Source organism: Myotis yumanensis, unplaced genomic scaffold (genome assembly GCF_028538775.1).
Source record: "Myotis yumanensis isolate MYYU_CA2020_CCGP unplaced genomic scaffold, mMyoYum1.0.hap1 SCAF_2, whole genome shotgun sequence".
NCBI classification, from domain to species: domain Eukaryota; kingdom Metazoa; phylum Chordata; class Mammalia; order Chiroptera; family Vespertilionidae; genus Myotis; species Myotis yumanensis.
Genome location: NW_027223753.1, coordinates 16,204,931 through 16,441,709, shown reverse-complemented (window position 1 = coordinate 16,441,709; position 236,779 = coordinate 16,204,931). Strand labels below are relative to the sequence as shown.

General features: G+C 49.0%; 13 protein-coding genes, 1 long non-coding RNA gene and 1 pseudogene across 27 annotated transcripts; 5 read left to right on the top strand and 10 right to left on the bottom strand.

Annotated features, from left to right (window-relative positions):
* The first annotated feature begins 18,596 nt into the window (after positions 1–18,596).
* On the top strand, positions 18,597–36,922 carry ZNF683 (zinc finger protein 683). Its single transcript, XM_070403068.1, is given in 11 exon segments — positions 18,597–18,682; positions 29,485–29,612; positions 30,489–30,600; positions 30,603–30,629; positions 30,632–30,694; positions 32,288–32,964; positions 33,820–33,948; positions 34,978–35,272; positions 35,275–35,309; positions 36,499–36,653; positions 36,736–36,922. Coding segments are annotated over 10 exon segments (1,794 nt in total). The 5' UTR covers positions 18,597–18,682; positions 29,485–29,498.
* Positions 36,923–40,889: 3,967 nt separating this feature from the next.
* On the top strand, positions 40,890–66,215 carry CRYBG2 (crystallin beta-gamma domain containing 2). Of its 2 annotated transcripts, XM_070404433.1 has the most exons (20): positions 40,894–41,488; positions 46,946–49,478; positions 49,887–49,934; positions 50,025–50,137; positions 50,284–50,413; positions 52,107–52,246; positions 53,063–53,189; positions 53,397–53,432; positions 53,774–53,910; positions 54,067–54,193; positions 54,488–54,627; positions 54,721–54,847; positions 55,462–55,494; positions 55,621–55,733; positions 59,747–59,876; positions 61,368–61,507; positions 61,878–62,001; positions 63,682–63,840; positions 65,772–65,931; positions 66,028–66,215. In XM_070404433.1, the coding sequence occupies exons 1-20, from the start codon at positions 40,902–40,904 to the stop codon at positions 66,114–66,116; spliced, it is 5,193 nt and encodes a 1,730-aa protein (XP_070260534.1). In that variant the 5' UTR covers positions 40,894–40,901; the 3' UTR covers positions 66,117–66,215. The 2 variants fall into 2 exon arrangements, with proteins under 2 accessions (XP_070260535.1, XP_070260534.1); XM_070404434.1 differs by lacking the exons at positions 59,747–59,876; positions 65,772–65,931; positions 66,028–66,215 and having other exon boundaries at positions 40,890–41,488; positions 63,682–63,768.
* Positions 66,216–67,135: 920 nt separating this feature from the next.
* Positions 67,136–75,815, bottom strand: LOC139003039 (CAMPATH-1 antigen-like). Of its 2 annotated transcripts, none has more exons than XM_070404431.1 (3): positions 75,768–75,815; positions 68,731–68,853; positions 67,136–67,586 (listed from the first exon to the last, which is right to left on the bottom strand). In XM_070404431.1, exons 1-3 carry the CDS (start codon positions 75,774–75,776, stop codon positions 67,341–67,343), a joined length of 378 nt encoding a protein of 125 aa, XP_070260532.1. In that variant the 5' UTR covers positions 75,777–75,815; the 3' UTR covers positions 67,136–67,340. The 2 variants fall into 2 exon arrangements, with proteins under 2 accessions (XP_070260532.1, XP_070260531.1); XM_070404430.1 differs by lacking the exon at positions 75,768–75,815 and adding an exon at positions 69,951–70,013.
* Positions 75,816–76,251: 436 nt separating this feature from the next.
* On the top strand, positions 76,252–97,235 carry UBXN11 (UBX domain protein 11). 3 transcript variants are annotated; one of them, XM_070404428.1, is made up of 15 exons: positions 76,252–76,312; positions 79,715–79,817; positions 81,118–81,143; positions 81,757–81,855; positions 83,142–83,242; positions 83,719–83,773; positions 84,148–84,224; positions 86,605–86,728; positions 93,222–93,439; positions 93,862–93,939; positions 95,003–95,120; positions 95,245–95,348; positions 96,676–96,749; positions 96,820–96,960; positions 97,048–97,235. In XM_070404428.1, the coding sequence occupies exons 2-15, from the start codon at positions 79,747–79,749 to the stop codon at positions 97,220–97,222; spliced, it is 1,461 nt and encodes a 486-aa protein (XP_070260529.1). In that variant the 5' UTR covers positions 76,252–76,312; positions 79,715–79,746; the 3' UTR covers positions 97,223–97,235. The 3 variants fall into 3 exon arrangements, with proteins under 3 accessions (XP_070260529.1, XP_070260530.1, XP_070260528.1); XM_070404429.1 differs by having other exon boundaries at positions 81,115–81,143; positions 93,225–93,439; XM_070404427.1 differs by having other exon boundaries at positions 81,115–81,143.
* Positions 97,236–97,952: 717 nt separating this feature from the next.
* SH3BGRL3 (SH3 domain binding glutamate rich protein like 3) lies at positions 97,953–99,397 on the bottom strand. Its single transcript, XM_070404432.1, has 3 exons — positions 99,266–99,397; positions 98,506–98,673; positions 97,953–98,402 (listed from the first exon to the last, which is right to left on the bottom strand). The coding sequence occupies exons 1-3, from the start codon at positions 99,311–99,313 to the stop codon at positions 98,337–98,339; spliced, it is 282 nt and encodes a 93-aa protein (XP_070260533.1). The 5' UTR covers positions 99,314–99,397; the 3' UTR covers positions 97,953–98,336.
* A 1,304-nt stretch (positions 99,398–100,701) lies between these two features.
* On the bottom strand, positions 100,702–135,185 carry CEP85 (centrosomal protein 85). Of its 4 annotated transcripts, none has more exons than XM_070404425.1 (14): positions 135,113–135,185; positions 125,730–125,807; positions 121,890–122,042; positions 117,844–118,538; positions 116,696–116,829; positions 116,157–116,274; positions 114,376–114,561; positions 109,674–109,826; positions 109,318–109,466; positions 108,121–108,232; positions 107,176–107,226; positions 104,113–104,220; positions 102,743–102,968; positions 100,702–102,384 (listed from the first exon to the last, which is right to left on the bottom strand). In XM_070404425.1, the coding sequence occupies exons 2-14, from the start codon at positions 125,782–125,784 to the stop codon at positions 102,224–102,226; spliced, it is 2,301 nt and encodes a 766-aa protein (XP_070260526.1). In that variant the 5' UTR covers positions 125,785–125,807; positions 135,113–135,185; the 3' UTR covers positions 100,702–102,223. The 4 variants fall into 4 exon arrangements, 3 of the variants coding, with proteins under 3 accessions (XP_070260526.1, XP_070260524.1, XP_070260527.1); XM_070404423.1 differs by having other exon boundaries at positions 135,085–135,175; XM_070404426.1 differs by lacking the exon at positions 125,730–125,807 and having other exon boundaries at positions 135,085–135,175.
* A 5,594-nt stretch (positions 135,186–140,779) lies between these two features.
* CATSPER4 (cation channel sperm associated 4) lies at positions 140,780–153,666 on the bottom strand (the record flags this gene model as incomplete). The annotated part of the gene is made up of 10 exons (XM_070403067.1): positions 140,780–140,830; positions 141,418–141,580; positions 141,878–142,086; positions 142,766–142,940; positions 144,236–144,369; positions 144,563–144,683; positions 144,853–144,950; positions 149,114–149,215; positions 152,975–153,118; positions 153,568–153,666. Coding segments are annotated over 10 exons (1,296 nt in total), but the record flags the coding sequence as incomplete, so codon positions are not given.
* An 871-nt stretch (positions 153,667–154,537) lies between these two features.
* On the bottom strand, positions 154,538–164,736 carry CNKSR1 (connector enhancer of kinase suppressor of Ras 1). The gene is made up of 21 exons (XM_070404418.1): positions 164,620–164,736; positions 162,090–162,247; positions 161,806–161,987; positions 161,138–161,222; positions 160,688–160,729; positions 160,494–160,598; positions 159,644–159,703; positions 159,460–159,528; positions 159,019–159,120; positions 158,869–158,939; positions 158,717–158,790; positions 158,471–158,571; positions 158,365–158,395; positions 157,783–157,955; positions 156,860–156,933; positions 156,622–156,693; positions 156,063–156,136; positions 155,846–155,907; positions 155,664–155,763; positions 155,388–155,569; positions 154,538–155,149 (listed from the first exon to the last, which is right to left on the bottom strand). Exons 1-21 carry the CDS (start codon positions 164,669–164,671, stop codon positions 154,895–154,897), a joined length of 2,124 nt encoding a protein of 707 aa, XP_070260519.1. The 5' UTR covers positions 164,672–164,736; the 3' UTR covers positions 154,538–154,894.
* A 3,511-nt stretch (positions 164,737–168,247) lies between these two features.
* ZNF593OS (ZNF593 opposite strand) lies at positions 168,248–168,743 on the top strand. The gene is made up of 2 exons (XM_070403066.1): positions 168,248–168,292; positions 168,567–168,743. Exons 1-2 carry the CDS (start codon positions 168,248–168,250, stop codon positions 168,741–168,743), a joined length of 222 nt encoding a protein of 73 aa, XP_070259167.1.
* Positions 168,744–169,009: 266 nt separating this feature from the next.
* On the bottom strand, positions 169,010–170,108 carry ZNF593 (zinc finger protein 593). Its single transcript, XM_070404422.1, has 3 exons — positions 169,646–170,108; positions 169,382–169,444; positions 169,010–169,288 (listed from the first exon to the last, which is right to left on the bottom strand). Exons 1-3 carry the CDS (start codon positions 169,843–169,845, stop codon positions 169,147–169,149), a joined length of 405 nt encoding a protein of 134 aa, XP_070260523.1. The 5' UTR covers positions 169,846–170,108; the 3' UTR covers positions 169,010–169,146.
* Positions 170,109–170,262: 154 nt separating this feature from the next.
* LOC139003036 (uncharacterized) lies at positions 170,263–174,718 on the bottom strand. Its single transcript, XR_011470207.1, has 3 exons — positions 174,593–174,718; positions 170,699–171,893; positions 170,263–170,300 (listed from the first exon to the last, which is right to left on the bottom strand). It is a non-coding gene; the product is annotated as an uncharacterized lncRNA (long non-coding RNA).
* Positions 170,619–175,014, top strand: CUNH1orf232 (chromosome unknown C1orf232 homolog). 3 transcript variants are annotated; one of them, XM_070404419.1, is made up of 5 exons: positions 170,619–171,443; positions 171,679–171,818; positions 172,967–173,050; positions 173,162–173,259; positions 174,669–175,014. In XM_070404419.1, exons 1-5 carry the CDS (start codon positions 171,092–171,094, stop codon positions 174,973–174,975), a joined length of 981 nt encoding a protein of 326 aa, XP_070260520.1. In that variant the 5' UTR covers positions 170,619–171,091; the 3' UTR covers positions 174,976–175,014. The 3 variants fall into 3 exon arrangements, with proteins under 3 accessions (XP_070260520.1, XP_070260522.1, XP_070260521.1); XM_070404421.1 differs by lacking the exon at positions 171,679–171,818 and having other exon boundaries at positions 171,289–171,443; XM_070404420.1 differs by lacking the exon at positions 170,619–171,443 and having other exon boundaries at positions 171,558–171,818.
* Positions 175,015–176,104: 1,090 nt separating this feature from the next.
* FAM110D (family with sequence similarity 110 member D) lies at positions 176,105–179,211 on the bottom strand. 3 transcript variants are annotated; one of them, XM_070403184.1, is made up of 2 exons: positions 179,119–179,211; positions 176,105–177,325 (listed from the first exon to the last, which is right to left on the bottom strand). In XM_070403184.1, exon 2 carries the CDS (start codon positions 177,241–177,243, stop codon positions 176,428–176,430), a length of 816 nt encoding a protein of 271 aa, XP_070259285.1. In that variant the 5' UTR covers positions 177,244–177,325; positions 179,119–179,211; the 3' UTR covers positions 176,105–176,427. The 3 variants fall into 3 exon arrangements, with proteins under 3 accessions (XP_070259285.1, XP_070259287.1, XP_070259286.1); XM_070403186.1 differs by lacking the exon at positions 179,119–179,211 and adding an exon at positions 178,750–178,825; XM_070403185.1 differs by lacking the exon at positions 179,119–179,211 and adding an exon at positions 177,467–177,553.
* Positions 179,212–199,806: 20,595 nt separating this feature from the next.
* PDIK1L (PDLIM1 interacting kinase 1 like) lies at positions 199,807–212,477 on the bottom strand. 3 transcript variants are annotated; one of them, XM_070404417.1, is made up of 3 exons: positions 212,328–212,477; positions 209,241–209,542; positions 199,807–203,497 (listed from the first exon to the last, which is right to left on the bottom strand). In XM_070404417.1, exons 2-3 carry the CDS (start codon positions 209,523–209,525, stop codon positions 202,757–202,759), a joined length of 1,026 nt encoding a protein of 341 aa, XP_070260518.1. In that variant the 5' UTR covers positions 209,526–209,542; positions 212,328–212,477; the 3' UTR covers positions 199,807–202,756. The 3 variants fall into 3 exon arrangements, with proteins under 3 accessions (XP_070260518.1, XP_070260516.1, XP_070260517.1); XM_070404415.1 differs by lacking the exon at positions 212,328–212,477 and adding an exon at positions 211,831–212,030; XM_070404416.1 differs by lacking the exon at positions 212,328–212,477 and adding an exon at positions 211,341–211,358.
* Positions 212,478–226,240: 13,763 nt separating this feature from the next.
* Positions 226,241–226,961, bottom strand: LOC139001558 (cleavage and polyadenylation specificity factor subunit 5 pseudogene; annotated as a pseudogene).
* Between the last annotated feature and the right edge of the window lie 9,818 nt (positions 226,962–236,779).

Sequence of the window (236,779 nt, the reverse complement as noted above, 5' to 3'; positions counted from 1 at the left end):
CAGGACCTCATAAATTGCATACGTAGAGGCAGAGGATTCTTTAGGAAGGAAGGCATGGTTCCCAACACAATTGATTCTTTATTCCCAATGGATTGTTTCCATGTGGGAGATGAGAACTCCTGACCAAGCCTTCTGCCTCTCTTGGGTCCCTGTCTCAGTGAAAACTTGTTAGGAACCCACTGTTATCCAGCCAGTGTGTGATCTCACAAGTTTGGTGGAGGAATCAGATAAATAATATGTGTTAAGTAGCATAATGTCAAAAATTTACCCCCAAATAAGTAAAGAAGAAACATTCTCTGCCTTCCAAGAAACTACAGTTTATTTAAGAAGACAAGACCTGATATAGTTAAGCATTGCAAGTTCTTGTGTATTTTTTTCTAGGTAAAGGGGGGGGGAGGGGACACTCTTTAGACAAGAAAAGGTGTCTAATCTCAACACAAAGAATATCTCCTCTTAAAGTACTTGGCCAAGTTCCTCTTGTGTAGGTTTATATCTTCATAAAAGAAAGATGAAAGAGGTCTTAGTAATAATAATTACTCACTCAACTCATTGAGCACTTCCTCTGTGGCAGATAATGTTCTAAATGTTGGAAATACATCAAAAAACAATACAGCCCGAGGACAGTGGCGGGGGGCGGCGGGGGTAAGGGCAGAGGGTGGGGTGGGAACCGGGTGGAGGGGAGCTATGGGGGAAAAAAAGAGGAACAACTGTAATAATCTGAAAAATAAAGATTTAATTTAAAAAAACACACAATACAGCCCAGCTGGTGTGGCTCAGTGGTTGAGCGTCGACCCATGAATCAACAGATCACTGGTTTGATTCCCAGTCAGGGCACATGTCGGGGCTGCGGGCTTGATCCCCAATAGGGAGTGAGTGGAAGACAGCCAATTGATGATGTTTTTCTCTCATGGATGTTTCTACCTCTCTACCCCTTTTCCTTCCTCTCTCTTTCTCTAAAAAGAAAATCAATTAAAAAACATTTTAAAAAATACAAACAAAAATTCCACCTTTGTGAAGTTTATGTTCTGATAAGTAATAATAATAGCAACTATTTATCAAGAATACAGGCACTTTCCTGATCACATTCAAGGCTGTCAATAACTCTGAGTTGATAGGTATTAATATTCTCACCTTACAGGAGAGGAATCGGAAGCTTAATGAATCAATGTAGTTTTCCTAGTATAGTTCAGCTAATACATGGCAGAGGCAGATTTGAACACACATGTGCTGACACTGTTTCCACAGTTCAACTATGTTGTTATCATTACTGGCGCTGTCCCTGTTTTACCAATGAGGAACAAGATGTGTGCAAGCAAAAAGACTATAGAGGGAGACCATGTATTCAATATGGTTAGTAAAGCTTTTGATTCCTCTTCCCTGGGCCAAAGATTTAGTCTGCCATTTCTATTGATCACCTTCTCAAAAACTCTTTGGCTTTTTAAATCAAAGAGCTGGCTCTAGCTGGTTTTCTCAGTGGTTAGAGCGCTGGCCTGCGGACTGAAGGGTCTCGGGTTCAATTCTGATCAAGGTCATATACCTTGGTTGAAGGCTCGATCCCTGGCTGTGTGGGAGGCAACCAGTGGATGTGTCTGTCTTTCTTGCATCGATGTTTCTCTCTCTCTGGCTCTCACCCTTCCTTCCATTCTCTCTCTCTCTCAAAACAAACAAACAAAAAAACACAATGGAAAAATATTCGAATGTGAGGATTAAATAAATAATTAAATTCATACATGCATATATTAATTACTTAATTAATCAATCAATTAATTAATTAAAGAACTGGTCAGAGCCATAGCAGGTGCTCCTGGGAGCAATCATCCACACCCAGCTCACATTTATGAAGTGTTTTGAGAACTCTGTGGTGGGGTCCAGAGTGGTTATTTGGAGTTAAAACCCTAACCATCTGCTCACATAAATGATGGTGTGTGTTTAAGAAAACTATTGCCCACAATGTGTCCCTCAGAATACTAGTTCCATGGGATGATTAATACATCTCACCATTTTTTAAATAGTTTCTATAGAGAAATAATTTGGGAAATGGTGAGTTAACTAAGTTTTCTCTGCAGGACTTTTGAAAGTCTTTAGTATGGTAATATGCTCTGATTCATCAGGAAGGGAATCCAATGTATGTAGTGTTTCCATTCATTCATTTGTTCATTCATTCAGTCACCTAACAAATATTCATTGAGCATCTTATGTGTTCAGGTGGCACTGTTTGAAGCACTAGGGATACATCAGTGAATAAAACATATGAAATCCCTGCCCTCAGCGAGCTTACATTCTGGAGAAGAGAAACAGACAATAAACAAATAAGTAAAATGTATAGTATATATAGTTTTAGTCTGTTAATTTGTGCTATGATCTCAAGAAAGGCACCCGGTTTTACCCTTTAAGGGCAAAATGACAGAATTGGATTAGTTGTTAGGCAGATGTTTCTTCCACTTCTGACATTCTAAAACCATAATGTGTGTGTGTGTGTGTGTGTGTGTGTGTGTGTGTGTGTGAAAGGGGAGGGGGAGAGAGACCCCTTTACTAATTACACTGAGAAACAATCAGGTTTTGCCCCATGCTGTCATCTTCATCCCGTTCTAAGAACTAGGGCTTCCTACATCAAGCAGAATGTGTACCTCTCCCTTCTTAGGCCTGTTAAATTGTCAGAAGGAGGATGAGCCAAGGGAGTCCCCTTCCTTCTTTCAGTCATGCTCCCCATGCGGGCCTTGCTTCACAGAGCAAGATGCTGGGCACTTGCTTTCACCAATAATGGCTTCATTACATTGAAAGGAGAAGAGAGTGACCTCAGTGAAATAGACTTCCTGACCCCAGCTAACCTCTGACCCTCACCCTGACAGCCTCTAAATCTTTTCCTTCTGACACATCCCCCACAAGGTACAGGCAAGAGGAGGAAATGATGAGCCTGCGATCGCACACTGTCCAGTGACTGTGACTCTCCAGGTGTCCTCTTGCAGGGGAACTCGTCATGCCCAACCATGATTTCCCTCATGGCTGCTGATCTTTTCAGTGATCCTCACTGTGACTCTACTCGGGCCCGTGGGTCACAACTCATCCAGCTGTCACTCACCTGGTGTCCATCTGTGTGTGTCCAGTGATTGTCATGTACCATGGAGGCAGGAGGCAGGGTGTCTAACCCAATGCTGTCATTTCCCAAATGCTGTTTTAGGCTAGCTCTTTAACCTCCTCTTCCCGGGGCGCTTACTGTTTATTACAAGCCAGGCATGCGCTAAGTGCTTTGTGTGTGTTGTCCTCAACTGTCCTGAGAGGAAACTGAGAGTCGTGGAGTTAACTGATTTGTCTTGACTCACAAATCACAAAGGGTGCGTGGCAGTCTAGCTCACTCCAATAGTCTTCTTCATTTTTTTTTTTTTACAGTTAAAGTAATTAATGCATGTGGTTTAAAAAAATCAATCCCTATTGAAAGAATTATAATGAAAAACAACAGTCTCCTGCCACACCACCCCCTTCACTCCCATGAGGCAAATACTGTTTGAGTCATTTCTTCTGGAATATATTTCCATATCACACAAAAAAAGGCATGTACCTATGTTCCTTGATTTATCCATTTTAGATATCTATTGATTTCCTGTTATGGTAGATGAGGGCTTATCTCTCTTACAGGGCCACCTCCCCTCACCCCTTCCTCCCAGTACAGTTAAATCACCATTTTCAGCTAAGCTGGTAACCAATGTTTACACTGTCATGATTTGGAAATGTTCACTGCATTGCCAAGTAGTATTCTAGGAAAAAATTTCTCTTCTTACACTGTTTTCTTTTCCTGCCTTTCTCCCTTTCCTGAAATTTTTGTCATTGAAATACCCTGTTATTTTCAAGGGCTTTATCATATTATGGGTTCCACTAAGCCCTCTTTTCCCCTAGAGCTTCTCTCCTGAGGCCCTCCCTCCTGGTTACCCTCTGGGATGGCTACCCAGCTATCACTCTGGGGCTTACTCTCTCTACAGTGGTTAGAGTCAGTTTCCTGGATCCCATTCAACCTCTTTTTTAAAAAAACATATTTTATTTATTTATTTTTTTTACAGAGAGGAAGGGAGAGGGATAGAGAGTTAGAAACATTGATCAGTTGCCTCCTGCACACCCCCGACTGGGGATGTGCCCACAACCGAGGTACATGTCCTTGACCAGAATTGAACCCGGGACCCTACAGTCTGCAGGCCGACACTCTATCCACTGAGCCAAACCGGTCAGCCCATTCAACCTCTTTTGTGGTTCACCTTTGAGGAGCACATCCTAAGAAAAGGTGCATGGGAGGGAAACTTTCTGGATCTTATAAATCTGAACATGTTTTCTTGTTTATTTTCACCCTTACTCTTTTGATGGTTTCTGAAAAATCAGACAGAGGCCGAAAACCAGGACTACAGGCTTTATTAGAGGAGAAGCACCCGCCGGGCTGTCTCGCAAGGGGAGGACAGCAGCACGTGCAGGGGTGGGCACGCCTTTTGAGGGGCGGAATGGGAAGGGGTGGGGGGCTTAGTGTACTCGGTGCACACTGATTGGTGGCTTACTGCATTGTCCATATAGGACAAGGGCTTAGGGCAGGGGTCCTCAAACTACGGCCCGCGGGCCACATGCAAATACAAATATTGTATTTGTTCCCGTTTTGTTTTTTTACTTCAAAATAAGATATGTGCAGTGTGCATAGGAATTTGTTCATAGTTTTTTTTAAAACTATAGTCCGGCCCTCCAACAGTCTGAGGGACAGTGAACTGGCTCCGTTTAAAAAGTTTGAGGACCCCTGGCTTAGGGTATTTGGCAGGTGTGGATTGGTGGTCCAATGTATAGTCCATATAAGGTACATGATTAGTCACTCAGGTATTTCCGGGCTGCAGGTTACGTCATACTCCGCCCACCAGTTGGGGGAAGGGAGGATCTATCATTCCAGGCTTTTGGTAATAGTAAAAAAATTAAGAGTCTGGGCAAGGTTAGAGGGCGAGGATCCGTCTTCCGTAGCTACTTCCTGCTGAGAGGGGGTGTCGTCAGGGGCATCTACCCGGGGTCTCAAAGATTCCAGTGACATAGGTATCTCTAGGTTCTGAATTCAAGGCCAGATAGATTTTTTTCACCTTCTGGTTGTCGAACACCTGCATTCTGTTCTGCAAAAAGCTAGTAAAACAGCGCATGAGACAGGGGCCAAAGAGCAAAATTAAAAGAATAAATACCAGTGGGCCTAATAGTAGGAGAAGCCATGGAGTAAGTGAGCCAAAGATGGCATACCCCCCTTCTAGCTGGTTATGTCATCTTTGGTCAATCCTGTCCCGGAGGGATTTAATGTGATCTTTGACAATTCCTGATTCATTTACAAAGTAACAGTATTCTTCTCCAAGAAAGACACAGGTACCTCCTTTTTTTGCTGTCAAGAGATCTAAAGCACACGGGTTCTGTAGGGCTACTGCTGCTAAGGAGACTACCTGCCTTTGAAGGGATTCAAGGGAATTGCTAATGATGGAGAGATCTTCTGAAAACTCAGCAGACAATTTGTGGTAGAAATGAACAGAGGAGGAAATGCCTCCTACGCCTGTCCCTACTGCAGTGAGAACTCCTGTGCCCACTAAGAGGGGAACAAGGGCTGCCCTTTTGTGGCGAGACCTGAGAAGACCAAGAGAGGATTCGAGTTCTCCCTCTGTTCTGATAGAAAGATTGGGGGTTAGGAAGACATACAGGCAGAGCGAACGTGACAGGTCCTGGGGAACACAGGTGTAGGCTGTAGTCCCACAGAGGAGGAAAACACAGAGATGTTGTATAGGGTGCGTTGAGGCCTGGTATAGGTAAGAGTTAAGTTAGTGGTTCAATAGGTTGGGATTGGAGTGGCTATGATGAGGGTTCAAGCCAGTGACAGACAAATCCAGCAGGATGTAGAGAAGGAGGGATTGATGTTAGAGAGTAGATGGAAAGTTGTGTTGATGAGGGTAGGCAAAAGAGTAAGTCCAGGGTCCATAGGGTGAGAGAGAATACCCTTTAGTGGGGAGGGATAGGTCGGGGATTAATACAGATTTTGATAAAGACAATTATAGTAGAATTGATGACTCCCTCATCATCCCAAGTCCGTTTCACCTGAAAAGACCAAAAACCTTCATTGGTGCACTCATTGCTAGCTGCCTGTAGGAGGATTATGGTGAGGAGATGAGACATATAAAAAGGAATTCGAAAAACCGAGCTTCTTCCGGAGTAAAAATTGGAGGGTCCCTTGCCAGGTAAGAGCCTGTGAGGAGTGATGGGTCATCAGGTCCTGGATGGTGCCCTGGATCTTCTTCGGGGATGGTGGGAGGCATTCGGTGAGCCTGAGAGAGGTAGGTATTGCAGTGAAAGTGGGAGGGAATGTTAGAATGCGCTGTTATCCAAGGGAAAAGAGAAAGGGAAGGAAAGGAGCAGTGGAAGATGAGGCTGGAGAAAAGGCAGGGGGAGGAGAGAATAGGCCCGCAGCCTGTTCCCAGGCTTTTAGTCGTTTGGATTTTTAAAACTGCCGCATTTTTCCCAGAGATAATGATCTCAGTTTCTGATAGTAGCCGGACTGTTGACTAAACCTGCCCAGTCAAGGAAGTTGTTCTTTGGGAAGGGTGGAGTGGGGGAGGGGGACGGGGCGAGAAGGCGCCGAGGTCAGAGTAGTTTTCAGAGCATTAAAAGGGTGAAAATGTTGGCCTTGGGATCTAAAGGCTCAGTGAGGGGGTCTCTTCGCCATGACATGTCATAGAGGAGCTTTGCAAGAAGACTACAGTTGTGAACCCGGAGGCGAGAGTACCCAGTGAGCCTGAGAAAGGAGAAAATTTCTTGTTCAGAGGAGGGGACAGTCATGGAGGAGATAAGGAGATAAGGCGTTTACAGTCCCAGGAATGGCTCGGCCTTGTGGGGTGAGACAGTGAAACTGAGGTAGGTGACTGTGGTTTGGGACAACTGGGCTTTATGAGGGATACATGGTAGCCCTGGCTGGGCACCAAGGTAGAATGAGAAAAGAGTGAATGGGGGAATTTAGTAAGATGCAGTGTAGAGGTGAGGTGGCTAATGGCTGTGAGACTAATCCATCAACCCCCATAATAGAGACTGAGGAGGGGACAAGGGCCCCAGTGAATTCGGAGAGGGCAGAATAAGTGGCCCCAGTGTCAATTAAAAAGGAGACCCAGCTTACCTGCCACCACAGTCGTTACCTGAGGCTCTGACCTGGTGATGTAAGTCTGAGGGGCCCTGTCAGGGCCTGGGCAGCTTCTTCAGTGGCCAGTCCCAGGAGGTCTGGGAGCTCCAAACCGGATCCAGAGGGTGGCCATGCTGGACTGGCTGAGGCCTGGACCAGAGGGCCAGACTAGTCTGATTTCCAGTGGCCTTCCCTTCCACACCTTGGGCAGGGCCCAGGCGGGGGTCTCAGGTTTGAACAGGACTTGGCTCAGTGTCCTTCCTTGCTGCATTTGAAGCATGGGCTTGGAGGAGGCTTAGCCCCTGACTTACCCACAGTTGGAGGACCAGCATTTTGTTTGGGGTTTGAAAACGGTGGCTAGGAGCTGGAAGGCCTCCTAATGGGCCTCAGCCTTGGCCTGATCTCACCTTTGATTTTGGATTTGGGTTTCCTCGTCTCTATTATTAAAGACCTTAAAGGTCAGGTCAGCCCTAACCGGTTTGGCTCGGTGGATGGAGCGTCGGCCTGCGGACTGAAAGGCCCCAGGTTTGATTCCGGTCAAGGGCATGTACCTTGGTTGCGGGCACATCCCCAGTGGGAGTTGTGCGGGAGGCAGCTGATCGATGTTTCTCTCTCATCGATGTTTCTAACTCTCTATCCCTCTCCCTTCCTCTCTGTAAAAAATCAATAAAATTTTTTAAAAAATGTCAGGTTAACGAGGTCTTCTTGAGGGGTTTGTGGAAGTTTGCTGCACATGTCGGGGGAGTAAAGGTGGTCAGGTCAGTGGAAAAAGAGACCTGAGATGCCTCTCAATCTGTGAGGCTGGACGTAGAGAATGGGGCATGGACTCAGACTATGCCCTCAGTACCTGCTGCCTCCCTCGGGTAGAATGGATGTGGGAATTGAAGAGGCTGTTGAGGATGGCAGTCTTTGGGCCACCTGAGAATGAGTGTTAGGTGGGAAAGGCTGTTTTGGAGCTCACGTTCTCAGGATTTGGGCTCTCAGGTACTGGGGAGAAGGCGGCTGCTGGTTAAGAGGGGCTGAAAAGAAAAAGCTGAGGCGTTTTTCGATTTGAGAAAGATCAGAAAGTGAGAGGGGAATGGCTATTGGGATAATACCCTCCCCCGCTGCAACCTCGCGCAAAGGGAACTGGCCAGCCACCTGTGAATTCGGTTGCTGGTGGTCCTGGGGCCTGCCGGAGATTTGGCAGAGAGCACACAGGGGAATGCGCGCGGTTATAGGTCTCAGGGGGTAGAGCGTGGGGTGCGGATTCTATGGCAGGGGGGAGGGAGAGGTGGAGATGAATGATCGGCTGGATCGAAAGAGTCAGAAGACAGAGAAAGGAGCTGAGAATCAGTTTGAGAGGGCAAAGAGGACTTTGCAAGGAGGATCTGATGAATGGAACATGAGAAGTAAGCGAGGGGCGGGAGCAGAGGGGAAATAAAGCCTGTTCGTAGGGATCACGAAAGCTTTCCCGGTCCAGTGGCAAAAATTATCTAGATCTCGGAGGATATTGGAATCAAAACTGCCGTTTTCGGGGCACTGAGAGCCATTGTCGCGTTTACATTGTGGCCAGGTAGAGCTTCTTTGGTTTGGTGTAGCCAGAAAGATCAAGGGTCAAGAGATTGGCAAGGAGACACCCTAAGGGTGTGTTTCGAAGGGGTTTGGACCAAGAGATCCCCATGGCTGGAGGGAAGGGCGAGCAGAAGTTGAGGAAGGAACAAGGAGCGTCCTCCTTTTCCCTCAGCCAACCTGTAGTGAGAGAGAGACGAGAAAAGGTTCCAAGGTCGTCACCAGGAGACCTTTCCCTCGGAGTAGAAGAGCATTCCGGGCCAGGTACCTGGGCTTTCTTAGAACACACGAAACGTGCAGCCGAGTAGACGGGAAACTCTGTAGGCCCTAATGCCCCTCCAGGTCACAGGGAGCGAGGAAAAAAAAAAGTAGGGGGGTTGGGAAAGTCCCTGAAGCCTACCGGTGGAAGGGAAGCGACGAGATCCCCACGTGTCCTGGTGCGGCAGGGTTCGAGAGGTGTCCAGAGCAATCAACTCAGAACCGTACCACCGAGCAGAGCCAGAGTAGGAGTCAGAAGCTCGGGCCTAGGTTCGAGGATCGTCCATGCTCCCGTTCACCTCTCCTGGGTTTCGGCACCAAAATGAAAAATCAGACAGAGGCCGAAAACCAGGACTACAGGCTTTATTAGAGGAGAAGCCCCTGCCGGGCTGTCTCGCAAGGGGAGGACAGCAGCACGTGCAGGGGTGGGCACGCCTTTTGAGGGGCGGAATGGGAAGGGGTGGGGGGCTTAGTGTACTCGGGGCACACTGATTGGTGGCTTACTGCATTGTCCATATAGGACAAGGGCTTAGGGTATTTGGCAGGTGTGGATTGGTGGTCCAATGTATAGTCCATATAAGGTACCTGGTTAGTCACTCAGGTATTTCTGGGCTGCAGGTTACGTCATACTCCGCCCACCAGTTGGGGGAAGGGAGGATCTATCAGTTTCAAAGCCAAACTCTTTACCATTCTGCTATGTTGACTCGTACGTAGCAAGAAAGACACTTGACTTGCTTTGAGAAGATTGAAGTGAAGACGCTTTTTTTTTTTTTTTTCAAATTCTCAGGTGTAAACACAGAGTTATCAGAAGAATAAAAATTGCAATAGTTATCCCGGTCAGCGTGGCTGAGTGGTTGAGCATCCACCTATGAAGGGTCCTGGGTTCGATTCCGGTTAAGGGCTCATGTCTGGGTGGCAGGCTTGATCCCCAGTGGGGGCATGCAGGAGGCAGCCAATCAATGATTCTCCGTCATCATTGATGTTTCTATCGCTCTCTCCCTCTCCCTTCCTCTCTGAATCAATAAAAATATATTTTTAAAAAATTACAATAGTTAATGCTTTTTTTTTTTTTTTTTTAAATAGAGGCAAAGTTTATTGAGAGAAGCCAGTACTGAAAACGGTGCAGCTGAGGTTCCAGGCCAGGCCAGTGTCCAGAGCTCCCTTCCCACGTTACAGTCTGGTGTTAACGTCTGTTAGTCCATGTGTAGAGTCCCGCATGGCCACGAGCCATTTGGGTGCAGCGGAGCATGTCTCCTTTTAATGCTTTTTGAAGGTTCATCATGTTCCAGGCACGTGCTTAATGGTTTAGACAGATAAATTATCTCACTTAATCCTCACACCAAACTTATGAGATAGGCATGGTTATTGTTCCCATCTTACAGATGAAGCTGAGCACAGAGGGGTTAAGTAACTTGGTGAAGGTCACAGAATAAGTAATAAAGTCAGGATTCAAACCCTGATAGAATCAGCATTCAGATTCAATAATCTACATTCTTCCATTAAAAGAGGCTTGGTCAGAAGCCTCTTCACACTTTAACTTCCACCCCACCCCACTTTGTAAATATGGAAATAAAACCTAAAATCCAGGTGACTTGTCCAAGTTCCATAGCTGGTTAATAACAAGAACTAGAAACCCAGGTCTCCCAGGATCCTCCTTTCAATCAGGGAATAGGGGTTCCAATTCAGAATTGGCTTCTGAACCTTGGTTTCCTGTCTGTTTAGTGGAAAGGACAGATATAGAAAAGATATGTTGCATCAGACTGGGACATTAACAGAGGCATGTATAATGCACTATGAAACAAGGAAAGCTGACTCATCTATATATATATAAAAGCCTAAGTAACCGGTATGACCAGAGGACTGGATGACCGGATGACCGGCCAGTAGCTATGATGCACACTGACCACCAGGGGGCAGACTCTCAACTCAGGAGCTGCCCCCTGGTGGTCAGTGCACGCCCACAGCCAACCTCCCTCAGCTGGCCAACCTCTGGTGGTCCCTCTGGCCGGCCAGTCCTGATCAGCCCCGATCACTGGCTAGGCCGATGGACCCCACCCGTGCATGAATTCTTGCACCGGGCCTCTAGTATTATATGTTATAGAGACTTCAAAGGGGAGGTGGCATTGCATTGGGCCTTACATAGAATTTTGAAAAACAGGAAGGGCAAGGCATTCCAGAAGAAAAGAAACAGCAGAAATGAAAGCAAGGAGGCTTGAAAGTGAGCAGCTTGTTTGAGAAGAAGCCCAAAATTTGGTTCCCACAATTGCAAGTCCTTCATGTCCCTGGGGAGACATACAGAGAGATCTGTATTCCTTTCTTTTTTTTTTTTTTTAAATATATTTTATTGATTTTCCACAGAGAGGAAGGGAGAGGGAAAGAGAGTTAGAAACATCGATGAGAGAGAAACATTGATCAGCTGCCTCCTGCACACCTCCCACTCGGGATGTGCCCACAACCAAGGCACACGCCCTTGACCGGAACCGAACCTGGGACCTTCCAGTCTGCAGGCCAACGCTCCATCCACTGAGCCAAACCAGTCAGGGCGATCTGTATTCCTTTCATTCAATCTCCAACCACACGTTCATTCAACATTTTATCAATAATTGAGATAGTATGGTATGAAAGTTCTGGGTTTTAGTCCTAGCTCTGTCACTAACTTGCTGTGTGACCTTGAGCAAATCTATTCTCTGGGCTTCAATTTTCCCATCTATCAACCGGGAGAGTAGATTTATGACCTCTAAGATCTCCTCCTGCTTGCTGCAGTGATGCCCTCTGAGAGAGAATAAAACACAGGGTGCCGAATAAGCCTTGACTCCTTTCTGTTAGAGTATGGCGGAAAATAACACCTGGTAATTTCTGCTATGTGCTGGACATAGCCCTCTTCAGCCATCCTATGAAGGAGGTGCTGTCTCCCCACTTAACAGAAGAGCTCTGATGATTGGAATAACTTCCTTGAATTCTCCCAGCAAGTAACAACAACAAAAGCAAAACCACATATGAATGTTTACTATATGCCAGAAACTCTGTCAAGACCCCAAATTGGGCCCTAACCGGTTTGGCTCAGTGGATAGAGCGTCAGCCTGCGGACTGAGGGGTCCCGGGTTCGATTCCTGTCAAGGGCATGTACCTTGGTTGCGGGCACATCCCCAGTGGGAGGTGTGCAGGAGGCAGCTGATCGATGTTTCTCTCTCATCGATGTTTCTGACTCTCTATCCCTTTCCCTTCCTCTCTGTAAAAAATCAATAAAATATATATTTTTTAAAAAGACCCCAAATTGGGTCACATAATGCCCCACCAACTTCACTATGTGGGAATGCTTGTCTCCATTTTCAAGATGAGGACACAGGAAGTGTCTGATGCTGTAGTCTGTGCTCCTAATTACTGAACTACACTGCAACTCAGTGATGCCATCCGAGACAGCACCAAACTCAGATTAGCCGTTCTGGAAACTAGGCCTTCAGATGACAGGGGCCTGCCCTTTCCTCTCCTCATCACTGGGCCCCTGTGGTTTGGCCATGGTGAGAAAGGATGACAGGACAGATTCTTGGAAGCTGTCCCTTCTCCCCTCCAGCCTCTTCCAAATGCAAGCAGCACTGAGCTTCTGAGAAGAGATACCTCCACGGCTAGTCTATTAGAGGGGATATAGAGCGAAGAGGAGGGAGACCCAGGATCCTGATTCCAAGACTCTTAGAGTCAAAAGGGACCTTGCGGATCAGCTGCTTCCTTCCTAGATCCCAAGCTTGGTATCAACCACTTTCTAGACTCAGTTTACAAATCTCCAGCAACAGGGAGTTTATTGCTTCTGAAGCCTTGTCCAACCCCTGATAATTGCGATTGTTAGAAAAGTTGTTTTTTTTTTTCATTGAATTAAAGCTGACCTCTATATCCTTTATCCACTGGGTTATTTTTAAATATATTTATTGATTTCAGAGAGGAAGGGAGAGGGAGAGAGAGAAACATCAATGATGAGAGAGCAATCGATGTGTTTCTGTCACGTTAATATTTCTTTGTCTTTCCCTCTCTCTTCTACTCTCTCTAAACATCAATGGAAAAATATCCTTGGGTGAGTATTAAAAAAAAAAAAAAAACGATGAGAGAGAATCACTGATGGGCTGCCCCCTACATGAGCCCTGACAAGTCATCGAACCACGACTTCCTGGTTCATAGGTCCCTCAACCACTGAGCAATGCCTGCCGGGCCCCACTGGCTCTTTAGAACAAGTTCCCTCCCTCTTCTGCAAAGACTCTAGAGTCCAGCTTTTTGTTTAAACCCTAGTCCAGGGGTCCTCAAACTGCGGCCCGCGGGCCACATGCAAATACAAATATTGTATTTGTTCCCGTTTTGTTTTTTACTTCAAAATAAGATATGTGCAGTGTGCATAGGAATTTGTTCATAGTTTTTTTTTAAACTATAGTCCGGCCCTCCAACGGTCTGAGGGACAGTGAACTGGCCCCCTGTTTAAAAAGTTTGAGGACCCCTGCCCTAGTCCCACGTTCTTTAGTTGTGTGACCTTGGACAACTTGGTTAGAGGCTCAATGGCTTCACCTCTAATTAATTTCCCACTGTTCCTGTGAAGATGACCGCAGGCCAGACCTACCCGCTTGATCCTCAGTGTCCACAATCTCTTTCCGTGGTCTGGGCGTTGCTTTTCCAACCACAGTGTTCCCATGCATTTCTCACCAGACCCTGGGAAGTGGGGCTGCTGGAAAAGGAAGGAGGCGAGAGGACATGTGGTTATCTCAGTTTTGCAAGTGATGCAGGCCTCAGCTTCAAAACCAGACTTACTTCCCAGTGTAACACTCCTTACTCATGTCCCCACTAGCATTCCAGGGACTCCATATGCCTTGCTCTTTCTTTATTCCTGGTGCCTTCCCCTGCTTACCCCTCTGCCCCAAAGCAGTTCTCTTACTTTTTTTGTTTTTTGTGCCCCTGACTATTTCATTTAATCTTTTTTTTTAAAAAATTTGTTATTGTTGACACTATTACAGATGTCCCCATCCTCCCCCTTGCCCCCCTCTGCCCTGCTACTATTCATTCTTTTAAAAATATATATATTTTTTTATTGATTTCAGAGAGGAAGGGAGAGAGAGAGAGATAGAAACATCAATGATGAGAGAGAATCACGATAGGCTGCCTCCTGCACGCCCCCCACTGGGAGTCGAGCCCACAACCCAGACATATGCCCTGACCAGAAATGGAACCTGGGACCCTTTAGTTCACAGGCCAACCATCTATCCACCGAACCAAACCAACTAGGGCTACTATTCATTCTTTAGGCTCCAACATAGATGTCACTTTGTTCAGGGATCTCTTTGCCTCCACCCATTCACTTACCCAACACCTTCTCACATGTTCTTATATACCCTGCACTTCTACGGGGGAGTATTTGCCCCACTTTATTATATTTGCTTATTTGTCATTCTCTCCCACTGGCTACTAGAATGTAACCTCCATGAGGCCAGGGACTATGTCTGTCTTGTTTATTGTTTGCCCAGCACATATCACAAAGCTTGGAATAGAGTATTTGCTTATTAAATTTTTGTTGAATGAACAAATTGCTTATTAAATTTTTGTTGAATGAACAAATGAATTGCCACCAGTCCGTGGTTAATGGTGGCTAAAATTAGAAGCCAGGTTTTCTTTCTCAGTCCAAGAATTCGTTTTACAATCTTCTGAGCCTAAGCTAATGCCCACCCATAACTGTACTGTCAGCACATGTCCCCACTTAATTCCCTAGAATCTTAGCTTGTTTATCTGGAAGGAATGTTAGAGCTCATCTGACTTAACCCTTTCATTTTATAGATAAGAAAACTAAGACCCACAGCAGTTAAGTGGTTTGCCCAAGGCCATACAGCAAGTTGTGGCAGTCCTTTCTGACTTCTAGATTGATGCTTTCCCACTGAGTTCACCTCAGAGCTCAGGCACTCCCCGGGCTTTGTCTTGGGGGTGGAATAAGAGTCAACAATTTTACCCAAGTCCCTGCTTTCAGGCTCTCTAGCACTCAAAAGTCCAGACACCAAGAAACTACTCTGAGCCATCTCCCAGGTAAAGTTTCAGGCAGAGTTGGATGGAGGCGTGTGTGTGCTTGGTGGGGGAGGATGCAGACACGAAAACCATGCTGTGCAGCTTGGCCCCTCTGTTGTGGGGTCCCTCGAGGCTCCCACTGTGACAACACCACTCCCTCTGCCCCTGAAGCTGACCTTTGGGGCCAGAGATCAATAACCTGGGCTTTGGCTTCAGTCCCCTTTAGCCCTCCGGTGGCTATAGGCTGCTCAGAAGAGCTAGCAGGACTCAGGGTCATTAAGTAACTGTCACTCTTCCTCAGCCCCACTTGGGGCACTGGTGGGGGAGGGGCCAGGGGTGGAAACCACTCTAGAGGCACACAGGTGTGGTTGATTTTGCCCCTTCCCACCAGAGGGGGATCGACCTCTATGTCTCCTTGAGCCCGCTTCCTCTTCTTGCTCAGGATTTCCTCTTGACCTTTCTGTCCCCTCCTACATCCTTAGCACTGAGCCCCAACTCCCCTCACTGAACACCCAACCTCCTCTCCGAGCCTCCATCCTCTTTGCTGTACCCCCTCCCTCCCTCACTGAAATTCTATATTTCTCTTAGCCCAATCTTCTTCTATGAGCCTCCCCCCGCTCCGCCCCCCCCCCCCCCCCCCCCCCCCCCCCCAGCCACCACCACCACCTTGTGCTGTATAATCTGGAGATATTTTACACTTTTTCAATCAGGGCAGTAGACAGGAATTCCTCATTCACCATTTTCTATATAATTTCCAAGTAACTTCTCATCCCCATGTCCCGCCCCTCCTCCCCAAGCCCCCTAAGAACAAATCCACTGGCCATAATGTTAGCAAAATCCTGTTTCAGAAACACACTCACCCCCATCCCCACCCCACACCTTCTCAGCAATTTTCCAGGCTCTCTGCCCACCGTTTCTTCCCCACATCCACACATCCACCCCATGCCCCAGCCAATCAATTCTGATTGATTGATTAGGGAGGAGGAGGAAAGAGAATCAGTGAAAGAATCCAGGCCTATTCTTAGTCAAGCTAAAGGTCCAGGAGGGAGGGCTATTAATTTCGGGGAAGATCAGGGGATGACCACTATGGAGCTGAGGGTGAGGTGGTCAGTGTGGGGGAGGATGGATACAGTGGCTCTGAAGGTTGGAAGGAGAGTTGTAGTGGGGCTGGTAGAAGTGAGAAGGCATGAATCAGCAGGAGTTTAGCATTAGGTTTGGGTCTCCAAGACTACCCACAGGTAGGAAATTTACCACCCCATTATTCCACCCAGCTCAGAGGAGTCCTGGGTCCTGGGTCCTCCCGTGTCCAGCAGGGGGCGCTCTGTCCCCGCATTCCCTTCTCCTCACCCATCAGGCCCAAGTTTCTTTGTTCATTCATTCGAAAATACTGCTTGAGTACCACTGTGTACTAGGCACTGTGCACCAGACACTGTGGCACGGACTGCAGAAATGCAAGCGTGGATGAGACAGACAGACAGACAGACAAGGTCCCAGACTTTGTGGTGCTTTCCAGGTAGTGCATAGTAAATAATTATAGTGGTTTAATTCAAGGGAAAGGGGATCAGACAAAACCCTCCTGAGAAACGTAAAGTGAGACTTAACAGATGCCTAAATCTTGACCAGGTGACGATGTGGAAAAGAGGTGTGTAGGGGCTGTGTTTCAGGCAGAGGGAACAAAATGCAAAAACAGGCAGGAAGGATAAGGGTCCTTCAGAAGGAAGGCAAAGAGCCTGCCTGTATCTGATTCAGCTCTGGCCAGAGGTTTAACCCTTTCTATTGTGGAGCACACACGGCTGGAGCCTTCACATTTTTCTCCCAAGGTTTGACTTTCTTGATAATTGCTTTTTTTTTTCTTTTTTTTTTTTTGAGAAGGGAAGGAGAACCAGCAGGTCTTTGGGACTTTTCTAGAGTAAACCAAACAACTTGGGAGAGAGAATTCCTGTTCACCCCCTTCCTACACTCAACATTTTTTGTCCAGAAGGAGTGGAACAGAAGATTTAGTTTAAGCTCTCATGCCTCTCCCAAGAATATGGGGGGAACCAAGTCCTATGCTCACACGTTTTGATAAATGTGCCAAAATGAGATATTTTAATCACAGTTTAAAATTCAAAATTCCAGCAGCTGGTCTGTTAAAAAGTAGTATAGAGGTGTGGCAGGCAATTAATGAATACAAATATGTTTTATGGTGTTTGTGGTATTTTTTCAGCTTTTAAAATTTGTAATTAATCATGATGTCTTTTCTCATTCTTAATAAACATTCACTTGGGGTACACATTTTATATTTATAACCATGTATTCCTTTTCTTTCTTTTTTTTTTTTTAAATACATTCTATTGATTTTTCACAGAGAGGAAAGGAGAGAGATAGAGAGTTAGAAACATCGATGAGAGAGAAACATCGATCAGCTGCCTCCTGCACATCCCCCACTGGGGATGTGCCCGCAACCCAGGTACATGCCCTTGACCGGAATCGAACCCGGGACCCTTCAGTCCGCAGGCCGACGCTCTATCCACTGAGCCAAACCGGTTTCGGCTGTATTCCTTTTCTTAAATTTTATGTATTGATTGATTTGAGAGAGAGAGAAACATCAATTTGCTGTTCCACTTATTTATTGGCTGATTCTTGTATGTGCCTTGACAGGGGATCAAACCCACACCTTGGTGCAGCTGGCATGATGCTCCAATCAGCTGAGCTACCCAGCCAGGGTTTATGTTCCTTTTTTTTTTTAAAGAGGACCTCCTCAATTCTAAAAGCTCCAGGCCCAATAAGACCTGGGTCTGCCCAAGTGGGATTCCAGAGCCCTGTCCACTGGCTTCAGGCCTTAACCTGCTGGTGGTCCCTTCCTCTCTCTGTGGTCAGTCTCTCCTACCCTGGTGGGTGGTGATGGGCAATGGAGATGCAAGGGGATAAGGAGCCCTGTAGTTCCCGTGGAGAAGCACGTTGAGCACTACAGAAAGTTGGAGCTGTGCCTCCTCAGCTCCTCCTGCGTTTGTCCCCAGAAGAAGAGCCACCTGGGACTATCCAGGGTATTTGGGCTGAAATAAGAGTCTGTGTGGGTGCTGCGGCCATCAGCTCATTCCTTCAATGCTGACCCATCCCGCAGCTCCAAAGGGCCTTGGCGGCTCTGATGTCTACTTCACAAGTGTGTTACTCCCGAGTCAGAAGCATCTCCAGGGAGCGCTGCAAACAAGGGGAGGAGGTGCACTTGACTGGCCTAAGTGTTCTGAGGTGTGGGGAGGAGGTGTGTGAGGAGGATTTGAATGATGTAATTTCTTAGCATAGATCAACTGACCGAGGGTGCATCCCTGTCAGGCGCTGGGTAATGCTGAGCCCTCAGACCCACATGGAAAAGCTCTGGATCCGAAGCTGGGAGGCCTTGTGATCTTGCACTGGGCTACATTTTATAAAAGAACCCGCCCCCCCACTCCTTCACTCAGCCTCTGGGGGTTTCCTGGAAACAGGGTGGTGGTGAGAGTGGCCACAGACTCCCCTCAGGGGTTATTTTGGAAGGTAACACCTTCCCTCTGCTTACCACAGCCTCCTCCCGAGAGCCTCCCCACCTCCTAGCACCCAGCTGCTGACAGCTGGCAGAGGGAAACTACAAGGCCAGAAGCTGAGCTGGTCTGATCAGGAGAAGCCAGCGGTGGAGAGAGGTGGGGAACGAGGCCCCTGCGTGGACACCCACGTGGGCACCAGGTAGGGGCTCCAGGCCAGGAGGCTCGGACGCCACAAAAGCAGCCACATGGCCCTAGAACCCTCGCCCAGGAGCCTGTTTCTAAGGGGGGACTGAATGAGGGGTGTCCGAGATGTGTAGGAGCTCCTCTTCCTTGCACCCATTTTAAGTCATAGAAACCAAGGAAGTGACTTGAAAGAAGCTCCCAGAACAAGTTAGTGACAGAATTGGGCTAAAACCCAGATCTCCCAGCTCTACCCTATCTTCCCACAATCCCAACTTTCCCTTGTCCAGAAATCCCTGGTATCCAGAACTTTCCCAAGTGTTTCCTGAGACTTCATGGAATATTCTAGAAACACAATTTCTTTTGTTGTTATTGTTGTGTGTGTGTGTGTGTGTGTATTTAATATTTTTATTGATTTCAGAGAGGAAAGGAGAGGGAGAGAGAGATGAGAGAATCATCTATACTCTGCCGCCTGCACACCCCCAACTGAGGATTGAGCCCTCAACCCAGACATGTGCCCTGACCAGAATCTAACTGTGACCTCTTGGTTCATAGATTGAGGCTCAGCTGAGCCATGCTGGCAGGGGTAGAAACATAATTTCTAATAACATTTATTGGAAATGTACATGTATAACAAAAACTAAATACATTTCTATGATTGGTCTTGTTATGACATAATTATTGATTTAATAAATGGTATGCTGTCCCAAGTGTTGTGTACGCCCCAACTGTAATGGCTGAAATCCACCACCACCTTCTCTTTGAGGCCACACTTCCCATGAGTTACTCCCAGGCAGTGACTGAGCAGGCAAGGACAGGAATGCAGGGTCCTCCCAGGAGGTGAGGGAGTCCTCTGGTGGGCAGTTTTGGATAGAGAATTCCCGTTGGCTCTGCTGGAACTTTCTTAGAATTGCAGTCTAAGACTTTTCCTGCCCAACCTCCATTCCTTCCTCTGTTCTCCGTGAGGGGTCACCTACACCATGACCTGACGGCATTCCTAGCTTCCTCTGGCTCCTTGTCCACTTTCCGCTCCCAGGTATTTTCCCCATAAACCCCTCCCACATCTAATCCCCTGGTAACATTTGCTTCTCAGAGGACCTGAACGAACACATCTAGAATTCCTACAAGAGTCAGTGTGGTTCATTCAGTGTTTGAGCGTCAACCTATGAACCAAGAGGTCACAGTTTGATTCCCAGTCTTGGGCATATGCCTGGGTTTCAGGCTCGATCACCAGTGTGGGGACTGTGGGAGGCAGCAGATGAATAATTCTCTCTCATCGTTGCTGTTTCTATCTCTCCCTCCCTCTTCCTTCCTCTCTGAAATCAATAAAAATATATTTTAAAAAAAGAATTCCTACAAGAGATTAACCAATGAGCTTATATGCATAGCCCATGGACAGATAATAGTATGGGGAAGGCCAGGGAGAGGATGGAGGTGGGGTAGAGGGGGACAATGGAGGGAGGGGGGAAAAGGGACATCTGTAATAATTTCAACAATAAAAATAAATTTTTAAAAAAGAATTCCTACAAGGTTCATGAACTATTCTTCAATGCATAAATGCATTGTTTTATTTCAATAGACATTCTTCAATTTCATATTAATGAATTCATCAACCACATATTGAGTTGGCTTAAGATATTTGATAATCTATGTTTACAACTTGTCTTATTATTTCAGCGTGTGATACTCAATGCTTACTGTCTATTCAAAATAAGAATCAATTTTTGATCACTTCTTATAGCAGTTAACTTGTGACACCTCTGTTATTTTGTGAGAGGCTGGCTATCTCCTTTAATCTAGAGGGGATGACCTTCTGGTAGGATTTTGCTAATATATTCTTACTTTATAAGTGTTCCATAGGAAATGTGTTTGAAAGGGGTGGGCCTGGCCGGCCTGGCTCAATGGTTGAGCATCAATCTATGAACCAGGAGGTCAAGGTTCGATTCCCAGTCAGGGCACATGCCTGTGTTGGGGGCTCGATCCCCAGTAGGGGGTGTGCAGGAGGCAGCTGATCAATGATTCTCTCTCATCGTTGATGTCTCTATCTTTCTTTCCCTCTTCCTTCCTCTCTGAAATCAATTAAATGAAAAAAGAAAAGAAAAGAAAAAAGGCTGGCCTGAACCCATCTTAAACATGTGTACCTTCTCAGCTCCTGCATCTGCTCACGGCAATGGGCTTTAGGCAGCGCCTCTGGCTGAGGGCAAGCAGAGTTTGGTATTGTCAGAATCCCCAGGGAACAAGTCTTCCAGAATTCGTGCTTGCCCACCCTGACCAGAGAGGAGACCCTCAGTTTTGTAAGCCATTCCGTGTTGACCCCTTTGGTCTCCTTTGATGTGATGATATTGTTGGATGTCTGGGGGTTTTGATCAAGATGAGAATATTTTCAAGTTAAAAGACTTTTGCTATGAACGGTGTCTCAAATTTCTCTTGTATACTTTTCAAGGTGTTTTCACAAATGGCTCAATTAGCTCTGAAAATGTCCCTGTGAGTCTTAGAGCACAAGCTCTGGAGTTAGGCCTGGGTTTAAATTCTAGCTCATTATGTGACCCTGGGCAAGCCATTTAACATCTCTGAGCCTTATTTCCTTTCCTGTGAAATAGAGATGCTACTTCCTCTGGAAGGATGCGGGGAGATCCTGTGCATTTTAATGGTGAGCTGAGCAGACGAGGCCTCAGAGGCTAAATCAGGGGGTCTGAGGAGCCACTGAAGCATTTTGAGTGGTTGGCGACATGGTGAAATTACCTTCCCTGCCATGGTCCAGACAGAAGAAACCTCCTGTTTTGTGTTCTGTGCTCCCTCAACACTTTGTCTCTCTTTAAAAAAATGTTTTTATTGATTTTTAGAGAGAGAGAGGAAGGAAGAGGGAGAGAGAAAGAAATATCGATGATCAAGAACCATCAATCAGCTGCCTCCTGCACACCCTCTACTGGGAAGTGAGCCCACAACCCAGGCACGTGCCCTGACCAGGAATTGAACCAGTGACCTCTCAGTGCATGGGATGATGCTCAACCAACTGACCCAGGGCAACACTTTGTCTCTTAAAGGTCTTCACCATTATCCCTTATTGGGTCTTTTCTACTTAGTCTGGGAGATTTCAGGGGGCCAGAGCAGATGTAGAGTCTACTGAGGTTCAGATACTATGGGTTAATATTATAACTAATGCTGCTATGCACATTCATGTACAAGTTTTTGTATGAACATGTTTTCAATTTTATATATATATATGTGTGTGTGTGTGTGTGTGTGTGTGTGTGTATATGTGTGTGTGTGTGTGTGTGTAGAATTGTGGGGTCATATGGTAACTCTCTATTTAACTTTTTGAAACTGTCAAACTTTTCCAAAGTGGCTGCATCATTTTGCATTCCCAACAGCAGTGTGTAAGGGTTCCAATTTCTGCACACTGGCACCAACACTTGTATTTTATTATACTTTAAAATATTATAACCATCCTAGTGGGTGTGAAATGGTAATTCATTGTGGTTTTGATTTGCATTTCCCTAATGACTTACTTATGTGGAATATTTTTTTATGTGCCATTTGTATATTTTCTTTGGAGAAATGTCTGTTCATATACTTTGCTTGTTGTTGTTTTTTTCTTTAAAAAAAATAACTTCAATAGACCTTTTAGGAATTGGTAGATGGAATAATTTTTAAGTGTTAAACATTTATTATAAATAGAATGTATGTATATAATTACAGAGTATAGAACACTAAAATAAAAAGTAAAATGAAAAAGTAGAAATAGTTTTCCCTTTTTTAATCTCCAGCCTTACTCCTACAAGTAACCACTATTAATAGCTTCTTATATATCCTTCTAGGATTTCTCTCTTTTAAAAAAAATTTTTTTAATTGATTTCAGAGAGGAAGGGAGAGAGAGAGAGAGAGAGAAAGAGAGAGAGAGAAACATCAATGAGGAGAATCACTGATTGGCTGCCTCCTGCACACCTCCTACTGGGGATCAAGCCTGCAACCTGGGCATATGCCCTGAGTGGGAATCGAAGCCCGACCTCCTGGTTCATGGTCAACGCTCAGCCACTGAGCCATGTCGGCTGGGCTAGGATTTCTCTTTTTTATTAAAGTATAGGCGACAAAAAATATTAGTTTCAAGTATACAACATAGTGATTCTACTACTTTGCTTGTTTTTATTTGTCCTTTATTATTGAGTTGTAAGAGTTGTTTATATATTCTGGATACAAGTTATTTGTGAGATATATGATTTGGCAATATTTTCTCCCATTCTGTAGATCATCTTTTCACTAAAAAAAAAAAAATCATTGAGGTGAAATTCACATAACATAAAGCCAGCCATTTAAAGAGAACAATTCTTTGGTGTGGTAAACACAGAATACAATATACAGATGATGGATTGTAGAATTGTATACCTGAAATCTGTATAATTTTATTACCCAATGTCACCCAATAAATTCAATAAGTAAAATAAAGTGAACAATTCACTGGCATTTAATACATTCATAATGTTGTGCAACTGCTACCTATATCTAATTCCAAACATTTCCATATCTTTTCAAATCTGGATGCCTTTTAAAAATATATTTTTCTTACCTAACTGCCCTGGCTAGAATCTCCAGGCAATGTTGAATAGAAGTGGTGGGAGTGGATGTCCTAGTCTTATTCCTGATCTGAGAGTGAAAGCCACAAAGCTTTCACCATTAAGTACAACGTTGGTGGTGGTGGTGTGCTTTTTGTAGTTAGGAGTATTCTAGCTCCAGTGGATTTGAATCCCAGTTATGTGACCTCTTGCCAGGATGAGGAAACTTCCTGTTCCTAGTTGGGTAAGTGTTTTTATTAGGAAAGGGTGTCAAGTGCACTTTCTGCATCTATTGAGATGATCATGTGGTTTTGGCCCTTTATCCTATTCATGTAGTGTATTACATTAATTGATTTTTGGATGTTAAGCCACTTCTGGTATGAATCTCGTTTAGTCATGGTATATAATCCTTCTTTTGTTGTGGATTTTTCCATCTATATTCCTAAGGACTATTAGTCTTTTCTTGTGATGTTTTTGGTTTTGGTATCAGGGCAATACTGGCCTCAGAGAATGAGCTGGGAAGTGTTCCCTTCTCTTCCGTTTTTTGGGAAGAATTTGTAAAGAATGATGATTAATTCTTTGAATGTTAGGTAGACTCCATTTGAGTCGTACCTTTTGGAGACAGGTGAAAACATGGAAAGTCCCAGGCCTCTGGGACCTTAGGCAGAGGCAGTGGAATCTGGGACACAGATCTGTCCTGATTGGTGGGCACATTATTTTAAAACATTTGGACCAACTTTGGAAAATATATAGAGTTTCACATAAAAATCCTGATTTAGCCAGAACCGGTGTGGCTCAGTGGATAGAGCGTCAGCCTGCGGACTCAAGGGTCCCTGGTTCGATTCCTGTCAAGGGCATGTACCTTGGTTGTGGGCACATCCCCAGTGGGGGGCGTGCAGGAGGCAGCTGATCAATGTTTCTCTCTCATTGATGTTTCTAACTCTCTATCCCTCTCCCTTCCTCTCTGTAAAAAATCAATAAAATATATTTTTTAAAAATCCTGATTTAAAAATTCTCTAGAAAAGTCAGAATCTGGCAACACTGGCTTCTAATTATGCTGAGTCATGGTGAATGGCCCCTGGTCCCTCATTTGCCTCCATCCCCTTCCTCCCTTGTGAATCCTGACACCAAGGCTGAGTGTCCTGTACCATCTGTACCATATTCATTCCTGGACCAATTGATGTTAACGGCATGGCCACTGTACGTGCTTGAGTTGATGCTACCTGGTTACCTTTACCGAGTATTTGTTTGCTCGTCTATAAAATGGGGACTTCGCCCAAGCTGGTTTGGCTTCTTGGATAGAGCATCGGCCTGCGGACTGAAGGGTCCGGGATATGATTCCGGTCAAGGCCACATGCCTGGGTTGTAGGCTCCATCCCCAGTAGGGGGCGTGCAGGAGGCAGCCAATCAGTGAGTCTCTCTCATCATTGATGTTTCTATCTCTCTCTCCCTCTCCCTTTTTCTCTGAAATCAATAAAAATATATTTTACACACACACACACACACACACACACACACACACAAAACAACAACAAAAACGGGGACATGAATAATTCTTACCGTGGAAGATTTTGAGAAAGATTAGATAATTGTAAAGACATTTGGCATATAGGAGGCACTCAATAAATCTTCCCTTTGTTTTTTTCATGGCTGTATAGTATTCTACTTCATGGCCATACATAATGTGTAGCATTCCTCTAATGGTGGACATATATGTGGACTTCAAATGTTCCCTCTTTCACACAAGGCTGGAAAGAGCATCCATGTACATGGTATGCAGTGTTGCATGGTAGTTAAGAGTATATTAGCTCCAGTGGATTTGAATTCCAGCTACTGCAACCCCTTTTTACCTCCTATCTTCTTAGAATGGTAGAGATGAGAGGATGGATGAGATGACCTCAGAATTCATTTGAAGACATATCTGCAAATTTTTCCACAGGACTGGAAAGTCAAGATGGGTACAGGGGAAGTTGCAAGAGTCTTGAGGTCCCTTCTGCAAATGTGAGAGCTGGCGCACCCTATCTCAGGATCTCTCCACCCTAGGGTGTGAAGCCAAAGCCAACTCATTGCATCTGATAGACTGGCAGCTGGGGACATGAGCTAAGTGGGTGTCAGGCAGAGGGAGGGAGGTGTCAACCACAGAGCAAGGTGAGGTGAGAGCACTGTGGACTGGGCTGAGCTCCCCACCCTCAGCCCTGCCCTTAGAGTCCACACACAGACCCTTAACCTTCTGGACCAATGATGGACCCAGACCCCCTCCTAGACTCCTTCTCTGGTGCCCTTCAGAAATATCCATGCAACAGAGCTCCGTGACCCACACACTAAGCTGGCAGGTAGCACAGCTGGCTGGCCTCAAGACTGGCATGGCAGTGGCTACAGATTGGAGAGTTTTTGAGGTTTTCAAAAAGGAAGTAGGGCTTCTGCCTGTAGCCTTATTCCTTCTCTTAATTACTGACCAAGCCAGCCTGACACCTTGCCTGTATCTCGCTTCCTGAACCCCCACACAAAAATAATACGCCCTGATGCTTGTACATCACTTTCTATTTCAGCAACACCCAGCAAGCCTTCTGATAACTGGATGTAAGTTCCAAGGTCTGGGTCATGTTCCTATGGGCAATATTCCCAACAACTAGTCCAATGCCAGATACATAGTTGGCAATCAGGAAATGTGTGAATGGCCCCAGCCACTTTCGCTCAGTGGTTAGAGCATCAGCCCTTAGACTGAAGGATCGTGGGTTCAATTCTAGTCAAGGGCACGTACCTCAGTTGCAGGCTCGATCCCTGGCCCTGTTCAGGGCAGGTGGGAGGCAACCAATTGATGTGTCCCTCTCACATCGTTGTTTCTCTCTCTCTGTCTCTCCCCTTCCCTTCCACTCTCTCTAAAAATCAACAGGAAAAAATATCCTTGGGTGAGGGTAACCAAAAATATATACAAATAAATTAAAGAAAGAAATATGTGAATGAACAAGTGAGTGAATGAAGGACAGGCTCTTGAAGTGCTTGCAGGGTGCCAGATGCTAATTCCACTTGTTCGTTTCCCCAGTCCTTAACTTGGGTCTCCATCCATCTTGATTTCCCTGGGGGTCCTTTGGCTCCCGAAGGGAATCCAGGCTCGACTATACCACAGTTGTGGCCCTTTTTACTTCTTCATCGGACCCCCTCCAGCAACTCTTCCCTGAGCTCTCCTTCCCCTCCGGGGATGTCATAGCCCCAACTTAGGTTATGTGACTTTGAGTCGAGCGCTTTCCTTCTCAGAGTGTCAGTTTCTTGCCTGTGAAGCGGGGACAATTGCATCCATTTTGCAGGGTCATTGTGCTGACTGAGGTAAACAAAGCATGTCGAAGTGTTTGGCAGGCTTCCTGGCACGTGGCGAGGGTGGAGTGCTTAGAGCAGTGATTATTGTGGTGTGTCGACTGGGGAAGACTGCCTTGGATGAGAGCAGTGGTCTCCAAACAGGCGTTAATGAACAAAGCAATACAACGGAATATAGTTCGTCTGTAAAAGTGTGTGCTGCCCAGATTCTGGTCTCCCAAAGTGAGCCAGAAAGAGCCATCACAATTTAAACACTTTTAGAAAGTTGACTTGCAGACACTTGCCTACCTAGGCAAAGATTGATGTCCAATATTAACAATATAACCCACATTGGTCAAGTGCTTGCTAAGGACCAGAGCTTGATGTGAATGATCTTGAGGAATCTTCAGAAAGACCCTGTGAGGCAAAAACTATTATTATCCCCATTTGACAGATGAGAAAAGAAGGACAGAGAAGTTAAATGACTTGCCATAAGGTCACAGAGCTAGGGTTAAATCCAGCAGAGCTAATATTCTTAACCACGCTGCATATTATCTCTGAATGGAGGTCCTTTCCAGTCCTGTGTGGAGCAGAGAAAAATTGGAGTCCACCAATAGAGGAATGCTATCGATTATGTCCATTCCTGCAACAGAGTACTACATAGTCAAGAAAAATCTGGAGGCAGCCCTAGCTGGTTTGGCTAAGCAGATAGAGCATCGGCCTGCAGACTGAAGGGTTCTGGGCTCAATTCTGGTCAAGGGCACATGCCCGGTTGCAGGCTTGATCCACAGTAGGGGGTGGTCAGGAGTCAGCCTATCAATAATTTTTCTTTCATTATTGATGTTTCTATCTCTCTCTCCCTCTCCCTTCCTCTCTGAAATCAATAATATATATATTATATATATAAACCAGGAGGCAGATGTCTGTGTTCTGGCATGAAATTATGGCCATGGTAGATTGTTGGATAGGAAAAGCTGAAGAACAATATGCATCGCATAATTCATTTTTATCTAAAGCAAAATTTGAAAGTCCATCTGCCTGTTCATAGGTTCATAGACAAATGTCTGGAAGAATAAACACAAAACAATTCCTTTGACCACTGGGAAATTGTGGAGGGGAGCTTCCATTTTTTAAAATCTCTATTTGTTTTATATATTCATGACTCACAAGCATGCATTTCTCTGTGTTCTTGAATAATCTCTTGCAGCCTCCACACTCTATCCGGATTAGAGAAAGGATTTCCAGGAGGGGGAGATTAGAGATGGGACAGGAGGAGGAAGACGTGTGTTGCCTCCTGCCCTCTCCTCGGTGAGATCAGATTCCCGCTGTCTTCTCTGTCTCACCCAGGATCCTTCTGTTGCCTGCTCTCGTCTCTGCCTGTTCCTGTCCCTGCTGTCACCTGTCTTCCCTGTCATCATCACTGTCCATCTCTGTTTCAGTTGGGCCCCGTCCCCAGAAGGACCCCAGCTCCAGCCTCTGAGCCCTCTCTGTCCCTCTCTTGCTCGGGGTTCTCTGAGAACCAGATAGCAACCCCCTCCTCCTCCTCACCCCCAGATACTGACATTTCAGTGGCCCAGTTCACTGCATGTGTTTGTCCAAATGCATGTGTTTGTCACTCACTTTCAATGAGTGACAAACACATGCATTTGGACGGAGTACATCTCTATGCCCGTCATTTTATTATAAAGTCTGCGGAGAGCGTTTGCTGCACATAAAGCACCTCTGACCCCTTGTAAGAACTTGGTGTCCCTGAGGGGGCACTCAGCCACCAGCTGAGAACCACTGAAAACAGGAAGGGATGCTCAATACATCCCTAACGTGTTTCCAAAACAAAAACAAAACAAACAACCATCATGGTGTCCTGTAGAGTTTTCACATGTAGATAAAGGCTGGTGGGCGCCCCCCCTCACCCCTGTTGTCAGATCTCACAGGGCCCTAGACTGCCTGCCTGCCCCCTTCTTCCTATTTGTGGCAAATAAATAGGAAGTCAAATGTAGCACCTTCACATCAGCTCTTGCAGCCACTGGGGCTTCAGCCACAGGCAGCGGCTGCCCCGGCCGCCAGCCCTCCTCCCCCCTTCCCCAGCCAGAGGTGACCACAGAGCCAGGTGAAGAGCCTCAAGCAGGAGGCCCCTCCGTTGGGGTGTTTGCTCTGAGGCCTGGGCAGGGCTGGAAGGAGTTGGGGAAGAGGGAAGGAGTTTGTGTTGTGGTGGGTGCTGGGGTGCCCAGGAGCACATGGGGTCAAGAGGGAAGGGTAGTTACTGAGGGGAAGGGGAAGGGCCTTGGGACATGTGTTGAGCTGAGGTGGTCCCGTGCTTTGCGACCTTCAGTGAAAGATGGCAGAGAAGCGAGGAGATGACTGAGCAGACAGCTGAGCTCAGGGCATCTTCCTGGCAGGCCACTCTCTTAGACAGACCCTGGGGAGAGAGCTGGGGGGGCAGTCTGGGTGGCAGGGCTCTGGGACCTCCTTAGCTGCCCAGAAAAGCTGTGTGGATGAGCGGATGCAGGGGCTCTGCTTGGTGGACAGTTTCCCTTGGCGGGGAGCCTGTGGTGGGAGCCTGTGGTGGGTAGTCATGGAGCCATGAGTCCCTCCCAGCATGGAGGAGAGTGGCTTCCCAGTTCCCTGTGGCCCCAAGGAGTCTGGAATATTCCCTCAGATCTCTGAGCTCACTTGTGTATAACCTTCATGAAGACCCTCCTCTCTTCTCTCTTCCTCGCTCCTCATCTCTGATTGGCTAGTCTCCACTCGAGCCTCTTCCTGCACCTACCAGGAGCACATCATTGGCTTCTAAATGTCAGCATTGAGAGAGTCCTTACACATCAAATGGTCCAATCTGCCCATTTTGCAGATAGGGAAACGGAGGCCGGGAGGGCAGTGACTGGCTCAAGGTCACACGATGGTTTAATGGGAGAGCCAGCCCTGGAAGCCATGCCATTTGGAGGACCTTTACTGCTCACCTGTGACTGACTTGTCTTTCCAGCAGGTAGTGGCGGCATGAAGGGGGGACCTGCTCCAGAATTGGGTTGTTGCTACAAGACCAAGCCCTTGAGGAGCACAGGGAACTCCCTGTCCCCCAGCCTGGACTTCCAGTCCTGCCAAGATGACCAGGTAAGGTGGGATAGCAGCCCTGCTTATGGAGGGAGGGGACGTTAGGAGGAAGTGGGGGAAATCTGGAGGGACCTGAGTTCCCATTGTCCCCTGGTCCTGAGCACCCCTGCCCCAGCCCCAGCGCATCATGGGGATGGGCCCTTGAGGTGCCAGACACCCTCTCCCGTGCCCTGGGGGCCAGACTCTCCTGTGAGCCATGAGAAAGGGGCAGGGCCACTCAGAGGCTTGGTTGTATGATTGTCGCCTTGGCCTTAGGGCCCATCTTGTGGGGTTTGCAATCTTTGTTGTTAATCCTCACCGAGGCTATTTTTCCATTGAATTTTAGAGAGAGTGGGAGGGAGGGGGAGAGACAGAGAGAGAGAGAGAAACATCGATGTGAGAGAGACACATTGATTGGTTGTTTCCCACACTCATCCCAACTGGGGCTGGGGATCGAGCCTGCAACCGAGGTACACGCCCTTTATTGGAATCGAACCTGAGACCCTTCAGTCTGCGGGCCGACGCTCTAACCTCTGAGCCAAACAGGCCAGGGTGGGTTTACAGTCTTGATGAGGATTTTCTTCAAGTTGTCCTTGGCTCCATTCAAAACAGAGTAGATGGTCTGAGACATGGTGGGACCAGGGTGGGTAGGAAGGGAGGTGGGAAGAATGCTAGGTAAGGGGCTCTAGGGGCAGCGGGAAGGTGATCCTGGGTAGGCATGAGAGTCCCCGGGGAAAGGAATCTCTGAGTGAGGGAAAGGGAAGCCATTGGACTGACAGTTATGGTGAGGGTGAGGGCTCTTAGCTTCTCCTCCTGCTTTGGAAGCCAAACTAGGGGTGGGATCATCCCAGGGACCCAGGAGTCACAGCCCCCGGCCCCTTGCCCCCTGCCCTCCAGGTGTTCCCAGCCTGCAGGCCGCTTCCAGACACAGTGGACATCCACGGCCCATCCTGTGCCAGTTGGCTGTGCCCCCTGCCACTGACACCAGCCAGGTCTGCCCTGTTGGCCTGCCCCAGAGCCTGGATCTCTGCCTATGTCCCTGCAGCTGGCACCCCCGGGCACAGCCCCACAGGGCCTCAGAGAGGACTCCCAGGCACGAGTAAGTCCAGGCCCCAGGGCTGCACTTGGTGGAGGCTGAGGTGGGGGTGCTGTTAGGCTTCAGGGTGGAAGGGGGAGGGGACCCAGTGTCACTGGTAAGGACAGAGCCTCAGGCACACTTGACTAGCACACTTTGGCCTGGAGTTCTGACCTAGGGGTGCAGGGGGCTCTCAAGGCGGTGACACCTGAGTCAGAGGAGGTGGGCAGTGGGATCTGGTGTAACCTGTGAGGACGGCACTTGCCCACCTCTTTGAGCTAGAGGAGTCTTTGTCATGAGTGAGGGGCACCGACTGGGAGTTGGGGTGGAGTCCGGTGCTGCTCTTTTAGCGCAAAGACCTTGGGAACATCAATGAGGCCAGTTTCTTCTTCCATAAAAGTCAGCTCTCACTATCCCTATGTTCTAGGCTTGTTGCATTTTAATACACCATTCCCTTAGGCCACTGTGACCTCCTGGAGGGCAGGGACTGGATGGTTGTGTCCTTTAGCCCTTACCCCCACCCCCTGTAAGAGCACGGAGCAAAACAGCTCAGTATAAAGTTGGTTGAGTGAATGAATGAGAATTCAAGCAGACTATATATATATTAGAGGCCCAGTGCACGAAATTCATGCATGGTGTGTGTGTGTGTGTGTGTGTGTGTGTGTGTGTGTGTTCCTCAGCCGGCCTGCACCCTCTCGCAATCCTGGACCGCTGGCTCCTAACCACTCTGCCTGCCTGCCTGCCTGATTGCCCCTAACCGCTTGCCTGCCTGCCTGATCGCCCCTAACCACCTCTGCCTCGGCCCCCGCCGTGGCGGCTTTGTCCAGAAGGATGTCCGGAATGACGTCTGGAAGGTCGTTCGGCTGTCTGGTCTAATTAGCATATTACGCTTTTATTATATATATATATATATAGTTTTTACTTCTTATCACGCCTGGTTAGCTCCTACCTCACTGTCTGTTGTATCTCAGTCCCCTTGCAAAGCTCTTCTCTACTTACCTCCTAAATATTCACCTGTTCCGGAACTCGGTCCAGAGCCCTCTTCCCTTCCCTTCTCTCCCTCTTCCTCCCCTCCTCTCCTCTCTCCTCCTCTTTCCCTCTGCTCTCCTGTTCTCTTTAGAGTGGCACTGTGTGCTAGGACCTCCTGCGATGATGGAAATGTTCTATGCCTGTGCTGTCTAATATCATACCTCATACCTACTGAGCTTTTTTAATGTGGCTAGTGCCACCAAGGAGCTGAAATTTTTATTGTATTTATTTTAATTAATTTCAGTGTGGATACATCTCAGGTGTCCATTTTGGACACAGCAGACCTAGTGTCATCCTCAAGTGATATCATCTGGGCCCCAGGCACTCAGCTCGGGCCTTGCCTTGACACTCCAACCGCCCACTTGGCTGCTCCATATGGTGTCTAGCAGGCTTCTTCAATGGCTTCCTCTCCCTACAGTTGTTCCGCACTGCCCCAATACTGGCCGCTTTTCTTGGCAAGAGTGATTGCAGACAGGAAAGTCCAGCGAGGGGAAAGGTCTTGTCCAGTCGCCAACCCCGGGGGGCAGGCTAGATGGGAGCAGCACTTTGGCCCAGCCTGTGGGGCCCTGACTGGCTTCCCTTTCCTTCTCAGAGCACCAGTCACCAGGGCCACATGCCAGCTCCACTGATGACGACAAACTCACAGCCATGTCCCCTCTGAGCAGGGATAAGATGGGAAGCCAGCAGGAACGAGCTGACGAGGAGGCCCCCTGCCCGTCCTCTCCTCACAACAGCTCCTCCCCAAACCCCTGGCAGAATGGAAAGTGCTCCAGCTCCTTGGCTTTCTGCTCCTGCCCCCCACCCATACCCATCTCCAAAGAACTCCCATTCCGCCTTCACCCCCTCTGCCCTGCATATCCACTTCTCCTGCCCCCGCCTTATCTGTTCACCTATGGGGCCCCTTCTGTCCAATGCCACCCTTTCTTCATGTTGCCCCAAGATACCTCCTACCCCACCAGGGCTGTGCCCAGTGTGCTGAGTGTCAGTGAGCCTGGGCACCACAGCTCCTGGGCGGAGACCCTGCGTCCCTACCCAGGGGCCTCTCAAGCCCCTGGTCAAATTCCACTGTCTCAGGCCCCGATTCCAGGCCCTGGAGCTGCCAGGACCTACTCCCCAGCGCCGGAGCATGCTGGCAGGGCGGCTCCAGCAAAGCGGGCCCCACTGGGCTCCCGCGCAGCCCTGCCTTACCCGCTGAAGAAAGAGAATGGCAAAATCCTGTACGAATGCAACGTGTGCAGCAAGAGCTTCGGGCAGCTCTCCAACCTCAAGGTATCGTCCTCCTGGGCTCCAATGCCCTCCCCCAATCCCCAGCACCCCCGCATCTTTTAATTTAATGGTGAATTTAGGCCTTGATCTCGGTCTCTCAGCATCTAGTGCAAAGCCCTTTCCTGAACAGCCATTCTTTCTAGATTCCCAGTTATATCTCCTCGTGTTTGTTTGTTTGTTTGTTTGAAGTTCAGTGGGCGAACGGGTAGATCTTAGTGAGACCCATACAACTGAGGACCAGCCTTTGTCAAGTGGGATCCCACAAACCAGCGCCCAGTGCCGTTGGCGTCCACCAGGGGGCGACCATGGGCACACCTCCATGTCAGCAAAGATGAGCGCTATGCATAAGTTGGCATTGCTGAAGCTGAGGAAAGGTTATGATTATTGAGGGAGATGCCTTCTTGATCCTCAGGCATGAGTTCCCAAACTTTAATGAGCCTCAAACTACCAAAAGAGCTAGTAAACATGCAGATTCCTAGGCCCCAGCCCAGGGATTCTAATTCAGATGGTCAGCGTGGGGCCTGAGAATCTACATTTTTAATGTTTTAATGTACTTCCGGGTGATGCTGATGCTGCTGGTCTGTGGACCACACTTTGAGAAGCACTGCTCAGGAGATACATTACCCCTTCCCTGGCCTTCTGACCACCGCCACCTCCCTCCCCCAGGGCAACAGAGAGAGGGGGTACCTGGGGGGTGGAAGAGAGGCCCTGAGCGGGGAGTGACAGAGAGGCGAGGGGTTTGAGAGGCCTTGATGCCAGAATGAGGTCCTGTGGAGATGTGGGTAGAGGTTCAGAGAGGACCCCAGGCCCTGCTGGGGCTCTGGGCAGTTGGCAGCATTTCTTCCATACCTGGCTCAGGTCCATCTGCGTGTACACAGCGGGGAGCGGCCGTTTCAGTGTGCCCTGTGCCAGAAAAGCTTCACCCAGCTCGCCCACCTGCAGAAGCACCGCCTGGTGCATACTGGGGAGCGGCCCCACAAGTGCCTGGTGAGACCCTTCTCCCCTCCTGCACTCCTGCAGGCAAGTGAGGAAGGAGTTCCAGACCCCTGGGGGAGGCCCCTGTGGCCTCCATTCCCAATCCTCCTGAGACGAGGGTGGGGCAGGGAGGGAGAGGAGGAGCATGAAAATGACCCCTCTGAGCCCCGAAGGGCCAGGAAGTGATATTGGAGGTGACTCCTGGGGTCTGGGGTGGGGAATAGAGGTGTCAGTCTGTGTGGGGAGGATAGTAAAGTTGGGGGTGGATACCTATTACCTTCTTTCCTGCTGGAGAAGTTAATGACAGAATGTGTACAAAGTACACAAACACTGCATATAAATAACATCAGCCCCAGGTTGGCTCTCTCCCTCTTTGAGCCTCCACAGTCCCCACTTGGGAGGTCAGAGGGCAGGGACTCTTACCCTGTTTTACACAAACAGAAAGGAAAGCAGCTGTGAGTCTGAGCTACGTGGGTTCAAATCCTTGCTCTGCCTCCAACTTGCTGTGGGGCCTTGGGCCGGTGGTTCAATCCCCTGAGCCTCTGCGTTCTCACTGTCCTATAGGGGTTGCACTAGTACTTAGTCATGCTTCCTCAGGGTCCTGGGGAAGACTACGCGAGACCAATTCCTAGCCTGTGGCTGCTCCCAAGAAATGTTAATTATACCCATGGAAGCGGCAGCCCCACTCATAAAGGTTGCATGTGATGACCTCATTCAGTCTATCATACCGATGAAGTTAAGTATTAACAGTCACATGTTACCAATAAGGTGGACAAGGCTCAGAGAGGGGAAGTCACCTACACAAGGCCGTGCAGGGAATAAAAGAACCAGGATACCAACCAGGTCTGCCTGGCTCCAATGTGCCAGACACTGTGGGTCCCAGGGTGGAATCCTGGGGTGGTGTGTGTGTGTGTGTGTTGGGGGGAGGGGGGCAGCTTCAGAGTCTGTACTACAGGGAAGTGGGGAGGGAGTGGGGAAGGGGAGCAGAGATCCTGAGCCAGCTGGGCGGGCACAACTGATGCCAGTGCTCATTCCCATCAGACGTGCCACAAGCGCTTCAGCAGCTCCAGCAACCTCAAGACGCACCTGCGCCTGCACTCGGGGGCCCGGCCCTTCCAGTGCAGTGTCTGCCCGAGTCGCTTCCCCCAGAACGTTCACCTGCAGCTGCACCATCGGCTGCACGCTCCACTGCCCTGCAGCCTGGCTCATACCCACCTACCTCTGGCATCTCTCACCTGCCTTGCCGGGTGGCACCAAGGGGCACTAGATCTTGTGATGGTGCCATCCGAGAGGCAGGTGGGCCAGGAAGCTGACAAGATTAAGGTGTCCTCAGCATCTCGGGGAAAGCAAGGGCAACCAGCCTGAGCAGTGGTGTCAGGACTGCTCTGGGGAGGGGCAGGGGCAGAGCGATTAAAGGATTTTCTCTCTAATCAGTTGAGGCCTCCTGAGCTTCAACAGTGGAGGGGGAAGCCGCCGTGTGTTTGCCAGACTTCACAACTCACCTTGGAGCAGGTCAAGACAGGCAGGAAGAGCCTGTGCTGCCCACACATGGAGTGGGTGCCTGCTTGGGTTTGGGTTCTGCCCCCTCTTGGGACCAGGTCCTTCATCTCGGTCACCGATGGACAGTCCAGCCTTCCGGGCCTCTGCAAGGTGCAGACTGTGCTGCCAAGAAGGGGCACGTCGCTCTCTCATCTGTCCAGATGTCTGTCTGCTGCTTCCCACCACCTCTTGTCTTAGTTCTTAGGAGGCCACGGTGCCCCTCAGCTGGTTACTCCCTGCCACGCATGGCCTGTACATGCCAGGATCGAACCCCCTGTGTGGGGAGATGGGCAGGAACTAAGGATGTCAGTGTCCACCATGACCCAGTAGCATGATGTCCCATGTGCCAGGACAGGCACCACAGAGGGCAAAGTGCTGGGCTCAGGGAAGGGGTAGAGGCCCTGCAAGGACTATAGGCAGAGAAGAACCGGCAAAGAGAGCCTGGGGAACTGGGACCCCCCTGGTGGCCTTTCTCTCCACAGTCCTAGAGGATCCCCTCAGAGGGGCAAGGTGTCCCCCACCCCCACTCGAGAGTTACAGAGGCAGCAGCAGGTGGGAAGGCAGCAGCTGGGAGGCAGCAGGTCCAGGCTATCTCTCAGCAAACAGTAGCTGTAATTAAACAACAATAGCTGGACATCTTCCAGCAGGGCGTCATTCCCAACCATGTGGGTTTCAGAGCGGCTTCCCCAGGGGTCCTGGTGGAGATGCTGGCTGTGTCCATCTCCAGGACAGAGAACCGGAGAGCCCACCACGGCTGACAATGGCAGGGTCGGCTTCAGCCCCCACCCCCCACCGGTAATCAAGGTCCCGGTTCCAAGCCCACCCAGTCACCGCTTTGGCCCCCCGCCAGGTGACAACCACGGGTAAGGCCCCGCCCAGTCGACGAGACCACGCCCATTCCAGCAACGGCCCCGCCCCTGTGTTCTAGCCCCTCCTTCGTGGGGGCGGGAAAGACCCTGCGCTCAGCCCCGCCCCCTGGCCCCAGCTCACCCCGATGCCTATTTCCCCGCCCTCCTCGTGCAGACCTCGCTTGCGGGGTGGCGGTATCTGCGGGCCCTGGCGCCCCCAGGAGACCCCGAGGCGCGCGGGCAGAGCCTGGGGGAGAAGGGGCTCTGTCGCCGGGTCCGGGCGGCCCCTACAAAGCGCACTCGCTGCCCCCGGGTCCGGGCAGCATCTGGGTGGGTCCCCGCGGCACGCGGGCGGGCGGGACCGCTGTTTGCTCTGGGGGACGGGCCCGGAGTAGGCGGTTCTCCGCTAAAGAGCGGATCCGGGTGGGCCCGGCGGCCCGAAGCGGTCAGGTTCCCCGACGTCCCGAGCCCGGGGCCTTGCCCTCGCCATGGCCGAGCGGCGCGAGGGCCTGGGGCTCCGCCTGGTCCGTCGCCTGGCCGGGTTAGGGGTGCGCAGGGGGAAGCGGACCCCGGAGGAGGCCAGAGCCCGGGATAGGTGAGGGATGGAGGAGGGCCGCGCGCGCGCGCGCGCGCGCGCGCGCGCGTGTGTGTGTGTGTGTGTGTGTAGCTGTCTGTTCGTCGGAGAGTGTAGTAGATATTAAAATAAGCGTATGTGAGATGTGAGTGTCTCGGAGCATAAAAATGTGTCGATTTTGTATTTTATTAATTTTTTACAGAGAGGAAGGGAGAGGGAGAGGGATAGAGAGTTAGAAACATCGATGAGATGAGAGAGAATCATCGATTCAGCTGCCTCCTGCACACTCCCTACTGGGGATGTGCCCGCAACCCAGGTACATGCCCTTGACCGGAATCGAACCCGGGACCCTTCAATCCGCAGACCGACGCTCTATCCACTGAGCCAAACCGGTCAGGGCAATGTGTCGATTTTGGATGTGTAAATGCGAAGACGGTCTTTATAAAGTCCCTGTGCTCTTTTGAAACTTTAAAACAACTTTTGCGATTTCCTTAAGTCAGGCTGCTTTAGCTTGACCGCCCTCCCATCTAGCCGCCTGCAGACAATTTCTTTACGGAGGAGATTAAAGGCGATGCAGTAACTCCCTCCGCCTGTGTGGACTTTGATTCCCACTAACAGGCCAGTTCCCTCTGCTCTTCCTGACCCTTTGTTACGAGTGTGACCGGCTCCTGAGTTGTCTTAGGCGGCACTGCACTTGCCCTTGTTGCCACGGCGAGGTTTTCCCTGTCATTCCAGGTCGCAATAGCAATCAGCCTCTCTTTGCCGCTTGCTGAGTGCCTCACTTGAATGATCTCATTTAATCCTTACAGCAGCTCTCTGGGACAGGTGTTCAGTGTGATTCAGACGTGGAAAAGGAGGTTCAGAGAGGCAAAGTGCCCTGTCCACCACACGACTGGGCAGTGGTGGGGCTGGAGGACAAGCTTGGGCAGTCTGACTCCAGAGCTCACATCCTGAAGCCTCGGCTGCTCTGTTGCCTTGAGAGACTGAAGGCCTGCAAGCCAGGGGGCCAGAGTCTGTCCTAGCCTCGCTGCCACTGGCCCTGTGACTCGGAACAAATAACTTCTTCTCTCCGAGCCCATTCACCGGCAGCTGATGCTTGAATGGGAGGAAAAAGGGGCTGTGTATGGCTAGGAGCTGGAATCGAGGACCCCAGTGGCTCCTGGGCCTATATCCCAGAAGAGGGTGGGGTGTTTGTGTGTCTGTACAGTTCAGTTACCCAGCAATTTGTTCTGATCTTATCATGACACAACTGTTTTCAGCTCACCTTGGGAGGAATGGGGGCGTGGTGGAGGCAGAGTGAGGGGAAGGGTTTGTACTGCTCTCTCACCCCAAAGAGAGAGGGGAGGGGCAGGGAGGGCCTAGCCACCCTATGCTGGGAAGCCTGGGTGAGCTGGGGGGGGGGGGGGGGTGTGCCCACACCCTGCTAGTGCCATGCCCTACCCCGCTGGAAGACACGCCCTCCCCCTTTACCCTTCCTGGCAGAAACCTGCCCTATAGGCCCAGGTGGCTCTGCCCCTCCCTTTCCCCACTTGAGAGGAGGTGGGGTTGGGGCGTAGGTGATTCAGCGATGTGGAGGGCAGGGGAGGGACTGCTAGGCTCCTGCAGTAGCATGATGACACATCCCGTGTATGCACTTGGGTTCAGTTCTCACAGCTGTGAGAATGGGACTGAGGCACGAGCCTCCGATTCCTGCTGGTTTCCCGGGTGGGGGTGAGAGTGCATGGAGGAGGCAGCCAAGGCACATCCTCATCTTGCCCCCCATTCGTGTGGTGATGTCCAACCAGCCTACAGAGTGGGATGGTCCCAGTGTCTTACTCCCAAGGCTCACTAGCCGTGTGATTCTAGGCTTCACCTCTCCGGCCTCTGTTTCCTTACCTGAAAAATGGGGCACTAATATCCACCTTTTAGGGTTATTTTGAGGCTTAAGAGAGATCGTGTAGGCACAACACCCAGTGCTAAGCCTGGCATAGGGAGTGCTTCAGCAAATGGCGAGCTTTTGAATTATCGGGGCACTGTCGCTTTTCTGTATTCTGGCCCTGATAGAGGCCTAGTCCCCACTTTTCTCCAAACCCAGCCCTCTTTCTCTGTCTCTGGGGGTGGAGCGGACAGGTGGGGGAGGGAGCAGAGAGGAGGCCGCTGTACAAGCTTCCCCTTCCCCCAGATTTCAGGAGCTCATCCAGGCTGTGGGCTCTGAGAGAAGTGAGAGAGGCTGCTGGGTCAGGTCTTGGGATCGGAGAGGAGAAGACCACCTCACTCCCTTCCTCCTGTGCTTCCTTTTCAGGCCCTGGGGTGGCCAGAGTTGCCCTGACCTGGCCCAAGGCCAGGGCAGCACTAACCATGTCAGCCTCAAGGTAGGAGAGAAGGCAAAGGGGAGGCCAGGAAGGGGCTGGTGGGGGAGGGGCAGGCCCTGAGAACCTTGACCCCTAAGTCAGGCAACTGGAGTTCTCTAATTCTCTCTTTGTCACTTATTCACTGGGTGAACCAGGGCAGATCACTCCTCGCCTCTGAACCTCAGTTTCTCCATCTGCAAAATGGGGACAATAATGCCTCTCAGGGCTGCTGTGAGACATGAGGTGATGGATGGAGAACATCCAGCATGGGGTCTAGATGCTCAGGAAACATGAGCTTCCTAACGCCGGGCCCCAGGGAGGCATGCAGGGTCTCCGCCTGTTCCCAGGACCCCCTTTTCCACACTTCCTGCTTTAGCTTGACCTCCCTCCCATCTTTTGTCCTTTTAACCCACTTCCTGGCATGGACCCCCCAGGGGTGATGCTGGGCCAGTGACTTAACCTTCTGGCCACCGTTTTCCCGTCTGAGCCATGGATTGGGCAGCACGGAGTGTCCTTCCCTTGGAGTTGGCTCAAGCAGCCGTGTGTCTCTCTGTGGTCCTGACTACCATTAGTAATTACTCACATGTAATTGAGTACTCGTTATGTGCCGGTGCTCTGCATAGATTATCTCATGAAATCTCCACAGCACTCCCAGGAAGCGGGTGCTGTTATCATCACGCCAGTTTTACACACAGGGAAACTGAGATGCAAGAGGCATGGCAGCTAGGAAGTAGCAGAGCTAGGATTCAAGCCCGGGTCGCCTTGCTCCAGGCCCCCACAGGAATCATTGTCCTCTTCTGTCTCTTGAGGTGTTCAGCCCCTGGTGAATGAAAGGCTGCACCTATTTCACAGATGAGTAAATGGAGACATTTGGGATCAAGAGTCCCTGCTAGAAGGAATTTTGACCCAGACTTGGCTCCTCTGTTGTCAGAGCATAAATACCTCCTTGAAAACTGGTTTTTTTGGGGGGTGGGGGCACAAAGGGGGCAGTGTCCTTATGGGTCTGGGATCCTGGGCCCTTTCCCCTCACCCCCACAGCCAGACTTGGCCCCAGGGGAAACAGCAGACACAGGTCAGGTGTGTCCCATTTTCAGGGGAACCCTCTTCCCTGACTCCCTCATGTCCCAGGTACATCTCTCTACCCAGGTGAGTCTGGGGATCTCAGGTGGGAGGGTCCTGGGGAGGTGGCTGCAGGCAGAGGCCATGGGTGCTTGAGGCAGGCATGCGCACGAGCCCCTAATCCCCAGGGCAGCTGGGGAAGCAGCAGCTGACCTGAGAGTTGGGCCCTCGTGTGTGACTTTACTCATGTCGGTGTCTTCTCTGGATCTCTTTCCTCACTGTAGAACGGGAGGCGTGAGTTGAGTGGGGAAGGGCCTTCCCGGAGCTCTGCCCCTTTGCCCAGCTCTCATGGCCCTGGCCGCCTCCCTTAGGACAGCTCTGCTTCTCCTGTGCAAGGAGGGTAGTCAGGGTGATGAGGTACCTGGAGGGCAGGGAAGATGCTGTCACTAGGCCCCTGCCTCTGCTTTCCCTCAGACCCAAGCCCAGAGCCGCTCAGAATGGGACCTTCAGGAAGGGAGCCGAGGTTCCTGGCTTTGGAAGCGAAGACACAGCTCAGGAGGGCTCGCTCAGCCCCTGGGGCGCCTCCAGAGGCCAGCTGTGGGCAGTGCCTCTGACATGGCCAACTATCCCTCCATGGAGCTGGAGAGCCCAGCACTGGCAGCAGACCCCGCTGGTGCCAGGCACCCCTCATGCCCAGTGCCGGTGCCTGGGCATTTGGAACAGGAAACCCCAGACTGCACTTGCCTGCAACCCCCATGCATGGCCCCAGAGGTCCCTCTGAATCCTGAGCAACCCAGCACCGTGGGAGACATGCTGCCCCGCCCAGCGTCCTTTCCCAAGGCAGAGCGGGCAAAGGGCAAGCCTGCCACCCCAGGGCCAGCACTGCCAGAGCCAGCCCAGATCCTACCGGAGCGAACCTCTGCCAGGAAGACCCGCTACCACATCACTGTCATCCTGCAGGGGCGTGGGCTGACACCTGGGGAGGAGGGTGGGGAGCCCAAACCGGCCCAACCAGCTCTTCACCCCTTCTGCCCTGAGGAATTCAGGGCCTGGCTGGGTCCTCCCCAGGGGCCCCGCCCCATCACGGGGTGCCCAACTGACCCGCCCCAGGAGCCCCGGCTAAGAGCCCCACGGCATCAGAAGAGCACGGCCCAGCAGCAGGAGATCCAGGCCCACTGGACACCTGGGTCCCAACACACACGGTGAGTACAGGTCCGTCCCCACGTGGGGCGGCCGTGGGAGGAAGAACTAGCCTGGCTGCCCTTTCTGGGGTCTCTGCCGCACCTCCAGACTTCTTCAACTCCAGGCCCATTCATTCAGCTCCCTGAGCATGAACTGGCTCTGCCATCCCCTCCCCACTCACCTTGCGTTCCTCTCCCTTCCCTCACCCACAGCCTACCTCCGGAACCCACTGCTGCTCTCCTCCCCCCTCCATCTGAGGAGGGGGAGAGCCTTCATGAAGAGGCTGGGAGAGGGGTCACCTTCTCCTCAGCAACACCCACCACCCCCTGCTCTGTTCAGGCGACCACAGAACCCACCTGGGAATAGGCACTAGTCAAGGTGCTGGGTGTCCTGGGGCAAATTGCTTAACCTCTCTGGTCCCTGAGTTGTCCAGTAGATTTGGTAGCTGGAGATGAGGTAGTTACAGGATCATGCTTTGAACTCCAGAGAGATGGGCTGCCAAAATAGCAGTGATGCTTATTAATAACACCTCAGTCGCAGCAATAATTACCTACCAGGCTCTGTGTCAGCGGCCACAGGAACGGGCACTGAGATTCCCAAGCCTCGATTTTTATGTGTTTTGAAATGATTCTCCCAAATCTGCTTGGTGGGCTCAGAGGTGAAAGAGTAGGTTCCCTAAAACTCACCTGAAAAGAGGTGAATATGGCCCTGGGGCACTGGGCCTCACACAGGGCTCTGAAAAGTTCCTAATGTGGTGGTGGCTGTCATTTATGGTTTGTTTTCTAAACATAATCCTATTTCATCCTCACAACAGCCCATGGAGTAGGACTATTCCTGCTCCACACCCCCATACCCTGATTACAATAGGGAACTGAGGCTCAGAGAGGTTCTATCACTTGCTCAAAGTCCACCAGAAAGCGAGGGGCCTGAATTTGAATGCGGTGCCGGTGCTCTAATCATTTCTCTATTCTGCCTCTCACAGAGGCCTCGTTGGCCCTGTGCAGACAGGGGAGGGTTGAGTGTGGTTGCTGTGCGGACTCCAGGGTTTTCTCTACCCTGTGGAGGTGGATTTGGCGGCATTGTGCCAGGGATGTCCGGGCCTCTGGATGGGAGGCAGGGTAACTGGTCCTGCGGCAAGGAGGAGGGAGAAGTGGGAGCTTGGCTGGTTCAGATCTGCTCGGTGACCTAGCCGGGGAGAGGGCTGCCGAGTGAGGGAAGGGCTGGAGGAGAAAGGCCTTGGAGAGAGGACAGAAGCAATAGGTTTAGCTGGGGGGCTGGGGCTGTACCTGCTACTCCCCGGCTATTTCAGGTCCAGGTGGATAATGACAGACTCTGGCGGGAGGCTAGGGTTCCCTTAGAGAGGAGGAAGCGGACCTCCAGGGACATCCTCCTCCTATGTTCCCAGGGTTTCTGGGGCAGGATTGGCAAATATAGGGGGTGGGGAGGCGGGACACAGTTGGGCCTGCAAGTGGGAATGCCTATGCATTCAAGGTTGTGTGTCTGTGTTTGACTGTAGGCTGTGAATTGACCGTGTGCGTACATTATGAATGTGTGCTTGTGCCATCGTGGCTGTGACTGGTGTGTTGCTGTGTCTCTTGAGTGTTTGTAGCTCTGACTGTGTGTTTGACTGTGTAAGTCAACATACTAGTAAGTGTCTGTGTTTTTGTGCCTGTGCTACTCCCTGGGTCTGTGCCGGTGGCTGGCTGCGTGTCGGTGTGTGCCGGTGTGACGCAGCATGTGTTTGTGGGATGTTGGCCTGTAGACTGGTTTGGCCTAGTTTGGGGGTGACTCACAGGTAAGCGGGGAGAATCCAGGACTTGTTGGGTTAGACAAGGCTCTTTCCCACACTCCCCTCCGCCCCTTCCTCAGCCTCTCCCTTCCCAGCCCCACACCTTGTGTGGAGGTCACAGGTTACCCTGCCAACCAATTCACTTCTGAGATGGGGCCCTGGAGAAGAGAGGGAACGGGCACTTCTGCTGGCCTGGGTCATTGGGGTGTGTCTTCAAAGCAAAGACAAAAAGGGGAGCTATATGCAGGCAGATTCCAGCATAGTGTGAGGAACATTCTAGCAGTCATGACTATCCAGGGATTGGTCAGGTCAACTGTCAGATGGTGACCTCCCTGTCCCTAGAGGTGTGCAAGCAGAAGCGAGTGACCGCATGCTTGTGGAATGAGTGTCTGTCAGGGGTGTTGTCCAGGGGCTGGGTTGGGGTGAGAGAGGCATTGCATTCTGATTATTGGGAGGTCACTGACAATATCTAATTTGACTACCAATGGCTTCCCATGAAGCGGATTTCCTGTTGCTTTGCCAAAGCCTACGGGGGCCTTCCAAATGTGGTTCCTGTTTTTATGGTAATTTGTTGACCCCTGGACTCCCTGGACTCTTCATGGGAAAGTTGGCTTTGGATGAACCTAATCAGGGACTAGCGCAGTGATGGCGAACCTGTTGAGCTCGGCGTGTCAGCATTTTGAAAAACCCTAACTTAACTCTGGTGCCGTGTCACATATAGAAATTTTTTGATATTTGCTACCACAGTAAAACAAAGATTTATATTTTTGATATTTATTTTATATATTTAAATGTCATTTAATAAAGAAAAATCAACCAAAAAAATGAGTTCGCGCGTGTCATAGGTTCGCCATCACTGGACTAGGGCATCACCTAGCACAATTAGCATTGAATGAATGAATAAGTGAATGAGTGAATGAACGAATAAATGACTTAGAACCCTGGCTTTGCCCCTTACTATTAATGCCACTAGGGACAGGGAATCTCAGCAAATAGTAGTTGCTATTATTGTTTTTCAGAAATGAAGAGGAGTCTCAGGGGGAGTGAGGGGGTGAAGCTCCATGTGGGGGAAATCCCAGCAAGGACAGGGGTTCTGTTAGAAGAAAGGGGGCTCCTTAGTGAGAACGAGGGAGAGGGTCAGGGCCTCAGTGAAGGGCTAGGAATCCAGGGCCTAAGGTGTCTGAGTGTGTCCTGCTCTCAGGAATTCTGCCTGGGGAAAGGATGGGGACTCCATCTCAGCCCACCACCTTTCCCATACACAAGGCTTTTCTGGGGCCACTCAGACCCTGTCTCGGGCCAGGCCACATGCTGTCATAGCTACCAGCGGTCCCTGAGTCAGGCCAGGCTTCCCTAGGCCTCAGCCCCTTTCATCTTTGCCCCTCATAAAACCTGAGTCACTGCTAGGGCCACAGGGCAGGGTCAAAGTTCTGGGTTCCACCAGCTTAGTAGAGAGGAAGATAGAGATGGGGGAGGGGAGCTGGGGGCATGGGTCCATTTCTGGTCTTCACTTCCTTTATAGTGGTCTAAGGGATGCCTAGTGAAGGGGAGGAGCAGACCTGAAGACAGGTTGGGCCTGAGGCTGGGGATGAACAGGTTGACTTCACTTGGGGCCTAAAAATAGATTGCCCTGGTCAGCTGCCCTGGTCAGTGTGACTTGGAAGTCAGAGTGGGGGCTGGATGGCCCCTCCAGGCCTGCTGTAACCCCCTTTATTTATTTTTTTAATATATATTTAATTGATTTTTTACAGAGAGGAAGGGAGAGGGATAGAGAGTTAGAAACATCGATCAGCTGCCTCCTGCACACTCCCCACTGGGTATGTGCCCGCAACCAAGGTACATGCCCTTGACCGGAATCAAGCCTGGGACCCTTGAGTCTGCAGGCCGGCGCTCTATCCACTGAGCCAAACCAGTCAGGGCTGTAACCCCCTTTAAAAGCACATTTCCAAACCATTGCATCTCAGTCGGCCAGGTAAACACATTAGGGAGTTGTATATGGTGATTAAGCACCCAGGGCTGGCATTCAAGACTTGCCTCTGCTACTGTGTAACTCTGGGCAAGTTTCTTAACCCTCGTGAACGTTCCCCCCGCCCTCATCTGCTAAACGGGAATGTTTGTTCATAGTTTATTAATTCCGTTCTCTTTAGGAGTTATCAAGTGCATGGAGTTCTTTTGAGGATTCCATAGGGCAATGGACGTAAAGGAGTTAGCAAGGCGTTTGGCACGGAGTAAGCCCTCAACAGACGGCTGTTGTTGCTGCTGTCACTATTAAAACAGGTTCACCAGAGAGTTCCTAGGGAGCTTAGAAGTCCCCTCAGACAGTTGCTATTATCCCCCCTATTTAATAAAGGAGGTACTGGAGACCCAGAGATCAAGGAGGATCAGAGAAGAAATAAGACCTTAAAAGAGGGAAGGTAAGATGCGCTCTGCGGGAGAGGACCGTAGGCACAGCTGGATGTGCTCAGAGCCTTGGCCTCGGGGCCAGGAGGGAAGATGCCTAGTCATGGACTTAGCTAAACCTCAGCTTGCAATTTTGCAGGTGCATCACCCTGGACCAGTCACTCCTCTTCTCTGGCCCTTGGTTTCTTCATCTGTACGATGGGGGAAACACTCATAGAGGAGAACATTGAGGGAAAGTGCATGCGAGTCCAAAGTGCTGGGTCCCGGGGAGTTTCACTAAGACCCACAGATGTACCAGAAGGTCACGCCACGTGCTGGTGCTAGTACACACACGCACACCTGCTGGTGTTTGCTCACAGTTCTCCCAGGGGACACCGCGAAGTTTGTGAGCCAGCATTTTAGTTTATAAGATGAGTTTTTGTTCTTTCTCTCTTATTTTATCCTGACAATAACCCTATGAAGCACATACTCTTATTATAACACTAGAGGCCTGATGCATGAAATTCGTGCAAGAGTAGGCCTTCCTTCCCCTGGCTGCCGGTACCGGCTTCCCTCTGGCACCTGGGACCAGGGCTTCCCTCTCAACCTCAGCTTCGTCTGGAAGGACATCTGGTCTGATTAGCATATTACACTTTTATTATTATAGATTTTGTTGCTTGGAGCCCTGACACCTGAAGGGGAAGAGTGGCCACTCGAGGTGATCTAGCTAGTGAGTGGCAGAGCCAGGGGAAACCCAGCTCTGCTCAAGGCCAAAGTCCATCTTCCCTTGCCTTGCCTTGCCTTGCCTTCCCTTGCCTTGCCTTCCCTTGCCTTCCCTTGCCTTGCCTTCCCTTGCCTTCCCTTGCCTTGCCTTGCCTTGCCTTGCCTTGCCTTGCCTTGCCTTGCCTTGCCTTGCCTTGCCTTGCCTTGCCTTGCCTTCCAATGGCAGGAACAGGGTCAGAACAATTGCCTAGTTTTTAGCTTTCTCGTTTTCCAGTTTGGAGCTCCTGGAGGACTAGAGTCCCAGCCCCATCCATAGACCAGTGGGTCAGACCATATGCCTTTCTCTCCATCCAGGCTCAGGCCATAGCTTCACCCATGGAAGGACGGTGGCATAGGGGATCACCTGAAAGTGGGGAGAGGGCTGAGAGCATTATGCCCATTTTACGGATGAAGAAACAAAGGTCCAAAAGGTCATGTGACTTGCCTGAGGGTACCCAGCCTGACCTTGGCAGAGGTAGTTATTCTGTACTACAGGGAGCCACCCGCACACCCTTGACCCTGCCTCTCTTTTTCCTGGCACCATCTGCAGGGAGCTGGGCCACAGGGAGCCAAGGACACTTCAGGACAGGTTGCTGGGGCCCAGCATGGAGGAGGCAGGTGGGTCCCCAGCTCGGGCCGAGGCCCGGGTGGTGAGTGCCAGGCTGACGTGGCGACAGCGGCCCCCTGCCAAGGAAGAGGTGAGGCATCACTTTCACAAGGTGTCCCTGGTGTCGGACGCCCGGATGGAAGCCCCCCAGGAGGAGATGTTTGCGTACAGCCCCCGTGGAGAGAAAGTCAATGGCTTCGCTGCAAGGAGAGAAGAGACTGTGAATCATCAAGCCCCCCCGGTTGGGGCTGGTTCCAAGAGCTGCCAGAGCCACGGGCCCATCTTTTCCAAGAAGTACACACTACCCCCCAAGGAGAAAAGGCTGGTGAGGAGGCTGAAAGAGGCTATGGACCAGGGTGATGGCAGCTCCCAAGACCCTAGGACGGAGCCATCACGCCTGGGAGCCATGGCCAGGACGGAGCTCTTGGTGCCCCTGCCGGGGCCCCGTGAGCCAAGCCCCCACCCATGTGTGAACCGTGAGGAGCGGCAGGTGACGCGCACCGTGCGGACCACTGTGGTGGTAGGCGGGCATGTGGACCGAAAGGTGACCAGCTCTGTGACCTTGGAGCCAGTGCTCCCGGGCGAGGCCCTGCCAAGGGGCCGCCATGCTGTCCGGGCAGTGGTGGTGGGCCACAGGCCTGAGGGCTCGCCCAGCCGCAGTCAGGCCCTGGAACTGCTCAGTAGCCGGCTTCCCAGGCCCATGGCTTCTGTGCCAAGGAGTCCAGGTCTGGGCAGTACAGAGGGCACAGCCCTGGGGCAGCTGCCTGAGACGGGGACAACAGAGCCAAAAGGCAGATCTGCCCTGGCCCCTGCAGGCATCCCTGAGGGTGCTCACCCACCTCAGAACCAAGAGGCCCCTGTAGTCCATCCAGACCAAGACCAGGGCCAAGCTCTGGGTGCCAAGGCCCATAAGGTCCCAAGGGTGCAGGAAGCCTCCAACCCCACCCAGCTCCCTCTCCACACCTCTCAGGGCGGCTCATTAGTACCCTCTTCTCCCAGAATCCAGATCCATAACCCCTCCCTGGGCCTAGACCACCTTCCTGAGCAGCCTGTGGTGCCCACTCACCCCAGGGCCCAGCCTGCTCTGGATCCCAGGGGACCCCAGGCCCTGCCCTCTGTGAAAAGGGAAGAGCTCACAGATACCCCTGCTGCCACCATCATGCCCAGGGTAAGGAGTGAGGTTGTTACAGTCCCTGGAGAACCCCCATCCCCTACAAGAAGAAAGGCTGTCTCTAGCCCAGACAATCTTTCTGCTCCATCTTCCCCAAGGAATAAGGTTGTTCAGGACCCTGAAAATGTCCCTATCTTCTCCCTCACCCAGAAAGACATAGTGCAGGGCCCTGATGCTCCTGCGGACCCCTCCCCCACCCAGAAAGAGGTTGTGCAGGCTCCTAGTGCTCCTGCTGCCCCATCCCCCAAACCAACCAAGGTTGTCCAGGGCCCGGAAGACAGGCCTAGCACCCAAAAGGAGGTTGTCCAGGGTAGTGAAGGCAGCTTTGGCGCTTCCCTCACCAAGGAAGAGGCTGCGCAGGGCCTGATTGCTCCTGCTATCCCATCCCCCCAGGAGGATAAGGCTGTCCAGGGCTCTGAAGGGAGCCCCGTCTCATCTCCCACCCCAAAAAACGTTGTCCAGGGTCCTGCTGTTCTCCCTGCTCCCTCCTCCCCAGTGGGCAAAGTGCTCCCCAGCCCAGAAGGCCCCTCTGCCCCAGAGCCAATGGAAGCAGAGGCCAGCCAAGAGCCCCGGCTTATCCCTGGCCCCACTGAAGACAAGATGCTCCCGGAGCCATCGAGGGAGGAGGAGGAGCTGGTCCTGGCAGCTGACCTGGAGATGTTCCTGGACACTCTGCGGAGCATGGAGCCCCCTGAGATCCTCCGCACCCACCGGCTGCCGCGAGCCCCCCGCTCCTCCTACCTGGCCATGTACGCCACGCTGCCTCCTATCGAGGAGGACCAGCCCAGGCCTTGGGTGCTGGGACCCAGCCCCCAGGAGGTGCCAGCACTGGAAGAAAAGGAGGAAGAGGAGGAGGAAGAGGAGGAGGAGGAGGAGGAAGAGGAGGAGGAGCAGCCAGAGAACCCCTACCTGAGTGATGATGAGAAGCTCCAGCGCAGGCAGGAGAAAGCTGGGCCCGGGCCCTCCTGGGACTTCCTCCCTCCCAGGCCCCCCCAGGCCTCTTACTCGCCTCTGGAGATGATGAAGAAGCATGTCACAGATGCCAAGGGCTCCCAGCCGGAGCCAGGGCCAGAGCGGCAGGCGGGCACGAGGCCCACCTCCCGTCTTGAAGGCAGTCTTTTCTTTGGGGGTATGGTGTCTGCCACCAAGGAGGCCCCCACCTCGGAATCACTAGGCACAAAACTGTCCGCTCTGCCTCCCCATGGGGCACCAGGGCTCAGAAAGGTGCCGGGACAGCTGCCCCTGCTCTGCAGTGACAGGTCGCCGCCAGAGAAGCCCCCGTGCGCCAGGCCCCCTGAGGGCTGGGTGAGTGAGGCCGTGGGTGGCCAGGGAGGGTGCCAGGCCTCACCAGGGTTTGGAAGGCATGAGGACCATGGTACTAGGAGGCAGAGTCTTCAGCTACAGAAGTTTGGGCCTGAGGCATGGCTTGGTGTGATCCTGTGCAAGCCACGTCTCTCTGGGCCTCGGTTTCCCTGTCCAAACAGAGGAGGTTTGCACGGTTGATTCCAAAGGCTGTAATGGCTCCAATCTCTTGGAAGCTGGAGAAGGGGAGTAATAGGGGGCCAGCTCCTGGACAGGGTGGGTTGGGACAAGTGTGGTGCCCTCTGTGGGGGTGGAGGCTAACAGGGAGGAGGTGGGATGCCTGGGATGGCAGGTGGTGGGAGATAGTAAGCAGGCAACCTATTAAACTTCTTATCACTGCCTCCCTTCCAGAGCCCGGCATTGAAGACCCAGGGCAAGCTGAACACCAGGCCAGGAAAGGTAGGGGGTGGAGGGCAAGTGTGTGGGAGGGGCAGCAGGAGGTGGGAGCTCAAGTCAGAGCCTGAGGACCCCCCTCTGCGTTTTGTCCAGGTGGTCCTCTTCTCAGAGCCTGGCTGCCAAGGCAGCAGCAGGGAGGTTTGGGAAGACATTGCTGATGCCTCCAGCTGGGCCCCCGTGGCCTCCATCAGAGTGGTCCGAGGCTGGTGAGTGCAGAGTGCTGGGAACCCGGGGCAGCAAGCACAGCGAGAAGTGCCCGGGCCAACCTGGCAGAACCCCCCTGAGCTACCCAGAGATGCTGCCTTGTGGGCACATCCTCTCCAACCCAGTGACCCTGGGTCTCTGCCCACAGCTGGGCGCTGTATGAAGAGCCAGAGTTCCGGGGCCGGAAGCTGGTCCTGCCTGAAGGAGATGTGGAGCTCAGAGCCGCGGTGGCCGCGGGGAGTATCCACAGCATCGGCTCCCTCAGGAGAGCCATCCGGGTGAGCGGGCTGGGGTTGGGAGCCAGATGTTGCCCCGTCCCCCTGGGCCCGGGCCGTCAGCGGGGAGTTGGAATCTCAGGGACAGAGATTCCAACTCGTACTGGGTAGGGGGCAGAGGGGGCTTATTATGGACTCACCTATAGATTCCAGACCTTGGAGCCAACTGGGGAGTGCTAGCCTGGCTTGGGGAGGCAGGGGCAGGCAGGGGCCAAGCCCCAGCGTGGGAAAGCAGCCTGAGGAAGTTTGAGCTGCCTCTGGAGAAGAACTCGTTAAAATAGCAGAAATAGGTGGGGTGGATATGGGTGCTCCCCTCCCCTCAGAGCCCAGGGCTCTTAGGCCCACAGTAAGATCCAAGGTGCCTTGGATGATTGTTCATTCATTGGCTCAAGCACGCTTCCTAATGTCTGCTGTGTGCCAGCCACCAGGCCAGGCAGTGAAGGCTGGAGGAGACTGACCTCTGCCCTGCAGGACTCTGCGTCAGGCTAGGGTCTCAGAGTGGGGTTTGAAGCAGGAAAACCATATAATCAGATTAGCAGTTTATAAACACCCCTCTGGCTGCCAGGAGAAGAGACTGGATAGGGATCCCAGAGGCAGGAAGACCAGGAAGGGCTGTGATTTCCAGCTGAGGAGCACTTCTGAATTTTGAGGGAGGGGTGTGTGGTTTGTAAAGGCATAGTCAATATTACAGTTTCATATTTGTGAAGTGGTAGTCTACAAGCTACCAAAATTAAGTTTGACAAAACCATCTTGGCTGCTAGGGAGAACCAGAAGAGAAAGCAGGGCCAATCAGATGTTTGTTTTGTTTTAAAAAATATTTTTATTGATTTCAGATAGGAAGGGAGAGGGAGAGAGAGAGAAACATCAATGATGAGAGAGAATCATTGATTGGCTGCCTCCTGCACACCTCCTACTGGGGATCATGAACTGAGTGGGAATTGAACCATGACCTCCTGGTTCATAGATCGATGCTCAACCACTGAGCCACGCCCGCTGGGCTGTTTTGTTTCGTTTTTAATGAGAGGAGGAATAACTCAGTCCAGAGCTGTTGCAGCCCTCCTGGTAAGAGAATGCGAGAGCTGATGATTCTTAACTAGGGCAGTAGCCCAACCATGCAAAGGAGGGGTGTTTTCAAAGCCTCTCCAGAAACACAGAAACGTTTGTGGACAGTTTATTGTGATCTTCTCACAATAAAGTCATCATTGTGTGGGAGGTAATGAGGTACAAGAGAAAAACAGGGGCTTTGAAGTCAGGTGGACCTGGATTCCTTTGATTAATCCAGCATTGGACACTCAGTGTATTCCAGGTCTGAACAGAGGCAGGGATCGTACATAAAAGGATGGTCAAAGTTAGACCTCCAGAAGCAGCTGTCCACCCCGTCTACCCCTCCACCAGCTGGAAGCCGGGTTACCAGAGTGAAGGCGGAGGGCAATGGCACTTGGCAGGCTCTTGCTGAGAACTTTGGTCTCAGATCCCCAAGGTTCAGGGCGGGACCAGCATGGGCTTTGGTCTTGGGTTGTCTGGTCAACCTTAAGAATACATCCCAGTTATCTCCTGGCTTCTGGGAGACAGTCACAAAGTTTTCCCAGAAGCCCCCCGGAGCCCCGGCTGGGCAGACTTGGGGAAGCAGGTACAGAAGGGGGTAGTCTCTGAGGGGTGGCGCTTTACACTTCATTTTTTCACCCCTCTTCTGCAGGACTACATTACCCCAGAGATCAGCCTGTACTCCGAGGAGGGTCTCAAGGGGGAGCACGTGAAGCTGACCCAGGCCTTGGAGGACCCCCGTAGCCTGAAGAGGCCCCTGCAGGTGGCATCTGTCACTGTCTCTGCAGGACTGTGAGTCTGGGCTGTTCTGGAATCCCTCCATTTATCATTCGCTGTGCTGGGTGCTGGGCGAAAGGAGACAGTTCCTGGCCTCAAGAAGTGCTCAGTCTACTGGTGGGGACAGGGAAATAAGCAGAGAGCGGCAGTTCAGGGTTCCAGGAGGGGGAGCACGGAGCTGTGGGAGCACAGAAAAGCACCACACCAGCCTGAAGTCACAGAAGCCTTCTTGGAGGAGGGGATGCCTCGCTGGGAGGAGTTGGCCCGGAAGAATAGGTCCCTGAGGGCAGGGGTTGTGCGTGTATAGTTCGCTCAGAGTCCTTCCTGCCTGAAGCAGAGCCTGGCATGGGATAGAGGCCCCTAAATATTTGTTGATTGAATGAACAGGGGAAGAGTATCTCTAGAAACGGGAACAACACTTGCAAAGGCCCAGCGGTGAGAGATCTCAGCTTTGAAAATTCAGTCTGGTCAGAGGAAGCAGCAAACAGGGAGTTGTGAGGCCCAGGAGGAAGGCAGGGGACAGACCGAAGGGCCTCTTTGTGCGGCTGGATTGTGTTGTGAGGCCAACAGGACATTACTGGGGATCTTTAAGCAGGTCTGCACATGAGAAAGAACTCTCCAGCTGCTGTGTGAAGGGAGGGAGGGCCAGGCCAGAGGAAGGGGCACTGATGGAGTGGCTACTGCTCGGGATGATGGGGGCCTGAAGTGTCCTCCAGAGTCCCCTTGACAGAGGCCTCTCCCTCAAAACCTCCTTCTCTCTAAACCTTCTCTCCCATCCACCAGCCTGTATCCCTGGGTATCTGGGGTTCAGCCACTTCTCTGCCTCCCCAGGTGGCTGCTGTACCCCAAACCCTTCTTTGAAGACACTCCCTGCATCCTGGAGCCTGGAGAGTACCCCACCTCCAAGGACTGGGGTACATCAGACCCCAGCGTGGGCTCCTTGAAACCCCTGAGTTTGGTAAGGAATAGGTGGCCCCAAGTCGCCTTGTCCTGCAGTCTGAGGGAAGAGGCAGGGCCTGGGAGCTCCTACTGGGAATGGGATTGGAGGAGAGGTTGGGGGGGGGGGGGGTGGTGGTGGCCATTTTTAGGAGCCTCAGTTAGGCCACCAGCCCCATCTGCCTTCCCCCACCTCTGGGCTGGTGGCTCAGCTCTGTCTCTTCTGCAGGGCTGCCCAAGAGTGGAGAAGCCAGGGGAGCCCAAGGTAAGAGTCTGGGATTCTGGGTCAAAAAGGGCCTTTGGGTGGGTTCTGTGTATGTGTGTGGTGGCTATTTGGCCTGAACTGGAGGACAGGAGAGGAGGGTCCTAGGAGCCACAAGCTGGGGCTTGGAGGACGGAACCTGATGGATTCACTGGGTAATGGCTTTTGATGTGTAAGAACCAGGTCAGAGGTCAGAGAAGAGATGGGAGTTAGGGCCTGGAGCTCTGTGAGGGCGTGGGAGGGCCTGGCTAGGGGCTGGTGCTGGGCAGAGCCCTCCTGGGCTGGCTGGGTGTGTTTGGGTCCAGATCCCTCCCCACACAGACGCCACCATCCCGTTCCCCCAGGCTGTGGTGTATGAGGCCCCAGGCTTTCAAGGCCAGAGCTGGGAAGTGAGCCGAGACATCTACAACCTCCAGCAGCCGGAGGACAGCCACAGCCCCCGCCTGGCCTCTGTGGGGTCCCTGCGAGTTCTTGGAGGCTGGTGAGGACCCGGGACCCTTCCTTCTACCCTATCCTCCCGCTGGCCTCTGCCCTGGGACGGGGGAGTGATCTGGGCCGCCTGGGAGGGGGGGCAGCTGTCTTACATATCCAGGGGCTTCCTGTGACTGTCTGTCTGTCTGCCTCCGCCCGCCCCAAGCTGGGTTGGCTATGAGAAGGAAGGCTTCCGGGGCCACCAGTATCTGCTGGAGGAGGGGGAATACCCTGACTGGTCACACTGGGGAGGCTATGATGAGGCGCTGACCTCCCTGCGGGTCATCCGGACGGTAAGCAAGGGCAACTGGGCCATCCCTCTGCTTCCAGCCACAGCCATACCCTCCCCACTGACCCCCCTCCCCCCACCCCCTTCAATTTGTTGAGAGAAGAATCCATGTTCCATCTCCCTGCTCTCCAGAGCGCCTGCAGTGTCCCCAGGTCCAGTTCTCTCCCTCCTGCTGCTTTTCCCCAGGCCATACTGGCCACCTCGCCCCAAAGTCCCTTGGGTCGCCTCCCTGAGGTCTGGTCACCCCCGGGGGGTTCAGTGGGCGGGCGGGAGACGCCTGACTGTCCCGGGGGCCCAGGACTTCGCGGACCCGGCCGTGGTGCTGTTTGAGGCCGTGGACTTCGAGGGGCACAGCGCAGAGGTGAGCGAGGCGCTGCCGGACGTGGAGCTGGCGGGACACGGCCCGCACACGCAGGCGATCCACGTGCTCAGCGGCGTGTGAGTGACGGCGGGCGGGCCGGGGGCGGGCCGGGGGCGGGCCCAGCGGAGGTCGGCCCCGCCCCGCTGATCCCGCGCCCCGCCCCTCTGCAGGTGGGTGGCCTATCAGGAGGCGGGCTTCTCCGGGGAGCAGTACGTGCTGGAGAAGGGCGTGTACCGCAACTGCGACGACTGGGGCGCGGGCAACAGCGCCCTCGCCTCGCTTCAGCCGGTGCTGCAGGTGCGGTGCGGTGGCCGAAGGCCGGGCCCCGGGAGGGTGGTGCTTGGAGTCTGGGGCCCCTGGGAGGGTGGTGCTTGGGGTCTGGGGCCCCTGGGAGGGTGGTGCTTGGGGTCTGGGGCCCCTGGGAGGGTGGTGCTTGGGGTCTGGGGCCCCTGGGAGGGTGGTGCTTGGAGTCTGGGAGGCGCCCACCTCAGCTCTGGCGCCGGAGGGACCCTGCTCGGAGCTGCGCGGAGGGGGCGAGGCCTCGGAGAAGGGCGAGGCTAATGCAGATTTGAAACTTGGGAGAGCTAAGGCTGGGATTGGGAATTTATTTTATTTTATTTTTTCATTGATTTGAGAGAGGAAGGGAGAGGGAGAGAGAGATAGAGACATCAACAATGAGAGAGAATCATTGATCGGCTGCCTCCTGCATGCCCCACACTGGGAGGAATGGAGCCCGCAACCCAGGCATGTGCCCTGACCCAGAATCCAACCATGACCTCCTGGTTCATAGGTTGACACTCAACCACTGAGCCACGCTAGCCTAGCTGGTGTTGGGGGTTTTGAAACCAGAGGCACTGAGGGCAGCGGCTGGTACCCTCCTTAAGCTCTGAAACTTTGGTCTTTCCCTTCAGGTCGAGGAGCAAAACCTGCACTTTATCTCTAAGGTGAGGAGCTGGTGGGGCCCTAAGCCTCCTCTTCCCTCAATGCAAATCTCTCTCCCTGTTCCCCATTCAATCCGCTCACTCCATCGCCCCTCCTTCACTCTCCTCTATTCCCGTCTCTGCCCTCAGATTCAGCTTTTCTCGGGCCCCGACTTCCTGGGAGACCACATCTCCTTCGAGGATGACCAGGCCTCTCTGCCCACCTCTTTCCAGCCCCAGTCCTGCCGAGTGCACGGTGGCAGGTGAGGATGTAGGAGAGGGTGAGGGAGGAGGCTTGGAGGTGCTGGGGGTGAGTGTGGAGACAGAGACAGGACGAACCTGCCCTGAAGCGTTTCACTCAGTTTGGAAATCCAGGCTGCAGGAAGAGGGCCTTTATTTCAAACTAGAGGCCCGGTGCACAAATTTGTGCACCAGTGGGGTTCCTCGGCCTGGCCTGCAGGATTGGGCCAAAACCAGCTCTCCTGGATTGTGAGAGGGCACAGGCCAGGCTGAGGGACCCCACCAGTGCACTATTGGGGCCAGGGAGAGATGTGGGAGGTTGGCCAGCTGGGGAGGGACTGCAGGAGGGCTCCAGGGCGTGTCTGGCCTGTCTTGCTCAGTCCTGATTAGCCAGACCCCAGCAGCAAGCTAACCTACCAGTTGGAGCATCTGCCCCCTGGTGGTCAGTGCACATCATAGCAAGTGGTTGAATGGCCTTAGTATATCATTAGCATAGTACGCTTTGATTGGTTGAATGGACGACTGGACACTTAGCATATTAGGTTTTTATTATACAGGATGATGTCCTTACTCTGACTTCCTTAAAATTAGCTATTCTGTCCCAAAGCATTCAATCTTAAACAAAGCAAAATGAAGTTTTATGCCCTAACCAGTTTGGCTCAGTGGATAGAGCGTCGGCCTGCAGACTGAAGGGTCCCAGGTTCGATTCCAGTCAAGGGCATGTACTTTGGTTGCGGGCACACCCCCAGTTAAGGGGGTGCAGGAGGCAGCTGATCGATGTTTCTCTCTCATTGATGTTTCTAACTCTCTATCCCTCTCCCTTCCTCTCTGTAAAAAAATCAATAAAATATATTTTTTTTAAAAATGAAGTTTTAATGGAAATGTAAAACTACTAGTTGGTACAGTATAAAGAACCCAAATCTTGTTTCATCCGTCCCTCTGCCTTTTTTTTCTAGTGAGGTATTTAAAATTCCAGGCCCAACATAAAATTTCACAGGTAAATACTTCCACATGTATCTCTAATAAGAAAGGACCCCTCCCTCATACACACATATAACCACAAATTATTATAGCATCTAATAAAATTAACAATAATTAATATCTAATACTCAGTCCATGTTTAAATTTCTCCTGTCGTCTCAAACAATGCTTGTTAAACTTGGTTTGTTTTTCTCAGGATCCAAACAGGATCCACACATTGCATTGAGTCAATTTGGTCTCTAGTGTATAACAAGCCCCCTCCTCTTCATTTTGTTTTATACCATTTATTTGTTTGAAAAAAACCCGTAATTTGTCCTTTACGTTTCCTATCGTCTGTATTTGGCTGATTGCTTCCTCGGGGTGTCTTTTAACTTGTTCCTCTGTGCTGCACATTTCCTGTAAACTGGCAGGTAGGGAGGCTTGATGAGATTGAGGATGTTAGATGGCCTTGTGTACTTCTCATTGCATAGCATCAGGAGACCTGTGTCTGCTTGTCCCACTTTTTTCTTTTCTTCTAAATTCTCACCCGAGAGTGGGAGAGGGAAAGATAGAGAGAAACATCGATGTGTTTCTCTCACATCGATTGGTTGACTCCTGTATGAGCCCTGACCAGGGCCCAGACCGGGGAGGAGCCCGCAACCGAGGTACATACCCTTCATGGGAATTGAACTCGGTACCCTTCGGGCCGCAGCCTGATGTTCTATCCACTGAGCCAAACTGGCTAGGGCTGCTTATCCCACTTGTAAAGATATTAAGATGCCAACATCATAAGATTTCCCATTTCCCATTCACCTAATGGTTTTAGTATCCATTGATGAAAATTGCCTAGATCCATTACCTCTTTAGAAGTTACAAAATGGTGATTTTCTTTTTCTTTTTTCTTTTTTGTTAATCCTCATCCTAGGATATATCCTCCCCCCACCCCATTGATTTTTAGAGAGAGTGGAGGGGAGGGCGAAAGACAGAGAGAGAGGAACATCATGTGAGAGAGACACATCAATTGGTTGCCTCCTGCACGAGCCCCAGAGGGGATCTAGCCTCCAACTGAGGTATGTGCCCTTTACTGGAATTGAACCCGAGACCCTTCAGTCCATGGGCCAATGCTCTAACCACTGAACCAAACCAGTTAGGGCCAAAATGATGATTTTTAATTTTTGTTATGCTTTCTACATATTTTAGCTGGAATACAAAGAATTTCCCTTTTCATCTATTTGTTTACCTATACAAAAAAAGGCAGTTTGATTTTCCTCAAGGAAGAATGTTCGCCCCTTTCTCTTGATAAATTTTCAAAATAATTTCTGAATTGGTGCCCTAGCAACCTCCAAAACTGACCAATAAAGATTTTTTTTAAAGTATCGCTGTGAACTCATGGATTTTTATGTATTTGAAACACTTCAATCCATTGGAGTCACTGTTCTTTCGTCTGCCAAAATTGTTCCATTTCTGGCAAACGGGAACCCCTACAAATGGCCTCCTGGGTTCTTTTCATATGATCCCAATAGTTTTTTTTTTAAAAAAATAACTTCCTTGTTTTTCTGATACAATAAGATGCTCCAGGGTAATTTTGCCTTCCTCCCCCTCCCCCAATTTGGAATCAGCCATTTCCCAAGGAACTCTGGCTCCTTTTAGTAGGAAATACTATTTAGAGACCAAAATCTGCATGCTAAATGTTTTAAAATTATAATGTTAATATTACTATTAACAGTAAAAAACAGTGAATGCTGTTTGAGGTTTCTATGTGGTCCTTTTTGTCCTCAGGACATTCACCTGTATCCCATTCGGCATGTACAATTCAAAATATTGTATTTTTAAGGCATCTGAAATCATGTGTGGATTTTCTGATATAAAGTTAGGTTCATTTATTTTATATTTATTTTAATCTTTAGGAATATTTTTCATTTTTATTTAATTGTTTTTAATTACACAAAATATTTACAATGTTCCTGTCCTTTCTCTCTGAAATTAATAAATATATATTTAAATGTCTTTAAATATATATATACTTTATTGATTTTTTAGAGAGAGCGGAAAGGAGTGGGTTAGAGAGATAGAAACATCAATGAGAGAGAAACTTCATCAATCAGCTGCCTCCTGCATGCCCCCCCACAGGGGATGGAGCCCACAACCTGAGCATGTACCCTGACTGATGGCCTCTTGGTTCCACGTTCAACCGCTGAGCTACACAGGCCGGGCTACATTTAAATATCTTTAAAAAAACAAGAAGAACAAAAAAAAAGACATCAGCTTTTGTCTCTGTCCCTGCCACCTTTCCCCCTCCCTTCCCTATAGAAGATTATTTTTGTTGTTTAGTTTACTCATTCATTGTTTCATTTTGAAGATATAAGTAAATATACATTCATAAATTTACGTAAAACTTTCTATATCACTTTATATATCTTTAAGAGATCATCCTCATTCCTTTTTACTGCTATATTATACTCCACATTCTTTTCTTTTTTTAAAATTGATTTCAGAGAGGAAGAGGGAGAGAGAGAGAGAAATATCAATGATGAGAGAGAATCATTGATTGGCTGCCCCCACATGCCCCACACTGGGGATTAAGTCTGCATGTGCCCTTGACCGGAATTGAACCTGGGACCCTTCAGTCCATAGGCTGACTCTCTATCCACTGAGCCAAACTGGCTAGGGCTCTACTCCACATTCTGAGTGTATTCAACCAATCCCCTACTGATGGACATTCGGGCTGCCTCCACTTTTTGCCATTGCAAACAGTGCTGTAATGAGTGGTCGTGTTTGCATGTGTCATTTTATGTTTTTGGAGGGGGTCCTTGGATTGATTCCAAGAGATAAGATTACTGACTAGTTGTATATATGGTTTTGCTTGATGTTACCAACTTTCCCTTCTTAGGGGCAGCATAACTTCAGTCAGTCCTTTTTAAAGTCTGGCCTTAGTCTCTGCTGCTGCAGTGCCTGTTCATCCTTGGCTTCCCTGGGTCAGGGGGTCATGATCAAGTCTGCATCCACCCTGCCGTATCCCGGGGCCTGGGCAGGCTCAAATCCCCACCCACTCATGTCCCCACTTCCCCCTCCCCAGCTGGATCCTGTTTGATGAGAAGAACTTTGAGGGTGACCAGCACATTCTCTCCGAGGGCGAGTTCCCCACTCTCACAGCCATGGGCTGTCTGGCCTCCACAGTCCTGGGCTCCCTCAGGAAGGTACCCCTGGTGAGTACCCCTGTCCAGTTCCAGGCAGTCCCTGAGGCAGGAGGTGCTGCTGGGGGTGTCCCAGGCCTCTTCTCACTGTGCAGTGGGCTGCTGGGGCTTAGATCCTGTCTTCCTCAGAACTTCCCCAGGTCCCCCTAACCCCAGGGCTTCAAAGCCAGTTCAACTTACTAGAGATTTATCGAGTACCTGCCAAGATAGGTCCTGGGAACAATGACATGACTTGGGCACAGCCCCACCTTCAAGAAACCCAGGGTCACAAGATGGCTCTGCTGTCGTGCGGGGAGCAGAGGGGTGGGTCAAGGCAGTGGGGTTAAGACAGTATAATACTGTTACAAGACTGTTATAAGACAGGGCTGGGTCAAGACAGTGGGGTTAAGACAGTATAATACTGTTACAAGACTGTTATAAGACAGGGGTGGGTCAAGACATTGAGCCAGAATAAGTCATGATGTCCTGGACCAGATGGAGAGAAGTGACCCGGGCCCCATTAAAGAGCTCAGCCTGTAGGACTTGGTGACCAGCCTGGGGTGGGCCAGCAGTGGCCGCACCAGCAGAGCAGCTGAGGTTCACTGAGCACACACCATGCTCAAAGCCCGTGCTCCCGGCTTTAAAAAAGGCTTTTCAGCCGGCCGGCGTGGCGCAGTGGTTGAGCGTCAACCTATGGACAAGGAAGTCGCAGTTCAGTTCCCAATCAGGGCACATGCCCAGGTTGTGGGCTCGATCCCCAGTGTGGGCTATGCAGGAGGCAGCTGATCAATGTTCTCTCTCAGCATTGATGTTTCTATAGCTCTCTCTCCCTTCCTCTCTGAAATTATATATATGTATAATTTTTTTAAAGGTTCTCCATATACTCTATACTAAGGTATTCAGTCCTCACCACAACCCTATACGGTTTGTTACTATTCCCATCTCCCTTTTCCAGATGTGAAAACTGAGGCACACCGAGGTCATGTGACTTACTCCAGGTCACACGGCTGGTAACAGGCAGAGCCAGGTTCTCCCTGAGGCAGCCCAGCTCCTGAGTCCGAGTTCTTTACAACTACTATCTGGGCTCTGAAGGCAGATAGTCCTGGTTCTGAAGCCCAGCTTCAGGGGTTTAATCTTCTCCAGCCTCAGTTTCCCCTCTGCTAAGCAGGGATGATAGCAGCACCTACCTTACAGGGTTGTTGAGAAGTTAGAATGAGATCAGGTAAAGTGTTAGCACAGAATCTGGGATAAGCCTCAAATATATGAGAACTACTATAATTACCAGTATTATTAGTATACTATTCTTAGAAGTGCCATTTACTGGGGAGAAGGGCTGAGGGGCACTGGGGGGCCTAGTCTGGCATGTGCTATATCTGAGAGTCCAGCAGTGTGCAAGAGTCAGGAGCCCTGTGGGGTGCAGCTCAGGAGGGAAGAAGGCCTGAGTACCCACCTGGGAGTCAAGGGGCTGAGTCTGGGGCCAGGGCTGCCATGGTTTCAACCCTTCCCAATGCCCCGGACCCCCAGCACTTTTCAGAGCCCTCCATTTTCCTGTACGGACTGGAGTGCTTCGAGGGGAAGGAGATTGAGCTCAATGGAGAGGTGCGGAGTCTGCAAGCCGAGGGTTTCAACAACCACGTGCTGTCCGTGCGGATCCAGGGGGGCACGTGAGTGGGTTGGGGGGAGGCACAGAGGGCTGGGGGCTGTTAGTAAGTGAAGGCTGGTTCCAGGTTTCTTCCCTGAGGGGACTCAGAGAGTGGGCTCCCTCCCAGCCAGAAGGGAGGGAGAGGTGGATTGAGGAGGGTCATTGATTCTCAGGCTGGGACCCCAGCCCAGGGGGGAAGGGGCTCTTCAGGACCCTCCTCTGCCCTGCAAACCTCAGTCTACTTCCCAGCCGCCCTCTCTCACCTCGGGACCCTAACCCCAGGCAGAGGAGTCCCAGCAGCAGGGAAAGGGAGGTGGAGAAAGTTCTGACATTCGTGCCTTCTCCACCTTTCTGTCTGTCTGTCTGTCTGTCTCTGGCACTTGCTGGCCCAGCTGGGTGCTGTGTGAACACAGCGACTTCCGGGGCCGCCAGTGGCTGGTGGGCAGCTGCGAGATCACGAACTGGCTGACCTACAGCGGGACCCAGAGGGTGGGCTCCCTCTACCCCATCAAGCAGGTGGGTAGCACGTCAGGTTGAGTGTGTCCATGACGGCCTGTCTGGGTGTGTGTCTATCTGTGTATTTCCCACACTCAGCATTTGTGTGCTTTTGTCACAATTTCGCCACATCGTCTTTCCTCTTGAACTATTATCTACTTAATATTTTTTCTAAATCAGCACCATTTTTTCCTACTCTATCCTTATCCTAAGAAATAATAGTCATAAAATCATGAGTTTGATGTGGATAGATGATTTTTCATTAATAGGAAATATAATAAATACATTACCACTAAAAATCTTTTTACTGCCATTCCATTTTTTTTAGAATATATTTTTATTGATTTCAGAGAGGAAGGGAGAGGGAGAGAGAGATAGAAACATCAATGATGAGAAAGAATCATTGAACGGCTGCCTCCTGTATGCCCCCAACTGGGGATTGAGCCCGAAACCTGGGCATGTGCCCTTGACCGGAGTCGAACCCGGGACCCTTTAGTCTGCTGGCTGAAGCTCTATCCACTGAGCCAAACCAGCTAGGGCTGCCATTACATTTTTAACCGTAAGTGTATCCATGTAGGACTAAAAATTATCTCATGTAGTAAGCACACCTCACTTTGGGCAGCACTGATTCCACATGTCTGGCCATGTGTCTGATTTCTGACATGTGTGTTAATGCAGAGGCGTGGCCCTGGGTGCTGTGTGTGTGTGCATGTGCTGTCTGAGGGTGTTTCTGTGTCTGTGCAGTCATTTGTGACCGTGTGTCTGTGTCGGTGACCTGTGGTGTGTGTGTTTATGACTACACGCGCCTGTGGCACTGTTGAGAGTGCGTGTGTCTTTGTGCGAGGATATTGTGTGGTCCCCACGTTCGCAGACTCTTAGAACACCAGTGCTAGAAGAAATCCGGAGGCTATCTCCAGTGCCCGCATTTTACAGGCGGGGAAAGAAAGGCCCAGAGAAGTGGACAAGGATTTGCTCTGCAATCTTGGGCAAGTACTGTACTTCCATGGACCTCAGCTTCCTCATCTCTAAAATGGGGGTCATACATACGATGGAGTTGGTTTGAGGACTGAAGAAAAATAATGTATGTTAAGCCCTTAGTACAGTGCTTGAGTGGGTAAACACCAACAGACACTAGCTGTGATTCTGTTACTGTCACGGCCATCACCAATATCCGAGGTCCCCCGCCGATTTGAGGCAGAGCCTGACCTGATAACTGACAGGGCAGTGTCTGCCGCCCATGGTTCCTCTTTAGTGGGGGCGTGTGTGCACGTCTGAATACCTACATGCATCCATCCTGTTAGCAAACACACGTGCCCGGTGCGGAGTAGGCTGGGGGACCCGTGCATCGGTTGGGATGTGTGAGTCTGCCTGGCTCTGAGTATCTGTGTGTTTGTCTCTGCTGCAAACTTCTGTGCAACCACGTGGACCTTGGGTGTGTCTGCCAGCGTGTCTCTCTGCACACGTCTGCGGGTGTCTGTGGACATGGGACTGTATGGGTGTGGATGTGTGCTCCGGATGGGGCTTTGGAATTTGTGTGGGAAACAAGGGGAGACTTCAAGGAGGGCCAAGGGTGGTTTAGGGGCAGGAATGAGGGCTTTGGCGGTTGGGATACAGGAGGGTCCAGAATTATGGGTGTTGGGAGCCCAGCGGGGAGCATCTCTGCCCCGGGAGCCCTGACTCTCAGCTCCCTCCACTCCCCAGCGCCGGGTTTATTTCCGCCTTTGGAATGTGGCACTGGAGGGGTTCCTGGCAGTGCCAGACCACGTGGAAGACATGAAGGCGGGCCGCGTGGTGGTTGCTGAACCCGGAGCTGGAGGTAGCTGTGTCTGGTACTACGAAGATGGGCTGCTGAAGAACCAGGTACTGGTTTGGTGGCTGAGACAGGGACACCAGGGCCCCCGGCACTCACAGACTCACCGTGGGGAGGGCCAGCCCAGCCAGTCACAGGACCCACCCGGGGTCAGAGAGACACACACTCAGACACCAGGACCCTGGGGAGTGGAGAATGCAGGCTGTGCATCCACCCCTGGGCACTTTATCCTCTTTTCTGGGCCTCGGACCCTCATCTGCAAAACAAGGGCATTGAACCAGGTGCTTCTAAGGGACTTCCCAGCTCCGATGTCCTGTGACAGAACTTGGATCCTAGTACTGACGATAGATTCACTCCACAAACATTTCCTGAGCACCTATTGCGTACCAGGCCTTGTTCTAGGTGCTGGGAATACAGCGTTGAGAAGACAGAAATGACGCTTGCCCTCCTGAAGCGTACATCCTCGTGGGGAGGGCAGAAACAACTTAAATGAGTGAAATACTTTAGCACCTTAGATGATGCAACAGAACAGCGATTTTCAACCTTTTTCATCTCGTGGCACAACATAAGCTAATTACTAAAATTCTGTGGCACACCAAAAAATATGTTTTACTGATCTGACAAAAAATAGATATCATTTTGATTGATTTACCAACAAATAATAATAATAGTAATTACCTATCCTTTTTGCTCCAAAGTGACTTTTAAAAAAACAACAACACAGGTGCCTATACTTGTATATAAGGGTTCTGGTATCAAGAATTGGCCAATCGAAGGCAACCTAATTATGTGGCCTGACCAATAAGATGCAACTCTATTATATGATCTATATATTTATGGTTTAAGACAAGGCATTCACACCAGACGGCTATTGCTGTGTTGGCTGTTGTCATTTTTTATTTGACAACCTAAGGGAAAGGAGGTCAGTGCCCCTGACTAAGTAGTCAGGTATTGCATGTTTTAAAAATTCTTGCGACACACTGGTTGAAAATTGCTGCAATAGAGAAAAAATAAACGAGTAAAAGGAATAGGAAATATCGGCAGCTCTGACAAGGAGAGCCCTTTCTGGGACGATGACGTTCGAAGGAGGCAGCCATGCAGGTACCTGAGGGAAGAGTGTTCCAAGTAGAGGGAACTGTAAGTGCAAAGGCCCTGAGGTAGGAACATGCCTGGCATTTTCTGGGACCAGCAAGGCCGCCTAAATGACTAGAGTGAAGTGAGTTGAGAAGGAAGTAGCAGATGGTATCAGAAAGGGTATGGGAGTGCAGGTCCTCACAGGCTATTAAAAGGGTTTGTCTTTGAGTTAGAATGAAAGGGAACACTACGTACCAGGTGCCATGCGAAGCCCTTCACATGCACACCTCTTTAATCCTTAGAGCAGCGGTTCTCAACCTGTGGGTCGCGACCCCTTTGGCGGTCGAACGACCCTTTCACAGGGGTCGCCTAAGACCATCCTGCATATCAGATATTTACATTACGATTCATAACAGTAGCAACATTACCGTTATGAAGTAGCAATGAAAATAATTTTATGGTTGGGGTCACAGCATGAGGAACTGTATTTAAAGGGCCAGAAGGTTGAGAACCACTGCCTTAAAGAGTACTATGGGCAGCTTCTATTTTACTATCCATTGTACAGGGTAGGAAAGCTGAGTACAGAGAATTTAAGTGGCTGTAAGTCACACAGCCCATCAGTGTGTCTGTGGAGGCTTGTCTGATGCGAAAGCCTGTGTTTTGGGAGTCAGTTGTGGAAGGTTTCCTGGAGGAACGAATATTTGTCCAGCCCTTTTATCATTTCTCACCCTCACAACAACCAGCACTCGGGGATTCCCATCTCCAAGGAAACAAATGTTTAGGAGGATTAAGAGATTTGCCCAGGTCACAGTCCATAAGGATTTAAAGCGGGGTGTGCCGGGGGTGTGTCTCTTTGGTGGGGTCCCTGTGGAGAGGAACAGTGCCTGATGACCTCCTGGGGCCTCAGGTGGCCCCCACCATGAGCCTGCAGGTGATCGGGCCCCCCAGCGCAGGCTCCAAGGTGGTGCTGTGGGCCGAGAGCCGCCTGCCCCGTCAGACATGGAGCATCAACGACTTGGGCCACATCTGCAGCCAGATGTTTGAAGGTCGGATCCTGGATGTGAAGGGTAAGGTGGGGATGTGTGCGGGAGAAGGCACCTGCGGGCAGGGGAGTCCCCAGCTTGCTCTGACCACCTGTCTCCCCATCTCTTGCTCCTCCCCAGGTGGCCGGGGCTACGACCGGGACCATGTGGTGCTGTGGGAGCCGACCAAGGACAGGGCTTCCCAGATCTGGACTGTTCATGTGCTCTGACACCCCACCCTCCCAGGCCTGGAGGCTTTCTCCGGGATGAAATGTTTTTATAAGTGTTTGTTGCTATTGTTGTTGTGTAACATGAATTGTTTTCTAATATCCTGCTGGGTAGCCTCCTCTCTGTGCACTGGGTACTTGGGAGTCGGGTGAGGATTCCTTCACCTGCCTTGATCACCCTACATCCAGGCTGACTTCTTCCCTCCCAGCTTGCTTGTCTGGGGCTCGAATGTAAGGCCTCCCTCTGCCACCAGAGGGAGACCTGGGTCCAGACTTACTAACTGGTGAGTGTGGACTTTTTTTTTTTTTTTTAATATATTTTATTGATTTTTTTTTTACAGAGAGGAAGGGAGAGGGAGAGGGAGAGAGATAGAGAGTTAGAAACATCAATGAGAGAGAAACATCAATCAGCTGCCTCCTGCACACTCCCTACTGGGGATGTGCCCACAACCAAGGTACATGCCCTTGACTGGAATCGAACCTGGGACCCTTGAGTCCGCAGGCTGACGCTCTATCCACTGAGCCAAACCGGTTAGGACATGAGTGTGGACTTTTAAGCAGATACCCCAAATGATGTGTTCGGAGAACTTGCTCTGAGCCAGCTCTGGCACCTCTCTCACTTAGTGGGAACATGCATGGGGTTTTTGATGCCCCCACCCCCACCCCCCATGGGGAGCACCATGACCAATTTATTTTTAAACAGGGAAGGAACTAAGGAAATGTGTGCCTGTGTGTGAGACGCAGGGGCTGTGGGGACACACACAGGAACCAAGCCCCTTGGCCCCTCCCTCAGGGAGCTCACAGGTCCAGGGGAGGATTCTGATGAGGAAATGCCAGGTCTCTGCAAGGTGATCCCAAGGGGAGGAGCCTCAGCATTTGGACTTTGGATCAGGGAAGCTGGGGTGGGAGGTCCCTGGCACCACCTCCTGGGATGGGGGCTTGAGTGGCTCCTTGGTGCTGTTGCAAACCTGGCGTTTGGGGCCCCCTGATGTCAATGACCACACACAGGCCCCAGCTCCAGGTACAGGACAACTTTATTGACCCCAGCTGGGTGATGCTGACACCTCCACATCAGTATCTCCCTCTGTAGGCCATTGCCCCCAAGGAACTTTCTGTCAATTTCCACAACTGGTGGTCTCTGGTCTCAACCCCGCCCAAGGACTGGGGATGGGGAGTTTCTCTTGCCATGTCTCAGAGGACACAGGGCTGGGGCTGATGCCTGTCGCCTCAGCTGAGGCGGAGGAGCTGGAGGAGGGTGTTGGCCAAGAAGATAAGGACACCGCCACTGCCCAGGCTGCTGAGTGCTGGGGCCCCGCCCTTGATTTTCTTGGTGCCGAAGGTGGTGGTGATGGTAGCCCTGGTAGTGGAGGTGGTGGCAGAGGTGGAGGTGGTGGAGGCGGAGGAGGTGGTGGAAGTGGTGGGAGTGGTGGAAGTGGTAAGTGCGGAAATGTTTTGCAAGATTCCACTTTGTATCTGCAAGAGAAGTGGGGCAAGCTCAGGGGGCTTTTGAATCTCATGTTTGTTTAGAGACACAGATTCCCCCACCCAATACAATAGTCTTCACTTCTCTGTCCCATGATGATGACGTCTGCCACCAGTTCCCATGGAGACGATTGGCTGCTTCCTGCCTTGACACAGTCCCTAGCCCACCTCCCACAGAACCTTCCTGTCATCTCCAGACCACCAGCTCCTCCAGCATGTGGAAGATAGGGGAGGCTGTGGCCCCCAGCCCCTGAGCTTACCCGTTGGGCCAGAGGCTTAATCTATCTGAGCCTCAGTTTCCTCATATTCTGAATGGAGAGAAGAGCACATTACAGTTGGGGGGGGAGGGGTCACAGGGAAGGCACCTGGCAAAGTGTGGGTGGGTGGATGGAAAGATGGAGAGAGTACAGTTTCCTCCCTGAGGACATGGCCAGATGGTGATCACACTGTTCTCAATGCTTGACCAAGCTGCAGCTAAAGTTGCTCTTGATGGAGATTAAGCTGTTTTTGATGGTGCTCAAGCTGTTCTTGATGCTTGATCAAGCTGCTCTTGATCAAGAACTTGATGGCTCCCAGCTCTTACGCTGACTGGAGCCCTCTGGGCATGGGATGCTGCTGAAGCTGCCTCCAGGAATAGCAGCTGCTTTTGAGACTTCGCCTGTTTCTGGAGTGGGTGATTTCTACCTTCTCTACATTCAGAACACCTAGGCTTCTCTCCCTGGCGGTTCCCTGCCACCTCCAGAAAGGGTCAGGTTCCACACAAACGTTTCCTGGCCCCTTCTAATAAGACCATTGCCCAGGTTCCTTGTGGGTTGATGCCACCCTCACTCAGGGGTGTCTTCCCAGGCCTCTAAATTCACCCTGATTCCACAGCGCCCCTTGGGTGCTTCTGTGTTCCTGGCACCCTGAGCATGCTCCCAGCCTCAGTGACAGGCTTCTGTCCGGGGGCAGCCTCAGGTAGTCTGAACACAGCCTGAGCCAGACCCCCTTCGTCCTTGGTTTGCCTGCGGGAGCCTTCCTGCCTCTCTTCCCACGGGAGAAGACAGGGTGCCCAGGGGTCTGTGTCCCTTCCTCTAATGCAGGCAGGTCTGGTGAATCTCGGGCAGTGGTGCCAAGGGCTGGGCGCTGCTCTTACCTGAATCATAATCAGGAAGCTGATGGTGAACAGGAGGAAGTAGAAGCCCTTCATCTTGGGAGGATCTTGGTAGCAGCTTTTGGAAATGAGCACGGGGCTGTCTGCAGGCTCCTTTTGGCTGGGCTGTTTTTGAACAGAGAGGCGGGGTGAAAGGGAGAGGAAGGAGGGCCTATGGGGTGGGGTGTTGCTTCCTTTACAGATTTCAGGGTTGAGGACACTGGGCCCTGGCCGATGATGCATTCTGGGACCCAGACAAATCCCAAGGGGTGGGAGGTAGACAAACAAGGGGCAGCTGTGGGGCAGTACACAGGGCCCCGGGCTTGGAATAATGCCTACTGGGGATTGAATCTTGGTTTAATTATCTGTCAACTCTGCAACCCTAGGCCAGAAACTGTACCTTTCTGAGTTTTTAACAAAAGAACAGCCATGGGATTAAGTGCAATATAACCCATTTAAATGTGTGAACACATAGTAAATAGTATATAATTTAAAAAAAAAAAATCCCTAGCTGGTTTGGCTCAATGGAGAGAGCAACAAGGTACGTGCCCTTGACCAGAATCGAACCTGGGACCCTTCAGTCCACAGAACTTTATTTCTGCTCTGGCTGGTTTGGCTCAATGGATAGAGCGTCAGCCTGCGGACTGAAGGGTCCCAGGTTCAATTCTGGTCAAGGGCATGTACCTTGTTGCAGGCTCCTCCCCGGCCACGCATGCAGGAGGCAACCAATTGATGTGTTTCTCTCACATTGATATTTCTCCCTGTCTTTCCCTCTCTCTGAAAAATCAATGGAAAAAAATTTAAAAAATCAATGGAAAAATATCCTCAGGTGAGGATTAAAAATAAAAATAATAAGATTGGGGCAGGGTACCGGAGCTAAAAGAGAAAGGGTTGGGATAGCATTAGGTTTAGCGGTAAGGTTGTATGTGGCTCCATAGGTTCAGGACATTCATATTTGGGACTGGGGGTGGGATAGTAGATTTCTGTGAAAACAGAGGAGCACCGTACTAGTAATCTGGGAGTCTAGCTTCTAGTAGGCCCATTTCCTTTCAGCCTCATCGTTCTCATTCCAACTAGGAAGACTATAATGAATTATTTCAGAAGTTTCTTCAGACCTAGTATTTTGTGATTTGGGTAAAGAATACAGCAGATGGGTTGTTTGTGTCAATCTCGGATGGATGGAAGGGGGGCTAGTGGAGGGGCAAGCAGGTAGCGAAACTTACTTGTCCCACTGACTTGTCCCACGGAATAAATGGCAGAGCTAGTCTCATTTGAACTTGAATCCAGGTCTGTCTGAAGCCACATTCGTGTATGTAACCTATGGGGCTGCCCAGAAGTCTCGGTTCCCTGTCCCTTTCCGTCCTGGAGGATCTAGATGTTGGCTCTGAAGCCCAGCTCTAACCTCACCTACTCTCCTTTTCTTAGTCTGTTTTGTGCCTAATTTGCATACCAAATAGTAAAAGAAAACCCCCTCTCACTTCCCTTTGGGCCTCCTGTTGCAAACCTCCTGTTGCAAGCCTCGGAAAAACCTGAGTAGGACCTTAGGGGCCTCTAGCCCTGGCTAACAAGAACTGAGAATCCACTGGTGAGAGGAAGTCACGAAGTGCAGAGCGAGGGGGCAGAGCTTTCTACAAATGTATGGGACTAGAGGTAGAAAAACTATAGTTCAAGACCCACTAAGAAAAGGTAAATTTCCTCACCCCCAACTAGGCTTTGGGTTGGGACCATGAAAGATTACATCTGAGGAGTGAGAGTGAATAGGAAACAACAGCCCAGCCCTCACAGAAATGATAATACAAACAATTACATGGAAGATCCAGATGTAATTATCATGGAATTATCAACTAAACTCTCAAAGAGCAATGCTTAGTATATTCAAAGATATATAAGACAAGACTGAGAACTGGAAATTGTAGAAAGGAACCAAATGGGATTTCTAGAACATAAAAATGCAATAATAGAAATTAAGAACGCAGTAACCAGGTTTAACATCAGATTGGACACAAATGAAGAGAGAATTAGTGAAGTGGAAGCTAGATCGTGAGAAAATATTACAGCATAATATATTTCTTAAGTGCCTACCATGGGTCAGGTACTGGTCTAGGCAATGGGTATATAGACGTGAACAAAAAGGCAGAGTTCCTGCCCTTATGGAACTGACGTTCAAATGGGGGAAGACAAATAAAAAATTATGGCAATTTGGGTTTCAATAAATGCTATGAAGAAGTCAAGAGGGCAACGTGAGAAAAAAGAAATGAGAGAACACATTCTAGGTAAATGTTTGGGAAAGACTACTCAGAGTAAGTGTGTTGAGACCTGCAGAACAAGAGGGACCTAAGCATGCAAAACACTCAGCCCACTCCCTGTCCCAGTTTCACAGTGTTCTTTGATGACTGTCCCCAAGGCCCATCACAGTTCCACAAAGGGCAGGTGCTCGATGTGTCCTTGAGCTCAGTGAGGGAATGGAATACTGCAAGCGTGAAGGGAGGGGAAGGGGGTTGCAGCATATCTTACAGGATGATCTGCTTGCATTTTTTATCCCCACTGAAAGAGGGCTGTGATCCAATGGCACACACAGAGCTCTCCGAGGTAAATCTTCATCCATCTGTCTGTTCATCCATCCATTTCAGGCAATTTATTGATACCTACTGTGTGTCAGGCAAGATGAATGAGTGAGAGGCCCTTCCCTGAGGAGTTCACAGTCCACGAGGGAGACACAGAGTGAAAAAAAACCACAAACCTGAATAAGAAATGCTCTAATGGCCGCAGGACTATTAGGATGTAGAGAGTAATTCTGCTTGGGGGGAGTGGGAGTATTCATGGAGGAGGGAACATTTGAGCTAGTTCTTTTTTTAAAATTTAAATATATTTTATTGATTTTTTCACAGAGTGGAAGGGAGAGAGATAAAGAGTTAGAAACACCGATGAGAGAGAAATATCAATCAGCTGTCTTCTGCACACCTCCTACTGAGGATGTGCCCACAACCAAGGTACATGCCCTTGACCCGAATCGAACCTGGGAACTTTCAGTCCACAGGCCGATGCTCTATCCACTGAGCCAAACCGGTCAGGGCTTGAGCTAGTTCTTGAAGGACTGAGGAGGATTTTCCCAAGGGGAAAAAGCAAAGGAGGATGTTCCCACTGGACGAAGAGGCCTGAACATAGCATGATCGTTTCTGGAACATTGAGAAGGGTGGAGGGCAGAACTCATAATATGAAGGCCTGAAATGTCATGCTAAAGGAGGGATTGATCCAAGGGGGCAGTGATGTGAATGAAGAAGGGGAGGAAGGTGGGAGAGAGAGCTGTTTATTCTGAGGAAATGCATGAACTTAGAGAACCTGTCTGTCCTTTACTCACTTTTACCTCCTGAGCTGCTAGGTCCCAATAAACGCTTTAGTCCCAAAGGGGTCATGACCGATAAGGGTCTTTCAGGAAATGACCTAAAAGCAAAGTGGACTGTGTCTATTCTCAAGAGTAGAACCTTCTCACTCCAGGGCCGGGGTATCCTACAGGTGGGAAAACAGGCCTGGAAAGATCCTCCTTTAGGACCTCCCTTCTCCCAGTCCAGGACCTCTCTACCATTGTCAGGCAGTGGGCATCCACCGTGGGACGGAATCAAGAAGAGGCCAGTGGCCACCATCCCAGAGGTCACGGGATGAACTTGGAAGCTGGACAGATTGGCCTCCAATGTCCTCCCCAAACTCCAACCTGCTGTGAGCCCAGAGACCACGGAAAGATATTCAGAACCCTTTACATTGGGGAATAGAGAAATACAGGTCAGACAAATAAATATTAGATGAGGTCAGACTCTTTTGTTTTCTTAACTTTGTTTTTGGGAAACATCTTTTTAACAATAATAATGTGGCAAGGTTATGATAAATTTAGTTTACGCAATAATCCTGTGAAGTAGGTTTTTATTAGAATCTCTATTACAGATACAGAAACTGAGGCTCAGAAAAGGGCAGTCGCTTCAGCAAGAACAGCCAGCTAGTAAGTGTCAGAGCCCAGCCTCATAGACTTAGGTTGTGCTGACCCATAATATAGTCTCAATAAATGGTAGCTATTATTATTTTCCGAATTTCTACAATGAAAACGCATACTTTCATAATAAGGCTCTGACTTCCCCCAATAAATGCTATTAAAATGATAAATAAATAAATAAATAAATAAAATGGCCTGCCAGGTTAAAGGACTCCCTCACACAAATGAATGCTTGCTGAGTGCCTGCTTCCGGATATCACAGGGTCCTGGGTAGGAGGAAGGTATGTGGTAAAGCCTGATGCCTAGGTATATGCCAATTCATGCTTCCCAATCTTGCTGGGTGGGGCAGGAAGCAGTGAACAGAACATAGCAGGTCTCATGAGGCAAGAGGCCCCCCCCCCCCCCCCCCCCGCCGCCCCTGCCCCTCCCCCCACCCCCGATTCCCATGCTGTTGGTCCTTGCTGAAGGAACACAGCAAGGTCACAATATAAGGTTGCTAATCCCCTGACCATGGCTCCAACCCACCCAAAAACACTTGGCCCTAAGATGACCTCAAATTTCTTATCTCACACATCAAGCCTCAGAGAATTTTCTTGGAGCAGCTCAGCAGTAAGAGAACTCTCCCACCTCCAACTTCCGGTCACACTTTCTACCTGAACCCCTTCTTTGGCAGTGGGCGTGTACCAGCTACAACTTGGCTTAACTTTGCCTGCCTGTTTCACTAAAGTGGGAGCTTCCAGACTCTAGAGACAGGAAGTTCTGGGTTTTAATCTACTTCTACTGCTTTCTATCTGCATAGTCTTTTTTAAAAATTGATTTCAGAGCCCTAACTGGTTTGGCTCAGTGGATAGAGAGTCGGCCTGCAGACTCAAGGGTCCCAGGTTCGATTCCGGTCAAGGGCATGTACTTTGGTTGCGGGCACATCCCCAGTGGGGAGTGTGCAGGAGGCAGCTGATTGATGTTTCTCTCTCATCGATGTTTCTGGCTCTATCCCTCTCCCTTCCTCTCCGTAAAAAATCAATAAAAAATATATTTTAAAAAAATTGATTTCAGAGAAGTGGGAGAGGGGTAGAGAGATAGAAACATCAATGATAAGACAGAATCGTTGATTGGCTGCCTCCTGCACACTCCACACTGGGGATCCAACCTGCAACCCAGACATGTGCCCTGACCAGGAATCCAACCGTGACCTCCTGACACTCAATCCCTGAGCCACACAGGCAGGGCCTACCTGCATAGTCTTAAGCAAGCCACTTCATTTATCTATGCTTCAGTTTTCTCATCTGGAAACCTCATAATGTTGGCATTGGGCACTTGGAAGGCACTCATTAATTGGTAGCTAGCTCCCTTCAGCCTCCAATTGGTGTGTCAAGAATGACTCAAAGAGCCTGCTCTCCCCTGAATGCGGTAGATTAGAAAGTCAAATCCTATATAATAAAAGCCTAATATGCTAAGTGCCTGGTCATCCAGTCAGCCATTCAACCAATTAAAGTATAATCTATCTATATAAAACCCTAATATGCAAACAGACTGAACGGTGGAACAACTGAACAGCCAAACAACCGGTTGCTATGACGTGCGCTGACCACCAGGGGACAGACGCTCAACACAGGAGCTGCCCTTTTGGGGAGCGGGCCTAAGCCATCAGTTGGACATCCCTCGAGGGCTCCCGGACTACGAGAGGGCGAAGGCCAGGATAAGGGACCCCCTCCCCCTGTGCATAAATTTTGTGCACTGGGCCTCCAGTGGAAAATATTAAAAAGTGCGGCCTTTTTACGAAGATGGTGCTGAAGGCTAAGAAGGAAGCCCCTGCCCCTCCCAAAGCCGAAGCCAAAGCAAAGGCTTTGAAGGCAAAGAAAGCAGTGTTGAAAGGCGTCCACAGCCACAAAAAAGAAAAAGAAGATCCACACGTCACCCACCTTCCGACGGCCAAAGACACTAAGGCTCCGGAGGCAGCCTAAATACCCTCGGAAGAGCGCACCCAGGAGAAACAAGCTTGACCACTACGCCATCATCAAATTCCCCTGACTACCGAGTCAGCCATGAAGAAGATAGAAGACAATAATACACGTGTGTTCATTGTGGATGTCAAGGCCAACAGCACCAGATCAAACAGGCTGTGAAGAAGCTCTATGACATTGATGTGGCCAAGGTCCACACCCTGATCAGGCCTGATGGCGAGAAGAAAGCATATGTTCGACTGGCTCCTGACTATGATGCTTTGGATGTTGCCAACAAAATTGGAATCATCTAAACTGAGTCCAGCTGCCTAATTCTAAATATAAAAATTTTACACGAAAAAAATAAAATAAAATAAAATAAAAAGTGCAGTCTGAGACAGACAGAGAAAGGGCTTTCGTGATCAAACCCATGTCATTGGTGCCTGAGATCGGAAGTCATAGAATCTCAGACCATCACAACTGAAGGTTGAAGGATAAAGATGATGGCAGTAAAAGGGGGAAATGTTTCTATCTTTCTTTTTAAATATATTTTATTGATTTTTTACAGAGAGGAAGGGAGAGGGATAGAGAGTTAGAAACATCAATGAGAGAGAAACATTGATCAGCCGCCTCCTGCACACTCCCCACTGGGGATGTGCCCGCAACCAAGGTACATGCCCTTGACCGGAATCGAACCTGGAACCCTTGAGTCCGCAAGCCTAGGCTCTACCCACTGAGCCAAACCGGCCAGGGCAGGAAATGTTTCTTAAAACTTACTCTGCATGGATGTTGGGACAGGTACTGTTGCATGAATTCTCTCACTTAATCCTCATAGAAACCCTGTAGGGTTGGTATTACCGCCATTATATAGATCAAGAAACTAAGTAACTTGCCTGAGGGCACACAAGGCAGGAGCCAGTCCAAAGTCCATGTTCCATGCTCTTAACTACCTAGTTGCTCTAACCTAACCCCTTTATTTTACAGAGGAGGTTCAGGGAAGGGAAGTGTCTCACAGAAACTTTCACACAAAGGAACTATAATAGGGGCATCCCTTCAGAGCGCCGTCTGGTCAAGAAGTTTTCAGAGAAATTCAGATTTAAGAAACACTTATTAAGTACCTGCATCATTTCAATTCATACTCAAAACAGCCCCCCTCCAAATACTGCACGGATTAGAGGGGGAAACAGGCTCAAAGGGATCATTTACCCGCAAGTCAATTCAGCAAAAAACAAACAAACAAAAAAAAACAAAAACAAACAAACAAACAAAAAAAGGTGGCAAGCCCTAACCGGTTTGGCTCAGTGGATAGAGCGTCAGCCTGCGGACTGAAAGGTCCCAGGTTCGATTCCGGTCAAGGGCATGTACCTTGGTTGCAGGCACATCCCCAGTAGGAGGTGTTCAGGAAGCAACTGATCGATGTTCTCTCTCATCGATGTTTCTAACTCTCTATCCCTCTCTGTAGAAAATCAATAAAATATATTAAAACAAAACAAAACACACAAAAAACCGGTGGCATTTAGGTACCCTCCTCCGCCACCGGCTAGTTGCGCAGAGACCCCGCCCCCCTCGAATTAGCCAATGGGAAGCGGACGAGCCTGGTCGCCTGGGAAACCGCGTGACAACAAGATGGCGGTGCCGCGGGCCGGCTCCTCGGCCCTGCCCGGTGAGTCCCCACCAGGGTCGTTTAGCCGCGGAGTGCTCCACGCATGCCGGGGCCGTGTCCCAAGAGCACCGAGGGCCCCGCTATCCCAGCGGGCCGCACCCCAGCAGGCCCCCCGCGTCCTGGGAGCGGATCCGGGTCCTACCTACCATGGCCACGCGTGGAGGAGGCGGCGCGGCTCCCAGGGCGGGGTTAGGTGATGAAATTGGTCTCTCCGAGAGCACTAGAAAAAATGGAAACCCAAATGTCCACCAGTCCATGAATGAATAAACGAATGTGGTATGTCCTTATAATGGAGTGTTGTTGTTTGGGGATCTAGGGAGTGCTGGCGTGCAGCTGGCCGGCCGACAGGCACTGGGGGCACCCGGACATGGGGGAGCCAACAAACAGGTCGAGTAGTGATGGAAGATGTCAGTCAAGCACAGTCTTGACTTGGGTCCCCAAGGTGTAGAGGCACAGGACACAGCTTTCCCCTCAAAGCCCAAGCCTTAAGGGGGAAGCAGTGCAACCTTTAGGCGTCCCGGGCCTGAGGAGGAAGACACAGTTTGCCCCCGAAAAGTCCCCAAGTGACATGGCTCTATCCTCAGGGACCCCAGGTCTGAGGGAATCGGAGACACAGCCCCGCGGTCAGGAGAGCCCAGACTGATGGGAAGATAGAGTCGTTGCTCTCAGGGGTCTCCTATCATCCTGGGAAAATTGATCTGGAGACATTGTTGGATTGGCGGTCAGGGGTCCTCAAACTACGGCCCGCGGGCCACATGCAAATACAAATATTGTATTTGTTCCCGTTTTGTTTTTTTACTTCAGAAGAAGATATGTGCAGTGTGCATAGGAATTTGTTCATAGTTTTTTTTTTTAAACTATAGTCCGGCCCTCCGACGGTCTGAGGGACAGTGAACTGGCCCCCTGTTTAAAAAGTCTGAGGACCCCTGGCTGGCCTGTAGTGAGAATGGAAAAAGGGAAGTCAATTGTGGGCCATTGTGACAGCCCCAAAGAAGGGCAGTGAAAGCCCCACTAGAATGGCCAGTAGTGGGCATAGGAAGGAGGAGTTATGTGTGAGGAACATGGGAGTTTTACCTGCAGGATTTGGTACCCGATAGGATGGGATTAAGAGAGAAGGAAGGAGAGAAAAATGTTGTGGTTGGATGATGAGGTCCCATTAAGAAGAGGAAAGATGTTGGGTGTGGTTTGGGGACCAGGTTCCCCCCCCCGCCCCCCACTTTTTTTCTATGATTGCTTTATTGAGATATAATTCACTCCTTTAAAATGTAAATTTCAATAGTTTCTAGTATATTCATAGAGTTAACCATCACCCCAGTGAATTTTAGAACTTTTCATCAGCCAAAAAGGACACTCTGTGCCCTTTAGCAGTTACCTCCCATTTACTCCACAGCAGCCCCTAGCCCGAGGCAACCACTGATCCACTTGGTCGCCATATGAAATGCACATTCTGGACATTTCATATAAATGGAATCATAACAATATGTAGTCTTCTGTGATTGGCTTCTTTCCCTCAGCATAATGTTTTTAAGGTCCATTCACTTTGTAGCATGTATTTCATTCCTTTTTTTAAAAAATTGATTTCAGAGAGGAAGGCAGAGGGAGAGAGAGATAGAAACATCAATGATGAGAGAATCATTGATTGGCTGTCTCCTGCACGCTTCACACTGGAGATAAGCCCGCAACCCAGGCATGTGTCCTGACCCGGAATTGAACCGTGACCTCCTGGTTCATAGGTGAATGTTCAACCACTGAGCCATGCCAGCCTGGCCTCATTCCTTTTTAAAAATTGTCAAATACTATTCCATTGTAAAGTTATACCACATTCGTCTATTCATTCATTGATTGATGGACATTTGCGTTTCCACTTTTTAGCTGCTATGATTACTGCAGCTATGAACATGTATACAATTTTTTGTGTGGACATAAGTTTTCATTTCTCTTGGGTATATGCCTAGGAGTGGAATTGCTAGGCCATAGGTAAGTGTGTTTAATCTTTTAAAGAAATGCATGCTGTTTTCCACAGCAGCTGAACCATTTTACAGCCCCACAAATTACAATCCAATTTCCCTACATCCTCAACAAGACTTAATTTCTGTCTTATTTTATTTTTTGCAACACCATGAATTGCCTCTATGCCCTCTTCCACTTCCACCCACCCCAATTTCTATCTTTTTGACTAGTTTCTTTTGAGGGGGTCATGGTGGTGAGTACTTGGAGAAAGAAGGGACGATCAGGTCTGGTGGGAGATTATGCAGGCCTGTTTTAGGGACTAAAGGCACAGTGCCTAGGGCTTATTAGCATAATGAAAATGCTCTAAAATTGATTGTGATGAAAACTCTGTGATATGTATGTTATTTTTGAATCCCATGGGTGACCCTCCCTGATACTATTCCCATCCCCACTTTGTACAAAGGAACCGAGGTGGGGGTTACACTGGTGAATGACAGAACCTGTCTAGAACCTGGATTCTTTTTTTTTTAATTTTAAAAAAATTTATTTATTGATTTTAGAGAGGGAGAGGGAGAGAGACACACAGACACATTGATTTGTGTCCCACTTACGTATGCATTCACTGGTTGCTTCTTGTATGTGCCCTGACTGGGGATCGAACTTGCAAACTTGGTGCATCGGGGTAACACTCTAACCAACCAAGCTACCTGGCCAGGGCCAGCAGCCTGGCTTCTTGACCTCCCTGCCATGTGGACTATGTCTTGGTTGAGTCTTGCCCTTGGGTTGCCCTCCTCTGGCTCTGAGATGTTGGGGTAGCACCTGGGCTCTGGTGGGAGGGGAGGGGACACCTAAACTTTGTGTTGACCGGCTCCTTGATGGATGGACAAAAGCCCCAGGCCTCTTGGGTAGTCTCATTTCTGGGCTCTAAAATTTGGGCAAGTGCCAGGCTTCTGGCACATTTCTGCAGCCTGCTCCATCCCCAATGCCTGTTCCCAGGACAGAGGCCCCTGGGTTCCAAGCAGAGAGCGGGGTCTCTGGAGGAGCAGGTGGATGTTAATCACAGGGCTCCTGAGGCCCAGCTGCCTCCAGAATCCTCCGCAGGAGCAGTGGGAAGAAGTGAGGCGATACCCCCTGGGTGGGGTTCCTTTTTGGGAACGTAACCAAGGAAGAGAAAGTTTCACTTCCTGGTCCTGAGGGACTGACTCCAAGAGCTGACTTCTTTTTTTTTTTCCTTTGTTAATCCTCACATAAGGATATTTTCTCCTCTGCTTTTTTAGAGAGTGGAAGGGAGGGAAGGAGGGAGAGAAAGAGAGAGACATAGATAGAAGAGAGACACATCAACTGGTTGCTTCCCGACCTGGGCCGGGGGATCGAACCTACAACCCAGGCATGTGCCCTTGACTGGGAACAGAACCCATAACCCTTCGGTCTGACTTCTTTTTTTCTACTCAGGGAGTTCCTGACAACTAAGATCTAGAAGAACTATGAGCTCACCTTTGTCCTCCCTTGGCAAGACCCGGAAGGTGCCCCTGCTGTCGGAGCCTGTGAACTCAGGGTAGGAGGCTGGCCCCCGGGCCCTTGGTGTCCACGCCCCTGCCTCTTCCTTGCTCCTCCCATGGACAAGAAGAATGACTCCTGGTGTCTTGGGGAGGGCAATGAGGAGTCACGTATCTTTCCCTGACCACCTTATCCTTCTCTACCTTCTGAGAGGCTCTGTTGTGTGAAGGGCACAGTGGGTTGTGCCCTCTAGTAAGGTTTGGGCCAGGGGTGGGCAAACTTTTTGACTCGAGGGCCACAATGGGTTCTTAAACTGGACCGGAGGGCCGGAACAAAAGCATGGATGGAGTGTTTGTGTGAACTAATATAAATTCAAAGTAAACATCATTACATAAAAGGGTACGGTCTTTTTTTTTTTTTTAGTTTGCCCACGGCTGGTTTGGGCTCCATGCCAGTAGCTTAGCAAACACTGGTGGTGCACCTGTTCTGGGCCCTGCCATGTGCTGGGCTCTCGGTAAAGGGAATTCTTCACATCTGTCTAGCATTTTCATCTTTCCAAAGAAAATATATCTCTCCCCCCCCACCCCCCCCACCCCCCCAGAGAGGAAGGTAGAGGGAGAGATAGAAACATCAATGATGAGAGAGAATCATTGATTGGCTGCCTCCTGCCCACCCCCTACTGGGGATAGAGCTCATAACCTAGGTATGTGCCCTGACGGGGAATCTGTCCTTGTTCATAGGTCGATGATCAGCCACTGGCCGAACCAAATAATTTTTTTTAAAATATATTTTATTGATTTTTTACAGAGAGGAAGGGAGAGAGATAGAGAGTTAGAAACATCGATGAGAGAGAAACATCGATCAGCTGCCTCCTGCACATCTCCTACTGGGGATGTGCCCGCAACCCAGGTACATGCCCTTGACCAGAATCGAACCTGGGACCCTTCAGTCCGCAGGCTGACGCTCTGTCCACTGAGCCAAACCGGTTTCGGCCAAATAATTTTTTTTTAACTTCCTTGCTCTTATGAACAGCACTTAAATCATTCATAGACCAAGGGAATCCAGAGAGGTTGAGTGGGAGGTCTGGGGTCCCATCCCATTTCAAAGCAGAGCTGGGGCTGGGCTGCTTGACTACAGGACTCTGTCTTCCACCCAAGACTCTGCCCTCCGCTGGGGGGAGGTGGATACCCTGAAGCCTGCATGGGATTGGGGGGTGGTGTCCTCACGAGGCAGAGGCCCACCCTCCATCACCTTCGTGCTTGGCTGGGGGCTTGGTGCCCAGGGGCTCTCCCCGATGACATTCCAGGGGGTCCTAACGTGTCTGTCTTCCTTCTCCTTCCTGCCCGGATTCCCAGAAGGCGAGGGATAAAACTCTACGGAAACGGTAAGTGAGGGCTCTGCCCGCGTGTCTTCCTCACCTCCCGTCTGCCATGTCTCCTTGGGGTTGGGCAGATGGAGAGAAAGCATGATGAAGACTTCCGTCAGCCAGAGCAGCTGGCCCAGCCTCAGTTTACCTGCAGCTCCCCCCCCATCCCCCCCCATCCCCCCCCCCCCCCCCCCCCCCCGCCAGGACAGGGCTTCCTCTGGGCAGCTCTCAGTAGGAGGCCCCACACCCCTAGCAGAGAGTCATCCCTAACACTGGAACCCCTCCACCCACCTTGGGGTTGACTGGTGAGTGCTGAGAATCCAAACCCTACCCTCCTTCCCCAAACAGCCTCCTCCAGCCCCTAACACCCGTTTCTCCCGGAGCCCCTGTCTTCACATCACTACTCTGACTCCTGCAGGCTCAGATCTTTGCATCTCAACCCCACTCTTGCCCCCACCGTGGTCCCCCAGGAGCCAGGCTGGGAGAACTCTAGGAAGAGGCCTGTTCTCGTTGGATCTGTGCTCACCAACATCCCGTTTTCTACCCTCATTGGTTTGGGGGGACAGAATCCCGGGCCCCAGCTTGCTCTGGGCCTTACCCCCAGCAGTGACCTGGGCATCTGTGTCTGCAGAAGAGGCAGTGAACGTGCTGAATGATGGACAAGGCTCAGAAGAATCGTTCTCTGTCCCTTCCTGCTACGGCGGCATAGGAGCTCCTGTGGGTAGGCAAGGTGAGAGCAGAGGCCCAAAGGGGTCTGGGTTCCCAGCAGCAGGAGCGGGCCCCAGAGGAGAGAGGCCCAGAGGGGCATGCACCTGCTCCCCCGCCTGCTGGATCTGAGACAGCTGTTCCCATTTCTGGCTGACCGTGGCCATGGGCCTGCCTCTCCAGACCCGTCCAGGGCCGGGTTTGGCATAAAGCTAAGTGGGCCCCACTCTTAGCTCAGGAGGTGTGGCCACGCCCCAGGCCAGGCTGTGGCTAGTGCCTCTGGAGTGAACCTGGCTGGAGTCACCATCAAGTGTAATGTCAGCGTGTCCAGGATCCAGGGCCAGAGGAGTGAAGGGCCTGAGGGTGAAGCTCTGCCTTCAGCTATCTGCTTCCTGCTTTGCAGAGCTCTGGGTGAGGCCCAAAGTCCCCTAGGTAGCCCTCCTCGCCTGGTCCACACCATTCCCCAGGAGGTTTGGTGACACTGCGATCATGTAGGTGCCTAAAGGGGGACGGGGCTCATCAGGGCACCTTTTCAGAGGAGGGAGGATGGATCAGGCCGGGCAGAGCGGAGACCTGCAGACGGGAGGAGTGGGCGGAGCGCTGGGCAGGGGCAGGGGCGGAGCTGGGCGTCTGGAGGAGCTGGGATGCAGTTAGAATCCTCCACTAGCTGTGTATCTCAGATAAGCAACTTCCTTCTCTGCGTCTCCATCCCGTCTTCTGTGAACTGGGCCTGGGGACACCCAGGTCAGCATGTTGAGGTGAGGATTCGCTGAGGGGATCCTCCAACACCCGTCCGCTTAAATGGTGGGGAGAGGGGAGTTGAGATGGAAAAGGAGGCACCATGGGCCTGGCCCCACAGCCACGTGGTCACAAAGCCTGTGTCCTCCCAGCGGGGGACACTCAGTGGTAATCACAGCGAGCAGCTCCTCCACTTAAAGGGCTGTTCACTGCTCTCCGTTCACTTCTCACCAGTGTCTGTGCTCTCAGGCCTCACCTGTCCTCTCACCTCTCTGCACAGCAACGGTCCACATGGTTTGCTGTTCCCTCCTCAGAGCACCCGCTCGTACCGTTGGACAAATTACTGACTCTCTCTGTGCCTCAGTTTCCTACAGCAGATCATTTCCTCAGAGGCATGTTGTAAGGGCTGCACAAGTTGACATGTGAAAGTGCTTAGAGTGGCCCCTCTTATCTAGGTGGCAGCTGTTGTTATTACTCTTATTTCCACTCCTGCGGACCCCCCTCCCCCTCCCAGGACCCCCTACCTCAGCCTCTGCCCTAGGCATGGGCTCTAGGACTCTGTCTGGTTGGCAGCCGCTGGGGCCCACAATGGGGAGCTGCTGAGCACCATGGCAAGGAAGGTGCAGGATCTGGAGGAGCAGGTGAAGGACCAGAACGACCAGATGCTGTCCAAGGTGAGACCCCCGTGGGGACACGGCCAGGGTCCGGTCTGAAGGGTGGCGGGGGGAGGGGGGGGGTCCAGGCTGGTGTGACCAATGAGGCTACTACTGTAGTAGGTCAGGGTGGGTGGGTTCTACCCTGAACTGCCCACACTGGACTGCCCAGTTGAGGGCCAGGTGTGGCCTGAGCCTGATGGGTCCCTGTGACCTGAGTAGAGAGGCTAGGGGTGTTCTCCACAGCTGGGCCAGGCCCGTAGACCTCAGAGCTCTGGGGCACTCCGGGGACCGCCACTCCTTTCCCTCCTTGGTGGCACCTCAAGGGTCATCTGAGGGGCAGGAGCAGTGGTTATGCCAAAGGGGGAAAGAGCTTTCAGCTCCCTGGTGCCCCCACAGAGGCACACATTCCAGATCTTCCCTCTGGAAGGGGCTCCCTTGGGCTCTTGGAACCACCAGACCTGCCTGCCCCCCCCCCCCCCATCTTGTTGCTGCAGGATGAGAAGATACAGTCCCTCGAGGAACTGGTGGCGACCCTGCAGGAGCAGAAGGGTAAGAGGCTCTCTCAGTGGCTGCTTGGCCCTCCCATGTACCTCCCCTGGGCCCCAAGGCATCGGTGGTGGGGTCTGGACAGCTGAGCCCAGAGGGGCAGTGACGCCTTTAGGATGGTGCCCTCCAATGCGGGACTGAGTCCCTGAGTGCAGGCGCAGCCTCTGCAGCCCCGCTGCAGGCGGGCGGCGACCTCCTCGGGGTCAGGAGGGCCGCCCTTGTCAGGGTCAGGGAGAGGGGCTCGAGGCCATTCTCGGGATTCCCCGGAGTCCTTGAGGGGCAGCTTCTTCAGATGACCCTCGGGGCAGAGCTCTGGTCCAGGCAGCCTGGCAGCCTCCATGCTGGGGCAGCGGAACCCCTCCCCATCTCTCCTGAAGGCCAGATGTCCCTGCAGCGGCAGGAGGAGCTGGAGACCATGTGCGAGCATCTGCGGCGGCAGGTCGGGGAGATGGAGGTGAGAGAGGCAGTGGCCAGGGCTGCCTGCCCTCAGGAACGGGGTCAGAGCCCACCTCTCGGGCCCCTCGCCACACCCCGCGCCCGGCCCTGCTCTGGTTTCCCTCCGCAGGATTAACCGGGAGCCAGAACGTTTCCAGGGTGGGGCACACTCCTTCCGGCCTGGGCTTCCTCTTCAGTTTCACCTTGAACCACACTCCCCTCCAGCCACGGGCCCTGCCTCTGGTTCTTTGACTACACTGAGCAGTTTCTCACCTCAGGACCTTGGCCCGTGCTGATCCCTCTGCCTGAAATATTTCCCCACCTCCCCCTAGCGAGGTTCCACTCATCCTCAGTCTCAAATCACGGCAGGGCCCTCCCCCAGGAGCCCCTCCCCTACTGAGCAGGGCAGGCTGTGTCCTGTGCTTCCTTCGTGCCTCCTCTCTCTCCTCCCTCCCCCTAGGGGACCTCAAACTCCACCCTCCTGTTCATTGCTGTACGCCCAGGACCTAGCATGACACCGGCCATGTGTGTTCACTGAACTGAACATGGCATCTCAGTCACCCCGGGTTACTTTCCTTGCCCCGTTCATACAGCAAGGCTCACGCAGGAGGGACCCACATGTCAGGGAGGGTCCTCGCTCTCTCGCCGGCCCCACCAGAGCCTCTCCCTCTCCCTGTAGGGTTGGCTTCCAAAGCCCCAACCTGATTTCAGGCGGCAGCAGCAAACCCACAGGCCCGGCCGCAGCTGCGCGCCCTTCCCCCAGGCTGTTCATACCTGGCTTGTGGGGCTTCTCTTATGGCAGCCCCTCTGTTCATATCATTCGCACATTTATTGCTTCGTTAACTTAACCAACTCACACCAAATATCCCCTATTTCCCAGCCCCTGGGAGGTGGATGTGGTCCCGCCCCCATGAGGCTGAGAGTCTGGAAGGGACAGAGACATAGACAAGTACACAGGAAGGTACACAAGCACACAGATATGATGACACTTTTCAGTGGGTAACACAAGAGAGATTTGGTCCACTCTGCGGGTGACCTTGGGCAAGAGATCTAGAGGGTGTGAGGGGACCTCAGGGGAAGAGGATCCAGGCTGGAGAGATGAGCAGCTCCACCTCCCACCCTAGAAACTTGGCTCATGGTGGGTGGTTGTGGGAGCGAGAGGGAGAGCCAGACGGGCTGTGGGGATCACATCGCCACGGGGGGGGGCTCAGCCACAGCCGGGTTGGATTCTGTTCTGCAGGAATGGGGAACCACAGGAAGGTTTCAGTTAGAGGAGGAGGTGGGGAGGGGGGGCCGGTAGAGGCTCAGCCCGAATTGTCCAGGAGGGAGCTGACCGAGGCTCGGACGAGGGTGGCAGCAGAGGAGACCAGTGGAGTGGACAGATCTGAGCTGCCTGGGAGGTGGGGCCCACGGGGGTGGCCATGGATGAGGCCCAGGTGTGGGGGTGCTGCTGGCCGAATGCGGAAGACCTGGAGGGGAAGAGGTTGGGAGGTGGGGGCAGGGAGCGGTGACCATTTGGGTCAAGTTCATTTTGAGATGCCTGTTAGACATCTCAGTGGGGACGGTAGGAAATGTGAAACTGAAAAGGAACCGCCTGTGTTACAAGAGGTGAAGCCGGAAGTGTGCCCATTGGGTTTGGGGGCCGGGCAGGTTGCTGGAAGCTGCACCTGAGCCATGGGCTGAGGAGAGAAAGGGAGATGAGGAACCAGCAGCAGGAAGTGTGGACAATTCAAAAGTTTTCCTGTGGCAGAGTTGTGAGACCCAGCCCTAGGGAGGCTGCGTGTGGGTGGCGACATCCTCCGGGTCCCGCAGAGCGGTGTCCCTGCCCCTCCTCCCACTCAGGCCGGGTCCACATGGCTCCCCACCGCCATCCTGGCCGCCCTCGGAGTTCTTGCGCCAGGCACTGTGCCGGGTACTTGATGTGAATTACCCTGCTGAGTCCTCCTCACAAGCTTATTGGGCAGGTGCTGTCACCTCTGCTGTGTAAGGAGGACCCTGAGGCTCTAGGACAGTGGTTCTCAACCTTCTGGCCCTTTAAGTACAGTTCCTCATGCTGTGACCCCAACCATAAAATTATTTTCGTTGCTACTTCGTAACTGTAATGTTGCTACTGTTATGAATCATAATGTAAATATCTGATATGCAGGATGGTCTTAGGCGACCCCTGTGAAAGGGTCGTTCGACCGCCAAAGGGGTCGCGACCCACAGGTTGAGAACCGCTGCTCTAGGAGGTCACGTGGCTTCCCAAGTTTACAGCCACAAAGTGGCCAAGACCCCGAGCCCACCCCCTCTGCCCAGCCAGCTCTGGGAGCTGAGGCCTGAGGCTGGGGACTGGGCCGAGGCCGCCTCTTTCCTGGAAAGGGACTGAGCTGACAGTGCCCCCGCGTCTCCCCCTCCAGCGGTTCCTCGGTGACTATGGTCTGCAGTGGGTGGGCGAGCCCAGGGACCGTGAGGACTCGGAGGACATGACAGGCTCAGAGGATGACACAGACTGGATGACAGCCAAGAAGTTCTGGAAGCCAGGTAGAGTAGGGGTGCACCCCACCCCTCCCACAAAGGGAATTCTCCAACAGCTTCCTTTTGGCCGGAAGCATCCAGAGGCCGGCCCATTCCTGCCCCTGCCTCCACGCACAGGTGCCCCGAGGCACCCCACACCTCACCCCTGACACCCGACAGGCGGGAAAGGCCTCGGCCTCCATCACTGACCACCTAACCTGCCGCCACTTTCTCCCTCTGGTCTCCCCTCAGACTCTGCTTGTTCATCTTTCAAAGGCCCAGAGACACAGGTGTAATAAGACCTCATTTTTCTCAGGCATCATCGTTTACAAAATGTCGTCCATCCAGAAGTTGTTGCTTTTAAAAGCTGGGCCTCAGTTCCAGGCTCAGCCCCCTCTTGTGTTCCCTTTCCAGGTTCATTCATAGCCAGACCATTGAAAGCCACCTGCTTCTATGGGACTCACCACTTTTTTACTTTTTAAATTGATTTGAGAGAGAGAAACATTGATTTGTTGTTTCACTTATTTATGCATTCATTAGTTAATTCTTGGTGTATTGGGATGACATTCTAACCAAATGAGCTACCCGGCCAGGACACCAATATTTTTTTAATATATTTTATTGATTTTTTTACAGAGAGGAAGGGAGAGGGATAGAGAGTAAGAAACATCGATGAGAGAGAAACATCGATCAGCTGCCTCCTGCACACCTCCTGTTGGGGATGTGCCCGCAACCAAGGCACATGCCCTTGACCGGAATCGAACCTGGAACCCTTGAGTCTGCAGGCCGACGCTCTATCCACTGAGCCAAACCAGTTAGGGCACACCACTTTTTATTTTAAAAACATTTATTTACGTATATATGTATATATTTAAATTTTAGAGAAGAAGGGAGAGGGATAGAGAGATAGAAACATCTATGACAAACATCGATCAGCTGCCTCCTGCTGGGATTGAGTCGGCAACCTGGGCATGTGCCCTGACTGGGAATTGAACCGGTGACCTCTTGGTTCATGTTTGATGCTCAACCACTGAACCACACTGGCCAGGGTGCCACTTTTTATTTTTAATTCAATTGCTAATATCTAGAGGGATTCGCCCTGTGGATTTGGGACCGTAGAACGACCTGGCCGTTTCTGAAAGCCAGGTCTCTTCTCTTCAGAGAATAGAAGGTTGTTGCTCCATTCGGCTCTTCTGCCAGATGAACACCATGTTTTTCACTTATAGCAGCTTTTGCTCCTGGGATTCCCCTCCTGGCTCCTCTCCATCCTCCCCTCCACTGCCCTGTCCCCAGGTGCCAGCCTGCGCCTCCCCCAGGGCCCCTCAGACCCACACAGCCGGCCTCTTGCTGGCCCTGCTGCTCTGGTTCTCCCTCCAGAGGTCGGACACCATGTCCCATAGGCCTGGGCAGCTGGCCAGTAAATGGCGAGCCAGGGCATCTGCACTGGGGCTCATTCAAGTGTCCTAGAGCCTGGGCTCTTGCCTCAGGGAAGAGGGCCCAGCAGGGGGGAAGCCTTGGGAGAGCTTGGCCTGGGGCTGGATGATTCACCCTCCCCACCAGCATTTGAGCCTCAAATGGATGCTTGCCGGTGCCTTAGGTATTGGCGCTTCAGGGTATTCGGAGACATGAAAGGGACAGTCCTGCTCTGGTCACAATAGGTACTGAGCCTCCAGGGCTGAGAGCTCTAATGAACTCTGAACTCACTATCCTCTTCCCTGACCCCCTCTGAGCTCCTCACTACCCCCTTCCCTGACCCCCTCTGATCAGACCCCCCCACCCCCCACTGAGCTCCTCATCCCCCCCCATCCAGTCCTGCCCTCTCTCCCCCTCCCCCCTGCCAGCTACCACCTCCCCCTACCACCCTTTCTCCCAAACCCCAGCCTCTGTATGTGGGAACCACCCTCCCCTGCTCAGGCAGCCACACTGACTCCATGGGCTGCAGCAGCTTGGCTTGTCCTTGGGCTGCCTTTGAGGCCCTGGAAATGGCCTTACCTAGACCCCAGGCAGCCTACACTCCTCCCCACCCTCACTTCCCCTTCAGGCCAGTGCTGTGTCCCTGAAGTGTCTTGTCCCTTTTCTCCCCTCTGAGGCTCAGCTTAAACAAATGCCCATGGAGTGCCCGCTCTGTGCCAGGCACTGTGCCGCCTGCAGCTGCCCCGGGGCATGTGGGAAGGGGCTGTGCGTTAGAGTCCTCATCGGTAGAATGATTGACGTCTAGGCCACCGAGAGCATCAAATGCCGTAGTGCATGTGGAGTGTTCTGCTGGCTGACACTTGGTAGATGAACAATGACCGTTGAGCCAATTGTTGCTTAGCTTTGCGATGCCCCGGAGTGCTCAGCACAGTGCTTTGCCCATGAGCCTGGCATGTTCACATGCATGTGCTTGGTGTGTGGTGCCCGGGTGCCCAGGCCTGGATGATCAGAGCACGTTGGGAGAAGCCGACAGCGATGCTCAGCAGCAGGGGCCAGAGATTTGGGGGTGGCCCTGGCAGAGCAGTGAATGTGGGTCAAGTCCCCAGAGCAGGGCGTGACTTGCAGGTTTGTGGAAATAGTGGGTCCATTTCCTGTTCAACAGTCTGAGGTGGAGATGGGACATGCTGGGCACTGCCTTGTCTTTCATGGCAGCAGATGGTCCTCCCAGCGAAGGTGCGAAGAATCAGCTCCATGCAGGCCCACCACTCACCTGCTGATAGTGACAGGGTCTGGCCCTCCTCTGGGCTCTGTCGCCCCGACAACGGCACTTACCAATGCCGTTGTCACCCCGCCTCCTTCACTCAAGTATGGACCCAGGGAGGGCAGGACTCTGGATATGGGCATAGCCATGGTTCTCTGGGCCTAGCATGTTCTCTGAGTTGCTGCTTCAGCAGCCTCTCTTGGCCAGGCCCACACTGGATGCTCTAACCTGGGTTCAAGAAGTGTTTGGGCCCTGGCCGATGTGGCTCAGTTGGTTGGCGCGTCCTCCTGCACACCAAAAGGTCACGGGTTCGATTCCTGGTCAGGGCACCTGGTTGCAGGTTTGAGCCCCTGTCAGGGCACCTGCTAGAGGCAACTGATTGATGTTTCACTATCACATTAGTGTTTCCTCCTCTTCCTCTCTTGCTCTCTCTCAAATCAGTAAAAACATGTCCTTGGGTGAAGATTAAAAAAAAAAAAAAAAAGAAGTGTTTGGTGTGGTTGGAAAGTCAAACCAAATGACAACAGCCTGTGACACCTGTGACAAGGGCCAAGGGAGTGGCTCAGGGGCTTCAGGAACCCCAGAGGAACCGGGGCCCAGCCTCAGGGGAAGGGGCTTCCGGCAAGGCTTCTCAGAGGTGGTGGTGAAAGAGCACCCTGAGCCCCGCAATGAGCAAGAGGATGGGGGCTAGTGACACAACAGCACCTGCCACCACTTCCTCAAACAACCCTGTGAGGTGGGACTGTGATTGTTCTTATTTTATAGAAGAGGAAACTGAGGCCCAGAGAAGTTGGCCCACTTGCCCAGGGCGGCACAGCTTGGAAGCAGTAGCCCTGGCACTGTGGCTCCAGAGCATGAAGGGAGACCACACTGAGAGGAGTCTGGGGAGCCCAGGCTCTGAAGGTCCCCAGGGTTGGGCCAAGGAGTTTGGACTTGCTCTCCATACCTACCTACGACCCTTTTTAATAAAACCATGGGCCCTCAAAGTTGAATGAGGCCTCAGAGATGATCTTGCTGCACCTCTCCTTGGAAAGGGACCCCAGTGAGCAATGTCCAAAGAACCACCACTGAGAGGCAGCGAGTGGTCACTGAGAACAAAGGCTTAGCATCACCCGATCCTGCAAGCTGCATTGCCCTGGGCATGTTGCCTCAGGAGGCCCAGCTTCCTCATCTGCAGAACAGGACTGGCATCCCTGCCTCTGGTGCTTGATGTGAACACAACCCTGAGTCATTATCTCGGTAGACAGTTGGATTTTGTGGGTAGGATGATGATTCCCATTATCTGTCCATTCCACGCAGAGGAAAGCTGCAGCTCAGAGAGGAAATGCCTCACTTGACCTCTGACCCGCCTTATCCCTGGTGACCTGGCCGCACTGGGTCAGGCTTCGGCCTGCTGTGTGTTGGTGATGACAATGACAGGCCCTTCCTGTCTTATCCTCTCAGCCCTGCATTGCCCAAAGCTGCGGTTCCTTCTCAGGGACTCCTTGCCTCACCTGCGCTGTGTTTCACCCAGGACCTGCCCTGCCCGCGGGCTGAGACATGTTAGAGTGATTTTTCTCAGCAAACTTTTCTTTTCCCTCTCATTATTTCTTTATAAATGTTTTTATTGATTTCAGAGAGAGGAAGGGGGAGGGATAGAAACATCAATTCTAGAGAGAATCATTGATCGGCTGCCTCCTACACACTCTACTGGGGATCCAGCCCAAAACCTGGGCATGTGCCCTGAATAGGAATCCAACCATAACCTCCCGGTTCATGGGTCGATGCTCAACCACTGAGCCACACCGGCAGGACTCGCTCTCATATCTTCTTGGCATCCTCCCCTGGGCTTCTGCCTGCCTCTTCCCCTGGCAAACACCCCATGTCCTGTCAGCTCCCAGAAAAAGCCCTCTGGTCCCAGGAGGCAGCTGGGTTATCGGGCAGTGGATCTGAGGGTCCTCCTGGCCCTGCTTGGCGGGGTCTGCTTGGGCCAAGTCGTCTTGGCCTCACTTTCCCCGCCTGTAAGAATATAGGGACCAGGGTGACGTTGAAGATGAGCTTTTCAGTTGTTATTTGTAGGTTTACCAATGTGTTCTGAAAGTAGTTGTTAAAGGAAAACAGCATCCTGACAGGGTTCTGACTCATAGCCGGGGTGCTGTGTTCTGTGGGTTTTCCTTGGGAGTCTCAGGGACTCCAGGACGAGCCAGGGCAGTGCAGCCCCAACAACAGTAGGGAACGTAAGGAGAGGGAGGGGAAGGACACCAGGAGCCTACTGTTTCCACAGCACAAAGGCAACAGGAAATGGCCACCCACATCTGTACTTCCCCCGGTGTAGCCACTGTACCACTGTGGGGAAAGGAATTAGGTCCCCAGAGCCCTGACCCACATCCTGTGGCAGGGTGGCTGTCCTGGTGAAAAACAGCTTCCAAGAAGGCCCAAACAGTCACCGTTGGGTGAGGATTGCACGCTAGTAGATGACTTACTGGGGAACCAGGTCCTTTCAAGGACTGAGAACAGGCCCCTGCCTTCTGCCCTTTCTGCTCTGGCATCTGTCACGGGTGTCCCACCACCCCTTCTGCATCCTCTGAAGCTTCTGCACAGCTGTATGTGCAACACAGTTTTTCAGAATAGGAGGCCAGAGTTTCTGTCAGCTTCTCAGAGGGTCTGTGACCCAGAAATAGTTGCACGACCCACGATCTGCCCCACATCTGTTCTGCCCAGCAGCTGTTTGGACATCTTCCTTAGTAAGCCATCTGTCCTCACTACGACCTCTTTTTCCTCATAGTTCAGGTGGGTGAGAGAAACAGACCCCAGAGCAGTGGTTCTCAACCGTCCTAATGCCGCGGCCCTTTAATACAGTTCCTCATGTTGTGGTGACCCCCAACCATAAAATTATTTTCGTTGCTACTTCATAACTGTAATTTTGCTGCTGTTATGAATCGTAATGTAAATATCTGATATGCAGGATGTATTTAGGCGACCCCTGTGAAAGGGTTGTTCGACCCCCAAAGGGGTCGCGACCCACAGGTTGAGAACCGCTACCCTAGATTCAGCCCCTCCTCTAACTTGTCTTGGGGCTTGGGGCAAGTCATTTTTTGTCTCTGTGGGCCTGTTTCCTCATGTGTAAAATGGAGATAAATAACCCCTGCCTCATAGCCTCTGGGTTGGCCTGAGGTCCATTTTTTTGCAAGGCAGAGCTGGTAACAACAGCTAACATGGACAGAGTGCTTGTCCCCAGCTAGTCCTTACATGGTCATCTTCTTGGAATCCAGCTGCTAACCCAGCACCTGGACAGATCAGATCCTGCTCTTGCCACTTACTCTGTGCTTCCCTAAGCATGCCATCAATCTTCTCTAACCCTCAGTTTCTTCATCTGAAAAATGGGACTGATTATAGCCCTACAGCACAGTGTTGGCAGGAAGAGAGAATGGGATAGTAGATATTAAACCCCTAGCACAAAGTATGCACTCAATAGCCCAGCCGGCGTGGCTCGGTGGTTGAGCGTCGACCTATGAACCAGGAGGTCACAGTTCAATTCCCAGTCAGGGCACATGCCCAGGTTGCAGGCTCAATCCCCAGTGTAGGGTGTGTAGGAGGCAGCCAATCAATGATTCTCTCTCATCGTTGATGTTTCTATCTCTCCCTCCCTCTCCCTTCCTCTCTGAAATCAATAATAATAATAAAAAGTATGTGCTCAATAGAAGATAGCTATTATTATCTAGTGTTAGTTGTCCTTCCTCCTCCCCAGGTGGTCACTTAAGGAGATGCTAAAGCCACTGCTCATCATGGGAGAGGGCATGGGAGCCAGGGCTGCTAGGGCACATTGGCAGCCAAGAAGAGAGGCTCATAGGTGTCTATCCTCTCTAGCAGCGGATTCATTGGTGCCCCCTGAAGTGGACTTTGATAGGCTGCTGGCCAGCCTGAAGGACCTCAGTGAGCTGGTGGTAGGCAGTGACACCCAGCTGACACCAATGCCCGGTGGAGCACGGCTCCACGATCTTGAGCCCATCCCAGTGAAGCTGTACCGGAACGGCATAATGATATTTGATGGGCCCTTCCGATCGTTCCATGATCCCTCCACACAGGTAAGAGCTGGGGGAAGGGAAGACAGTCCTCTGGTGCTCCCCACTCTGTTCATCATTAGTGGGAGATGGGGCCCAGTTTACCCCCTATGGCAGCCGTGGGCAAACTACGGCCCGTGGGCCGGATCCAGCCCGTTTGAAATGAATAAAACTAAAAACAAAAAGACCGTACCCTTTTATGTAATGATGTTTACTTTGAATTTATATTAGTTCACACAAACACTCCATCCATGCTTTTGTTCCGGCCCTCCGGTCCAGTTTAAGAACCCATTGTGGCCCTCGAGTCAAAAAGTTTGCCCACCCCTGCCCTATGGGCACTCAGTCCTATGCAAACCTTGCAGATACCCCACCCCCACCTCTGCCAAGAGTATGATCCACTGGGTAAGCCTGAGGCCCAGTCCTTACCTTTCCTCTCCCCCCTATAGAGATGCCTCCGAGACATACTGGATGGCTTCTTCCCTGCAGAGCTCCAGCGCCTGTTCCCTGATGGGGTCCCCTTTAAGGTGATGAGCTGCTCCTCAAAGCAGTCAGCTACTCCCTACGTGGGGATTTTGGAGGTGGTGGGGATAAACAGTTTCCTCAGGCATCACCCCGTCTGAGTCTTGAAGCAGATGCCCCACTTCAGGGGACCCAATGTGATGAACTTCAGGAAGGTGAGCCTGAAGCTGGGCTGGGGAGGGAGTGGGGAGGCGGCCATGGCCACAGTTGACACAGCAGCAGCCAAGACAGCCAGTAGCTGAGCAGCAGGCAGTGCCCCCCTGCTGGCACTCTGAAGGCACAGTCCTCAACCACTGCCCCTCCTCCAGCATTTGGGACAACTTGACTGCCTGGAGTCCCTGAGGAGTCTGTGCAAAAGTAGCTGGGCTCCCCCTAGAGGCTCCAGGAGCCATCTGATTGGGATGGAAGGTAGCGCCATTGTGGGGGGAGGGGCAGGGCAGAGGAATATATTGGGGCTAAAGCACATGAGATGGACTGGTCCCTGCTGGTGTGTAAGATGAAAGGCGCTGTGATGGGAGCACATGTCCCAGAGGGTGGCGTTAGTTCCACAATGAGAGCATGTGAGGGAGTGTGTACCACCATGGCTTGGAAATAGTGGGAGTCATGATCCGGGGTCCATGTCAAGACAGGGGCTCAGGTGGTGTGCCTGTCACAGGTGGAGGCAGAAGAGGAGGAGCAGGCTTGGGAGTGAGGAGAGGAAGATGAGTAGTGTGAGGGCCCAGAAGGTGATATGTGCAATGATGGGGTCTGCACTGCAAACGATAGGCAGTAAAGGCTTTGCCCTGCCCTACCACCCTCATCCCTCCCTGCAGGCTCCCAAAAGGGGCTTCTGAGGAGGATGTCAGGCCTGTGGCTCCAGGGAGGGCTTGCAGGAAGGGCCCACATATACAACAGCATGAACTACAAGTCTTGCTCTGCCCCAGAGCCTCAGTTTCCATACCTGTAAAATAGGGGTTCCATCAGACTATCCCTTGGGCCTATTCCTGGGGCCTGGGCAAGCAGGGACAGGGGTGGAGCCAGCACTGAAGATCTGGTCCTGCCGCCGCTGTCTCCCTTCCTTCTTGTCAGGTGAGTGACCTGCGCAATCAGGTTTACCCAGAGCATGGGCTGGACCCATTCCCAGGTGAGGGCCGAGTGACAGGCATGCAGAGGATTCGAAAGCCCTCAGTCATGATGGAGCACCCAGGTGAGGTTGGCCCTGAAGCTGAGCCAGGTGGCAGGGGTGCTATACAGGACAAGGTCCAGGTGGCCTCCTCCATCATCACTCACAGTCCCTCCCTGTTACAAGGCTTCCACTGCCCTCCCCACAGGTTCCAGGATGACTCTTGAGAAGTTTCTGAACAAGCTCCCCAAATTTGTGATCCGTCAAGGCGAGGTGATTGACATCCGGGGCCCCATCCGGGATGCCCTGCAGGTGAGGCCAGCCCTAGCTCCCCAGACACACACACACACACTCTCTCTCTCTCTCTCTCAAAGGCAAGATTTCCTTTTTTTAAAAAAAATATTGATTTTAGAGAGAGGGAGAGAAACATCAATCAATTGCCTTCAGCATGTGCCCCAACCAAGCCACACCGGCCAGGGCACCTCCCCCAGTCTTCTTGGGGGCTTTACCATCAACCCTGGCCCAGCCTACCAGAGCAGTATCTTGTGTGGAGGCTCAGACTTAGGGGTCCCTGAGGAAGGTCTAGATGGAGAGATGGGTGTCTCAGATCTGTCCCACTGTCTTCTAGAAATGAGTTGGTGAGGGCTCAGGGCGGACTGAGAGAGCAGCTGGTTGGCAAGGGCGTGGCTGTAAGAGGGGAAAAGTCAGAATCTAGGCCAGAGGTGGGCCCAAGTTCCAGCCCAAAATAGCCAGTTCAGTTCTGGAGAGCCCTTCTGGGCCCTCACACTACTCATCTTCCTCTCCTCACTCCCAAGCCTGCTCCTCCTCTTCTGCCTCCACCTGTGACAGGTAGCAAACCTCAGTTTCCCAGGACTCTCTACCTCCTTTGCCCCACATTGCCAAGTCCTATCTGATCTGTTGGTCCCCAGAACTTCTCCTGGGCCCATCCTTCTCTCCATTCCCACGACCCAGAATCTCTCTCCCACTCAACTACAGTGGTCTAACCTCCCACATCCACTCCTTACCTGCCAACCATCCTCCCCTAAGCAGCTCCTTTTAAAAATGCAAACTGATCTTGGCTTTTTATTGAACCCTCTGGTGGTTCTTGGGCCTGTCTCTTTACTCTCCCCCCACTCCCCACTCCTAACCTTTTCTTTCTTCCAGTCCAACCTGATTCCCAGGTTCCGTCCCACAAACTGACACTTCTCCAAAGTATTCTCTCCTCTCAGAAGTCTCCCCTGACCTGGGGACCTTCTCATGCTGTCTGGAGTCCCCTTGGCCCCTTCCATCTCGTAGGACTCCTCCTCTTCCTCCAGTCACAGCTCAGGTGTCATTTCCCTAGGGAAATCTCCCCTGACCCACGCTGGCCTCAGCACCCAGCCTGGTCATCATCAGTGTGGGGTTCTGTCTCCCCCACTAGACTTAGGGACCTCAAGTCTTCTTGGGGGGATGATGGGGCAGTGTCCCAAAGCTTCTGTTCCACTGCCTCTGCTTGGACTCTCCCTCACACAGAACACCCCACCTCTCCCTTAGGCTCAATGGTTTAATCAATTCCCCGTCATGAACAAGTCCCCTCTAGGGGTGGGGGTGGGTGGGACTGGCAGGATTCAGGGCTGTCCACTCCATCGATGCCTTCCAGAACTGTTGCCCATGGCCTCTCCCGGTCCAGGAGATCATGGTGGAGACGCCTGCCTTGGCTGCTGAGCGTAAGAGGTGAGGGCAGAGTGGAGGTGAGAACCTGGGGGTTGGGCTGTGGGGGCACTGAAGGCCTCTGGGCCCGCAGGATCCAAGAGTCTCCTGAGTCGCCTGAGCACCCGCTCTCCATGCTGCGCATCAAGTCTGAGAATGGCGAGCAGGCCTTTCTGCTAATGATGTGGCCTGAGGACACTGTTGGTGATGTGAGAGCCCTGCTCGCGCAGGCCAGGTGGGTGCGGGGCCAGAATGGCGGATGCAGTGGGTCTCTGGTCCCAGGTCCCACGACCTGACCTGATCTCTTCTGCCTGGACCCCAGGGGCATGGACCCAAATGCCTTCGAGATCTTCAGTGTGTTCCCGCCCACAGTCTACCGCGAGGACGAGCTCACGCTGCAGGCCGCCGGACTGGTGCCCAATGCAGCTCTGCTACTGCGGGCGAGCCGGGCCCTGCCGCCCGCCACTGGACCCCAACCAAGCCCCCAACCCAAATAAAGCACCCGCCCCCATACCAGCTGCTTCCTGAGGCTCCTCTGTGGGGCAGCCCCGCTGGGCACCAGGGGAGGCTGGGGCCCAGCTGGGTCGGGGAGGGGGCGGCGCAGACCGGCCCTCTCAGTAACTTGAGCCCCAGCTGGCAGGCCTGGCTGCTGGGTCTTTGTCCTCTAGGTTCCTCTTTCTCCATAGAAGGGTTAAGCGGATCCAGCGAAGGGAAGGCGGGCCCCAGCACAGGCTCAGCTGGGGCAGCCAGCAGATCCCTGTACACAGATATGCACAGAACCACAAGCGGGTGGGGACACTTCAATACTATGCACAAAGGCACGGCTCCCAAACTGGCAGAACTACAGCTGTGTACCCATTCCCATGACACACCCACACTGAGCCAACCTGCTGGAACACAGGCAGGCAGCCACATGGCCCAGCCACATTACTGACAGACATGCAAATGTGCACCACACACCAGGGCACAGATGTGTCATGGACCATCACATGCATAGGAACTGGAAGGGGACCCACCCACAGTTTCCAGAAACCATTGGTCCACACAGGTATGTGTGTGCTGGACACATATCCAAACACATGCACTATCACACACAAGTGCCACACGGAGGTACAGCTCAACCGACCTGCCCTGCCCACAGGAGCACAGCCTCAGCCGACTTACACCTACCCGCCTTGCTCAGAGCAGGAACTCAGGATGTCTAGGCAACACCAAACAGACAAGACACCAATGGAATGGGACATTTAATTGTCTCTAGGGTGCTCCCAGGTTGGGGATTGCGGGGCCTTTGGCAGAGCCCAGGCTAATGGAACTAACGAAGATGCCCATTAGCCAGTGCCAGGCAGGGTGGCAGTCCCAGGGCCAGGTTGAGACAGCCAGCACTTGGGCTGTTGCTTAAGACAATTTCTGAGACTACTGGGTCAGGAGTGCTGCCTCTGAATGAGGAGAGGGGGCTACAGTTAAAGGGAGGAGGAGGGGCTTGGGATGGGGGACAGGGCTCCGAGGGCAGAAGGTGAGGAATAACAGGGAGTTGGTCACAAGTTCATGGCCCACAATGGCGGGGGCTGGGGAATGTGGGGAGGGAATGCAGTTGGCCAGCCTGGGCTTGGCTCAGGCCAGTTTCAGGAACTCCTGCAGCGTGTTTTGTTCCACAGCCTCCACAAACAGCTCATAGTCCTGGGGGAGGGGATGAGAGAGGTGGTCACCTGAGTGCTGGAGCTCTGACTCTGGCCTGAGTCCATCTATAACACTCCCCCACCCCCAACCCCCAGGCCCATACCCCACAGTACTGGTCTCCATTAACAATCTGGGGTGGGGTGGCCTTGGGGTTGCCCGCCAAGGCTCGCATCTCATCCCGTAGGGCGTTGTCCTGGGAGATGTCCACTAGCTGGTACGGGATGCGCTTCCCATCCAGGATGCGGGTTACTTCGCTCTGCTGGGATTTGATCTGGGGGCAGAAGGTGGGCAGGGGTTATGAGCAAGCTGGAGGGCTTGGGGTGGAGGAAAGGAACCCTGGGCAGACGGGGAGTGTGGCTAGGAGCTTTTGTCCCCCTGTCCTGACCACTGGGACTTTTGAGGATGAGACAGGCTTGCGGTGGTATGGGATGAGAGAGGGACCACCGACCATGGAGAGGGAAGTCAGAATGAAGGGAAGCGGGATCAAGCTCAGGGTGGGTAGAGCCAGCTCAGCGATGGGGAGGCAGTGTCGGCCTGGGTAGAGGCTGGTAAGGGACCACCCTCCCTTCCCAGGTCCACACGGTGAAAGAGAAGGGCAAGATAAGGACGCGGTCTGGGTCGCCTGGAAGGGGGTGCAGATGATGGGCGTCCGAGTGACGGAGGATGGGCGTGGGCAGCTCACGCTGGGGCTGCTGAGGCCCCAGGATGCGCGATGAAGGCGCTCACATTGGGGCCGTGAGGCCCGTGGTGGGAGCCGACCCAGGAGGCCGTGCCGGAGCTCCGCGGGCCCCCGCCCCGCCCTCGCCCTGGGGGCGGTCCCGGCGCCCACGCTCTCCCCGAGTGGGCCCCGGGCAAGCACTCACTTCGCGTGACCCGGTGACCGACGTACTGTAGACGCGCAGGCCGCTCATGCTGCGGGCGGACGGACTGGCGGCGGAGCGGTGGTGGCTGCAGCTGCACGGCCGGGAGACGCTGCTGCCGCTCGGGAGCGGTTTCCTTCCTGCTCAGCCCGCGAGTCACCGCTCTCGGGACCAATGAGCGACGCGGGCAGGGGCGGGGCCGGGGCGGGCCTGCGCCACCCCGCCCAGCTCACCGCAAGTCCCCTCCCCCCCCCAGGGCTGGGCTCCGGGACCCCCGTCCCACGCTGGCTGCGGGCTTTGGCCTCTCTCCTCAGGGCGCAGTGTGAGGCTGGGGAGGGCCCCACGGCTGGAAAGGCCGCCTCCACAGCCTCGCCTGGCTGTGCCGCACCCTCTGGGCTTTGCACTTTGAGGGCTGTTTTCAAACCTCAAGTTCCCAAGCTGGGGAACCTGGCTCCGAGGGGCCCTTTCACCAGGTCCGCCAGGGGACACCAAATACGGCCAACCTGTCGGGAGAGGAGGCGCACCAAAGCTTTGCCCAAACTTCCTCTCCAGGCATGGCATGCAGGTTCAGCCAGGAAGGGTGGCGGCAGGAGACAGGGCCACACCCTCATGGAGCCAGATGGAGGCCACGAGGCTGCTAGTTCTGGAAAGAAGTTAGTGTCAGGGCTCCTTGTTAAAGACCCACAGCTGCCCGAGCTCGTTTGCCTCAGTGGATAGAGCCTCAGCCTGTGGACAGAAGGGTCCCCAGTTTGATTCCAGTCAAGGGCACATGCCTGGGTTGCAGGTTCCATCATCAGTAGGGGGCCTGCAGGAGGCAGGCAATCCATGATTCTCACCATTGATGTTTCTCTCCCTCTCCCTTCCTCTCTGAAATCAAATACAAATATTTTAAAAAAAAAAAAAAAAGATCCACAGCTGATTTTGAGGTAACCCAGCTCAACCCCCAACTCCAGCTGCAGATGGCACTCTGAAACCACTCCTACTCTCAGGAAAAACACAGGGAGCTCAAAGGGAGCGGATTCCAGGAACCAACCCACCTTTGGAGACTGCTATCTGCCTGGGCTTGGGCATGTTGCCCCTGAGCAGTCCCCCAGGAAGGCAATCCTAGCTCCCCGAAGCAAACAGCACCCTGCTTTGCTCTGGGGAAGCCACTTCCTCATGGTGGCAGTTGACTTCCTCTCTCAGAGGATTACTCTTTCCAGTGGTAAATCTGCTCTATGATTCACGGCAGCTTTGCCCAATAGAGAGTTGTGTGGGAAGAGATCTAATTTTTCCCGTAGAACAAGAGAGAAGTAGAGATACAGACACGAGGCTGGACCTGCTAACGGTCCCTCCTTGCTGTCTGGGGAACTTGGCTAACCTCCCCGGCTTTGGCTTCAACAAGCCAAAATAAGGGGTGGAGTAGGGGACTGTGGTGATGGAAGGCAATGAAAAACTGAGGAGTCTGTAAATTTTTATTTTGTAATCAAAATAGGCAATACAAACCAGTTGACATAACAACAATTCATATAAATAACTGCTTATAAACTTTATGAGGAAAAATACCCGAGAGCATGGTGGCTGGGCTTCCAACACAGGGTGGAGACCAACCAGGCGGTTCTGCCTTCAGGAGAGGAGGCAGGAGCCCAGAGGCTAAGGGGATGGCTGGGTGAGGCTGCTCTGAATGGAAGGGATAAGTCACTCCATAAATAAAACACAACTTGTAAAAACACTTAAGGAGTCTCATTCAGATCCAGGAGTGAGGTCTAGGATATTGCCCTGACAGCACAAAGCTTAGCAAGAATCTCATGTTTGCTGTTTGAGACTCATAAACTGTTCAGTGTTCCCCATACCTACACATGACCTCCACTTGGCTGGGCTCCAGCTCTTGAGGGGGCCTGGGGCCAGCTGGGCAATCAGATACAAACAACTGTGAGATGCTCCTTAAACGAGGAGGCAAGAGAAAACAGAAAGCAGAGAGTTCCAAGGCCCCAGAGAAACAAACAAAAAACACTGAAAACTATACCTTAAAGCTAACCTGTATTGGGTACTCCGAACTCTCAAGGAGCCCAGAGCAGGAAAGGGAACCCCCTCAACAAAAGAGGCACAAATTAGGGCTGGGCATTGGCCCCAGCCCCAGGGTGAGGGGATGAGCAGCTTGACAGTTGACCTGTGGTATTTTGGGGGAAATCCTGCCTAAACCCAGAACCACAGGGAAGAGTTTGCACTCAAAATCCAAGAAGGGGGCTACCTGGGTGGCCTGAAAACCAAGAAGGGAGCCAAGGCCACAGGGCAGCTGGAGAGGGGGTCGCCTATAAAATGGCACAGATGGAGGAGCCCGGGCTATAATCCCTAGGCCTCTAATTACAGTGGGTACTATGCTAACGAATAGATCACCCTGAGGTGTCTGTGAGAACAGGAGCCCTGAGAAAGCAGCAGTGGAACTGGGCCTAAGCAAGCCCAGAAAGCCAGCTCAGCTCCCAGGAAGGCTGGTGCTGGGGCCTGAGAATTCTTAAATGGCCATTGTTACTGGTACTCAGCCTTTCCAGGCCCCTCTAATGAACTCTGGGCAACAACAGGACCAAGGTATGGAGTGGGAATGAATGTGGATCCACCCCAAAGGATGGAGAAGGGAAGTGAGCAGCCTGTTTGTCTCTGACATCAGCCTGGGGCTGGGAATAGTCTGTGAAGACTTACCAGGTGACCTGCAAAAGTTAATTAGTAACTCCCCCTCACAGTATGAATCAAGATGACAGGACAAATGCAATCCAACAAGGCAAAGCCAGTGTGTGACAGGGCAGGCACAGTTCCCTAGTCAGCCCCTGGCCCCAGATCAGGCTCTTACCTCCCTTCTACACCTTCTCTCTGGGAATAGCAGCAAACAGGAGGCAAGAGATTGTCAGGGCAGGACCTGCTGAACTGGGCTGTCAGCACACCAGATCCTTCCTTGGGGAATACAACCTGTCCCATGCCCAGCATTCCTCATTGCGTGATACAGTTTTCTCCCATGTCCTGGGCATATCTATCTGACATGGTGGTCCTTAAATCCTCGATGTCATGGCGCAGCTGTTGAACCTCTTCTAGTTTCCTCCTGATTACATCCGGCTTCTGTAAATCTAGTGGAGTCCCTGGGTGCTGTGCAGCTGGAGGGGAGAGCATTTTGAGAGAATGTTAGTTAAGGGAAGCTTTCAGGTGGAGGGAGTAAAGCCCATGGTCTTGAGACACAGCACTTTTAAAAAAGCAGCTGGGGATAGTGGGTGGAAAATTTGCTGCCTAAGGGCCACTTTTTGCTTGTCTTGTGCCCAGGGACCCCCCCAAAGATGCCTATTTCCAAAACAGATTTTCTGAACATCTCCTTTACAAAACACAAACTCTCAGAGGGCAGTGACCAAGCCTCCATAGCCCTGTTGCCACGTTACCATAAAGATGGGAAAGGGGATGAGGATGAGAGAATGAAAGCCATTCCCCTCTCCTGGGTCCCAGACTGGTCTGAGGACTCACAGTGAATGCCCAGGAGCAAGGAGAGATTGGGGTCATGGCCCTGGGCCCTCTGGGTCACAATGCTACAGACAGCTTGCAGATCTTGAAGACAACTGGCCAACTCCTGGTGCAGCTCAAATGCCAGCTGGGCCGTGTCTGGTGAAGATGGGCACCCTGGTTGAGCTTGGCGCAGGTGTTCCTGGAGCGTCAGATTCTTTTCAATCAGGTCCTGGTTCTGTGCTGAAAGCTGAGTGGACAGATGGACAATATTAACCCAGGTCCAGAGAAAGGCAGTGTATCTGTACCTGAGTGTGGATATATATGTGTGTGCAGGGTATGAGTCAGGTGATGTTCCTCCTCCCCATCCCTACTTACAGATTTAGCATTCCCACTCCCTTCTCAATTCCAGGCCTACTTCCTCCTGTAGGCAGGCCCAGGCCCACAGGACTCCCGAACTGGAGAGGAAACCACTCCCCAGCAGACTCTGAGTCATCAGCCTCCAGGTTTCTGTTCAGGAACCAGAGAACATAGTCCCGCCCCTCGGAACTTTATCTGAAGCCAGTCCCTCAGCCAACACTGTTAGCCAGGCTATTAGAGAAGGCTTAATGTGAACTGTGAAATCTGAGGAGACACTGGTTTCAATCTCTCCCTGCCACCCTGACAAAAGTGGCCACCAGCCAGTCTGATCAGAGGGTGTCAGAGGAATAAAAGAAGTAATAAAGACATGACAGCTAGTGGACACTGGTGGGGAGCTGGAGAAGCTGGGGACCTGGAGAACACAGTGCTGGAATTTATCCTTCCTTTTCGGACCTTCACTTCAGTGGAGCTGGGCTCACTACACAGACCAGTTACTCACGTATTACCTGTGTCTCTTTCCTCCTTTCACCCTGAACAGCTTAACCCACTCTGCTTCCCTCCCTATCTCTGTTCTAAAGACACTGAACAGTTCCCCCTCCAATCCCAGCCCTTCACCCACAGTGAGCCATGTGACAATCCTTGCAATGGCAGACTCCTTAGGTCTTGGCCATTGATCTTGGTTGTCCCCCATGAGCTGTTTACTCCATGAGGACCACCAAACCCTCTGTGGAGGGTTTAAGTCTTCTTGAACCTTCCCTTCCCAACTCCACAAATCTGTGGCTGCAGGAAGACAAAGGGAGAGTGACTTTCCATATACAAGAAGCATTCCTGGGTAATTATGGCCACTCTAAGACAGGCTTAGGACCTTTAATATAACGGATGATGCAATGTCCCTTTTTATTCCTCTGCCAAAAAAACCAAAAAAATAAACAAAAAACAGCAATAAAAAAACCCTCAGCAGGCACCTTTTAAACATGGGAGCTCATGTGGGAGTAGGATGGGAAGGGTACACAGGACTAGCTGATGCTGCTCACCTCTTTCACAGCTGTGCGAAGTTGCTGCAAGGCTGTCTCCCTCTGCTGGGCCTCCTCTTTCAGGGCTTGGCTTGTTCCTTCTTCCTGAGCCACTTGCTGCTCTAGGCTCTAAATTCCATGGCAAGGAGTGATGGGAGAACACACCAGGGGTAACAGGTCTGGTTAGGACCATATCACCTCTGGCCTGGACTATAGAGTCCTACCCTGCCCACACACGGCTGCTAAGAGATTATTTTAGAATAGCCCTGATTGAAACCCTCCTATAGCCAGTGACCATGTACAAAATAAGAGGCTAGTTCCTCACAGGGTATTCCAGGCCAGTCTAGCCCTTACCGACTTTTACAGCCGTATCTCTTTTTACCCTCCACACCACCTCCACTTTAGCCACACCTACAGAATAACTAGCTGGCCTTCATCCCTCAAGGCTCCAGCTTCAATATTGTTACTCATTCCTCTTCCCCTTCACCCAGACTTCTCTTCTGTTCTGCCTGTCACCCAGGAAACCTCCTCCAAGGCCACCCAAGCTTTCCTCAATCTGCAAAACAGATTCAATTAATCATAACCTCACCTTGCTACTCATACCGCCCTCAGAGACCATGAGTGCCTTTGTTGGTTGTACACATGATGCTCCCTCCACTAGACCATTACTTTCTTTTTTAAAAATATTTTTTTTATTGATTTCAAAGAGAGGGAGAGGGAGAGAGAGATAAAAACGTCAAAGAGAGAAAATCACTGATTGGCTGCCACCTGCACATCCCCACACCAAGGATTGAGCTCGCCACCTGGACATGTACCTTGACGAGGAATCTAACTGTGACCTTCTTGTTCACAGGTCTGAGCCACGCCTGTCAGGCAAACAATCACTTTCTTGAGAGCAGGGAACATCCATTAGGTTGAATTCAATGTTTGCTGATGACTTACTGTGACATGCACTAAGGCAACTAAAAAGGATGCTAGTCTTTAAGGAGCTCACAGTCCAAGCCCCTCACAATATTGTTTTAAATGCTTTTACACAGATGAGAAGGGGTAGGAGAACACTCCCACAGGCACCAAATCTAGATAGTAATGTATGTGTGTGGTGTGTGCATGCAGGGGTAGCCAGAGGGAGGGAAGTATTTATATTTATTATCTTCTGCCTCTTATTCTATTCATTCCAATTTCCCCCTGATTTTGTAACTGATTTGAACAAATACAATATTGTAAAAATCTGAATTTTCCCATTTGTATTAATAAAAATATGTAACTTCCCAGGAGAATATCTTTTTTATTTTTATTTTATTTTATTCTTTTTCATCATCATGAAATACCCAATGTAACTATCCTAAACCCACATAATTCCAGCAAATTCATCTAATAATTTGCCTGAGAAGTCTCATCATGGCTAAATGTACCATTTAACATGTTAAGCTTTTGCAACCTTTGTGGAACATAGGGTTCCAGAAAACATAGACATTAAACCTCTACTAAAAACCCAAGATTTTAACTATATTTGGTTTGACTACATTGTAATAGGACTTGAAATATGAATTAGGTGAACTAAATAGGCATCGCTTGACCCACATAATGGCAACGGTGGGATTGCAGCTTTTGTTGCTCCTCAGAGTAAGTGTGTTTTATCCATTTTAGTGTGAAACCTCTTTTAGAGTCCAAAGAGAACCTGAGTGATCCTGCTTTACCTAAGATTTCTTAGAGAACCCAATTAAGGACATGCCCACTCTGACCCAAGATAGAAACCAAGAGTTCTCTTTGATTTTTCCTTATTCTTCAATCCGCTATATTCTGACAGTCACTGATTCCTCTCAATTTTACCTCCTAAAATTCACAGAAATGCCAGGTTCCTTCATCATCTCTCACTAGGATTTTCACAACAGTTCACTGGCCTCCAGCTTTACCTCTCTCCCAAGAGCAATCTTTTTCCATAAAAAGCCTGAATTGCTAACTTAACCACACCACACTCCAATTAAATGCTTTAGAAGATTCCCGTAACCTACCTAAAGAATAAAAGCTGCCTGGCCAGTGTGGTTCAGTGGTTGAGCATCGACCCATGAACCAAGATATCCCCAGTAGGGGGCATGCAGGAGGTAGCTAATCCATGTTTTTCTCTCTATCCCTCTCCTTTCCTCTCTCTCTAAAATCAATATATTGCCCTAGCTGGTTGGCTCAGTGGGTAGAGTGTTGGCCTGCGGACTGAAGGGTCCCAGGTTCAATTCTGGCCAAGGGCACATGCCTGGGTTGCGGGCTCGATTCCCAGTAGGGGGCATGCAGGAGGCAGCTGATCAATGATTCTCTCATCATTGATGTTTCTCTCTCTCTCTCCCGCTCCCTTCCTCTCTGAAATCAATAAAAATGTATTTCAAAAAAAAAGGAGCTTGGCCAGTGTGGCTCAGTGGTTGAGCATCGGACCCATGAACCAAGAGTCACAGTTCAATTCTGGTCAGGGCACATGCCTGGGTTGCAGGTTCCATCACCAGTAGGGGGTGTGCAGGAGGCAGCTGATCAATGATTCTCTCATCCCTGATGTTTCTCTCTTTCCCTCTCTCTTCCTCTCTCTGAAATCAATAAAAACATATATTTATTTTTTTAAAAAGCTAACTTAATTGGAGACAAATTCTTCCCATTCCCCAGTTCTCCATTCACCATCGTACTTCAACAGTATCACACTGCTTGCAGCTCCATGTGCAAAACCCTGCTGTTTCATGCCTCCATGTTCCTACCTGTGCTGTTCTTTCTATCTGGAGCTCTAATACCATCCCTTCCAGCTCTACCTCTCTGCCTGCCTAATTCTTCCTCCTCCCTCAAGGGTTATGACCTCCAGAAACCCTTGATCTCCTCCTCCTCAACCAACTCTTCTATGCTCCCCTAGGGTAACATGAACATGGCACTCACCGTATTGTGCTGAAACCCTTTCCCAACAAGATTGTAGGCTAAAAGCACTGAATGGATCTCATTCTTGTTGTATTCCTAACACTGAACAAATTGGATGGTAGAGAACGGAACAGTGTTGGATGAATTCTAGAGATTCCATTAAGTACTGCTCACCATATCCCAAGAACTCCAGCTCACCTGTACTTGTGAGTGTAACTGACCCATCTTCTGCTGTTGCTTTCCCACAATCTGAAAGGCAAAGTTACCAAGGAAGGCTATAAGCACACGTTGGTGTTGAGGTAGGAGGCAAGAGGGCAAGAGGCTACACTAGGACCTGTGGTCTGGCTATTAGCTCTACTGGCTACAGCCAGCCAGTCAATAGTGAGATCAGGGTAAAGACAAGGTAACTCTACCTACAGAAATACAACCCAGATTTCTTATCCGATAGGCTAACCAACTTCACACTCCTGTGCTCCAGTCACACACACACAAATGAGTGTGGACTTATTACTGGGGGTGAGAGACAACCTCACCCTGATGACGGTGGGCCAGTGGAATTAACTTTATATATAGCCAGCATACATTCTTGTTCTTTGATCAAGGACATGACTAAAAATTCAGTTGAATAAAACCTGTCTTATCCAGGGCTGTAATGGTTGTTACTTATAGCCTTCTCACACTGAATGTTGAAGGAGAGGACCTGAATAGGCCCAGTTTCCTGTTCTTTGAGACATCAGGTATTCTCTGAACTATTTCTGGGTCTTCTTTTTAGCTGATTTGTGATCAGTCTCACCAACAGGCCCTGGACTGCTCCTTCTCTGCTGAATTAGGGCCACATCAGTGGTCAGATCTCTGTCCAGTGCCAGAGATTCTGTAGAGGGCCGGAGAAATGAACAAAGTGCACCATTTTGGAGCATCCAGTCTGAATGTTCAGAGGCATGTCCTCCCCTCACTTTCTTACCTGTCATAAGGATGAATACCTAAATGCAAACTTATTATGCAGGAGTGACTTCTCGGAAAAGAGGGAAAGGCTATGGGTAATAGAGATGGCCCAGGGCCAGAAATTCATGATGCCTTCCCAATACACAAATTTCTCTTTCCTCTTAGCCTACCACCTGTTACAGCCTGGATACCCTCAATCACCTTTCGGAGAGAATCACATTCCTTCTGCCAGACCTCCATTTCCACCTTTGGACCTTCTTCCTGTTGGGCTGGACCTTCTCCACTGGCCTCCATACACTGCTTATCTTGCAGGCTGAAAGACAGTGGCCTCTTTAAGAAGTCTGAAGTCAGAGGGATGTGGCTCTGACTCCTGATCTGCTTGTATGTTTGGGACAAAACACTTAGGCCCTTCTGAGCCACAGCTGAGGATAACATTAGGTCTGTTGTAATGGAAGGTATGCCACACTGAAACTACTTAGTCTTATATGAGTTCCCTTTATTAGAAGCCAATATCTATCTATACAATGGCCACCTGCCCAAGGCTTTTATTCTTTGTTTTGATATCTAAAAATAAACATTCATCACATGTAATTAGATTATAAAAGTCATACATGTATACTGTAGAACTTTGGAAAACACAAAAAAATCTCCTTTTTTCTTGGTATACATAGTTTGGGGCAGAATCAACTTTGTCCCCTAACTTCACTTCTGACTCCAAACAATGGTCTCCCCTAATGGATCCCCACAGTCACTTTCATCATGGCCCATCTGCTAAGATAAACAACAGGGTCACTGTGGTATATTAGGATGAAAAATCCAATCCATCCCATTAGAAACTGGATTTGATCCAAGAAGCTGTTGAAACACAGCCATCACATTTTCAGAAATTGCTATTAATATGGATGAGGCTCCCAAGACACCCTGAGAGTACATTATGATATTTTGTTTTGTTCTCAGAACCTGTTGTGGCAATCAAAAGCAATCCCTAGTGTAGAGAAGAAACAGATTCTGCTGGTAGTCCTTAGCTTACAAGGTTCAAAATGTGGATAACCCCCCAGTTCTCAGCACCAGGATCTACTTTTGCAAATATACAGACAACTTATTCCCCAGTTTATAAAGTGCTTTCATTCATTCAACACAAATATTCAAGGATTATTATCCAGTATTATTATGGCAGGCACTGAGCTGGACCCTTCTAAAGGATAAAATGACAAGTTCCCACTGTACCATTATATCCCCCATACTCCATCTCAAAGACATAGGTCGTTTTTCTATTATTCACACTCCAAACAAAACGAAGCTTAGAGAAGTAGAGATTAGAGCAGTCACACAAGTAGTATGGGGTAGCTAGGACCAGAACCTAGCCCTCCACTGCCTCAACTTCACAGGGATATTTACCTATGTCCAGTGCAGAATTCTGCTTCTGTCTGTCTCAGACTTTCCAGTTGAACCTCCTTTCTGCAGGCTGCCTGGGTCTCCTCCAGCAAATTCTCCAACTCAGTCACTCTCTCCTGCAGCTCTGTGATCTTCAACTCAGAATCCTTAAGCTGAGAGACAGGATTCCATGCTTAGGTCAACAAACTAAAAAAGACTGTCTGGGTCTTGGAAAATTTACAGTCCAGCTGTGTCTTGATATGACTGGGGATTTTCCTTTCAGGAAACCACGGGGTAACTGCATACAGCAGAGGCGGAGAAAGTCCCCCTGGTTTGGCCACTCCTTGCTTGCCCCAGGTACACCCAGACATTGCTGCTACCTGCTGGCTCTGCTTCTGATGGTCTTCCAGGGTGGGCAGGTCAGCCAGGTAGCGCTCCAAGGTTTCAATACGCTGCTGCTTCTCCCGGTTTTGCTCGGATTCCTTCTGGCATTTCTTTTTCAAATTATTGATATGTTTATCACGACCCTTGACCTAGGGAAAGACATGTCTAGAATCTATCGCCATCAACTCCTCCAGGAACCTGAACATCAACTTTTTTTTTTTTTTAACTGACCACTGTCTCTGTTCTTAGAGCTGTAAATATATTTCTACTACAACGAAGGCAGGAAGTGGTTCAAATTTTACCATTAGAGATTAGGGCATAAAGTGCAGAGTTAACACACCTGAACTTTCCAATCAAGGACAAAGAAGAAGAGCTCCCTAGGCTGTTTTCAAAAACTGCCCAAGTACTTCTGCATAATAAATAATCTGTCTGGCCCTAGCCGCTGTCCCATGCATTCCGGTTTGATTCCTGGTCAGGGCACAAATCGCCAGTAGGGGGCATGCAGGAGGCAGCGATTAATGTTCCTCACACAGATGTTTCTCCCTCTCCCTTCCTCTCTAAATAAACCAATAAAAATAAACCAACAAAAAAAAGTCAACAGAGGAGGAGACAAAGTATGTAAGAAATTTCAATATATTTTCAGAAGATGAAAGTGGATGGAGGGATAAATGACTTGGAGCAGAGGAGTTATAATCTGCAGTGGGAGTTAACATTTAGAAAACAATGTGCCCTTCACAACTCCCAATAATCTCTGTACTGAAGGCACCAGGTACTCCTGGGGCAGGTTATCAGCCATAGATCTGAAAAATAGGGGGATTTACTGCAAATCTATATACAGGTTAGCTGGATACCATCCTCACCCTAGGTTTCCCCAACAGGAGAATGGAGATTTAATCTCTGGAGAAATCAAATGAGAGATTCCAGACTCAGGAATATCAGTCACAGCAGACAGAGAGTGAAGTGGTGGGTTGAAAATAAGTACAAGTAAAAATCAATGTACAGAACGGTGGGACTCTAAACCTCATCTTGTTCTCAGTGTCAAGAACCTAACAACTAAAAGCATTCTTGCTCCCAGCTGTTCCATGGAACAGGCTGAAGATTCTTTTCTAGAGAGAGGTAAGACAGATACTTATATTTGAGGGTTCCCAAGAGAGATGACAGTTTAAGTCTGGACATACTATAGACAAGTCTACCAGGCAACCACCATGAACCCAGAGCTTCCATCCAGCTTTTAAATACTTCCTTTTATTCAAGGATCACCAAGACTCTAACTTGAAAGTCACCAAACAAAATACAAAGCCCTGAAGGAAACAAGAAACACTATAAGTAGGTGCAGATATCCCAAAAGGTATAATCAATATAATCAAAGAAATAAGCTAACTGCATCCATGAAATAAAAACAGCATAAGCCCTAGCTGGTTTGGATAGAGCATCGGCCTACGGACTGCAGGGTCTCAGGTTCGACTCAGTCAAGGGCACATGCCTGGGTTGTGGGCTCGATCCCCAGTGGAGGGCATGCAGGAGGCAGCCGGCCGATCAATGATTCTCTCTCATCACTGATGTTTCTCTCTCTCTCCCTCTCTGTTCCTCTCTGAAATCAATAAAAAAAAATATTTTTAAGTAAATAAATACAGCAAAAGAACAAAAAAAGAATACTATTCATATATTTAGAGGTATATTTCAGGAGAAAGAGAAGAGTTGAGGATGAATACCTTTATGGAGTAGACTAGGAATTGAACTGTGACCTCCTGGTTCATAGGTCGACGCTCAACCACTGAGCCACACTGACCAGGCTAAGTTTCTTTCATAACAAGCCTCTCAAAGTCCTTGTTGTACCAGAGGCACCAATATCACCTGGGAACTTGCTAAAATGTAGGCTCTCAGGCCTCCTTCCCTTACAGAACTACTGAAGCTGGATCTGCATTTTAAACAAGATCTCCAAGTAATTTTTTTTTTTTTTAAATATATTTTATTGATTTTTTACAGAGAGAGGAAGGGAGAGAGATAGAGAGTTAGAAACATCGATGAGAGAGAAACATCGATCAGCTGCCTCTTGCACACCTCCCACTGGGGATGTGCCCGCAACCCAGGTACATGCCCTTGACCGGAATCGAACCTGGGACCTTTCAGTCCGCAGGCCGACGCTCTATCCACCGAGCCAAACCGGTTCTGGCCAAGTAATTTTTTAAAAATATTTTTTTATTGATTTCAGAGAGAGGAAGGGAGAGTGAGAGATAGAAACATCAATGATGCCAAAACCGGTTTGGCTCAGTGGATAGAGCGTCGGCCTGTGGACTGAAGGGTCCCGGGTTCGATTCCGGTTGGGGGCATGTGCCTTGGTTGCGGGCACATCCACAGTGGGAGGTGTGCAAGAGGCAGCTGATAGATGTTTCTCTCTCATCGATGTTTCTAACTCTCTCTCTCTCTCCCTTCCTCTCTGTAAAAAGTCAATAAAATATTAAAAAAAAAAAAAAAAAAAAAAAAGAAACATCAATGATGAGAATCATTGACCGGCTGCCTCCTTCACGCCCCCTACTGTGAATCAAGCCCACAACCTGGGTACATGCCCTTGACCGGATTCGAACCTGGGACCCTTCAGTCCCCAGGCCAGTGCTCTATCCACAAAGCCAAACTGGCTAGGGTCAAGTAATTCTTTTTTACTTTTCCTACCCCTAACCGAAACTAAGTTTAACCTTACTCTTAACCCTAACCATATACCTAAGCTCAACTTAAACCTAACCCTAACACTAAATCATGCCTAACCCTCTTAATAACCCTAATACTAAACCCTAACCCAAAAACTATCTAACTTCTTCCACTAAGTGAAACCCTAACCTTATACCTAAACTCATCCCTAACCCTAAAACTCAACCCTATCCCTAACTCTAACCCCAACCCTACCCACTATTGCTAACCTCAACACTAACCCTAAAACTAACACAAAAGCTAACCTGATGTTTAACCTCAACACGAACCCAAACTCTACACTAACCTTAACCCTGACCCTATCCTAACAGTAACTCCATACCTAAACTTCACCCTAACCGTAACACTAATGCTAACAATATACCTAATCTTAAACTTAATCCTAACCTAACCCCAACACTCTATAAAATCCTCTTCATAACTCTAATCCTAACCAAAATCCTAATCCAAACTTATACCTATCCTCAACACTAATCCTAACACTAATCCTAGACCTAACTCAACTCTCCATCACTAACTTTAACCAGAAACATAACTCTTTACTATCTTCAACCCTAATCCTGTCCCTAAACCAACCTCAACCCTAATACTATATCTAACCCTAACCCTGTACTAAACTCAACCCTAATTCTAACTCAAAACCTAATGCTATACCTAACCTCAATCCTAACCCTATACTAACTTTCATACCTAACTTTAATCCCATAACAATATTATACTTAACCCTCTCTATAACCCTAATATAATCCTAACTCATACCTGTATCTTAACCTTATCCTTAATCTAATTCTAATACTAACCCTACCAATATACCTAACCTCAATCCTAAACTTAATCCTCACACTAACCTTACACCTAAACTCAAACTGAAATCCAACCTTAACACTAACCCTATCTCTGTACTAAACTTCAACCCTACACCGAACCTTTACCCTAAATCTTACCCTAATCCTAGCAGTAACTTAACCCTATACCTAACCTCAGCCATAACCCTAAACCTAAACTATACTTAACTTTAACCTAACTTAACCCTAAAACTAACCATATACGTGGGTCAACTCTAAACCTACTCTGACTCTATCCTAACAGTAACTCCATACCTAATGATCTTTTTAAATTAAAAAGATCAATTTAAAAAATCTTTTTAGAAAAGCACTCTTAAGCACATTAAAGTTTAAAGTTTAAGCACTGCTCTAGTTGATTTTGATGTAGATGGTCCAGAACTAAACATTACTAAACTGCCCCCATCCCTAGAACATCTGCATTAGAGAAAGCTGTGAATAGAACCAAAAGATTTTAAATCAGCCCTGGCTGTGTTTCTCAGTGGTTAGAGCGCAGGCCCATGTACTGCGTGGGTTCAATTCCTGGTCAAGGGCAAGTACCTGGGTTGGCTCCCCAGCCTGTGTGGGAGGCAACAAATCAATGTGTTTCTCTCACATCAATGTTTCTCTCTCCCTCTCTCCCCCCTTCCCTTCCACTCTCTCTCTTAAAAAAAAAAAAAAGAGGAAAAAAAAGATTTTAAATCAGCTCTTTCTATGACAACCAAGCTCACTCAAAGACAATTCTAAGAGCAATGGCAAAAATGTAAAAACTCCCAAGCTGGCTGCACACATGGAATTCTTCTCCTTTTTAGGTAGAGTGAAGAGAAACCAGGCTGAATGGTGCAAATTTACCATAGGTATTTAAACATCATGCAATGGTATCATCTGGTATGACTGCTCAGGCCGGTTTTCCACCTATGTCACCTGGTGGCCCATCACAATCTGGGGCAGTGAGGGCTTATACTGTGGTAGTTTTGTGGAGATGAAACAGAAAGAAGGAGCTCCATTTCTAGCAGACCAATCCTGCATGAGAAGTCAATGCAGGGTCTGACCCAATTGGCTGGCTTCTCCTGGTTCCAAGAATGGGGCCAGAAACAGCTTAGCGTTTGGCAGGAGAAGGCTGACTGTCAACTCCTTTGTGAATTAGAGAGCTATCAGCTCCTTAGCTCACCCTATCTTCTTGTTTCTTCCCCTCCTCTGAATGCTTCTGCAACGCCACTCTGAGAGACTCTCTGATGAGTTGGACTTCAACTTCTGAAGCAGAAAGTTTCCTTTCAAGCTCGATCTTTTCCTTGTTCAAGGCTTCTGTCTTCTGCGCAAACTGCGCACGTAAGAAAGTGTTCTCTCGCTGCAATTCCTGCAGAAAGATTCTCAATATACCTATTCCTTACTCTTACAGTCCTATGTAATTTACTTATCCCAGCAGACTTCATGGCCAAATATTATCTTTCTCTGAAAATTTCAAGCAGTGCTTCTCAGAATGTGATCCTAGGACTAACAGCATCAGTATCACCTGGGAATTTGTTAGAAATGCAAATTCTTGAGCCCAATTCCAAGACCCACTGAATCAGGAACTCTGGGGTTGGGTCTTAACAATCTATGTTTTAAAAAGCCCTCCAGATCCCTGGCTGGAGTGGCTCGGTTGGGTGTCATCCCGTGCACCAAAAGGTTGCCAGTTAGATTACTGGTCAGGACACACACCCGAGTGGTGGGCTCCATCCGTGGGAGGGGGTATGCAGGAGGCAGCCGATCTATATGTCGCTCTCACACAGTTTCTTTCTCTCTCTTTCTAAAGATCAATTTAAAAAATCTTTTTAGAAAAGCACTCCAGGTGATTCTGATGCACACTCACATTTCAGAACCACTGCTGTAAAGCAATACCTGAGGAGTTTTAGTATCATAGAAGGAACACAGGACAAGACACTAGAAGACCTGGACTCAAGGCCAGGCCAACTGACTCAAGGGCTCAAGGCCAATTTTTTCATCAGTAAATTAGAGAACTGAACTAGATTTTATCTAACAACTAGAGGCTGGTGCATGAATTCGTGCACGGGTGGGGTCCCTAGGCCTGGCCAGCGATCAGGGCCTGCTAGGCGGGGAGAGGGACCATGGGAGGTTGGCTGCTGGCACCCAAGGAAGGAACCGGCCCTCAGCCCCCCTGGGAAATGGGCTGTGTCCGCTGCCACTTACCCCCAGTTCCCCGTCCCAGCCCAGGGCCTGAAGGCCCCAGCAGGGTCAGGAGAGGAGGCCATGGTCACCAGGCCCGGTGTGGGAAGAATGGACTCCACACCACCACCGCGCGGTTCCCTGCCTCCCCCTCTCCTCCTTCCCTCTCATAGCGACTGGTCAACCAGTCGTCCCAGTCATTCAGGCATAATGGTCGCTATATAGATTTGATTCTATAAGATGGAACAGTCTAACAAGCCCACTAGGTGGCAAAACCAGTACTATAATCTGTCTATATCCATCACTCAAAAGCCCAAATTGCAGAGACTCTTAGCCAACAAAGCTGGCTTTTTCTAGAGTCATTGACCGCAGTGAGAATATGGCTTCCTTCAGCTGTTCCTAGACATGGAAGATAAAAATTAAAATGGCTCTAAATACACCGTTACATCTGCCTCTCCTTCCATTGGCCAGGGCTGGTAGATTAAGACCTCAGAACATCATCCAACTCTAGGACCTTACAATGTACCTTACTCTGCCTTCCTTTTCTCCCAAGTATATACTGACACCAAAGCATCTGGACTTCCACCTGCTTCTATCCTCAAGCCTTTTCTGCCCCGACATGGGCAGGACAAGAGTTGCTTTAAATTAGGATGTTTACTCTTTGAGGGAAGGGACACCTTAGATCACTTGGTTTCTTTTCTATTTCCTGGATACCTAACAGTGCCAAGCATAGCTAAGATACCAAATTATGACAAGCAGAATGCTAACCCAACTGCCAATGCTTACCTGCAGCCTCAGCAAGCAGACATCCCCAAAGGGGGCAGGGCGGCCCAAAAGGGCACTGTGGACTTGTAGTTCACTCTCTCGCACTTTCTGCTCCAGCTGAGAGATGTGTTTCCTCTGTCTGCAAAAGCCAGAAGAATAGGGTCCAGGATTCTAACACTAACCAACTTGCAAATATAAGCCCCCACTTTCCTTAGATGGGTACATCGATGCTATATAAGCAAGGACCTTGGATTCTGGGCAGTACTATTTTGCTGGAGGAGAACAAATGAGAAAGCTGACAGGCGAAATGAAGAAAGATCAGCTACAAAGAACCCGCTGCCTGCTTTAGGCACTCCCAGAGCCCCTGCAGATACACAATTAGTCTATCACATTAGTCAGCTAGAGGACTAGGCTGCTTATCAACCTAGCTCTACCATGAGGCAAGGAGTGAACATAAACAGAGGGGAATGTAGTGCCCTTGAGGAGAATTCATTAAGTGTCCTCAGTGGGGGCTGAGAGAACAGAAGCTGGTCTATGGTAGGTACCCTATGCTCTCTTACTTGTCAATGAGGAGTTCCTTTTCCTTTAGAAGGTGTTCATTACTGTTCAAAATGCTGACCAACTGTGCTGGTTCTAACATGGGCAGTGAAGGAGCAAATGCAGCAGGATGGTGGCAGGTGGCTCCATTCTGAAGCTGAAAGACAAGCAGGACCAAAGGGGCTTGATCTTGACGCACAGGCACCTGAAAACACCTGAGCAATATCCTGGGTCTGTAGTCAAGGCTCATTTTGGCTCAGACTAAGAAGGCCCAGTGTTTATGAAATAATTTTAGCTCTGATGCATGACTGGAAAGAACCTGCCAGGGAGACTTCTGCCAACTGGACACAGCTCAGAAAGGCTCTAGTTTCTAAGAAAAGGTCAGTTATCTTTTATTATCTGGCAACAGAAGCAAACCAAGAGCTAAGATGTCCTCAACAACTAGAAAAAAATAGTATATTCAGCTTCTTTCCTTCCCACTCTTAAGTAGCACACGGACTTTTTTAAAAACACAAAACTGGTATAGTGGAAAAAGCATAGGAGTCAAAGACAATTTTTAAACCCTAGCTCTGTCACTTAACCAGCTTTGTGATCCTGGGCAAATTACTTAGTCTAAGAGCCTAGTAAATTTCTACATTTACCTCATCAAAATGGTATAAGGATTAATTAAGATTCTGTATGTAGCCCTAACCGGTTTGGCTCAGTGGATAGAGTGTCAGCCTGCACACTCAAGGGTCCCAGGTTCGATTCCAGTCAAGGGCATGTACTTTGGTTGTGGGCACATATCCACTAGGGAATGTGCAGGAGGCAGCTGATCAATGTTTCTCTCTCATCGATGTTTCTAACTCTCTATCCCTTTCCTTTCCTCCTTGTAAAAAATCAATAAAATATATATATATTTTTAAAAAGATTCTGTATGTAAAAGTACCTAGCCTAGTGACTTTGTTGGGTCTTCTCTTGTAACCCTCTACTTTGGAGAACCTATCTGGTGTTTCATTAGACCACCAACATATTCAATGGCATCCACAAGCCTTCATTTCTTACCTATAAACATTTTCCCTCTTTCTTACAAATGTTTTCTTTAGAGTCAAAACTTAGAAGACTCAACCTATACAAGTTCAAAGATCTGTACCAAACCCCAAAATCCAAGGAAAGAAGCACCTCCACCTACCTGCATTTGTTCCATCTGTAAACGAATCAACTCCAGATGCTGCCGACAAGTGCTGAGTTCACAAGACCGCTCTCGAGGATGCCAAGGGTCAGAATTTGGCTGCCACACCTGAGAGGATAGAGGCTTGGAGAGCCCAGGAGCAGGCTGGAGTCCCAAAGGGAGCAACCCACTGCTGCTAGGATGTAGTCCATTCCGTTCACATACCACACCACTGTCTGGGGTCTTCTTGGTCTCAGGCAACCCTTTGTATAACTCCTTGTTTGGGTCGGTTCTTAGGTTGTGGAAGTGGACCCTGTAGCGAGGATCTGAATAAAGTGTCTCCATCACTGCTGACTGATTAAGGGTAGACTCCATACTGGGAATATCAAACTTCCTCATCTCTTCTTCTCTTTCATGGCCCACGGCTGGAAACCAAGACCGCTCAATTCCATTTTCTCCAGCAGTACCACAATGATACATGAAATCTCTAGATAAGCCTGGAGAATGTTTCATTCCACCAAGGTCTCCATTTCTTGTCATCCCCACACTTTCAGCTAATCCCGACAAAGGGATTTTGGAGGAAGAGGGTCTGGCAGGTGTAGAATTTGGCTTGGCAGGAGAGGTCCCTAAAGTAGAAGGCATCACGTGGGCTGTTGGAATGGTCACGTGGCTTTTGATGGGCTGGAAAGACGGACTGCTACTTGAGCTGCAAAAATCTGTGGAGAGAATAGTCTTCCATAAGTCAAAATCAAAGCAGCAAGGTTTGTGGAGTTGAGCTGCTATGTCTGATGTTCTCTGCCTATCCTGAGACCAAGGAGAGAGGCATTATCATCACAAATATCAGGCAAAAAAACACGATAGCCTAACTGGGAGATGTGTGTTCTAGGTTCTCAAATGCTATTCACAAGGTAAACAAAAGGCAACACTGGCTTCACTTTCAATTTATACTCTATCCCAGAGGTCCTCAAACTTTTTAAACAGGGGGCCAGTTCACTGTCCCTCAGACCGTTAGAGGGCCGGACTATAGTTTTTAAAAAAAACTATGAACAAATTCCTATGCACACTGCACATATCTTATTTTGAAGTAAAAAAACAAATGTTTTCGGCGGGCCGCATGTGGCCCGCGGGCCGTAGTTTGAGGACCCCTGCTCTATCCCTTGTATTTTAATAGAAAATCTTGCCAGTCAACAAAGCTGAAAACTGAACTTAAAAAAAAAAAAAATCAGCCCTAGCTGGTTTGGCTCAGTGGATAGAGCATTGGCCTTCGGACTGAAGGGTCCCGGGTTCGATTCCGGGCACATGCCTGGGTTGTGGGCTCAATCCCCGGTAGGGGGCGTGCAGGAGGCAGCTGATCAATGATTCTCTCTCATCATTGATGTTTCTATCTCTCTCTCCCTCTCCCTTCCTCTCTGAAATCAATAAAAACATATTTAAAACAAGAAAAAGAAACTTAAAAAAACAATCACTTACTTAAAGGAAATGGATTAGGTCCTACTCTTCTGGGAGCTGGGAACCTCTAAGCTATAATCCAACCTAATAAAAATATCTTTTCCAAGATCTGCAAGAATCCTCTGTGACCTCCAAAAGCTCCCCAGTGAAGGTGAGGAATGAGTCTAAACCATGTGAAGAATAAGGCAAACTGGATAGTGCCGCTCTATATCCAAGGCAGGGAATACAGCATCTGAATCAAGATTCTGTTCTCTCTCCCACACACCAGAAGCGACCGCCTGGATATGTGAAGTTATTCTTAGTAACTCTCAGGTTTCATTCTAGCACAGTGAGCATTCTCAAGTGGGTACACACTGAAATGCTCTAACTTGTATTTTGCCTTTCACTTACCCCTTTGTTTGTATCCAACTGTGATTTTTTTCCCTTTTCCCTCAGACTGGACTTATGTTTCTTTTAGCTCCTTCCTAGTCTTTTAAGTGCTACTCTGAAGAAGACTACAAGGTCACAATACTAACATGCCAGGGTAGTGGCTACAAGAAAACAAGTAAGAAAACATACCTGTTACCTTACTCAGGCAGAAAACTGAGTAAGGGGAAAGGAATATAAATGTCTTCCCTTTTCAATTATGCCCAGTACTCTTTCTAAACCAAGCGCATCTACCATGGTAAGAGTGGACTACCAATCTGTTTCTTTTTTTCTTTCCATCAACCAACACAGAACACACTCAGCTACCAAGGACAGATACTATAACCTTTCCTAGAATTATATGAGTACAGATGAGCAACCATCTTCTCATATGAGTTTGTAAGCAGCTCTTTAAAAACACAGGCAAGCCAAATTACCCCTTATAATGTATGCAGAATTTCTAATCTCCTATACTCAGATGATCTTAGGGATATATAAAAGGCCATACTAAAAACAAGCAAACAAAACAAAAAAACAAGTAATTTCTAATAATATGCTTTAGTCTCTCAGGACCAAGAGAGAAGGACATTTCAGTCAAAGGATGTTTTTGATGTCCCACAACTTTAAATACAGAACTAGTCAACAGGTAGACTGGTGATGATGAAGACTTCTAAGATCAGCCTGGCCGGTGTGGCTCAGGTTTGAGCTTCGGCTCATGAACCAGGAGATCACTGGTTCGATCCCAGTCAAGGCACAAGCCCAGGTTGTGGGCTCAATCCCCACTAGGGGAAGTGCAGAAGGCAGCCAATCAATGTTTCTCATCAATGTTTCTCTCTCTCTCCCTCTCCGTTCTTCTCTAAAAAAATAAAAACATTTAAAAAAATAAAATGTAGGTTGTGAAACATTTCAACAGTGAATAATATTGTTTAATTTTTTTTTTTTTTAAAAGGACTTCCAAGACTAGGAAGCTCTCTACATAAAATCCTCCATAACACCCAACCAGTGTGGCTCAGTGGTTGAGCCCTGATCTATGAGGTCACGGTTCGATTCCTGGTCAGGGCACATGCCTGGATTGCAGGCTTGATTCTTGGTGGGAGGCGTGCAGGAGGCAGCCGATCAATGATTCTCTCTTATAACTGGTGTTTCTATTTCTCTCCCCCTTCTTCTCTAAAATAAAAAAATAAATATGTTTTTTAAAATCCCCCCAAACAGCACAATAGTATCCACTCCCACCAACAGTTCCTGCTCCAAAAATATAATTTTGGAACAGAAGAGAGGGACTGCTACGAAGGGCTGCTAATATGTTGAAGTTAGTTAACACCTCTTTCCATTCTCCATTCACAGCACCACTCTCTCTCTCAAGACTCACCAAATTCAGTTTTGAGTCCATAACACCCAAAGTAGTAATGCCAAAGCCCAAAAGGTACTAACTGACCCAGGAGAATATAGTTTTTCTAATTTCTTGGTGAGTGTGGTCCACCTACGGATGACAGAAGTGAAGTCTGTCAGCATTTGTCACTTGTCTATTAGGTTTGTTTATTTATATTAAGGAAACTGCCTGATTCTTACAAAATACTAAAAAGTAAGTTGGACCTGAAGTATGGTTTGTGGTTCAGAACACTTCGAAACAAAATGGCAGCACTTATTTTCAAAAGGGTCACTACCTTGCACAATTTTCAAAGTCTTTCAAAATTTAGTATTTGGGATATGTTGTTTTTATTTAGAGAAGTCTGGCTTTTACCTGAACCTCTCCCCGAAAACTATTAGCCATTTTTTTTAACCAGCTTGAAAGCCCTCTCCCATGCATTGACCAAATGGAAATAATAAAGCTTTTTGCAGCAAAAACAAAACAAAACCCAAACTAACAAACAACAAAAACACAGGTGGGTCAGGACCAGATCATAAGAGAACTGAGGCCTCTGAATTTTATCCTGTAAATAATGGAAACAAGTGAAGATTGCAGAAAAAGGAAACTATGAAATCAGGCTTTTAGAAAGATTAATCTGGCAGTAGAGGAGAGATTAGACGTTGTTTGTGATAGGACAAACAGTAGAAATTGAGAGGAAGGGACCAGCTGTGGGAAACATGGAATAAGAAGTATCAGGCAGACTTAGTGGACTGACTTAGGAATATTCTGGAAATGACAATACACCTGGAATACAACCTGAAAGTGACAACACATATTGGTAATCAAATTATTAATCCAAACTTACCCTCTGTCATGTCTGAGCATGATGTGCCAATGGCTGTGTCCCCACTGTCAGTAACACTGGAACAGCGGCTGAAGCGGCTCCGAAAGGCCTCCGAGATAACTGGAGTCTGCCATTCACAACCCAGAGAACTGCTTTTCTTAATCACAATGGAACCTGAAACAAGTAGCATTTCTACCTTTAGAGTGAACCAGCTGATGCAACCCCACAAGACTCTTTTTAAAAAATCACTTAAACTTGTGAGAAATAGCAGCATCCCACCCCCTTCTCTCTCCTGTGCCCATTTCAGCAACTCTGAGTTTGTTAATTTTAAATGGAAATAGCATGAGGTGAGAATGTTCAAAGACAGAACCAAGACCTACCAAGAATCCAGGAGTACTGAGACAGAAAACGATAATATTTGATGGTAGCTACCATTTCTGAAATCTAGAAGCCACAGCACTTTATAAACATGATCTCATCTACCTATTTACTGAAAAGTATTATCATATTAACACCCCTATTTTATAGAGGTTAGTTAGAACTGAGATTGGAACCTAGGTTGTTCTAATCCCAATACCTACATTCTTCCTTCTTACAAGGTTTATCAACAGGTGCTGTTAGCCTTCTGGGCAAGACAATTCTTCAATGTATAAAGGATGATTTAGCCGAACCGGTTTGGCTCAGTGGATAGAGCATCGGCCTGCGGACTGGAGGGTCCCGGGTTCGATTCCGGTCAAGGGCATGCACCTTAGTTGTGGGCACATCCCTACTGGGGGGCGTGCAGGAGGCAGCTGATCGATCTCTCTCATCGATGTTTCTAACTCTTCTATCCCTCTCCCTTCTTCTCTGTAAAAAAATCAATAAAAATATATATTTAAAAAAAAAAAAAAAAGGATGATTTAGCATTCCCGGTCCCCATCCACTTAGCCCACCCCATCCTACCATCATTGTGCAACCTGAAACTACTCTGTATGTTTCCAAATGCTCCCTATGGTAATAGGAAAACCACTGTTTGACTGAACCACAGTACCCTCATGAGTAGGGTGAATCCAGATCAAGGTGAGTCTTAAAAGTCAACCTGAAGAGCTTTTGAGAGCAATGCAAAAACAAACAAACAAACAAACACCCCAAACCAACCAACCAAAGTTTCTGAGTGGGTAAGATATAAGATTGATGAAATTTATTTGACTTTACTAACTAAGATTTAAATTCAAATTATTTATTTAAAAAAATTTTATTTATTGATTTGAGAGAGAAACAGATTTGTTGTCCCACTTAGTTATGCATTCATTTGTTGATTCTTGTATGTGCCTTGGCCAGGAATGGAACCGCAACCTTGGCATATTAGGACAATGTTCTAACCAACTGACTACCCGGCCAGGGCTCAAATTATTTTTTTTTAAACCACTATAATTTTTCTAAATTCTAACTGATGATCCATGTAAAAAAAACAAACAAAAAAGCAAAAACAACAAAAAAACAAACAAAAAAAGGTAATGGCAGTTATTTCATTTTTTTTTTTACTTAATTCATTCAAGTACCAGAGTATAAGATGAAATCAGAAAATATGGTTCTACAGATTCTCTGATCTAGTGTGAAGCCAATAATATTTGAACACAATCATCTTATTCTCTTCTTCCAAGCCACCTAATTCCTTCTACTTTTGCTCCTTTTTGAGCTACCATTACTTCTGCATTCTACTGAAAGAACCCTAATTTTACCTAAAGACTCCTTTTATCCTTTGGGTCACAGTGAACTGTCTGATTTGAAAGAATCTATATACATGCAGTAATCTGTAATAATCTTTTTTTTAAATGAAAGTCTTTCATTAATATTTATTTTTTTAGAGAGAGGAAGGGAGAGAGAGAGAAACATGGATGTGAGAAACATTAATTGGTTGCTTCCCGTATATGTCCCAACTGGGGATCAAACCCACAACTGAGACATGTGCACTGATCTAGAATCGAACCCGCCACCTTTTGGTGTACTGGATGACGCTCCAACCACAATGGTCAGGGCATGTAATAATCTTTAATAAAAGACATAACCAACAATCAGATCTTCTGATCAGCGTAAGATTAGCCAGTGTTAACTATACTAAATTAGTGTAATTCTAGCCAGAAGCAAAGAAATTTGACCTCTTGGTGAGTCTATATAGTGTTACCTCTCTAGTCAGTGTAGTTTACCAGGCTTTTGAAATAGTAAAAAATGATTGAGGACCTGTATTACCATGTTCCTGGCCTCCTACTAGAAACCACTCTCTGTTATTACTATTACTAATCTTCCATTCTTCACCCCTAACCACTTTTTTCATGCACCCACTCCATATCAATTCTAAAGACATATTTGCTAAAATAAAAGTATGTTTGGTGTATAGAGGCTTATGCTTATTTCAAAATTCAAGTTTGAAAGCTGAAATTTTCTTGTGTCATATCATGTACTATCAGTAGCATCCTTATCAAACTTTAACCATTATTAATGAAATGAAAAACTATTGAAGACAAAACCATAAAAAGAAGTTGAGCTTTCTTAGGAATTGCTACATTCCAGAAACTTGCATTATACACACAATTGTTATAAGAAACTAGAGGCCCAATGCACGAAATTTCGTGCAAGAGTAGGCCTTCCTTCCCCTGGCACCGGCTTCCCTCTGGCACCCAGGACCTGGGCTTCCTATGGCTGCTGGCAGGCACCCAGGACCAGGCCTTTGCTCCGCCCTGGCTTGGTCCGGAATGACATCCGGTTTAATTAGCATATTACCCTTTTATTAGTGTAGATTGTACAATCCAGTCTAAGACAGTGCACAGCACATAAGGATGTTCAAATAGTTGCTGAATGAATCTTAAATTGATTCAGCAAATGCTTTTCAAAAGTCCTTACTATATGCAAGGCAGCATGCCTAGGCACACAGAACAACTATCTACCAAGTGTCTGCTTTGAGGCACCGTGGGATTTTAAAATAAAATAAAATAAAACATACCCTTAATTGAAGGAAATGTATCCTTTTCTTCATAAATACCACAGAATTCAAAAAGTTATTTTTGGAATGCTACCTCCTAATTAAATGTACCATATTTAGTTAATGTGTATTGTGTGTATATATTTATATAGGTTTAATATATATACTTAATACATCCTTTTAGTATATCTGAGTTTTCAAAATCTTGTCAATCCATTCTAGAGACAAATTCCCGAGTCTCCTGTGACAATACAACTGAGACTGCTGGCATTCAAGAAGAATTCCAATCTTTGTGGGCTAACAGATGACTGACCCACTCACAAAACTACAAAGACAACATAGAGCACAGTAATTTATGCTGTGTTTTTCTGATTTCAAATAGCACTATGTTCCAAAGTCATTCTGTTCCAATCCTTTATGTGTCCTCCTGTCTCAATCAATCACGTGGTCTTGTTGTAAGCACTGTACGACCAGACATAAATAGTCTTGGAGAGACCTCTTTTTCCTTTCAATATAGCCCCATGTTATAACAAAACCAACAATTAAGTATTAATACCAGCATTTCAGCAAATATTTGCTTGTTCAGTTTGTCCTTTTTTTTTTTTTTAAATATATTTTATTGATTTTTTACAGAGAGGAAGGGAGAGAGATAGAGAGTTAGAAACATCGATGAGAGAGAAACATCGATCAGCTGCCTCCTGCACATCTCCTACTGGGGATGTGCCTGCAACCCAGGTACATGCCCTTGACCGGAATCGAACCCAGGACCTTTCAGTACACAGGCCGACGCTCTATCCACTGAGCCAAACCGGTTTTGGCTCAGTTTGTCCTTTAAAGAAAATTTCTGTTATAAAATAACAGAGCAAAGGTCAGAATTTACCCAGAAAACTTTGACTACTCACCTGGTGAAGTGGGATGAGAGTTTCTCTCACTTGGATATTTTTCCTGCATGGCCATCAACACAGTTATTTGAACCAACTCTAGAATGAAGGAATAACCAGTCAGATCTCTCCACTATCTTTTAATTTCCCATTACTCATTCCCATTCAACTAAAACAATCAAAATCATACAGAGGATGCAAGTATTCTTCCACATGTTTACTCGTAAGGATACTTTTTAAGGCAAACCAATTCACAATACTCCACCCCACTTTTCTTCCTAAAGCAAAGAGAAAAAAAACCTAGACCCAGAGACTCCCAACACTGATCTTATATGGTCTTAGAACCCCTTCAATTGTTGCAAAAATTAAAAATAACATTACTTTTAATTAAATTTTGCCATGAATCTTCTTAGCCATGGGGACAGGATGGGAGGATGGGGTGGAAAAAGAACTAATTAACCAAACCAACAATTAAGCGTTATGGCTTCAATTATGACTAACATAAAAACAAAATTCCCTTATTCTTCCAGTATTCACATGATGCACAAAGATGGACAGAATTCTTGGTCATTAGCAGAACCCCAGTCCTTAGGTGGGAACATGAGGATTTCTTCTCATTTCTCCACTCAAAATATTTATATTTACTCTAATGTAGGTTCTGAGAATTCAGCAGAAATCTGATTACTATCTGTGTAAACAAAAGCTTTAATTAACTGTAATAACTGCAAGTAATAATATCTTATATTTGCATAATACTTGAGAGGCAGTACAGAGAATTGTTTCACAATTTGTACTCTATTTCCCTATAATACTCTTTAATACTTTATTTATTTTATTGACTTTTTTTTTCTTTTTTGAGAGAGAGGAAGGAAGAGAGATAGAGAAACATCGATGTGAGAGAAACATAGATGGGCTGCCTCCTACTGGGGATTGAGCCCGAATATTGGGCATGTGCCCAGACTGAGAATCGAACCAGAGACCTTTCAGTGCCTGGGAAGATGCCCAACCGAGTTACACCAGCCAGGGTTCTCAGTATGGACTCTTGATCAGACAGCTTGGGTTTGAAGTGTGACTTAGCAATTTATTTGCTTTATAAGGAGGGCAAATTTTTTTAGTATCTCTGCACCTCAGTTCCTTCATATAAAAATGAAGATAATGACAGCACCTAATTCATGTTAATTCTTTTAAAATTAACTTACAACAGTGCCTGACACATATTAAGTGCTTTGTTAAAGTTTTTTTTAATTATACATGTCAATAAAAGTGGCAGTTTGGTCCCTGGAGGATAAAGTATAAATGTGGAAACTTTGAATTCATAAGAGCCTACAAAGAATTTGGGACAAACTCTTAGAAGTGAATTTAAAACTTTGGAGGGGAAAAAAAGAAGCTATATGGTACTATTTCTCTAATGTACTTCACTGACCTCTACAGTTTTCTTTTAGTAACAGCAACCAAACCCTCACTAATTCACTGCATTTACAACAGAAATCCCAGGTCTTCACATACTGATTAAAAGTTTTGTTCAGTAATAAAAGCTTCAATTTATGGCTAGTATCATTCAGTGTGTTAATGGTAAAACAGAAGGATTAGATTATCTACCTACTAATGATATCAAACAATCAATATCAAAATCCTTTCTTTCATCCCGCCCCCCCCCTTTTTTTTTTACAGAGAGGAAGGGGGAGGGATAGAGAGTTAGACACATCGATAAGAGAGAAACATCGATCAGCTACCTCCTGAACACCCCCAAATGGGGTTGTGCCTGCAACCAAGGTACATGCTCTTGACCAGAGTCGAACCTGGGACCCTTCAGTCCGCAGGCTGACGCTCTATCCACTGAGCCAAACCGGTTATGGCTCATCCCTTTCTTTAAAGTAGAACAAAATGATAGGCCCACTGGATTCTAAGATCTTTTCAAATTGATATAAATTAAAAATAGAATGACAATGGAACTTTCAGTTAACAGACTCACTCCTAGGTATATAATCTCTTCAAAAAAAAAAAATATATAGGCCCACAAAATCTTGTATATGAACACTCACAGCAGTGTATGTATGTGTGTGTGTGTGTGTGTGTGTGTGTATGTGTGTATATATATATGTATATGTGTATATATATATATATATATATATATATATAAAACTACAGGCCCGGTGCACAAAAATTTGTGCACCCAGGGGGGGGTCGTCCCTCAGCCCTGCCTGTGCCCTCTTGCAGTCTGGGACCCCTCAGGGGATAACCACCTGCTGGCTTAGGCCCACTCCCCGGGGGATTGGGCCTAAGCTGGCAGTCAGACATCCCTCTGGCAGCCTGGGAGCTGGTGGGCGTGGTTTGGGGGCGTAGCGAATATTAACGGGTCGACCGGACAGGAGCTTGCACTCGCAGTGTCGGGGGCAGGGTGGCAGGGGCCTCCGCACACCTGCACTGGGGGAGGGCCTGATCAGCAGCAGCCGCAGCTGCTTCAAGGGCCGGAGAGGGAGGCAGGGCCGGACCAGAGGGTGGACAGCTGCGCGATTTCTAATCACGCGTTGGGCTCCTAGTTATTTATAATAGCCCAAAAGTAGAAAGACTTCAAATGTCCATCAACTGATGAATGGATAAATAAATTCAGCAATAAAAAAGAATGAAGCAGAGAGAGATTAAAAATGGAAGCAGAGTAGGAGGATGCTGCATGGACATGCTCCCAGGAACAAGCTGGAATTACAACTGAAATACGGAAAGGCTTCCTGATTAATCAATGGAAAGCTCACAGGAGAGAACTCTGATACCCAAGGATGGAAGGTGGAGACTGCATAGAGACTGGTAAGAGGGGCGGAGGCACAAAAGGGCTAGCCAAGCACCCACAGACGGCAACTGAAGTCCCGGAGAGATATCTCAGCTGTGGAGGGGTGCCTGGGATCTAATCCCGAAGCTGGGCTCCCCAGCAGAGAGCACCAAATCTGAGAAAGGTACCCACATAACATCTAGCTGTGAAAAGCAGCGGGGGACATCTTTCCTACATAGACATCTGCCTTACCTAGGGGGAAGACAGTGACACACCCTATTGAAAAACATCTTGCCCTGAGGCCACTTAAGAGATTAAAAGTAACAATTAACCTCCCAGCAGAAGCAACTGCCCCACCCTGTTGAAAAAACTCTCCTCATACCTGAGGAGGATTGCCTGGGGGCAATTCAAGTCAGAATCCTATTAGTCTGTGGACAGAGGCGGTCTATGGAGGCTTTGAATCTTTGTCTGATCTAATTAGTCAGAACAGCTGTTAACACTGTCCTGCACTAGAGATAGAGAGGTGTAGAGGATCTACCTAGTACACAGTCACAAACCCAGACAACCAAAATGAGGAAACAAACAACCCCCAAATGAAAGAACTAGGAAATTCTCCAGAAGAAGAGATAAATGAAGCAGAGATAAGAAATTTATCTGAAACAGAGTTCAGAGTAATGATGTTAAAAATGCTCAACAGTATAAAAAAAAGATACAGTAACTATGAAAAAAGAACAGTCTGAGATAAAGAATGACATAACACAAATAAAGAATACATTGGAAGGAATACACAGCAAATTAGGGAAAGCTGAGAATCGAATCAGTGAATTAGAAGACAGAGTTGAAAATATCAATTAGAGAACCAAAAAGAAAAAACAGGAGGACAGCTTAAGGGAGCTGTGGGACAAAGTGAAACATAACAATATTAGAATAGTAGGTGTGCCAGAAGAGGCAGAAAGGGAGAAAGGAATAGAGAAGGTGTTTGAAGAAATAATGGTAGAAAACTTCCCTAACCTGGTAAAGGAAAAAATCACACGAGATCAGGAGGCACAGAGAACCCCAAACAAGAAGAACCCAAAGAGACTCACACCCAGACACATCATAATTAAAATGCCAAAAATTAAAGACAAAGAGAGAATCTTAAAGGCAGCAAGAGAAAAGAAAACTGTTACCTACAAAGGAGTTCCCATAAGGCTGACACCTGATTTCTCGTCAGAAAAGCTACAGGCCAGAAGGGAATGGCATGAAGTACTCAAGGTAATGGAAAGCAAGGATCTCAGACCAAGATTACTATATCCAGCAAGGCTATCATTCAAAATAGATGGTCAAATAAAGAGCTTCACAGACAAAAAAAGACTAAAGGAGTTCATCACCACCAAACCAGCATTACAAGAAATGCTTAAGGGACTGCTGAGAAGAAACAGAGAAAGAAACCTAGCCATACAGAATTAAAATGGCTATAAATGAGGGGTATTAAAGTCCCCTACTATGACTATATTGTTGTCAATCTCTCTGTTAAAGTCCTCTGGAAGTTTTTATATATATATATTTAGGTGCACCTATATTGGGTACATAAATGTTTACCAGGGTTATATCTTCTTGTTGGATCGATCCCTTTAGTATTATGTAGTGACCTTTGTTGTCTCTTGTGATGGCCTTTTCAATAATAACCCTAAATGTAAATGGATGAAATGCTCCAATCAAAAGGTGTAGGGTAGCTGAATGGATACAAAAACATGACCCAACTATATGCTTTCTACAAGAGACCCACCTCAAAAAGAAAGACACACATAGGATGAAAGTGAAGGGATGGAAAAAATTTTTCCCATGCAAATGGAAAAGAAAAAGAAAGCTAGAGTAGCAATACTCATATCCGACAAAATAGACTTTAAAATGAAGGCCATCACAAGAGACAACATAGGTCACTACATAATACTAAAGGGATCGATCCAACAAGAGGATATAACCCTGGTAAACATTTATGCACCCAATATAGATGTACTTAAACAGAGACTCTAAAGGACACACTAGATCAGATGGATTTAATAGACATTTATAGACCATTTCACCCCAACGCAGCAGAATATACATTCTTCTCAAGTGCACATAGATCATTCACAAAAGTATGGAGTTTCCTCAAAAAATTAAAAATAATTCCAATAATCCCACTTCTAGGAATATATCCCAAGAAACCAGAAACACCAATCAGAAAGCATATATGCACCCCTATCTTCATAGCAGCACAATTTACAATAGCTAAGATATGGAAACAGCCTAAGTGCCCATCAGCAGATGAGTGGATTAGAAAACTGTGGTGCATCTACACAATGGAATACTACACTGCAGTAAAAAATAAGGAACTCTACCATTTGCAACAGCATGGATGGACCTGGAGAGCAACATGCTAAGTGAAATAAGCCAGTTGGAGAAAGATAAATATCATATGAACTCACTCATTTGTGGAATATGATGAACAGTATAAACTGATGAACAAAAACAGAGCCAGAGGGGAAAACAATACACTAGAATATAATAGAAGTAATCCTGTTATTTGCAGATTTTTAATATTTCCTACAACTTTTGTGATATCATACTATGTTAGTACAGTTTTGGTAACATTATTATACTTAAAATCCTTTTATTCTTGAAATATTAATGTTTATTGTATGTAATCCTATATAATAGAAGGCTAATATGCAAATCGACCAAACGGCGGAGCAACCATCGCTATGACGCACACTGACCACCAGGCACAGACGCTCAACACAGGAGCTGCCCCCTGGTGGTCAGTCACTCCGACGGGGGTGTGCCACTCAGCCAGAAGCCCTGAGCTGGGCTGGAAAGTGCAGCGGCGGTGGTGGGAGCCTCTCCCACCGCCACAGCAGCGCTAAGGATGTCTGACTGCCAGCTTAGGCCCGCTCCCCGCCATCAGTCAGACATCCTCTGAGGGCTCCCGGACTGCGAGAGGGTGTAGGCCAGGCTGAGGGACTCCCCCTCCCTCGAGTGCATGATTTTTGTGCACCAGGCCTCTAGTATTATTATATGTAAGATCATTTTTCTTGAATAATTGGTGTTTATTGCATGCAACATTATCATATTTAAAATCGTTTTTCTTGAGATATTAATGTTTATTGCATGTAACAATATTAATTTAAGACAATTTTTCTTGAAATATTAAGGTTTATTGCATGTAATATTTAAAATCGTTTTTTGCCGAAACCGGTTTGGCTCAGTGGATAGAGCGTCGGCCTGCGGACTGAAAGGTCCCAGGTTCGATTCTGGTCAAGGGCATGTACCTGGGTTGTGGCACATCCCCAGTAGGAGATGTGCAGGAGGCAGCTGATCAATGTTTCTCTCTCATCGATGTTTCTAACTCTCTATCTCTCTCCCTTCCTCTCTGTAAAAAATCAATAAAATATATTAAAAAAAAATTAAAATTGTTTTTTCTTGAAATAAAAAAAAACTGAAAAAAAGGAAAAATAAAATAAAAAGAAATGAACATTACTGTCACGACAAGTGAAGAAGGATTACACCATAAACCAGAGCAGAGAGCAAGGCCATGGGATGGGAAGGAAGTTTCCCAGAGAAAGCGATGACAGGGCCAAAATCTGTAGGTAAGTCAAAGCAAAGAACTGGAAGACTTGAAACACACCACCCTCACTCTCCAAACTTCTCATTTCTTAGCCTGATGACTCCCAACCTTAATGTGGAACCCAGACATCGTCCTGGGCAGAGACTGTATCTACTCCTCCAGGTACCTGTTGCACCTGTTGATCCCACCCCGCAATGCGCACCGTAATCAACCCCAACACATTTTGCTGAAAAGAACTGAAAGCAACCTTACAAGTCATGCAGATTGCCTGAAGTATTTTAAACATACAGTCCAGCCTAGCCGGTGTGGCTCAGCGGTTGAGCATCAACCTGTGAACCAGGAGGTCATGGTTCAATTCTAGGTCAGGGTACATGCCCGGGTTGCAGGCTCACTCCCCAATATGAGGTGTGTAGGAGGCAGCCGACCAATGATTCTCTCTCATCACTTACGTTTCTATCTCTCTCCCCCTCTCCCTTCCTCTCTGAGATCAACGAAAATATATTAAAAAAATAAATACAGTCCACAGGCAAAAAAAAAAAGAATAAAGCACTGATACATGCTACAAAATAGATGAACTTTGAAAACATTATACCAAATGAAAGAAGCCAAACGCAAAAGGCCTCATATTGTATGATTCCACTTATATGCAATGTCCAGAATTGGTTGCCAGGGACCAAGAGGAGGAGGGCCATGGGGGAACAGGGAGTGAATGCTGATGAATATGGGATTTCTTTCCAAGGTGATCAAAATGTTCTGAGATTAGATAGTGGTAATGGCTGCAACAACCTTGTGAATATACTAAAACCACTAAACTATACACACATAAAATCAGATTTTATGATATGTAAATTACATCTCAATTAAGAACTCCCACAAGGAGTAAACTAGTACAGAATAAATAATTCTGACTTTCTCCCACTAACTTCAGAAGTAGATGGGCTACTGGTGGAAATTTTTAGAACTACTGAAGAAGAGATTTCCTGAGATAAAATCAAGAGAAATAAAGGTATGAGAAGCAACACAAACAATCCATTATACAGCCAGGAAAAGTAGGAGTGAATGGAAACAGGAAAAAAAGCACCCAATATTGATGGCTTCTATCTTCAAAGCCCTTTAAACACAGAAATATTAATTCATTCAATAAATTTAACATGTGTTCAGTGCTTACTACCCATCAAGCACTGAGCTAAACACTCTGTAGGTATCATGTCTTATGTTTAATGCTCACATCAAACCTATGAGGTAGTTACCGTTATTATGCTCATTTTCTGGATGAAGAAATAAAAATTTAGAGAGCTGAAGATCAGATGGCTAGGAAGAGGCTTCACAGCCAGGACTGTGCTCTAATGCTATAGGAGTCTAATCAGCATTCTCTGTGTACGACAAAGAGAAATTAAGGAAATTCTAAGGCACTACAAGTTGAAAGTTCTGCCTCAGATACAGCCAGATTTGCTAGCCCCAGAGCAGTAAGGAACGGAGATAGCTCATATAATTTCTTCACTTTGCCCCTGATAACCACCCAGGCTCTATTTCCCAAGTTGCTACCCAAAATTAAATTTTTACTGTTGTATTTCTCCCCTTGAGGAATTACAATCTTAGTGTGGGACGTCGCACTAGGCAGCTGTTGAGAGAACCACATCAAGAGAGGAGAGGATTTGAAGGGATATACAGACAGCTGACACAGACACATTAAGAATCTCACACCATCACACTGTTTTCATGGCCTTCATAGCTCATTAAATCAGCTCTAAAGAGAAGCCAAACCATTGCCAAGAAGTGACCCGACAAAGAACAGGTCCTGAAGCACACACAACAGCAGACCATTACGAAGCAGCCAAGGCCTAAGGGCAAGTAATGAGGCCTGGCTGTCTTCCTCAGCCTCTATCACCACTCCTCCCTACCCAGCACACCATTCAATTCATCAATCAAAACCTACCCAGTGCCTACTAGGTGCCTACCTCTACACCACGTGGTGAAAATAAACTGGAGCAAAAGACAAACAGAGCCCGGCCGGCGTGGCTGTGGCTGAGCATCGATCGATGAAGCAGGAGGTCAACGTTCACCGGTCCGATTCCCGGCCGGGGAGTGGGCTCCTTCACTAGTGGGGGGCGTGCAGGAGGCAGCCCATCAAGGATGCTCGCTCATCATGGATGTTTCTCTCTCTCTCTCTCCCTTTCCCTTCCTCTCTGAAATCAATAAAAAATATTTAAAAAAAAAAAAGAAGACAAAGAGCTCTGATTCTCCCAGTTTATTGTGATGGAGCAAGTACTAAGTACCCTGTATTGAACAGGTAAGTTTTCACACACTAAACGCCAACAGCGTCTTCTTGTCCAAAGCAGAAGCAGCGTTCCTCAACCTCAGTGCTACTGTCATTTTAGGTCGGAACAGTCTTTGTTGGGGAAGGCTGTGCGGCCACCCTTGACTTCTAACCACTAGGTGCCAGAGGCAGTCTCTGAGGTGAGATCATCAGAAAATCTCCGGACGGGGCCAAAGTCCCCGTGGGGAGCAAAACGGCCCCGCTCGGAAACTCCAGCCGAGAGCCCTCACAGGCGCTCCCGGTCCCCCAAATCTATTCATTCTTCAACTCTCAGTTCAAACTTCGCAGGAAGGGCCCCCGGCCCTCGCAGACTACATCCGCAACTTGGATTCCGTCTACTTTCTCCCGGGACTGCGCGCCGCCTGAGGGCACGGACCCTGCTTCCCGCCGTCCAACTGGCCCAGGCCTGAGGCCCTTCACTCAGGCACAGCGACTGCTGTGGCGGGAATGACGACGGAGCAGAAAGCCAGGCGAGAAACTCCAAGGGGCGTGTGTGGGGCATTATTTTAGGAAACCCAGCTAAGAGACCAAGGCGGACCGCGTAGGTGCTGTGCGCATGCGCTTTCGTTCAGCCGCGCCATCCCCGTCGCCCCCCGCCCCCCCAAGAGGCAGATAGGTCGTGCGTGTCTGAGGCTTCTCCAAGGCTCCCCAAGGTGGGGCAGGGTTTGTCAACCCGACGGAAGTTCCCGAGGGGAGGAGGACTTACGTGGGCCTGGAAGCGGGCGGCGAAATACCTCACTCAGGGACACCAACTGCGGCCACCACGTCGGCCACCAGCGCCGAATCCGTCCTTCGGTTCTCGTAACGGCCGCTGCACGCCCGCCTGGCCGCGCGCCTCAGAGCGCGCCTCCCCGGCCCCACCCCTTTCTGCGCGCCTGTGGCCAATCAGGAGCCGGGCCGCGCCGGTGTCCCGCCCTTGCACGCTGCCCTGGGTTCCGAGAGCGGACGGGTCTTTCTGCGCATGACCCCGCCGCCCCAACCAGCCTGCGGGTCCGCCCCTGGCGCGGGTCTCGCCTCTGGGCGGAGTCCGGCTCCCCCGGGCCTGGAGTAGCTTGCTGGGCATGGGCAGACGGAGAAGCTGGCGGCCAGGACAAATCTTTCGGGAATCGCATTCAACCTGCCCCTCCCTCCTCCCGTCCCCCACTCCTGAATGGTACTCCCACCTGAATATAGGGTGTGGGTCACTGCTCACATGTCAGGGTTAGGGCTGCTGCGGCTGGGGTCAGGGCTTGGGGTCAGGGGTCAGCTTGTGACCAGGACTCAGGGTGAAGGATCAAGCTTGCCTTCCTACCCAAATTCGGTCCCCAGGAAAAGGAACTAAGTTCATTGCATTAATAGATATTTAAAAGTCATACTTGGAAATTGTTTAAAGAAGGAACAAAACCATCAGCCGAAGGATAGTGAAATCCCAGGGTATCTGGAAACCTGACTTAGGAGGGAGAGACATTAAAAAGCTGTGTGATTTTTTTTTTAACTTTGAAGAACCAGACTAAAGAACTTTAATTACTGGATCAAATTCACTCTAGAGCAGTGGTTCTCAACCTTCCTAATGCCGCGACCCTTTCATACAGTTCCTCATGTTGTGGTGACCCCCAATTTCATTGTTACAAATTGAACATAATTATAGTATAGTGATTAATCACAAAAACAATATGTAATTATATGTGTTTTCCAATGGTCTTAGGCGACCCCTGTGAAAGGGTCGTTCGACCCCCAAAGGGGTCTCGACCCACAGGTTGAGAACCGCTGCTCTAGAGGAAGGAATCTGGGATGTGCTCCAGGGTTCTATCAGCACCCTCATATTTTTAGAATATAGAAGGGCCCTGGCCGGTGTGGCTCAGTTGGTTGAGCATCCTCCCATGCGCCCAAAGGTTGCTGGTTTGATTCCTGGTCAGAACATATGTCCAGGGTTTTGGGCTCAATCCCACATTGGAGTGCGTGCTGGAGGCAGCTGATCATGTTTCTCACAGAGATGTCTCCCCCCCACCCCAACCCCCACCCCCCCATCTCCCTCAATGGAAAAAAATATCCTTGGGTGAGGATTAATTAACTAATTAAATAAAATAAGGGCAAGAGTTAATGCTTTTGCCAACAGGGCTATTTAAAATCTACTCCAGACTTGTAAAGTTAATATGATTTCCCATGGCAGGATAGGCCAATATCCTGGACCACCATCCTACCCTTCCCTCCCTAGTCCCGCCCCCAGGGTGACCGCTTAGCTGGGCGTCTGGCTCCCTGGGCAGGCAGTGGCCACAGAGCTGCAAGGTGGAGGCTGCAGCGATGGCCAGGAACCCTCCCTCCCCCAACCCAAGCTGTGTGTTCACCAGCTGGCCGACCTGGGTGTCCCGCTGCTAGTCACACAGGGTCACTCGGCTGTGCAGGTAGAGCCCATTGCTGTTGAAGGCCAGCATCACCTCCAGAGAAGCCTCTGTTGCCCTGCAGGCCCCAGAGCAGCCAGTTGCTGACTAGACAGCTGTGGGGAGAGGCAGCGTCACCCATTGCTAGGAGCCTGGGCTTGGGGTCCTCAGTGTGGATGGACAAACATTGATTTCCCTTTATGTGCTTGTCTCTGTGTGATTGTAGATGCTGGGTCTCTTGCTGAGAACTTTGCATACATTATTTCATATCAGTCCTAGAAGAAAGACAATACTTTTGCCCCCTTCCTTCTCTTTTTAAAAAAATATACTTTTATTGATTTCAGAGAGAAGGGAGAGGGAGAGAGAGATAGAAACATCAACGATGAGAGAGAATCATTGATCGGCTGCCTCCTGTATGCCCCCTACTGGGGGTTGAGCCCGCTACTGGGCATGGGTCCTGATCAGGAATTGAACCTTGACCTCCTGGTTGATGAGTCGATGCTCAACCACCGAGCTTCATTGGCCGTGCAACGTTGTTCAATTTTTACCTTGTCGATTAAGGTGCTGCTCCAATGAGCATTGGTTCATTGAATCTTCACAACTAATCTGAGTAAAGACTATTATTTCTATTAACCAAATGAAGAAACAAAGGCTTAGATAGGGGAAGACATCTATTCAAGGTCACACAGCCAGGAAGTGGTCCATCAGACCCCAGAGCCCAGTGTCTTCTCTACAATGCTGCACTATCTCACAAAAATACAGCTTCATTCTCATACCTGAGCCAGCCACTCTGGAGAGAGAGAGAAGGGCCCAGCTCAGCACAGAGCCTTCCTCTTTTCCCTGGGCAATGGGCAGAAATAGGTCCATCACCTGATACCCTTACATTGCATCCTTGACTGTTGTCAAAGGTCTAATTCAGTAAACTAGTGACCCAACCCAGGTGACAGGCTCTTCATTCCCACAACCTAGTTCTGAGGAGGCACCGACCCTTGTCCCCAACCCTGCCCCGGTCTTGCACTCACTCCTTCCGCACCCAACTTTCTTGTAGCTCTGTGCAGAGTTAAAGGGATTGCAATAGGGCAGAAGAGCTGGCTGGGATGCATGGAAAGAGTAGGGGGATCTAGGCTCTAGACCTGGGTCTATTACTGACTCACTGTGTGATTTTTAGGAAGATCCCACCCACCTCGGTGCCTCCATGTCCCCCTCAGCACAGTGAAGGACTTGGGCTCCGCATTGGAGGAGCCCTCTATACTCTGGTGACCAATGGGTCTGTTTGCTACAAAAGTCCAGGCTGAAATAAACAGATGTTTGCTATAAGGGTTTCCATTTTTTATTTGCAAGGAGAGATGTTTCCATTGGATCTAATTTTGTTGTTTTATTTCTTCTGTGTGGTCAACCAGTTGTCTCTGCCTCCTTACAGAAAAGTCCATCCTTTCCCTACTGACTTGCCATGCTATCTGTCAGTATGTATCCAGATGGCTTTTCATTCCCTTTCTTTCATTCCACTGGTTCACTTGTCTATCCCTGCACCAACACCATGTTATGTTACTGTTACTTTAATGTAAATCTCAGTCAATGGTAGAGTCTCCCATCTTGTTCTTCAGAATTATCTTGGCCATGTTGGCCTTTTGATTTTCCTTATATATATTAGAATCTGCTTATCGAGTTGTGATTTTGATGGGAATTATGCCACAATTGTAGATTTGGGAGAATTGACATCTTTATGATACTGATGTTTCCTGCCCACAGCAGCTCCTTTGAGAAGCCATGGAGTATGGCCTGGGCTCTGAAGTCAGACCTGTGATAGGATCCTAGCTCTGTGATGGGGGCAAATCACTTCATGTTTCTGAGCCTCAGTTTCCTCAGCTGTAAAACAGGGATGATAATAGTACCCACCTCACTGATGGTCATAAGGATTAAATGAGATAATGCATGTGAAGAACCTAGCATAGTGCTTAGCATATACTTGGTGCTCAATAACCAGAACCTGCTAATAATTATCCCCTTCTGTCCTCTTACCAAGATTGCTATCTGCTTCCTGGATACTCCTATTCCTGGAAAATGTCATGGACTCATGGGAGTGATGAGACATGCAATTTGCTGCCACCTCCCAATATCTTCCCCCAAGAGAGGGCAGCAGGTGTCTGAGCTCCTCGGCCCTCAGTTCTAGGCCAGCTTGGGAGAAAATTAGCCTGCTGAAACCCCAAGCTATTGGTCCAGCCCAGATGGGAAGGACAGACAAAAAGGGGGAGATAGCTGAGATGACAAATGGAGGAAGTAGATAGACAAAGCTAGCATCCTCAAAGAAGATGGATGAGCAAAGCCAGAAGCCCCTTGGAGGTCATCCCATCATGCTCCTGTGTCCAAACTCATTGGTGCCCAAGCCTTTTAGACAATTAAAGGGTGGGGTGGAGGATGGCTGTGCTCACATTATAGGATCTTCCAGAAGATACTACCTGATCTTACCTGATCTTCCACCACCTTCTTCCCCTCTCTGGCCAGCCAGACAAGGAGAAATGAGAGTCCCCAGAGAAGGATAGATGGAAAGGGTGAATGTGGATACTCACCAGGCAGATTGAGGGCTCGATCTCCAGTAAATAGCAGCAGCAGCAAAAGCCACTGGCTGCCCATAGCTCTGCTGGTTGATGATCCTGGAGGGCACTGGAAAGCAGTCCTGGCCCAAACATCAGCTCCAAGATAGTGAGGCACTGCTGTCACTGGGGCCACCTCTCACCTGCCTGCTGAGTATACCACCCTGTCCCAGGTGTCCAGACTTTTCCCTCCAGAAGATCCCAGAGGGCTTCTCTGTAGTGAAACCAATGCTGATGGGAGGGGTATGGAGGGTAGAGTTTCCCCATCAGCTGCAATTAGTGGGTCTCTGGGGATGCCCATTCAAGTTGATGAATATCCCCAAGGTCCCTAGTTGTCAGTCTTTGCTAAATAGCTGGGCAGAACTCTGGGCCTTTCAGCCTTCCCCTCTCCCCAGCACCGAGGAACCTGAGTCTCAGTGATGTGGCTGATTTCATCGGCCTCCCCACTCCTGGGCTGAGAGCGGGCCATTTGATCTTGGAGCTGGGAACCAATCTCATCCTCTCCCCATTGCACAGATGGGGAAAGCAGAAAACAAGGCTCAGTGACTTGCCTAAGGACCAGAATCCTGTCCTCCAACACATCTCTTCCTGTTGCCCGTGACGACCACAGCTTTCTCAGACTCTCTGCATTGCCTAAGTCTTATGGCAGTAAATGGTGTCTGGTTTGTCATTCTCCGTTGCCCCAAGATGGAGCTTCCTGTACCTGCATGACTTGGTCAATGGTGACCCCATTAGACTAGAATTCCCCAGAATGAGGACCAGTCTCTTCTGTCTTCAGACAGAGTGGGTAGGACTGTCTCCTGCGTCAGGCAGGGGCTCCCAACCACCAAATTTTAGGTCTCTAAGCACATGATTATATCTTTACCACTTAGTCACAGTCATGTAGGGTGCAGATTCTCTCTCCCATTGGACTGGAAGCTCTGGAGGGCAGTCAGTGACTTTCCCATCAGACAAACAGGCTATTGAGGGGCAAGATCAGTCTTGCCCATCAGACCTGGGGCAAGGTTGCCCCAAGGTGTTGGAGATCCACAAATCAGACACATTGATGCCAACATAAAATTTTATTGTCAATACACAGATGCCTAGCCTTACTGGCCTCAGCTTTTTCCTCTTAGTTCTTGGGCCCACGGAAGCCCCATCTAGTTCTGGCCTAGAGCAGGGGGCCAGGGGTGCCCCTACTTAGGCCAAATCCTGGCTGCCTTGGCCAGCACCTTCTTGCTGTAGGGCTCCCACTCTCATCCAGCGTCCTTCTCCATCCTGGCTCCTCTGGACCTAGAACTCACGGGCACAGGCCCTAGAGAGGCCACCACCTCCATAGCTCCAGGCATCACCCCAGGTGTAAGGGAGAGGATGGACTCAGTCAGGCCAGGCTTAGCCAAGTCACGCTTGGGATGCAGGAAGATGCAGCAGCTGGGCGTGTGTGCACAGGCCCCTTGGCTCCCCTCCTGCCCTCTCAGCGGCTGCTCCTCTTCCTTTTAGGTAAATTTGTGGTAGATTCCTGAACCTGCAAACCCAGAGGTCTTATCAGTACTCTACCCTGCCATGGCAGATGCTCCTTACTCCCCTCCTCCAGCTTCAAGGGTGCCCCATCGAGGCCTCCCAAGGAAGTCCTTCATATGTCTAGCCTGCCTAGTGTCCTCTCTGGGCTTGGGAGCCCAGGCTGTGGAGATTTACAGTCACAGTCAGATGGTGTGAGGAGCAGAAACTAATGTGGGTGTGTGCCTTTTTCTCCCCAAGAGGCTTCCTGCTCGACAGGACCCAGGGGTCCTTTGCCATCAGTGGGCATAAGTATCTGCCACTAAGCAGGAACGGAGCTGGCTCAAGCCTCTCTAAGAAAGGGTAGAGTTGAGGGCACTAGAATCAGAAGTGGCTCAATGAGAGCAATCTGATGGATTCCCGGGCTTCTTAAAGAAGGAAAGGTGGAACCTAACCAGATTGGCCGATTGGCCGTGACTGCTGGGGCTAAGAGTCTAGGGGGCGGGCCTAGGAATAGACAAACTTGGACTAATTCCTCAGAGACTAGGCTGGGCGGGGCGGGGCTGGGTAGGGTGGCGGGATGAGCACAGATCGGGTAGGAGAGGGAAACGGCACCTTTTCCATGTGGACAAGCGCAGTGATCAAGTCTTGCTGGCTAGTCATCTCAAGCAGGTCCATGGAGGACTTGCTCTCCATCGACTGGACTGACAAGGGTCTGTGCAATAGCTCCTCCTCCTGCTCCTGGTTGAAGCGAATGGAGCGCACCTCCTCCACTATCCTGGGGGCGGAGGGGTGAGCGCGTTCAGGGTAGGGGAAAAAGGGGCAGTCCTCCCACCTGTTCCCTGGTGTCCGCCCCCTTCACCCTCCCTCTTCACGCTGATAGAGATCCAGGCCAAGCCGGGAAGTCTGGATTCCAGCTCCTCCAAAAGGCTGGAGAACCATGGGCAAGCCACTTCACCTCTCTGGGCCTCAAGGACCACAGTATAAAATGGTGAGGACATAAGGCCAGAAGAATCTGAGGCTCCGCTCAGTCCTAACTCACGGGACTCGGGGGTACCCCCAGTAGCCGCCCTACTTGTTGAGCTCATCTCGGATCTCTTGGTACTGCATCAAGTTCTCCTGTATCGCCTCGAGCACCAAACAAAAGTTGTCGCAAGCGCTTTCGGAGAGGTTGGACAGAGGGCCTCCCACAAGCGGCTCTTGGGGAAGGCCAGACATCTCCAAACGGGCCACCTCGCAGTGCACCAGGGGCAGGTCCATGTTCCCGTACTCCTCCATATCTGTCTGGGAAAGGGGAAACGGAGAGGGGAGAGACAGCTCAGCCGGCACCCCCTGCCCCAGCCCCTTCCTGCTTGGCTTCAGAGAGGATGAGTCTCTTAGGACACCAGGATTCTAATGTCCCTCATTTCAGCTTCAACCAATCTTAGCCTTCTCGCTCCTGCTAAATCCTACCCAGCAAACTTCTAAAGCCCATCTGCTCCCAATTCACAGCTTAGCGACTTCCACACTGTGGGAAGTACTACACCGTTCACCTCCCCAGCCCTTTTGGAGGTTCTAACCCTGAATAAGTAATACTGTAGCTAACATGTAGTGAGTTCTTAGTACGTGTCAAGTACTGCTCATTTACCCATGCCATTCTCAGGATAGTACTTTGAGGTAAGTACTATCATTATTCCCATTTTACAGAAGAAGAAATCGAGGCTTAGATTGGTTAAATGCCCTAAGGTCATCCAGGCTACCCAGTTTGAGTTGCCATAGAAATAAAACATCTAGGAAATCCACAGCCCTCAGAAGCCCCAGTTGGTAAATTCGCACTCAAGGTGGGAAATGATGCCTCTGGGTCTCAGGCTTGGCTTGCTCCAGGCACTTGAGTGTGTGAGCACACACACACGTACCCCTATGCTCAAGTCAGCACTCATACATACACTCCCCCTCCTCCCTCTGCCCTCCCCATCTCACTCACCTCACTGAAGCCTATTTTATCCTGTTGTCCCTGCTCTCCTGATTTTATCATTTGCTCCAGGTTGGTGGTCACCACGACGACCAACAGGTTGATGCCAATAAGGGCACCAATAGTGATGAAGGTGATAAAGTAGAAGGCCCCCGCAACCTCCATCGCGTAGTCCCTGGTCTTCATCCTGGAGGTGGCAGGTAGGGGCCCTGTCACCGCCCTGGCCCTTTGAGCTCAGTTTCCTCATCTATGAAATGGGGACATTATCTTAAGGCTACTAGGGCTTCTGCTGCCTCACTGCTACTGTGAGATCCAATGCCTACTTCTAATTATACTGCCAGACAGCAGGATCCTCAACCCACCTGGCAAGGTGGGGATTTGTACATCAGCATGATCAAGTTTAATCTATTGGCTATATACTCTTTCTTATTATAAAAGACAACTCAATCTGGTTATAGAAAGAGCAGAAGGAAAATATACAGGAAAAATCCCACCCACTGTTAATACCTATTATAAATATCCCATTAAATATTCCCCAAATAATAGTGTCCTCTCTCTCTTTCTCTCTCTCTTTCTCTCGCTCTCTCTCTCTCCACTCTCCGTGTGTGTGTGTGTGTGTGTGTGTGTGTGTGTACTATGTCAGGTTCTATGCTAAGAGATTTATATTGATCCTCACAGCAATCCATGACATAGCTAATATTGTATTGTAATCCTCAATTGACAGATGAGGAAACTGAGGCTTAGGAAAGTAGTTTGCCCAAGGCCATATGGCCAGTGTGGTAGAGTAAAGACTCAGAAGCCCCGTCCCCCTTTATTGCACGCTCTGTGGTTTCTCTACCACCTAAATCATGATGGATAATGATAGTAGAATCTCTTTGCCAATTGAGCTTCTACTCTCATATGAAGGGAATAAAAAGATATCATCAGTGGGCCCAAATCCCTGGAGAGGACTGGAAACAAATATGGTTTAGTCTTAATGGGAAAGCAGGAAAGGACAGAACCCAGGCAACCATCTGTGGCCAAACAGGACCTTGGGCAGTGAGTCTAAGAATCAATGAAATGAGACCCTAGGTTCCCAGGAGTCCAGACAGTTTGGTAGGCTCCAGTGTGGGCTGGGAGGCTGCCCTAAAGCTCTAGTGCAACCACAGACAGCTCCTGTGCCCAAGGCCTGCCAACCCGGCTATTTAGCACGATGGGAGAAATATCCATGAATAGGCCTGTGGTGGGACTTTGATTGGTTGGAGTTTCAAGGGGACAAGGCTTCAAGTAGTCCACAAACCCAGAGGCCCCAGACCCAGGGATCTCTTTTCCTCCTTTAAAGCCCTGACACCCGTTTCCTGCTGGGCCATCCTCATCCCCAGCCCTGGAGCTCCACACCCACCCGGAGCCCTTTTCCCTCTCCAGTCGGTATTTTGTTTCATGGGAGCCCAGCCCCTGCCTTGCCTGGATGGGCTGGGGGTCAGAAGCCTCACAGGGACTCACTGAAAGTCATTGTAGATATCCACCCAGCCATCTTGGGTGATGCAGATGAAGAGGGTGTACAGGGCCACCTGCATGTTCTGGAAATGCTTGGGCACGAATGCACCAAAGAGAGTGACCCCAAACACGGAGAACACCTGCCAGAGAGACCGAAGACCCGTCTGACTTCACACAAGAGCCTTGGAGACAGCACATACAAATGAACGCTGCCAAGGGAATCACAGGGATTTGGGCCCATAAGCCTCTCCTCTTCTCCAGACACCCCTATATCCCCAGTGACCCATGATCTGTTCAGGGAAGGGGAATGGCTGGGGTGGGGGAGGGACTGACCAGCATGAAGAAGAGGATGAGGCCCATGATATTGGCCATGTCAGGCACCGACTGCAGGATGACGCGAATGATCCGGGCCAGGGGCTCCACAGACATGCACACATGCACCAGACGAAGGACCCTGTAGCAGAGCCTCTCAGGGATGCCCCTCAGCCTTTCCCAGACCCCTCCTCCACACTGCCACCCTACCTGCCCAGACAGGCAGAACTACCCCCAGTTGGTAATAGCCCCCCATCTCTTCCCCAGGGTCCAGGCAGGTCCCCCTCTTTTCTCCAGAGTTCCCAGCTCACCTGAGGGTGTAGGTGATAGAGATGACATTGAGTTCACTAATGAAGAACCCCAGGAGCAAGATAAAGATGATAAGGAAGTTGAGGATGTTCCAGCCGTCCTGGGGGTTGGGGTGGGCCAGCCCCAGTGGGGTCTGTCAGGCCCAGCCCATGGAGACATCCTGGGTCTGCCTTCCCCACCCCGCAAGGATGAGGGGATCTTCTCACAGCAGGGCCAATCATCTGCCATTCACTGTTGTTACTCATTCTGTTGCCCACAAAACATGTCACCCAATAGGCATGCACTTGCTGTCTCATACATGTGTCAACAGCCAAGTGCAGTCTCAGAGACACACAGTGTATGATCGCACATACATACAAGCTAGTTCCTCAGCTGAGCACCCCCTGGGTTGGTGCACTGCTGAAAACGGCCTTGTCCTACATTTAAGTGACAAGAGAGTGTTGGGATGCTCCATCCTTTGTGTGACACACACTCCAATTAATAATAAAAGGAAAATAAATACTAATGAAAACATTAAAGACCACTGCTTCACTAGCCAGTTCAGAGGTGAACTAGCTCTCACTATATAAGAGAGACAGGACATTTTTACAAGCCCTTTGTCCAATAAGGCACAGACTCATCTAGGAGTGGGGATGGGGGAAGGGCACTCCCAGAGACGAAAACTCAAGCACAATGACTAAAGAGGGGACTTGGCTCTATCTCACAAACAATATGTGCATTGACCTTTTGACCAGTGATCCCACTTCTAGACACCTGACCCACAGAAACTCTAGTTCAAGTACAAAATGACATTTGTATGAGGTTGAAAACAACCGAAGTGTCCAGCAAGTGGGCCCCGGTTGAACAAACTATTACATATTCATTCACTGGAGTAGTACCGTTGAGCCATTAAAAAAAGAAAAGTAAAAGATCTTCATGTATTGACATAGAAAGTTTGCCAAGATCCATTAAGTGACAAAAGCAAAGTGCAGCCCTAGCTGGTTTGGCTCAGTGGATAGAGTATTGGCCTTCAGACTAAAGGGTCCCTGGCTCAATTCCAGTCAAGGGCACATGCCTGGGTTGCGGGCTCAATCCCCATTAGGGGGCATGCAGGAGGCAGCCAATCAATGATTCTCTCTCATCATTGATGTTTCTATCTCTCTCTCCCTCTCCCTTTCTCTCTGAAATCAATAAAAAATATATTTTAAAATATTTAAAAAAGCAAAGTGCAGAACAGTGACAATAGTATGTTACTGTTAGGAAAGGGAGGACTAAAAATATATACTTGTTTGCTTATGATTGCAAAATAAACAGAGGTAGGATAAGCAAGAGACTATAAATATACAAAGATTAGCTAGAGAGGGTGGGGTGGAGAGAAAGGGATGAAAGGAAAGGAATGAAAGCAAGAATTCTGTGTGTACTTTTCAATATAGTTTTGACCAATATGTATCTGCACTAAATATTTTTTAATGAAAAAAATGTTCTTAAATTTCTTGGGTAGTCTAATAAACACAAGCTTGCCCAGTGTCCCAAGTTCAGAATGTCTGTGCCTACACATCCACAAAAAGACACAAGTCTGCCTGTCTAAAGATTCATCCCTCTACCCATCCGGTATTAAACTCACACTATATACCAGACCCTGAACCAGATTCTGAAGACACAGGATTTCTGCACTGCTGGGCTCACAGCTTATTTTATTTTGAGGGAATTGGACAGGCAGTAAACTTTAAATCTAAGCAAGAAAGATAAGCACATAATATTAGAGAGACACAGAGCAACTACTAATCTAGTCTGAGAGACAGGAAGTCTTCCTGGAAGAGAGGACATTTGAATGAATCTTAAGCTGTAAGTAGAAGTAAAGCAAGTGAATAAGTGGCATAGACAGGGGTCAGCATGGACAAGGATATGGAGGTGAGAAGCACTGTGTGTGTGTGTGTGTGTGTGTGTGTGTGTGTGTGTGTGTAATGCAACTACAAGCAGTTTGGTGCAGCTGGAACACCAGGTTGAGGCCAGGAGTGATGAGGCTGCAAAAATAAGCAAGGATACTTTGGCTTGTGCCTTAGGAAGATCACTTTGATGGCAGGTGGGGACACAGGAAGCCATAGCAACATCCTGGTGAGGGAAGACAAAGCAAGAGCTAAAACAGGGATAGGAGAAATTTGACGAGATGCGGGGGGGCGGGGGGGGGGGGGGGGTTCAGGGTGGTATGGCCATACCATAGACAGGGATAGCAGAAATTTGAGAAAGATTTAGGTGGTGGAATAGTGATTAATAGGCTGTGGAGGTGAGGAGAAGGAAGGAGTCACGCACAGATGATAAAAAAAAGGGGGAGAGCTGGGGACAAAATTGGGGATCCCTATGTGACTGGGTAATATTTGAGATGTTAATTTCCAGACTTCCTCCCTTCCCTGTATTTATCCCTTTCTTTCCTCTTGACAACCCCTCCACCACACCCTTGCAACAGGGATCAGATTTTGTGTATTAGGATCCAGGGGGAAGGGTGGGAGTGGGGAAGGAGGCAAAAACAGCTTCTAACTAGCCCTGGCTTTGGCACTGGTAGCCTGGCCACAGAGGAAAGGTCAGGTTTTGGAACATTATCTCAGCCGGGGTGATTTTGCCCTCCAGATGACATTTGGCAATGTCTGGGGACATTCTTGGTTATCACAACAAGGATGGTGCTAGTGGTGTCTAGTGGGTAGATGCCAGGAATGCTGCTAAACATCCGACAATGCATGGGACAGTCCCCACAACAAAAAAGTATCCAGGCCTAACCGTCATTATTGTAGTGCTGAGGTTGAGAAACCCTGGCTTATGGAATGGCTTGGAGGAACACATGATCCTCAGGCTTGCTTCAAGTCTCCTGTGCTAAGAAACTCTGGGACAAATCCCTAAGTGTTGCTGAAAGAAATCTCAGGAAGATGAAGGAGGAATGTTCCCTCCTACTAAATAGATGTCTACCTGCATCCTAGAGCTAGTTCTGAAAAAGCAGTGCAGGGAAATGTTCACAAAACCAAGGTATCTGAGATATGTCAATGCGAACCATCCTATTCTTTTTTAAAAAATTGATTTCAGAGAGGAAAGGAGAAAGAGATAGAAACATCAATGATGATAGAGAATCATTGATCGGCTGCCTCCTGCATGCCCCACAATGGGGATGGAGCCCACAACCCGGGCATATGCCCTGACCGGGAATTGAACCATGACCTCCTGGTTCATAGGTAGACGCTCAACCACTGAGCCACACCGGCCAGGCTCCTTTTTCTGTTAATAAGCATCCTTACAAGTGTTGTTTGCCCAAAGCAGTCTTTAAGACATTCAGACTTCACAATTTTTGTTCTAGATTCTACATTCTGTGTTCTATGAAGTGAAACCTCTAACCCATGGAAAGCTTATAATTCGAATTGGTTGTTCTAGTAACTATATTTAAATACTTCCTTTTTATGAGAGGGTTCTTTTTTTTTTTTTTTGTAAACCTCTTCTCGAAAATGCCCAAAGGCAAATAAATCCCTTGGCTCCTGAAGTCCTATTCAAAAAAGAGTTTGATTTAATGTAATTTTCAGACCTATCCCTACAGAGACAGCTCCTCAACATTCTCCAGGACAGGGCTCAGCCAACTCTAGGCCAGGGGCAAATCTGGCCAGCAGCTCTTTTTCTGTAGAATGCTCAGACTAAGAATGGTTGTTGTTGTTGTTTTTAATGGGGGGGGGGGGGCGGGGGGGGGCGGGGAGGGAATCAAAAGAATAACATGTGGTGACACATGCAAATTATATGAAGTTCAAATCTCAGTGTCCTTGAGTGAGATTATTTGGAGCACAGCCATGTTTATTCACCTATGTGCTGCCTACAACTTCTCTGTGCTCCCACTGCTGAGACGAGTGTTTGCAACAGAGACGAGGGCCCACAAAGCTTAAAATCTTTATCTGGCTCTTGATAGAAAAAGTTTGTTGACTCCTACTCTTGAACCCTGTAAATTAAGGTAAATGCTCTCAATCTCATTTCCTATATAAGGACATCAAGGTTTTCCCAGGATCACAGAATGGGGGAAGGCTGGAGCAGAGCCTGGGACCCAGGGAAGCTGCACTTCTAGTATAAGTTACTATATCAGACATCTCAGAAGTAGTCTCTCTCTCTCTCTCTCTCTCATACACATACACACACACACACACACACACACACACACACACACCTCAATCTTCAGGGCCAGGAGCACAGGGATGGGGACTGGACAGGGTACACTTCGTAAGGAGGGGTAAGGGCGATGGCAGGGAGGGCCCAGGATCTCACCTTCCAGAAAACCCAGAAGCCATTTAACCAGCCAAGGAGAACCTCACAGATAAGGATGGTCAGCACAATGTCATCTATGGTAGAGAACAACTCATAGTGTCTCTACATGGAAGACAGAGAAAAAGAGAGGGACAGAGAGGTCAGTGGAGTGGGGGGCTGGGCAGGGCTAGGGAGAGAGGACATCGTGGGGGGAGGGAAGGCCCATATTCCTGCTGCTCTTCATCCTCAGCATCTTTGTAGCTATTTTATTTTATATACTTTTAAATATATTTTTGTTTATTTCAGAGAGGAAGGGAGAGGAAGAGAGAGATAGAAACATCAATGATGAGAGAAAATCATTGATTGGTTGCCTGCATCTCCCTATTGGGGATGGAGCCCGCAACTCAGCCTTATGCCCTTGACCGGAATTGAATCCCAGGACCCTTCAGTCCACAGGCCGACACTTTATCCACTGAGCCAAACCAGCTAGGGATGTAGCTCCTTTAGAGCACATTTTGCATGTACATGCCAGGCACCTTGCTAAGACCACATATGCATTATTTTGTTTTACTGTCACCATCATCCTAAAAAGTAGGCTGTATTCTCATCTTACAGATGAGAAATGAGTGGTGCCCAAGGTCAGAGAGCAGTAAAGATTGTTGTCCAGCCCTGGCAGGTGTGACTTGGTTGGATGTCGTCTGGCACACCAAAAGGTTGCCAGTTCAATTCCCAGGCGGAGCACAATTCTGAGTTGTGGGCTCAATCCCTGTTATGGGGCATGAAGGAGGCAGCCGATCAATAGTTCGCTCTCACATCAATGTTTCTCTCTTTCTCCCTCTCCCTTCCTCTCTCTCTAAAAATAAATTTAAAAAAATAGATTGTTGTCTAACTACAAACCTTTGCTCCCCTAGACTAAGGATACTTGGAAAAGGGAGACTGGGAGAGGCAGAACTGGCTCCAGAATTGGGAGGAAAAGCCCTAGCCCCTGAGATAGGAGACACCAAGCTCCATCCTTTCTTCTCTGATTGTCCCAACCACTCTTGCTGCTCCAGCTCCCAAATCCCCTAGGCCAACCTGACCAAGCTCCTGAGTATCTACTCCAGGACATGTTCTCTGGATGAATGGATTGTGGCCAGATGACTTGATGACTGAATTCTGTTTAAATCCCAACTCACTTTCACCCAAACTAGATACTACTCCCTTAGCTCCCCCGAAGCTGTGACGCCACTATAGTCTGTGACTCTATTAATAGCTCCCAGACCCCTGACTCTACCCTGGCAGTTACCAAAGTCACCTGGACTCCTCCCTTTCTTCACTTCCATGGCTAATAGACTCTGCCCCAAGGCTCGCTGCCACACATGAAAGCCTCTTGCTACCACACCTTGCCATCACACCCATCCACCAGCTGGGCAGAGCTTCTTAAACCCAGATGAGAGGTTAAGTTTTATGGTTCCAAATTCCCAAAAAGCATCATGGGCCAGGGATGTCTGCCCATAACAAGGAAGAGCTTTCTGTCCCCTCATCTGTCACCTCAGTTCTGCCCCATTGGCCACTGAAAGCAATAGGCTCCCCTATTTATAGAAAGAATTTCCTAAATAGTCCTCCTGCCTTATCCAAGTCATGGGCATCTCTGTCTACATCAGGGTTGCCTTCTCCACCACTAGACTTCCATGGTTCCCCATGACCTTCAGGGTAAGGTTCAAATTAGCCTGGTGTTCACAGGCTTCTAGGATTCGACCTCCATGACACATATCCTATACCAATGCTTTTGCCATTTTTGACTAGGACCCATAATAAGAAATCTATTTTACATCTTACAACATAACTCTCTTCTCTCTCTCTCTCTCTCTCTCTCTCTCTCTCTCTCTCTCTCTATCTCTCTCTCTCACACACAATTTCTATTTAATTCTTTTTCATCCTACTATTTCATTCTATATCACAATGTTAGTATCTGCACTCTGAATTGATTTCATGATCCATCAATGTGTGTGATCTGCCTCCCCATCTACTCATCTTCCAAATCTAGCAATAGGATTTCTGTTAATACCATATCAAGGTCATAAAAGCTAAATCCAAGGGGTACTTAGTCCTTACTGCCTGGTCTCTTAGCCACATCTGCCATTGTGCCCACTCCCCTGAGCATACACTATCCTGGGTTTCCTCCCACTCCGCTGGCACGCCTTCTCCTCAGTTTCCCTTGTACCTCCTCTTCCACTTTCTGCCCTTTACTTATAGGTTCTCCTCTAGAGCTCTGTGTTGGCCTGTTCTCACTCAATTCTCTCTCCCCAGGCAACCTCATCAATTCCTTTAGCTTCGGCAACTATCCACCCAGATGCTGGCAACTCTCTTGTCACCACCTCCATCCCAGTGTTCGCTGAGGCATTTCAGAATTGACCTCTAAGCCCTCACTATCTCTGTGTAGATACTGCATGGGCACCACAGACTCTACACAACTCAAACTGAACTCAGCATCCTCCCCAACCCTGCTCATCCTATGTCCCCATGTCCCAACAAAAAGCACCAGAAACTTAACTTCTTGCTCTCCCTTTCTGCGTGTACGTGAGGTGGTGACAAATGTTAGACGAGGCAGCACATGTCAGTGTTCACTAAGTGTTTGCTCTAAAGTAAATCAATCTATAAGGCCCATGGATCCAACTCCTAGGGAACTGCAGATGCATGTGACCTCTTTTTACCTACTGCCATTAGCCTGGTCCAAGCCCCATCAGCTTTCACCTGAACATCTCCAACACGACCTTGCCTGCTTCACTGTTTCCCATTCTCGATACTCTCCCTTCTGTAGCCCTCACTGTGGCAGACAGGGTCAGTTTTATAACATGCCTGGTCATGTCACTTCCATGCTTTAAACTCTTCCCTGGCTTTCCAATGACATAGGATAAAGACCACCCTCCTTGACATAACTTAAAGGCCCTGCCCCTGACCACCGTTCTGAATTCATCAGCCACCGCATTGAACATTTAAAAAATATCGATTCTTAAATAGCACAATCAATGTATGTTGTATATTCCTTGTAAGAAAAAAGCACGAGACCAGTGTCACACTGGACTTCAAGTTGGACACATAGAACACACATGCTATTTCTCCTGCCCCCAAACACTCTTCCTCGCCTCTCTTTGCCTGGCCAACTTCTACTCATTCTTTATTCTCTGCTTAAGTGTCCCTTTCTCCAGGAACCCTTCCTCAATCCATCAGGTTTGATGCCTTCTCCATGGGCTCTGACACGCAGGCATTTATAATGACATGTTTGTGTCTAAGACAGAACTGCATCTGTTGTGTTCATACCTGGAACCCTAGCCCCGAGTACAGGGCATGGTACAGAGCGATTCTCTCTCAGTGACTAGTGGGTAAAATGGGATACCTTTGCCCTAGCCGTTGTGGCTCAGTTGGTTGGGCATCCTCCCATGCACCAGGAGATTGCTAATTCCATTCCCAGTCAAGGGTACATGCCCAGGTTGTGGGCTTGATCCCCAGTACAGGAGGCAGCCGATCAATATTGCACTCTCACATCGATGTTTCTCTTGTTCTCTCCCACTCCCTTCCTCTCTATCTAAAAATCCATTTTTAAAAATCTTATAAATAAATAAGGGATACCCTTCCCTACAAGGCATCTGTTTGCCTGCCTCTGCTCACACCATTTCCCCCTGCCCTTCCTGTACAAATGCAATGTGTTCCTCAAAGCTGGGCCCCTCCACCACAATGCCTTCCTTTATCTCTAGACCACTGGAAGGTCAGTGCTGGCAGGCCCTCGAAGAGCAGCCAATCCAATCATCATGGACAGAGGAGGATCCTGAAGCCCAGAGAGGGAAGTGCCTTACCCAGGCCCCCATTAGGTCAGTGGGTGCAGAGGTCAGGCTAGAATCCCACCTGGCCAAGGACGAAATTGGTGCGGAGCGCAATGGTGATGGCATTGACCACCAGCAGCGTGGCCAGCAGCAGCTGAAACGTCCAGTGTTGGAGCAGCTGCTTGACATACATTCGAGTGATGAACTCCTGCATATCCCAGGCATCCTGGGAGAGGGCGAAGGACCTTCCTTCAGGCAGGTATCACCGTAGGAGGCCTCTGCCTGGATGTTTGCCCTCAGTGAATGGGGTTCTCTGAGGAAGGCCACTCTGGGGAAAGGGGCCTAAGAGGGAATCATGGTATGGGGTATCAGTGTAGAGGTCACTACCTAAATGGCTCCCCTGCTGGGGGATCTTTGTCGGGAGTCATTACAAGGGAGACTCTTTTAGGATCTCTGTTGGGAGGAGACTGTCATTATAGAGGGGTTCCTATAGGGGGCACTGACAGGCAATTCTAACATATCATGGGGGAGTGACTGCAGGGATTACTTCTGGGGAGTGTCCTCTGAAAGGACATTTAGAAGGCAAAAGGGACAGAGTGATTATGAGGCTTGTTGCCGCATGGGCGCAGCTGCAGAAGGGTCCCTGTGGGGGAGGTTGGACCACCTTGGTTTTACCTTTGTGTCAATAATGTCTCTGCGGTCGATAAGCATTTGCTCCTCTGGCGAGAAGTAGGGATCATAAGGGGACCTCTGCAAGGGCGAGGAGAGGGCCCATCAGCGCAGCCCCTATCCCTCTGGACCCAGCACAGTCCTCCTGTGCCCCACCCGATCCTGGGATGCCCAGATTAAATGGTAGAGCCTGGCAGGGGTCATCTACCATGATACTCATAGACTTGATAGTCCTTCGCTGCCATTCTCTATCCGGCATAGTTGCTCAGTCTCCTCCCACTCTTCAAAGAAACTTTATTCCATGCGGGCTTGCTCCCCCTCGTGGTGATATCATAGAGGCCTCTGTGACTCCAGTCATTTGCATTCCACCAAGGAATTCCAGTCCCGAGAGGTTCCTCCCACTGAATTCCCTTGCAACCCCACCGAGAAAGCCAGGGACACTAAGGACCTTGGCTGGGATCAGAGGTCAGAGGCACAGAGCAGGTCAGGTCTCCTCTACAACCGGGATGGAGGAGAGTATGTCCCTACTCTAAATCCAGGAGCTGGAGGTGACACTGGGCTAAGGAGAGGAGAAAAATGTTCACCTCAGGGGCTTCCTCCTAGCTGACTACAACCGGCACCTCTCCCCTCTGGCTATGCCATCTCACCACCCTGGTCTCCAGGAGCTCACCCTGCCCTTCATGCAAGGTATGTGCCCCATCTAGGAAAAGGCTGGTCTCAGCCTCTCACTTTGTCTCCCCTGAGATGGGACAGGAAAGCAAACCTCTGGTCTCTAAAGGGCTGGGACAGATGAGCACGAGGAGAAGCCATCGTGAGCCACGGATTAGCAATCCTCATCCTGATGGACAGGAGCTTCACGCACCGCCCAGGCCAGTGGGCTAGTTACCAAGAGCGCTCATCCCTGTCAGTTTTTCATCCCAGTCCCCCTGGGGAGCCAATTCCTGACTCTACTATGGAAGTCAAGCACAGATGTGGATTCATTTTAGAGAAATTGACTTTATTTGGTTGAAGTGTCTCTTGTGTAAAGTCAGGAAGGCCTGTATAGACCGGTTTGGGGAGGGAGAAGTGCCAAAGGACTGAGGGAGGCAGGTGTGCACCCCCACAGGTCAGAGGACGGACAGGAGAGAGTTTCTTTCAGCCTTGCCTCCCACTCTTTTGTTGCCAAGGTGGGAGAGGGTGGCACAGAGATCACATTATATTACCCCACTCCAGGGGAGAAGGGAGCAGAAATGGTGGCCACTCAGGCAGAAGCGGGTCGGCTGGGGTAAAGCCTGAGGCCAGAGGTGGAGGTGGTCCTCGGGGCCAGAGGTCAGGAACCAGATGCTGGTCAGAGTCAGAGGTTGCTCTCTGGGGTCAGGTGGCAAAGATGAGAGTGCTCCTCAGGGTCAGAGGACAGGGCTTGGGCAGAATGTTCTCTGGAGCCAGAGGTCAGGACTTGGGAGCTGCTCTCAGCCTGCACCACGCCCCAGGCCCCCAGACCCTCTGAGTAGAGCTCTTGGTTCTGCTCTTTCCACCGTCGGAACTTCTCTCCAGTCAGCTCAGGGTCATCCAGCACTTCTTCCAGGGCCTGCAGCTCTTGCAGCTTTGCCTGTAAGGAGAGTCCCTTAGGGGCCATGATCACCCAGGGAAGGCGGCAGAGCCTGAGTCCAGAGCTAATTTTGGAGTCTAGTGCCTAGAACACAGCACGGGCCCAGTCTAGACCTGGTTCTCAAATCAGGAACCTAGAACTTGGCCAACTCCACAACTGAGCCCAGAGCTGTGGGCCAGCAACCAGAGCCAAAAGCGTAGAGCCCAGCCCCCTGCCATGCCCAGTGTCCCCAGCTGACCTTGAGTGTGCTCTGTAGTGCCCGCACACGGTGCACTCGCTCATTGAGGTGGGGGTCTCGGTTGCGCCTCATGAAAGAGCTCCGCCATTGTTCATGAGTGAGGGGCTGTGGCTGGCCCAGGAGGGACACGCCACCCTGCCTCAGGCCCCGCACCATTCCTTCCAATGTCCCCTCACTGCTGTCTGTAGGGAGCGGGGGGGTGGGTGGGGGGCAGGATGAGGATGTGCCTGTCCCAGGCCCAGCTCTCCACCTCAGCTCCCACCCCCAGCACAGCACCTGTTGGAAGGCCAAAGGAGGTCCGTGGGCTGCCCTGCGTAGGGGTGGCTGCAGGTGATGTGTCTCCATGGGGGGGACTCCCAGCTTGGCCCAGGCTGGGCTGTGGGCACCGTGGAAGGAGAGAAAGGTATCAGTCTGAGCTCTGTGCCCTGCTCCTCACCCCCCACCAGTCCCCGACTCACCGAGGCTGAGCGGGACCCAGCCTCATCGTCAAGGTCTTCTACTTCTGTCTCACTGTAGCAGTCTGGGGTGGACAGGAGCAGTTGGGGAACCCACTAAGCTTCACATGGTTTTGGGGGGCCAGGAAGGGGGTGAGGGCATTTGAGTTCCTAGCCTCCATCCCAGGAAAGGCAGAAGCTCAGGTGAGACACAGTGAGACCCACCCCTGTGAGCACCCACCTTCCTCTCGGGGTAGGGCGGCCTGGCCTGGAGACTGGTACTTGGAAATGCAGGTAATGAGATGGCGCACCCACCTGTGGAGGGGCAAATGGGTCTGAGGGAATTTCCAGGTACTGTATGCCAAGGGCCTGTCCCCTACATCAGAGGTTCTCAACCTGTGGGCCGAGACCCCTTTGGGGGTCGAACGACCCTTTCACAGGGGTCGCCTAAGACCATCAGAAAACACATATATAATTACATATTGTTTTTGTGATTAATCACTATGCTTTAATTATGTTCAATTTTTAACAATGAAATTGGGGGTCACCACAACATGAGGAACTGTATTAAAGGGTCGCGGCATTAGGAAGATTGAGAACCACTGCCCTATATGATCGTCTAATCTAATCTTCAGAGCAACTCTGAGAGGCAGGAACTCTTATTAGTCCATTTTATAGATAATGAAACCGAGGCCTAGAAAAGTGAGTGCCTTGATCAACCACTGTCAGAGAGCTGAGATTTGAATCTAGGCTCCCAGGCACTCATGCGGAAGTCTGGGAGTGGAGAGGGTGGCACTCACATGCTCAGATCCGCCAGGGTATCAGCAGCAAAGATGAAGGGTTTGTACACGTCATGGGTGAGCTGGAACACACTGCCAGGGAGCAGAGGGCCCTCACTCAGCCTGGGTGTGCCCATCTAGAACCCCGAGAGGCTGCCCCGGCAATCCCAGCTCCCTGCTGCCTCCACCCCACCCCTGCCGTCACCCTCTTTCTCCCTTTCTCTTCCCACCACCCAGCCCGTCACACCCAGGACTTAACTATTTTTTCTTCTGATCATGCCCACTTTCCAGACTGTAGTTGGAGACGTTGATGAGGCCCTCAGCCTTCTCATCCTGGGGGGATCACAGTGGGGGTCAGCATGAAGCCCCAACACTCTCGAGGTCATCAGGTTCCTGAGGCCACATCCCACAGGGGCATCTCCTGGGCTCTCTAACCACAAACCTCTCAGTGTCAGGAGCTCAGGGCAGAAATTTAGGGGGTGGGGGTGGAGGTGTGTGATCAAGGAGTGCCTTTGAGCCGGGAAAGGGGAGTCAAGGAGATCCAGACAAACAGCCGCAGAAGAGGGGGCTGCTCCCACATTTGCTCCGTCAGTAGGCACAGACGGAGCCGCCTTGGACCACCGAGCCCTGCAGAGGCTGCCCTCCCTCTGGCTTGCTTCCTCTTTTGCGCCCAACTGACCCTCAGGTGCTGATTTCTCCGGAAGCCTTCGCCACTCCTCGGGCTGGACTGGCCACCTCTGTGGGCTCCCCACCCCCATTCCCTGGGCTTTTCCTTTGTCACAGCGTGTGTTTCCTGCACTGTCCTTGAGCGTGTATTCACACCCCCCCCCCAGCCTGGAGTAGCAAGAACTCCCCTGTGTCCAAGTCTCCCCTGTGTCCTCGGTGCCCAGCCCAGAGCTGAGTAACAGCGGGCACCTGCATGTTTGCTGAGGAATAAGCAATCAAATGCATGGCCTATTACTAGGATGGACAGAATAACAGAAGAGGAAGGAAAGGTGCTTTCACACACACAGCAGCTCATTTCTCTTTGAAGAGTGTCCCCATTTTAGAGACAGGAACACTGGGGCTCATGAGGGTTTGTGGCCCACCTGTGACCACTGTGGGAGTAGATGGTGGGGAGTAGGAACAAGAACTGTGGCCCGGAGGTGACTCATCTGTTTACGCACGTGTGTAGGGTCTCACCTGGGGCTGGCGGTACCAGTAGAGCTTGTGTCTCTTGAGCACAAACCAGCAGCGGCGCCAGCGAGGGCTCATGAAGCCACCGGGCACCTTGCGCAGCAGGAGCCAGCCATCGCAGTCCGGCTGGCCCAGCTCCCGGCAGGACACCCGCCGGCGGCTCAGCCGCGTCGCCACGCCTGCGGCAGCAGAGCACAGCCATCAGCGAGGGGCTGGCAAGGCACCATGGACCCCCAGATTGCTCCCTTGTCCACCAGGAGAGCACCCCCTGATATTTCTGAACCCATACTCTGTGCTTGGAATGAATCCCCTGTCAGCTCTGAGGAATGACTCTCCCCATTGTGGAGGCGAGGAAATTAAAGAACGGAGGACAGGCTTTCAGCTCAGTCACAGAGCATACGAGGGGCCCAGGCTGGGAGCACCGGTCTGTCTGATCCAAGAGACAGGGCTCTTTCCCGAAGAGGCTGAGTGTAAAGTGTGTGTGGGTGGGGGTGCGGGGAGGCTGGGGGGGGGGTTCTGCCCAGCACTATAAAGACTTCTTAGAGCTGCTCGTGTCAGGGGACCCCACACGTTGGGTGCGTCTCATACCTTTTGATTTCTTCCGATCAAGGACAGGACTCTGAAAGGAGCACAGGGGTTAGAGAAGGGTCTGGATTTAGAACCACACCCCTCCTTGCTGAGCCCCTCAGCTTACCTTGTCTTCTAGGGGTTCACGAGTCTCTGCTCCCCCTGCTGGGAGTGTGGCTGGGGGTGCAGGGGTAATGGGCAGGGGCTCAGGGTCAAGAGAGGCAGAGTCTGTCAGGGAAGGAGAAGAGCGGGGGGTCCATGAGCCCAGCCCAGGCCAGGCAGTAGGGTGGAGGCATCAGAGTCCAGGGGTCAGAGCCAGGCAGCCCACATGTCTTTCCTAGGGCATCACCACATTGTGGGACTTTGGACCTACCTGTTGAGGCAGGGCTGGACCCAGGACTTGGGTTTGAAGTCAGGTTGAAGGCAAAGATGTCTTCAGATGTGGCCCTGGGGAGAGGAGAGCAAGGGGAGATGAGATGAGCCCACGGCTCCCCCACCAGACGCACCCAGGGCAGAGCCTGTTACCTGGGAGACAGTGGGTCCTGAGCCAGCGATGGGACCCTCAGCTGTGGGGAGCCCAGGGCCTGCGGAGGGGACTGGGGAACAACCAGAAGCAGGTGATTCAGCTGGCAACAGGAATCTGAAAGCGGTGGAGGGCAGGTAGGGGACAGGTACCTGTGGAGGGGTCTCTGGCACAGGAACCTTCTTCAGCACTAAGCTGACCTTGGCCGGTTCCCGAAACAGCTCCCTCACCACATTCTTATGGGGCCAGCCCACCTGGGGGACAGGACAGGGACACGGAGCTGGGTCAGCTGGGCAGGAGGCTCTGAAACAACCCAACAGCCCCCTCCCTTGGAGCACTCTCTCAGCCTCCTGCTCTGCCTTTTCTCCTCCTCCTCCTCCTCCTCCTCCTCCTCCTCCTCCTCCTCGGGAAGCCTCCATGAGCCCCTTCACCTTGGCTCTGCTGAGACCGGTCTGGCTTGTGTGAGCCGACTCACCTGATGTGAGGCAACTCCCACAACCCTGGTCTCGGCAAGAGTCCCTGCCTGACCCACAGCCCTGGGTTCTACTCGGTAACCCCTTCGCCCCCACTATGTCGCTCTTGTTCTCACTCACCACCACCTGCTCGTTGACCTGCACAATCTCATCCCCAGGCAGGATCTGCAGCCGGATGTTGGGGGGGACCTGGTGTGGGAGGTGAGGCTCAGAAGGTGCACCCTTCTGGGGCCTGAGGCTGGCGTGGCTGGCTGGCAAAAGGGTCCTAGGGGGTAGGCAGCTGGAAAGGGTGTGGGGTTCTCACCTGGGTGCCCACTTGGGACACGAAGTGCAGGCAGTTGCTGGTGGTGTGGATTTCCAGGCCCTGTGAAAGCAGAGGCTGGAGTCACCGAGGGGGTGGGGGCAGCAGGGCCAGCGCGCAGGACCCCAGCTAGGCAACAAAAGCCCTGGGTGGGCAGGACTGGGGAAAGAGCTGGCCCCAGCTGGCACTGCCCAACTTGCTGTGTGACTTTGGGCTTGTCACTCCTCTGTGGGTCTCTGCCTCTTCCTTTAATAAGGATCAGAGAGAAGTTGGGGCGGCTGACTCCTAAGGTATGAAATTCTCAGCAACGCTCCTCAGGGATAAGCAGGGAGGGGCAGGGCAGGGGCAGCGCTGGGGCTCTGGCTTTCCCAACTAGAGAGATTAAAGCAGAGAAGTTCATGTCCTCTCCCCTAACCTTCCAGGTCTGTACCTCAGGGCTAGAATGTGTCCCCTGAGGATTGGGGACGGTGCTGAATAACTGTGAGGCCCCAGGAAAGTCCTCTGAGCATTTTTTTTGGGGGGGGGGGGTCCTCTGGGCCTTTAACTTCTGTACGAAAAAGGCCTTCTAGCTGTAACAGTACAGGAATCTGTGGGGTCCTGGAACCATGTTTCAGGGCCCAGGCCAGGCTGCCAAGAGGTGAGAAGTGAGCCCTGGCCGGGAGCTCAGTTGGCTGGAGCGCTGCCCCGATATGCCAAGGTTCCATCCCCGGTCAGGGCACTTACAGAAAACAAACAATAAATGCATGCATAAGTACAACAACAAATCAATGTTTCTCTCTCTCTCTCTCTTTAAAAACACACCAATAAATAAAATTTAAAAAGAAAAGGCGAAAGGTCAGAGGTCAGAGCTCACCAGAGGATCATCCAGCTGCACGGGTTCCAGCACGGCCCTCTGCTCCAGAAGCTCCTGGGGGCTGCAGCTCAGAATGCTGTGGCAGATCCCGGTCACGTGGCTGCACTGGGATGGGGAGCACAATGCCCAGCCTGAGCCCCATCCACTGCACCCTGTCCCCATTACTCCCCACCCCCCCAAACACACACACTTACAATCCTCAGGACTCGGCTCTCCCTCTCCGCTGCTGGGCAGTCCTGGAAGCAGTGAGAGCAGGGGCCTTTCCTGAGTGGGGGCACTGCCTTCTCCAGAGGGCAGGGTGGGTTCCCAGCAGCCCCTCCCTGCCTCCACTCCCTGGCCCCCTTTCCAGAACTACAGGCCATAGAGCTCCGTCTCCAAGGTCTACCCCTGACACTAGGCCCCCAGAAGTCACCACATAGGCCCTCTCCTCTCCCCCTCCTGAGAGTCAAACTCCTGAGGGTGCCCTGGCCAGGTAGCAGACCCCCTGCCCCCATTGCCGCCTACCCAGTGGCTGGGCACCTCTCTTCCGGTTCTTGCCTCTTCCTGCCCTCACACCCGATCTTGTGCTGATTCACAGGTTATAAAAAGCTCTTGCCTGATCTGTCTCTACAACCTGGGCCAAACCTGGCCCCTGGTTCTCCTACCTCCTGCAAGGCCAGGCCCAGCTTCCGGCACAACTCCCCAATCTCCTGGCAGGCCGAGAAGTCATTCAAGTGGGTGAAGAGGTGCCTGGCAAGGGGAAGGATGGAACAGTGGTTAGCACACTGTGCTTAACAGTCAAGTCACAGAACCACTCAGAGCCGACGACTCATCTGAGACGGGATAATTACCTACTCTGATGGGTTTGATTTTGGGTAAAGATGATTGATAAAGCTCAACAGCTTAGCACAGCACCTAATACTGTCAGGCTCTGTTTAGGCACTGGGGAGTCAGAAGTTAAATACATAATTCCATCAATAATGATTTAACTTCAACTGCTGTGAAGTGCAGGGAGCTCTGAGAATATCTGACAGGGAAGGCTTCCCTGAGGAGGTGACACTTATGCTGGGACCTGTGGGACAAGCAGCAACCAGTAGAGGGGGAGGAGCTCTCTATGTTGATGACCGCTGTGATTACAAGCTGGGTGGGGTGGGTAGGAACCCAGGTGACCCAGTGCCCCCAAGCAGACCAACTAACCTCTTTGCCCTGCCCCACCACATTGGAGCAAGAGCCAAGCTCTGTTTTTCTTTCCTGGGCCCCGAGGAGGCCAAGGATGAGAAGGGTCCCCTCATCAGTCACCCCCACCCCGTACGTTAGGAGGAGCCTGAGGTACCTGTTGAGCCAGAAGAGGAGGGTGCGGGCCTCACGCACCAGCTCCACAGCCGCACTGAGGACATCAGCAGGGGGCTCGGCACAGCCCGCCAGGCGGCCTTGGACTAAGCTCTGGAAGACACGGGTCCCCTCCAGCAGCCTCTCCGTCAGGCTCTGCAGGTTCTCTGTCTGTAGCCCGGAACTCTGTGCCAGAGAGGGAGCTGGTCACCCGCCTGGCGGTGGCCAGCCCATCAGACACCCCCAGGTGGGTGGAAGCTGCAGGCAGTGTGGCCACCATTCACTCACCAGGGCCCGGAGCTGTTCCACCCCTTCCAGGATGAGCTCCTGGTGGCCCAGAGGGCGCACGGTCAGAGCCTCAAGACTACGGGGGCAGAGCTGCAGCAGGTACTTGCCAGGCAGCTCCCAGTCCTCAAAGCAGTAATCCTGCAGGGAATCATCGAGGCCTGGAGGGACAGCAGGGGTCAGCAAGGGGGAGCCAGGGGGTGGCATGGCCTTTCTGGCCATTTCTTCACTCCCATAAAGCCCCTTCCCCTCCCATCTGTTCCTAATAATAACCCTGAGACCTAGGCTGTGTTCTGCCCATTTCACAGATGAGGCTACTGAGTTGGGAAGTAGGATAGTTTCCCCAGACCAGCAGCAGCCTCACTGGAGAGCTAGTTAGAAATGCAAATTTTTGGCCCTATCCTGCACCTGCTAAATAACTCAGGGGTAGGCCCAGCAGTTCTGGTTTTAACAAATCCTCCAGTTGTTCTGATGCTTGTTTGTCAACTAAATGGGGAGTAAGAACATGGATGGAGCTTTGGAATCAGGAAGGCCTGAATGTCAGCACTTGAGCAAGTAATTTAATTGCTCTGTGCCTCAGTTTCCTCACCTGTAAATGGTGACAATAAAAGCATCTACCTTCTAATCATGTGTAAATGACATGACACATGTCAAACACTTGGCCCATTTCCTGGTTTGTGGTAGATCACCAGTAACAGCACTGTATTATCATCGCCAGAGTTTTCACCAAGGTCTACAAGGCCCGGGAAGATCGGGCTGCCCCATGCCTCTCCAGTCTCATCACTTGACACAGCCCCTCAAACTCAACACTTCAGATGCAGAGCACTAACGCCCTGGAATGTTCTTCTGTCCCAGGGTCCTTACAGGTGCTCCTACTCCTGCCTGGACTGCTCTTCCAGCTCCTTCCCTCCCTTTTTCCTTGAACTCCCTGCAGGAAGTGCTCCACACTCTCCAGGTTGGGGCGGGCGCCTCTTGTACTCCCACTGCTTCCTGTGCCTCCAGAAACACCTGCAATTGAGCATCAGCCTCTCCCACTTTATCAAGAGCTTTTCAAATAACCGTTCATCTCTAATTCCAGCCCTTGCCTCGCACAAAGTAGACCCTCAAAAAATAAGAAGACTATCTACTGACTGCTTCCTATGAGCTGGGCAAAATTTTAAGGGCTGTAAACACATTCAGGATGTGAAGGCGATCTGGCTGCGCCATCTGCCACCCCATTAATCCCCAGAGTTGACTCAGCTGATCTGGCTGGCTAGCAGGTGTCCCCTCCCTCCCTCACCACTCCATGTGCATCCTTCCCAAAGCTGCATGCTCAGTTGAAGAGGATGACCTTCCCCAACAGAAGAGAGGACCATTTTTCGATCAAGGGTTAAAAAGAAATGAATAATTAATTAAAAATAAACATATTCAGAATTTGATCCTCACCGAACCTAGAAGGCAGAGACTACTGTGACTCCCATTTTACAGGTGGGAAAACGGATATGAGTAGAGGTTAACAGTTTGCTCACTCTTCGAAGGAATTCCTCCCATTCCAAGTGAGCCAGGTTCCTCCCCTGGAGAACCTGTGTGTGATCAGCAGCTCTCCCTCCTTCCCTGTGTGACATTTAGAGCACTGGACAGGAGTCCATGAACCTGTTACTCCATAGCTATGGGCCCTTGAGCAAATTCCCATGTACAATGAATGTGCTGTGCTGCCTCCCACACTGAGCCTCATACACATCCCAGGCACTTGTCATGATAGTCTCATTCTGTGCGTTTCATGAACCCGAGTGGACGGGCTGGGCCTGAAACCCAGTGTGGGAGTCTGAATTCAACCCTGAATCCTGCTGTTGTAGGGTTAGTCACCCTGGGCCTGGGCCTAGTGAACTCATGCTGCCCCTCTAGGAGAAACTCACCTGCCCTGACTCACCTTCCCCTCCCACCTGCATGTCAGAGGTCTCCACTTCTCTGAGTCTGTGGGCCACCTGGGACCTTTCCCATCCATTTGGGCTCACTGAGCCTGTGGGGTATCTCCCTTAGAGACCCCTGGGCACAAGCGGGGGTTGGGGGTGGGGCTGTGCCAACCTTTCATCTGGTTGGGGCTCTGCTTCGCACACGGGGAGCCTCAGGATGGAGAGATGGGAAGTCGGGCAGGCTCTATTCCAAAGCCAGAGCAAATCACTTCCTGGCTCAGAGCGTCAGTTTCCGCTTCAGAAAAATGGGTTTAATAACAGCCCTCTACGCCCTGGGGCGGAGGGAAGATTAAGGCGATACCGTGGGTGTGGGCCGCGCTGGGCCAGCCCCTCTGTTTTCATTACCCACCGCCTCGCCATCGCCACCCTGGCAGCCTCCTGGGATGATGGGGCAATGGGAGACCCCTTCTGGTTCCTCGGCCTCCCGGCTCATCTCTGCCTCGCACAGTTCCAGACACAGGCAGACGCTAATAAACACTTGACAGACTAACCAACTGACAGCCTCAGCAGGCCCTTTTTCTTTATTTACCTCTCCCGGTCCCAGAGCCCCTCAAGCCCAACTCTGCCCCGGCCCCACCCACCTCTCAGCCAGGCTGCCACCTTCCCGGGGGTCCAGGTCTCCACTGGCTCCATGGTGGAATCCAGTCCGCCCGAAGGGATCGGCGTCCGCTCCGTCCTGCGGGCGCAGGAATTTCCGCTCCCGGAGCCCAGGGGTGGGGAGGGGCTGGGCTGGGCTGGGCCCAGGGCGGAGCCACCAGCATACCTGGGCCCACGTGGTTGGCCAGGTGAGGCGCAGAGACAGCCATTGGCCCACCGCCTGTCTGCCTCCTGCCCGCCCTTCAGGCGTGCCAGGGCTGCTGGGCGGCTTGATGGGGGGCGGTGCCACTGGTGTGTAACCCATGTGACCTCAGAGTCAGCCTGGGGTCCAGCCCCAAACTGGCTTCACAAGGAGGGACTTTGACCTTTAGGCTCCTCAAAAAGGGCTGAAGCCGGGCCGATGTGGCTCAGTGGTGCCAATCTATGGCAGCTATGTTGCAGGAGTCTCTGAAACAGTGTGATTTAACGGTGGGTTAATGACTATCATGATTTAAAATATGTTTTTATTGATTTTTTTTAGAGAGAGAGAAACATCGATGTGAGAATGAAACATTGACTGGCTGCCTCCTGCACACCCCCCTATCGGGGTTTGAGCCCGAAATCTAGCCATGTGCCCTGACCAGGAATCAAATTGGCAACCTTTCAGTGTGCACGGAATGACGCCCAACCAACTGAGCCACACCAGCCAGGGCAACTATCATGATTTTGAAGTAGTTATGAGCATAAATATTTTGAGATACTTCCAATAACTGCAATTCAATATAAAAATATATGTGATTTCTATTGGTGACAAAGCCACAGATACTGCTCACACTTTAATCCATATGGAAGGAAATGCCAAATTTTGATTAGATGTTAGTGAAAATAAATATCTGTGTTTTTTCTCTCCGAGTTTCTGGGATCCCTGGATTCTGCAGCCCAGGTTAAGAGCCTTCCTCTTAGAACATCTGAAACGTACTAAATGTCTGCAGTTATCATTACAGCACAGCCAGTCAGCAGACTCCCAGGACTCTGGAATCAGAATCGGTTCCACTTGCTGTGTGACTGAGCCCAAACTCTACCCATCTCTGAACTTGTTTCTTCTTCTCTAAAAGGGGGACACCTAGACCTTAGTGCTGTGAGGGGTCCTTTAAGTATTTTGAAATCTATAACATGAAGTAGAGCAGCGGTTCTCAACCTGTGGGTCGCGACCCCTCTGGGGGTTGAACGACCCTTTCACAGGGGTCGCCTAAGACCATCGGAAAACACATATATAATTACATATTGTTTTTGTGATTAATCACTATGCTTTAATTATGTTCAATTTGTAACAATGAAATTGGGGATCACCACAACATGAGGAACTTAATACAGGGTCGCGGCATTAGGAAGGTTGAGAACCAGTGAAGTAGAGCTTTAATTTTACGAGGAGGCCTTCCTAGAGCCTACCCCTTTGATTGTGCCACCTAATTGAAATCTCTACCAGTGCTCCACAACCCAGCCTTCAAAGCCTATTACTATTTTGCCTGTTAACAAGACCTTAAGTCTGAATTTGGTCCATGTAGTCTGTGTGTGTTCGCTTCCATCATTTAATAATTTTTTAAAAATATTTTTATTGATTTCAGAGAGGAAGGAAGAGGGATAGAAACATCAATGATGAGAGAGAATCCTTGATCAGCTGCCTCCTGCCTGCCCCCTACTGGGGATTAAGCCTGTAACCTGGGCATGTGCTCTTGACCAGAATCGAACCCGGGACCCTTCAGTCCAGAGGCCGACACTCTATCCACTGAGCCAAACCAGCTAGGGCCATTTAATAATTTCACATACAAATGGAGTTCTCTGGAACTTGGCCAGCTCTGCTGGTCCCATCCCATCTTTACATGTGGCATCAAACACAAGTACAGACCAGTCAATTGCTTACTTCAAAGGATCAGCTTCCGCTTCTGAAAATGGGTTCAATAACAGTCCTCTATACCCATCTCATGAGGCCCCCGCAGGTCTAGCTCCCTCATTTGTGAACCAGTAGGCTTCAGATTTGCAACATGGCCCTCACCTCTCTGACTTTGTCCTTCAACTCATTCTCACACCCTGCACTATGTGTCCCCTCCAACCCTCCTCCATGCTGAGTCCCACTTTATTGTTTCGGTTTTTTCCCCTCTTCCTTCCTACAATAGTCTCCCTATGGCAGTCTGGGAAAGCCCAATAAACAGACCCATCTCCACCATCCTGATGTTATCAAACACCTACCCTGAGATAGCAAAAGACATAGAAGTGAGAAGCCAGCCAGCCTCTGCCCTCCCTGAACTCACAATCCTGTAGGGGAGAAACAGACAAGAACTCACCACTTGTATTCACATATTCTCCTAGAAGGACTGGGGGCCTAATAACCACAATAGTGTCTACACTCTGTGCCCCTAGCACCTGGCAGTAGACAGTTAGGGGCATAATAAAGGGCAGTTAAAATATACATATATATATACACACATACATATTTGTAAAATTGATTTTGGAGAGAGACAGGGAAAGAGAGATAGAAACATCAATGATAAGAATCTTTGATTAGCTGCCTCCTGCACATCCCCTACTGGGGATCAAGCCCGAAACCTGGGCATGTGCCCTTGACCAGAACCGAGCCTGGGATCCTTCAGTCCGTAGGCCAACGCTCTATCCACTGAGCCAAACCAGCTAGGGCAGCAGCTTCTATTTTGAAGTTAGTTTATGAGTTTAACAAAAGTTCTTTCTACACATTTGCTGTAAAAATTTCAAAGATCATTACGTAACAGTAGGTCATTAAGTAAAAGGAGAACCTTTCCCCAGCATATCCTTAGCCCATTGCACAGTGGGGGCCACTGTTAAATTTGCTGGGTGTTCTTCCATTCTCTATATATGTAGATAATCAATCTATATACTATTCTGTCAATAAGCCTTTTTCATTTTATGAGATAATTAATGCCAAATAATATATGCAAACTACTTAGAATACTGCTTTCTATAATGTGCTAAAAAATAATAGCTTTTTAAATTGGTATATACAAATCTTTTATTTTCAAGCTGAGGGTAGGAAAAGTCCTTGCAGGAACTCCACCTTGGGGAAGGGGGTGATGTGTGCCCTCTCCCAAGATGTGGCTGATCTAACCCAAACCAAATGAAAGAGTCGCTGTTGTGGCGGGGGGTCAGGTGCCCTTTCCCACCTGTGCTGAGAGCTGACAGGTGACATCCAATCATCTGGGGTAGGCAAGGGCCAGGACCAGGGCTGCAGGGGTCCTCCCAGTACCTAGTTTAGGCCTAAGAAGCCTGAGCGTTGTCAGGCAAGGCCTCTCCCGCCTACCCAGCCTGCACACCCAGTGGGTGGGGGAGGTGCTGCTCAGGCCTGATGCTGATCTCTCCTGACAGCTGCTCCTCAGGCTGGCAGGGCAGGCAGGCGGGGGAAGGGACCAGATTTAAAGGTCCAGCTGCCCCACCTCCTGACAGACCTGGGAGGGCAGACTCTGGTGAGCATCTTCTGAGGGCATGGCTATGAGAGGTCAGGAACCTCTCTGCCCTCATATTTCCACTTCTTCATACCAAGAGCACCACTGGTCCTCATTTCTGCTTACTCCCCGCAGGCTGCCAGGGAGACGAGTGGCACCCACCATGCGACTGCGACGCCTGACCCCTGGCTACTTCCGGGTGCTACAGGTAAGTACCTCTAACTCATGGTTTCTGGGACCGACCCCTTCCTCCCCACATTGTGACGGGGTTGTGGGCCCCAACAGCCAGGGAATGTTGTCACGTTCCCGGCCGCCTGAGCAACCAGGACCCAGATGGGCACTGAAGCGAGAGGAACTAGGGTGGAATCTCCCTGGGGCAGCAATGGCGGCCATCTCTCCTTCACCCAGCTGTGCCTCCTCAGCCCCTTCCCTTCCTAGAAGTCTCAACTGACCCTTCAGGTGGACCCTCTGTACATCCCCAGATGCAGGTGGCCGGGGAGCTGAAGGCAGAGCCCGGGAGTCCACTGGCCGGGCTTGTGGCTACACTGCTGGCTGTCCTTGGACTGGGTGGGTCCTGCTATGCTGTGTGGAAGATGGTGGGACAACAGCCACCGCCCCATGACGAAGTGGGCAGCCTGCCGCCTGGGCCCCGGCGGTAGGTAACCCAGCAGGGACTGCAATGTTGGGGTCCCACTTCATTTCTGCCCTCATTGGAAGCAGAGCCGTATAAACCTGATTCTACCCCACCCCCGACCCCCACTGTACCTGGGCTCTGCCTGGTGGCTCCAGGCAAGGATGCAGGTTCCACAGCTGGACCAAGTAGGGAATAGACAACCTGACTCCTGCACACAAGAGTGGTAGAGAAATCCTTAAGGGCAGGAGTTCGGGGGAGGGCTGGAGGCTGGGGAGTCAGAATCAAGCACTCTTTATCCAGTTCCTTTATTTGAGCGGAGGGCACCCGCTTGCAAACTCAGGGCCAAAAAAGGATGGCACAGTCTCTCCCAGCCTAGCCCTGCGTCACTGTCCGTGGGCGGCGGCTCTGCCCTGCACCTGCAGGCCATGTCAGGTAGACGTGTCCATCTCAGGGACCTCGGTGGATACTTCGGTGGGCACTGCCAGCCGCTGGGGGGGCACATAGGAGCCCATACCCGCTGCCCTCTCTGCCTCTTCCTGAGTGTAGGGCTCCACGCTCAGCTGCTTTAGCCTGGGGGGGAGGAAAAAAGGAGGTGGGAGCTGCCCAGATGGGTACCCTGTCAACCAGACACCCATCCTCGACCCCCGCCTGACTCCTCCATACCTTTTCTTGTGGTCTTTGGATCGGAGGTGGGTCTTCAGGTTGGCGGAGTCGATGAAGTACCTCCTGCAGGGGTGCGGGTAAAGGAGGGTGAGCAGGTACCGGATGTCTCTCGGGGACGTCTAGCTCCCTGACCACCGCTCATTCACTTTGAGTCGGAAGGGACAGCAGGCCCGCAGACCCCGCGCGCCCGGGGGGGACCGGACCCCACAATCCCCGGCCCAGGGCACGGACCCTACTCCTCCCGAGGCGGCCCGCGGGACTTACGAGCAGGCCAGGCAGCGATGCAGGCCGCCCCCCGGCAGGTCCGGGTCTGGCTGGGCACCCGCGTCCGGCCGGGGCCGTGGGAGAACCTGGGGCCGCAGCTCGCGGTGGATCTCATCCAGGTCCGGCCGCCGCCGCTTCGCCTTCATCTGGCGGGCCAGGGAGTGCGCCCGGTGCGCGCCCGTCCGGCGGGAGCGACCCATGGCCGGCGGCAGCGGAGCCCGAGGGCCGGCGCCGAGGAGGAAGCTCACGTGCGCGCGCGCTTCCGGACTCTAAATGACGTCACGTGACGCCCGGGGGCGGGCCGGCTCGGCCGGACTGCCGCTGATGACGTCACTGGCGCGGACCGCGACTTGAGCGCCCCCAGGCGGCCAAGTGTGTCAGTGACGGAGCCCGGGGCAGAGCCCAACTTAGTGTCCCAACCAGAGGGCGTCAGGAGGCCTGGCGGGTGCCGCTGGAGAGGGGTGGGATGGTGCATGCCCGTGGGGGGTTCCTGGGCGTCCCGCTGCCCTGCCTACCCCGCCCTGCACCACCTCTCAGCGCTATCCTCTGGCCCTGTCTCTCCTCCCTGGTTCCCACATCTTAGACCCCGCGTTGGGGGGGGGGGGGGGGGGGGGAGGGCATGTTTTAAATATCTCCGGGAGGCACTGAAAAATATCTGTGATGTGAAAAAATTGAATAAGTTTGGGATTCCGGTCCCCATAAGGCTTCCCGAGATACCTCCATTCCCTGACAAATCCTTGCCCCTCTCACTGCTCCTCTGTTATTCCCTCGGGTGTCCATTCCTTATCCACCCCCCCCCCCCCACCCCCGCCCCAGACAAATCCACATGGGAGATTGGCAGGGGTGTTCCTCCCCAGAGATCACAGTGCTCAGGCAGTGTCAAACTTAAGAGCAATCAGCTCCGTCCACAAGAAGAGGTGCTCCCAGGAGGGCCTCCCATCTCTGGGCCCTGGACTGCCCTGCGTGGGCTGGCAACAAAGGCAGAGAGAGATACAGCCCAGGTGTTGTGTGCTCAGAGTAGGGAGAGGGCCGGAGAAGCCTTTTCCCACTCACCTGGGCCTGGTGCCTTCCAGGCCGACCAGAGGAGCTCAGCAATAATTCAGGGGCTCCAGCTCTTTGGAACCTGTTGCCAGGAAACAGGGAGACAGGCACGTGCATCCCTAGGGAGAGGAATCAGTTTCCAGCCCAGACAAAGCAGTGAAATGTAAGCCCAGGGCACTGACTGGGGCACTTGGGACCTTCCCACTCCAATTCACAGAGGCTAAGTGGGGACAGAGGGCAGGGCCCTGCTGAGGGCAGCAGGTATGGCTATAGTCACCGGGGCGCCAATGTGGGTCCGGGGACAAGGACTTTGGAAATGGACTTTGTGAAAGGAAGAGGACTTTTCTGGAGCCATTCCAAGAGATCAAATTCAAGTACTCCTGGGAAGGAGGCCTCTGTGGGGAGATGTCGCCATTATTCTTGGCCAATGTGGGTCACGGCAAGGGGCCGAGGTGGCAGAAGCCCGCTCTGTCCCACCCCCACCCTAGACTCCTTTGGATCCGTTCACTTGCCGGGCACTGTGCCAGCTGGGGAGGCTGGTGCATCTTTAATGAAGTCACCAGATCCCTGGGACAGGCTCTCGGTCTCACCAAGTTCCTAAGCCAGACCCACTGGATGCCCTCTGAGCCACTGCCTCCTGTACCTGGGCACCAGGCCCGTTTCCCCTGCAGCTATGAGCCAGGCCTTCTGGAAAACCTACAAATCCAAAGTGCTCCAGACCCTGAGTGGGGAATCCGAGGAGGATCTGGCAGAGGAGGTGAGTACCATCCATGTTTGCTGGGTGGGGCAGGGGCAGAGGGGAAGCAGGAGTGAAAGGTACAGAGAAGGGCAAGGGGCAGGCTAGAGAGAATGAGAGGGTGGGGTACATTTGTGCAGAAGTCATCAGCCCGCTGAAGGATGACAAATGGCACGGCACAGGGTCAGAAAGACAGGACGTTCAAGAAGAAAAGGGGGACCTTGGGGGAGCGGTCACTATATCCATGGATCTCCAGGATTGCCACAGGGAGAAGATCCTTCTAGGTCCAGTGTGCAGTGGCCACACAGGTACACTCAGCTTACTTACTACTGGGCAGAGCGGAACAGAAGTGGGATGGCTTGCCTTGAGGAGGAGTGGAGCCTTCTGGTACCGGAGGTAGGAACAGTGACACTTTTATTCCGAGGGTCACTGACAGCATCAGATCAGAGCCACACTTGGACCATGTTTATCCTGACGTTAAAAACAAAACAAAACTGAAAAGGCTCTGAAACAGTCTTTCATCTAGCGGCTGTGATAAGTGGCAACTGCACAAATAGACGTGGCAGGGGCAGGAACACGTTCTGTGGCATGTGTGTATGTGAATTAGTGAATGTCTAGACAGGGCTGGGCATGTGTAGAAGTATTTGTGGGTCAGTGTTAGGATTGGTGTCTGTGTGGTATCCCCAGGGAAGGTGTATGTGCAGGTGTGAACGAGGTATAGGTTTGTTCAGGTGTGTACATTTGGGCAGAAGTCTATGCCTGCCTAGCTCTGTGCAGGTTTGGCAGGTGTTGTGTTTGTTTGTTGTGTGTGTTTGTGTGTACATCTATATCTTGGTGTCTGTGGATGGGTGGAGAAGTTTGTGTGCTGTGCGTGGGCCTCCGTGCAGCTGTCTGCAGTTGTATAGGTGCACAAATGTGAATGGTATAACTGTGTACGTGTCCTTGTATAAGTGCCTCACAGTGCCCATAGCCACGTAGAGGTGAAGAGCTATAGCCATGTGGAGGCATGCTCATGCACAGGTGTGTCTACATCAGTGTGCATGCCCATGTCCACATGTTTTTTGGGTATATATGGACGTGTCTGTAGGTGGGTACATATGTGTTTGTGGAGGAATTTTTCTATACAGGTAATGTATGTGACTGGTAGCTTTGTTTAGAGCAGTGGTCGGCAAACTGCGGCTCGCAAACCACATGCGGCTCTTTGGCCCCTTGAGTGCGACTCTTCCACAAAATACCAACTTCTGCACATGGGCCACGAAGTTTCAATCGCACTGTACATGCGCGCCCACACGTGGTATTTTATGGAAGAGCCACACTCAAGGGGCCAAAGAGCCCCATGTGGCTCACGAGCCATAGTTTGCTGACCACTGGTTTAGAGGAATACTTTTATGCATCTGTGGAGGGTGTGAGAAGACTAGGTGTATGTTTAGTTCTGTGGGATTTGGGGTGCCTGGTCTGTGTGTACCAGGCTAGCAGTCGGGGGGGGGGGTGGTTCTATGCCTTTGGGGCCTCTCTCATGCTGGGTGGGGGGTCTTGTGTCTCAGAGGGAGAACCCAGCTTTAGTGGAGTCTGAGACAGCAGAACCGACCTCGGAGGCCTTCAATCCCATGTCACAGCTGGCCCGCCGGGTGAGTTCTCCCTCCTTCCAACCCGGCCCTGGGGAGCCTGCAAGAGGCTGCTGTGGAGTCCTGGGAGGTGGTGCTGTGGCCCCTCAATGACTCCCAGGCCCTCCCTCCCAGGTTCAGGGGGTCGGAGTGAAAGGTTGGCTGACAATGTCATCTCTGTTTAACAAAGAAGATGAAGATAAGCTGCTGCCACCGGAGCCCTGTGCTGACCAGTATGTGTGTGTGTGTGTGTGAGGGGGAGGGGGAGGCTCTGGGATGGGCCTGGGGTCGCCTTCTCCACGGCCTTTCCATATGGTCAGTTTGTCTTTCTGGCCACGGAGGGGTGGGAAGGGCCAGCCCCTGCTCTTTCTGTTTCTCTTAGCAGGAAAGAGGCCAAATCAGCATATCTGGGAGATTAGGGTAGATTACAGGAGGAATTTACCAAATGTTGGGATTGAGGTGCTAGAAGGTATTATGGGCGCTCTCTCTCCATCCACGTGGGAGGGGTCCTCTCTCTAGAATCAGGGAGCTGAGCAGAGAACCTTTGGGTGTTTGGAACAGAGGGTGATCCAGACCAGTGATTCCCAACTACGGGTTAAACTCATCCTCCCAGGGTGCTTGTGACAAACACCATTTCCCAGATCTTCAAAGATTCTGCTTCAGCAGGTGTGGGCTGAGGCCTGGGATCTAGATTTCAGCAAGCGGAAAGGATCTGGGGCACACTAGTTCAGCAACCAGCCTCGTAGATCTAGGATGCCGGAGGGTTAGGGGGCAGGACCCAGGGCCTCAGTCTTCCTCCTAGCTCTATCTCGGGCACACCCTCCATCTCTGCCCCTTCCTCCAGCCCAGTCTCATTCACCCCCTCTCTTTGACACTCCCATATTCCTTTCTCCCCTAGGGCCCCTGGCCCACCCATCTCTTGTCCCCACACTTATCTCCTCTACTTCCCAGCTCTGGTAGGGGCTCCCCTCAGACCTGAGATCCCACCTCAAGCCGCACCACCGCTCCTCGATTGCTCTTCCCCCACATTTCCCGGCTACCTCCAAGGTCCCCCCTCCCCTGAGCCTTTGATTTAGACCTTTCTCCTTCCCTAGGGGCCTCTCCACCCGTCCTTCTTCCGTGTCCCCTCATTTTTCTGGTCGCCCTTGACTCCCATCCCAGAACCAGACCCCAGTCCCCACCCCGCCTCTTTCCCAGGGCCCCCCTTGGCTTTCCTGACCGCCGCCTCCTGAACCCGTTCCTTTCCCGGGATCTCGCCCTTCCCGATCCCAAGCCAGTCGCTCGAATCCTTGGTCCTGCCCTTTCTCAGGGCACCCTCCCCATCTTCCCAGACCTGGCGCCTCTCTCCGGCTTTCCTACTCTGTCTGGCCTCGCCCCAAGTCACTTTCCTAATCCCTAGACCCTGTCCCACCCAGCCCCGCTCCCCGGCACCTCTGAGCCCTCCCCCTGCCTCCACATCCTGACCTGCCCCGTGTCTTCCGCCCCCCGCCCCCCCCCCCCCCCCCCCCCGCCTCCAAGTCCGCAGAAATCCCCCGGGCTCCCCTGGCTCCGTCACCGGTCCCTGACCTCGCCTCCTCTTCTTCGTCCCCCGCCGGGCCTCCAGCCCCGCCTCTGATCCTCTGATCCCGTCCGTCTCTCGCAGCCCGCTGGCGGCGCAGGCCTCCGCGCAGGCGGCGGCGGAGGCGGAGGCGGCGGCGGAGCCCCGGGGGCTCGGGTTCTGGGACGCGTTCGCCAGCAGGTGGCAGCAGCAGCAGGCGGCGGCGGCGTCCATGCTGCGCGGCGCCGAGCCCACCCCGGAGCGGGACCCCGAGGCCGGGGAAGAGGCCACGGAGGAGGCCGCCGAGCAGCCCGAACCGCGGGGGACCGACGCGGCGGCCGACTTCAAGTGGGGCTTCCTTACCCACAAACTGGCCGAGATGAGGGCGAAGGCTGCGCCCAAAGGTGACTAGCCGGACGGCCGAACTGGGCGCCCACTCCTCCTTTCCAGCATAAAAACCCTGGTCCCACAGCCCGTTTGCCCGCGTGCTTTTTTGTCTGGACAGTCGGGAAGGCTGCTTTTTGGTGGACAGCCTCAGGGTGGGGGTCCGGCTGGAGGAATCCTTCCTTAAACATACAGGGAGAAAATGACCAGGGACAGCCAGGGTATCAGGATAGATTGTGTTAGAGTCAGGGTACAACTTTCCCAAGAAGCTGGGGAACCCGAGGACAGGCTCCATCGTTCTGCCCGGCCTCTTCTAATTTGGCAAACGTTGTCTGTGGTCCTACTATGTGCTTTGTCCTTGCACTAGGAGGCCACAGACTAACAAGAGAAGTCAGACTATCAGCGGGTCCCACACAAGGTGACAAATCGAGGCTCAAAATACAGGGCTGTACTTGGGAGCTCAGAGGCGAGGCTGACTGGAGAGCTCAGGAATTCCTGAGGGAGAATGAACATATATAATCTTAGAAGGATGAGTGGAGAGAAAGGGAAGGGTAAGCCAGGCAAAGGGGGGACCGTGAACCAAGACTTAAAGATGCAAACGTGTGAGGAAGACAGGTGACCTGGTGGTCTTTGAGGGAAAGGGCAGGATGTGAGCCTGCAGGTTGGCAAAATCCTTGTTTGGAGGGTCCTTGCCTTTATTATCCTCAATTCTGGTCCCGCCCTCCATACCTTGCAACCAAAAGCAGGCAGTAAAACTCCAGGAATGGGGACCTTTCAGGCACGGTGGCCCCTAAAGTTTTAGAGCAAGCCCTTCCCAGACCCCCCTAAACTCTCTATTTTTTCTTCCCGGCTGTAGTGTGGACCGACCCGGGGGTCGGGGAGGAAATGAGTAGTGTGAGTAGGTACTAATTCGGTAGTGGTTATAGCAGCTTACCTCCGTTGAGCACTTCTGTGTGCGGGGAACATTGCCATGAGCTTTACAACTATTTCAAAAATATTATGATCACCGAGGGGTGCACCTGCAGTCCAGAGAGGGAAAGTGCCCGCCCAGGGAGAGTCACACAGTCAGCCTTGCACCCATACTCCAAAACCCACGCAAAACACACCCGCAAACCCGCCCCGCCCCCTTCCTGAACATCAGTCTCACGACTCGCTTAACGTTTTGCCTTTATTCAGCAGGTTCCCTGAATTCTCAGCCCAATCTTCACTCCCCAGACCCGGCCTCCACCGGGGCCACCAGGAGGCCTCCTCCGCCTCCACTGTCCGCACTGGGAAGGGCCTTGGGAATCATCTCGTCCCACGCCCCCTGCGGTTCCTTGGGGAAGCCAAGATCCAGAGCGGGGAGGAGGGGCTGGCCAAAAGGCCACCTGCGCGCCAGAGGCAGGGTGCCCCTGCCCGTGCCCGGGTCCAGCCCAGCGCTCACCCCCTGCCCTTCCCCAGATACCAGACTCCTCGGGAGCCGGCTCCCGAGCGGCCGCGGTCACACTGCAGACTCGCGCGGCGGGCTGCGGGCGCGCTGGCAGCCGTACAACCACTGGATGACGCGCGCGTTGCGCTCCACCACCGACACCGGGGGGCGCCCGTCCCGCGCCGATCCCGCTGCCTCCGAGTCGCCGCCGCCGCCGCCAGCGTGATCTGAGCGATCCGCGCCACCATCGCTGGATGTCCAGTCGCTGGTGTCCCCGGAGCCAGGCGGCGGCGACGTTCCGGGCTGGGGGCTGGCGTCCGCGCCCCAGCTCTGCGGAGAGAAGCGCTCGGCACCCAGCACCTCCACCAGCGCGCGTTCCAGGCCGCAGTAGTTGAAGAAGCGCTCCTTTTCCGACAGGGGCAGCGAGCACGTGGGGCACAGCGCCCGCTTGCCCGCCGCTTCCGGGGCCTCTTGGGGTGCGGTCCAAACTCCTGTAGCCGCAGGTCGCTCGGGGCCCGGGCTGCTCGAGGATGCGTCTCGGGGGGTGCCCAGGAAGAGGCGTCGCACCAGCCCCTGGCCCTTGGCGTTCTCTTTGTTCACCAAAGCCTTGCAGTCCCGTTTCTGGCGGTAGAAGATGAGGGAGTCCGGCCTTGGCAGCCGCCGGCCGCTACCCCGGCGGGCCGGCCTGGGCGTCCTGGGAGATGCAGGGGCCCCCAGCTCATTGCAGGGGTGCGGCATGAGAGGCCCCGGACCCCCGCGCAGGGCTGGCTCCTGGCGTCGCGCTATCACCTGGTGCGTCTTGACATACTTAGCTTTGTCGGCCTCCAGCCTCTCCACCGCGCTGGGGGTCCGTGCCCTGGATGGGGTGGAGGGAGAGGCTAGGAGCATCTTAGCAGAGCGGGGCGGGACAGTGCCCCATAAGCCACCGCAGTTAAGCAGCTAGTGAGTTGCTGAGAGCAGTTGGCTGGGCCTGCAGGGAAAGAGGAATGGTCAGGGGGGAGAGTAGATATCCCTGCAGGCATTCCTGGGAATAGGATCAGCCAGTCACTCCTCCCCCATCCAAGGCCCCCGGTGCCCTGTCTAGGGGGCAGAGGCTCTAGCTGTCCCTTACCTCCATTCCTCAAAGACATGGGGCAGGGGCTCCCTATGCCACATGGAGGGTTGCCCTGGTCTGGCCACAGGACCATGCCAAGCAGGCATCAGCAAGCAGGACACTTGGGAAAGGAAATGGGGCTGGTCCCGGCCCAATTCCCGAAAGTGGCCTCGACCGGAAAAAATACCTCTTCCCAAACCAGCAACTTGGAGTCCAAGACAAGGACGCTTCCCAGCCATAGGCTGGCTCCAGCGGGGCCCACCCTTCCCACCCCCAAGCACGGAGGTCAGGGATATAACCACAGTGTAGGAGTCTCCAGTAATTGCGGCCAACTGCCCTGCCCAGGCCCAGGAGGGCCATTGAGAAGGAGAGGGCGGTGGTCACCAGGTCATGTCAGCCGGCTGCCTGCTACCCACCCGCTCTGTGCCCCTGCCAAGGGAATCCAGCATGCCCAACGTAAACATCACCTTACCTACCTCTGCATTTCAATTCGGTAGAATGTGACCCTGGCCCAGGGAGGAGGGGGCTTGCTCAGGGCTTACTGAGAATTAGGGCCTCGGACTGGAACTAGGTCTCTTGCCTTGCATTCCAGAACTGGTTCAGATTGGATCTCTCACTTGCCTGTCAGAACATCCCTTTTTTTCTTTCTTGTATTCCCGCTGATATACAACCAAGCAATTTCCCTTAGAGATGGGCCCCTTGCCTCATTTAAAATGTTCCTGCCATTGATTCTTCCCCAAACCTGCACTCCTAGAAATCTGCCCTCAGGGTCCCTGCCTCCTTCTCATCCTGAGACCCCATGACCCTTCTCCTCCACCTCCCTCTGCAGGGGAAAGGGGCCCGGAGGGGTTGTAAATCAAAGGTTGACAGTTTCCTTGGCAGTCACAGAATGGGCCACCCACACAGCTCAGCACACCCCACCCCACCCCTGCCCCCTTACGCCCTCCATCCTCCATTCAGCTGAGAGGGACACATCAGTTCTGGGGGCTTAGAGGACCTCAAGTCTGGAGGCAACAAAGCAATAGAACTTGTCAGGGAAGGGGGGAGGGGAGCCCTGGTGATGAGCCATGAGGCAGAGACCCTGCCAACCCCACTCACCCCAGTGCAACTTGTTCAGCTTTACACACACACACACACACACACACACACTCATACACACTGCTAGTGTCCAGTAAATCAGTCCATAGGTGACTGGGATCCCAGGAAGCAGGAGAGGCTGACAGTGCCTTCCTTCCTGGCTCCGAAGGACTCTCCCAGGCAATGGGTCAGATCCCAAGGTCTCGGGAGGGCATTGTACTTACCTGACCTCATGGATACCCTCACATCCCCTCCGCCCCTCCGCCTCTTCCCAGCCCCAAGTGCAGAGGCTATAAAAAGTCCCCTAAACACAGGGACCAAAATAGTCTGCCGTCCACTGCCTCTTCCCTGCCTTCTGGGCTGGCCTTGTCCAACCACAGATGTCCCACCCTAGATGCCTGGCAGACATCCCTTCGCCCACTTTCTCCCAGTCCTGGGGTTAGTGGTCCGAACTTTGTCCAGGGCTTCTGCTCCAGATGAGGGCTGGGGAACTGTGCTCATTAGCTTGGAGCCAGGCTCCCCGCCTCCCCCCCCCCCCCCCCCCCCCCCCCCCCCCCCGCCCCATCTCAGCACTGGGCTCAGGATGCACTCACCTCTGTGTGGGGAGGCTGAATGCAGGGGTCCGAAGGCAGGTCCAGACTGAGGGCAGGAGGGACAGCAGGGACTAGAAGTAACTTTGGTGGCAGCCAAACCTCACTCTCCACAGGAAAAGCTGAGAGAGCCTCCCCCCCTCCCCCCCCCCCCCAGATTAACCCTCGCCTTCCTGACCCAGCGCCTGGCCTCCATTAACTCCTTCCTGGTCACAGTCTGTGTTGGAGAGGCCTATGGAGCGGGCCCAGCTCCTTTATTTTATAGGTGGTCACACAGGTCCTGATAGGTTAAGTGATTTGGCTGGAGGCACAGTGAGCTTGGGGCACAGCCAGGACCCCAAGCAAGTTCTCCTGATGCCCAGGCTTCCTTCAGAGGCTTGGGGTGTGGACATGCTGTTCACGTGGGGTCAGCCCGCCCTGGGCCTTGGCAAATCCTCTTGGTTGGAATAGGAAGACAGAGCAGCGTTCTAATACTGTGCCTTCCCCCTCTGTAGCAGGCTGAGACCTGTCCTGGTCCGGGTGTGGGCACCAAGCTGCTCTCCATGGGTGAGGCCAGCAATCTGCAGCCTGAGGGTGGGGGCAGTGGTGCTGCGGATGTTCGGGGTGAGCCTGTCCCAGCAAGTCTTGACGTGAAGGTCACCTGGGAGCCCATTGGAGGTGCCTCTGCCCAAAGTCCTGCGACGGCAAAGGGGACTGACTGGGAAGAGGAAGATGAAGGGATGATTTGAGGTCAAGTCTAGGTCCTTTGGCCTCCTTTCTCCTCTGCCCCAACTTGGGGACTTCTAGAGCTGGCACGGTTTCTTGTCTGGCACCTCAAGAGGAGCCCAGTCCCCACAGTGCTGGTGCCAGGAGGGCTCCTCCCCACTCCCAGGCAGGTAAACTCTGTAGTGCCCAGAGTTCAAAGACAATTTCCCTGCCAGGGGGCTTGCCCTCCTCTACCCGGCCGCTGCAAAGCACATTCACCCCTGTGCTCTCCAATCTCTGTCCCTCCCAAGGACCCTAGACAGGGTGACCAGCAGGTAAGGAAACTGGATCAGAGAGGGGAGAGACTTGCCCAAGCCCAAGCCCAAACCCACTCCTTCCACTGCCCCCTCTGCCTGTCAAGTACGGTAATGGGTCTGAAAACCGGAAGGCCCACCTCCTGGTAAGAGATTTTATTACCTAGTTAGGATTATTCTTATTTTGCCCATGATAGTTTCATATGGTGTTGTTACTGCACAAAATGCTTTCATGTACTTTATCACAGTCCATCCCCAGGACAATGTTAGGCGGGTAGGTTTCATTATTCTTCCCATTTGACAGCGGGAGAGACTGCGTCTCAGAGAGGGGAAATGACTGATCCAAGCTCACACAATTAGGAATAATAGTTGACTTTTATTGAGAGATCAATAAATACTAGGCACTATTCTGAGTATTTCAAACAAATGATTAGCACATTTAATCCTCAAAACAACCAAATGAAATGGGTACTTTCATCTCCTAATTTTATAGATGAAGTGGTCCTGAGATCTGGTCATGAAGGGGTTAAGCTTGGAGGCTGGGCAGGGCCCAGCTGGGATGCTGTCAATGGCAGGAAACCTGGCCTGTGAGGGAGGGGGAGGATGGGGCTGTTGTGTCTGACTCCTGATACCACCCCCATCCCTTTGGTCTTAAAGGAGCACCCGGGTTGGGCAGCAGGGCAGGGGGCCCCTTTCTCTTCTCTTTTCTAGGGACCAAAGGCAGATGCTGGACGACAGAAAGGGGGACGCAGGTGCTGCCCTGGGGCAGCCCCGAGTCTGATGAGGTGACCAGAAGTGACCCGTCTCCCGGTCTGAGTGTTCTGTCAGGGGTGGGGGGAGACACCCACTCAGCCCTGAGGGTCTCCAGGCCGAGGGGGGTGAGCCGCTCTGCCCTCAGGAGCCGGAGGGGGAGGGTGGTCAAGGAGTCTTTCAGGAGTTCTCTGAGGGGCGACAGTACTCTGTCCGGGATGCCAGGGCGCACTGACCCTCTATCATGGGTCCTGGTGGAAAGGTCAAATTGGATTGGCTTCCTGGGTGAGACAGGCTTGAAAGAGTGAGCGGGAGATGGGGGGATAAGGAGGTGGAGCTGCAGCGGCCTGCCCGGCCTATCTCTTGGCCACACTTGCTGTGACCAGATCATCTGTCTTTCTGGTCATGGGTCCCCAGGGAGATCCTTAAAGTGGCTCTTTCCGGCCCTAGAGCCAGGGCCTGGGGCGGAGGAGGGGGGGAAGGGGGGGGGGGGAGCCAAATCTGAGAGGTGTTTCCTTCCTGTTTTGGAGCTCATTCCCGAATCACCCTGAGGATCGATGGGAAGAGGCCTGAGTCCGAACTGGCTCCTTCTAGGAGAGGTTGGTGGGTCAGGGAGGCCCTTCAGATCCAGCCTCAGACCCCAGACCCACATTGTCACAGAGGAGGAACGAGTCAACCCGCTCACCAGTTAGCCACCCTTGCCGTAGCCATCCACACCTCTGCCCACCTTTGGTTCTAATCCTGTGTGGCCTTGAGCAAGAACTGAACCGCTCTGAATTTCCTTTTGTGCAGAATGGCAGAGAAGGGATAGCACCTGGTGCTTCAGGGGCTCAAAACGTTTGATGAGCCGGGCCAGCATGGCTCAGTGGTTAAGTGTCAACCTATGAACTCGGAGGTCATGGTTCGATTCCCGGTCAGGGCACATGCCCAGCTTGCGGGCTCAATCCCCAGTGTGGGGCCTGAAGGAGGCAGCTGATCAATGAATCTCTCTCATCATTGATGTTTCTGTCTCTCTCTCCCTCTTTCTTCCTCTCTGAAATCAATAAAAAAAAATTTTTTTAATAAAATAAAAATGCTAAAAACAATGTTAGATGTATCTGACTCTTAGCTCTTGCCCTCCACCTACACCTTCTGGACAACTCTGGCCTAAATCTTTTTAAACTTTTTTTTCTATTCCCACAGTCTCACTCTCAGCTGCTGCCAACAAATCATTCTGAACACTGCTCTGTGGCCTGGGGTCAGCAGATGGGTTTTGCTCCCAGGGAGCTCAGCCTGCTTGCGAGTGGGGGTGGGGGCAGGCAGAGGTGTGAAGGACTGATCACAACTCAAGTGAGAGCAGTGCTGCGGTGACATGGGGAGGGGGTATTTATTCTGTGGGGGTGAGGTGGGAAGCTTTCAAAGAGGAGAGGGTATCTGGGCCTGGAAGGGATTTCTGATGGGGGTATGATGGGGGTGGGGCTTTGGGGGGTTGGAGGGCAGAGGGTAGGGGAATTGTGGGAGGGATAGTGAGAGCAATAGGCCTAGCGGGGACAGCAGGAGCCAGGCTGTCAGTGAGGGCAAGAGGCTGGGAAGGCGCTGCTGGGGTAGGGGCTCAGGAGGGATTAGAGAGAAGATGGGGTACAGAGAAGGGAGGGGTTTTGTGAGGAGATGAGTTCAGTGAGGTGAGGGGGAGCCTGAGAAAAGGCTCTGAATGAGAGAAGGGGGCTCAAGGCCGGCGCTTCAGAGAGAGGGAGGGGCTCAGCGCTGGGCTTCTGTGCTGCCCCAGGGCCTCAGGAGGAGCCCCTCGCTGGCCATGTGTGTGTCCCCAGAGAGATTAGAACAGCCATCCTCTCAGCCAGGGCTTTCCGTTTCGGAAAGAATTTCAGCTGCAACAATAGCCTGGCTCCACTCTCCCTCTGAGGGGCGGCCTGGGGCAGAGCCAGGTGCCCAGCACCCACTGCCCAGTAGCCACTGGGGGAGGGGGCAGGGACAGGGGTGGCCAGAGAGAGGAGGGGCTGTGGGGTGGGGAAGAGGCAGATGTCATTAACCATTTTTCCCCTGAGCACCTAGTGAACAGTATGAATAAAATAGATAGGGCTGCCCAGCCGGTGTGGCTCAGCGGTTGAGCGTTGACCCATGAACCGAGAAGTCGCTGGTTCGATTCCCAGGTCAGGGCACATGCCCGGGCTGTGGGCTCAGTCCCCAGTGGTGGGTACGCAGGAGGCAGCCGATAGATGTTGTTTCTCTCTGATGGATATTTCTATCTCTCTATTCCTCTCCCTTTCTCTCTCTAAAAAAATCATTGAAACAGATTTTAAAAATAGATAGGCTTTCTAGTGTTTCAATAACAAAACCAACTACATCTATTGCTTACTGTGTGCTAGGCACTTTGCTAAGCGCTTCCTGCTCAGTACCTCACTCACTTCTGACAAAATTCTGTGTGAGGAGGGTGAGGAAACAGGCAGAGAAGGTGAAGTGACTCACCCAGGGCCACACAGCCTGTCGATGGGGAGCTGGGACTCAGGGCTCGCTCTTAGCGAATGAATCACCTGCCACCTCGACTGTACCACAGTCCTGGCTGGAGCAAGCCCCCTCTCACTACCTGCTGGCCTTCCTGCCTCGCTTGCTCTGTTGGCTCCCCGCGCTGGATGGAAGCAAGGATTGGAACAAGAGTAACCTCAATGCAGTCCTCACTCCAGTCCTTGTCACCTACACCTCCGTCACCACATCTTCGTCATCTCCATCATCTCCACTTTCCACCACTGTCTTCATCAACGTGCCTGTAGATTGAGTACAAGGAACAAAAAACATCCAATCTAGACTCAGTAAACCAGGGACACATCTGGAGAAGAAACGAGGATTTTTCCTGGAATGCAGGGGCAAGGAGTCCTCCTCCTGTCTTGACAGCTACACTTTCACATTGAGGTGCTAAAAAATGTTTAGCTTTTTTACACACAGAAAGTCGTCAAAATACCAAAGATGACTCAACCTACTTATTATTAAGCACACATGGGTGTTTTATTAAAGGACCAACAATGTTGATCCTTTAATAAAGTAAAGATGTGAATAATTCATAAATGATTACATCATTATTTCATCAAATCTATTTTTCTTCCTTGATTTCAGCAAAATTGCTAACTGTCAGAGGGAGAGGTGGAGCCAGGCTATTGTTGTGGCTGAAATTTTTTCCTATAATTAAGGCTTCACATAATTTGTATTCTACTGATAGAAATGCCTAATTAAATAACCTCTCTTCAGTCTGTGTTTTCTTTTATTTTCATTTTTTTTGTTTTTATTTTATTTATTTTTTAAGATATATTTTTATTTATTTATTCTTTTTTTAAATTAAATCTTTATTGTTCAGATTATTACATTTGTTCCTCTTTTTTTCCCCCCATAACTCCCCTCTTTCCAGCTCCCACCCCACCCTCCGCCCTCACTCCCCACCCACTGTCCTCATCCATAGGTGCACGATTTTTGTCCAGTCTCTTCCCGCATCTCCCACACCCCTTTTTCCCCCCCAAGAATAGTCAGTCCATTCCCTTTCTATGTCCCTGACTCTATTATAATCACCAGTTCATTCTGTACATCAGGTTATTTATTCATTTGATTCTTAGATTCACTTGTTGATAGATGCATATTTGTTGTTCATAATTTGTATCTTTACCTTTTTCTTCTTCTTCCTCTTCTTAAAGGATACCTTTCAGCATTTCGTATAATACTGGTTTGGTGGTGATGAACTCCTTTAGCTTTTCCTTATCTGTGAAGCTCTTTATCTGACCTTCAATTCTGAATGATAGCTTTGCTGGATAAAGTAATCTTGGTTGTAGGTTCTTGCTATTCATCACTTTGAATATTTCTTGCCACTCCCTTCTGGCCTGCAAAGTTTCTGTTGAGAAATCAGCTGACAGTTGTATGGGTATTCCCTTGTAGGTAATTGAGCCTCTTTCTCTTGCTGCTTTTAAGATTTTCTCTTTGTCTTTTGCTCTTGGCATTTTAATTATGATGTGTCTTGGTGTGGTCCTCTTTGGATTCCTTTTGTTTGGGGTTCTCTGTGCTTCCTGGACCTGTAAGTCTATTTCTTTCACCAGGTGGGGGAAGTTTTCTGTCATTATTTCTTCAAATAGGTTTTCAATATCTTGCTCTCTCTCATCTTCTGGTACCCCTATAATTCTGATGTTGGTACGTTTGAAGCTGTCCCAGAGGATCCTTACACTATCTTCGTATTTTTGGGTTCTTTTTTCATTTTGCTTTTCCGGTTGGGTGTTTCTCGGTTCTTTGTATTTCAAATCTTTGACTTGATTCTTGCGCTCTTCTGGTCTGCTGTTGGGAGTCGTATAATATTCTTTATTTCAGTCAGTGTATGCTTACTTTCTAGATGGTCCTTTATCACACCATCGAGGGTCTCATTAGATTTCCTGTACATCTGATCAAGTTTATCGACAGACTCTAGAAGCCTCTTGAGAGACCTCAAAAGTGTGGTTCTGAACTCAATATCCTCCCTTGATAGTTTTGTCCTGTTTCTTTGTCTCCACATTTTTTACGCTTTCTTGGTACACCCCCTAGTGGTCTTTGTGTGCAGTCTTGTAGTTAAGCCTTGATTGTTGTAGTTAATACTAGAGGGATTTGACCTCCAGGCCAACTGGCTGTGATAATCAGCTGTGTCTGCAGTGGAAGAACTTGTGTCCTCTAGGGAGGTGCTAATCTAGCCTTTGCCTGAGGCTATCCGGCAAATGCCTCTGTGCAGGGCTTGGGCGGGGCAGGTCCCACGGGATCAACAGGGCAGAGGAGGGAGCAGTTATGGCTGCTCTCAGTCCGTCCCCAGGGGCTCTGCCTCTCTGTCCCAGCAACTGCTGCAAACCTCGGAGGGACCGTAGCCAGACAGTCCTGCTTCTCCCGTTTGAGTCTGGGTCCCTAGAGACTCGCCCGGATCTGGAGCTCAAAGTCTGAGGTTCCCTCCAGATTGAAACAGACAACCACGCCCTCAGCCACCAGCCCGTGCCTCGCGCGCTCCGCACCTTAGTATTTTACTTCAGCACTGTGCCTCCTCTGATTCTCGGTTCCACCTAGTTGTAGAACTTCCACTCAGCCAGCCTTCCTGTGGTTCTGGATGATGTCCGTTCCGTCTTTTAGTTGTATTTTTGAAGTGGTTGTTCCAGGCAGCAAACTCCGGCGTTAACCTATGCCGCCATCTTGGTTTCTTCGATATATTTTTATTGATTTCAGAGAGGAAGGAAGAGGGAGAGAGAGACAGAAACATCCATGATGAGAGAGAATCATGGATTGGCTGCCTCCTGCAAGTCCCCCACTGGGGATCGAGCCCACAACTCGGGCATGTGCCCTTGACTGGAATCGAACCTGGGACCTTTCAGTTCGCAGGCCAACGCTCTATCCACTGAGCCAAACTGGCTTGGGCTTATTTTTAGTTTTTTAAAATTTCAGTGTGGTGAAACTTTACTCTGCTGAAGTGGTAGCAACTAGAATGGAAAATAAAATTCGTAAAGCAATATTCACATTAAAGATGAACTATGAATGTTACATAACATGTTCAAACATTTAAATGGGGTGCATATGATAAGTTATCATTAACAACATGAAATATTTAAATGTATTTTAATGGCATCATGTAAATCCCTACTTCTTATCTCACCATTTTCACCATCTCCTAAAGCAATTGGCACCATGCTTCTTGCATATTGCACCTGAAGTTACAAATTTAAAAATAAAATATATTGTTTAATAATGCGGCATGATCCTCAGCCATCACATGCTACTATTACAAATGCTATGCTGCACATTGGAACATGAAATGAAGCAAGAAAATGGACACTCGGCACTTGCTGGGGAACAAGAGTGCCGTGTGCCTGAATCTACGGCATTCATGCTCTCTGAGAAGAAGGATTTGACAAGTTAATCAATTTGTCGTTTCTCTTACCTAAGTGCCTTCACCACGGAATCTTCCCCACACTCCGCACAGTGGCGGTCTGCATGAAGGCGAACCTTCATGACATTTGTATGCAGTCGTCTTATTTTAAGGATACAGGGCAAGAGATGGGGAGACGTGTTTGGCTGGGGCTGAACAGTGTTATGTCTGAGAGCAGGTGTTGAGGGTACGGCTTATATGGGCAGCTTTGAGCACTGGGGCCCGAGTCACAGGTGCCCATGTGGTCTTCAATAAATGACTTTTGGGGTGTTTTGTCTATTAGGGGCCATTTAAAGGGCAGCAGTCCTTTTAGCAAGTTCTAAGGGTGGCACTGAGCTATGGCCATAGAGGTGTCGTATCACATTGAAGCTACCTGACTGTGGGGACCTACACTTTTGTATGTGAGGAGGGCAATTCCCACAGAAGGTGGAGGTTAAGGGGTGGGCAATGGTGGTATTATAACCACCATTCCTGACATCATCACAGAATTATAACTAGCACCTGGATCCTACCCCTGGATTAGAACTGTCACCTTCTTCACAGTCATCGCCAGCTTCCCCATCGTTCCACGCTGCGCACCTGTAGTTCTGCCATTCAGCAATGACTCACCTTTCTTCTGGCATCTTACCCTGACCTTGGCCACCTGTGCTCCCTGAGTGAGGTAAGTTGACTCCGAGAGGGGCAGTTGATCTAGGCCTGGGTCAAAAGCCTATCACAATTCTCTGGTCCCACTACTTCATTTATTTTCCCCCCACTACTTAATTTATTTTATTTATATTATTTTAAATATATATTTTTTAAATTATTGATTTCAGAGAGAAAGGAAAAGAAAGATAGAAACATTAATGATGAGAGAGAATCATTGATCGGCTGCCTCCTGCACACCCCACACTGAGGATTGAGCCCGCAACCTGGGCATATGTCCTGACCGGGAATTAAACCGTGACCTCCTGGTTCCTAGGTCAACGCTCAACTACTGAGCCACGCCAGCTGGGCTCCACTACTTCATTTAAAGATGAACATGCAACTCAAATGATAGCCCATGAGACTTGCTGGTACCTCTGAGAAAGAGCTTCTCTCTCGTCCTTGCTGTGCAAGAACCTGGGAATAAAGAGCGTTGAGAGGACAGCCTGCTGCAGAACTGAGTCAACAGAGTGGAGAGAGTGAAAACCAACCTTGAGGGGTGGAGTCTCTGCATCTGGTCATGTCTGAAGCAAAACTATACATGCTCCTCACAGTTGGATAAATACATTTCCTTTTAGCTTAACCCTGTTGGGTTGAGTTTTCAGTCACTTACACCAAAATACATCAGGAGGAAACACACCATTCTCTCCAAACTAAGGTCACTTTCGCCACAGTGCCTGCAGCACCAAGCATGTGCAGCCTAGGTTTGCTCGCCATTCGAACCCATCTCCACACTGATGTCTCAGGTATGCTGCCAGATTCCCTCAGGTTTGTTGTCAAGCTGACCTGGAAGAGCAGTCGATGTTCCCGTAACGAGTCAGGAGACCAAGGTTCTGGTCCTGACCTTGCTAGGATCTCATTCTTGGACTGGAGCAAGTCGCTGATTAGACCCGTGGTTCCCAAATGCCATTCCAGGTGGTCTGGACATAAAATTGACCTGCGGGGCTTGTTAACAAGACAGATGTCAGAACTCCATTTCAGAGAACCTTATTGAGCAAATCTTGGGTGGAGTCAAGGAGGAAAGGAGATAACCCTGGATCATACTGATTTCATTAATATAAGGACCCTTACTAGAGATTCTAGAGTTAATGTGTCACCTCTTGCAGCCAAAGTAACTCTAATAGTTTGCTCGTTCGGTTGACTAAAACCAGTACTCAACATGATCTGTATATTGTCAATGAGGTTGACATGCCAGCATTTCCTTGGTTAATCTGTCTAATGCCTAAGAATATAGAAACGTTGGAGAAGACTTACCACATGAAATTGCCTATACTCCCTAATCCCACCAAGTACATTCCCCAAGAGGGCTCAGAGGGTAGTTCCTCACCTAGTTGTTGAGATAAGCATTAGTGAAAGCAGCTTCAGTATCTTTGAACATTTTTCTGGCGGATGTCCTCCGTAGCAGGGGTCTAGTGGGAGAGGCACCTCCCAGATGGGTTCCCCGTATCACTGGGGATGATGGAGTCTTAGAGGAGTAGAGGCCCAGTGGCAGAGCTGTACTGCCAGAGTCCAGGCAGGGGAATGAAGTGACAATCAGAATGTTTTGACTTCCGGGGATCTTTGATCAGAGTGTCTCTAAGAATGAAACAGATGAGCAACTTATGAAATTTTATGGAGGCATATTACCAGAAAACCTCCATGTCTTATGGCCAGAAGCCTATCTTGAATGATTGTCACAGGGGAGCATCTCAGGCTTTTGGGCTAATTTCCAGATCTAAGCCAGTTCACAGACCTGAAGTCTTGATGGAATAGGAGGCCCAATCCCTTAGGGGAGAACCTTGCAGCACTGCCATCACCATATACAGTACATCTTCCTCCAAGGAAGGGAGAAGGGAAAGTCCGGGCATTTTAGAAATTATTAGACATTGAGTTTGAATTGAGGCTACTATCTGGGAACCAAAGATTCAGCAAGTCCAAAACTAAACTAATGACCTATCTCCCGTCCCTCCACAACTCCTGGACCACTGCTGTCCTCTTTCAGGTGATTCTTCATCTCAGCATCCTTCCAATTGCTCAGGTCAAAACCTCGGAGTAATCTTGGATGCATCTCCTATCACATTCCACTTCTAATCATTAGCAATATCTTTTGGCTCTAGCTTCAGAAGACATAAGATTTAGATGACTTCTACTCACTCCACCCTACCACCCTGGTCCCAACCATCATCTCTTGCCTGGATTACATCCTCAGCCCCCAGGAACAATTCAGCCTCCCAATAACTGTTCTTCTGCGATCCCATTCAGATACCCCAAGGTCTTCTGAAGTGGGGTAAGGGCATCTTAGCAGCTCCTTCAACACATCTCTTTCTACTTTATTTGAAACTTATTTATTTTTATTTCTTGAAAACTGTATTCCCTTGTTCTCATTATGTAGAGTATTATCAGCAATAACAATAACAGTAATAATAGCTAATGTATCAGATTCTATGTTCAACATTTTATGTAGAATCTCTCATTTATTCCTGTAAGGTAGGTACTCTTCTTGCTCCTACTTTATAAGTGGGGAAGTTGAGGCCCAAAGAAGGTAAGCAACATGCCTGAGTTCTCACACACTTGTAAATGGTGAAGCTGGGATTCAAACCCAGGCAATTGAACCCCTTGTGCTCTTGACCTCATGCCCTGAGCTGGGCTTTCAGGATTCTTCGCAATCCCGTTTATCAACATGCTGAATTCCCTCCACACGTATCTCTGTCTTTGCCAACCTCTAAACATTTCACGACTGGCTGTGTTTCTTTTTCTTTCCTCACACTGTTTCTTTTCCCTGGAGTTCTCTCCCTTCTTCCTCAATTTCCTGTGTGTTCCATGGGCTTTATTCATGTTTTCATATATCACTCTCATTGCTTTTGTACTCTATTTGAAATTTAGACTTCCTTTTTTACTTCCTTCTATCAAAATTTAGTCTACAAACAAGTACTAAGCACCCACTTAATACTTTGTAATTTTTAAGTGCCTTCAGGAGAAAATGAGAATAAATCTTTGTGCCATCAAGGGCCAAGACCCCGAGTTATCTGTTCCCCTTGGCCTCATGAGGTTCCAGCTTTAGTCAAAGAGGCCACCCTTGCTAGCCCTCCAAGAGATTGGTCATCAAGAGATGGGAGCCTAGGACAAATCTTGTTTAGTGATACTGTGAGATCTGTGGCCAACCAAGTATCCTTTAGAGACTCCCCTAACAAGACTGTGGGATTAGGTGAACTTGCACTTGGAGGCACAGGCCACAGCGATAATTTTGTTCCCCAAATTACCCCACCCTATCCTATCATGACTACAGGAAGCAAGTCTGTGGAACTGAGGGGAGGTAGAGACTCAGTTTGGGAAGTGCTTTACCCAGGGACAGTGCCAGTCTGATTGTGTTCGAGCAAGGTGTTCCAGGTCCACCCACCAGAGGGCAGGCTTTATCCTTCAAGAAGCCTTCCTGATCCGCGGTTATCTGCTGGCTCTCTTTCCTCAGCCCTAGTAGCCAAGGGCTCACAACTTAGCTCTGTGGTTCCACCTGGTGACCACTCCCATGGTTATTTACGTTGACACTTGGTGCTTGGTAATACCAGTTAACCCGTAAGAGCAGTCCATCCTTTCATTTATTTGGCGGGGCTGACCAGCAGCCCCTGAGCGACGGACGAAGAGATTGTTCTAACATATATTTGTGTGAAAGAGCGGGCTAAGGCATTACTTGGCTATTGTTGCCAAGTAGTTTTGTGTGTCTGCCTTCTTTGGCTTTTATTGTCATAAGAGCTTGAACTAAAATCAACCTTTAGATACCATCAGCAGGGTAAGCATTCTTGAGAAAGTATATGCTTTTACAAGGTCGGGTCTAAAAGACTAAACAGAGATTCTAGCAAAACACTCCGGGGGCTCAGACTTGATTGGAAAAGTCAAGGTGGGGGCTGCCGCCTTCGGCCAGGCCCCCTGAGAGGCCCCCGGCCTTTCAGAGAATCCTTCTTTCCGACATTCCAACAAAGTCCCGTGCTTCCCCACACATTTCTATTTTCTTCTTGTTAGTTTATGAAATATCTTCCCGTTCGTTATTCTCATTTGGTTTGCAAAGCAACTTGGAAAGATAATTATGGCCATTTTTTAGAAGAGGTACCTGAGGCTCACAGAGGTGAAGTGGCCCCACCAAAATCACAGGGTAAGTTCCGCTGCTGCTGTCACCGACATCTATGAAGTACTTGCCATGGGCCAAGGGTGATGCTAAGGGTTAATTTATTTAATTTTGCAGTAATTAAGACAGTGACGTATTTACATAGGGATAGACATAGGTGACTGGAACATATAGAGGTTATTAATTGTAAGGTTCAAATCTCCCGTGTCCTTACTGAAGTTTTGCTTGCTTATTTGATTTATCAGTTACTAGGAGAGGTGTGTTAAAATATCCCACGGTGGCATGGCAGATTCGTCCATTTCTCTCTGGCGTTTTGAGGCTGTGTTATTTGATGCATACTAATTTAGACATGTTCTCTCTCTGGTGAACTGACCTTATCATCGTATAGTGACCCTCTTTATCTCCAATGATGCTTTTTGCTTTAACACAGCGATTTCATCCTCCTCCCCTCGCAGTGGCTCTTTTCCCAAACTTTGTCCATCTGTGTTCCTACAATTTAGATTGGTCTTTGTGAACAAAACATCACTGGATTATATTCGATCTGACAACCTTTAGCTTTGAACTGGAGAATTTACTCATTCATTGAGATCAATACGTTTTTATTTATTTCTGTCATCTTATAATGTGCTTCATGTTTGCTGTACTTTTCTGCCCCTCTTTTAGAAATATTTAAAAAATATTTTTTATTGATTTCAGAGAGGAAGGGAGAGGGAGAGATAGAAACATCAATGATGATAGAGAATCATCAATTAGCTATCTCTTGCATGCCCCCTACTGGGGTCCGAGCCCAAAATCCAGGCATGTGCCCTGACTGGGAATGGAACTGTGGCCTCCTGGTTCACAGGTCAACACTCAACCACTGAACCACACGGGCCTGGCATTTTAAACATTTAAAAAATTTATTTCTCTCCCCCACCTCATTCATTTGGAAGTTATAAGCTCTGTCTTCTAATGGTTACCTCAGCAATTCTAACCTAATGATTAGTTTGTCTACTGAGTTTTCAATTTCAATTAGCCTATCTTTTCATTTCCAAATGCAAAAAGAAATTGTATTTGGTTCTTTTTCAAATTTCCTAGTTCCCACATGTATTAAGCTTCTCTTCATTTCTTTAAACTTATTAAACAAGGTTATTTTATATTGTATGTCTGGTAATTTCTATATTTTTGAAGGTCTGTTTCCACTGTCTCTCAATTCTACTTGTTCTCCCTCATGGCGCCTTAATACCTTACTAGAGGCCTGGTGCATGGATTCGTGCACCAGTGGGGTCCCTCAGCCTGGCCTGCACCCTCATGCAGTGCGGGATCCCTTGGGGATCGGGCCAAAACTGGCAGTCAGCATCCCCCGAGGGATGCAGTAGTGTGTGAAGCAGCAGGTGGCCCGGGAGGAGCCCGAGCTGCACCACTCATCCTGGCCCCACTGTGCCTGCTGCCGCTACTGCTCGGTAAGCTCGCTGAGCAGCACTCCCGCTGTGGAAGTGCACTGACCACCAGGGGGCAACTCCTGCATTGAGTGTCTGCCCCCTGGTAGTCAGTGCGTGTCATAGCGACCGGTCGACTGGTCATCTGGTCGCTTTGGCTTTTATATATATATATGTATGTTTGGGTATTTTAAAAAATATGTTTTTATTGATTTGAGAGAGAGAGAGAGAGAGAGAAACCAAGAAAGAGAGGGAGAGAGAGAGAGAAACATCATTGATTAGCTGTCCCCTACACCCCCCCTACTGGGGATTGAGCTTGAAACCCGGGCATGGGCCATGACTGGGAATTGAGCCATGACCTCCTGGTTCATAGGTTAACGTTCAACCACTGAGCCACACTGACCAGGCAGAATTAATGAATTTTAGAGGTGGAAGGACTCTTGGAAATTATACTTAGTGCTGACAGTAATTAATTATATGAAAATCAAAGACATAAGTCTATTGAACCCTTTTGGTCCTATGTCCTTGAAAGAAATCCTGAAGTCAAAGTTTCTCCTCTAAGGACTGGGTCTAAGATAAAAGATAGGCCCAAATAAACATGTGATTTAACTCCAAAGAATATTTTTTTCTCCACAGCCCTTTGTAGCCCACAGGTACCGCCATTCCTTTGGGAAGGACTAGAAGAACCAAGTGTTTCCCCCCATCCACTGGTACTAATATGATCAGAGGGGTTGAAGGCCCACCAGACCTCTTATAGCTTCAGGAAATCCTGTCTGCTAAACTGGAAGACACAGGGCCAAGTCAAACCTCTGGAGCAGACTGGTTAGTTTGTGGGCCAGCTGGAGAAGGACCAGAGCCCCTGCAAACACACGTAGCTGTGTTCTGACAAGCAGACCTAGACAAGAATGGGTACTTTCCAGTAGACAACCAGTCCACTCCAGCCTAGCTTGGGCTAATCTGTGATTTAGCTTCTGAATCCCTTTGGTGCTCATTCTTTACTTTTCAACATCTGCTCCATTTACTCTGTACCCAAAGTTTTCATGCAATGGTTCCTTATGCTACTGTTAGTGGTTGTTAACATGGTGGAAATAGTAGTTCAAAGGTCTTTTGGACCTTTTCAAGAATCTGAGAAAAGCCCTAGCCAGTTTGGCTCAGTGGATAGAGCATCTGTCTTTGTACTGAGGGGTCCCAGGTTCAATTCCGGCCAAGGGCACGTGCCCAGGTTGTGGGCTCGATCCCCGGTAGGGGGCGTGCAGGAGGCAGCTGATCAATGATTCTCTCTCATCATTGATGTTTCTATCTCTCCCTCTCCCTTCCTCTCTGAAATCAATAAAAATATATTTTAAAAAGAGAATCTGAGAAAAGTTGTGAACTGTCACCATGGAAAAATGCATAGGCATGTAAAACTTTGCTTATAATAATCCTAGTCTGTCCACTGATAATCCTGAATTACTTTGTTGAATTCTGGCTTAAGGAGCCTTGCCCTGGAGTAAAATACCTGGAAGTGATATAACACATTGCCTCTTCTTTCTGTTTCTCAGAGACACAGCTAAGTTCTAACATGAGGTAGGAGTCTGAGGGTAAAAATAGGGCCTTGAGTTTGGGCCTTGAGTGGGGTGCTGGTTGGTAGGAGGCAAGCAAATCTAAAAGACACTACACTATGACCTTTTCTACCTATTCCACAGTCTGACCAATGCTGTTTTGATTCCTGTTTTCACCTTAGAATCACTAACACTGAAAAATATTAATGCGAGGGCCCTACCTACTGAAATTCTCATTTAATTATTATGAGATGGACCCAGGGCATCTTAAAAAAATTTAAATGGCTTTGTTGAAGTATAATTCATGTAAAGTAAAATGCATAAATTTAAGTGCATAGTTTGGTGAATTCTGATATATGTATGAAACCCACGTGCTCCATGTTAGTCCATCCTCCTACCACCTACCCCCCTCCATCCCTAGGCAACCACTGATCTGGTTTCTGTCATATTAATTATAGAATTTTATGTTAATGTAGCCATACAGTATGTACTTTGGGGGGAGGGGGCTGGTTTCTTTTACAGTGTCATTAAAGATGCATTTATTAATAATTTGCACCTTTTTATTGCCGAATAGTCATAAGGGAGCTTACACAAACGTCACAGTCTGGGGAACACTCCCCATAAGATTGACCTTATTCTAGACATCAGAGGCCACTTCAGAGACTCCCAGGGTCTCCCTTTCTTGGGAGGAGCTAGCTACGCATTCAGGAGTTCCCATGACATGACCACTCTCAGGTTCAATAATTTGCTTAAACAACACCTTGAACACAGGGAAGTGCTACACAGAAGGTCCTTGAATAACGTCGTTTCATTATAACATTGATGAGGGGGAAAGAGCCACCACTCATGACTGGGGGACCACTGTCTGCATGGAGTTTGCACCGTCTCCCCACGTCTGCGTGAGTTTTTCCTGGGGATCCCAAAGCTTTGCCTGTGAGGTGAATGGGCGTGTCGACATCGTCCCTGTCGGAGTGAGTGTGTGTGGGACTGCACGTGTGATGGAAGGGCATCTGCTCCAGGGTGGGTTCCCCCTTGTGCCCTGAGCTGCCTGGAGAGGCTCTGGTCACCTGTGAGCCTAAACTGGAATAAGTGGGTTGGAAAAGAATGACCTTACTTGTCTTATTCATCTTTCTTAAATGTATATGAGATTCTCATTTATTTCAATGTTTAATATTAGAAGTGTTTTGGGTCATTAACCAGAAATGTGCTGCAGGAACTTAACTCTTGTTCATGCCAATAAGCCTGTGATAAAATTAGTTTTGTTATACGTAGTTTCCCTTATAGTCACAATATCCAAGAACCTTCGATGATACTGTTTTTACGATTACATTTTTATTATAGCAAAAGAATACAAATGAGAACCAGATCTTCTAGAATTGTAAGCAGAGGCAGACACACATAAGACATAGTCTGGGAGAGTTCCAAATGCAAAGCTTCTGTCATCCTCAAAGACCAATTAACCTTCTGAGTTGAAGTGTGAACCAGGGACATCTTGGTCCATGGGATGATGCTCAACCACTGAGCCACACCAGCTGGGTTCATCTTCTTTTCTTTTAAACATCAATTTTCTGTTCTACTCATTTATGCACTCACTGGTTGCCTATTATATGTGTCCTGACCAGGGATCGAACCCACAACCTTGGAACATTGGGACAACACTCCAACCAACTGAGCTACTCGACCAGGGTTCATCTTCATTTTTTTTCTGGGTGTAAAGTTCTAGATTAATTATTTTTTTCTCTAAGTATTTAAAAGATGTTGTTCCTGGCAAGAGAACCAAGATGGCAGTGTAAGTAAACACCTGTACTTACTACCTCCCACAACCACATCAAAATTACAACTAAAATACAGAACAAACATCATTCAGAACCACTTGAAATCTGGCTGAATGGGAGACATTCTGAATTATTATCAATCATGTTTTCAGAAAATAGAAAAAGGAAAGAAAACTGGGCTAAGAAGATTGTTAGTTAAGAACTATACCTGTGTAGGGCTACAGGGCAGAGAGCCAGGCAAGACATTATAATAATAAGAGGCCCGGTGCCCGACACTCGTGCATTGTGGGGGTAGGGTCCCTCAGCCTGGCCTGCGCCCTTTCACAGTCTGGGAGCCCTTGCGGGGGTGGGGGAGTGGGTGGGGGGGGTGTTGCGGGAGTGGGCCTAAGCTGCAGTAGGACATTCTTAGCACTACCTTGGAGGCAGGCCGCTGGGCTTGCTAGCCATCAGCCCAGCTTGTGGCTGAGCAGTGCTCACTCTGTGGGAGCGCACTGACCACCAGGGGGCAGCACCTGCATTGAGCGTCTGCCCCCTGGTGGTCAGTGTGTGTCATAGCGACCAGTCGTTCTGTTCGGTCAATGTACATATTACCCTTTTATTACATAGGAAATATATTTTTCAAATAATTGTGGAAAAATAGAAGCTAATTTAAATTAAAAACAAGCAGACCTACTACCTATTAGGGGTGTAAATGACCAGTAAAGGCAGCTCAGAGTCATTTCCTATGAGTCTTCCAAAGAGAATGAGAAGCAATCATTTAAGTGTGCCATGTATTTCTACATGAATCATCTTATTTCATCTTCATAGTGCTGAATCAGGTATTATTGCTCTTTTAAAATATATTTTTTATTGATTTCAGAGAGGAAGGGAGAGGGAGAGAGAGAAAAACATCAGTGATGAGAGAGAATCAGTGATTGGCTGCCTCCTGCACACCCCTACTGGGGATCAAGCCTGCAACCTGTGCATGTGCCCTGGCTGGAATCAAATCCAGAACCTCTTGGTCCGTGGAACGACACTCAATCCACTGAGCCACCACAACCGGGCCTTATCTCTCTTTTATACATGTGGGAACTACGAATTTGAGAGGTTAGGAAACTCATGAAAGTCACGCAGCGAATAACAGAAAGGTAGTATCTGATTTCAAAGTCTGTGTCCTTTCCCTCTGCCTCTGAAACAACTGTCGAGGTAGTCTTCAGCTCCAATGTGCATACATGTTTTTTTTAAAAGATAAAGTTTTACTGAAGTATACATACCTGCAGGAAAATATATAAATTGTTAGTGCAGCTTGATGAATTTTTACAATATAAATATACCTGTCTAACCAGCCCCCAGATCAAAAAACAAAACAAGCCTGACAGGTGTGGCTCAGTGGTAGAGTGTTGACTTAAGAACCACAAGGTCATGGTTCAATTCCCAGTCAGGGCACATGCCTGGATTGCGGGCTCGATCCCCAGTGTGGGGCGTGCAGGAGGCAGCCGATCAATGGTTCCCTCTCTCATCATTAATGTTTCTCTCTCTCTCTCCCTTTTCCTTCCTCTCTGAAATCAAACAATATATATATACATATATAAAAAAGAAGCAGCTGCAAGACTTACTCTCTGGCGCATTTAAGATCTTGCTCCTCAGCATATGTCCAGTTTGGCTCAAATAAACTCATAAAAGTTTTACAGGTTTGACGTTTCTCACATTGACATATATATTGTCTCTGACTCTTACAAAAGCCCCAAAATGTAAATATCTCCATTTTTCAGGTAGGGGAACTAAGGCTCAGAATCAAGTGACTTGTCCAATACCACACATTAATTATGTAGGTGTCTGCAAAAGCTAGTATTCAGTATGAGATCTGCTGCAACAAAACACGTGCTATTGCTACTAAGCATGATGCCTTTGGCAACAGCAAGTTGCCTAACGTCTGTTCAGGACAAGCTAAGCTTGAAATACTAGGGCTGAACAGGAAATGAAATTGTGAAGTCAAACAAAAGCCCAGGCATCTTTTAAAAAAAACCACACACACAAGAAAAAGCACACAATTCCCCTCTAACCAATGAAAACTCATTGCAAAAGGGAAAGTACTGCCTCTAAAAGACGCACTTTGCCCTCAAGAGGTGTGGCCGGTAGGCTTCTCAAGTAGGAGTTATTATCTAACCACAAACCAACTGTCTATCATTACACTGCACTTTAACAGACACCTATGATTGGCCAACAGAGAGCAGCATTTGAATTTAAAGAAAAGATCCAAGTAACTACAGGTTATTACTTCAGTGAGAAAGATAAAGCTTTGTTGTTAGAGGAAACTCCAACTGGGGTCAGAGATTAGGCACTAAAGCCCTGTAGTAGGGTAAAACTATTACCTCGTAACGTGTTATTACTAACAAATTCTTCATCAAATCAGCCCTTATTTTAAGTTAAACCTATTGAAAAGATATGCAAAACCTTGTGAAGTCATTTTGTAAACTGCAAAGGATTACAAAAAGGCTAGTATACAAATATTTAGAGTTTAAGAGTCAATTTAAAATATTAATCTTTAAATAGAAAGCAAAATTTGCTTGTCTATACCAGGAAAGAGTGGCAGAGTCAGAAGCAGCCACAATTCCTGATGCCTTCTTTCCTACTCATCACTAATCACATGTAAAGTTAATGTTCCTGTCTCCCATTTTCCCTCTGCTGTTCCATTGGACACCAAGTGCACTGTATCCTCAGTACTTTGCTTATTCTGGAGAAGACATACATAATAAAACCTATAAAGGAAAGAAAAAAGTGGACCAGATGACTTTATGCAAATGAAACCATGGTCTCAAGTTATAGACAGAAAAACTGCATTTTCTTTCCTTCATTGTGAGTCTGGAATGCATCCTCAGCTTAATAAAATAGAAAGATAAATGAAAAAAATTTTTTCAGCCCCACCAAGTGGATCAGTTGGTACCTGAGCATCAGGTTTCATCCCCAGTTAGGTAGTATACAGAAGGCAACCGACTGATGTTCTCTCTCTCTCCCTTCCTCTCTCTAAGCATGTCCTTGGGTGAGGATTAAAAATATGTAGCCCTGGCTGGTTTGGCTCAGTGGATAGAGCGTCGGCCTGAGGACTGAAGGGTCCTGGGCTTAATTCTGGACAAGAGCACATGCCCGGGTTGCGGGCTTGATCCCCAGTAGGGGGCATGCAGGAGGCAGCCAGTCAATGATTCTCTCTAATCATTGATGTTTCTATCTCTCTCTCCCTTTCCCTTTCTCTCTGAAATCAATAAAAATATTTAAAAATATATATATACATAATATACATATATATACAAGTTCTTCTGACAAATTCTGCAAAATAGAAAGCACTAAAATTTTAGGTAAGTTGAAATGCTGAAAAGAACTTTTTTAACTCAACCATATTTCCCTCAGCAATAGCTTCTATTATAGAAAGTTTAATAGGTATGGCTGAAAATGACATCATTTCAAATTTTATACCCTATATTACATTCATTAAGTAAAGCACTATGGAACTACTCAGAGAGCCACCAAACCAGTAATGCAGAATATTCAGGGTTGTTTTTTGTTGAAACTCACTTTATTAAAAAAAAAAAAAAGTCATGAACAATAAATTACAATCATTTCCCCCCTTTTATAAATTCTTCATAAAATATATTTGACAATTTTAAAAGAAAATTTCAAAAGTTGCTTTCATTTTTGAAGTGCTGATGACTTATTTTTTGACCATTTTGTCATGCTGGTGAATTATTTTGTAGCTGCTACAATAGTTTGATAAACATTTTACAGTTAAAAACAACAACAAAGAGGAAAAAACAGACCAGCAGAAAAACTATTCAGTGTGCTATTTATCTGACACTTAACACTTACTTCATCATAATGACAAAGTATCCCTTAGCACCAAAAAATCTACAGGAACCCCATCTTTCTAAGTGACAACTAGTGCAAAATAACATTCTAGGAACTAACTGTACAACTCCATATTTTAACTGGTCACAGCTGCCTACAAGCTTATTTTAAATATTTGGTCTTTTTTCAATTAAGACAGATTTCATAAAACACTATAAAATCATGGCAAGAGACTCTATGAAGAATAATTGTTTATTGAGTACCTATTATGGGCAAGGCACTGTGCACAAATTCTTTCTTTCATTTTTCCTATAGCAAATATCCAAGAATTTTCAAGTATTGCTAATCTCTTGTATTTCTTACTCCAGGCTGGAAAAGACCTATGGCTATACACCATTTTAAAATTGTCGTTTTATCAACTGATCTTTAGTGCTGAGCACACAGTAGGTACTTAATAAATACCTCCTGAATGAAAGAATAATGACAAAGAATTTACTGTAATTTTGCTTGGTATCTAAGGCTATTTTAGGATACAAAGACTTGAGAGAAAATCCCAGAAGAAACTTCCTGACCACCTCACACCCTTACCACCAATGAAAGAAGAGTTTTATCTCACAGGTTAAATCTTTCAAAATAAATTATAATCATTAACTTTTTAAATGAAGCAGGACCAAAGACTGTGTACTTAGGAAAGGATGGCTCCAAGCACATAGATATTTGAAGAGCTTACCATCACCTGAATCATCATGAATCTCTGTCATGTTATTGACAGACATTACAATGCTGCTCTTTACTTCCAGTAACTCAATCCCCTTGGCCAGATCTATGTTATACTAATTTGATGATCTAGACTCGAGGGTCAATTATCATGAGGTGCCAATGTATTGTTCCACCTCTTATTATCTTCAGAGTGATGTTAAAATGATTTTTTGTCTTCATTTTAAAAGACTTTATTTCAATAAAACCTTTTAGTCCAAGTTTTAAACTTCTGGATCAAGTAACACACATAGTTCAGAAAATTTATATACTCTAATTTCTTTGTGCTTATTTTTATCTTTTATAGTCCCCTGAACAAATTTTAAATAAGAAAAAAAATTGATAGCAATATTCCAAAAGTTGTGTAAGTTCAAAAGGAACATCTGAAGAGACTATGCAAACTATCAATTATTTCAATATTCTAATTTTTAAAAATACTTTTGACCAAAGGTTCTAGTGCTTTATAAACATCAACCTAGATATGGTTTTAAGGTCTCTAACCTTGAAGGCTAATGTTCTGTTTTAGGAAAATTTTCTTTCCTTAGATATTAACTATCTGCTTTTACAGGAAAACTGGAGACAACCATGTAGAGTTAAAATCAAATTGACTTCAAGAGGAATAATGGTCTACTGGTTTTTGACATAGATCATACCAATGATTGTATAAAATCTATAACTTTTCTACTTGAAAGATATAGTTGATGCCACAATATATTATCCATTTGCCAAACTATATAGGTATCATCTCCGTTAGAAAAAGGTGATCAACATTTAATACAACTATATTACTACCATTACTGTGTCAAATTAGAAGAGAAAACAGCATTCGTACAAAAATGAAAGGAATTCCAGTGATGAAACAAGAGACGATTCAAGGTAGGTAATGTGAGGACAGAGCTCATTTGGTTTCTTCAATTTTATGCTGAGGCTTAGACAAATTCTTGAAATAAAAAAAGTAATATATCAAGTACTATAGTACATATATATAGCAATGATTTCAGAAATAGAAGAATCCTATGTTCAGATTGCAGATGCTCAAGTGCAAACATGTCCCAATGCAGTGGTTTAATTGATTAATTGAGTGCTTGGTTACCTAAAGAAGGTATGACTGAATCAATAAATATCCTTGCCAACCTGCTACCACACAACTGCATGGCTAGTTCTACTCCTGCAGCTATAGGGCACTGGAGAGCTCAAACATATTCGGCAGCTTTGATCACTTAGTTTCATTTATGTTTAATCAGATTTTAGGCCCTCCAAAATGATGCCTTTAAAAAAACTGTAATTATAAAAATAAAGAACTTAGTATGATTTCATTAGAGGGAGGGATAGGGTAGGAAGATGAAGATTCTTTTATTTTTCATCACTGATTTCACCAGCAAATCTCAAAAACCCAAACCTACATCAAATAATTTAAACAGAAGTGGCATTTTCTTCATATGGAATGCAATGCACACATTCACATACTTACATATACATAAATATATACATATATGCTTCCTTTACAAAGCTTCAAAGGTTGCATTACCAGCACGCAAACCTCTTCTTCCATGGAAATTGCTAATACTGACAAGGAATGTCTAAAATACTTAGAGACATATTTCCAGAAAACTGGATTCTCTTTTCTTCTTGGCTCTTAGAGAATTTTCCTGCCAAACTTCTACCAATGATCATAAAAAAAAAAAAAAAATTTACACCCACATTGGTAATACATTTAAAACATACAAACAAAGTGGCCAGCTCGGACTTAAGAAAAATGAGGAAAAAAACATCCCACAATAAATTCTAAACCCTTAGAAGGTGAGGTTCAGCTTTTTATATTCTTTTTCAGCCACATTATGTTGCATTACTGTGAAAACAGAAGCAGCATATCATCCAAGATATTTGCAAATAATGTATGTGTCACGTTTCCCAGCTGCTATCTTTAAATGCAATTTGTACTAATCTGAGTTCTAGTTCAAAAGCATCTGGACGATCCTGAGGGTTTGCAGCCAGCATTTCCTTAATCAGTTGTTTCATTCGCCCATTCATAGACTTTTTCTTCACAGGAATAAGAAGTTCCATTTTGGGATTTTCCAGAAGTGCCTCCCCAACAGGCACAATCTCAGTTCCTTGTTTCACATAACTCCCCAAGAGTTCCTTCTTTGTCTCTGTGTCTATGAATGTGATCCTTTCCAGCATTGCCCAGATGATAATCCCCAGAGCAAAGATGTCAGCCTTTGCTGTGTAATGTCCCTCCCATACTTCAGGAGCCATGTAGAAATCTGTTCCACAGGCTGTGGAAAGGAAACACTTGTTTACACTGACAGGTTCTTCTGGGTTCTGCCCAGAGGCTGAACACACTTTACTTAGACCAAAATCAGCCACTTTCAGTGTGGGTTCCAAGTCACTGGTATCCAACCTGCTTTGAGAAATCAAGATGTTATCAGGTTTAAGATCTCGATGGATGATCTGGTTTTTATGCAAAAAAGCCAGGGCACTGCTCAGCTGAAGCATGAAGCTGGTGTTAGTTTTACGATTGGGTTTCCTGGACAACAGATACTCATTCATATCTCCTCCATCACAAAAATCCATTACAAACCACAAGTAATAGGCGCTTCTGGGATCAAAGGCAATTTCTCCTTTTAATGAAGTCTCTACGAGCTATAAGTAGGAAAAGAAAACAGTTTATAATCATCTGCATAGTTTATATAATTCAGCTATAAAAAAAGAGTAACCGGTTAAGTTAGTCTCCAATTTTATGTGGATATTCTGTAAATATTTTATTTGGTCAGTGTTTTCATATGTGCATGTTATTTTAAACTTCAGTACTTGAAACTGTCACTTTGTCCCTAATGAGTACACACCTAATCTCCAAGTCAAGAGCTGAAAACTTATTTAAAAATAGCTTTATTTTAAAAAGTGTCCAACTGCATGTGTCAATGGAGTTGAACTCTACCCACTTAGCTAATAGCTTCATGAAAAGATTGATGTTTAGCAGTTAGATCCTGGGAGATTGCCAGCTGGCATATAAACATCAATTAGGAAATGATATTAAATGAAACTGCCTGAAATACTCTTCTTCCTCATTGCACATAGACTATCAACATCATCTAAAAAATTGAGAAAAAAATGATCAAGGAACAACTTGTCATTACAGAAATAAAGTGCTCCTGTAGTCACTGATGAAAAAAGACTGACATTACTCTATACACTTCTACAACCAGAATGCAAACATGTTGGCTCTTTGTATCACCAGATGGTTTCTAAAAATCCAATTTATAAAAATTATATTTGCATTTTGATATAAAAATTCAAATTGGAGTTTGTATATTTCTTTGATACAAGCTGAAAATCTGGAATAAATCACTGTTTTATTTGTTATTACCTAATTATAATTCTCCTATTATCTGAAATTCAAGAGTATTAATTATTTTACTGAACATGAACTACTATTCTAAAATACAGGTATATAGCCCTAGCTGGTGTGGCTCAGTGGTTGAGCATCAACCTATGAACCATGAGGTCCTGGGTTCGATTCCCAGTCCGGGCACATGGCCGGGTTGTGGGCTGGATCCCCAGTGTGGGGCATGCAGAAGGCAGCCAATCCATGATACGCTCTCATCACTGATGTTTCTATCTCCTTCTCCCTCTCCCTTCCTCTCTGAAATTAATAACAAAATATTTAAAAAATAAATAAAATACAGGCATATAGTGCTTTGAAAACATATGTACTATGGTGTCCTCTTTATTTTTTTTTTTTAAATATATTTTATTGATTTTTTACAGAGAGGAAGGGAGAGAGACAGAGAGTTAGAAACATCGATGAGAGAGAAACATCGATCAGCCGCCTCCTGCACATCTCCTACTGGGGATGTGCCCGCAACCCAGGCACATGCCCTTGACCGGAATCGAACCTGGGACCCCTCAGTCTGCAGGCCGACGCTCTATCCACTGAGCCAAACCGGTCTCGGCATGGTGTCCTCTTTAGAACCATGGGTTTAAAAGAAACTCAGTAGGGAAGCCGAAGCGTTGTTGAAGAGTGAGTGAACTGCTAACTTCACATTCAAATCTACGGGTACTTCCTCATATCACTTTGGTGGGCAGAAGCAAAGAACAATTCTCCATGCCATTTCCCCCCATGGCAAACAACAGTAATTGCAAAGGTCTGCTAATGTCCTTTTGGCCTGTATTTTCTTTGTTGCAAGTGTTTGCCAGTGAAGACAGAAAATGAAAGACTATCTCATAGTTAATTACCAGGTACACTATTACTAAATATGCTGAGAGTAAAGACCAGTACCATCACTCTTACTTCACTCTCTTTTTCTGCCTTTACTCTCAAAAGCAAACTTCCTAAACAGTTTAAGCAATGCGAAGTCCCAGCATTCAAAGAATGGTTTAGAGCAGTGGTTCTCAACCTTCCTAATGCCTCGACCCTTTAATACAGTTCCTCATGTTGTGGTGACCCCCAATTTCATTGTTACAAATTGAACATAATTAAAGCATAGTGATTAATCACAAAAACAATATGTAATTATATATGTGTTTTCCGATGGTCTTAGGCGACCCCTGTGAAAGGGTTGTTCGACCCCCAAAGGGGTCGTGACCCACAGGTTGAGAACCGCTGGTTTAGAGTAAGGCCAGATAGTAAATACATATTTTAGGCTTACAAGCCACATAAGCTCTCTCTGTTCCATGTTCTTTGCCCTTTCATTTTTTAAAAAAATTCTTAAAAAATGTAAAAACTGCCCTGGCTGGTTTGGCTTAGTGGATAGAGCGTCGGCCTGTGGACTGAAGAGTCCTAGGTTCGATTCCAGTCAGGGGCATGTACCTTGGTTGCGGGCACATCCCCAGTAGGGGGTGTGCAGGAGGCAGCTGATCGATGTTTCTCTCTCATTGATGTTTCTAACTTCTCTATCCCTCTTCCTTCCTCTCTGTAAAAAATCAATAAAATATATATTTTTTTAAAAATGTAAAAACTATTTTTAGCATTTAGGCCATACAAAAACTGGTCTAGGGCTATAGTTTGAGAGCTATAAAAACTGATTGAGAGCTATAGCAATACAGAGCCCAATTTGCTTATTTTCATGTGTAGAGGATGTTAGTCACTGGCTCTCTTGCCTAAAATCCTTCAATAGCTTTCCTGTTCTCTGAGGATATAGTCTAGGCTCTTTACTAAGGGCTAAGGGCTCCTGTGTGCTCTGACCCCTGCTGAGCTTTCTAGCCTCATCTAAAAGAACTCATCTTAGCCCAGTCGAGTGTGACTCAGTGGTTGAGCGTTGATCCAGGGACCAATATTCCTGGTCAGGCTGGGTTGCGGGCTCTATTTCCAATGTAGGGCATGCAGGAGGCAGCCGGTCAATGATTCTCTCTCATCATTGATGTTTCTCTCTCTTCCTCTCACTTCCTCTCTGAAATCAACAGAAACATATTTTAAAAAAATAACTCTTTCTATACACTAAAGTCTTACTACCTTCTTTCAGTTCTTAGAACCTGTCATACTTTTTGCTCCAATAGATTTGTATGCATAGTTCTTTCTGCCTAGGAAGTTTTCTTACTCACCTGGCTAATGCCTCTTCACCCTACAAGTTTAGTTAAAGCAGTTAGTACTTATAAACCCCAGGATGTCAGTTTCCCTATTATATGTTCCTATGCCATCCTGTACTTCTCACTCATGACACTTATCACAAGTAGGCAGAGTGGCCCCTAAGTTCTTATGCATGAGATTGTGTCCTCTGTTAATTACTTGTTTTACATTTTTTTCTAGGTGAGGTGTTTAGATATCAGGAACTGATTTTTTTTTTAAATCTTCACCCAAAGATATTTTTTCTTTTCCTTTTTTAAAATATATTTTATTGATTTTTTACAGAGAGGAAGGGAGAGGGATAGAGAGTTAGAAACATTGATGAGAGAGAAACATCGATCAGCCACCTTCTGCACACTCCCCACTAGGGATGTGCCCGCAACCAAGGTACATGCCCTTGACCAGAATCGAACCTGGGACCCTTGAGTCCGCAGGCCGACACTCTATCCACTGAGCCAAACCGGCTAGGGCCAAAGATATTTTTTTCATTGATCTTTAGAGAAAGAGTGGTAGGGGGAAGGAGGGAAAGAAAGAGAGAGGAACATTGATGGGAGAGACACACACCGACTATTTGCCTCCCACAGTCGCTCCAACCAACCAGGGCTGGTTATCGAACCTGCAACTAAGGTATGTGCCCTTGACTGGGAATCAATTCTGCAACCCTTCTGTCCTCTGGCAGATGCTCTAACCACTGAGCAACCGGCAAAGGCGGGAACTGATTTAATGATTCCAACAGACAACAAAGAAGCTATCTGGAAAAACAAGGAGAAAAATAAAAGATTTGTAGAGAGAATTGAGAAGACTACGCATAGGGACTCTGTGGCCACTCTCTAGATTTAATTGTCTTTACCAGATATAAATATTGGTTGTCTTTACTAGATATAAATTTAGATAAACTAAATGTGTTGATGAATACCTGGTTAACTAAACAAATCTATAGAAAAGACAATTTTAATAGGGCTACCTAGCATAGAGTACTCCTATATGTTAAGTATTGTATCTGCATCACTTCTAATTTTGACAACTTCCATGGAAGGTAGAAATTATTATTCCTATTTTACATACAAGAGGTAGATGCTGGGAAAAGTTAGATTATTTATTCAAGGTTATACACCTGGCAAAAAGTGCCACAAGTAAAACACAAGTCTATCAAGCTTTAAAAGAGGAAGGAAAGAGATTACTAAACAAAAAGGTGTTTTAGTTTAAAAAAAAAAAAATCATCACTGCCCTGGCCAGTGTGGCTCAGTTGGTTGGAGTATTGTCCCATACACCAAAAGGTGGTGAGTTTGATTCCCGGTCAGGGCACATACCCAGGTTTTGAGTTTGATCCCCATCACCATGTTTCTCTCTCACATTGATGTCTGTCTGTCTGTCTGTCTCTCCCTCCTTTCCTCTCTCTAAGATCAATTTTTTAAAAAAATCACTGAATCAAGTCTGGAAGTACTTATATCATAAAGCCTTGAAAGACCAGCTAATGCCTAGTTACTATAAAGCTTGCTTGATCTGGACTCAAGGATACCATCAGCACTGTTATGTGTTTAAATGTCTTGGTCTCCAAAATTCAATGGAAGGTTCTATACACTTTTAAGAGCAAATTCGGTGGTAAGAATGTTTCTGATATTTTCTATGAGTATAACTTACAAAATAAGCACTTTGAGAAAAGTAAACAATAAATCAAATAGAGGCAAAATAGCTGTGTTTTATAATCAATCTTAGAAAAGTTCAGGGCATAGCATGGTAAACTGCAACGTATATTAGATTCTCAAGATTGATATTTGTTCACCATACAGTAGAACTAATTACACATACAGGTATTGATTGCTTTCTTTGTTGTTTCTAATCCATAAGCCTTTGCTGTTTTAAAAATAGACTTTAGCCTAATGGTAAATTCTGAATTCAGACACACTCATGGAAAATTGTTTCCCTTTCCAAGAATGACTGGACTTAAGAAATTTTGTTCTGGCCTTTAACTAGCTATGTCTTAAGAATCTTTTCTCTTTAGTGAGTATAGAGCTACTAGAGATTTTGGTCGATGGCAGAAGCCAACCTAAAAAAAACTAACCAGAAGTTTTCCTGTTAATGCTTTTCCCAGGTCTACAAAAGAATAACATGGAGGCAAAAGAATAATTTGGAGGTTAAAAGAGCACAATTTTTAGGTTCCAGTTCTGCTAAATGCTAGCTATGTGACTTTGTATGTAATTTAAACCTCAGTTTCTTCATTTGTATGTAGATAATAATAGTACTTTTCTCATAGTATTGTTCTGAACAACTGCCTTTAAAGCACTTAGCACACAGCATGGAACTAAGTAGGAACCCAAATAAGTTAGCTTAGCACTGTTAATAACATTCAGGTGCTAAGCCACATACTTCATGAGAATTAAGTGGAACTGAATGGTTAAAAAACTATATAATCGTCTAAAACAGCAAAGGCTTATGTTCAAAGCAGTGTCCTGTTGGTGCTGCTATTGATTGTGGACATTTTCTCTTTCTTTTGTCTTCAGTTTTTAAAAAATTGATTTCAAATAAGTAAACTTATTAGGGTCTAGTCTTGATCACTTCTCTAGCTCCTATGTTGCCCCATTCCTATGCAGACTGGCAAATATCGTGGCATAACAGGTGGCTTATATTATTTTTAGGTATTTGCATCACGGTTTAAATAACACCTTGTTTTAAAGCAAACATCTATTCAATTTTTGGCAGACCCCTATCTACGCCTCTATGAACACCTGCATTTAAAAGTAGTTCATCTGATTCTTTCATTCCTCTTTTTGCTTAACAATGCCACATTCAAATCATTTCTATTTCCCGTTCAACCACACATACCTGTAAATAAAGGGAAGAATTAGAGCCATGGGACATCTTTTGCACCATCCCATCTTTTTGTAGGATGCATTCCTCCAAGTGAATCACATTTGGATGTTGGCTCTTGATACTGCTTAGGGCCCAGAACTCACGCAGGGCTAGTTCAACATTCTCAGGAGCATGGCATCGAATTTTCTTCACTGCCACGCGTGCAGAGGTCTTTCTGATGACTGCTTCATACACAACACCGTAACTACCTCGGCCTACCTCCCGTATTAGATCGTACTTTGGCTGGCTACTCACCATCTTCAAGGTCAAGGCTTCTGGAAAAATCAACAAAATGCTTTATTGAAATTAAGCATGCCTACTGGCTTGTATTGCTTCTTATGTACGATTTAGCTATCATTTCTCTGTTTGCAATGCTTGAAAGGTATTTGCTATACCTTGGGCAAATCTAAACATTTTAATCATAACAGTAAAACAGCTAACATTAATGTAGTACTTACCATCTATTAGGAACTGTTTCAAGCAATTTTTAATACAGGTTGGGGCAAAAGTAGGTTTACAGTTGTGACTATGCACAAGTTTATTCTTTTTTTAATATATAATTTTATTGATTTCAGAGAGAGAGGGAGAGATAGAAACATCAATGATGAGAATCATTGATTGGCTGCCTCCTGCAAGTCCCTACTGGGCATCTAGCCCACAACCGGGGCACACGCCCTCGACTGGAACCGAACCCGGGACCCTTCAGTCCAGAAGCTGGCACTCTATCCACTGAGCTAAACAGGGCAGAAGTTTATTCTTGTATTATTATTTATTAACTATTGTATTATTTTCTGTACGAACAACTGTAAACCTACTTTTGCCCCACTTTGTATTCTGGATATCAGCCCTTTGGAACATAGATGTGTCAATGCACTTGATCCTCATAATAATGCTATGAAGTAGATACTACTATTGTCATTTTATAGGTGAGAAAAGGGAAGCATGGAGAGTTTAAGCAACATGCCCAAAGTTGGCTATTTGAAACCAGGCCACCTGGCTCTGACATCCGCAGTTTGAACCACTGCACTATACTGCCTCTTACAAAAACTGCTCCAATAGTCACTGTTAAAAATAAACCAAAACATTCAGCATTCTTACAGATCACGAAAAACACAAATGCTAGCTTCTCTTTAAGGCTGACACACACACATAAAAGGTCACAAAACAGCAAACACCCCTCACAGTGAGAAATGCAAACACCTGGCTTAGGCTTCGGGACTGAAAGTGAGCCAGAGCACATTGAGAAACGAAAACGTGACCTTGTTTAAGTCAAAATGTATATGTTCCTATTTTAACTTTATGTTACTTCCTTATGTTATTTCCTGCAAACTAAATGAAAATAAAGTCTGTGGAGGAAAAAAAAACCCCCACACGTTCCTTACAGTGGTTCTCAACCTTCCTAACGCCGCGACCCTTTAATTCAGTTCCTCATGTGTGGTGACCCCCAACCATAAAATTATTTTCGTGGCTACTTCATAACTGTCATGTTGCTACTGTTATGAATCGTCATGTAAATATCTGATATGCAGGATGTGTTTTCATTGTTCGCGACCCACAGGTTGAGAACCGCTGCAAGTAAAGGGAGCTACTTAGAATATGATTGCCTTTCTGCTGTTGAACAATAGTTATTTAGATCTAGGTCATTTCTGCCAACAAACACCGTCCTACATATCAAGGGGCTCTCTTTGTTCGGGGGAACAAAAAGCCACTGGTCCTTGGGGCTGACGGACTGGGAACAGCTACTTTAAGTCCGCAGGGACGATTGAATCGAGAAAACGAAAGCTTCCGAGATTGCTCCAGTCCCGCGTCCTCCGGGGGGACGCCCACCCTGCAAACCCCAGTGTGTGTCCCGGCGTCCGGTTTCCTGGCCCAGAGCCCTCTGCCCGGACCGCACAGCGGACTTTCCCCTCGGCTTCCCACGGCCGCCCAGCGCTGCCCACCTCCCAGCGGCGGCGTCTGTGAAACCGTCCCGTCTGCCCGGACGCAGGAGCACCTCAGGGCGGGGAGGGCGGGTGCGCACGAAACCCTCGCGATCCGAGCAAAACACAGCACGGCGATGCACCCTGTGCTCACCTGCGGGGCTGAGGCGGGCACCCGGGCCCGCCCGCCCGCCCGCGGTGCTCACCCGGCGCCCGGACGCGGGCCGGCCGGGCCGTCCACCTGCTGGTGCCCGGGGAGGGCCGGTCCCGGGCAGAGGTGTAGCCGGACGCGGCAGCTGCGGGCCCAGCTCATTGGCCAAGTCTCAGGCCCACCCCCTCCCCAGCGCGTCCAGACCAAACCCGGAGGGAATGCTCCCGAGGCCCCGCACCCGCAGGGGCCCGTCCTGCGGCGGCCCCAACCCCCGCGGGCTGGCGGCTGAGGCCGGGGGCCCGGGGCAGAGGCCACAGGCGTCAGAGGAGGCCGGTGGCCTGAGGTGTGCGGGCCGGAGGCCGGAGGGGCGCGAGGCCCTCCCCAGGAGGACTCCGCTGACAGGGCTGTGACAGGCCCCCCGGAGGGGCGGGCACCTGCGGGGCCGCGGGCTCTGCAGCAGGGCCTCTCCGCCAGGCTGACGGGCCGGATTTACCTCAGGGCCGCCGCCGCCGCTTCTCCCTCTCACGGGCTCTGCAGGCCGCCATTATCGGGCAGCTCGCGCCTCCGCCGCCGCGGCCTCCCGTCAGAGGCCGGCGCGCGCCCCCGTGCTGCGCGGACTTACACCCCGACGCCGCGGGCCCCGCCCCCTCCGGCTTTCCGTAGCGCGAGCGGGACGCAGCGCGGTCCCCATTGGGCGCGCGCCCCGCGCTCCCGGCCACCTCCGCGCTCCCCGCTCCCCTGGCTTCCAGGAGTCGGGAGCCGGGAAGGTGTGCGCGCTCCGGCTCCGGCACGCACCACTCCGGTCCCTCCACGCAGGGGAGGCCGGCCCGGGAGCGAGGAGGCCACCCCACGCCGGGGACTCGGCCGCGCTGCGGCCGCAGCGGGCGAGCACGGCCCGGGCCCCGGGCTGGTCCTCAGCAGGGGTCGGGGCGCGGGGTGCACGCGCTCGGCGCGGCCGCCCCTCTCCCTTTCGCCCCCCTGCCGACCTACCCAGCGGCGGGCAGGTGTGCGAGGGTCGCTGGGGTCGGACGTCCGGTGCATCTTCCTTGGCGCGGGCCGAGGGTGCGTGCGGGAAGCGGAGAGCCTCGGCGGGCCCGAGCTGGGAGGCCTGGCGTCGGCCCCGCCGGGAGGGAGGCGGCCCCTTTTGTCAGAGTCTCCGAGCCATGTCTGCGGGCGGTGCAGTTGCCGAGGCGGCCGCGGCGCCGGGCTGGGTGCGCTCATCTGGGAAGACGCCGTCCCCTGCCCCGCCGGCGCGGTGGTATCTCCCTTAAAGCAGCCGGCGCCTCATTGTTCCGGGACCGCGGCCGCCGGGAGTCGGGGGCGCCCAGCCCGGCGCGGGGAGGAAGGGACGGTGGCGCCCGCACCTGGCCGCTGTCACCCGCGCGTGACCTGCTTGACGGCCGCACCCGCGGGCTCGTGGAGAGTCCGGACCCAGCGGGCGCGGGCCGGCGGGGCCGGGATTGGCGGAGAACGCAGCGGCGCCCTCGGCCGGCGGTCAGCCCAGTCGTTGGGCCAGCGACAGCCGGCGTTCAGCTCTCAGCGCGCGCTCGCCTGGCCGGCGCGGGGCTGTCAGTTCCTCGGGGACCAGAACCGCCCGTCATTCAGTCAGTTACCCAGATGAGTGAGCATCGCCGGAAGCGTCCATTCCTTCTGCACCTATTGTGCACCTCCTGTTTGTCAGTAGGCGGTCGGTCCTCCTCCCAGTGCTGAGTAAGGCACGATGTGCAAAGGATCTGCCGCCGCCTTCAAGGATCAATCAATTACCCATTTTATTTTCTGTCCTCCATTTATTGACCTTCTCTAGAGCCTGAAACTGACTTTAGAGAAGGTCTAAATTACCTCCTCTAATCCTGACCAAACCCCACAGGCTTTATTATTAACCCAATTTTTACAAAAACGAGGAAACAGGTCTCTGACTTATTTGATCTGAAGGTGTCTGTTTCTTGGGGGGAGGGTGCCTGCTTTGAATACTCACACCCCTAGTGTGACACCTCCCTTCCCTCCATCCCGCCCCTCCAAAAAACTGTTCTGTAATCTGTGCCAGGCTTTTGTCCTGAGTGCCATGCACCAGTCTTCACCTTTCTACTGGGACTACTGAGGTCGGCCGAGGCTTGGTTTCTGCTCTTCTTGAAAGTAGAGGGAAATACGGAAGGCTCTGTGGACAGCTAGCTACCTATATCAATAATTGATCTGAATCCGAGGATGGATATCTCTAGGCCAGGTTTGTCTCAATCATTAACTATAGGAGCCCTTCCTTTCAAGCTGGCTGCAGAACAGACTTGAAATCCGCACCCCTCAATCCCCAAAGCACAGCTGAGTCTAATCTGTGAGGTGGATTCAGGACTGTGGAGCTTAAAACTTTAACAATTTAGGGTGTCCTCTTTAGGAAAAAGATTACAAATTGGCCCTGTAAACACATTGCTGGGGCCTTGGAAACGGTTTCATTTTTTTATAAATATATATATTTTTATTGATCTCAGAGAGAGGGAGAGAGATAGAAACATCAGTGATGAGAGAGAATCATTGATCAGCTGCCCTCTGTACACCTCCTACCTGGGTATGTGCTCTGATGGGGAATTAAACTGTGACCTGGTTTATAGATCGCCTTTCAGCCACTGAGCCACATCAGCCGGGCAAAGAAAAGTTATTTTTATAGAATTCCAACTAATAAACACAGAAGAGATTATAGCATAAGAAAAGTATGATTTTGCAAACCCTAATGAAATACTGCATCTAGGCAAAGACCATGTAATGATGCTAAAACGTTTGGGTGAAAAATTGTTGGGTAACTTTGAAATGGAGAGCTTAGGCTGACACAGCCTGAACCCACTAACCTGTCTTAAAATCACTTAGTGCTCTTCATGGAATATTCTTGCAGGGAAAAAAAAAAGAAAAGAATCTAAGCCTAATTAAGTCAAGATCCAATTACTTGGCTAAGTTACCATAAATATGGGGGACAGGCTATCACCACAATCAGCCAAACTCAAAATGTGGGACATTCAACAGGACAAGTGACCTGGTTTCTGCAACAAATTCATGGCATGAAAATAAAAAGGGAAGGTAGAATATTAAAGCATAAAAGTCAAGACTTTACCAAAGGCAAAAACATTTGGATCCTGATTCAAGTGAGCCAACTGTCAAAATGCATCTTTGATACAATCTGCATTCTTTATATGAACTCATAAATTAAGGACTTTTCATTTTTCTTGGTTAGGTATGATAATAACACCATGCTTATAGAAATAAAACCCCCTTTAAAAAAAATTAGAATAATAATAAAAAAAAAAAAAAAAAAAAAAAAAAAGAAAAAAAAAAAAAAATTAGAACTGCACACTGATGTATAATGGATAAAGTAAAAATGTGATCTGGGATATGCTTTAAAAATACCCCACAGGCAGCATAGCAAACCAAAAGAGGAGGAGATTGGTAGAAGGTTGGTAATTGTTGAAACCTGGTGCTGGTAACATGGGTTTTGTGTACTATTCAACTTTTGTGTACGTTTGAGTTTTTTCATAAAAAGTTAGAAAACCATGCTCAAAAAATGAATGTGTTGACTAGGAACTTGGATGTAGTGTTCTAGCCCCCTGCTGGCAGATTCTGTTAGCACAGCTACTGCCCCAGTCACTCTGAATTCCCAGACCTGTCTAGAAGAGAAACTTTACCAGTATTTATAAATCTTACAAGAACCCTACAAAATGGATAGTATTAGCATACCATTTTACAGCTGGGGAAACAGACTCAGAGGGACTCAGTAATTTATTGTAAGAAATAGGTTTTTATTGATTTCAGAGAGGAAGGAAGAGGGAGAGAGATAGAAACATCAATGATGAGAGAGAATCATTGATCGACTACCTCCCGCACACTTCCTCCTGGGGATTGAGCCCGAAACCCTGGCATGTGCCCTGACCAGGAATTGAACCTTGACCTCCTGGTTCATAGGCCGATGCTCAACCACTGAGCCACACCAGCAGGGCAGCTGGGCAGGACTCAATAATTTCAGTTCCTAATAAGTCAGTGGAGCCCTAATCGGTGTGGCACCGTGGATAGAGCATCGGCCTGCGGACTGAGGAGTCCCAGGTTCGATTCAGGCCAAGGCATGTACCTTGGTTGTGGGCACATCCCCAGTAGGGGGTGTGCAGGAGGCAGCTGATCGATGTTTCTCCCTCATGGATGTTTCTAACTCTATCTCTCTTCCTTCCTCTCTGTAAAAAATCAATAAAAATATATTTTAAAAAAAGTCAGTGGAGCCAAGATTCCATGTTCTAAGTTCCATAGATTGGTGCTTCTGGATCTTACTTTTTCTACTCAAGCAAAGGGTCACATGGGAAAAGGCAAGTGGAGATGCCCCTAATGAGAATGGATCCACAGGAAGTATATCACCTATGAACAATAGATAAGTCAAGGTAAATAGGTCATATAAACAAGTCAGGCACAGTGCAAAGTGCCTGTCTATGCACGATTCCATTTACTCTGCAGTTATCCTGGGAGGTATACTTACTTCTCCCCTTTTACAACTGAGGAAAAAGAGGTCCTAAGAGATGAGAGGACTGGTCCAAAGTTACGTAGCTAGGAAATATCTGAATTGGAACTTGAACCCAGGTCTGACTATAATGCCTGAGTTCTTTAAATAATTTTTTGAGATATAATTTACACATAGTGAAGTGCTTACATATGCTTCAGTTTTAACCTATAGTAACTATTGTATACTGATTGTCTTACTTTAGCATGAATACAAATATTAATTTTTCATGGATATTTTATTACTTTTTTTTCTAAGTAAGAATGGAATCATGAAAGAGAAGAAACTGGTCAAGAAAGGGAAGGTGGACAGGTAAGGTCAAAGTTCACAGTTCTGCCCAGTGCTAACCATCCCTCTAATGGTTCTTTTCTTCTTTCTTTCTTTCTTTCTTTCTTTCTTTCTTTCTTTCTTTCAGGGTAGCTCCTTATATTCTTATCTCTTCTATTCTTTCAGTGGAATCTACATCATACCCTCTTAGCCGCGTAAACATACAGTTAAGTCAGTGGTTCTCAAATAGGGCTATTTGCTTCTCAAGGGACATCTGTCAATGTCTGGAGACATGTTTGGTTATCACAACTAGGAGATGCTACAAGCATCCAGTAGGTAGAGACCAAGGATACTGCTAAACATCCTACAGTACAGAGGCCAGTGAACAAAACATGTAGAGGACCTGCTCTCAGGGAGCTTACCTTCTCATGGAAAGAGACACTTCTATACAGTTGTGGAAAGTGTTAGGAAGAAGTAGCTCTAGGTACCACAAGACTAGTGGGCAGGGAGTGGAGGTAAGATGGGTCTTTTGAGTCACATTTATACTAAGAAATGGCTGATGAGTAGTAAATAGCCAAGCAAGCTGTGGAGGGAAGAGCATCCTAGGTGGAGGGAATTTACATGCCCAGCTGCTCTACCAAAGCCTGAGCTGGAAGTTAAATCAGGATTTGGGGGAAGGCAATGGATGGAGGCAGGTATTAGGAAGCTCTGTTGTGGCTATAGGCACAAGCCTTGTCTCCAGCCCAATGTTATCAATAATAAAACCCATATCTTTCTCTATTGAGTGATTATAGAAAACGCTTAGGATAAAATGTTAAATGAAAAAAGTCTCAAAAGTTGCGCAGCACTTAAGTACACCATGGTTACAATGTTGTAAAAATGATGAACAGGAGAAAAATCAGAAGGAAATGGAGTAAAATGGTGTCGGTGGTCGTGTTGAATAGTGGATGATAGGAGATGATTCTTTAAAGTTTCTTTGATAAATGTCTTCTTTCCATTCTGTCTGTGATGGGGAAACTGAGGCACAGAGAGGTTAAGGAACCTCACCAAAGCTACACAGCCCTAAGTGACCTGGGAGGGAGGCCTAGCCAGAGCCTGGCTCCAGAGGCTGCAGGTTTAACCAGGAGGGAACACTGCCCCTCAAAAGCTAATGTCAAAAACCTAAATTCAAGGCCTTTGTGGCCATAGCCTCTGGACAAATAGGCCTCCTCCCCCTGTGATTGACCCTGTCTCCTGGGATGCCCCCAATAGTCAAGCACCTCAAAGGAGTGAAGAGGTGAGTGAGGGTGGAGGACCAGAACCAGAAGAGAAGAGGTGAGCAGAGGGGTCAAGACCTGTTCCAAGCAGAACCGTGTGTCCCTGGGTAGGAGCAGCTGTTCCTGTCACCCGATTCCCCACTCAGAAGCCTGGGGAGGGCCCCTGTCCCAGGCTGGCCCTGTTTTTGCCCCCTGGGGCTGTCCTGAGGCCTGGGCCCACAGGTGGGGTCCTGCTGTCCACGGGAAAGGTGGATTCCTGGAAGTTCCTCCCCCTCCCCTGCCCCATCCCAGACAACTCTGTTCCTGGAAGTTAAAGGAACTGGGCTGCAATGTTTACTGTGGCCTGAGCAGGAAGCCTGTCATTGGCTCTTACCCCCCACGGGAGGGTTCAGCGCTGCTGGCAGATAGGATTTCAGTTCCTGCCTAGCCATCCACCTGCTGTGTGATCTGGGGCAAGTTACTTGACTTCTCACAGCCTCAATTTCCTTATATATAAAACAGATGCTAGAAGTCTCTGAAGGGATTGAATGCAACAATGTGAGCGACACATTTGGCACCCTGGCCTGGCACCCTACCGCACTCAAAGCAGGGTAGTTAGGATTATTGTAAGAGTCAGGAGGCTTTAGCTAGAAATAAATAATAAAGATTTATTCCAAGGCCTTAGGGTGTGCCAACTGGAGGCACAACTAGGCAATACCCAGAGTGTTCTGAAGGGAAAAGAAAAGCTAAGCGTTCTTATAGTGAAAAGTACATTGTTGGGAAGATCAGCCTTGTGTTCGTAGTCTCTGGGTTGGACCAAGATGGTGATCCTCTAGATGACAGTCTAGATCATTGGTTCTCAACCTTCCTAATGCCTTGACCCTCTAATACAGTTCCTCATGTTGTAGTGACGCCCAATTTCATTGTTACAAATTGAACATAATTAAAGCATAGTGATTAATCACAAAAACAATATGTCATTATATATGTGTTTTCCAAAGGGGTTTCGACCCACAGGTTGAGAACTGCTGGTCTAGATCAAGCATGTCAAACTCATTTACTAGTATTTGGCCTGTGCCTTTGAGTTGGACATGCGTAGTCTAGATGATGGATGTCAGGTGATCTGGAGACCTCAGTCCTTCAGGGGGTAATCAGATGGTTTAACCTATATCCAGGCATTGATACAGGACTGAACAGTTCAAAAAATTCAGTTCCCAGGCTAGTTAAAACAAGAATAGATGCCCGGCTGGCGTGGCTCCATAGTTGAGCATTGACCTATGAACCAGGAGGTCATGGTTCGATTCCTGGTCAGGGCACATGCCCTGGTTATAGGCTGGATTGCCCGTTGGGGGTGTGCAGGAGGCAGCTGATTGATGATTCTCTCTCATCATTGTTGTTTCTATGTCTCCTTCCCTCTCCCTTCTCTCTAAAATCAATAAAAATATATTTACAAAATAAAACAAAAAAACAAGAATAGAATCATTTCCTCGTGCCTCAACCTACTTGATTTTATAATTTTGCAGCTTGACTATAGTGACTCCATTTTATCTCTTCACTCTATTCCCCAGCACAAACATTAGAGTCTGGTTATTAATACCCCACTGGTCCCACCAGCTATTGGCTTTAGCATTCCAAAAAGGAGGTGGAGAGGTGGAGAGGTGGAGAGGTGGAGAGGGTGAGGCTGGAACAGGTGGCTGAGGGCTGGAGGAGGAGCCCTCCCTCTCCGTGGGAACAACCCTTCCCAGCCTCGAAGGCTGCTTCTCTGCCAGACACTCTCCACCTGCAGGCTAGGGTCTGGGAAGGTGTGAAATTCCTCCATGAAGTCAAGCTCCAGGCAGTCAAATTCTCAGTCCCCTAAGGGCACAGCACTGTCCTTCCAGGGATCCAATGCCCAAGTAAGCAGGGCCCCTCAACTGGGCCCCCAGAAGAGACAAAACAATTCATGGAATTGTGGGCTATTGAAGGTAGAAGGGGGCTAAGAGAACCCCCAAACTCCCCTAGTGGTTTAGAGCTCAGCCTCTGGGCTCAGATAGACAGGTAACTGGGAAAATCTATATCCCTCAGCCTCAGTTTCCCAGCTGTTTAATAATAATAATAATAATAATTTTGCCCTGGCTGGTGTGTGTCAGTTGGGTGTTGTCCTGTGCACCAAGAGGTTGTCAGTTCAATTCCGGTCAAGGGCACATGCCAGGGGTTTCAGGGTTTGGGGCTCAATCCCCAGTAGGGGGCATGCAGGAGGCAGCTAGCTGATCAATGTTGCACTCCTTCCCTCTCCTCTCCTCTCTCTCTAAAAAAATCAATAAAGTATTCTTTAAAAAAAAAAAAAAAAGGGAGAATCGAAGATGGCGGCATAGGTAAACACCAGAGACTGCTGCCGCAAACAACCACTTCAAAAATACAACTAAAAGACGGAACGGACATCAACCAGAACCACAGGAAGGCTGGCTGAGGAGAGACTCTTCAACTAGAAGGAAAAACAACAGCATTACGAGGCTCAGAAGAGGCGCAGTGTGGAAAATTTAAAGGTACGGTGGTGCGCGCAAAGCGGGCTGGTGGCTGAGGGCGCGGGTGTCGTTTTCAATCCGGAGGGAGTCTCAGACTCTGGGTTACAGATCCGGGTGAGTCTCTAGGGACCCAGACTCAAACGGGAGAAGCGGGACTGTCTGGTTACGGTCCCTCCGAGGTTTGCAGCAGTTGCTGGGACAGAGAGGCGGAGCCCCTGGGGATGGGCTGAGAGCAGCCATAGCTGCTCCCTCCACCCGCCCAGTTGATCCCGCCCCACCCAAGCCCTGCTCAGAGCCATTTGCCGGATCGCCTCAGGCAAAGGCTAGAGTAGCACCTCCCCAGAGGACTGAAGTTTTCCCACAGCTGATTCTCACAGCCAGTGGGCCTGGTGGTCAAATCCCTCTAGTATTAACTACAACAATTAAGGCTTAACTAGAACAAGACTGTGCACAAAGACCACAAGGGGGTGCACCAAGAAAGCATAAAAGATGCGGAGACAAAGAAACATGACAGAAATGGAGGATATGGAGCTAAAAATTGCAATTTTGAGGGCTTGCAATAAACTTGAGCAGAGCCTCACGAAAACTAATGAGACCCTCGATGCTACAATAAAGAAATTAGAAAGTAAGCATACACGGACTGAAATAAAGAATATTATACCCAATAGCAGACCAGAGGAGCACAAGAATCAAACCAAAGATTTGAAAGCAAAAAACACCCAACTGGAAAAGCAAAATGAAAAAAGAATCCGAAAGTGTGAAGATAGTCTAAGGAGCCTCTGGGACAGCTTCAAGCAGACTAATATCAGAATAATAGGAGTGCCAGAAGATGAGAGACAGCAAGATATTGAAAACCTATTTGAAGAAATAATGGCAGAAAACTTCCCCCACCTGGTGAAAGAAATGGACTTACAGGTCCAAGAAGCGCAGAGAACCCCAAACAAAAGGAATCCAAAGAGGACCACACCAAGACACATCATCATTAAAATGCCAAGAGCAAAAGACAAAGAGAGAATCTTAAAAGCAGCAAGAGAAAGAAACTCAGTTACCTACAAGGGAATACCCATACGACTGTCAGCTGATTTCTCAACAGAAACTTTGCAGGCCAGAAGGGAATGGCAAGAAATATTCAAAGTGATGAATACCAAGAACCTACAACCAAGATTACTTTATCCAGCAAAGCTATCATTCAGAATTGAAGGTCAGATAAAGAGCTTCAAGGATAAGGAAAAGCTAAAGGAGTTCATCACCACTAAAACAGTATTATACGAAATGCTGAAAGGTATCCTTTAAGAAGAGGAAGAAGAAAAAGGTAAAGATACAAATTGTGAACAACAAACATGCATCTATCAACAAGTGAATCTAAGAATCAAGTGAATAAATAATCTGATGTACAGAATGAACTGGTGATTATAATGAATCAGGGACATAGGGAATGGACTGACTATTCTTGGGGGGGAAAAGGGAATGGGAGATGCGGGAAGAGACTGGACAAAAATCGTGCACCTATGGATGAGGACAGTGGGTGGGGAGTGAGGGCGGAGGGTGGGGCGGGAACTGGAAGGAGGGGAGTTATGGGGGGGGGAGAGGAACAAATGTAATCTGAACAATAAAGATTTAATTAAAAAAAAAAAGAAAAAAAAAGAAATCTAATTTAAAAAAAAGAATTTTCAACCCTTCGTGTAATACAAACATTTTCATTTGGCTGTTGAAAGAAGAAATGAGATGATTTATGTAAAGCACAGGGCATAGCACTATTACCTGTCCCGCAAAGAGTAGCCCAATCTCTTCATTTCACACAGGATTTCTTTCTTGTTTTCCCGGGTGAGTGGTGGCAGAACTCAAGGAACAAAGATCTTTCAGGAGTTTCCCATTCGCTACCAGAGTTAACAATCATACCAGACAATACTTCTTTGTTTTCTTAGGTTGATTTTTTTCAAAATAAATAACCTTCATTTTTTAGAGTATTTGAGGTTCACAGCAAAATTGAGCAGAAAGTACAGAGAGTCCCCATATAATAACCCCCCCCCCCCCCAATTCCTTACCACCCTCTACTCCCATTCTCCCCCGACTATCAACATCTGCACCAGAATGGTACATTTGTTACAATCAACAATCCAGCATTGACAGGTCATTTTCACCCAAAGTCCGTAATTTACATTAGGGGTCACTCTTTGTGTGTATGGGTTTTGACAAGTGTATAATGACATGCAGCTACCAGTAAAGTTTCATACAGAATACTTTCACTGCCCTAAAAATTCCCTGTTTCACCTGCTAATCTCTCCCTCTCCCCCAAACCTCTCGCAACCACTGAACCTTTTACTGTCTCCATATTTTTGCCTTTTTCAGGATGTCATATGGTTAAAATCATACATTAGGTAGCCTTTTCAGATTAATTATTTTTCTTCTTACTGCTTTTAGAGAGAAAGAGAGAAACACTGACTTATTGTTCCACTTATTTATGCATTCTTAGTTGATTCTTATATGTGCCCTGACTGGGGATTAAACCCACAACCTTGGTGTATCAGGAAGATGCTTTAACCAACTGAGCTATTTGACCAGGGCCAGAATGATTGTTTTTCACTTGGTAATATGCCTTTAAATTTCCTCCTTGTCTTTATGTGACTTGAGTAGGTTGTGGGGTTTTTTTAGTGCTGAATAATGTTCTGTACCATAGTTTACTTACCCATTCACCTAGTGAAGGACATCTTGGTTGCTTCCAAGTTTTGGCAATTATGAATGAAGCTGCTATAAACATTCATGTGCAGGTTTTTGCGTGGACATAAGTTTTCACTTCATTTGAGTAAATACCAAAGAACACAATTGCTGTTTTGTATGCTAAGAGTATGTTTAGTTTTATAAGAAATTGCCAAACTGCCTTCCTAAGTGGCTGTACCATCTTGTGTGCTCATCAGCAATGAATGCGAGTGCCTGTTGCTCCACATCCTTGCCAGCATTTGGTTGTCAGTGCTTAGAATTTGGGTCATTTTAAAGAATATATATTTTTATTGATTTCAGAAAGGAAGGGAGAGGGAGAGAGAGAAACATCAATGATGAGAGAGAATCACCAATTGGCTGCCTCCTGCACACTCCCTACTGGGGATCCAGCCCACAACCTGGGCATGTGCCCTTGACCAGAATTGAACCTGGGACCCTTCAGTCCACAGGCTGATGCTCTATCCACTGAGCCAAACCGGCTAAGGCAGATTTTGGGTCATTCTAATGGGTGTATAGTGGTATCTGATTGTTTTACTTTGCAATTTCCTTAGACATATGGTGTTGAGCATCTTTTCTTATGCTTATTTGCCAATTTTATATCTTTTCTGGTGAGCTCTCCAGATCTTTTGCCCATGTTTTAATTGGGTTGTTAATTTCCTTGTTGAGTTTTTTTTTTTTTTAATGTTTTTATTGATTTCTGGAAGGAAAAGGGAGAGAGCAATAGAAACATCAATGCTGAGAGAGAGTCATTGATCTGCTGCCTTCTGCATGCCTTTTCCTGGGGATTGAGCCAGCAACCTGTGCATGCGTCCTGACCAGGAATAGAACAGTGACCTCCTGGTTCATGGGTCGATGCTCAACCACTGAGCCACACCTGCCAAGCTTTTGTTGAGTTTTAAGAATTCTTTGTATATGTTGGATACCAGTACTCTATCAAATATGTGTCTTGCAAATATTTTCTCCCAGTGTGTGACTTGTCGTCTTATTCTCCTTATTTATTTTTATTAATGACTCAATGTTTTTTTTTGTGCTACTTTAAAAAAAATGTTTTTTCTTATTTTTCACTTTTAAAAAATTACAGAAACAATAATGTGATAACAGCAGATTTTTAAAAAGGAAAATATTTAAAAACCACCCACAATTACTCCACTTCAATAAAATAACTGTGTCACTTTTCTGAGAATTTTGTCTATCTAGCAAAGGTTGGGACAAGGTGTGCGCAGGCACTAGAATAGTTATCCTAGTGTATCTTTTTTTTTTTTAGTATATTTTATTGATTTTTTTACAGAGGAAGGGAGAGGGATAGAGTTAGAAACATCGATGAGAGAGAAACATCGATCAGCTTCCTCCTGCACACTCCCTACTGGGTATGTGCCTGCAACCAAGGTACATGCCCTTGTCCGGAATCAAACCTGGGACCCTTGAGTCTGCAGGCCGGCGCTCTATCCACTGAGCTAGACTGGTTGGGACTATCCTAGTGTATCTTGTCCTTTTTTATTTTACTTTTTTTCCAGGTTTTTGCTTTCAAAATGATATTTTAGAATGGCTGCATAATATTCTATCTGTTCCTTAAACATGCCAAGCTTACTGCCTGGCTTTCCCACCAGCTGCCACAGGACTGACTGGCTTCTCCACATCGTTCAGGTCACCTCCCGGGGGGGAGGGAGTGGGGCTTCCTTGAATGTCATATCTAAAGCAGTCCCCCTGATTGCAAGTTTCTCTCCATCCCATTATCCCGCTTTCTTATCTTTTAAATATATTTTTATTGATTTCAGAGAGGAAGGGAGAGGGAGAGAGAGATAGAAACATCAATGATGAGAGAGAATCATTGATCAGCTGCTTCTTGCACACCCCCTACTGGGGATTGAGCCTGCAGCCTGGGAATGTATCCTAACTGGGAATTGAACCATGACCTCCTGGTTCATAGATCAATGCTTGACCACTGAGGCACACTGGCTGGGCCTGCTTTCTTTTCTTGATAGCATTTATTACTATCAGAAATTATCTTTATTTATGTCTGTGTCTGTCTTCTCCCACCAGAACATAAGCTCTCTTGCTCTGTATCTCCAGTACCTACAATAGTGCCTGGCACATAGTAGGTATTCAATGAATACTTCTCTATATATAAATGCCTAAGCGACTGAACAACCAGTTGACCGGTCGCTATGACTTACATTGACCACCAGGGGACAGACACTCAATGCAGGAGCTGCCCCATGGTGGTCAGTGCATTCCCACAGCCAACCTCCCATGGCACCTGTGCACAAATTCATGCACCAGGCCTCTAGTATTTAATTAACTCAAGAATTCAGAAGACCACAGTTTTCCAAGTTGGTCATTGGATAACCAATTTTTTACTTTATTAGTTGATACTGCAATAGACCTCTGGAGGAATCAGTATATCAAAGGACTTGGGAAGAGAGTTTTGGCAAAAGACTTGGGTTCCTCTCTCACCTCTGTCATTTACTAATTTTGGTGTTGGCCAATATATTTAACTTCTCTGAATCTAGGTTTCTTTATTTGAAATTAAGGTAATATTAGTGCCTACCTATTAGGGTACCATGAGGAGTGAATAAAAATAATACATGCAAATTGCTTATCACAAAGGCCACAAAACAAGAGCAAGTAACATCAGCCACCCATTACTAGCACTCTAAGTACAGTCAAGCCTCGATGACAGAGTGGTTTAGAAGGTGTCTTTGAAGAGGTAACATCTCAGTTGAGAAGGGAAGACTATTCTAGGCAGAGCACACAGCATGTGCAAAGGTCCTGAGGTGGGTACTACTAAGAGGGCTTTCAAAACCTGGCAGAAAAGGGTCTTCAGGGGTTGTAAGTTCAGACAGCCATTTCAGACAGTCTTGAGCAGTGGACTCTTCCCTCCATCACAGGCTGATTTTTCTTCTAAGTTCAGCTGCACTTTTTCACTTGTCTGCTGGTAGATGCCACAGAGTGGTCACCTCAAAGTCATGTGTCTTCCCCAACCAGCTTTCTAGTTCCAATTGTCCTTCTATTTTTCTACACTGACTCAGGCTGTTGCCAAGCTTCTTAATTCTTCCTTCTTCATTCTTTCACTCCTGTCTCATCTTTGGTCACCTTCCTAGACCAGGAAAGCAGCCAGATTCTGTGGTCCAATGGGCCATGTGGCAAGCACTTTGGAAACACACAGATCTGGGTTCAAATCCCAGCTTTGCCATTTAGTTAACTTCATTGGGTCTTGGTTTACTGGTCTCCAAAGGGGAGTTATACCTGGCTGGTAGCTAGGGAGCCAAATGAGATGATGATGTTAGTGACAGTAGCTAGCACATAGTAGGTATTTGATAAATGACAGTGTTTTACCTTTGCCCTACCAATCTTGGGAACTCTTGTTTTCATACCTTGGCCCTTCATATTTGGGAAACAGAGAGTTGGTAAAGTTCTGGAGTAACCACTGGCTCCCTAAATATTTTTCTGGAGGGGACCAAATCCTCAAGTATCCCCTTTCAAAATCCACTTTCTTTAATGTACAAAACCATATGAGTGGAAACAAAAGCAAGTTAAACATTATCATATTTGTTTACACCACTATCTAGTTCTTCATATCAACATTACTATTCAAACAATAGCAAGCAGGTGGCAATTTAGGGGTTGGGAGAGAGATAAGACAAAACTTTTCTACCATGTTTATTCTATACAGTGTAGAGCTGTGCTCACAGAGACGGCTTCTTTGACTTCTCCATTGAACCTGCTCAAAAGCTGAAGGAGACTAGAAATGATGGATCGGTGTCCTGGTGTATTGTCATGCAATTCTAACAGTGGTGTGGCTACCAGCTTGTAATTTTTAGGGTTTGCAAACAAGGCTTTCTCTTGAAGTTGAACCAAAAACAACTTCTTATGTTCCTTTGGTTTTGCAATATGTGCAGGAATATATAGATACCAAGGAGGTTCAAATTTTGGTTTCCACGTTACCAATGTAGTCATCAATGATCCAGTCCTGTGGGACTCCGCCTTGATGACCAAGTGTTTCTGTCATTAAGTATTTTAGTCCTTCGACGTCATCTTCTGGGTTAAATTCACCATCAAGTAGTGTGAAGAACGGTGTTCCCAGCTGTAGCAGTAACACATGGGGTAGCCGGCGCTCATGTACAACCAGAACCCCTTCTATAGTCCTTCTTATTCCAATTTTATCAAATTCCTCCCTCGTGCATTGAAACCTGGCTGCAACAGAGCTGTCCTCAGAGAAGGGCTCTTTTGTACCAAAAGTATAATGGGTAAGAGGGTACAGGGGCATGGTTCGCTCCAAGGTGAGGGGCTTGGTTTGTGGGATGTACTTGTTGCCAAACTGGTTGATACCCCTCTGTCCTCCCCCACCCCATTCCCCCTGGGCCAGCTGGTCTGTGAGCATTTGGGTGGCACCATGACAAGTTGGCAAGTACTGGCAGCCAGCAGAAAGGGGTGAGGCAGGGCGACTTTCCCTGTGCGAGCAGCGGTTATCTGCGTCCCATTCAGCAGCCTCCACCTGTCATTCACATGAGAACCTTATAGTATTTTAAACAGACTTTGATTTGTAATCATAATACCGATCATTACCCGGGGGTCTACTGCATGCTGGTTACTGCGGAAGTGCCTTATATGCGCTCTCTTTATGACAATCCTGTGAAGGTATTTCCATTGTTACCCCATTTTATAGTTCAGGAAACTGAGATTCAGAAAAGTGAAGTGATTGGCTTAAAGTCACACAGCTAGATAGGAAATGAAATTGAGACTTGAGCCTATGTTTTTCTGGTACCAGAAACCTGTGTGTGTGCCCCACCGGCAGGCCATCCTGCCTCGCAGCCCATTAGCAACATGGTTCATTTCCTGGATGACAGGAAGCCCAGAGAGGGGAGTCCTGTAATGGGCTGGACCCTAAGCCAGGCTGTGGTGGGCCTGCCACAGACCCCAAACTTGCTCCAGAAGAGCAAACTAGGAGGCCTGAGACCTCAGACTGGCCCAGACCTTCCTCCCCAGAGCAACAGAGTCATAAACATTGAGCTTGAGTGAGTCATGGAGTATTTATAGATGAGCCTCCTCTCCTCTCCTCAGCTTTGCCAGGAGTTATCAGGTTTATTTGGGGCTTGCAGGGTGACAACTTGTTTATCATCCAAGGTGCCCAAAAGGCTGTTGGGACATCCTCTGAGAAGGAGGTCTGGAAGACTGCCCATGTTTAGACCTGACCTGACCCTCCCACCCCCCTCACCTCCCACCCCCAGGCTGAAACAACTCTCCCTACCCCAGTTTTCCCATCTTCTCCCAAATACCACCGCACCCATGCACCAGCCCCCACCACAACCACACACACACACACCCAATGAACTCACGGTCTCAGGCTAAAATGGGACAGAAATGCTGCTTTTCTCAGGAATACCTCTTGGGTTGATCTGAGAAGTTTAAAAACTTTCTGTAGCCCCACTATCTTTTTTTAAAATATATTTTTATTGATTTCAGAGAAGAAGGGAGAGGGAGAGAGAGATGGAAACATCAATGATGTGAGAGAATCATTGATTGGCTGCCTCTTGCAAGCCCCACACTGGGAACCAAGCCCACAACCCAGGCATGTGCCTCTGACTGGAATCAAACCCGGGACCCTTCAGTCTACAGGCCAATGCTCTATCCACTGAGCCAAACTGGCCAGGGCAACATTACCTTTTAAATCCTCACAATTTTATAAATTGGATGTTAATTTAATATGATTTTTATAAATAAGGAAACTGTGGCTCAGAGAGGTAAAGTAACTTGCCCAAGACCACACAGCTCATACAGGTCTAGGTTAAAAATCTAGGCCTTTCTTGGTTCCACAGTCCAAACGGTGGGCAACCTTGAGCAAGTTACTTCTCCTTCTGATCTTCAGTTTCTTTACCTGTAAAACGGAGACACTAATACCCACCTTTCACAGTTGTGAGGACTGATTAAAACTGGTACACGGTGGGCTCTCAGCCACTGCTGCCCCTGACCCCCAACAATCAGTGAGTTAGCTTATTCTAAGCTGCTTAAGACAATCAGCTAAGTCACAAGTCACAACTGGCTCAAACTTCAGGGACTTGAATCCAGGACCCAGGCTATTCCAGCCACACTGCCTCCTGCCCTCACCGCGCACCCCCTTTGTTTTTTTTCCAATGACCAGGCTGCATATCCATAGTGACTCAGAACCCAAGGGCTGACGGGGGAGGGAGGCAGCTGCGAAAGTGAGGGGTGGAGAGGGTGTTGGAGGATTAGGCTTGGTGGATGTGTGCAGAGGCACAGTGGACTGACCAGGCACTCACTCCTGGGATCTATTTTGGATGGTGCCTGTCTCCAGGCTGCCAGCAGCTGGAACCCGAGGTGTCGGTGCTGAGTTAACAGAGCGGCCCCAGGAGCCAGATTTAGTGGTTGAGACCTGACCCCAGAGGGTGGCCTGGCTGCAGGCACAGGGTAGAACCTGCTTTTGTGATTCCTGGTAGGCTGGGGCTCCTGAGGCTCTGAGTCCTGTGGACTGGGTTTCTGAGTCTTTACTTAGGGCAGCCTGTGGTTCCCTGCAATCTTCATCCTCTCCCTCCCCAGCCCAGTGCAGAGCCCCTAAATAGAGGTTCAGACAGATATGGATTCAAGGTCTGGCTGTTCCATTTACTACCTGTGTGACCTTGGACAACATACTCAACCTTGGCATCCTGATCTAGAAATGGAGACAGTCATAACAACCTTATAGAGCTGTGATAATTAAATGGGGTCCCTGGTAGGGCTGTGTTCCCTTTTCTGCCCCTCCAGCACCACCACTGGGGCCCATGAGGGCAGGGCTGTCCTCCCCTGCTCTGCAGGGGCCTTTAAATGCACTCCCCCAGGTGTTGACCTGGCTATTCAGGGGTCCTGAGTCTGCTCACCTCTCACAGTGTTTCCAGAAACCCTGGTCCTAAGTCCTCTCTGGCCTACTGGCCAGGACGAGGCTCTGACACAGGTGACGGCCCAGCTCACTCAGCTGTAGCTTAAATTTCCTCTTGGGCTTTGGTAGAGGGCCCAGTAGGGAACCCCAGCTCTTTGAGTTCTAATCCATAAAAACAGTGACTTTTACTTTTTTTTAAAAATTCTTTATTAGTTAAGGTACTACAAATGTGTCCTCATCCCCCCCATTAACCCCAATCCTTCCCCCCCCCCCCCCCTCATGCTCTCATCCCCCTGTTGTCCATGTCCATTGGTTTGGCTTATATGCATGCATACAAGTCCTTTGGTTGATCTCTTCCCCTTACCCCCTCCCTCCCCTACTTTCCCTCTGGGGATTGATAGTCTGATCGCTGTTTCTCTGTCTTTGGATCTGTCCCTATTCATCAGTCTATGTTGTTCTCTATAATCCTCAAATGAGTGAGATTATGTGGTATTTATCTTTCTCTGATTGGCTTATTTCACTTAGCATAATGCTCTCCAGTTCCATCCATGCTGTTGCAAAAGGCAAGAGTTCCTTCTTTTTTTACCGCAGCATAGTATTCCCTTGTGTATATGTACCACAGTTTTTTAATCCACTCATCTGCTGATGGGCACTTAGGCTGTTTCCAAATCTTAGCTATGGTGAATTGTGCTGCTATGAACATAGGGGTGCATATATCCTTTCTGATTGGTGTTTCTGGTTTCTTGGGATGTATTCCTAGAAGTGGGATCACTGGGTCAAATGGGAGTTCCATTTTTAGTTTTTTTGAGAAAGCTCCACACAAAACAGTGACTTTTAAAAAATCGACCGGCCAGCATAGCTCAGTAGTTGAGTGTTGACCTATGAACCAGGAGGTCATGAGTTCAATTCCTCGTCAGGGCACATGCCCGGGTTGTGGGCTCGATCCCCAGTGTGGGGCATGCAGGAGGCAGCCAACAATGACTCTCATCATTGATGTTCCTCTCTCCCTCCCTCTCCCTTCCTCTCTGAAATCAATAAAAAATGTATATTTTAAAAAATACTAGTATATATATGTAGTTTTATTGATTTCAGAGAGCAAGGGAGAGGGAGAGAGAGATAGAAACATCAACGATGAGAGAGAATCATTGATCAGCTGCCTCCTGCATGCCCCACACTGGACTGGGCATGTGCCCTGACTGGGAATCGAACCGTAACCTTCTGGTTCATACGTCGATGCTCAACCAGTGAGCCATGCCAGTTGGGCAAAAAAAAACAGTGACTTTTTAAAAAAAATGTATTTTTATTGATTTCAGAGAGGAAGGGAGAGGGAGAGAGAGAAACATCAATGATAAGAGAGAATCATTGATTGGTTGCCTCCTGTATGCCCCCTACTGGGGATAGAGCCCACAACCCAGGCATGTGCCCTTGGCTGGCATCGAACCTGGGACCCTTCAGTCTGCAGGCTGACGCTCTAGCTACTGAGCCAAACCAACCAGGGCAAAAACAGTGACTTTTAACCTGGGGATTTTTCCTAGCCATTTTCTATGCCAGTACAAAATTTTTAATATATAAGTTTATTTACATACACACATATGTTGTGGAGTGAGGCCACAACATTAGTAACAAAGAAACAGAATTTCCGGAGGATGAGGCCCAGAAATCCGGATTTAAAAAAAAGATTCCCAGGTGATTCTAATGTGCAGTCAAGGTTGAGAACCACTGGTATAGACAGTTGGAATGCTTATTGGGGTACATTTTTGCTTTATTTTTTAGTAAACTTTTTTCTTTAAGTGTAATATGCATTCAGAACAGGGCACGATTCATAAGTGCACAGTTCAAGGCATTTTCACAAAGTGATATGCCTGCAAAACCCGAACCCAAGTCAAGAACAGATCATCACTGCCCGGCTGGTGTGGTTCAGTGATTGAACGTCAACTTATGAGCCAGGAGGTCATGCACGGTTCAATTCCTGGTCAAGACCCATGCCCGAGTTGCAGCAGAGTCAATCCCCAGTTGGGGGTGCGGGAGGCAGCCAATCAACGATTCTCTCATCATTGACATTTCTATGTCTCTCTTCCTCTCCCTTCCTTTCTGAAATCAATAAAAAAAAAAAAAGTATGTATTTTAAAGAGAACAGATCATTACCAGCAAGCCCGGAGTCCCGCTTCTTCCCCCTTTCAGCTCCCACTGAGTTAACAGGATCCCGACTTCCACCAGCTTAGGTTAGTGTGAGCTTTTTGTGAACTTTATAACGACAGAATTACATAATACGTACAGTTTTGTTCAACATTCTTTATGAGATTCATCTATGTTGTTGCATGTGGCAATATTTACTCAGTCTCATTGCTGTGGAGTATTCACTATGTGGCCACAGGACGATTTATTTGTTCCACTGATGGATGTTGGGGTTGTTTCCAGGGTTTTGCTACTACCAACAATATTGCAAAAAACATCTTTGTGAATAGATCTATGTTGTACACCTGAAACTAATGTAATATGGTATGTCAACTGTAATTGAAACATTTTTTAAATTATAAAAATAAATAATCTATATATCTGAATATCTAGCTAGCTATTTCTTTCTGTCATCTTTCTAGTTTTAAAAAATAAATATATATATACTTAAATATATTTTTATTGATTTTTAGAAAGAGAGAGGAAAGGAGAGGGAAAGAGAAACATTGATCAGCTGCCTCCTGCATACCTCCTACTCTGGATCGAGCCTGCATCCCAGGCATATGCCCTGACCGGGATCAAACCAGCAACCTTTTGGTGCATGGGATGATGCCCAACCAACTAAACCACACGGGCCAGGGCTCTAGTTTTTTGATAAGATAGATTTCTCAGAATAAACTACTAAGGCACATGTATTAATATTTTACATTTTGATTTTGTCAAATTACACCTCCCAAGGTCAAGTGAGTAGCAGTGTCCATTGCCCTACACCTTCACCAACCTTGGCTATTATTACTGTTTCGTATTTTTGTCAATCTGATAGAAGAAAAATCAGATCTTATTGTGGTTTTAATGAGATTTTTTAACATTAGTGAGGACAAGCACCTTTGTTTTTGTTTTGGGGGGAGGAGGCACTGGCATTTATTCTTTTTTGTGAATCTCCTTTTCTGTATCCTTTGCTTGTTTTTAAAATTTTAGTGTATTGTGGGGCTTGACACTTGGTCTTTACCAGTGTTTCTACTGTTTTCTCCCAAGGGTCACTTACTTGTCTTTTAGCTTTGTGTATGGAGCAACTGCCAGTTTAAATATAGTTTGTTTTCCTCCTGCTTACTGCTTATGATCTGGATCATCCAGTGTGTGTGTGTGTGTATGTGTGTGTTGTGGCAAACCTGAGGTTCAAGCTGGTGGGGGTGGGGAATAGCAGGCCAGGTGGAGTGGGCAGCTGGCCCCCAAGACTGTCTCTCTAGGATACAAGCACCTGAACCTCTGGGTCAGTACTGAGCCTAGGGCTTTGAGTTTGCCATGAGGCTTCCTCCAGTTTCTTTTGTGTTTTTGAAATGTATTTTGATTGATTTCAGAGAGAAAGGGTAAGGGAGAGAGAGACAGAAAATCAATGATGAAAGAGAATCATTGATAAGCTGCCTTCTGCACGCCCCACACTGGGGATTGAGCCCCCAACCCAGGCATGTGCCATGACCGGGAATCAAACCGTGATCTCCTGGTTCACAGGTAGACGCTCAATCACTGAGCCTCGCTAGCCGGGCATCCAGTTTCTTTTCCGTTTCCCAGTGCTGACTGGCCCCATGTTATTAAGAGTCTCTCCCCAGAGCCCAGGGGCCAGACAGCTGAGTCAGGACCACTGTTCTTAGGGCCGTAGAGGGAAGGAAAGTTTAAGAGTGAGAGCTAAGATGCCCAACTCTCTGAGTTCAAGGCCTGTCTTAGTCTGCTCAGGCTGTCATAACAACATACTACAGGCTTGAGGCTTAAACAACAGGAACTTATTTCTCACCGTTCTGGGGGCTGGAAGTCCAAGGTCAAGGTGCTGGCAGGTTTCATTCTTAGCCTTTTTCTCTTGGCTTGCACATGGTTGTCACCTCCTGTGTGCTCACATGGCCTTTCCTCTGCAAATGTGCATGAAGAGAGAGAGAGTGGGCTCTCTTGTGTCTCTAAGGACACTAGTCCCATCAGATGAGGGCCCTACGTCATGACCTTATCACCGAGTTGCCTCCAAAGGCCCCCATCTCCAATTACCATCTCATTAGGATTTAGAGCTTCAACATTTTGGGGAGACACAATTCAGTTCATAACAATGCCCATTTCCTAAAAATTTAACCTTAGCCAAATTACCTAATATCTTTGTGGCTCAATCTGTAAAATAAGGATGATAGAAATATCGCCCAGCCAGTATAGCTCAGTGGTTGAGCATGGACCCAGGAACCAGGAGGTCACGGGTTTGATTCCCGGTCAGGGCACATGCCCTGGTTGTGGGCTTGATCCCCAGTGGGGGGCATGCAGGAGGCAGCTGTTTGAATATGTTTCTCTCTCATTGATGTTTTTGTCCCTCTATCTTACTCTCTCTAAAAATCCTGTCTCTCTAAAAATCAATAAAAAACATGTTTAAGAAAGAAATATTGACCTCATGAATTAATAAATAAATCAATAGCTCTAAAACACTTAGGGCAGACTGTGATAGCTGGCCTCCAAGATGGACCTCAATAATTCTTGCCTCCTGTTATTCATGCTCCTGTGTGCTCTCCTCCACACTGTATCAGGGTTGTTCGATGTAACCAATAGAATACAATGGGAGTGATAGTGTGTGGTGTCTGAGGCTAGGTCATAAAAGACATTGCCACTTTCGTCTTGCTTTTTTGGGTCACTCTCCAGCCACCATGCTATGAGGATGCTCAAGCAGCTCTATGGAGAGGTTCATGTGCTGAGGAACTGATGCCTCCCACCAGCTGCCCACCATGTGAGTGAGCCACCTTGGAAGTGAAGCCTTGAGACGACTGCCTGCAGCCCCAGGCAACATCTTCACTACAACCTCCTTGGAGATACTGAACCGAACGACCCACAGAAATGGGATGAGATCATAAATGTTTATTATTGTTTTAAGCTGCTAAGTTTTGGGGAAATCTATTATGCAGCAATAGCTAATACACAGGTCATGGAGTTATCCATAGTAACTGTTTAGTAAATGCCAGCCTGTATTATTCCCCTGAGTGTGAAAAATATCTTTTTAAATATATTTTATTTACTTCAAAGAAGAAGGGAGGGAGGGAGGGAGGAAAGAGAGAGAGAGAGAGAAACATCAATGATGAGAGATAATCATCAATTGGCTGCCTCCTGCACGCTCCACACTGGGGATCAAGCTAGAAACTCAGACCTGTGCCCAGACTGGGAATCGAACCTCAACCTCCTGGTTCATAGGTCGACGCTCAACTACTGAGCCATGCCGGCTGATCTGACTGTGAAAATATTAACAACAATGTTTGCTGAGTGTCTTTCATGTGCCAGATATGTGCCATGTGCCTGGGCAAGTGGACTCCCACCTCTACCATCAATTTTCTGCAAGGGATAGAGTGTTGGGAGCAGTCACTCAAAACCCAAGACTCTCAGGGCTAGAAAGGTCCAGAGATATCATTACTCTAGCCAACTCTCATTTATAGATGAGGAAACTGAGACACAGTTAGGTAACCTTCTCAAGGTAACAGAACTGTTATGTAGAGGAGCCTAAACTTGAACTTGGATTCATTAGTACCTGGGCAGCCTCTTTGTTGTTGCTTTGCACTCTCGGGGCCTTATGGCAATGGTTTATTATATCTCAGTCTATAAAGCACTTTCAATACTCTATTTCAGGATCATCCTTGTAGAGCCCCCCCCCCCCCCCCCCCGGATCCTGTTGACACCCCATGTTCCCTGGACAGTCCCATTCTCTAAGGCCATCTATTCCCCAGAGCCCTTGAAGCTGTCCACAACAATTGTCTAGACCAGGGGACAGAGAGAGGAGGCCTGTGGGGCTTCCAGTCCTGAGTGCTGAGTCCCAGGACTCTATGTTCTCCTTCCATGGCATATGGGCCAGGCCCAGGGGACTTTGCCCTGGCATCTGGGGCACGACATCATGTCCCAGACCCCATGGACCTACTTCTGCCAACTGCTGTGGCTTTAGCCTCTGGATCAAATGACCTATTGGTTTGAACTCCTGATTAGGGCTGATTCTTCTATGAGGATGACTTTGATCTCAAACTATAAGGAAATAAGATCTCCCCCCACCTTTCTGAGGCACCGCAGAAGCTTGAGGGGAAATCCAGAGGAAGAGGCACAGTGGGCCCCACCCTCCGAGGGAGGTCATGGGGCCTGGAGGGAGAACAGCACATGTGGAAAGGAACACCGTGATGTACCAAGGAAACATGTAAGCAAGCCCAAGCTATGCGGAAATGAAAGGGGAGACAGAGTGTGGTTCCTCTCCTGCAGCACATCCCCCAGGCCTGTGTCATTACGGGGAAGAGCTCCTCCAAGAACCCTGCCGCTGGGGACGGGGAAGGACACTCAGGGATCATCTCTTTCAGTTGCTCCATTTGGCAGATGAAGAAACTGAAGGTGGGTGTGGCTTGCCGGGCATCACATTGCTGGTCTTTGGCAGAGCTAAGGACGGAGCCCAGGTGTCCAGGCCCCAGGCCATGGTTCTTTCTCCCAACCAAGAGGCCTCAAGATCTCAGGTTTCTAAAAAGTACCCTCTCTAGAGACAATCAAAAAGAACATAGACTTTGGGGTGAAATCAGCTTATTCCAGCTCTGCCTATACTAGCCGTGAGACTTGGGCAACTCCATATGCCAATCTGTGCCTCAGTTTCCTTAGCTCTAAAGTGGAGATAAGGATGACTTGCTCGTGTTTGTTGTGACAACTGACTGAAATAGTGCCAGGATGCCCAGCCACTTGCAAGCATTAAATCAAAAAATAATGCTGCACTGTAATTGCTGTTACCTTCCATCTCTCTCTTTTCCTTGCCAAGCCAGACCATTTTCCCTGCTGCTTTTCCTGCCCCCTTGATCAGCTGAGACCTGTCTCAGACAGTAAAGCTCCTCCCATTAGTAACACAGACTTTTTGGGACAGTAGCAAATAAGAAGTCTGTCTTTTAGCTGTGTGATGTTCCACAAGTCACTTAACCTTTCTGAACTTCAGTTCCTGATATGTCAAAATGGGGATCACAATGCCCAGAATCATTCTCTGACAAATCAATGGCATAGAAGGATGGGAGGGAAGGCGATTGTTATAGATTAAAAGAGACTGATGAGACAAAATCAACAATATGCCCTGTCTCAGACCTTATTTGGATCAGATTTGGCAAACTAACTGTAAAAGATATGTGAGACAA

Excerpts from the sequence above, each read along its gene's own strand:
- CRYBG2 (XM_070404433.1), top strand. The coding sequence starts at position 40,902 with ATGGCCAACTATCCCTCCATGGAGCTGGAGAGCCCAGCACTGGCAGCA. Across the intron at positions 49,935-50,024 it reads TGAACACCAGGCCAGGAAAG|GTGGTCCTCTTCTCAGAGCC; the intron begins GTAGGGGGTGGA and ends CGTTTTGTCCAG. Across the intron at positions 52,247-53,062 it reads GTCACTGTCTCTGCAGGACT|GTGGCTGCTGTACCCCAAAC; the intron begins GTGAGTCTGGGC and ends CTGCCTCCCCAG.
- LOC139003039 (XM_070404430.1), bottom strand. The coding sequence starts at position 69,998 with ATGAGACTAGCTCTGCCATTTATTCCGTGGGACAAGTCAGTGGGACAA. Across the intron at positions 68,854-69,950 it reads GGGACAAGTCAGTGGGACAA|CCCAGCCAAAAGGAGCCTGC; the intron begins GTAAGTTTCGCT and ends GTTCAAAAACAG. Across the intron at positions 67,587-68,730 it reads GCTTCCTGATTATGATTCAG|ATACAAAGTGGAATCTTGCA; the intron begins GTAAGAGCAGCG and ends CTTCTCTTGCAG.
- UBXN11 (XM_070404427.1), top strand. The coding sequence starts at position 79,747 with ATGAGCTCACCTTTGTCCTCCCTTGGCAAGACCCGGAAGGTGCCCCTG. Across the intron at positions 83,774-84,147 it reads GACCCTGCAGGAGCAGAAGG|GCCAGATGTCCCTGCAGCGG; the intron begins GTAAGAGGCTCT and ends TCTCTCCTGAAG. Across the intron at positions 96,961-97,047 it reads GCCCTGCTCGCGCAGGCCAG|GGGCATGGACCCAAATGCCT; the intron begins GTGGGTGCGGGG and ends CCTGGACCCCAG.
- SH3BGRL3 (XM_070404432.1), bottom strand. The coding sequence starts at position 99,313 with ATGAGCGGCCTGCGCGTCTACAGTACGTCGGTCACCGGGTCACGCGAA. Across the intron at positions 98,674-99,265 it reads CGGTCACCGGGTCACGCGAA|ATCAAATCCCAGCAGAGCGA; the intron begins GTGAGTGCTTGC and ends TTCTGCCCCCAG. Across the intron at positions 98,403-98,505 it reads ATGGAGACCAGTACTGTGGG|GACTATGAGCTGTTTGTGGA; the intron begins GTATGGGCCTGG and ends CCCCTCCCCCAG.
- CEP85 (XM_070404425.1), bottom strand. The coding sequence starts at position 125,784 with ATGGCCATGCAGGAAAAATATCCAAGTGAGAGAAACTCTCATCCCACT. Across the intron at positions 116,275-116,695 it reads AAGGAACTCCTCATTGACAA|ACAGAGGAAACACATCTCTC; the intron begins GTAAGAGAGCAT and ends TGGCTTTTGCAG. Across the intron at positions 109,467-109,673 it reads ATCAGAAGCAGAGCCAGCAG|CTTAAGGATTCTGAGTTGAA; the intron begins GTAGCAGCAATG and ends CCTGTCTCTCAG.
- CNKSR1 (XM_070404418.1), bottom strand. The coding sequence starts at position 164,671 with ATGGAGCCAGTGGAGACCTGGACCCCCGGGAAGGTGGCAGCCTGGCTG. Across the intron at positions 157,956-158,364 it reads TGATCGGAAGAAATCAAAAG|GCGTGGCGACGCGGCTGAGC; the intron begins GTATGAGACGCA and ends CTGCTGCCGCAG. Across the intron at positions 155,764-155,845 it reads CTGGGTCCCGCTCAGCCTCG|CCCAGCCTGGGCCAAGCTGG; the intron begins GTGAGTCGGGGA and ends CGGTGCCCACAG.
- ZNF593OS (XM_070403066.1), top strand. The coding sequence starts at position 168,248 with ATGCGACTGCGACGCCTGACCCCTGGCTACTTCCGGGTGCTACAG. Across the intron at positions 168,293-168,566 it reads GCTACTTCCGGGTGCTACAG|ATGCAGGTGGCCGGGGAGCT; the intron begins GTAAGTACCTCT and ends GTACATCCCCAG.
- ZNF593 (XM_070404422.1), bottom strand. The coding sequence starts at position 169,845 with ATGGGTCGCTCCCGCCGGACGGGCGCGCACCGGGCGCACTCCCTGGCC. Across the intron at positions 169,445-169,645 it reads CATCGCTGCCTGGCCTGCTC|GAGGTACTTCATCGACTCCG; the intron begins GTAAGTCCCGCG and ends GCACCCCTGCAG. Across the intron at positions 169,289-169,381 it reads TCCAAAGACCACAAGAAAAG|GCTAAAGCAGCTGAGCGTGG; the intron begins GTATGGAGGAGT and ends CCTCCCCCCCAG.
- CUNH1orf232 (XM_070404419.1), top strand. The coding sequence starts at position 171,092 with ATGTCGCCATTATTCTTGGCCAATGTGGGTCACGGCAAGGGGCCGAGG. Across the intron at positions 171,444-171,678 it reads AGGAGGATCTGGCAGAGGAG|GATTGCCACAGGGAGAAGAT; the intron begins GTGAGTACCATC and ends ATGGATCTCCAG. Across the intron at positions 171,819-172,966 it reads GGAGCCTTCTGGTACCGGAG|AGGGAGAACCCAGCTTTAGT; the intron begins GTAGGAACAGTG and ends CTTGTGTCTCAG.
- FAM110D (XM_070403184.1), bottom strand. The coding sequence starts at position 177,243 with ATGCTCCTAGCCTCTCCCTCCACCCCATCCAGGGCACGGACCCCCAGC.
- PDIK1L (XM_070404417.1), bottom strand. The coding sequence starts at position 209,525 with ATGGTGAGTAGCCAGCCAAAGTACGATCTAATACGGGAGGTAGGCCGA. Across the intron at positions 203,498-209,240 it reads ATTCTTCCCTTTATTTACAG|CTCGTAGAGACTTCATTAAA; the intron begins GTATGTGTGGTT and ends TCCTACTTATAG.